Source organism: Mus musculus, chromosome X, assembly GCF_000001635.26.
Source record: "Mus musculus strain C57BL/6J chromosome X, GRCm38.p6 C57BL/6J".
Classification (NCBI taxonomy): Eukaryota; Metazoa; Chordata; class Mammalia; order Rodentia; family Muridae; genus Mus; species Mus musculus.
In genome coordinates this window covers 152601605-152888835 of record NC_000086.7, presented here as the reverse complement: position 1 = coordinate 152888835, position 287231 = coordinate 152601605, and the positions used below count along the sequence as shown (strand labels likewise).

General features: G+C 40.8%; 2 protein-coding genes and 1 pseudogene across 14 annotated transcripts; 1 reads left to right on the top strand and 2 right to left on the bottom strand.

Moving 5' to 3' along the window:
• Window positions 1–80184: 80184 nt before the first annotated feature.
• Window positions 80185–106915, bottom strand: Gpr143 (G protein-coupled receptor 143). 2 transcript variants are annotated; one of them, NM_010951.3, is made up of 9 exons: window positions 106544–106915; window positions 103684–103793; window positions 102616–102710; window positions 98260–98352; window positions 95398–95507; window positions 93172–93280; window positions 91019–91136; window positions 90221–90458; window positions 80190–80595 (listed from the first exon to the last, which is right to left on the bottom strand). In NM_010951.3, the coding sequence occupies exons 1-9, from the start codon at window positions 106791–106793 to the stop codon at window positions 80501–80503; spliced, it is 1218 nt and encodes a 405-aa protein (NP_035081.3). In that variant the 5' UTR covers window positions 106794–106915; the 3' UTR covers window positions 80190–80500. The 2 variants fall into 2 exon arrangements, with proteins under 2 accessions (XP_006528809.1, NP_035081.3); XM_006528746.1 differs by lacking the exons at window positions 102616–102710; window positions 103684–103793 and having other exon boundaries at window positions 80185–80595; window positions 106544–106625.
• Window positions 106916–118047: 11132 nt separating this feature from the next.
• Window positions 118048–279327, top strand: Shroom2 (shroom family member 2). Of its 12 annotated transcripts, none has more exons than XM_006528683.4 (10): window positions 118048–119550; window positions 193045–193196; window positions 215173–215304; window positions 227118–229572; window positions 231312–231412; window positions 265516–265710; window positions 269390–269935; window positions 271481–271643; window positions 275169–275441; window positions 276042–278844. In XM_006528683.4, the coding sequence occupies exons 1-10, from the start codon at window positions 119386–119388 to the stop codon at window positions 276306–276308; spliced, it is 4449 nt and encodes a 1482-aa protein (XP_006528746.1). In that variant the 5' UTR covers window positions 118048–119385; the 3' UTR covers window positions 276309–278844. The 12 variants fall into 12 exon arrangements, with proteins under 12 accessions (XP_006528746.1, NP_001277613.1, NP_766029.2 ...); NM_001290684.1 differs by having other exon boundaries at window positions 119350–119550; window positions 265519–265710; window positions 276042–279327; NM_172441.3 differs by having other exon boundaries at window positions 119350–119550; window positions 265501–265710; window positions 276042–279327.
• Window positions 187331–187875, bottom strand: Gm18298 (predicted gene, 18298; annotated as a pseudogene).
• Window positions 279328–287231: the final 7904 nt, after the last annotated feature.

Here is a 287231-nt window from a genome sequence, read left to right as displayed (position 1 = left end):
AGCTTTATTGCTTACATCTTCAGGAGCAAGAGAGAGAATGGCGAAACCCCGTCCCTTTTAAGGAGAATTATCCTCCGCCTAGGACGTGTCGCTCCCTGATTGGCTGCAGCCCATTGGCCAAGTTGTCGTCACGGGAAAGGCAGAGCACATGGAGTGGAGAACTACCCTTGGCACATGCACAGATTATTTGTTTACCACTTAGAACACAGGATGTCAGCACCATCTTGTAACGGCGAATGTGAGGGTGGCTCCCCACAGGATATAGCAAAAGAAAACCCACCTCAGGGAAAAAGACAGACACTACATCAGAGCAAAAGGCTGGAAAACAATTTTCCAGGCAAACAGTCTGAAGAAACAAGCTGGAGTAGACATTCTAATATTGAATAAAATCGACTTCCAACCCAAAGTTATCAAAAAAGACAAGGAGGGGCACTTCATACTCATCAAAGGTAAAATCTTCCAAGAGGAACTCTCAATTCTGAATATCTATGCTCCAAATGCAAGGGCATCCATATTCATTAAGGAAACTTAAGTAAAGCTCAAAGCACACATTGTATCCCAACATAATAATAGTGGGAGACTTCAACACCCCACTCTCATCATTGGACAGATCCTGGAAACAGAAACTAAACAGGGACACATTGAAACTAAGAGAAGTTATGAAACAAATGGATTTAACAGATATCTGCAGAACATTTTATCCTAAAACAAAGGGATATACCTACTTCTCAGCCAGCACCTCATGGTACCATCTCCAAAACTGACCATATAATTTATCACAAGACAGGCCTCAACAGATACAAAAATATTGAAATTATCCCATGCATCTTATCAGATCACCACAGACTAAGGCTGATCTTCAATAACAACATAAATAATAGAAAGCCAACATTCACATGGAAGCTGAACAACACTCTACTCAATGACAACTTAGTCAAGGAAGAAATAAAGAGATTAAAGACTTTTTGGAGTTTAATGAAAATGAAGCCACAACACACCCAAACTTATGGGACACAATGAAAGCATTTCTAAGAGGAAAACTCATAGCTCTGAGTGCCTCCAAAAAGAAACTAGAGAGAGCACACACTAGCAGCTTGGCAGCACACCTCAAAGCTCTAGAACAAAAGGAAGCAAATTCACCCAAGAGGAGTAGATGGCAGGAAGTAATCAAACTCAGGGGTGAAATCAACCAAGTAGAAACAAAAAGAACTATACATAGAATCAACCAAACCAGGAGTTGGTTCTTGGAGAAAATCAACAAAACAGATAAACCCTTAGCAACTCTAACTAGAGGGCACAGGGACAGTATCCTAATTAACAAAATCAGAAATGAAAAGGGAGACATAACAGAACCTGAGGAAATACTAAACATCATCAGATCCTACTACAAAAGGCTATACTCAACAAAACTGGAAAACCTGGATGAGATGGACAAATTTCCTAGACAGATACGAGGTACCAAAGTTAAATCCAGATCAGATTAAAGATCTAAACAACCACATGTCCCCTAAAAAAATAGAAGCAGTCATTAATAGTCTCCCAACCAAAAAAGCCCAGGACCAGATGGGTTTAGTGCAGAGTTCTACAGACCTTCAAAGAAGACCTAATTCCAATTCTCCTCAAACTATTCCACAAAATAGAAACAGAAGGTACTCTACCCAATTCATTCTATGAAGCCACAATTACTCTGATACCTAAACCATGTAAAGACTCAACAAAGAAAGAGACCTTCAGATCAATTTTCCATATGAACATCGATGCAAAAATACTCAATAAAATTCTCGCAAGCCAAATCCAAGAACACATCAAAGCGATCATCCATCATGATCAAGTAGGCTTCATCCCAGGGATACAGGGATGTTTTAATATTCAGAAATCTATTGACATAATCCGGTCTATAAACAAACTCAAAGACAAAAACCACATTATCATCTCATTTGATGCTGAGAAAGCATTTGACAAAATCCAACAGCCATTCATGATAAAAGCCCTGGAAAGATCAGGAATTCAAGGCCCATACCTAAACATAATAAAAGCAATATACAGCAAACCAGTAGCCAACATCAAACTAAATGGAGAGAAACCTGAAGCAATCCCACTAAAATAAGGGACTACATAAGGATGCCCACTTTCTCCCTACCTATTCAACATAGTTCTTGAAGTCCTAGCCAGAGCAATTATACAACAAAAGGAGATCTAGGGATTACAAATTGGAAAGGAAGAAGTCAAAATATCTCTATTTGCAGATGATATGATAGTATATATAAATGACCCTAAAAATTCCACCAGAGAACTCCTAAACCTGATAAACAGCTTCGGTGAAGTAGCTGGATATAAAATTAACTCAAACAAATCAGTGGTCTTTCTCCACACAAAGGCCTTTCTCTTTGTCTTGGTCTAATTCTTCTCTCATCTGTCCTTCCCGTCCGTCCTTCCCATCCATCTCCAGCTTTCCTTTCAGAAACCCAGTTCTCTGTGGCCCCTGGTGGCTACAGGTGGCGCCAAAATGGGGGACATCAATACAGAAAGACTGACTGAGGGATACTGTCTTGGTGGAGCTCCACAGAAAACAGAAGAAGATGGTATCCTGCATGGTAAGTAACATACAACACTGATGGTAGCGCTAGCCTTAAATTTCATCTTTTTGAAACTGTTTTTGTAGGTTCAAAAGGATATGAGCTAAGTTGGAGCAGCATCAACCCAATGCTCCTAAACCTGATAAACAGCTTCAGTGCAGTAGCTGGATATAAAATTAACTCAAAGAAATCAGTGGCCTTTCTCTACACAAAGGATAAACATGATGAGAAAGAAATTAGGGAAACAACACCCTTCACAATAGTCACAAATAATATAAAATACCTTGGTGTGACTCTAACTAATGAAGTGAAAGATCTGTATGATAAGAACTTCAAGTCTCTGACAAAAGAAATCAAAGATCTCAGAAGATGGAAAGATCTTTCATGCTCATGGATTGGCAGGATTAATATAGTCAAAATGGCTATCTTTCCAAAAGCAATCTACAGAGTCAATGCAATCCTCATCAAAATACCAACTCAATTCTTCAGTGAGTTTGAAAGGGCAATTTGCAAATTCATCTGGAATAACAAAAAACCTAGGATAGCAAAAACTCTTCTCAAGGATAAAAGAACCTCTGGTGGAATCACCATGCCTGACCTCAAGCTGTAGTACAGAGCAATTGTGATAAAAACTGCATGGTACTAGTACAGTGACAGACAGGTAGATCAATAGAATAGAATTGAAGACCCAGAAATGAACCTACACACCTATGGTCACTTGATCTTTGACAAAGGAGCTAAAACCATCCAGTGGATAAAAGAGTGCATTTTCAACAAATGGTGCTGCTTCAACTGGCAGTTATCATGTAGAAGAATGTGAATTGATCCATTCTTATCTCCTTGTACAAAGCTCAAGTCTAAGTGGATCATTGAATTACACATAAAACCAGAGACACTAAAAGTTACAGAGGAGAAAGTGGGGGAAAGTCTCAAAGATATGGGCACTGGGGAAAAATTCTCGAACAGAACACCAACAGCTTGTGCTGTGAGATCAAAAATCAACAAATGGAACCTCATAAAATTACAATGCTTCTTTAAGGCAAAAGACACTGTCAGTAAGACAAAAAGGCCACCAACAGATTGGGAAAGGATTTTTACCAATCCTAAATCTGATAGGGGACTACTATCCAATATATACAAAGAACTCAAGAAGCTGGACTCCAGGAAATCAAATAACCCAATTAAAACCTGGGTACAGAGCTAAACAAAGAATTCTCAACTGAGGAATACTGAATAGCTGAGAAGCACCTGAAACAATGTTCAACATCCTTAATCATCAGGGAAATGCAAATCAAAGCATCCCTGAGATTCCACCTCACACCAGTCAGAATGGCTAAGATAAAAACTTCAGGTGACAGCAGATGCTGGCGAGGATGTGGAGAAAGAGAAACACCCCCATAGCTGGTGGGATTACAATCACTCTGGAAATCAGTCTGGTGGTTCCTCAGAAAACTGGAAATAGTACTAATGGAAGATCCAGCAATACCTCTCCTTGGTATATACCTAGAAGATGTTCCAACTGGTAATAAGAACACATGCTCCACTACATTCTTAGGAGCCTTATTTATAGTAGCCAGAAGCTGGCAAGAACCCATATGTCCCTCAATAGAAGAATGGATACAGAAAATGTGGTACATTTACACAATGGAGTACTACTCAGCTATTAAAAACAATGAATTTATGAAATTCTTAGGCAAATGGATGGATCTGTAGGGTATCATCCTGAGTGAGGTAACTCAATCACAAAAGAAGTCACTTGATATGTACTCACTGATAAGTAGACATTAGCCCAGAAACTTAGAATACCCAAGATACAATGTGCAAAACACATGAAACTCAAGAAGACCGAAAACCAAAGTGTGGATATTTCATTCCTCCTTAGAATGGGGAACAAAATACCCATGGAAGGAGTTACAGAGACAAAATTGGGGGCTGAGACAGAAGGAAGTCTCCAGAGACTTCCCTACCCAGGGATTCATCCCATAAAGAGCCACCAAACCCAGTCACTATTGCATATGCCAGCAAGATTTTGCTGACAGTACCCTGATATGGCTTTCTCTTGTGTGACTTTTCCAGTGCCTGGTAAATACAGAAGTGAATGCTCACAGTCATCTATAGGATTGAACACAGACAGGGCCCCCAATGGAGGAGCTAGAGAAAGTACCCAAGGAGCTGATGGGGTCTGCAACCCTGTAGGAGGAACAAGAATATGAAATAACCAGTACCCCCAGAGCTCGTTTCTCTAGCTGCATGTGTAGCAGAAGATGGCTTAGTCAGCCGTCATTGTGAGGAGAGGCTCTTGGTCTTGCAAAGATTATATGTCCCATTACAGGGGAATGCCAGGGCTAGGAAGCAGGCATTGTTGGGTTGGGGAGCAGGGTATGGGGAGGGTATAGTGGACTTTGTGGATAGCATTTTAAATGAATATGAAGAAAATATCTAATAAAAATGTTTTTGAAAAAAAATGGTGTGTGTATTAAGATGGTCTATTCATGAAGTCATTCATCAACTGTTTCAATGAACAATGCTTCTGCTTGGAGGGTGGCACAGATGTTAGGTGAGGGTAAGGTTCTGGTTCATTGGCTGTGATGATTTTGAAAAGCACTCATCTCAGAATAAGAGTAACTTATAAAGTCCTCTTCAAAATTAATACAATAATTATAAATATCAAACAAAGCCTTCAGACTTACTCTTTGCTGTTCTCTCACAAGGCACCTCCCAAATTAATTGTTCACATTTCTTTTGGCTGTATAAATAATTTTGAAATATGTAAGCTCTTATGGAAACCATAGTATAGTGTAAAAACATCAAATAAACAATCTTACTAGTAGAGAGGCTGAGATAGGAGAAGCATGATTTCAAGGCCATTATGTGGCACACACCAAGACCTTGTCATGTACAAACAAGCAGAAAGTGTATATGGATTGTGCAATATTGGACCTTTTTCTCCCATTACCCAACTAGAGAGACCATGGGATAATACCAGACAAATTTCTAATTTCTCATATTTTTGAATTTCAATCGATTAGAATATGTTGGTTATATTAATTTTCATATTAACAGATATTAAGTGAAAGTGATTGGTACTTTCTGTTAATTTTCTTGTTAGAGGTGGAATTATGTTTGTGTGGGTTTGTTGAAAGATTACTTTCTTGCTTCTTCTAGGGTGTAGTTTCACTCCTTGTATTGGTGTTTTCCATCTATTATCCTTTGGAGGGCTGGATTTGTGGAAAGACAGTGTATAAAATTTTTTTTCATGGAATATCTTGTTTTCTCTGTCTATGGTGATTGAGAGTTTTACTGGGTATAGTAGCCTGGGTTGGCATTTGTGTTCTCTTAGGGTCTGTATGACATCTGCCCAGGATCTTCTAGCTTTCATAGTCTCTGGTGAGAAGCCTGGTGTAATTCTGATAGGCCTGCCTTTATATGTTACTTGACCCTTTTCCCTTAGTGCTTTTAAAATCCTTTCTTTGTTTAGTGCATTTGGTGTTTTGATTATTATGTGACAGGAGAAATTTCTTTTCTGGTCCAATCTATTTGTAGTTCTGTAGGCTTCTTGTATGTTCATGGGCATCTCTTTCTTTAGGTTAGGGAAGTTTTCTTCTATAATTTTGTTGAAGATATTTACTGACCCTTTAAGTTGTGAATCTTCACTCTCTTCTATACCTATTATCCTTAGGTTTGGTCTTCTCATTGTGTCCTGGATTTCCTGGATGTTTTGGGTTAGGAGCTTTTTCCTTTTTGCATTTTCTTTCACTGTTGTGTCAATGTTTTCTATGGTGTCTTCTGCACCTGAGATTCTCTCTTCTATCTCTTGTATTCTGTTGGTGATGCTTCCATCTATGACTCCTGATCTCTTTCCTAGGTTTTCTAACTCCAAGGTTGTCTCCCTTTGTGATTTCTTTATTGTGTGTAGTTCCATTTTTAGATCATGGATGGTTTTGTTCCTTTGCTTAGCCTGTTTGATTGTGATTTTCTGTAATTCTTTCTTTGGAGACAGGGTTTCTCTGTGTAGTCCTGGCTACCGAATGAGTTCCATCATTCTGTAGACCAGACTGGCCTCAAACTCAGAAATCTGCCTGCCTCTGCTTCCCAAGTGCTGGGATTAAAGGCATGCACCACCACCGCCTGGCTTCCTGTAACTCTTTAAGGGATTTTTGTGTTTTCTCTTTAAGGGCTTCTAGCTATTTACCAGTGTTCTCCTGTATTTCTTTAAGGGAGTTATTTATGTCCTTCTTAAAGTCCTCTATCATCATCATGAGAAGTGATTTTAGATCTGAATCTTGCTTTTCCAGTGTCTTGGGGTATCCAGGTCTTGCTATGGTGGGAGAATTGGGTTTTGATGGTGCCAAGTAACCTTGGTTTCTGTTGCTTATATTCTTGTGCTTGCTTCCTGCCATCTGGTTATCTCTAGTGCTACATGCCCTGGCTATATCTGACTGGAGCCTGTCCTTCCTCTGATCCTGGTTGTTTCAGAACTCTTTCAAGTCAAGCTGTCTCTGTGATCCTGTGATTCTGGAATCCTGTGATTCTGAGATCCTGGATGTGTCCGAGCTCCTGGGAGTCAAGCTGCCTTTGGGACCTTTAGATCCTGGTATGACCAAGCTCCTGGGATCCTGTGATCCTCTGATCCTGGGCATGTTGGAGCGCCTGGGAGTGGAGCTGCCTCTGGGTGTTGTGGGGCTGGCAGTGGAATTTGCACCCAAGGTCTGCTCAGGGCACTGGCCCAGACAGACCTAGCCTTTATTTTATAAATTAAGGTGGGAAGAAGGTTTACAGGAAATGACCTGAGTCCTTGTTTGAAGCCCCTCACAGGACAACGGAATTAACATCAAATATAATTAGCTCCAGGGCTATCTGCAACAAGGATCTTGGTTAGGTACTGTCTCAGATCCTATTGGATATGTTGTATCTGTTTGACGAGTCTTGTCTGCAAGTATTCTCACCTGCTCCCAAACTAACCTGTGTTTGTCAGGAAGTAAATTATTAGTGAGGATCATATGTACATCATGGAAAGCCAGGCTATAAGACTGAGTAATGTACTGAAACCCTTTAATAAAGGCATAGGAGTTATAAGTATAGGATCACAGTCTGTTTTCTATTTGAGAAAGATTGATTAGTGAGAAATGGACATGTACTCTGATTAGACCATCCACTCCAACAACTTCCCTTAAAGGAAAGACTGATGCTGGGTCAGGTGTCCTAGAGGGAAAGGGACTTGTGGGTGGGTTGGGTTTGGACTTAGAGCAAGTGATGGGAGTGCTTAAAGTAGTTGCCAGTGCAGGACAATTGGAGTGGGTTGCAGTTGGCATAGGAGGAGGAGAGGAGTCTGGAGAAGTCAAGCATGGAGACTCTCGGAAAATTTCGTTGGAAGAAGCTGAGGAGGTGGTTGGGGTTTTTGAAGGTGTAGAGACAAGCCTGTGGTAGAAAGGAGGTGATATGTTAGCTGGATTGAGGGTTGTAGTGTCATCTGGTAGAGGTTTCATGGCTAGAAGTTGAGTTGGGGGACAAGAAGAACAGAGAGAGGGGTTGGAGCAAAGGTAGGTAAAAGCTTGGGCATAAGGGACCTCTTCCCATTTACCAGACTGCTGGCAGTATGTATGAAGATCCCTTAAACTAATTAGATCTAGTGTCCCATTAACTGGCCAAATTTAGAGCCATTGTCTAATGGGTACTGAATCCAGACCTTATTACAGAGGTGTACCAGCTTTAATGTCCTCAAGTCAGGTGTTAAGAGATTTGAGATTTTTCAGGAGACACCCCAGTGGAGAGCCTGGAGGCGTGGTCAAAGATGACGAGGCATCCATTCGGTAGTGAGGATGTTATTGAACTATTCGTACTGGAGTCCAGAGAAAAAGTTCAACAACGAATTACAAATGTGCAGCCAGGCTAGATGTCCGGGTCATTACTTGGACAACTAGGGGCTTTAATGAGTCCCAGACTCACCAAGGAAAGTGGCCCACCTAAGCTTAGGTTTTACTGTACAGCTGCAAAATCCCGAGGGTGGGTTATGAAAAACACTTTCGAGAGGGGTTGTCACTCAAGGGTTGAAGTCCTATTTTGTACGGTGGCTAGGAGGCTGGTCATAGGGACCATGACACACCCACCCCTAAGTCCATAGAGGTTGGTCAGACCTTTCTGCGGGAAGGGGCTCTCCCCAACGACTGGGCGGGGGGGAACCTTACTAATCTGCCAATGTTTGTATGAGAAAGTCTAGTGATATGGTAACAGGAAGAGTGCTGTGTGGCTGCTGGATCTGTCCGAATGAGGTTCTGTCTATGGGGTTTAACCCATGTGATAGCAGCTAGCTCACATAGTCTGTGTGCCCTGCCACAACAGTGGCTTACATAGTGGAAATTCATGTGCCCTGAAGAGGTGGTTGCAGCAGTGGTCAGTGGTTGGTTGTTGCTGGTGGTAATGGTGGCCATGGCAGCATTAGCCCAGAGCACACTTGGGTGGTGCTAGTGATCACCTGTTGTGTTAGAAGGTGGCTCGTATCCAGAAAGATCAAACTAGGCCAGCACAGCCTCACAAAAAGAGGTTTATTGGGGGGAAGCAAGGGAGAGAAGAAGGCAGGAAAAAAAAGAAGGAGCAAAGGGTTGGGGGTCTCTTCCTTTTATTTGGGCCATGATGTAATCACTTGACCATCACACACAGGTGAGGTTCATAGGTAAGTTGCATGCTGAGAGCGTGTAGTGTTTGCCATGGCAACACACTCAAGAAGGTCCTTGTCACCTAGGGGTGACTTCATGGCTGGATTGGGAGGTGACCATAAAGTTGTTTCTAAAGCCAACAATTATATTCAGCTCTTAACCCAATGTATTCATAAAAGGGGGGAGTGTAATACACACAATACATACAGTTAGCAGGAACAACAGGCTCAGGACTAAGATGATCAACTTCAACTTGAGGGGGTTGGTGTCTTTTTGAACCCTCCATTTGGGTACAGCTGGAGTCAGGTAGTCTTCTTTAGTGGAGAAGCAGGTCTGGCTTGAGTATAGTACACACAGGTGGTGATTTCATCTACTTTGATGGCAGTTGGTATGGTCAAAAGGATGATGTAAGGTCCTTTCCACCTGGGTTCAAGTGCACCTTGGTGAAATCTTCTTGCATAGACCCAGTCTCCTTGATTTGTGTGGTTCTGGAACCAGGCCTGCTTCATAGAGGGCACATAATTTAGACAAAACATGTTAATAAGCCCATTGGGTAGCTTTGACCCTAAATATTAAATCATCAGCCTTTAGTTCTGCAATGGCTGCCAACTGTAGGCTGGGTACAGTGGGGGCTGGGATACCATACATGATTTCAAAGGGTCTCATCTGGCAAGGAGAATTCCTTACTCAATATAGGGCAAAGGGAAGGAGCGTCATCCAGTCCCCACCAGTCTCTAAGGCTAATTTCTTTTTTTTTTTCTTTCCATTTTTTATTAGGTATTTAGCTCATTTACATTTGCAATGCTATACCAAAAGTCCCCCATACCCACCCACCCCCACTCCCCTACCCGCCCACTCCCCCTTTTTGGCCCTGGCGTTCCCCTGTTCTGGGGCATATAAAGTTTGTGTGTCCAATGGGCCTCTCTTTCCAGTGATGGCCGACTAGGCCATCTTTTGATACATATGCAGCTAGAGTCAAGAGCTCCGGGGTACTGGTTAGTTCATAATGTTGATCCACCTATAGGGTTGCAGATCCCTTTAGCTCCTTGGGTACTTTCTCTAGCTCCTCCATTGGGAGCCCTGTGATCCATCCATTAGCTGACTGTGGGCATCCACTTCTGTGTTTGCTAGGCCCCGGCATAGTCTCACAAGAGACAGCTACATCTGGGTCCTTTCGATAAAATCTTGCTAGTGTATGCAATGGTGTCAGCGTTTGGATGCTGATTATGGGGTGGATCCCTGGATAAGGCAGTCTCTACATGGTCCATCCTTTCATCTCAGCTCCAAACTTTGTCTCTGTAACTCCTTCCAAGGGTGTTTTGTTCCCACTTCTAAGGAGGGGCATAGTGTCCACACTTCAGTCTTCATTTTTCTTGAGTTTCATGTGTTTAGCAAATTGTATCTTATATCTTGGGTATCCTAGGTTTTGGGCTAATATCCACTTATCAGTGAGTACATATTGTGTGAGTTCCTTTGTGAATGTGTTACCTCACTCAGGATGATGCCCTCCAGGTCCATCCATTTGGCTAGGAATTTCATAAATTCATTCTTTTTAATAGCTGAGTAGTACTCCATTGTGTAGATGTACCACAGTTTCTGTATCCATTCCTCTGTTGAGGGGCATCTGGGTTCTTTCCAGCTTCTGGCTATTATAAATAAGGCTGCTATGAACATAGTGGAGCATGTGTCCTTCTTACCAGTTGGGGCATCTTCTGGATATATGCCCAGGAGAGGTATTGCTGGATCTTCCGGTAGTACTATGTCCAATTTTCTGAGGAACCGCCAGACGGATTTCCAGAGTGGTTGTACAAGCCTGCAATCCCACCAACAATGGAGGAGTGTTCCCCTTTCTCCACATCCTCGCCAGCATCTGCTGTCACCTGAATTTTTGATCTTAGACATTCTGACTGGTGTGAGGTGGAATCTCAGGGTTGTTTTGATTTGCATTTCCCTGATGATTAAGGATGTTGAACATTTTTTCAGGTGCTTCTCTGCCATTCAGTATTCCTCAGGTGAGAATTCTTTGTTCAGTTCTGAGCCCCATTTTTTAATGGGGTTATTTGATTTTCTGAAGTCCACCTTCTTGAGTTCTTTATATATGTTGGATATTAGTCCCCTATCTGATTTAGGTTAGGTAAAGATCCTTTCCCAATCTGTTGGTGGTCTCTTTGTCTTATTGACGGTGTCTTTTGCCTTGCAGAAACTTTGGAGTTTCATGAGGTCCCATTTGTCAATTCTCGATCTTACAGCACAAGCCATTGCTGTTCTGTTCAGGAATTTTTCCCCTGTGCCCATATCTTCAAGGCTTTTCCCCACTTTCTCCTCTATAAGTTTCAGTGTCTCTGGTTTTATGTGAAGTTCTTTGATCCATTTAGATTTGACCTTAGTAAGGCTAATTTCTTTAAGGTCTCTTTTAATGTTCTATTTATTCTTTCTACCTGCCCTGAACTTTGAGATCAGTATGCACAATGTATTTTCCCTCAAATGAATTTTGCTACATCCTGGCTTATCTTAGACACAAATTCTTTTCTATCATCTGACCCTATCATATGGGTAAGATATCCTCTAGCAATTCCTTGGCCACTACCTTTGCTGTCTCAGCCTTAGTTGGAAATTCTTGGGTTCATCTGGAGAAAGTGTCCACAAATAAATACTAGCAGATACTTGTAGCCATATCTTCCCAGCTTGATTTCTGTAAAATCAACTTCCCAATAGGCCACAGGTCTCTTACCTCACATTCAGGAACCTGGATGTTTGGGGTTGCTGGGAGTATCTGTCAGCTTTCAAGCATTATAGCTTGTCACTATATCCTCAAGAATGCTTTACAGTTGCTATAACCCTGGTGGAAGGGACCATTACTGGTGCTGCTAACTACTCCCATAGCCCTCAAGGTAGATGGTATTGAGGACTGGGTGCACCCTTCTCGTGTGAAACCTGTAGACACCCCACTCCCTGGGGACTCCTGATGGATGGTATAGAAGAATAACAATTCGATCAAGCTCAAGATCACTCAAACTTGATCATGACTGCCTGGTGGTATCTTTGGATTCTGGTTCCTTCCCTCATTCTATGCATCCCCCATGTGCCCGTCCACCAAACCTGTTATGGCACTCACTATTTCCCTTATGTTGAGGTTTGGGAAAGCTGGGGCAGCCACCAGGACCTCTGCTTTTGTCTTACAAGGAAAAAATTATGACAGTCTGAGGGCAGCCATTGATTTAGTATATAGGGAATAGAAACTTCCATCAGTCACCTTCAAGAATCATCGACTTCATTATCAGAAGTAGTACTACAGAATAGAAGGGGATTAGACTTACTTTTCCTCCAGCAAGGAGGACTATGTGCTATCTTAGCTGAGGAGTGTTGCTTTTATATAGACCATTCCAGGGCTGTTAAAGATTCAATGGTCAAGGTGAGAGAAGAGCTAGTCAAATGGAAGAAAGAGAACAGAGTCAGGGCTGGTTCAAGTCTTGGTTTAACTCCTCCCCTTGGTTAGCCATAATCATATACGTCTTATTAGTACCCCTAATTGTTCTCCTGCTATTGTTGACCTTTGGACCCTGTTTTTTTGAACAAGCTTATAGCCTTCATAAAAGAGAATAGTAGCAATACAGCTGGTGGTCCTGCACCAACAATATGAGGCCCTGAGGACAGGACGTGAAGAATATGATTTAATTACCAAAGACCCCTGAGCGTAGCTCCAGGATTAGAGCTTGTATAAGCAAAAGGGGGAAATGAATGACCATAAGGGCTTTTCCAGTTCCACACCCTCCTTACAGCTTCCCCCTCCAGGCTTGGGTCAAGGCTAGGCCCAGTTCCATTCTCCATGCACAGGAACATTCTTGAGTTAAAAAAAACTCTCAGAATGTACTAACTGATAGTCACCTGACCCTCTGGAAAGTCCCAGGTAGAGTTCAAATGTATCTTATACTTGCTAGCCAATAGATTTAAAGGTCAATATGCTTAGCCAATAAGTTTGAATTGTAACCTGGCTGATGTAAACCGTGCCACTAAAAAGTATAAAAACTGCTTGTAATAGCCATTTGGGGTTGCCTTCTAGTCACTTACTTTGAAGGACTAATTGAAGGTCGATCCTAACTTGCCAGAAAATAAACCTCTTCCTTTTGCATTGAAAAAAAATGGCTTTGCATATTCTTTAAAGTCACTTCGGGCTCTCTGACCACATCTGAACATTCATTCATCTGATGCCCATGTGAGTGACTGTGGGTTTTCCTGAGAATGGTTCTTGCTAAAGAGATGGGTAATATTAGCTTGCCTTCAGTCGATTGCCACCACCCTATTTTATTTCTTCTTCTGTATATATCCGTTGTTCTGAGTGGTTCAGGTAGGACAGTGTCTAATACAGAGATGGCTGTTTTCTTTAAGGCTACCTCCTTAGCAGCCTTGTCAGCAGGGTTGTTACCTCTAGCTGCAGGTATTGTTCCTTTCTGGTGCCTTGGGCAATGAATGATTACCAATTTTTTACAGCCAGAGGACTTTAAAAAGTTGTAACATTTCATTTTTATTTTTTGACAGTTTTTCCTTCTGCTATTAGGAGTCCTAGTTCCTGGTAAATGGCTCCATGCACAGGAGCAGTTGTAAATGCATATCTGGCTGTCCCTGTGGATCTTAACAGCCAATCCTTTCCCCCATGATGAGGGCCTCTGTTAATGCTATTAGCTCAACCCTTTGAATTGAAATGCCGGGAGGAAGAGACTGAGTCTGGGTTACCTCAATTTCTGTAGACAATGCTGCCCCTGCTTTCCTCTGACCTTCATGGATGAAGCTGCTTCTGTCTGTAAACCAGGTCCAATGCCTCTGACAGGAGAGAGTTCCTCAAGTCAGGTTGAGTACTGTGTACCTGGGCCAAAACCTCATCATATTGACAGAGTGGACAGTCCAAGTCACATCAGGTAGGAGGGTCACAGGGTTCAGGGAAACAGGTGGCTGGAAAATAACTCGGCCAGGGTTGATTAGTAAAATCTGTTAATGAATCATGCAGGCATTATTGAGCAATCAATCAGGGGCTGCTTGAGTACCGCTTCAATTGCATGGAGGATAGTCACAATCAAATTCTGTCCCAAAGTTAATTAATCTGCATCTTCGACCAAGAGTGCTGTGGCTACAATAATATGCAGTCAAGGTGTCCATCCTGCTGCCATTGGGTCCAATTTCTTTGATAAATAAGTCTCCAGCCTTTTCCATGGTCCTAGAGATTGGGTCAAGGCCCCTTTAGCTATTCCTCCTCCAGCAATGTGTTGAAACTTCGAGTTTCTTTTCTTCTGCATCTGAGGATTCGTTAGCTAGAAGGACTCTAATAAAATATCCATTCAATTTCTTTCTTTCCTATCTTTTATTATTTGCTTCTCTTTTATTTTTATTAGATATTTTCTTTATTTACATTTCAAATGCTGTCCCGAAAGTTCCCTATAACCCCCCTCGCCCACCCTGCTGCCCTACCCACCCACTCCCACTTCTTGGCCCTGGCATTCCTCTGTAATGGGGCATATAAAGTTTGCAAGACCTAGGGTCCTCTCTTCCCAATGATGGCTGACTAGGCCATGTTCTGCTACATATGCAACTAGACACACAGCTCTGGAGGTATTGGTTAGTTCATATTGTTCCTCCTATAGGGTTGCAGACTTCTTCAGCTCCTTGGGTACTTTATCTAGCTCCTCCATTTGGGGCTCTGTGTTCCATCCAATAGATGACTGTGAGCATCCACTTCTGTATTTGACAGGCACTGGCATAGCCTCACACAAGACAGCTATTATCGGGGTCCTTTCAGCAAAATCTTGCTGGCATATGCAATATTGTCTGGGTTTGGTGGCTGATTATAGGATAGAACCCTGGGTGGGGTAGTCTCTGGATGGTCCATCCTTTCATCTTAGCTCTAAACTTTCTCTCTGTAACTCCTTCCATAGGTATTTTGTTACCTATTCTAAGGAGGAATGAAGTTTCCACACTTTTGTCTTCCTTCTTATTGAGTTTCATGTATTTTGCAAATTGTATTTTGGGTATTCTAAGTTTCTGGGCTAATATCCACTTATCACTGAGTGCATATCAAGTAACTTCTTTTGTGATTGTGTTACCTCACTCAGGATGATATCCTCCAGATACATCCATTTGCCTAAGAATTTCATAAATTCATTGTTTTTAATAGCTGTGTAGTACTCCATTGTATAAATGTACAACATTTTCTATATCCATTCCTCTGTTGAGGGACATCTGGGTTCTTTTCAGCTTCTGGCTATTATAAATAAGGCTGCTATGAACATAGAGGAGCATATGTCCTTATTACCAGTTGGAACATCTTCTGGGTATATGCCCAACAGGGGTATTTCTGAATCTTCCGGTAATACTATGTACAATTTTCTGAGGAACCGCCAGACTAACTTCCAGAGTGGTTGTACAAGCTTGCAATCCCACCAGCAATGGAGGACTGTTACTCTTTTTCCACATCCTCGCAAGCATCTGCTGTCACCTGAATTTTGATCTTAACCATTCTGACTGGTGTGAGGTGGAATCTCAAGGTTGTTTTGATTTGCATTTTCCTGGTGATTAAGGATGTTGAACATTTTTTCAGGTGCTTCTCAGCCATTCAGTATTCCTCAGTTGAGAATTCTTTGTTTAGCTCTGTACCCATTTTTAATGGGGTTATTTGAGTTTCTGGAGTCCAGCTTCTTGAGCTCTTTGTATATAGTTGATATTAGTCCCCTATCAGATTTAGGATTGGTAAAAATCCTTTCCCAATCTGTTGGTGGCCTTTTTGTCTTATTGACAGTGTCTTTTGCCTTACAGAAGCTTTGCAATTTTATGAGGTCCCATTTGTCAATTCTTGATCTTACAGCACAAGCCGTTGCTGTTCTGTTTAGGAATTTTTCCCCTGTGCTGATATCTTGGAGGCTTTTCCCCACTTTCTCCTCTATAAATTTCAGTGTCTCTGGTTTTATGTGGAGTTCTTTGACCCACTTATACTTGAGCATTTTACAAGGAGATAAGAATGGATCAATTCAGGTGGAACAACAATATGAACCAACCAGTACCCCAGAGCTCATATCTCTAGCTGCATATGTAGCAGAAGATGGCCTAGTTGGCCATCACTGGGAAGAGAGGCCCCTTGGTATTGCAAACTTTACATGTCCCAATACAGGGGAATGCCAGGACCAAGAAGCAGGAGTAGGTGGGTAGGGGAGCAGGGTGGAGGGAGGGTATAGGGAACTTTCGGGATAGCATTTGAAATGTATATAAAGAAAATAATAAATAAATAAAATGGATCAATTTGCATTCTTCTATATGATAACCGCCAGTTGTGCCAGCACCATTTGTTGAAAATGCTGTCTTTTTTTTTCCACTGGATGGTTTTAGGAACTTTGTCAAAGATCAAGTGACCATAGGTGTGTTGGTTCATTTCTGGGTCTTCGATTCTATTCCATTATCTACCTGTCTGTCACTGTACCAGTACCATGCAGTTTTCATCACAATTGCTCTGTACTACAGCTTATTTTCAGGCATGGTGATTCCACCAGAGGTTCTTTTATTGTGGAAAATAGTTTTTGCTCTCCTAGGTTTCTTATTATTCCAGATGAATTTGCAAATTGCCCTTTCTAACTCAGTGAAGAATTGAGTTGGAATTTTGAAGGGGGTTGCATTGAATCTGTAGATTGCTTTTGGTAGGATAGCCATTTTTTGCTATATTAATTCTGCCAATTCATGAGCATGGGAGATCTTTCCAACTTTTGAGTTCTTCTTCAATTTTTTTCTTCAGAGACTTGAAGTTCTTATCATACAGATCTTTCATTTCCTTAGTTGGAGTCACATCAAGGTATTTTATATTATTTGTGACTATTGTGAAGGGTGTTGTTTCCCTAATTTCTTTCTCAGCCTGTTTATCCTTTGTGTAAAGAAAGGCCATTGACTTGTTGGAGTTAATTTTATATCCAGCTACTTCACTGAAGCTGTTTATCAGGTTTAGAAGTTCTCTGGTGGAATTTTTAGGGTCACTTATATATACTATCATATCATCTGCAAAAAGTGATATTTTGACTTCTTCCTTTCCAATTTGTATCCCCTTGATCTCCTTTTGTTGTCAAATTGCTATGGCTAGGACTTCAAATACTATATTTAATAGGTAGGGAGAAAGTGGGCAGCCTTGTCTAGTCCCTGATTTTAGTGGGATTGCTTCCAGCTTATCTCCATTTACTTTGATGTTGGCTACTGGTTTGCTGTAGATTGTTTTTATTATGTTTAGGTATGGGCCTTGAATTCCTAATCTTTCCATGACTTTTATCATGAAGGGTTGTTGGATTTTGTCAAATGCTTTCTCAGCATCAGATGAGATGATCATGTGGTTTTTGTCTTTGAGTTTGTTTATATAGTGGATTACATTGATGGATTTCCATATATTAAACCATCCCTGCATCCCTGGAATGAAGCCTACTTGGTCATGATGGATGATCGTTTTGATGTCTTCTTGGATTCAGTTTGAGAGAATTTTATTGCTAATTTTGCACTGATATTCATAAGGGAAATTGGTCTGAAGTTATCTTTCTTTGTTCGATCTTTGTGTGGTTTAGGTATCAGAGTAATTGTGGGTTCATAGAATGAAATGGGTAGAATACCTTCTGTTTCTATTTTGTGGAATAGTTTTAGGAGAGTTGGAATTAGGTCTTCTTTGAAGGTCTGTAGAACTCTGCACTAAACCCATCTGGTCCTGAGCTTTTTTTTGTTGGGGGACTATTGATGACTGCTTCTATTTCTTTAGGGGAATTGGGACTGTTTAGATCATTAATCTGATCCTGATTTACCTTTGGTACCTGGTATCTGTCTAGGAAGTTGTTCATTTCATTCAGGTTTTCCAGTTTTGTTGATTATAACCTTTTGTAGTAGGATCTGATGATGGTTTGGATTTCCTTAGGTTCTGTTATGTCTCCTTTTTCATTTCTGATTTTGTTAATTAGAAAACTGCCCTTGTGCCCTCTAGTTAGTCTGGCTAAGGGTTTATCTGTTTTGTTGATTTTCTCCAAGAACCAGCTCCTGGTTTGGTTGATTCTTTGTATAGTTCTTTTTGTTTCCACTTGGTTGATTTCAGCCCTGAGTTTGATTATTTCCTGCCATCTACTCCTCTTGGGTGAATTTGCTTCCTTTAGTTCTAAAGCTTTTAGGTGTGCTGTCAAGCTGCTAGATTATGCTCTCTCTAGTTTCTTTTTGGAGGCACTCAGGGTATGAATTTTCTACTTAGGAATGCCTTCATTGTGTCTCATAAGTTTGGGTATGTTATGGATGCATTTTCATTAAACTCGAAAAAGTCTTTAATTTTTTTCTTTATTTCTCCTTGACCAAGATATCATTGAGTAGAGTGTTGTTCAGTTTCCATGTGAATGTTGGCTTTCTAATATTTATGCTGTTATTGAAGATCAGCCTTAGTCTGTTGTGATCTGATAGAATGCATGGGATAATTTCAATATTTTTTTATCTCTTGAGGCCTGTTTTGTGACCAATTATATGGTCAATTTTGGAGGAGGTACCATGAGGTGCAGTAGTCTTCCCACATTCACCCACACAGAGCACTGGAACTCTGGTGGAACACAGGTTTTCTTCCACTCCCTTTATTCCACCACACTCCCTACTCCACACATAATCTTACTTTTCAGGTATGTTTGCATATCCAGGGCTTGCTGCAGTGGGAGAACTGGGTTCTGATGATGCCACTTAGCCTTGGTTTCTGTTGCTTATGTTCTTGTGCTTGCCTCTAGCTACCTGGTTATCTCTGGTGCTAGCTGGTCTTGCTGCCTCTGACTGTAGCTTTTCCCTCATGTGTGTCTGTGATCTTAGATATGTCAGCACTCCTGGGAGGCCAGCTTTCTTCAGGAGGTATTAGGATGGGGAGAGCTGTGGCACAGGGTCAGCTCTGGGGTACAGATGGAAACCAGAAGGATCCTGTTCCTGGGTGCTCCATGGTTCCTGTGTCCTGTGGGCTCTGGGAAGGTCCCTCTTGGGCCCAGTATTGGAGAAGTAGTGATGGTCTCACTTGTAATCTTAAGAGTATCAGTAATCCTGGGAGACCAGCTCTCTCTGGGTTGGATTGGGGTGCAGATAGCTGTAGCTCAGGGTTAGCTCTGGGGTGCAGATGGAAACCAGAAGGATCATGTCCTCGGGTGTTCTGCCCTTTCTTTCCTGTCTTAATCTGTACTCTTCTGCACTCTTTCTGCAACTTTCACTAGATCCCTCAACAACTTTTCTTTTAATCTTTCTTGAATCTGTAACTTCTTCCTAATGTCCAAGCACTGACTGACTAATGAAAGCCAGGGCTACCATTCTAGAATACTATGTTTTCTCAGAGTTTATGTGTGTATAACCTTACACACATAGTCTTCATGACCCCTTTGAGGAATGCTACTGAATTTTTTTTTATAAATTTACTGTCTAATATCATATCTAAATGTTGGCCAAATTATTCTTGAGACCTGCTGAAAGAGGCTGGTGGCAAATCTGGAGATGCTTCCTACCTTCCACCTCATTGAAGTTCCACTCTGGGTGGACTTCCCCATGAGGCCAGTAGCCAGTTTCGTGGCCTCTGTCTGTGATGAAGAGAACTTGCAAGAGCTTTGGGTATTTTCACTGAGTGCTCTAAGGCACAAGCAAGCAAGTGTTTGTCGCTTCTCAGAGAGCTGAGCATGGCAGGATAGTGTCAGTGGAGACCCTTTTTTTATGACATGGAGTCTACATGTGTTCAGACAAGGAGCGAGCACTTCTCCTGACAAGAAAGATAGCCATTTACTGAGCAAACTGAGTGACCAGGAGTTTGTTCCAAGCCCTGGTGAGGGATATATTTGCCCATTTGGGGACTTTCCTGCCCAGTCTGTCAAGGTGTGGAGGACTGTTCTCTGGGAACTCACCTCCCAACTCAGGGAGAGCCTGGTTAGGGCTGCAGTAGGCCCTAGCAGTAGACTTTCTAGTGGCCCTGGATGTCAGTGTGCACCGTGCCTGCACTTGGCAGAAGAGGAGGGGAAGGGGGATATGCCTGTAAAATGCAGAGCCTGTTCTGATATAAAAAAAAAAGTCACCAAGTGATTGCTGGAAATTAAACTCAGGACCTCTGAATTTCCACGAGGCCCCAGGTGGGTGACTGGCTCCGGGAAGCCACGGACCCCAGCTCAGTGGGCGGTGGACAAGGGGCAGTCCTAGGTACCAGGTTCTCAGCCTCGGGCATACCAGACACCACTGAACACTGTGGAAGAGCTAAGAACAGAATGGGGAACCTGGGAGTGGCTCGGTCAGCCCTAGGGCCAAAGGGAGGAGAAGCCAGGGAGAGAGGGGGCGCTGGGTGGAGTGCAGGAAAGCCTTCTGGTTTGAGGTTAGATGTGGCTCGTTAGGGGAAAGCCCATCCCATCAATCAAGCATGGCAGGCCTTGATGAGCAGAGACAGTATGGTTTTAGAGCTTTATTGTAGAAGGCAGGGAAAATGAGAGAAGGTAGAAAGAGGGGGAAAGGCTGGCCATAGCTACATGGAGAGAGGGGGAAGAGAGAGAGAAAGAGGTGGGAAGGAGGGCTAGAGAGTAGGAAAGATGAGAGCTTAAAGAGAGTGAGGAGATCTGAGTGCTCTTAATGTCTGAGCCATCTCTCCAGCCCTAAAGCTGATGCCATTGAGAAGGGTGGAGTTGTCTGCTAGGCTGGAGTCAGCTCCTTTTATTCCTTGTCACCCTGCTGCCTGTTGATGAAGAAGCATTAGCAAGAGGAAAGAGGGAAGACTTTGGAAACATGTTATCTTCTACTGCTTACACTGTGAGGAGATGAAAGGTCCTCAGCCGGTGGCCATCCAACATCAAAAGCCAGCCACTCCAAGTTGTAGTAAGTGGTCCTTAGCCCTAACTTCCTTAAAATGAATAAGATCAAGGTGAGAGAAAGTCTGCCCCATGGCATCTGTCACAGTCTAATACAAGTAAAGACCAAATAACAGAAGAAACAGAATAGACAGGCACAAAATAACCACTCCAAGACTGAAAACAAAAATGAATGTAAAGACCCAGACTCACAGATTCATATTCCTGCTTCAAAAACCAAAAGCAACTAACAGTGGATCTCTCTGTCTTTCACCAAAAATTCCTCCAACTGATGGGTAGATACCTCATTCATCTTGGATTCAGAAATATCTCTCTGACTCCCACAGCTATAAGCCTCCAGCATGTACACTCTTAGCCACACCTTGCTGCTTATACAGATTTTTTTCAAAAATCTCCAGGCTTTTTCAAAAGCAAAACCAAGAATAGACACAGACAATACACAAAGATACTAGACACTTGCCTAGCTTGTGCTAGAGCCTCCGGTCGGGGGTCCTGAAAGTCTAGGGGTTTCCAGCCAATTCACCAAATATTGTGCCCAGATTGCAAAAACCCCAGAGACCACCATGAACCACAACTTTGATGCAAGCACATGAGAGTCTTTATTTAAGCTCAAGCTTGTGCCTAGAACCTTCTTTATGCAACTGGGTAGGAGAGTAACCCCCAGGTCTAGGTAAAGGGGATTTATAAAGGAAAAAAACACAAGCATGGGTTTCCAAGCCTGTTATTACATGAGAGGGTAAAGCAATGTTGATCTTTAAGCTAATTGGTTTACAGCACCTGGATAAAACACAAGGAAGAAACATACATCAAAAAAGGAGCATCTTGACTTGGGGAAAACATGTTTTCTTAGCCCACTCTGTTGTTATCAGCTAGCAGCAGTTGCTGTGTCTATTTTGCAACTGCCAGGGACATTTTATGATTTTCCTCAGACCTCAAGGGAGGGGGCCATGCCTCTCTAAGGTCAAGTTAACTTAGAATGGAGTCTTAAGAATGAAATGGAGTTTATTCTGCCTACCTTAGTCCCTTCACATCAAACTTCCTTTCCTGGGCTGGTTCCACTCCCTATTAGCAGCATTCCTCAGGAGCCTCCTATGGCCCTGGCATCTCAAAAATCTTGGAGTCTCCAAGGCAACTTCAGTGTTACAGCCTCTTGTTTCAACGTCTGGTTTCCACACACGATCTTCTAGATTTCTCCAAAGGGCTGGCACCACTTCTCCATCTGTGCCCTCTGTAGCACTCTAAGCTCATGTTGATCCACTTCTCTGCTGTTGCTGTTCTTGATGATCATTCCATGATACTGGAATCTCCAATACACTGGGGTCTTCTGCTGAAACTAGTCTTCACCAATAGCTTCTCATAGGCTCTCTTCATGGTGCCAGACCTCAAATCCTTTGCATGACCCCTTCATTCATGGGCCATCAACTGCAACTCAGGCTGAAACTTCACCAGTGGCCTTCCATGGCTTCTCACAGTGCCAAGCCTCAGCTGCTCTTCAATGACACCTTCATTCATAACCAGTACTGCCCGGATGACTCTTCTTTTTTTTCAATTGTTTTATTAGATATTTTCTTCATTTACATTTCAAACGCTATCCCGAAGGTCTGCTATACCCTCACCCCTGCCCTGCTTCCCTACCTACCCACTCCCACTTCTTGGCCCTGGTGTTCCCCTGTACTGGGGCATATAAAGTTTGCAAGACCAAGGGGCCTCTCTTCCCAATGATGGCCAACTAGACCATCTTCTGCTACATATGCAGCCAGAGACACGAGCTCTGGGGATACTGGATAGTTCATATTGTTGTTCCTCCTGTAGGGTTGTAGACCCCTTTAGTTCCTTGGGTACTTTCTCTAGCTCCTCCATTGGGGCCCCTGTGTTCCATCCAATAGATGACTTTAAGCATACACTTCTGTATTTGCCAGGCACTGGCATAGCCTCACATGAGACAGCTATATTAGGGTCCTTTCAGCAAAATCTTGCTGGCATACATAATAGTGTCTGCGTTTGATGGCTGATAATGGGATGTATCCCCAGGTGGGATAGTCTCTGGATGGTCCATCCTTTCGTCTTAGTTCCAACCTTTGTCTCTGTAACTCCTTCCATGGGCATTTTGTTCCCTATTCTAAGGAGGAATGAAGTATCCACACTTTGGTCTTCTTTTTTCTTGATTTTCTTGTGTTTTGCAAATTGTATCTTGGGTATTCTAAGTTTCTGGGCTAATATCCACTTATCAGTGAGTGCATATCAAGTGACTTCTTTTGTGATTGGGTTACCTCACACAGGATGATACCTTCTAAATACATCAATTTGCCTAAGAATTTCATAAATTCATTGTTTTTAAATAGCTGAGTAGTACTCCATTGTGTAAATGTACCACATTTTCTATATCCATTCTTCTGTTGAGGGACATCTGGGTTCTTTCCAGCTTCTGGCTATTATAAATAAGTCTGCTATTGATACTTTAGAAGATTTAGAATCTGTGTTCATCTAACAAATTAATTTATCTGGCAGCCACTGCGCTCTATCTTCATCTCGTGAAAAAACACAAACTGAGTCCCTACCCCAAATTAGAACTGGATCTGGACCCTTCTATTCGTTAGTCAGGGGGTCCTTCTATTTTACCAATGTATTAAGTGACCAATTGCTCTTTAATAGCTTTTTCCACTAGCTGTAAGGCCAGCAATCCTTCTGAGGTTAGGGATCTAGGGGAAGTGGGGGATGTGCTCTGAATTAACTTGCTAGGTAATTTAGAATATAGGAATCTCTAACATTGGACTGAATATTAGGACCAGTCTAAGATTGAGTTAGAATGGCTGGTCACACTGAAGAAAGGAGAAAAATCATTATGACTCTATTAAATGACTAATTTTACTAAGTCTGAATATACAGTCTCTGATGTACTATTGCCATAAAGTTAAAAGGCTAGAAGCTAGTCTAAACTGGAAAAATGACAAGTAAGGATGGATCTAAAACATGAATTTAATTTAGTTTTTTAGTCAATTCAATCTGGACATGAGTCAACTTACCTACCAGCTCGTCACACGAATTTACTAATATGCTTCTGCAGCGTTCTGTGGAGAAAACCTGTTTTTCCTTTTTCTAATAAGGTAGCTGTTTTAGGATCAATCTATAAGCCAATAAGTAGATCCCTTTAAGATACTATAAAGCATTTATTAAACTCTTTGACATTAAAATATTAGATTTTGAAAATAAAGGTAAGACTTAAATAGTGTGCATGGGAATGCACTAAATAGTATGCACGGGGATACAATTTCTCTCTTTTTTGTCTTTTAAGAAGTTAAAGTTTTAAAATTTTATAATACCTAAACTTTTGAATTAATAACTAGTTGACAAAATATTTTAAATACATGGCTGTAAAGGGGCAGTGACTAATTGCACTTTTAATCAATTTTCTTAAGGAGCAGTTGTAACTAGAAGGCTTGCAAAGTTATTAAGAGTCACATGTGCATAATTTATTTATTAACTAGAAATATGCATAAGCAATTGTAAATTTGAGAATTAATAGTATCTGAGGGATGAACAATTTAAGCAATTGCGAGCTCAGAGATATGGCATTGACTATTAATATACAAATTAAGGTTTGATTGTTCAGCATTTTAAAACACCATCTACAGCACACAACTAGATCATCTGTGCTGGAACAGGGGAAACTGTGTCTTAAGACTCCGCCCCACAGAAGCTAGTTGGGCCCACATGGGCCAACGATTGGCTGGGAGGATGAGAAAAATGACTTTACAATAATGTTTTCTTTTTGGCCAAAGAATTGTTTTGGGCACAACCAATTTTTAATTACCAATTAATAACAATTATAAAAGCTTTATTTTTTGTAGAAACTTTTGTAGTAAACTAAAACCCTAAGTAATAAAAGGATATTGTCTCTGAATCTTTTGGGTGAGAGCAAGGATTTAAGGTAAACTTTAAGAAGCATTAGTTAATAAAATACTTTTCACTTAAGAAACAATATACACTGAAAGATTAAAACTCTTGGCTTCTTGTATAGAAGCAGAAACAATAAAAATTTTTCTTACATAATGTAAAGTTACATTAGCCATACCTAGAGGCAAAATTTTCTAGTGATTACAGTTCACTAGAAGCAAAACTCTTTGAATTTAAGCATTATTTTAAACATCTGAATAGATCTGTAACACTGTTAAAAAGAATTTCTCTTGAACACAGGGAAAAATCTTTCTCAGGCACTGTTTGCAAAACAAAAGAAAGGCCACAAGCTGCTCTGGGGCTGCCCAGAGCCCTGCATTGACTCAAACGTAAAATACCTTTTAATCTGAGCATCTTGGCCCTCCTGTAATAAGGACCGATTCTAGAGAAACAATATAACTGTCTACGCCTCTAAATTATTATATCTTTCTTAGGATGACTTACAGTTAAAACGTTCTTCACAACTTTAGTGTTGTGAAAAAATTGCCCGTACTGCAGTTTCCTGCCAGGCAGCAACTATAACCAAACTGTTTGTCTAATCTATTTACAAAGACAAACATAACTAGATAACTCTGTCACAGTTTTGTATGAAGTGAGCTGTATGAGTGCTCTCATAAGATGATTACTCTTGTAATTATCTTAATTACAGTATACAGGTGAATTAAAGATCTTAAATTTGAAATCAAACTGCAAGCTGCAGTCAATGGAACAATAGCAGTTTTAACCATAATTTTTAAGTTTTTTGTGCAAGGTTAGGATAATACCTGTAACCTTGGGAAAGCAAAACCCAAGTTTAAAACAATTTATTATCTTTAAAATCAATATTAGAAGCATTACTATCATATTACGAAGTTTGGATGTCAATTAATACCTATGAATACCTATTAAAGCAAGCTTTAATGCTTTAATAAAGAGACATTGCTTTAAATCTTATTTTAAATTTTACTATTTAGGATACGAACCACATTAATTATTACCTAAACTAGAAATATCTTTAGAGACCCAGCCTCTTGGGCTGCCTTATGCCATGTGTCGGAAGGACTCTAAACTTGAGTTATCAAATTTAACACTAACCATCTGTAGCAATGTAACAATTATTAATCTTAACCAACAACTTATGAGCTGATTGTGAAAACACTCAGAGCACATTACCAATAAAAAAGAACCAAATGAAGCAGTTACATTTAGACCAATCAGAGAATAATAATTTTTGTAGCTACAACCATAAAAATAAAAAACACTTTACCATTATCAAACACATTAATCATGAACCATTTATTAGCTTTTTTACTCTGAAACTTAGAGGCTGTGCACTCGCCCTTATTTCCTAAAACGAACAGTTTTTCCAGCAGGGGCCCTCTCGCCACGTGTCTGATTCCTGGCTGAAACACGTGGCAGCTCTCGGCTTTGCAGATAAAGTTTTTTATACCATCTTTATTATCCAACACAAAACATAGAACATTCATTCATACAGACTGGACACGAACATACATGAATTGAACACGAGAACAGATTGGTGCACCGGACATTAGACAAGACACAAAAGGGAACAGAGTACTCCTGCTATAAGGCCCAGAGAGATATTTCTCTCTGCTTTTTGGGACATTTTCCTCCCTTATGATGCATTTTTTATTAACTGGGGCAATCCGCCTATTCCTTTTAATAAACCCTTTCTTTTCTCACACCTCATGTAGCTTCGGAGAGCTACGGCCTACCGCCTGATACCCAGCTCCTCACTGCTGAACCTAAGTGAACCAGCGCTCGGGTTTAACGCTGTCTCAGCTTAGCCCATACCTTCTCCGGTATGAATTTCCCTTATCCTTTATTTTATGGAGCTCCGAACCAGCAGCGTCTCTTCCAAAAATCCTTTGCCGTTTCTCAGTCCCACGTTGGTTCGCCAATTGTTGTGTCCGGCCAGCAGACCACAACCTGGGTTCTAGCCTGGAAAGGCATTTTGGAAACCTGGAAGAGAAGAGGGGCTAGGTGGCGAGAGAAAAGAATGTAGCCAAGACAGTTACTCTGATCAAGGCTCAAATTTTATTGTTGCGACACTAGTTATGAAGGAAGGGGGAGGGGACCCGATTCCCGCCGAATAATCTCTGGTCCAGTAGAAAGGTGCACGTGTGTGGCTCCGCAGGTTCCAGCAGTGGGCGTGGCAGAACGAATGAGCAGGAAGCTCCACCCCTGAGCAAGCAGGTTTCAGGCTAGGGGAGGGGAGACTACATGCTATGAACATAGTGAAGCATGTGTCCTTATTACCAGTTGGAACATCTTCTGGGTATATGCCCAGCAGAGGAATTGCTGGATCTTCCAGTAGTACTATATCCAATTTTCAAGGAACCGCCAGGCTGATTTCCAGAGTGGTTGTACCATCTTGCAATCCCATCAGCAATGGAGGAGTGTTCCTCTTTCTCCACATCCTTGCCAGCATCTGCTGTCACCTGAATTTTTTGGTCTTGGCCATTCTGACTGGTGAGAGGTAGAATCTCAGGGTTGTTTTGATTTGCATTTCCCTGATGATTAAGGATGTTGAACATTTTTTCAAGTGCTTCTCTTACACATTACCAAGTACAGCAAAAGGTACAACCCTGGCTGTCTCTGGAATACAGAATCTTTGTGCTCTCAGAAAACTCTTCCCAGAAGATTTCACCTCAGAGATGCTGGTCTTATTTTAATCACAGCTAATTTCTTAGCTCCAGCTAAACAGCATCAATTGTCCCCGTAGTCCCTTTTATTTTTCACTCTAAAGCCAGAGACACATAGCTGAAGCTGCCATATTATCCTACTTTGGGTGGCTGAAACATGGACCCTCCTTATTCTATTACCATCTTTCTGTGTTCTGACTCCCTGTCTGCCTACACCTGGCTTTCCTGGATCTTGGTCTGTAGATTGACTTGAAATCAGAGATCTGCATGGCTCTGTCCCCTGTAATGCTGGGATTAAAGATGTGCACCACCATGTCTGGATTTAAGCTTTTCTTCACCTAGAATCTGCTTTGTTCTATGCTGACCTTGAACTCAGAGGTCTGTTTGGCTTTGTTTCCTGGGATTAAAGGTATGTATCACCATGTCTGCATCTAAATTTAGCTGGGTAGGATCTTGCCCCCAATTCTTTAATCTGTTATCTCTTAGAACACAAGATTCAGCTCCCTTTCACTTCTTGGTGCCCCTCTAATACTTGAAACATATATTTTATATTTTTCCTTTCTCAACTTGATACACTTGTTTAAAATGCTTTTCAGGAGACTGAACCAGAGAAGAAAGTCTCTGCTGGACTTTTTTGAGACTTCCTTTGTCAATGCAATTAATATAAATCTTTTCATCTTAGCCTCAGGTAGAGTCTTTAGAAAAGGGGAAAAAGGCAACCACACTCTTCACCAAAATACCACAAAACAATCTCTATGCCACATACTGCTATTCCCAGTTTATGAGTCCCCCAGACAACCAGCAGGGACCACAACTCCTATGTAAGCACACAAGAGTCTTTATTCAAGTTTGGACTCTGGTCAAAAACCTCCTGGTGCAACAGGTTAGGAAAGTGATGCTTGGGTCTAGGGGCTAAAGGTTATGTAGGAAAAAAAATGCAATCTTGGGCTTTCAGGCCTTGGCAGTACATGATTGAGTAAATGGGTAAAGGAATGTTAACCTTTAAACTGATTGGTGCATAGTGTTTGTTCAAACCACAGGAGAGACCACACATCTAAAAGGGGCATCTTGACCTGGGAATGATTCATGTTTTCTTAACTCATCCTGTTATTGTGACCAGTTTTTCCTGTTATTGTAAGTTTGCCACAGCTGTTATGTCTATTTTTGACTGCTTGGACTGCTTTGTGGTCTCTTTCCCAAAGCCCAAGTGTGGGGGCCATGTCACTCTAAGGACAGCAGCTTAAAATGGAGTTCAGAGGACAAGATTGAGTCTGTCCTGTTGCTTTAGCCTCTTCATCCCCCCTTCTAATAGGAGCTTTAGAGGCCTGTAGCAGGACCAGCAGGGCTGCCTCTATGGAAACGCTGGGGGCTGTGCAACTGCAGAAGCATCTCCTGAAGGAGGACCTAATTGAGGACTGTCTGAGTGAGCAAGGATTGCTGGTGCAAATTGCCAACCAATCAAGAACTGCTGTTTAGAATAGATACTGTTTTGAAACCAATGGGGGTGTGGGTGAAGGGTATTAAAGGAGCTTGAAGCAGTGCTCAGATGAGCTTGTTGCAGCATTTCTCACTTGCTCCCAGAGTCTGTGTCATTGACTCTGCACCAAATCTCCCTCAACTCCTGGAGAGCTGTCCAGGGCATAGGCAACATCTGGCACCCATGTGCTTGATAACTACTTCATCATCCTCATTTTGTGGCTGCTTGTGAACCTCCTTTTCTGGGATCTTGTTTTTTGCCTGTTGCTGCAAGAACTGTGCTCATGGTTTGACCTTATCTGCTCTTCTCCACACAGTGCTGCTGCTGTGCTCCATTCAGTTGCTTCTTCAGTGAATTGGCTCCTTAGTGTTTTATGTTGTGGGTCCTACGAAGGTAAGCATGTGGACCCCACTTCTGTCTTCTTTCTCTTTTCTGTCTGTCCATCCCTGTAATTTCACTTTTGGTCTTAGTTTGGTTCAAGAGTGAGCATGAATGAGCAATGCAATGGCAAGGGTGAGGCAAGTGTGCAGTGATTTGCTGCAAGCGTGCAGCAAGCTTGCTGCAGGCATCTTTTCATTTTTCTTTGAGTGAACATGCTGTGGTAAGCATGGGGCTAGCATGTAGTGAGCATGAAGTGGCCATTTGTGTTCTTCTTTGTCTTTGTGTGATCATGCTGCAATAAGCATGCAGCAGTCATCTTTTCTGTCTTCTTTGTCTTTGTTCATTTTCACTTTTGATCTGGGTTTGTCCTAGTACCTGACATAAGGGCTGTTTTCCCAGGTAGTAGTACCAGGGATTAGCTCCTGAACACCTTTTGCTTCCTGGGTACACCATCCATTCATGAGGCCTTTGAGCTACACCTGAGGGAGTCCCCTGCTTTGTACACTGTGACTTTTGTTGCTTCTTCTGTCATATTTATCTTACTTGTTTGTCATTTGATTCTTTTGTGCTCATCATCATCATGTGTTCTCTCACCTCTACCATCAAGGTACCCCAGATTTGGGCTCTGAATACCCTTCTTGTTATTCATGGTCCCCTAGTTTAAGACTCATGACCTGGACCAATTTTGGGAGGAGGCTGCTATATTACCCTCTGGATATCCCTGGAGGACATGTGGGACCTTTTCCTCCTGATGCATGTTCTCTTCCTTGCCTGAAAGTGCGAGGTACAGCCTGGAAATATCTCTCCCTTGTTCTTTGTCCCCATACTCCTTGTATTCATTGCCAATCTTTAGAATTCTTTCCCAGAGGAAGTGGAGGCTGCCCATAACAAACACTGTCAGGATCAGGCTAATATTCACCTTTCCATTACTGACTTTGTCCTACTTTCTCCGGGCAAACAGGTTGATTTTAACAATGAGGGTGAAGGTGTCTCTGCTCCAGCCCTCCAGCCATCAGGCTCCAAGCCAACCTCTAGCACCACTGTTCAAGGTCCCTCACTCATTAGCCCTTTTTCTCTGACCCCATCGGAGGTACCACTAACTTACCTCTGGTGTGAGTTAGGAGGACATTGCCTTCCAGCAGTCATTCCTGCTGCCATTGCTCCTGCAATGCCCATCCCTCATGCTGGACTGCCTCTTCCCTGGGAGCCTCATTCTCCTCAGGTATATCATGAGGTTTTCCCTGTCAATCTTGGCCCTGTTGCAGTGACTAGGCCCTAGATTCTAACTCCTCTGGCAGACTTGGAACTAATCAGAAAAGCTGCCAATGATTCTGGTTCAGATTCCCCTTATTTTGAGTAAGTATTGAAGCAATCGCGCATGTACCAATATTACTCCCTATATTAACAGGGATCCCATTAGATTCTGATATGACCCTATTATGAAAAATTGGAATTTATGTGGACCTTCTAATTGCCTTGATTTATACCCCCTTACTCTCCTAAGAGTGGCCGTCTCTTTACTGGGACAATATTAAGAGGCTGTTTGACACCTCCTCAATAGCCACTTATGATGGGAGGAATGATCATACTAATAATTACTTTGTTTAAGTGTCTCACACAGCATATCTCCAGGCAGCATTCCATAAAAAAGGCAACCCTCCAGCTGCTGATGGCTCTCAAGAATCCTGATTGCAGCCCCCCCAAGGAAGTGATCAAAGCATGGATGTCAAAGATCTGTGAGACCACCACATAGACTGTTCCTCATCTCACTCTTGTGTGGCATGCCTCTGGAGTGACATCTCTTTGAGGGCTAATAGTCAATGATGGGTAAGATCCTGGAAGACAGGACAACCTAAGACAGGCACAGTCAAGCATACTGAGAATCCTCTGAGGTGGGGTCAACAATGTTGAGGCAATGGCAATCTGGCTCCTACTATGCTATCAACATCTAAAAACCAAAGGTTCGTATGTAGCAGGAATGGCAGGGCTGCTTATATGTAAATGCTGGGGGCCATGCAGCTACAGAAGCATCTCCTATAGGAGGAACATAATTGAGGACTGCCTGTGACACCAGCATTCCTGCAGAAGGACCTAACTGAGGACTCTTGAGAGAGCAAGGATTGCTGGTGCAAATAATGCCAGTCAATCAGGAACTGCTGTCTAGAATAGATACTTTTTTGGGACCAGTGGGGGCATGGGTGGAGGGAATTAACGGATTTTGCAGCAGTGCCCAGATGAGTTTGCTGCAGCATTTCTCTGGTGCTCTTCTGAACTTTCCATTCTGGTAACACTGGAGTTTGGTGATCTTCCTTAGGAGAGAATGGATCAGCTGGTCTAGTGTGAGTGTAGTGTACCCAGGTGGTGATCCCATCCACCTTAATGGTAGTTGGCATGGTTAGCAGGACAATGAAAGGTCCTTTCCACCTGGGTTCCAGTGTGTCCCAGAAAAATATCTTCACATAGACATAGTCCCCTGGTTGAAACTTGTGTGGTTCCAGAACTGGGCTTGCTTTATAGAGATATAAAGATTATATAAAGATATAATTTAGGGAAAAACATATTTATGAGCCAACTGTGTTGCTCTGACTTGAGTTATTAAGTCATCATCTTCCAATTCTGCAATAGCTTCAGACTGCAGGTGGGTACAATGGGGGCAGGGACACCATACATAATATCAAAGAATTCCTTACCTTATATAGGGCAAAGGGAAGGAGCATCACCCAGTCTCTGACAGTCTCTAAGGTAAATTTAATTAAGGTCTCTTTTAATGTTATCTTCATTCTTTCTACCTATCCTGAACTTTGGGGTTGACATGTAAAATGTAACTTCCAATACATCCCAATAAATCTTGCTACATTTTGGCTTACCTTGGACACAAATGCTGGTCCATAATCTGACCCTATCATATGAGGACATCCATACTTAGTTAAGATATCCTCCAGCAACCTCTTAGCCACTACTTTGAGATCATGGTTTTATTGGGAATGCCTATGTCCATCCGGAGAAAGTGTCCATGAACACCAGCAAGTACATGTAACCATACTTCCCTGGGTCAATCTCTGTAAATTTAAATTCCCCGTAGGTCTCCAGTCTCTTACTTTGATGTCTGCAAGTGTTATGAGTGTTAGTCAGCTAGCAAGCTCTACAGATTGACACTATATACTCAAGAGTGTTCTGCATATCTTTGAAAGTCACCTTAGATCGTCTCACTATGACTGCCATATGTCTCACTCCCATGTGAGTGAGTCTGTGGATTTTCTTGATTGTTTTTGTTAAGGAGGTGGATAAAATTAACTTACCTTCAGCTGATTGCCTCCTCCCTTCCATATACTGACTGATTCTTAACCCATTCAATCTCTCCCTCTGTATAGACTGGGTATTCTGGCAAGTTGGGATTGGGTGCCTTGGGCAGGACAGTGGCCAACACAGAGGTGGCTGGTTTTTTCCAGGGCTACCTCCTTAGCAGTTTTGTCAGTTAGGTTGTTCCCTCTAGCCACTGATATTACTTTTTGATGGCCTGTACAATGTATGATTGCCAACTTCTTTGGCAAACAGAGAGCTTTAAGAAGCTATAGAATTTTATCTTTATTCTTGATTGTTTTCCCTTCTGAAGTTAGGAGCCCCCTTTCCTGGTAAATAGCTCCATGTACTTGAGCAGTTTCAAATGCATATTGTCTGTCCATGTAAATATTAACAGCCAGCACTGTTCCCATGATAAGGGCCTGGGTTAGTGCTATCAGTTCAGCCCTTTGAGCTGAAGTGCATGGGGGAAGAGACTGAGCCCAGATCACCTCCATTTCTGTAGTCACTGTTACTCCAGCTTTTCCTGAGACCTTCATGGGTAAAGCTGTAAACCAAGTCTGCTGGCAGAGGGGAGTCCTTCAAGTTGGGTCGGGTACTATGCGCCTGGGCCTAGATTTCATTGCATTGGTGGAGCAGATGGTCCAAGTCAGGGAGAAGAGTCACAGGATTCAAGTAGGGAGGTGGCTGGTAGGTAAATCAGCCAGGGTTAATCAGTAAGGACTGATAATGAGTCATGCAGTCATTACTGAGCCACCGATCAGGCAGCTGTTTGAGTAATCCTTCAATTGCATGGGGGGTAGTTATGACTAAATTCTGTCCCAAAGTTCATTTATCTGCATTCTTAAGTAGTAATGCCATAGCCACAATAATACACAGGTAAGGTGGCTGTCCCATGGCCACTGAGTGTAATTTCTTTGACAAATAAACCACTGGCCATTTCCATGGCCTTAGGGTTTGGGTCAAAACTCCTTTGGCTATTGCTTTATGTTCATCCACATAAAGATGAAATGGCTAGTAATATCTGGTAACCCCAAAGCAGGGGCTGACAGCAGAGCCTGTTTCACTTTCTCAAAGGCTCTTTGGTGTTCCTGAGTCCAAACAAAGTCCTTGGCTTCTTTGGTGCCTTCATACAGAGGTTTAGCCATTTCAGCAAAGCCCAGAATCCATACCCTACAAAATCCCACAGCATCCAAGAACTCTCTCACATGTTGTGGGTTCTGTGTGGGGAGTATGAATGCTAATGATCATCTCTTTTCTTGCTGTGGAAAGCCATCTCTGGACTTTCTTCAGAATATAATCAAGATAGGTGACTTCAGTCCTATAGAGCTGTGCTTTTTTAGCAGATGGCAATATCCCATGTCCCTGGAGCTTGTAGGAGATTTTGAGTCCCTGTTTGGCAACTCTCTTTAGTTTCTGTTACAACCAGGAGATCATCTATGTATTGGAGAAGGGTTATGTCTGGATTGGTAGCCCGGTACTCATCCAAATCCTCCTATAGAGCTTCATCAAAAATTGTGGGTTAATTCTTATATCCTTGGGGCAGGCAGATCCAGTTGAGCTGTCCATTAATGCCTATATGGTGATTACACCATTCAAAAGCAAAATATTACTGGCTTTTAGAGGACAAGGGTATGCTAAAAAAAATCATCTTTTAGGTCAAGAACAGAATACCACTTCTGATCTGGTGGCAAGGAGCTCAACAAAGTATAAGGATTAGGTACTGTGGGGTGTATATCCATCACTCTGTGGTTAACTTCCAGTAGGTCCTGGATGGGGTGATAGTCATTGGAATTTGGCTTTTTTGGAGGCAATAATGGAGTACTCCATACTGAATAACATGGCCTGAGGAATTCCAGAGCCAAAGGTTTTCAGATATGCAGGGGAATGATATCCTTCCGTGCCTCTTGAGACACGGGATACTGGGAAACTCATGCTAGGTCTGTCCCTGGATTAAACTCTACAAATACAGGATGTTGATGTTTTGCTAAACCCATGCCTCCAGTTTCCACCCATGCTTGGGGAAACTTTCTCAACCAAACATCCAAGTCTTGTTCCGGGGCAGTTGGTGACTCATATAGTCTATACTCAGTCTTAGAAGCCAGGTTAAGAGTCAACACCTGACTATTGTGAAGAGTGTCCTTTCCCTAATTTCTTTCTCAGCCTGTTTATCCTTTGAGTATAGGAAGACTACTGATTTGTTTGAGTTAATTTTGTATCCAGCCACTTGGCTGAAGTTGTTTATCAGGTGTAGGAGGTCTCTGGTGGAGTTTTTGAGATCCCTTAAGTATACTATCATATCATCTTCAAATAGTGATATTTTGACTTCTTCCTTTCCAATTTGTATCCCTTTGACCTCCTTTTGTTCTCTAACTGCTCTAGCTATAACTTCATGTACTATATTGAATAGATAGGGAGAGAGAGGACAGCCTTGTCTGTTCCCTGATTTCAATGGGATTGCTTTAGTTTCTTTACATTTAGGTTGATGTTGGCTACTAGTTTGCTATATATTGCTTTTACTATGTTTAGGTATGGGTCTTGAATTCCTGATCTTTACGAGAAATTTACAATGAAGTGGTGTTGAATTTTGTCAAATGCCTTTTCAGCATCTAATGTGATAATCATGAGGTTTTCTTCTTTGAGTTTGTTTATATAGTGGATTACATTGATGGATTTCCATATATTGAACCATCCTTGCATTCATGGGATGAAGCCTACTTGATCATGGTATATTTTGATAAGTTCTTAGCTTAAGTTTGTGAGAATTTTATTGAGTATTTTTGCATCAAAATTCACAAGGGAAATTGGTCTGAAGTTCTTTTTCTTTGTAGGACAAAACGGCAACCAACAGATTGGGAAAAGATGTTTAACAATCACACATCTAATAGAGGGCTAATATCCTAGATATAAAATTAACTCAAACAAATCAGTATCCTTTCTCTACACAAAGGATAAACAGACTGAGAAAGAAATTAGGGAAACAAGATCCTTCAAAATAGTCACAAATAATTTAAAATACCTTGGTGTGACTCTAAGGAAGTGAAAGATCTATATGATAAGAACTTCAAGTCTCTGAAGAAAGAAATCAAAGAAGATCTCAGAAGATGGAAAGATCTCCCATGCTCATGTATTGGCAGGATTAATATAATAAAAATTGCTATTTTGCCAAAAGCAATCTACAGATTCATTGCGATCTCCATCAAAATTCCAACTCAATTCTTTGCCGAGATAGAAAGGGCAATTTGCAAATTCATCTGGAAAATCAAATAACCTAGGATAGCAAAAACTATTTTCAACAATTAAAGAACCTTTGCTGGAATCACCCTGCCTGACCTCAAGCTGTACTACAGAGCAAATTGTGATAAAAACTGCAAGGTACTGACTGGTACAACGACAGACAGGTAGATCAATGGAATAGAATTGAAGACCCAGAAATGAACTCACACACCTATGGTCATTTGATCTTTGACAAAGGAGCTAAAACCATCCAGTGGAAAGAAGATAGCATCTTCAACAAATGGTGCTGGTTCAACTGGTAGTTAGCATGTAGAAGAATGCGAATTGATCCATTTTTATTTCCTTGTACAAAGTTCAGGTCTAAGTGGATCAAGGAACTCCAAATAAAACTAGAGACACTAAAAATTATAGAGGAGAAAGTGGGAAGAGCCTTGAACATATGGGAACAAAGGAAAGATTCCTGAACAGAACAATAATGGCTTGTGCTGTAAGATCAAGAATCAACAAATGGGACCTTATAAAATTACAAACCTTCTGTAAGGCAAAGGATACTGTCAATAATACCAAAAGGCAACCAACAGATTGGGAAAAGATCTTTACCTATCCTAAATCTGATAGGGGGCTAATATCCAATATATATAAAGAACTCAAGAAGTTGGACTCCAGAAAACCAAATAACCCTATTAAAAATGGGCTACAGAACTAAACAAAGAATTCTCAATTGAGGTATACCAAATAGCTTAGAAGGACCTGATGGGGGCTAATATCCAATTTATACAAAGAACTCAAGAAGTTAGACTCCAGAGGACCAAAATTCCTATTTAAAAATGGAGAAAACAGCTAAATAGAGTATTCTCAACTAAGGAACCTTGAAGGGCTGAGAAGCACTTAAAGAAATGTTCAACATCTTTAAACATCAGGAAAATATAAATCAAAACAACCCTGAGATTCCACCTCACACCAGTCAGAATGGCTAAGATAAAAAAAAAAAAAAAAAAACTCAGGTGACAATAGATGCTGTTGAGGATGTGGAGAAAGAGGAACACCCCTACATTGCTGGTGGGATTGCAAGCTGGTACAACCACTTTGAAAATTAGTCTGGTGGTTCCTCAGAAAACTGAACATAGTGCTACCTGAGGACCCAGCTATACACTCCTGGGCATATACCCAGAAGATGCTCCAACATGTAATAAGGACACATATGCCACTATGTTCATAGCAGCCATATTTATAATAGCCAGAAGCTGGAAACAACCCAGATGTCTCTCAACAGAGGAATGGATACAGAAAATGTGGTACATTTCCACAATGGAGTACTACTCAGCTATTAAAAACAATGAATTTATGAAATTCTTAGGCAAATGGATGGATCTGGAGGATATCATCCTGAGTGAGGTAACACAATTACAAAAGAACTCACATGATATTTACACACTGATAAGTGGATATTAGCACAGAAACTTAGAATACCCAAGATACAATTTGCAAAACACATGAAACTCAAGAAGAAGAAAGACCAAAGTGTGGATGCTTCATCTCTCCTTAGAATGGGGAACAAAATACCCATGAAAGGAGTTACAGAGACAAAATTCACAGCTGATCTTGGAGAAAGGACCATTCAGAGACTGCTCCACATGGGGATCTATACCAAAATCAGCCACCAAACACAGACACTATTTCTTATGCCACAAGATTTTGCTGACAAGTCCCTGATATAGCTGTCTCTTGTGAGGCTATGCCAGTGCCTGTCAAATACAGAAGTGGATGCTCACAGTCATCTATTGGATGGAACACAGGGCCCAAGGGGCTGAAGGGATCTGTCACCCTATAGGAGGAACAAAAATATGAACTAACCAGTACCCCCTGAACTCGTGTCTCTACCTGCATATGCAGAAGATAGCATAGTCAGCCATCATTGGGAGGATAGGCCCTTGGTCTTGCAAAGATTATATGCCCCTGTAGAGGGGAATGCCATGGCCAGGAAGCGGGAGTGGGTGGGTTGAGGAGCATGGTGGGGGGAGGGGAGGGTATAGGGGATTTTCAGGATAGTATTTGAAAAGTAAATGAGGAAAATATCTTTTAAAAAATCGTTTAAAAAAATAATGGCTATAGAAGAGAGCAATGATTCCCAACTTGAAGGGCCAGTATACATCTTCAACAAAATTATAGAAGAAACCTACCTGAACCTCAAGAAAGAGATGCCAATAAACATATAAGAAGCATACAGAACACCAAACAGATTGGACCAGAAAAGAAAATCCTCCTGTCACATAATAATCAAAACACCAAATGCACAAAACAAAGAAAGAATATTAAAAGCTTTAATAACATATAAATGCAAACTGATCAAGATTATACCAGACTTCTCAATAGAGACTCTAAAAGCTGGAAGATCTGGGGTAGATTTCATAGAGACCCTAAGAAAACATAAATGCCAACCCAGGCTACTATACCAAGCAAAATTCTCAATTACCATAGATGTAGAAAACAAGATATTCCATGACAAAACCACATTTAAACAATATCCTTCTACTAATCCAGCCCTACAGAGGGTAATAATAATAGAAGGAAAACTTCAACACAAGAAGGGAATCTCTACACAAAAACAAGAGTTAATCTTTTCACAATAAACCTAAAAGAAGAGAAACACACAAACGTAATTCCACCTCTAACAATAAAAATAACAGGAAGTAGCTACTATTGGTCCTTAATATCTCTCAACATCAATGGACTCAATCCCGTAATAAAAAGACATAGGCTAACAAACTGGACTCATAAACAGTATCCAGAATTGTGCTGTATACAGGAAACACACCTCAGTGACAAAGACTGACACTACATCAAAGTAAAAGGCTGGAAAAAATTTTACAAGCAAGTGGTCCCAAGAAACAAGCTAGATAAACCATTCTAGTATCCAATGAAATAGATTTTCAACCATAAGTAATCAAAAAAGTGGAAGAAGGACATTACATGTTCATCAAAGAAAAAAATCCATCAAGATGTACTTTCCATTATGAACATCCATGCCCCAAATGCAATGGCACACATATTTTAAAGAAACTTTACTGAAGCTCAAAACACACAATGAACTTCACACAGTAATAGTGGGAGACTTCAACACCTGACTCTTACCAACGCACAGATCATGGAAACAGAAACTAAACAGAGACACAGTGAAACTAACAGAAGTTATGAAGCAAATGGATTTAACAGATAGCTGTAGAATATTTCATCCTAAAACAAAAGGATATACCTTCTTCTTAGCACCTTAGTATCTTCTCCAAAATTGACCATCTAGTTGGTCACAAAACAGGCCTCAACAGATACAAGAAGATTGAAATAATCCCATGCCTCCTATCAGATCACCACAGACTAAGATTGGTATTCAAGAACAACAAAATCAACAGAAAGCCCACATATACATGGAAGGTGAAAAACTCTCTACTCGATGATAACTTATTCAGGAAATAAATAAGGAAAGAAATTAAAGACTTTTTAGAATTTAATTAAAATGAAGGCACAACATACCCAAACTAATGAAAGTAGTGCTAGCAGAAAAACTCTGAGTAACTCCATAAAGGAATTGGAGAGAGCATACACCAGAAGCTTAATAGCACATCTGAAAGCTCTAGAACAAAAAGAAGCAAATGCAGCCAAGAAGAGTAGATGGCAGGAAACAATCAAACTCAGGGCTGAAATCAACTAAGTAGAAACAAAGAGAGCTATACAAAGAATCAACAAAACTAGGAGATGGTTCTTTGAGAAAATCAACAAGATAGATAAATTCTTAGCCAAAATAATCACAAGGCACAGAGACAGTATCCAAATGAACAAAATCAGAAATGAAAAGTGAGATATAAAACAGAAACTGAGGAAACTCAAAAAAAATCATCAAATCCTGCTACAAAAGTCTATACTCAACAAAACTGAAAAGTCTAGATGAAATGGATGATTTTCTAGACAGATACAAGATACCAAAGTTAAATCGGGGTCAGATAAACTATCTAAACAGTCCCATAATTCCTAAGGTAATAGAATCAGTCATTCAAATTCTCCTAATCAAAAAAGGCCCAAGGCCAGATGGTTTTAGGGCAAAGTAATATCAGACCTTCAAAGAAGACCTAACACCAATACTTCTCAAAGTATTCCATAAAATAGAAACAGAAGGAACACTACCCAATTCATTCTGTGAAGCCACAATTATACTGATACCTAAATGATACAAAGACTCAACAAAGAAAGAGAACTTCAGACCAATTTCCCTTATGACTATTGATGTAAAACTACTCAATATAATTGTCAGAAACTGAATCCACGATCACAACAAAAAGATCATTCACCATGATCAAGTGTGCTTCATCCCAGGGATTCTGGGATAGTTTAATATTTGGAAATCCATCAATGTAATCCTCTATAGAAACAAACTCAAAGACAAAACCACATAATAATCTCATTAGATGCTGAAAAAGCCTTTGAAAAATACAACATCCATTCATGTTAAAAGTATTGGAGAAAAAGCCGGGCATGGTGGTGCACGCTTTTAGTCCCAGCACTCGGGGAAGTAGAGGCAGGTGGATTTCTGAGATGGAGGCCAGCCTGGTCTACAAAGTAAGTTCCAGGATAGCCAGGGCTACACAGAGAAACCCTGTCTCGAAAGCCAAAAACAAAACAAACAAACAAACAAAAAAGTATTGGAGAGATCAGGAATTCCAGGTCCATACCTAAACATAATAAAAGCAATATACAGCCCACCAGTAGCCAACATCAAACTAAATGGAGAGAACCTTGAAGCAATCCCACTAAAATCAGGGTCTAGACAAGGCTACCCACTCTTTCCTTATCTATTCAAAATAGTACTCAAAATTCTAGCCAGAGCAATTAGAAAACAAAAGGACATCAAAGGGATACAATTTGGGAAGGAAGAATTCACCATATCACTATTTGTGGATGATATGATAGTATATATAAGTGACCCCAAAAATTCTAACAGAGAAGTCCTACAGCTGATAAACAACTTCACCAAAGTGGCTGGATATAAAATTAACTCTAGCAAATCAGTAGCCTTCCTCTACTCAAAAGATAATTGGGATGAGAAAGAAATTAGGGAAATGACACCCTTCACAATAGTCACAAATAATATAAAATATCTTGGTGTGACAATTACCAAGGAAGTGAAAGATCTGTTTGAAGAAAACTACAAGTCTCTGAAGAAACTGTGGGAGACCTCAGAAGCTGGAAAGATCTCCCATGCTCATGTCAGCAGGATTAACATAGTAAAAATGGTCATTTTACCAAAAGCAATCTACAGATTCAGTGCAATTCCCATCAAAATTCCAACTCAGTTCTTCACAGAGATAAATAAAGCAATTCTCAAATTCATCTGGAATTAAAAAAAAACCCAGGATAGCAAAAACTATTATTAACAATAAGAGAACTTCTGGGGGATTCCACATCCCTGACCTCAACCAGTACTACAGAGCAATAGTGGTTAAAAACAAACAAAAAAATCACCTCATGGTATTGGTACAGAGACAAGCAAGTAGATGACTGGAATAAAATTGAAGACCCATATTAAGCCCACACAACTATGGTCACTTGATCTTTGACAAAGAAGCCCAACATTCCAGTAGGAAATAAGACAGCATATTCAACAAATGGTGCTGGCTCAACTGGCAGTCAGTATGTTGAAGAATAAAAACCATTCCATTTTAATCTCTTTGTACACAGCTCAAGTCAAAGTGGATTAAGAACCACCACATAAAACCAGACATGCTGAATCTATCATAATGGAAAGTAGGGAACAGCCTTGAACACATTGACACAGGAAAAGTTTCCTGTACAGAACACCAATGGCTTATGCTCTAAGATCAACAATTGTCAACTGGGATCTCATAAAATTTCAAAGCTTCTGTAAGTCAAAGGATGCTGTCAATAGGACAAAACATCAACCGACAGATTGGGAAAAGATCTTTACCAATACTACATCTGATAGAGGGCTAATATCCAATATATGCAAAGAATTCAAGAAGTTAGAGTCGAGAAAACCAAATAACTCTATTTAAAAATTGGGTATAGAGCTAAACAATTATTACCTGAGAAATGGCCGAGAAGCACCTAAAGAAATGTTCAACATCCTTAGTCATCAGGGAAATGTGAATCAAAATGACCCTGAGATTCTACCTCACACCAACCAGATTGACTAAGATCAAAAACTCAGGTGAGGCCACAGCATCTGGACGAGCCATCTTGGTTCCAGGATTCTGCTGAGACCAGTCTGCACAGGGGAGATTGTAGACTAACAGCTTCTGGAACAGGCAGAAGCCACAGAGCTTCTGGGGCACACCACGTTTTGGGCTCATGACATCTGGGCACCTTCCCTGCCAGAGGAGAGGTGTCTGCCCCGCCCAGGAGGGCTTTGCCGCAGCACCTGGGGGAATCATCTTGGTTCCCAGATCCCACCAAGACTAGTCTGTGCAGGTGAGAGTATGAACTACCAAAGCTACACATATCCTTGGACAAGTCCTGTTTTGGGCCTTCATCTTCTGCCAGGAGGCAGGTCTGAACGCCAGATATCTGTCCACCTTCCCAGCAAGAGGAGAGCTTGCCTGCAGAGAGTACTCTAACCACGAGAGCTAGTCTTCCAGGTCTGCTGATAGAGGCTAACTGAATCACGAGAGGAACAAGCTCTAACCAGAGACAACTATAACAATTAACTCCAGGGATTACCAGATGGCAAAAGGCAAACGTAAGAATCTTACTAACAGAAACCAAGACCATGCACCATCATCAGAACCCAGAACTCCCACCTCAGCCAGTCCTGGGCACCCCAACACACCCGAAAAGCTAGACCTGGACTTAAAAGCATATCTCATGATGATGGTAGAGGACATCAAGAAGGGCAGGCCTATTAGAATTACACCAGACTTCTCACCAGAGACTATGAAAAGCAGAAGATATTGGACAGATGTTATGCAGACCCTAAAAGAACACAAATGCCAGCCCAGGCTACTATACCCAGCCAAACTTTCAATTACCATAGATGGAGAAAACAAAGTATTCCATGATAAAACCAAATTCACACAATATCTTTCCACAAATCCGGCCCTTCAAGGGATAATAAAGGGAAAACATCAACACAAGGATGGAAACTACACCCTACAAAAAGCAAGAAAGTAATCCTTCAACAAACCTAAAAGAAGACAGCCACAAGAACAGAACCCCAACTTTAACAACAAAAGTAACAGGAAGCAACAATTACTTTTCTTTAATTTCTTTCATTTTTTTTCATTTTTTATTAGGTATTTAGCTCATTTACATTTCCAATAATGCTGATAAAACCTGTTGTTGTGATTTTTAGCTCAGCAGTCCTTAGGGTCAGCATACTCAAAGCCTCAGTCCCTGAGATTCTGATAGTGTGCTACAAGTGCTCTGTCTTAATTCTGATCCTCAGCAGCCTTTGTACCATTATTTCTGTGACCTGGAACCATGTAGTAGATCTCTATGACAACACCACCCTTGACTTTCCACCAACCTTTCCAGTTAAGAAAGAAGCCCTAATTAAAAAGCACAGCACTCATGTGTTTCCAATGGGACTTGTGACAACCACTCTGTTACTCTTTGGTGTGATTATGTTCCTCTATGAGATAAGGTCACTGAAAGTTCAGAAGAAGCTGAATGCCCAGCATGCATCCAAAAAATCTGATGACAGGTCCATAAATGAGCATGCTTGTGTTTACCAAATGTGCCAGGAGACTCCCTGACAAAGTTTTCTACACCACACAGTACTCCTGTAATTATTTTCTCAGAGAAAATAAAATATCACAATGATTTTCAGTGTGTGTCTGAAGCTTTTATCTTCTTCTTCTTCCTGTTGAATGTGCTGCCTTCCTTAAAGGTATTCACATCCTAAACTGTGCATTCTAAGACGATGTGTTCGGGCATAAATCAAGGAACCAAACCTAGGTTAGAGGTTTGTTTTTAAATAAAAAAAAAACACCACCCAGGTATTTAAGCATGCATCAGAGTGAGGGCACTTAACAACTAATGTGTACGGAATGGAGAGCAGTACTTGCAGCCTGTTAGCACTGCTGAAATTTCTTCTTCTTGAATAAAAGGAGACAAACAGTTCACTGGGTATTCTTAGTGCTCTGAAGACTCCCCTCGATGGAATTTTCTGAAATTCCCAGTCATTTCCAATGTGTTCTGATGCAGAGAAGTGTTCCAGGTAGGGAACAACTGGGTAGGATATGGGCATCATTCATGTATACGAAAGCTCTCAGAAGGTTAGAATACTAGACTTAATACTGCTATGTCCAAAATAATGCCATGGATCCACTCAGTACCAAAGTGTAGACAAGTGCTCCCAGAGAAATAATGAAATATCCTCTCCAAACTAGAGAGATGTGGAGGGTACCAATGTTTTACTTCAGCAGAGGAGACAAAGTGTCAGCAAAACAAGGGAGAGAATCAGGAGATTATATTTCAGGGAATCTCACTTCTCTAACTGACTAGCAATTAGATTGTTTCTGCAGCTCTGACTGACTAGCAATCAGACAGTTTATTTATACACCTTTCAGAGAGCAAAGTGAGACTAATGAGTATTTACAAAATAGAGATTACATGTTTGATGTTTTTCATTATTTGTCCAGGGTTACAAATTCAGCCACAGTTGGAAAATATAAGGAGAACATATTTTATTTTATTATCAGTCCTATGCCTCCAATTTAAAGACACTAAAGATTGTCTCTTCCAAATGAAACAAATGTATTACATGATGACTTCTTTTTTGGCCAGCTGTGTTTCCAGTTTTAAAGTACCCCAGCAAACCAGAAATTATCTGAATGAGTCTTTTTATGAATAGCAAATTGTAATATCTAATTTCTTTTATTATATGTTTTACTATCTATACCATAAATAGGAAAATTTTATTTTCATCAATTTCTCTTATTTACTGAATTCTATTGCTCTAAGGAGTATACCCTGTAAGATCCTCAACCTTTAAACTATGCTTTCAGCTATCTTCAAGTGTGATGGAAAGGGAAGCCTTGAATCTGTAAATTAATGTCATGGCTTATCAGGGTTTGTCAATTATCTGTGTTAATCCTATACCAATTGCACTGTTTGTGTTTGCTCTGGGTCAGATACCCCAAGATTGTTCCTGGATTAATGACCTCATCTAGCCATCTCAAGGGCATAAGGAAGACTTGCAAGGAGGGCAAGATAAAGTTAGTCTTAGAATTTTCATAGAAATATGCAAACATAATTTTCTCATGAAAAGACACAAAATGAATTATAATGAAGAATGTCCTCAAGAATGCAACAAGCAGACAAGTCCCTTCCGGTCCACTCGAGCACCAGGGTGCCTTGCCAGCAGAGTTTCCCGACACCCGCAAGGGCCCACACAGGATTCCCCACGGGATCCTAAGACCTCTGGTGAGTGGAACACAGCGTCTGCCCCAATCCAATCGCGTGGAACCTGAGACTGCGGTAAATAGGGAAGCGGACTACCCGGGCCTGACAAGGACAGAAATCATGCCCTAGAAAAAGCAAGAAAGTAATCCCTCAACGAACCAAAAAGAAGACTGCCACAAGAAAAGAATGCCAACTCTAACAACAAAAATAATAGGAAGCAACAATTACTTTTCCTTAATATCTCTTAATATCAATGGACTCAATTCCCCAATAAAAAGACATAGACTAACAGACTGGCTACACAAACAGGACCCAACATTCTGCTGCTTACAGGAAACCCATCTCAGGGAAAAAGAGAGACACTACCTCAGAGTGAAAGGCTGGAAAACAATTTTCCAAGCAAATGGTCTGAAGAAACAAGCTGGAGTAGCCATTCTGATATCGAATAAAATCGACTTCCAACCCAAAGTTATCAAAAAAGACAAGGAGGGACACTTAATACTCATCAAAGGTAAAATCCTCCAAGAGGAACTCTCAATTCTGAATATCTATGCCCCAAATGCAAAGGCAGCCACATTCATTAAAGACACCTTAGTAAAGCTCAAAGCACACATTGCACCTCACACAATAATAGTGAGAGACTTCAACACACCACTTTCATCAATAGACAGATCGTGGAAACAGAAACTAAACAGGGACACAGTGAAACTAACAGAAGTTATGAAACAAATGGACTTAACAGATATCTACAGAACATTTTATCCTAAAACAAAAGGATATACCTTCTTCTCAGTACCTCACGGGACCTTCTCCAAAATTGACAATATAAATTGGTCATAAAACAGGCCTCAACAGATATAAAAATATTGAAATTGTCCCATGCATCCTATCACACCACCATGGACTAAGGCTGATCTTCAATAACAACATAAATAATAGAAAGCCAACTTTCACGTGGAAACAGAATAACACTCTTCTCAATGATACCTTGGTCAAGGATGGAATAAAGAAAGAAATTAAAGACTTTTTAGAGTTTAATGAAAATGAAGCCACAACATACCCAAACCTATGGGACACAATGAAAGCATTTCTAAGAGGGAAACTCATAGCTCTGAGTGCCTCCAAGAAAAAACTGGAGAGAGCACACACTAGCAGCTTGACAACACATCTAAAAGCTCTACAAAAAAAGGAAGAAAATTCACCCAAGAGGAGTAGACAGCAGGAAATAATCAAACTCAGGGGTGAAATCAACCAAGTGGAAACAAGAAGAACTATTCAAAGAATTAACCAAACGAGGAGTTGGTTCTTTGAGAAAATCAACAAGATAGATAAACCCTTAGCTAGACTCACTAGAGGGCACAGGGACAAAATCCTAATTAACAAAATCAGAAATGAAAAGGGAGACATAACAACAGATCCTGAAGAAATCCAGAACACCATCAGATCCTTCTACAAAAGGCTATACTCAACAAAACTGGAAAACCTGTACGAAATGGACAAATTTTTGGACAGATACCAGGTACCAAAGTTAAATCAGGATCAAGTTAACCATCTAAACAGTCCCATATCACCTAAAGAAATAGAAGCAGTTATTAATAGTCTCCCAGCCAAAAAAAGCCCAGGACCAGACGGGTTTAGTGCAGAGTTCTATCAGACCTTCAAAGAAGATCTAATTCCAGTTCTGCACAAACTATTTCACAAAATAGAAGTAGAAAGTACTCTACCCAACTCATTTTATGAAGCCACTATTACTCTGATACCTAAACCACAGAAAGATCCAACAAAGATAGAGAACTTCAGACCAATTTCTCTTATGAATATCGATGCAAAAATCCTCAATAAAATTCTCGCTAACCGAATCCAAGAACACATTAAAGCAATCATCCATCCTGACCAAGTAGGTTTTATTCCAGGGATGCAGGGATGGTTTAATATACGAAAATACATCAATGTAATCCATTATATAAACAAACTCAAAGACAAAAACCACATGATCATCTCGTTAGATGCAGAAAAAGCATTTGACAAGATCCAACACCCATTCATGATAAAAGTCTTGGAAAGATCAGGAATTCAAGGCCCATACCTAAACATGATAAAAGCAATCTACAGCAAACCAGTAGCCAACATCAAAGTAAATGGTGAGAAGCTGGAAGCAATCCCACTAAAAACAGGGACTAGACAAGGCTGCCCACTTTCTCCCTACCTCTTCAACATAGTACTTGAAGTATTAGCCAGAGCAATTCGACAACAAAAGGAGAACAACGGGATACAGATTGGAAAAGAGGAAGTCAAAATATCACTTTTTGCAAATGACATGATAGTATATATAAGTGACCCTAAAAATTCCACCAGAGAACTCCTAAACCTGATAAACAGCTTCGGTGAAGTAGCTGGATATAAAATTAACTCAAACAAGTCAATGGCCTTTGTATACACAAAGGATAAACAGGCTGAGAAAGAAATTAGGGAAACAACACCCTTCTCAATAGTCACAAATAATATAAAATACCTTGGCGTGACTATAACTAAGGAAGTGAAAGATCTGTATGATAAAAACTTCAAGTCCCTGAAGAAAGAAATTAAAGAAGATCTCAGAAGATGGAAAGATCTCCCATGCTCATGGATTGGCAGGATCAACATTGTAAAAATGGCTATCTTGCCAAAAGCAATCTACAGATTCAATGCAATCCCCATCAAAATTCCAACTCAATTCTTCAACGAATTAGAAAGAGCAATCTGCAAATTCATCTGGAATAACAAAAAACCTAGGATAGCAAAAACTCTTCTCAAGGATAAAAGAACCTCTGGTGGAATCACCATGCCTGACCTAAAGCTTTACTACAGAGCAATTGTGATAAAAACTGCATGGTACTGGTATACTGACAGACAAGTAGACCAATGGAATAGAATTGAAGACCCAGAAATGAACCCACACACCTATGGTCACTTGATCTTTGACAAGGGAGCTAAAACCATCCAGTAGAAGAAAGACAGCATTTTCATCAAATGGTGCTGGCACAACTGGTTGTTATCATGTAGAAGAATGCGAATCAATCCATACCTATCTCCTTGTACTAAGGTCAAATCTAAGTGGATCAAGAAACTTCACATAAAACCAGAGACACTGAAACTTATAGAGGAGAAAGTGGGGAAAAGCCTTGAAGATATGGGCACAGGGGAAAAATTCCTGAACAGAACAGCAATGGCTTGTGCTGTAAGATCGAGAATTGACAAATGGGACCTCATGAAACTCCAAAGCTTCTGCAAGGCAAAAGACACCGTCAATAAGACAAAAAGACCACCAACAGATTGGGAAAGGATCTTTACCTATCCTAAATCAGATAGGGGACTAATATCCAACATATATAAAGAACTCAAGAAGGTGGACTTCAGAAAATCAAATAACCCCATTAAAAAATGGGGCTCAGAACTGAACAAAGAATTCTCACCTGAGGAATACCGAATGGCAGAGAAGCACCTGAAAAAATGTTCAACATCCTTAATCATCAGGGAAATGTAAATCAAAACAACCCTGAGATTCCACCTCACACCAGTCAGAATGGCTAAGATCAAAAATTCAGGTGACAGCAGATGCTGGCGAGGATGTGGAAAAAGGGGAACACTCCTCCACTGGTGGTGGGATTGCAGGCTTGTACAACCACTCTGGAAATCAGTCTGGCGGTTCCTCAGAAAATTGGACATAGTACTACTGGAGGATCCAGCAATAGCTCTCCTGGGCATATATCCAGAAATGTCCCAACCGGTAAGAAGGACAGATGCTCCACTATGTTCAAAGCAGCCTTATTTATAATAGCCAGAAGCTGGAAAGAACCCAGATGCCCCTCAACAGAGGAATGGATACAGAAAATGTGGTACATTTACACAATGGAGTACTACTCAGCTATTAAAAAGAATGAATTTATGAAATTCCTAGCCAAATGGATGGACCTGGAGGGCATCATCCTGAGTGAGGTAACACATTCACAGAGGAACTCACACAATATGTACTCACTGATAAGTGGATATTGCCCAAAACCTAGGCTACCCAAGATATAAGATACAATTTGCTAAACACATGAAACTCAAGAAGAATGAAGACTGAAGTGTAGACACTATGCCCCTCCTTAGAATTGGGAACAAAACACCCATGGAAGGAGTTACAGAGACAAAGTTTGGAGCTGAGATGAAAGGATGGTCCATGTAGAGACTGCCATATCCAGGGATCCACCCCATAATCAGCTTCCAAACGCTGACACCATTGCATACACTAGCAAGATTTTATCGAAAGGACCGAGATGTAGCTGTCTCTTGTGAGACTATGCCGGGGCCTAGCAAACACAGAAGTGGATGCTCACAGTCAGCTATTGGATGGATCACAGGGCTCCCAATGGAGGAGCTAGAGAAAGTAACCAAGGAGCTTAAGGGATCTGCAACCCTATAGGTGGAACAACATTATGAACTAACCAGTACCCCGGAGCTCTTGACTCTAGCTGCATATGTATCAAAAGATGGCCTAGTCGGCCATCACTGGAAAGAGAGGCCCATTGGACATGCAAACTGTATATGCCCCAGTGCAGGGGAATGCCAGGGCCAAAAGAATGGGAATGGGTGGGTAGGGGAGTGGGGGGAGGATATGGGGGACTTTTGGGATAGCATTGGAAATGTAATTGAGAAAAATATGTAATAAAAAATATTAAAAAAAAAAAAGAATGCAACAAGCAGACACCAAAACCCAAAATGAGAGATTGAATGACAGTGGTGGTAGCGTTCAGCTTGGCTTTGCTTGAAATGGGTCAAGCAGTTTTGCTGGCTTCATGTCTCTCACTGTTTCCAAAAGATATGGCTGTGCCACCTGAGTTTAGATGTATTATCTTATGATATCCTTCTCTCCTGGGTTGGTGGATATCGATGATTTAAACTTACATTGTTCTCTACCGTTTTCATTTAATTGCCACAAGCGTGTTGATGTGGGCAATTACTGCCTGCTCAGCTGACTAAAAGATGGCCAAGTTATTTTACCTTTACACTGCTCCATACAAAGGATCAACAACTACAAATGGATAATCTGTAAGCCAACTTTGTGGAACCCTTCACACAGTCATGGCCGTCTTCCTGAATACTTTTGTTCACATTCTTCAGCAGGGTGAGCTTCTGAGTGTGTGTTGTGCTGTGTATATGTTTACTCTCCATGAATCCTGGTCTTTGACTGTCTTTTCCACAAAACCACTGTATTAGATACTTGATTAATTGTTGTAATAAAGAAAAGAAAACTTGACAGAAGCAGCTCAATATAGGAAATGTTGTAGTCATGGAATTCCTGTGCAGGTATGGCAGTTAGAGGAAACATTTTTTAGGGAAATCCTGTGAGTTTTTTTCTTCTTCCCGCAAAGGTATTGTCTAAATCATTGTGGGAATGGTTAAAGTATGAGCTTCAAAGAAAAACACATAAAGTGACAGTGGAAGAGAGAAGAAAGCCAAACAGAAGTAAAAACTTTTACAGTCATGTTAAGCCATTTGTGTATCTTTCAAATAAAGGCAACTTGATACTGGTAGGTGATCTCTATAATATATGGCTGTACTCAGTTTGCAAGTTTTTCAAATATTTTGTTCAGAATTTTTCCATCAGTGTTCATTAGCGAGAATAGTCTTTTTTTTTTCTGTGTTGAATAAATAGTTCTGGTATTAGAGAAATATTGCCTTGTAGAAGAAGCTTGTACATGATCCATCTGTTTCAGTATATCAATAATTTAAGAAGTTTTCATTATATATTTGAAAGATTCTGCTAGGAATCTGTCTGTCCACCTGTTTAAGTTTTATAGTCTCTTCAAGGTTCAACTTTGGTGAACTGGATGACTCTAGGAATTCATTAGTATCAATTGTAATATCTCACTTCATAGCCTAGATGGTTTTACATTATTTTCTTATATTATTCTGAATTCCCCTATATCTGTTGAAATATGCCCCTGTTCTATGATTCTGATCATTGCCTGTCATCTCTATCTCTCTCTCTCTCTCTCTCTCTCTCTCTCTCTCTCTCTCTCTCTCTCTCTCTCTCCTTTCCATAATTGGGGGAAAAGTCTTTTGATCTTAACTTTACAAAGAACCAGCTTGAATTTTTTCACTGCTTGTATTGTTATCTTTATTTCTATTTCATTCATTTCAGCTATGGTTTTTAATATTTCTTCCAACCGACAGGGTTAAAAGTTGATTTGTTCTTGAATTTCAAAATTCTTGAGTTGGGTCATTAAGCAATTTCTCCCTGGATTTTGGTGATTTTTTTTAAAAAAAGTCGTTTCTTTTATCTATAAATTTTCCTCTTAGGACTGCATTTAATGTGCCACAAAAGGTTTTCTGTCTTGTGTTCATTTTCTTTTCATTCCAATATGTTTCTTTCTTCCTTCCTTTCTTCTATTTCATATTAATCATTCAGTAATGTGCTGTTTAATCTGCACAAGGTAGAGCCATATGCTGTGTGTTGTCATTGAGTGTGATGCCTTTAAGTTCCTTTCCTTTAAGTTCAGATGTCCAGTCCTTAGAGGATGTAAAATATTGAAATTAGCTACTATTGATGAATTAGAATTAATCAGTGTCTTTATGACCAGCAGAATGCTTTTAAGAAATTAGATATACCCTAATAGTTCTCTTGATTAAAATGAAGTGCCCCTACACTGGTACATTTTCTACTGGAGATCATGAGTACATCTTTTCTCTCATCCTGGTCCTCTCTCCAAACCAAGATAGATAGATAGATAGATAGATAGATAGATAGATAGATAGATGATACATACATACATACATACATGTCTTTGTTCCTCTCCTTTAAATTCTATCCTCTTTTCCCTTTATTTGTTACATCCATATGTGCATATGGCTATATAAACACGTTTCTAAAAATAGTCTGCTGTGTCTGTGTAATGTTATGATAAGTATGCTTTAAAGGCTGACCATTTGGTACTAGAAAACAAATTGGTGTACCCTTCCCTGCATAAGACTATTTGACACAGACACTAATGCATATGCCAGTAAGATTATGCTGAAAAGACCCTGATATAGCTGTCTCTTGTGAGGCTATGCCAGTGCCTGGCAAATACAGAAGTGGATGCTCACAGTCAGCTATTGGATGGAACACAGGGCCCTCAATGGAGGAGCTAGAGAAAGTACCCAAGGAGCTGAAGGAATCTGCAACCCTATAGGTGGAACAACAATATGAACTAATCAGTACCCCTAGAGCTCGTGTCTCTAGCTACATATGTAGTAGAAAATAGCCTAGTTGGCCATCATTGGGAAGAGAGGCCCCTTGGTCTTGCAAACTTTATATGCCCCAGTACAGGGGAACGCCAGGGCCAAGAAGTGGGAATGGGTGATTAGGGGAGCAGGGCGGGGGGGGGGGGAGTATAGGGGACTTTCGGGATAGCATTTGAAGTGTAAATGAAGAAAATATCTAATAAAAAATTGAAAAAGGAAATTTTTTTAAAAAGATGTATTTTTCTTTGCATATAAATGTTCTGCCTGTATGTATGTCTATGCATCCCATATATGTCTAGGGCTCTCAAAGCTTAGAAGAAAACATTGGGTCCCTTGGAACTCTAGTTACAAATGATTTTGAACTACCATGTGGGTACTAGGAATCGAAATCAAGTCTTCAGTAAGAGCAAGGTGTGTTCTAAACCACTGAACCATCTCTTTAGATCTTAATTTCAGTATGTCTATGTCTGCAAAGCATTTTTTCCATTTATCCACAGGATGATAGCATAACAAACTCATAAAATACATATGAAGCAAAATATAACTTCACGTTTCTCTCACCCATAATAATTTTATTTATCACAGGCTCATACAAATAATTTTGCTATTCTACAGGATAACAAAAGTAAAGCAAAATTAAATTCTTTAAAAAAATTTTTTCTGTAAATTCAGTCTTTCACTATCCACATAGCATTCTTCTATTGTGTGTGTGTGTGTGTGTGTGTGTGTGTGTGTGGTTTTTTGAGACAAGGTTTCTCTGTAAAGCCCTGGATGTCCTGGAACTCATTCTGTAGACCAGGCTGGCCTTGAATTCAGAAATCCTCCTGCCTCTGCCTCCCAAGTGCTGGGATTAAAGGAGTGTGCCACCACAAACTCATGATCCTCCTGCCTGCCTCCTTCAGCAAATCCTACCAGTGTGCGCATTCTTCTAATTATCCACAAGATGGCAGCAAACGCGCATCAAATGTAATACAAGGAAAAATAATTTCATTTCTATGTCCAGACCACATTCTTCCCTTTGTCTACAGGGTGACAGCATAATAAACCTATCAGATACAATAAAACAAAAAACTTTCAATATTTCTATGTACAGAAAGCATTCATCTACTTCTCCACGTGAGACAGCAAGCTAAGCCCCAAAGTACTGTTAAAGAAAAAAAATCAGGCCGGGCGTGGTGGCACACACCTTTAATCCCAGCACTTGGGAGGTAGAGGCAGGCGGATTTCTGAGTTCGAGGCCAGCCTGGTCTACAAAGTGAGTTCCAGGACTGCCAGGGCTACACAGAGAAACCCTGTCTCGAAAAAAAAAAAAGTTTCCTTTGCCAATACTACAGTAGCTTACAATTCATGGAAGCATAGGGTCACCCTCTGACCAAGGGTTCCAAATATTTTCACAGCTATGCTATGAGCTATCAAGAACTCTGTATTGCTCCCTTATCTTTTTGTGACATCTTGTTCAAAAGGCATTTAACTCATTATTACTGACACCATTATACAACAATTTCTGTACAGATTATTAATATAATCATTATTCTTGTAAAGACAGTGATCCCTAATACCTATATCCATCTGGGAAATCCAGAAAACCAAGGTTTACAGTAGGGAGTCTAAAATTTCAAAATAAAAAGAAGTATTTTGCTTTTTCAGGCCATACCAGACAAAGAATCATCTTGGGCCACATACCGAATACATAAACATTAATGAGAGGAGTTGAGAAAAATGGAAGATGTATATATGGATTTCATGTTAGGCAAGCAAGTTCTCACATGACAATTCTAATTATAAACTATGCTGTTCAAAGAAGCTTTTAAAAAACATTGAGCAGCAGGGCGGTGGTGGTGCACGCCTTTAATCCCAGCACTTGGGAGGCAGAGGCAGGTGGATTTCTGAGTTCCAGGCCAGCCTGATCTACAGAGTGAGTTCCAGGACAGCCAGGACTACACAGAGAAACCCTGTCTTGAAAAACAAAACCAACAACAAAATAGTTGAGCAATCCCAGGTCTGAGATTACGGATAAAGAAAAGGAACCTTTTCAGGTAATAAAACTTCCGTGTTCTTTTTTTCTGTGTTTTTTTCAATAATTTTAATTAAAATCCTGAATGCTGCAAATGATTGGTTCAATTGAAAGTTAAGTAAATATAGACATGTGAATCATGTGTCTAGCATGTGCAAGGTCTTATGTTCCAACCTCAACAATATAAACATACCCAGTGAGTATAGTCCAATTTAAAATAATGTCCTGATATATCCAAGTTCTAGACTATTAAGTCTGTTACTGAAGTTGGAAGGTATATTACCATCATCGAGGAAGCTTCTATATTCAAATGCTGCATTCTACCACTGAGCTGCATTCCCTACTAAGATGCTACTCTTAATCTTTTACCATATTGAGTAGCTCTCAACATGGAGCTTTCACTCATCACAACCAGGTAGAGAGCCTAGGGGCACATACCTCAGTAGTAGTGTACTTACAAGAATGCACAAGTAGCTTCAGGGTTGCATCTGCCATCCAGAAACTTCTGTGGGGTGCATCTATTACAGCCACTTTTCACAGCTATCTGATGGGGCAGGGCAACTGTATGGTTCACACTCTATTCCTCAAAAAAAAAAAAAAAAAAAAAAAAAAATGGCAGTGCAAGCTGCCCCTGGAAGTAAGTGTTTGGAATTTCAGGCTAGGCGTCTGTGTAAGAACTCCTGGTCTAAGTCCTCCCATCTGATAGAGTGAGATATTCATGGGATGCAAAGATGACATGGAATGGCATTTGCTGTCCTTAAATCCTGCATTCAGTATGAGGTAAGTGTCTGGAATCCCAGGCTGGGGGGCTGTGTAGGAAGTCCTGCACTGAGTCCTCCCATCTGATAGAGTGAAATATTTTTTGTTTGACTTTTTAAGTATTTATTATTTGTGTGTATACACTTATGCATTTGTATACCATGGTGCATAAATGGAGATCAGAGAGAAACCCTCTGAGAGTTATGTCATTTGGGTCTCAAGGACCACACTTAAGTCTTCAGGTTTCATGGCAAATGCCCCTAAAGCATTTTAGAGCCTCCATTTCTTTTTTTTTTAATTAGATAGTTTCTTTATTTACATTTCAAATGTTATCCCCTTTCATACTTTCCCCTCTGAAAATCTTCTATCTCATACCCCCTGCCCCTGCAGATGAGTACCCGTGGCTTTTGCTGTCCTTAAATCCTGGAGTACACAAAATTATAAGATTCAGCTAGAAAGCTTCAGTGGTAAATCACATATTTGTTGTGGCTTATACCTTAACATTTAACCCATTTCTCTGCTCCCTGGGGAAATCCGCAGTTCTGTAAATGCCGTACAAGAATGCGTTTTGAATCTAGATTTGGAACCTCCAAACTGACTGTTTTTACTTGTTGTTGGACAGTGACTGTAGTGGGTTTGGCCTAATTCTGCTTACATTATGTTAATTTGGGTCCTCAAAATTATTTGCATGAGACTCTGCACATCTGCCTGTAAGACACTGAGGGCCTGCCCCCAGTTGTCCTGATTGGTAAATAAAGTTGCTGGCAGCTAATTGCTGGGCAGGGCAAACAGATTCTTGGGCTAGGGACAGAAGGGGAGGAGAAAGGAGATCCCAGATGCTGGGAGATGAAGAGATGCCAGGCCTGAGAAGGTGCAGGACAGAGAGCATATCCTCTATGTAGGAGCCGGGGAAATAGAGGCCCCAAGAGAGCTGCCTGACTAGATCCAGGGCAGCAAAGATGGAATATTGATTTTACTAAGTTATAACGGGAATATTGGAGGGAGGTGGATTAGCCACGTGGAGGTTAGGTAGTGGTCCAGCCATTGAGCTGTTTAAGGCTTATCAAAATATAAAGACTCTGTGTGTGTGTGTGTGTGTGTGTGTGTGTGTGTGTGTGTGTGTGTGTTATTAGGGAACCCAGAACATTGGGGCAGGTAGTAAGGAATACACTGCAGCCCCCAGGATCAATTTGAATATTTAATTGGATACTGCTACAAGTGACATCAACTGATGAAATGTAAGAATAACAGAGCATACCCTTTCTCTAGAAGAGAATCTATGTGTTCAGAAACTATGCCTCCCCTGTCATGAGTTCATGAGCTAAGATGCTCAATGCAAGAGAGTAGTAAGTCAAAGACAAGAAAGGAAAAGGAGAAGGGCAGGTGAGTCCTGAAGAGGAATGATGTCTCATTCTGGGGCTGCCTTCCACCAGACAGCAACATTGGAGACTGAGTTTGCATCTTCTGGTTTAACTTCCCTTAGTTCTACCTTTGATTCCTATTTTACATAGCAAGAACCAGAGGAAAGATGCATTGTCCAAGGTCACTGAGGTGGTAAAGTTGAGAGTCTAGCCCAGCAAGTTCAGATTGTTTCTCAAGAGATTTATGAGGAAGATTTATGCCTCTGCCCCTGCTAGGATCTGTATGCTGTAAACTGGGGACCTGCTGCTTCTCACTCCACCATCTTAAAAGCCACACAGTCTGCTTTTCAGATGGTGAGGTGGGTTGCAGATGGTTTAATTTAATGCCTCATTGAATACAACTGTTTTCAAGGGAGTGTGCACACGAGTGTCTATAAAGGTGTGTTGCAGGAAACAATTAGGATAGGCCCATATGTATTCTTATGACATATTGTAAAACCTTGTTCAACCCTTACCTAGTGCTCCATTTAAAGTATGTCACACAGTGAAATGAGTTTGGCAGGGATTAGGGGTTTGAGGGGTATGTGGTGAGGTAGGGTAGGGTGAGGTTAAATGCTGTGGTGACAGTCACCAGACTGTCAAATGAAGCCATAATGTGTGACTAATGTGTATGCTTATCTATTCACTGATCTTTGATCATGAAGAATAAACCCAGAGACTTGAGTGCTTCACAGGCATTCAAGTGACCCTGAGCAGGAAATAGGAAACCCACCGGAACCTTGAAACTTGGCTTGTGGTGTGTGGCTAGTATGTGGGCAGAAAGCACCCTTTTCTTCAGTCCTTAGTACACATTGCAGAAGCATTGTTGGAGTCACAGGCTGAATAGAAAACCAGTCTATCTCATGACTGGGAGGTGCTGGTTTACACTCATGTGCATAAATTACTTCTCTCTTCACAGCCTAAATCTGTAATGTACCTAAATGTAATGAAATCCCAAAGTGATCTTTCTTCCACTGGTCTGTCCTTGGCCTACTATCTAGAGCTAAGCAACTAGATAACTAAAGTATCTCACTCTGAAAGCACATCTGTTGTCTATCTCAGGGGCTACAATTTTTTCCTTAAATGAGCCAGATGAAACCTGATATCGTGGCCCATGCTTTTAATCCCAGCACTCAGAAGGCAAAGGTAGGAAGATCTCTTTGAGTTCCAGGCCAGCCTGGTCTAATTAGCAAGGGAATGGTATAAATTGTAATCTTTCTTAGTCACATGGTCTCTGCTGCAACAACCTAACTCTATAGATGATATAAACCAGCCTGGGCTACATGAAATCCTGTCCCTAAAAGGCCTAAATTGTTATTAAAGACCACCACTTCCTCTTTCCTGGGGATGTAATTGCAGGGGCAGACATTAAGAATTTGTGGCACAATTCTATGAAAGCCAAAGACAGGGAGTAAATAGAAAGAAAGACTCCCTGAACTGTCATAACAAAAGAAACAAAAAGATGTCATTCCTTAAACTTGCTGGCACCAGATGAGAGAAATTGTAAGGTGGGAAGGTCCTCAGCTAAATAGGTCCAGAATCCTTTTCACTGAGAATGAGGACCGCCCCACAGCCCTAACTAGGCAGCTCTATGTAAAAATACTGCTAGGCCCCTCACATATTTCTCTCTGCCTTGACAACCTAGGCTGACTTGCCAATAGCCTCCCTGCATGCCATAGCTTGGCAGGACTAAGAATCCAACCTTATATGGGTCCATGGAGAATCCCCAAAGATCCCAGTGTTCCCACAGCTGGCCCTTTGCAGCCTGTCCATGGAACTCTTAAAGTTAGCCCTTAGGCCCACCTGAAGAAATAGCGATCACCACAGACTAAGGCTGGACTTCTGTTGCGGGAAATATTAAAAATGAACAGACACATTCCTGTGTACTGGCAACTCTCTGGCCCATGGGGCTGGCTGGCCATGTACTGGTAGGCAATGGCCAACCTGTTGTTATCTCATGGAGACTATGACTCGGTGCTCTAAAATCTCTCCACCCAGCTCGCTAAATTCCTACTGGCTGGTGGCTACCATACCAGCCCCATGCTTCAAATCCCCCACGGGCTTTGTGGTGCACCTCAGGAAAACCCATGCATTGTCGCTGTACCTTTCTCTCTTGAACCCGGATGAGCCACCACGTGAAGGAAAACGCAACACAAACTTAGTTTATCAGAAACAATGATAACTCAATCGCTGGGCGCAGCAACTAAAATCCTAATCTTGTAAGCCTTATTCATCTAAATCCTCTGGTGGCGAATCCTGACAGATTCGCCATTGAAACCTGTAGACACCTGTAGCTACATCTTGTCCTCACGCTATCCCAGTCCAAAAACACCCTCTCTTTTGCCTCCTCCTCTCTTTCCCTCTCCAACCAGGAAGTCCTTCCTACTCGCCCAGTGATTGGCCCCTTTATTCATTAGGGGATTGGTTCACAAGAAGTCACCTGAATACTTGACTCACTCGTTGTTTGCAACCCCTCCCTTGAGAGCAAAATTAGCATCAAAATACAAACAGCAACAGGCCCATCCACAAGAAACTTCAATGACAGAAATAACAGAAGACTAACACCTACTCAATGATAACTTGGTCAAGGAAAAGATATAGAAAGACATTAAAGACTTTCAAGAATTCAACGAAAACAAAGGCACAGCATACCCAAACTTATGGAACACAACGGAAGCAGTGTTAAGAGGAAAATTCGTGGCACTAAATGCTTTCATTAAAAAAAAAAATGGAGGGCTGGCGAGATGGCTCAGTGGGTAAGAGCACCCGACTGCTCTTCCGAAGGTCCAGAGTTCAAATCCCAGCAACCACATGGTGGCTCACAACCATCTGTAATGAGATCTGACTCCCTCTTCTGGTGTCTGAAGACAGTACTTACATATAATAAATAAATAAATCTTTAAAAAAAAAAAATGGAGATATCTTATACCAGTTCCTAATAGGAGAGACCTTTTTTTTATTAGATATTTTCTTTATTTACATTTCAAATGTTATCCCCTTTCCTAGTTTCCTCTCCGAAAATCCCCTATCCCCTCCCCTCTCCCCCTACTCCCCAACCCACCCACTCCTGCTTCCTGGCCCTGGCACTCCCCTGTACTGGGGCATAGAACCTTCACAGGACCTAGGGCCAGGAGAGACCTTTATAACACAGGGGACACCAGTGGGGAAAACTGAAAGGACTTTGTTATGACTTGTGAATGTTCCAGAAATGTCAGTACTTGCAAAAACAAAAGAAAAGAGTTGTTGCACCTCTTTCAGCCTCTTAACTTGGGTGAGCATTGAAAGCAAAGTTGCTTATGCATCCATTAGTCATAGGGCCAGAGCAGCTGCAGAAGCTTACCTGTCTCAAAAGGTGTTTTTCAAAAGTTTACCATGGAGTCTCAGCCATGAGCTCTTTATTTCTTGTCCAGTGTGGGCTTTCCCCATTTCATTACTGCCTTTACAACTGTCTTTGTAAAATGAAGTTCCAACTCCCACTCTCTGGCCCCTGCCCTATATGTGCTGAGGGGTGTTTGGTTGGTTGGTTGGGTTAGGTTTGGCTTGTTTTTTGTTGTGTTTTGTTGTGTTGTGTTTTGTTTTGTTTTTTATGAGAGTGTTATACCTGCATGGTGGAGTATGGATAAATCTTTTCAGTGTCATGACTCTCTTTGCTTCATCACTTAGTCACCAAAATATATTAACATCTCCAGGGCTTAACTGAGATTTGGAGGTAATTTTTGGTTTGGTTTGATTTGGTTTGGTTTGATTTGGTTTGGTTTGGTTTTTCTCACTCTGTAGTGCTGTCATAAAACTCACTCTGTAGACCAGGCTGGCTTTAAAATCACAGAGATCTGCCTGCCTCTGCCTCCCAAGCGCTGGAATTAAAAGTATGTGTTCCTATACCCGCCTTGGGGGTAAATTGCACACACACACACACACACATATATATATATGTATATACATATGTATATAGTCTTTATTTATATTTCAAATGTTATCCCCCTTCCCAGTTTCCCCTCTACCTGCAAATCTCCTATCCCACCTCCTCCCCCCTGCTTCTATGAGGGTATTCCTCCACCCACCCACCCACTCCTGCCTCACCACCCTAGCATTCCCCTACACATAAAACCTCCCCAGGACCAAGGGGCTGCCCTTCCATTGATGCCAGATAAGGCAATCCTCTGCTACATATACATGGAGCCATGGGTCCCTACGTGTGTACTCTTTAGTTGGTGGTTTAGTCCCTGGAAGCTCTGGGGGAATCTGGTGGGTTGATACTGTTTTTCTTCCTGTGGGGTTGTGTGAACCCCTTCAGCTCCTTCAATCCTTCCCCTAACTCCTTCATTGGGGTTCCAGTGCTAGGTCCAATGGTTGGCTGTGAGTATCTGCATCCGTCTTAGTCAGATGCTGGTGGAGCCTCTCAGAGAACAGCCATACTAGGCTCCTGTCAGCAAGCACTTCTTGGCATCCACAATAGCATCTGGGTTTGGTGTCTACAGATGGGATGGATCTCTAGGTAGGATAGACTCTGGATTGCCTTCAATCTCTGCTCCATTCTTTGTCCCTGCATTTCCTTTAGACAGGAACAATTCTGGGTCAATATTTTTGAGATGGATGGGTGACCCCATTCCTCAACCAGGAGCCATGCCTAACCTCTGGATATGGTCTCTACAGGTTCTCCCCTTTGTTGGGTATTTCAGCTTTTATCCCTGTTGGGTCCTGGGAGGCTCTTGCTTTTCTGGCATCTGAAACTTGCTGGTGGCTTCCCCCAGTTCCCCATCTCCCCCACTGGTACACACCTCTGTTCAATTTCCTGACCCTCTGTACTCACCTGGCCCCTGCCCGGTCTCCTACCATACCTGATCCTGTCTCCCTTTTCCCCCTCCCCCTCCTCTCACCTCCCAGGCCCCTCCCTCCCTCCTTCTACATCCTGTGATTATTTTGTTCTTGGGGATAATTTTTTAATCAACATATAATTTTAGCATTGAAGGAGACTTTACAGATGAACGAATCCCACCTTCCCACCTTCCCATTGATCAGAAGAGTTGTCTAGAGAAACTAATGATAGACCCAGGCTTCAGAACCATGAGCATACAAAATCTGTACCATTTGTTCCCCGTCTTGCTCACTCTGATACTGAGACAAGAGCTCACTCTCTGACCCAGAAATTAGATGAATTTTAAGGGATTGGATTTCATTATAGTATCACACACCTTTAATCCCAGAAGGCAGAGGCAGAGGAATCTCTTGAGGGTTTCAGATAAGCCTGGTCTACATAGCAGCTTTTAGGCTAGAAAAAAAAAAAAAACCCATAGTGAGACTTTGTGATGTGGCTTAAAAGAGAATGGTCCCAGGGGCTAGTGAGATGGCTCAGCAGGTAAGAGCACTGACTGCTCTTCTGAAGGTCCTGCATTCAAATCCCAGGAACCACATGGTGGCTCACAACCATCCATAATGAGATCTAATGCCCTCTTCTGGTGCTGTCTGAAAACAGCTACAGTGTACTTATTTATAATAATAAATCAATCTTTGGGCGGAGTTGACCAAAGTGAGTGGGGCTGACCAGAGCAAGCAACAGTCCTAATTCAATTCCCAACAACTAGATGAAGGCTCACAACTATCTGTATAGCTACAGTGTGTACTCATATACATAAAATAAATAAATAAATATTTTTAAAGAGAGAGTGAGAGAGAGAGAGAGAGAGAGAGAGAGAGAATGGTCCCTTTAAGGTCATATATTTGAATCCTTGATCCACAGTTGACAGAACTGTTTCAGAAGGACTAGAGGATATGGCCCCCCTTGAAGGAAATGTATCCCTGAGGGAGAGCTTTGGGGTTCCAAAAGCCCAAGCTCACCATTCTTAGTGACCTTTCTCTCTGCTTCCTATTTGTGGGTTGGGATGTAAGCTCTTAGCTACTGCTCCAGCACCATGCCTACCTGTTTCCTACCCTGCCCCCCACCAAGATGGGCATGGACTCTAACACTCTGAAACTGTAAGCTTTCAACTAAATGCTTCTTTTTGTAAGTTACCATGGTTGCGGTGGTTTGTCACAGCAATAGAAAAATAACTAAAACACCTTGTCTCAAAGAAAAGGAAAGGAAAGGAAGCAAAATGCTCTGTGTTGTATTATTGTCTCCAGTCATAGACTAATGTACGTGTTCTATGCTTCTTTGAAAGAGGACAGGCAGGGGTTACAAAGTTCAGAGCAAGACTGAAGGAACGACCATTCAGAAAGTTCCCCATCTGGGGATCCATACCATAAACAACCACCAAACCCAGACAGTATGACAGATACCAACAAGAGCTTGCTGACAGGAGCCTGATTATAGCTGTCTCCTGAGAGGTTCTGCCAGTAAATGGCAAATACAGAAGTGGATGTTCACAGTCATCCATTAGACAGAGCACAGGATCCCCAAAGAAGGAGCTAGAGCTTTCTCTACGCAAGGAGATGAAGGGCTTTGCAGCCCCCTAGGAGGAACAACAATATGAACTAACCAGTAACCCCAGAGCTCCCTGGGACTAAACCACCAAAGAAAACACACAGAGGGACTCGTGGCTCTAGCTGCATATGTAGCAGAGGATGGCCTAGTTAGTCATCAATGGGAGGAGAGGTTCTTGGTCCTGTGAAGGTTCTATGCCCCAGTATAGGGAAATGCCAGGGCCAGGAAGCGAGAGTAGGTGTTTTGGGGAGCAGGGGGAGGGGGGAGACGATAGGGGATTTTCAGAGGGGAAACTAGGAAAGGGGGTAACATTTGAAATATAAATAAAGAAAATATCTAATAAAAATGAATTAAAATTAAATAGTAGCAAAACAGAAAAAGAAAGAAAGATGACAGGCTAAACGGTGCTGTTAGTCAGGTTATATTAGCCTTTTCAGATGATAAAATACCTGAGGTAAATGGAAAGAATGATTTATATTTGCTGATGGTTTCAAAAGTTTCAGTCCAGGGTCAGCTGACTCTGTTGCTGTGAACCTGTGGGGAGGCAAAGCATGAAGATAGTAGTATAATGTGACACAGAAGGCTGTTTACATCATAGAAGTCAGGGAGCAGAGAGGTAGAGAACAGGCTTGGAAACAAACTATACACACCAAAGGTCGGTGCCCCCAATGAACTATTTCCTTTAACTAGATGTTATCTCCTGATAATCCATTCAGCTATATACTCATGAACAGATTCATCCACTTTAGGAGTTAGTACCCTAATGATGTATCTCTCAATAACACCACCAACACCCCAGCCTGGCTCTCAATTAGGAGGCCATAGAACTGGAGTACTACTCAGCTATTAAAAAGAATGAATTTATGAAATTCCTAGGCAAATGGTTGGACCTGGAGGGCATCATCCTGAGTGAGGTAACACAATCACAAAAGAACTCAAATGACATGTACTGATAAGTGGATATTAGCCCAGAAACTTAGTATACCCGAGATATAAGATACAATTTGCAAAACACATGAAACTGAAGAAGAACGAAGACTAAAGTGTGGACACTTTGCCCCTTCTTAGAACTGGGAACAAAACACCCATGGAAGGAGTTACAGAGACAAAGTTTGGAGCTGAGACAAAAGGATGGACCATCTAGAGACTGCCATATCCAGGGATCCATCCCATAATCAGCCTCCAAACGATGACACCATTGCATACACTAGCAAGATTTTGCTGAAAGGACCCTGATATAGCTGTCTCTTGTGAGACTAGGCCGGGGCCTAGCAAACACATAAGTGGATGCTCACAGTCAGCTATTGGATGGGTCACACGGCCCCCAATGGAGGAGCAAGAGAAAGAAATCAAGGAGCTAAAGGGATCTGCAACCCTATAGGTGGAACAACATTATGAACTAACCAGTACCCCGGAGCTCTTGACTCTAGCTGCATATGTATCAAAAGATGGCCTAGTCAGCCATCAGTGGAAAGAGAGGCCCATTGGACATGCAAACTTTATATGCCCCAGTACAGGGGAACACCAGGGCCAAAAAGTGGGAGTGGGTGGGTAGGGGAGTGGGGGGGAGGGTATGGGGGACTTTTGGGATAGCATTGGAAATGTAATTGAGGAAAATACCTAATAAAAAACATTTTTTAAAAAAGGAGGCCATAGAACTTATTTTGTTTTATGCTTTTGAAACAGGGTCTTTTTCTATAGCTCAGACTTTTCTGGAACTCGCAGTGTAGACCAAACTAGCCTGGAGTGAGTGCTGAATTACTAAAGGTGTGCGCAACAAAAGCTTGTTTTGTAGGGGACACTTTTACATTAGACCACATTAAGATTATTAAATATAATTTCCACCTGTGATATTTTCAACTTGTGATGGGTTTACCAGGATGCGACCTCTTCATTATTTGAGGTATATTCATAAGGCTAAAAAGGCCTTGCCATCTGAGACGGTTTTGAATCCACACAAATACTTGTCTTCCTTACTGTTGTGTGTTTCCTGTTTTGTCTGCCCTCTCAACCCTAAATCAGAAGCTGAGCTTCTATTCCTCCACTTTCTCTAAGCTCATTGACACCCCAGAGCTCCATGTTCACATCTCCACACCTTCCTCCCTACTCAGCTTTCACCCATTTCTGTTGCTCTCTTCCTGCAGATGTTTCCTTCTTGGCCTCCCCTTGCAGAAGCCTGGAGAATTTGTAGGAGTCAGTACGCAAGTCTGGCATACATTTCCTTAAGGCGCTTGAGGAAAAAATGAGGTGACAGACAGGCCAACAGCAACAGCAAGCTTTGAGTGCCCCTTGGTATGGGTTTGCAGAATCACAGGGTGTTAACTGATGACAACTATCCATTCTGCTTCTAAAACAGACTTCTGCTTTCTGATTTCCCAGAGTAGATTGACTAAAGAGTGATCTTACTTCATGTTCATATGGAATCTGTATTTTACATAAAACTGGCAGATATTATAACCAAAGAGAGATTTGGGACAGAAAGAGGATAAGCCTTGTATAGAAGAGGGTGTAAAGCAAAGATCTTTTTATAATTATACAAACTGTAGAATAGATAGTAACAAAAATGGAGCAATAAATAGGTCAAAATACTACCAGTTATCTTGTATCCACTCCCAATTTTTGGAGGCACCATGAGTCCTTGTACCAAATCTGAGAGTTGGTTAATTTAGTTCAATGTAGCTCATCTGGTTTCTTCTGCAATGTCCTCACAGTATTCTCCAATAAATTCCCTGGGTTTCCAGGGACTCCCATAGTCTCTTACTACTTTCCCCCTGAGACCTGTGTTGTTAATCTTGCACTTCCCATGCCCTTCCTCCCCCAAATTTCCCTTACCATGAGACAGGCCCACAATTTTGTCCCTGCTCTTGGTCAGGATTCTGTACATGGCATCTCTTTCTCTGAAACTAGCCTGATCCTTACAAACCTTTCTACTCATACTATTTCATACTGCTTTTTCCTTAACATTTAAAAAGAAAAGATATGGCTAATATCCAATGTACACAAAGAACTCAAGAAACTAGACTCCAGAGAACCAAATAACCCTATTAAAAATGGAGTACAGAGCCAGGGAATATCAAATGGCCAAGAAGCACCTTAAGAAATGATCAACATCCTTAGTCATCAAGGAAATGCAAATCAAACAACCCTGAGATCCCACCTCACACCAGTCAGAATGGCTAAGATAAAAAAATTCAGGTGACAGCAGATGCTGGCGAGGATGTGGAGAAAGAGGGACACTCCTCCATTGTTGGTGGGATTGCAAGCTGGAACAACCACTTTGGAAATCAGTCGGCAGGTCCTCAGAAAATTGGACATAGTACTACCTTAGGACCCAGCTATACCACCCCTGGGCATATAATCCAAAAGATGTTCCAACATAAAACAAGGACACATGCTCCAGTGTATTTACAGCTGCCTTATTTATTTATAATAGCCAGAAGTTGGAAAGAACCCAGATACCCTTCAACAGAGAAATTGATATAGAAAATGTAATACATTTACATAATGCAGTACTACTCAGCTATTAAAAACAATGACTTCATGAAATTCTTAGGCAAATGGATGGAACTAGAAAATATCATCCTGCTGGGCGTGGTGGCACACGCCTTTAATCCCAGCACTCCAGAGGCAGAGGCAGGCAGATTTCTGAGTTCGAGGCCAGCCTGGTCTACAAAATGAGCTCCAGGACAGCCAGGGCTACACAGAGAAACCCTGTCTCGGAAAAAAAAAAAAAAAGAAAATATCATCCTGAGTGAGGTAACAAAGAACACACATGGTATGCTCTCACTGATAAGTGGATATTAGCCCAAAAGCTCTAAATACCCAAGATACAATTCACAGACCACATGAAGTTCAAGAAGAAAGAAAACGAAGTGTGACTACTTCAGTCCTTCTTAACAGTGGGAACAAAATACCCATAGGAGGAAATATGGAGACAAAGTATGGAGCAGAAACAGAAGGAAAGGCCATCCAGAGACTGGCCCACCTGGGGATCCATTCCATATATAGTCACCAAACCCAGACACTATTGCAGATGCCAGGAAGTGACTGGAGCCCGATATAGCTGTCTTCTGAGAGGTTCTGACAGAGCCTGACAAATACAGAGGCTCTGTAGCTAACCATTGGACAGAGCACAGGGTCCCCAGTGGAGGAGTGAAAGAAAGGACTGACGGAGCTGAAGGGGTTTGCAACTCCAAACGAAGAAGAACAATATCAACCAACCAGACCCCACCCCCCAGAGCTCCCAGGGACTAAAGCACCAACCAAAGAGTATACAAATGGAGGGACCCATGGCTCCAGCTGAATATGTAACAGAGGATGGCCTTGTTAGGCATCAATGGGAAGAGAGGCCCTTGGTCCTGTGAAGACTGGATGACCCAGTGTAGGGGAATGCCAGGGCAGGGAGGTGGGACTGGGTGGATGGGAGAACACCCTCACAGAAGCAGAGGAGGGGGAGAAGGGATAGGAGGTTTTCGGAGAGGAAACAGGGAAAAGGGATAACATCTGAAATGTAAATAAAGAAAATAGCCAATAAAAAGAAAAATATTAAAATATTAATTATTAGAAATATTAAGTAATATTAAAAGTATTAAGTAATTTTCAGCTCCTCCGTCTCTTCTGCTAAATAATCACACCTTCATGATGTTTCCTCCAGTGCCTCAAATTCTTGTGTGTTTAGAACTAAATAAAAAATAATCTTGGGCTCCTAAAGAAGGAGCTAGAGAAAGTACCCAAGGAACTAAAGGGGTCTGCAACCCTATAGGAGGAACAACATTATGAACTAACCAGTACCCCATAGAACTGTGTCTCTAGTTGCATATGTAGCATAGGATGGCCTAGTCTGCCATCAATGGAAGGAGAGGCCCTTGGTCTTACGAAGATCATATGCCCCAGTACAGGGGAATGCCAGGGCTAGGAAGTGGGAGTGGGTGGGTTGGGGAGCAGGGAGGGGGAGGGTATAGGGACTTTGGGGATAGCATTTGAAATGTAAATGAAGAAAATACCTAATAAAAAATGAAAAAAATAATCTCATTTGTCATAAGTTTCCAAGCATTAAAAAAGAAAAAAAAAAAAACATTCTTTGAAAATTTAAAAGGGGGTATTTTTGTTATGTAGGCAGTGACTATGTTTGTGACACAAACTCTTATTTGAAATGGACTCATAAAAGGAAGGTCACTCCAGGGCCAAAGCAGCTAAAGGATGACATTGTATTTCTGTGATTGCTTTTCTTGTTTCTTACATTGTATTATAATAAAAAATCATCTGGGATGACATGTTGTTTAGATAGTATTCAGCTGAGACTTGTGTTTTTAGAATCTTCCTCATTTCTAAAGTAATTCAAGTTCAGAGCATATGAAAGTGTCTTTGTTCATCTAACAGACACAACCCACAGATATACATGATTCAAATATCTGGATTATTTCCTAAGGGGAAGGGACCTTAAGAACATCCTCTTGTGTGTTTAAAATATGTGCAAATGTTTTCCTGGTAGGTGGAAACAGAAATCAAAGGATTGTCAAGAAAAATATGAAACTAGGTGTGGTGGTACACACCCTTAATTCCAGTATTTAGGAGACAGAAGTGGTGAAATTTCTGTGAGTTCTAGGTTAGACTGGTCTACATAGTGATTTATAGGCCAACCAGAACTACATACTGAGACCCAATCTCAAAAGTGTGTGTGTGTGTGTGTGTGTGTGTGTGTGTGTGTGTGTGTGTGTGTGTGTATACATCCTCTCTCCAATCCCTTGGGTAACTATGATTGCTAATCTTGTTTATCAGTTTGACTATATCTGGAATCAACTAAAAACCCAAATAGCTGTACAAATGTTTTCTTGATTAGATCATTTTGAGTTGAGAAGACCCACCCCAAATCTGGGGCCACACCTTCTGGCAGCCCACATAAATGGACATGGAAGAAGGAAGTTCTTCTACACACACACACATGGAAGAAGGAAGTTCTACACACACATATATACACATATATATCAGAATAAAGTGATCCTGTTACCTGTTACATCTTTTTATTTCATCTCTGTGCTCAACCCAAGGAGTCATTATAGAGCACACCCACTGCTTGTTTTAAGTCTGGTGGACATGAGTATAATACAGTCATTTCTGTTGGATTTATGCTCCCAAGGAGTTACCCCACCCTTATGAATGGTAGTTATTTGTGGAGATGCCACTCTTGTGGTAGCATCCAAGCAAAGTGGTTCTCAGTCTAAGCAATCCACCTTTAGGATTGAGTAATGAATGATCTGGCAAGATGTCCAGTGCAGCCAAAGATGTTGAGTTGTATAGCTGGTGTCTACACTCTAGATGGCAGTCTTACCTCACCTTTCCATTGTAACTGAAAATGGTTCTCCACTGTGAGAACTGCCCTTTAATAATCATGTTCTACTGGTTGGATAGCCATTATTGCACCAGTAGTATTGAGTTTTGTCATGGCATAAAGTAGACATAGTCAGCTGCCCTTAATACCTAAATTCAGCTTGACATTTTCAATGTGAAGTCTTCACAAAGAATAATCTGTATGCAGCTCTTCATGAACAGTTTTCCTTCCTGCCTCACCAAAAAAAATCCCTTACACCTCTCTCCTGTTTAGTACCAGCTTTCCCATTGGTCCATTTTCCATGTGAGCTGAGCTAATGACTGTCACTTGGCTTGCTTTCTTAGGATATCATAATGTATAATGGCCTCTCCACGGAATTCACATCCATGATAGGTATTGTGATGTCCAATGTAGTGCAGACATGGCAGTAGGACTTCTGAGAAAAGCTCTCACAGCAAAAACACCATACAATAGCAGCCACAATAATTCTAGCATAAAATTTTGTTTTTCTAGAACCACTTCAGTACCATAATCTATGTTAGTCAAGGTTCTCTAAGGCAACAAAATTAATAGGATGGAGTGTGTATGCGTACATGTGTACACATACCCGCAAGCCTGTCTGATGTGTATGGGGATTTATTAAGGTGGTTTATAGGATGTGGTCCAACAATGACTATCTCCTGATGGAAAGGCCAAAGCATCAGTGGTTGTTCAGTTGATGAGACAGGGGTCTCAGCAGTCTCAATCTGATGCTGAAGTCTTAGGGAAGTCCTAGAGAGCTGCTTGTCTTCAGTATATATTGGAACCTCAAAGAAGTGGGTTCTAATAACAACAAAGGAATGCCTTAAGAACAAAATACATGAAGTTGCCAATGAGAGTGAGGGAAAATAACAAAACTTCCTTCTTCCATGTCCATTTATGTGGGCTGCCAGAAGGTGTGGCCCCAGATTTGGGGTGGGTCTTCTCAACTCAAAATGATCTAATCAAGAAAACATTTGTACAGCTATTTGGGTTTTTAGTTGATTCCAGATATAGTCAAATTGACAATCAAGATTAGCAATCATAGTTACCCAAGGGATTGGAGAGAGGATCCTGTAGATAAGAGCACTGACTATTCTTCCAGAAGACCCAGGTTCAATTCCCAGTATGCACATGGCATCTTATAACTGCCTATAATTCTAAACCTAGGGTGATCCAATGTCCTCTCCTGTCAACATGTGGGCACCAGGCACCAATGCAGTATATAGACATACAAGTGGACATGCATCCATACCCATAAAAATAATAAGCAATGTTAAAACATTGTTATCCAACATAAATGAAAATCTATCAAAAGGGAAACTAGAAGAAACAGAGAGGGGAATAGAAGTGCAAGATGAAGGAATGACAGGAAGTGAGGAGGAACAACTAACACTTAAGGTAAAACCATATTGAAACCTACTACTGTAGAGACTTAATAAAATATATACATATATGAGAGGGATCTAAATGGAGACACCAAATAATAGTGGAGAGATTGCCCTAACAAGACTCTTAGGCCACCAAATAAACTTTCCAATGTCAAAGATAGGTTACATCTTATTGAGTTGTTGTCCAAAGGATCCTTTGAAAACCCCCAACATTATAGGCTATTGCCAAGGCTATTGGTTACTATCTACAACCTAATAGTAAGGCCCTATTGATGAAGACAAAACTTACATATGCTATCAAAACAGAGAAGTTGAACTGGTGCCTAACTAGGAGCTTCACTCCTACTAACTAGCAGTCATGTGCTGGAGAAAGGCCATAATCAGAATCTGCAAGCTACAAAACCTGCAAGCTATATGACCTGCCTTCACTATATACTGGTACAATTCTAGCACAAATGTTTAGGTTCAGTTTGTTCTTCTCGCTTAATATTATTGTTGACTTTGAACAAGGATCCTATTAGGGTTTTAATAAAATCCTAGTTAGGGTTTTATTGTTGTGAAGGAACAATATGACCCAGGAAACTCTTATAAAGGAAAACATTTCATTGGGGCTGGCTTACAATCTCAGAGATTTAGTCCATTATCACTGTGACTGGAAGCATGGCAGCATGCAGGCAGACATGGTGCTAGAGAAGGAGCTGAGAGTTCTACATCTCCACCCAAAAGCAGCCATAGGAGGCGTTTTCCACACTGGGTGGAGCTTGAGCACTAGGAGAACTCAAAGCCCACTCCCACGAAGACACACTCCATCAAAGCCATTCCTACTCCAACAAGGCCACACCTTCTAATAGTGCCACTCCCCATGGGAGCAAGCATTCAAACACATGGGGGCCAAATCTATTCAAACTACCACATATCATAATACATTTTATTACTCTAAACCTCCATATAGAACGTTCTCTTACAGCTTGGTGATGGGAAAAGAAAAATCTCCAAATGGAGTTTGTCAATACAGGAAGCAGCACACTGGTATGTAGGTTTTCTGCATTAATTTTTATCCACTGAGCAATTTTAGTCAAAGACTCTTTTTCCTACCCTGGCTCCACCTGTTGTCACGTGATAAACCACTGCTTCCTATTGTAGAGGACAGAATTCTCTGAGACATGAAACAGGAACAAACATCACTGAAACTCATATTGCTAACTTAAGAGTTGAACTAACCAATAACCCCCCAGTACTGTTGTGTCTAGCTGCATATGGAGCAGAGGATGGCCTATTCGGCCATCAATGGGAGAAGAGGCCCTTGGTCTTTCGAAGATCATATGCCCCAGTACAGGGGAATGCCAGGGCCAGGAAGTGGGAGTGGGTGGGTTGGGGAGCAGGGTTGGGGGAGGGTATAGGGGACTTTGGGGATAGCATTTGAAATGTAAATGAAGAAAATATCTAATAAAAAAATAAAAGAGTTGATTTTCTCAATCTATACTTTGGATTTGGGGATTATGAATGTCTGGGGATTGTCAAAAATATTCATTTCTTCATAGTTTCCTTTGGGAAAATACCCAAAAGACATACAGATATTCTCTTAGTTGGTGTTCTATTGCTGTGAAGAGACACCATGGCCATGGCAACTTCTATAAAAGAAAGCATTTAATTGGGGCTTGTTTGCAGTTTCAGTCTATTATCATCACAGTGGGAAGCACAGTAGTAGGCAGGCAGACAAGGCACTGGAAAAATAGCCAACAGTTCTACATCCAAATCCACAGGCAACAGAAAGACAGAAAATCTGGTCTTAGAATGGGCTTTTTGAAACCTCAAAACCACCTGCAGTGGCACATTTCCTCCAACAAGGCCACATCTCCTAATCCTTTTGAATAATTCCACTCCCTGGTGATCAAGTATTCAAATCTATGAGCCTATGGGGGCCATTTCTATTCAAACCACCACCTTTCACTCACTGGCTCCCATAGGCTTATAACCATATCATAATGAAAAATGCAACATCAAAACATCAAAAGTCCATCATTAAAAGTCGAAAGTTCAGTCTTCTCTGAGACTCAAGGCTATCACTTAATAGTAACCCCTGTAAAATCAAAATCCAAAAGCAGATTGCATACTTCTAACATACAATGGCACAGAATATACTTTACCATTAAAAAAGGAATGAAAGGGAGCATGGTGAGGAAATACTGAACCCAAGTTGGGAAAACTCCAAACTCTGTATCTCAATAAATAATATCAAAGTGCTCTTCAGATCTCCCTGACACATGCCTAGCCTCAGTAGCTTTTCTTAGCCACTATGGTGGCTTAAATAGGGATGCACACAATAGGCTCATAGATTTGAATACTTGGTCACCAGGTAGTGACACCATTTGAAGACAATAAATAAGGATCAGTCCTTAAGTATGACCCAGGTAAAACGTAACTAATTTTTTCTACCCTCCTTATAATTTATCTCACAGAATGACCCAATCCTCAGGTCAGTCAATGGGGTATGCAAGAGAGAGAGTGGTAACTGAGGAGCAAGAGACTTGAAGAATGGAGACAACACAGACTATCAAGGATCAAGTCTCAAGTCTTGAGTCTCAATTATTGAAAGGCAGCTATGGGTATGTATGTACTCACTGGGGAGTGCAGCTGGAGACACTTAGCCACCGGTCCAGGATGTATAGGAGAAAAACAAGATGCTATCAGAGTGTATGCAGCTGTGGTGGGCTTCTTGAAAAAACATCATGCTAGGAAAACAAGTCTCTCATCGGGGTGGAAAAGTACCACCTGTAAGTAAATAGCCTGAGATGGCTGCAGAGATGATAGTCGCTTTCTGCTAAGATTCGGTTCTCAACAGCAGCAAACTAATTTTTTTTAAAATAATGAATCATTTTTAAATAAGTAAATAAGGCTTTGTGTGCATCTCAAGGTTTCCATCTTTCTTAGTCAGGGTTTCTATTCCTACACAAAACACCATGACCAAGAAGCAAGCTGGGGAGGAAAGGGCTTATTCAGATTATACCTCCACATTACTGTTCATCATCAAAGGAAGTCAGGACTGGAACTCAAGCAGGTCAGGAAGCAGGAGCTGATGCAGAGGCCATGGAGGGATGTTATTTACTGGCTTGCTTCCCCTGGCTTGCTCAGCCTGCTCTCTTATAGAACCAAGACTACCAGCCCAGGGATGGCACCATCCACAATGGGCACTCCCACACTTGATCACTAATTGAGAAAATGCTTTACAACTGGATCTCATGGGGGCATTTCCTCAACAGAGGCTCCTTCTCTGTGATAACTCCAGTTTGTGTCAAGTTGATACACAAAACCATCCAGTACACCATCACTGAATAAGATGATCTTTGTCTACGTTATGTCATAACTTGATGATGACCTGTATTTTAAATAAAGAGTGAAAGAATAGACTAGAAGATAGGGCCTCTTCTCTTGACTTTCCTGAGATCACAGAAAGACCTAGAAAGTAGGCCATATCTGTGAGGCTGTGGATCAGGGGCAATAGGTAGGTTTCAGTTTGTGGTTGAGTAAGGTGTTACTCAGAGAGAGATGTCTAGTGCTTTGTTATTGTGTCAAGAGATGTGTGTAGGCTCTGGCACCTAAACACTTAGCAGAATAAGTTGTGTGGCATCTCCAGTGTTACTTTGATCACAGTAAATTTTCCTTAATAAGTGAATATCAAATTCCCTGCCCCTGAGAATGTGTTAATTTGGGGATATAGTTTTGGAGGGGTCCAGATAAACCACATCTTTGTCCCCCAATAAAAATTTATCTTTTGCCTTTAATCCCAGCACTCAGGAGGCAGAGGCAGAGGTAGGTGGATTTCTGAGTTCGAGGTCAGCCTGGTCTACAAAGTGAATTCCAGGACAGCCAGGGAAACCCTGTCTCGAAAAGCAAAACAACCAAAAAAATTTTTATATTTATACACAATCATTTATCAAAGTTAGCCTATTACTGGGGTATGGCTTACATTTGACAAGTTCCACATTGTTATGGAATGGTGATGGGTGGTTGGAACATGACTCAGACAGTCTCTGGGTGTCTACAATCAAGCTGAAGGTTTGGCTGTACCCCCTAGGTGAATCTAAGCCAAATCAGAATTATACATGTTGGATTCAAGGGATGAAAGGCCAAAACAAAAAGGTTCAGTGTGCACAAGAGGAAGCCTAAGGAAAACCGCACATTTCCTTGGCCTCCCAGATAGCCGTGGACAGGAACTTCATACTGGCCACAAGAATCTCTGCAGGAGAATGTAGCACACAACCCAGTCCACAGCTGTTTCTGGAGCAGCCAGTATTTGCATACCATCATTTGCCTTGGTGCCACACAGCAGGTGCTTTATCTTTGAGATCAAGGGGTGGTTCATTGTAATGCTATTGTCAAAAATTGTTTACAGCTCCTGAAATATCGTAAGGAACTTTAACTTCAACTTTGAAAGCTGTGTAATTACACAACAGTCCTTCATGGGTTTTTTTCCCCTTGGGTTTGAAGTAACCACACAGCCATTCCTGGCACATTCAGGATGCTGCCTGTAGAGGACCAAAGGGTTCAGTTCTCACACTACTCAACATCCTACGACCTTATATTCTGTCTACTAAAGATTAGATCATGGAGCCAAGTGACTTGTACTTTGTCAAATGTAAAGATCTGCTTTGTACTTGTTTGGTTTTTTTCTCTCTCTTTTCAAACTTTTCATTCCACATTTTCTCTTGATTCCTTTGCTTGTTGAATGCAAAAAAGTGTCTCACCCATAATTTACTGGCTTCTTCAGATTTTTACTATCTATGCCAGCCAGGTGTAGTTTGTCAATATTTTAAGCAACACTGACCCGCCTATCTGCTCCTCTAGGCCCCTACTCCTCATGCTCTTAAAGAGAAAAATTACCTTGTGCGTCATAGCTCATTTGTTTCAAAAGAGAACCAACAGATCATATTCAGAGTATGAAATAAATTTCTCCTAGCACCTGTGTAGCACCTTTACAAATCTTGGATTCTTATCTAGCCAAAGAGAAAAAAAAAGTCAAAGTAAAGCAATTTTCTCTTACAGCCTCTACATTGGGAGTCTGAGTTAGGATTAGATATATTGTAAAAAATAAAATAAAATCTATTTACAGGACATGCCTGTGGGTGTTGAGTTCTACACTGTGTGAAACATTTAAAAACAACCATTTATAGGCTAAGCACGGTGGCACACACCTTTAATCCCACAATTCAGGAGACAGGATTTCTGTGAGTTCAAAGCCAGCCTGGTCTACATGTCAAATTCCAGGGCAGCCAGGGCTACAGAGACCCTATCATAAAGCAAGAATTTTTATGGGTACTTTTTGTATACCAGGCTCAAACATATGTTCCTTTACACTCTTTCCTTTTTACTTTGTTTGTTTGTTTGTTTGTTTTGGTTTTTGGTTTTTGGCTTGGTTTGGTTTGGTTTTTCTAGACAGGGTTTCTCTTCATGTCCCTGGCTGCCCTGGAACTTGCTTTGTAGACCAGGCTAGCCTCGAACTCACAGAGATCCATCTGTCTCTGCATTCCAAGTGCTAGGATTAAAGGTGTGCACCACTAGCACCACCGAACCCTTTATGCCCTTTTAATGAATTGATGTACTTGCATTTGATTAGATAATGAATATCAGTATTCTTGTGAAGGAGGCAGTGAGTTAAGACAAGATAAAAATAGCACAGCAGCAGCCTATATTCTGTATCTAGTTTTTTACAGTGCTGATGACCCACAAAGGGAGTCATAGTGTCATTCTCTCTAACCTAGCATATTCCCGTGATGGAACAAAATTAGTGGCAAAGGACCCTCTGTGGCCCTCTTGGCCCAGGGCTTCTGCAGATAATTGCCTGTAAGTATCCAGAGTATATGAAGTCTTCACCAATGACTCAAGCTCTCAGAGAGGCCAAATTCTAAATAACCATGTGTCTGTCACTTAAGGACAAGAGATAGGTTCTGAAAAATGTGTCATTTATGGATTGTATCTCTATGTGAACATCCATATGTAAGCACAGATCTATGAGGTCTATGCTGCCACCTAGACAAATGTTAGAAAAATAACTGATGGATCAGTTAAAGTGACAAACACAAAAAACACAAATAGTAGAGAGGATTGACTGATTGACTAAATGATAAGATAAATGCACATAATCCAAAGGGTTGGATGATATATGATTGATTGCTTGGTGCAATAGACAATTGTTGATATATGGATGGAATAGACATGCTTGCATAAACTTACATGGTCTAACCTAATATATACCCTTGACAAAAAGTAGAAAGATAACTATTGATTCATGACATAGATAATAGCATAAGATAAGTGATAATAATGAAGTGGGTCCGTGGATGGACAGATAGACAGATTGGCCTATTGCACTGGGGTCCACAATAAACAAAACAACACAAGATTACTTTAACGCAGGAAGAAGTTGTGCAATGAAAAGATGAAATAGGAGATATAATGAGGTTTATAAGGAGATACATTTTTAAATTGCAATAAGCTGTATGATAGATATACATAGTCCAGCAACTCAGTTCTCAGATACTGTAATTTTATGCACTGTGCATTATTTTGGCTGATTGTTCATTTACAGGATCATCACACACATGAGGAAAGCATTTCACTACAATATCTTGTGAAAATCAAGTGAACCTACACAAAAAATTATATAATCTTAGGGCTTATCATCATATATGAGGTTATCATTGACTACACCTATGAGGCATTTCACTATACAGGTCTTTAACTATGAGTTAAGACTCAATTATCCTTCTCAGACATTCAAGATTCCTCTGTTGAGAATTCTCTGTTTAGTTCTATACCCCATTTTTAAATTAGGTTATTTGGTTTTTTTGGAGTTTGACTTTCTGGGTTCTTTATATATTTTGGACATTAGCCCTCTGTCAGATATAGGGTTAGTGAAGACCTTTTCCCAATCTGTAGGGCTACTGATTTGTCCTGTTGGCAGAGTCCTTTGTCTTACAGAAACTTTTCAGTTTCAAGAGGTTTCAATTATCAATTGTTGATCTTAGAGCCTAAGCCATTGGTATTCTGTTCAGGAAATTTACTCTTGTACCAATGAGTTCAAGGCTATTTCTCACTTCTCTTCTGTTAGATTCAGTATACCTGGTTTTAAGTTGAAGTCTTTGATCCATTTGAACTTGAGTTTGTGGGGAGTGATAAATCTAGATCTACTTGCATTCTTCTACATGCAGATATCCAGTTAGACCAGCAACATTTGTTGAAGATGCTCTCCCTATTCCATTGTAGGGTTTTGGTTTCTTTGTCAAAAATTAAGTGTCTGTAGGTGTGTAAGTTTATTTCTGGGTCTTCAATTTGAAATGTTCAACATCCTTAGTCATCAGGGAAATGCAAATCAAAGCACTGAGATTCCACCTCACACCAGTCAGAATGGCTAAGATCAAAAACTCAGGTAACAGCAGATGCTGGCAAGGATGTGGAGAAAGAGGAACACTCCTCCATTGTTGGTGGGATTGCAAGCTTGTACAACCACTCTGGAAATCAGTCTGGCGGTTCCTCAGAAAATTGGAAATCCATCTACCTGAAGACCCAGCTATACCACTCACTCCTAGGCATATACCCAAAAGGTGCTTTACCATACCCCCAAGAACACTCCACTATGTTCATAGCAGCTTTATTCATAATAGCCAAAAACTAGAAGCAACCCAGATGTCTCTCAACTGAAGAATGGAAACAGAAAATATATTTACATTATGTGTACAATTACACAATGAAATATTGTTCAGCTATTAAAAACAAAAACATCGGGCTGGAGAGATGCTCAGTGGTTAAGAGCACTGACTGCTCTTCCGAAGGTCCTGAGTTCAAATCCCAGCAACCACATGGTGGCTCACAACCATCCATATTGAGACCTGACGCCCCATCCTGGTATGTCTGAAGATAGCTACAGTGTACTTACATATAATAAATAAATAAATAAATAAATAAATAAATAAATAAATAAATAAATAAATCTAAAAAAAAACCCAAAAAACAAACAAACAAAAACATCATGAATTTTGCAGACAAATGGAAGGAACTAGAAAATACCATCTCTTGTTTTTTTAATTGTTTTGTTTCTGGTTTTGTTTTATTTTTATTTTGTAAGACGAAGTCTTGGGGGGGGGGGCTGGCAAGATGGCTCAGCGGGTAAAAGCACTGACTGCTCTTCCAAAGGACTTGAGTTCAAATACTGACAACCACATGGTGACTCACAACCACCCCGTAATGAGATCCGACTCCCTCTTCTGGTGTGTCTGAAGATAGCCACAGTGAACTTATTTATAATAATAAATAAATCTTTGGGCTGGAGCAAGCAGGAACTGAGTGAGTGGAGTTGACCGGAGAGAGCAGGCCGACTGTAGTGAGCAGAGGTCCTAAATTCAACTCCCAACAACCACATGAAGGCTCACAACCATCTGTATAGCTACAGTGTACTCATATACATAAAATAAGTAAATAAATCTTTAAAAAAATGATAAGGTCTTAGTAGCCCAGCCTGACCTTAAACTTGCTGGGTAGCTCAGACAGTCTATGAACTCAAGGCAATACCTCTGTCTCAACTTCTCTAGGTAATGTGATAGGCATGCATCACTGTGCCCAGCTACATGAATCATCTTAACTGAGGAAAAGGTAAGAACATAGCAATAGGGCTGGTGAGATGGCTCAGTGGGTAAGAGCACCCGACTGTTCTTCCGAAGGTCCAGAGTTCAAATCCCAGCAACCACATGGTGGCTCACAGCCATCTGTAACAAGATCTGACGCCCTCTTCTGGAGTGTCTGAAGACAGCTACAGTGTACTTACATATAATAAATAAATAAATCTTAAAAAAAAAAAAAACATATCTTTAAAAAAAAAAAAAGAACATAGCAATAATCATAGCTCCAGGGAGTTATTAGGCCATGTCACTATTTGACACAGCATAGAAGGGACAGTTATATTAAAGATATGATGCACCCCCACCCCAGTGGGACTAGAGAAAGACTTGCTTCATACCTCTCAGTGCTCCAATCCCAGTCCATCCTATTGGACTTGTTTGCCTCCTGCACCATCCAAACGTTCCAGAAGACCACTGGCTACAGGTTGTTTGGACAGAATCCATGTCAAAATGGAGTTAGTCACAATGACTTTATTTAACTATTTTCTCATGGATTTGGATCTGGCACTTAGCATTACAGCTGGCCTTAGAAAAAGTCCAAGGGGTAATTAAGAGTCAAGAGGTGATACTGACTGTTCTAGAGGGAACTTTCCATCTTCAAGTTCTGATGTGTTGTTTCTCCCAGTATAAAGGACATATTCAGTGAACTCCACTATGGTGACCAGAGTGGAATTTGAAAGATCATACATACATTGTGGCAGCAAGAACACAATCCAAAACAACAAGACACAGAACCTGAAAAATAGGGGTGTCTGACCCCTATCCCATTCCTTCAGAGTTCCCCCTGGGCTTGGGAAATGGAGTCAACTTCCTTTATGTTGCAGGACCCAGTTGCAGTATGGATTTCAACAGTACTGGCATCTGAATCTGAAAAGGAAAAGAGCAGGCTTTCTTAGGGCTGAGGTCCTTGAAGGTTTGGTCTTGTTTTGTTGTCAAAGGGTCACATGTAGAACAGGCTGGCCTCAAAGTTGAAATATATTCAAGAAGGTCCTTGAACTTCCAATCCTCCTACTTCCCCCTCCAAAGTGGTAGAATAACAAATATGAATCATCATATTCATTTTATGATGCTCAGAACTGAACTCAGAGCCTCATGCTAGCTAGCCAAGTACTGTGCTAACATTGTCAGCCCCTAGAAAGCCTTACTTCAACTTCAGAAAATGCTGCTAGTACTCAACAACAAAATGAGACTTTATCTTTTTTTTTCTTGAAAGAAAGAAAGAATACATGAATGAATCTTAGTCAAATATTAGCATCTAAGGCAAAGTTTAGTGGTACACACTTTAATCCCTTCATGAGGAGTCAGGCAAATTTCTGTGCATTTGAGGCCAGCCCAGTAGTATACATAGCAAACTGCAGGAAAGCCAGGACTACATACAAAGACTCTGTCTCAAAAATAATTAACATCAATATTGCCTGTGTATATGTGTAAAAAAAAATAATAAGGGGAAAAGGAAAAACCTCTACAACATCCCTGTGATGGTTTGTATATGCTTGGCCCAGGGAGTGGCACTATCAGAAGGTGTAGCCTGTTGGAGTAGGTATGTCACTGTGGGTGAGGACTATAAGACCCTCATCCTATCTGCCTGGAAGCCAGTATTCTGCTAGCAGCCTTCAGATGAAGATTTAGAATTCTTAGCTCCTCCTGAACCATGCCTGCCTGGGTGCTGCCATTTTCCTTCTTTGATGATTATGGACAGAACCTCTGAACCTGTAAGCCAGCCCCAATTAAATGTTGTCCTTATAAAAGTTGCCTTGTTTATAATAGCCAGAAGCTGGAAAGAACCCAAATGCCCCTCAACAGAGGAACGGATACAGAAAATGTGGTACATTTACACAATGGAGTACTACTCAGCTATTTAAAAGAATGAATTTATGAAATTCCTAGGCAAATGGATGGACGTGGAGGGCATCATCCTGAGCGAGGTAACCCAATCACAAAGGAACTCACACAATATGTACTCACTGATAAGTGGATATTAGCCCAAAACTTAGGATACCCAAGATATAAGATACAATTTGCCAAATTCATGAAACTCTAGAAGAATGAAGACCAAAGTGTGGACACTGTGCGCCTTCTTAGAATTGGGAACAAAACACCCATGGAAGGAGTTACAGAGACAGTTTGGAGCTGAGATGAAAGGATGGACCATGTAGAGACTGCCATATCCAGGGATCCACCCCATAATCAGCATCCAAACGCTGACACCATTGCATACACTAGCAAGATTTTGCTGAAAGGACCCAGATATATCTGTCTCTTGTGAGACTAGGCCGGGGCCTAGCAAACACAGAAGTGGATGCTCACAGTCAGCTACTGGATGGATCACAGGGCCCCCAATGGAGGAGCTAGAGAAAGTATCCAAGGAGCTAAAGAGATCTGCAACCCTGTAGGTGCAACATTATGAACTAACCAGTACCCCCGAGCTCTTGACTCTAGCTACATATGTATCAAAAGATGGCCTGGTCGGCCATCACTGGAAAGAGAGGCCCATTGGACACACAAACTTTATATGCCCCAGTACAGGGGAACGCCAGGGCCAAAAAAATGGGAATGGGTGGGGAGGGAAGTGGGGGGGAGGGTATGGGGGACTTTTGGGATAGCATTGGAAATGTAATTGAGGAAAATACGTAATAAATTTTAAAAAAAGAATAAAAATAAATAAATAAATATGCATGAAAATAAATAAATAAAAATAAATTAAAAAAAGTTGCCTTGGTCAGTGCTGGCGGGATGGCTCAGCAGGTAAGAACACTGACTGGTCTTTAGAAGGTCCTGAGTTCAAATCCCAGCAACCACATGGTGGCTCACAACTACCCATAATGAGATCTGACGCCCTCTTCTGGTGTGTCTGAAGTCAGCTACAGTGTACTTATGTATAATAATAAATAAATCTAAAAAAAAAAAGTTGCCTTGGTCATGCTATGTGCTCACAGCAGTAAAACACTAAGACAATCCCTTACTATATTTAATCCATTCATTCAGAGAAAAAAAAAATGAAATAAACCCTATAGAATCATTTCAGGCGTCTGACACATGGTTCCAGAGAAAATGTGACAGTTTAATTACGGTGGCCCTGGATCCCTAGATGTGCCTGAGATGTACAAACGAGGGACAGAGTCCATCCACGGGAAGTTGTGACATAGATAGTGGGGCCTCCTGACTGACTACCTGCACTCAGCTCCAGAAAGGCCCAGAATGAAGCAATCTATGTTCTCTGCAAAACTTGTTCTTGTCCTCATATACGATGCCACTAGTATTCTTTTACCTTGCAACCCCCATTCTTCAGCACCAAGAAGCACCCAAAACTATCTTTCCATCTTTCAAGGGGCTGTAATTTAAACACCTACCAAGGCATACAACAGCACATGCCTGGCAATGCTTTGCCAAGCAAGTTTCCTTGTTCTGATCATAAACTGGACTCCTAGATACAGTGACTAGGGGACAAATTATGCTTCTTATATGGCATAGCACACACATCCAAATAATCTCTGAGTTAGTTGGTGCTCATTTCATAGGAAGCTAAAGGAAGGAGACCTTCCTCTCTGGCCTTTGTGTCTGGAACCTGTGAGAGCATGAAAGAGAAAGAGAAAGAGAAAGAGAAAGAGAAAGAGAAAGAGAAAGAGAAAGAGAAAGAGAAAGAGAAAGAGAAAGAGAAAGAGAAAGAGAAAGAGAAAGAAAGAGGCAGAGCTTTTAAGAGCCATTGCTAGGTTTTCTTCAGAATAATTAATTTTGTAACTTAACACATTCTCTCTTTAGTTTCCAGTTAGGAAAGAAGACAAACCAGTCACACACATTGAATAGCCTCATGTGGCACATTTCACCTGGTTTTCCTTGGATCCCATCATTGTTCTCTGGTCCTGCTCTGTTTTCTTACTAATCAATTTCCCCTTTGTTTTAGAATGCGACATGACTTGCAGGCAGCAGTCACAGCACAGTAAAATGGGTGGGAAAGTAAGCTCAATAAGAAAGGCAAAATAAAACATTCTCATCAAGGGTCACCCTGCAGGTCTACTTAATCACTTGACTAGCACTCCTTCCTTCCCGGTAGCAAAATCCTTTGGAACAAACAGCAGACTTATTCTTTTGCTCCCAAAATACCCAGGAGAACTGGCTCTAAGCCAGGGTAGGAACTGGGTATGGAAAATTCAAAGATGGAAGTCATGAAGTAAGGGGGCCTTTCCCAGTATGCACAGGCAAACAGTCTCTAAGCTCCACCAATGGACCTTGCTTACTTCTGCAGCCTCACCGATCACTCCTGTCATTCCTCAGGTAGTCTAATCTACCTACCCCTCCCCTCCTGGTCCTGCCAAAGGCCATTCCACAGCTCTTTTTCTGCCTGTAATGCATCTTTCAATTTTCTCATGACTCTCTCTTGTGTTTAATTTTGGTCTCGATTCGGGATGTTATCTCATTCATAGAGAAACTTCTGTGTTACCTTATTGAGCGAAATACCAGTTTGCTACCTAACTCTCTCCCTGATTAGTGGTTCCTATTCTTAACAAATTAGGTATTGAAGTCAGAGTCACTTGCATGTTAAACAGCTCTTTTCATCTGAATTATATAACCTGCACCCTAAAGGGTTCTGGTCCATAGTATTTCTCACTACTTAGATATCATATTGCATGATCAGTGTGGACTTTCTGTATTTGTTTTCTTTCTTTGTCTAGAATGAAGCACTCAGTAAACATACTTAATGCCTCAACAGCAGTGAGATGAGCCCTTGGAAGCTGGAGCAGCTTTAACACTGATGACCTAAGGAGGGCAGGAAGAATAGCAGTTTGAACAGAGGCAAACACCATACTACAGGATTACTCTAATGCACTTGGGTCATCCACTGTGGCCTGTTAGGAAACAAGCAGCCAGACCTTCCCCAGGGACAGATGCATCTAAGAAGATACAGGCATGATGAACACAAAGCAAATGTGATTCCCTCAGGGAATCTAGAGAAAGGAACAAAGGAATAATGTTTGGCCAGGCCGGGATTTTGACTGTGGGTGCTATCATGGGTATAGAGGACAACCATTTGGCTAGAGTGGCCAGGGACAAGCTGGAAAGACTTTTAAGAGCTTCCAGAATAGCACTTCTGTAGGAGGGGCTGGCTAAAGGCACTTGGAAAAGATTTAATTCTCACAGGGTCAGCTGGGTTATGAACTCATCTTGGGTGCGTGAGAACTCATGTGGGATTTTGTGGGTTTGTTCAAAAAAGACCCAGCTGAGTATCATAAGGTGACTTGTGATCAAGGTCTTTGCTGAGGATACTCCCCCATGACCTCACACTTAAGGACAAACTCAGAGTCCCATGGCTTTGTAATGTGTCTTTCACTCCCTACATCCATCTCCATGGAAAACAGTGATGCATAAGGATCCTCTCAAAGGCAAAATTGCAGGAATAAAACGACTCTCAGGAAGTTCCATTTGTCCTAAGTCAGATAAGGGGTTGGGTTCTGGACTCTAGCAAGCCTGAGTGGCCTTGAGGCTTTTTTTTCTTATAAGTCTCCAGGAAGAGAAGGTATGGAGAGAGGAAGACTCTGGAGACAGTTCAGCATGGTTATTGGGTATTGACTAGTTCCTTATTCATGCAAAGTCTGTTGATATATGGTGACCTATGACCTCATAATATCAAACAGCCAACCCCTAGCAATGAAGTTCTTCATCATCACAAGTCTGGAGCAAGAGAACCGAGCAATGGTGAACATAGTTCTTTTTTATGATGTAATGAGATTTCATTAAATGGATGTGCACTCTTTTCCCAAAACCTCTAAAACTGAACCATATTAAACTTCTCCTCTTAAAAAGAAGTTTTCCAGGCTAGAGAGGTGGCTCAGCGGTTAAGAGCACTGACTGCTCTTCCAAAGGTCCTGAGTTCAAATCTCAGCAACCACATGGTGACTCACAATCATCCGTAACAAGATCTGACTCATTCTTCTGGGGTGTCTGAAGACAGCTACAGTGTACTTACATACAATAAGTGAATAAATCTCTTAAAAAAAAAGTAGTTTTCCTCAGAATTTTTGTTGCTGCACAAAGAAATAACTAAAACACCACTAGACCATACAGAACAATAGTAACCAAAAGAGATATAGAAATCTTTTTAAATGCACTATATTACTCTAAGAAGCAAAACGGTTAAAATGATTTAATTTCTGTGTAACAGCTCTCTTTTTTCTTTGCAGTTCCATATATGCAAATTCCTGCATAGAACCACCATACAAAATGGTGGTGACTTTTTCTTAGGAGACATTTTAATTTAGCTATGTTCAGGGTAAGGAAGTGTAAGCTTAAGACCTTCACCGAACCCCCACTTCTCAGACTTTTGCAGGAAATACTCTGTGCTTGAAGAATGCTTAAAAAAAAAACTGACCCAGAAGATAAGCAAACAACACATCCCTGTGGATTCTAAACTGACAGCTGCCTTTTCCCCTTTCCTTTTAGTTAATTAATTAATTGGACAGGGGCTGTTGTTTTCTTTTGTATATTTATAGTACCGGGGGCAGAACCCAGGGCCTTGTACAGACTAGTCAAGTGCTCTTATTGAGCTATAGCTCCATCCTGATGCCTGCTATTTTTACAGAAATTCTTTTTTCTTTTACATAGGCTCTCATTTGCTTCCCTTTTCCTCCACTTTTTTTTCTCAAATCAATACTTTTGAAGGGTGGTGCAAAGCTTTAATCCCAGCAATTGGGAGCAGGGGGAGGTTCAAATTCTGTGAGCACGAGGATAGTCTGGTCTACAGAGCAAATTCCAGGACAGCCATGGCTGTGCACAGAGAAACCCTATCTCGAAAAACAAAACAAAACAAAAAATTAACAATATTTTTTTTGTTTTGTTTTGTTTCGAGACACGGTTTCTCTGTGTAGCTCTGGCTGTCCTGGAACTCACTTTGTAGACCAGGCTGGCCTCGAACTCAGAAATCCGCCTGCCTCTGCCTCCCGAGTGCTGGGATTAAAGGCATGTGCCACCATGCCCGGCTCAACATTTTCAATGATTAATAGAATAGACTATAATAGAGTAGAATAATAATTTTGAGTATTTTAAATTTGTCCAATAAACTATGAGGGCAGGGTTTATGGTCCTTGCTGCAATCCCATGATACAACTCCTAATACAGGGCCTGATGGAGTTCTTTACAGTCAACAGTCCTTGCTAAGAAAAAAAAAATCAGAAAATGAGTATTTCCATACTATGAAATGTTACTCAGCCATAAAATAACTGTATGCTGATGTGTGCTACTGGATGAACCTTCACAAATTTACGCTATAAAGTCAGACAGAAAAGAACAAATACTGAATAGGAGATGTGTAAAACATTCATACACATAGAAAAATTCGTGGCTGGCAGGAATAGAGGGCTGAAAGTGTAGCTTAGTTGGTAAAGTGCTTGTCTAGCAGGCAGAAAGTCATAGATTCAACGCCATCACCTTGTAAACTGAGCATGATACTATACTCTCATAATCTCAGCACTGGAAAATAGACACAGAATGATCAGGAGTTCAAAGTCAGCATGAGCTTGAAGCATGATCATGAGACCCAGTTGCATGTGTGTATGTGTGTGTGTGTGTGTGTGTGTGTGTGTGTGTGTGTGTGTGAGAGAGAGAGAGAGAGAGAGAGAGAGAGAGAGAGAGAATGGGAAGTGTTCATAGTTTCCAAAATGCACTAAACCCTTTAAAGAATAAATAAAATGGTATTTGAATTATATACAACCATGGATTCTCTTTTTTCCTCCTTGGGACTATAGAGGGTGTCCCAGGTCTTCCTTAATCTGCCAGAACCTCTTCCTTTTCTTTGAAAGGAATTGAAATAGGACTCGGGGGTGTGGTTCTATTGTGTAGCAAAAAGTTGGCATCGGTAACATATTAGGTTCCATTCGAAGCACTACAAAAAAGGAAAAAAGATCAGCAAAGAAGAGATCCTAAAGACAACAGCCATTATGAACAGTGGCCCTGTTTCTTTTCCTGTTGGACCTTTGTTCATTGTTTTAAAGACTCTAAAAGCTTTCAGCCTGTGAGCAACAGTCCTGAGCAACACTGGCTGGAAGGAATAGAAACAAGAAGAGTTTGATTGATGCTGTTTGAAGTGGTAGAAGGAAGTAGGGTGCAGGGACCAGATGTAATGGGGTTTATTGTTATTGTGGAATTTTATTATAGTGTCAAAAATGGCTCAGCCATTTTGAGCCATCAGCATGGGAATTCAGACACACATAAATAATTCTAGATATAACTTTTTACTCCTGCCCCAGGTGGTATCAATAATTTGGCATTCTGACCAGAGTCTCAATTTATATGTCCCTGTTTTTCATGAATTACGGGGGCAACACCAGAAGCGTAAAGGCTGGGGTATGGCTTGAGTTGCAGCAATAGCTCAGTATAGATGAGACCCTGGCTACTACTCCAGCACAGCCAGAAAAAGAGAAAGTCCCTAAACACAGTTTATCTGTGTTGTAGGTCTAGCCAAAAGAGCTCCTCTGTTTCCTCTACAGCTCCCCAGTACAACCACACAATATCTTAACCTCTGGGCATCAATCCTCTGGTCATGGATTTATCTCTATGTTTTCTTGGCCAGGTTTGTCCCAAGAATGAACCTTCTTCTGCATATGTGAATAGCAAGAAAGAAAAAGAAGATAGAAGTTCTCTAGCCAATTCTACACATCTTTTCTCAAAATGTTCCTCCCTCAGCCTGATATAGCTGTCTCCTAAGAGGTTCTGAGAGAGCCTGACAAATACAGAGGCAGATGCTCGCAGCCAACCATTACACTGAGCACGGGGTCCCCAATGGGATCCCCAATGGAGGAGTTAGAGAAAGGACTGAAGGAACTGAATGGTTTTGCAACCTCATAGGAAGAACAATAATATCAACCAACCAGACCCCCCACCAAGAGCTCCCAGGGACTAAACCACCAACCAAGGAGTACACATGGAGGGACCCATGGCTCCAGCTGCAAGCATATGTAGCAGAGGATGGCCTTGTTGGGCATCAATGGGAGGAGAGGCCCTTCGTCCTGTGAAGGCTGGATGCCCCAGTGTAGGGAAATTTGAGGGTGGGGAGGCAGGAGTGGGTGAGTGGGTGGGGGAACACCTTCATAGAAGCAGGGGAGGGGGAATGGGATAGGGACTTGAGGGAAACCAGGAAAGTTGATAACATTTGAAATGTAAATAAAGAAAATATCTGCCAGGCAGTGGTGGCACACACTTTTAATCCCAGCACTTGGGAGGAAGAGGCAGGTTGATTTCTGAGTTGGAGGCCAGTCTAGTTTACAGAATGAGTTCCAGGACAGCCAGGGCTGCACAGAGAAACCCTGTCTCAAACAAAAATAAAAATTTTTAAGAAAAGAAAGGAAAGAAGAGAAAAGAAAATACCCAATAAAAATTTAAAAAAATAAAAATAAAATTAAATTTAAAAAGTTCCTCCTTCTAATTTGGTGTAAAGTTTGTCAGGACTATGTATTTATTGTCTTTGGCTGTGTGTGTGTGTGTGTGTGTGTGTGTGTGTGTGTGTGTGAGTGCATATAGATAGATGTATATGTATCCCAGGTATTACCATGTTCATAAATGCAAGTTTCTTTAAGCTTTGCAAATGAGACATTTTTCTGATTTGAGGGACACTATGTCCACAGAAGATATTTGTTGCTGTGTAAAGAGTTTCGATTCTCACACTCTAGTGAGCTGAAATCAGAGAGGCTAATAAGCACTCTAAAGTGCATAGCACAGGCAGCAGAATGTAGAAGCAGCTAGCCAAGGATAAGGGATGCTGGAGTTTAGCAGCGAAACTACATGTTTTCTATCCATTCTCTATGGATCAGCTGAGGGTGGTCAGGATTGCTCTGATGTTCCTGAGTAAGTTTGTTGTTGTTTAGATTTATTTTTATTTATGTGTATTAATTGTATATGTGCTCATGTGCCCACCCAGATTAAAGGAGGGCATCAAATCCCCTGAAGCTGGAGTTATAGGCGATTGTAGGTCTCCAATATGGGTACTGGGAACTAACCCCCTGAGTGTTTTTAAATCTTTCTCCTTAGAGTGACAGAAAATTGTAGCAACCATCATCCAAACAGCTGAGGCAGGGGAATTGAATGTTAGAGGCTAGCTTTTGTTTCACAGTGAAACTCTGTCTTAAAAATAAATGAGGGACTGGAGAACTGGCTTAGTCCTTAGGAGCACTGGCTATTCTAGAAGAGTCCTGTTCAATCCCAGCACCCACATGGCAGCTTACAACCACCTGAAACTTCCGTTCCGGTGGGATCTGACCCCACCTTTTGGCTTCCATGGGTACAGGGTATGAATATGGTACACAGACACACATGCAGACAAAACAACCACATACATAAAATGACATAGATTACTAAAAGGGAGAATACATAAAAATGAAAAGAAGTGGAAGAGGAAACGCAAGAGTATAGTGACATGTAAGTTCCCATCTGCAGCTCCCTGCTTAATGAAGGACTTCAAGGGAGTTCTGGAGCTCTGCAGTCCACTTTCCTTGCAATAAAGCATTACCTTCAGACAAAATGCTCAGCACCTCATCAGAAGTATGTCCCCCGACACATACAACCTTCCTGGGGTTTTGATGGGGCACACAGGAACGCACAGGGGTCTGGTACGTGCCCTCAGCAGCAGAGGCAGTCATTGTTTCCCACTGAATCACCATCTTGGGAGGATGGACATCCAGGCTGCATCCTGTCCAGCCATAGAAGGCCAGAGACAAGAGAAGTCCTTGGGCTGGATTCAGTATTCCCTAGGAAGGAAGGCAAAAGAATACATTAAAGTCAAAGGAGTATAGAAAAAGTGACAATCTTCAGTCACCATAATCATAAGTTCCATTCTGGTCTTCCTCTGAAACACACACACACACACACACACACACACACACACACACACACACACACAAGTAAATAAGTCTAATAAAAAACAAATAAAAAAAGATTAACAGTTTGATACTGTGAGTTAACTTCAAATGTCTCATACTCTAGGCCACAGTGACTTAACAGAGATTGCCTTACTTTTATTCATTCTTTCACTCACTCACTCACTCACTCACTCACTCACTCACTCATTTTTGCAGTACTGAAAATTGAAGATCAAACCCAGAAACCACTGTCACCAGGCCACAGCTCAGCTCTAAGCCTGTTTAGTAATACAGTGAGTAAACTTAGCATGGCAGTCCACTAGTGATAATGGTAGTCCATAAACCTTGCAGTGTTTATATATTTACACATTGTACTTCAAATGGTTTTTTTCATATTGATTTTCTTCTTTTTTTTTTTGAAAAAAAAAATTCAGTCGAGATTAGCCTACCATTATAAACCATGTGGTCCTAGCTGCATTCTGGATGCGTTTCAGAGAGCCTCCATGGATATCTGGTTGCATTTCAAGGTAGAACAAAAGACTTTCATTGATGATATTGGACAACCAACTGATAGAAAGAAAATGATCCATAGGTTAAGAAAGCACTCAGTGAAATTCATAGCGATTTTAACTGTGGTCTAAATGTACCAGTTCTTTGTGGCAACATGATCATTTTTGTGGCAAGGAATTGAGTTGGCACCAAGACTTTAATTGAAACACAATTTCTTCTCTTGGTCTAACACAGACCTCAACCAATTCTCCTGATAGAAACACTTTACATCACATCAAGGTGTAAAGTTTAGCCTTGTATCAAACTAGAAATCATTCTCCATAAGAGAGGTAACCTTCAAGACTTTTTCTTCCCTTCCTTCCTTCCTTCTCTCTTTTTTTTTAAAGTGACTTAACATTTCAATGGAGTCCAAATGCCATTTTGATAATTTATATGGAATTAGTGTGTGCTGGGAGATGGGGGGAGGGGCAGGAGGTAATCAGAGGACATCTCTAGGAGTCAGTTCTCTCTTACCACCTTGTGAGATGCAGGAATCAAATTCAAGTAGTCAGGCCTGAACATAAGCGCCTCTACTTGCTGAGCTATTGCACCAATCCTGTGGTATTTTGAAGGAGAATGGCTTCATAGCTCATATGTTTGAACACTTGATCCTAGTTGGTGGAATTATTTGGGAGAGATGAGGAAATACACATTTGTTAGAGGAGTGTCAGTGGCAGTGAGCTCTGAAGTTTCAAAGGTCCATGGCATCCCCAGTGAGCTTCTTTGCTTCCTTTTTGTGGATTAGGATGTGAACTCTTAGCTGCAGTTTCTGGGCCATGCCAACCTGCCTGCTGTCATATTCTCTGCTATGATGGTAATAAGCTCCTATCTTTCTGGAAGTATAAGCCCCCAAAAAACCTTTGCTTCTATAAGTTGCCTTTCTTCACAGCAGTAGAAAAATAAACAGTACAAGTCCTTATGTGGATTTTTAAAATGTAAATCTTTGTAGGTCCCTGGAATGTAAAATAGCAAGGTGAATATATAAGCTGCAGATAATTTAGACCTATCGTAGGAGGGCAAATAAATAAAAGTCCTTGTGCCAGAGGGATTAATACACTGTGTTCTGTATGGTAGTGATTCATTACTGTTGTTATAACAAGCTTTTGGAGAAGGAGGTTGAGTGGGTCTTTCCAAGACAGAGTTTATCTTTGTGCCCTAGCTGTACTAGAACTTGCTCTGTAAGAGGATCTATGGTCAGTTTTTAGCACTCACACGGTGACCCACAAATGTCTGTACCTTCTGAGTACAGTGCCACATATCTTTAATCCCAGAGGCAGGCATATTTCTGAGTTCCCAACAGCCAGTGCAACACAGTGAGACTTTGCCTCCATCTTAAAAAACAAAAAGAATTGGTAACTCCAGGGTAATCTGGGTATCCTCTTCTGGTTTCCAAACATGCACATAGTGCATATACATATAACAGCCAAAATGTTTAAACACACAAAATAAACAGCATGACTGTTCCTTGATTTTGCTTAGCCCAACAATGGGATGAAATATCAGGTGCATATGGCATAAATATTTGAAAACTGAACACACAGCTAGGTCTGGTGATACATGTCTACAATCCCAGTGCTTTGACAGGCAGAGGCAATGGAATCAATCACTGAAAATTCAAGGCCACCTAAGACTATATTATGTGTTCGGGTCAGCCGGGATATACAGTGAGACACTGTCTCAAAACAATAACAAAATAAGAAAGAAAGAAAGAAAGAAAGAAAGAAAGAAAGAAAGAAAGAAAGAAAGAAAGAAAGGAAGGAAGGAAGAGGAAAAGGAGGAGGAGAGAAAAGAAAAGAAAAACTAGCAGAATCTTTCTTTAAAAAAGAAAAATAAAACAAACCTTGAACACTTATTTCTTATTCTCATGATTTGATATATAATTGTCATTAAAGTTTTACAAAAAATAGACTTGCTGACCTGCATTGTCTCAAGATTTCCTTTCCAGATTCTTTCCTTTGGAATTCTCAAGTCACATTTGGAGAAGTAAAATGGCAAGTTGGCATATCCTTCTCACTAATACAATCAACAACAAAAATACTAGAAGAAAGGTTACCATGCAATTAACACCAGCATTATTTTGAAAAAACGGGTCTTGATCACAGCCCCCATCAGTCTCTCATTCTCTGTGTAAACACCTTTTCTTCCTTTCAGTAAAGAGGCCACTGTAGAAGTATAAAGGAACATCAGACAACATTTATGACTTGCATTAACTCCATAACAGAGAAGAAAACCATAGCAGATATGAACCCTTACACACAGTCAGAAAAGCATGAAGCAAAACCCATTACTGACAGTCATTACCGTGTTGCATCTGGTGTCCTTATAAATACCATGGCCATACATATACACAAACATATATTTATATATAAATAAATATATATATATATATATATATATATATATATATATATACACACACACACACACACACACACTTTTAATTTGAAATAACTTTTTTATGTGTGGGATACTAGAAATAAAACCTAGGGCCCTGTGCATTCTAGGCAAGTAATCTACCACTATTTAAGCGTGACTTACTCTACCCAGAGAATTGCTACATAACTGTAGCTTCTCCCAGCATGAACATTATGCACAAATATAAGACTTTTGTACAACTGAGAAATTAACACAGGAAAAAAAGGAGAAAAAAGAAATTAACACTGGTAATTCATTAACTGGACTCCTGATTTTATTAGTACTTTATTCAAATGCTATGTTTTTAAAGGCTTATTTTATCCATTCTAAAATAATTTATACTTATTATTTTAGAATATTGAAAAAGTTAATATTTCTCCTTACAGAGAAATTAGAATATCTCTTTAGAGAAGAGTTAATAATCCATGGTACTACAAGACATATGGAACCACTAGAACATTATAGTGTTTGGCCAAGGCATGTCCACTGCTTTGATAAAAACCCCTACTTGTATATAATCTCTAGAACAAAAATTCCTATATGTAAATGCAAATAAAAATATCCATCCAATGACAATAAGTTCCTATTACTAATAGTAGATGTTTTAAAATTATTATTTTTTAATTCTATAACCAAGAGCTAGAGAGATTCCTCAATGGTTAAAAGCACTTCCTGCTCTTGGTTCCTAGCAACCACGTGGTAGCCCACAACCACCTGTAACTTCAGTTCCAGCAAATCTGATGCCCTCTTTTGCCCTCTACATGCATGTAATCCACATAAACTCAGGTAGGTACACACACATAAACATAAAAATAGTAAATAAATAAATCTTTTTTCAGTTCAACCAACTGTTGATACTTAGGCATAAAAGTATATTTAATGCACCACATTTAAAAGAAGATAGGAAAAGATGCATCTAAAGTGTCAATAGTTTGTCACTAGTGATAGAAACTTTAAGCACTCTCTTTAGAAATTTCTACAACTTCTAATTCTTAAATGACCTATCTGTGAAGACCAATGTGCAAATAAATGCCTGAATTCACATTCTACCCAAGAGATGCAAAGAAGCATAAGACGAATGGGCACTCACTCCATCTCACTTGAGGAGGTGGTAGGGCTGAGACACACAGGTCTCTAGTCCTATCTGTAAGAGGTATGTCCCTCTTCTGACTCACTATCTCCCTCTAATCTAGTTTTTTCAATCGAAATGGATCTGTTTCCTTTGTTCTAAATCCTGCTTCCTGCACATCTGACAAAATGCATAGGCCAAGTGAGTACATAGGAATGACCTCATCCCTTCCCCTTATCTGCCTCTTGCTCTATCTACTTCTATGTTGCCTCTACAGTTTTAAAAAGTCACCTTCAGGTCCTTTATACTAAGGGCAGACTCTGGAGGAGCCCAGCATAGAAGTAAAGCCTCAACTAAAACTCATGGTCTTTAGCTAAGCAAATGTCAGCAAAAACACTGCTTAGTAAATAAGTAAATAGACTTTCACATTTCATGTATTAAACAAGGTCAGTTAGTCCAACTGTATTCTGCTCATGTCTTTTTTGTTTAATGTTTTTGAAAGTTGCATTTATTTATTTTGTGTATGTGTATACACTGTTGCTGACACTCCAGAAGATGACGTCAGATCCTATTACAGTCAGTTGTGAGCCATCATGTGGTTGCTGGGAATTGAACTCAAAACCTCTGGAAGAGCAGCCAGTGCTCTTAACCATTGTCTGCTCATGTCTTTGAAGAAAGATGAATACGATCAATTCTCATGTGTAATTCCAGATGAAACAGTATATTTTATATGTATCCAAGGCATACAGATGTACTCAGTGTCCATATACCAAGAGTAATTCTCCCAAGATTTACCTGAAGTCACTGTCTTGTGAAACAGGATTGGGTTGGCCACCAGGACAAGCAGAAGTGGCAAGTATGTGGTGACATAATGGGGGATGGCATGGTCCAGGCCCCTCTCACACCTTAAAAGAAGAATATCAAAACATTCTCCTTTAAAGAAAAGCTTTGGCTGAGATGGGCCACTTACCTGGAAGCTGAGATAAGAGGCTAGAGTACAGAGGGAAATGCATTAGTCTGCTCTTGACTATGTCCAAAGGAAATCTGACTCGTTTTTCTTGTCTAAAAACAAGTAATGCGTTACAGGGTGTTGAAGGAGATGGGTCATATTCCTGTCTCATGAATGGGAGGAGTGACAGAACATCCCACTGGGGGAACCTTTTAAAGGCCTCCTGGGAAACCAAAAGAATGCAAAAAAACATTCTGGAGTGATAGGTTTCTCTGTACTGTGCCTCTTCACAGTTTTACACACACACACACACACACACACACACACACACACACACACACACACACAATTCAAGTGGAGGTGGAAACAAATGAACCCATTTAAGTACTAGGCTTTGAGTACTTGCCCAGTAACATAAATAAGACCCACTCCCTATCCCTGAGCAACTAAGAAACTCAAAACATAGAAGTTTAAAATTTATAATAAGCTATGTAATGGTGCAGGCCTTTAATCCCAGCACTCGTGAGGTAGAGCCAGCTGAATCTCTGAGTTTGAGACCCACCTAGACTACATAGTGAGTTCCAGGACAACTAGAACTATATAATAGAGATCCCCCTGCCTCAAAAAAAAAAGATTTAAAATTAAATATGTTCTTATCATTAATAACAAAACTCTCAACAGTTCTTTTCAGGGCATCTAATGAGAATTTCTACAAATTAATCATAGAAATCATTGGTCAACTTAGGATGCAATGGAAGGTCATGCATTCATGTTATAAAGGTAGGCTCAGATATTGAGAGCAATTGTTGCTCTTGAAGAGGATATAGGTTCAATTCCTAGTACACATATATTACAATCATCAGAGGATCCTGTGCCCTCTTCAGATTTCATCAGGCACTGTCTGCATACATAGTGCACATACATACCTGAAGCAAAACACTCATACCCATACTTTTTAATCTGAAAAAAAGAGGGTAAGAACTATCAGCTAGGACACACATGATGTAAGAGAAGAAAAATGGCTGAGAAAAAGTGAGAAGTGAAGCCAAAATAGGGCACAGACAGCTCAGGCACAAAGAGAGAGGTCAACAAGCCTCTATGGTACCTACTCCTAGTACAAACGTTCTTCATCTTTGAAGGCTAAATGTGGTCTGAAAAAAGTCCAGGCCAGTCAACAAAACAAGAGAAGGGGGAGAAGAGATTCTGACAGAAAGGCAAAGAGAAAATGACAGATGAAAGTGAGGGTGTACTCAAAGAATGTCCAGGGTTCCAAAACATGGGTAGCACAGGGCTAAAAGGTAAGCGTGCATCAAGACTAAATCTGAGCCATCTACCCAAAGCATTTGAGTACCAAGGGACTCCTTGCAAGCCATGAATCAATGAAACTCTCAAGCTCACATTTTTTTCTGGGAGTTTCCAGGTCCCACAGGAAAGCATATGAGAAAGGAAAGGACTTTTCAGTTAAGTGTGTTCTGCTCTAATAGATATAGTACTGTTGTCTGGTTTTTTTTTTTATAACTTCTCCAGAAAGCAGACTATGCCATGAACCTGCACAGAACTCCCTGAGAGTACTAATAGTTGATAAGGTGTAATGGTTTAAATGAGAAATGTCCTCCATAGGCTTAGGTATTTGAACACTTGGTCCCCAGTTAGGAGTGTTATTCAGGAGGTGGTGCACATCCTTGCTGGAGGAAGTAGATCACAGGGTGGTCTTTGAGAGTTTAAAGCCTTACCCTACTTCCAGTTCACTCTCTTTGTTTTGTGTTTTTGGATAAAGATGTGATCTCTCAGTTTCTTTTTGTTGTTGTTGTTGTTGGTGGTGGTGGTGGTTTTTGGTTTTTGGGTTGTTTTTTTTTTTTTTTTTGACACAGGGTTTCTCTGTGTAGTCCTGGCTGTCCTGGAACTCACTCTGTAGACCAGGCTGGCCTCGAACTCAGAAATTCACCTGCCTCTGCCTCCCAAGTGCTGGGATTAAAGGTGCGCGCCACCACACCCGGCAATCTCTCAGTTTCTTGATCCTGCAACCATGGCTGTTACTTGCTAACACACCTCCCTGCCCTATGGACTCTTATCCCTCTGGAAGAGCAAGCTTAAATAAATTCTCTTAAGTTACCTTTAGTCATGGTATTTTATTATAGCAACAGAAAAGTAATTAATAATAAAAAAGGCAACACCAAAGTGGAGGCACACATGCAACTAAGAAACTGAAAGCAGTCAAAAATGTTCTACACTATGGATCAGCAAAGTTATCCTGAGGAAAATATAGTTCATATATTTCAACTTCATGGTCTCTGTTGCAACTTCTAAATTCTGTCTCTGTAAATCAAAGGCAGCCACAGACAGTACATAAACAAGTATAGCTGTGTTCCAATAAAACTTTATTCATAAACATAGACAAAGGGCAAGACTTGTCAGGAGGTCTCTGCTGTACTGAGCTCTGCTTTAAACATCCCTTAAGTCACAGAGGCACTGTTTACCTCTGTCTGTTTTCCATGTAAATTTAGAGTTGTCATACTTAGGACCTTGAGATTTTATAAGTATCTCCATTTGTGGGGAAGGGATCATCTCAAGGCCTCATGCATGTTAACAAAATTCTCTACCACTAAGTTACCTCCTCTGCCCCTCTCATTTTTTTCCAGTTGGATTAGCTATAACTGCTTATTAGAGGCACACAATAGACCAGGAGTTGTCTGAATGATGGGGCTTACCTGGACACAGAAGGGTAGTAGAGCATGACTGCTCCCTCCACACAGAGCAGCACAGCCAGGCCCCAGGCCATGATGTGGTACAGCAGGATGGTGCTAGGAGAAAACAGAAAAGGGGTGGCCACAGCTAAGAGGGGCCACAAGGCTACCCAGTGGAAATGACTAGATTAAGTTCTGTTCTGACCAGATCTTCCTGTGTTGTTGGTGAGGGGTTGTTGGGTTTACATTTTTGTGGTTTCCAAGGTAAAATTCACATTACATAAAATTTGTTATTTGAAAATGAACAGAGCCGGGTGGTGGTGGCACATGCCTTTAATCCCAGCACCTGGGAGGCAGAGGCAGGCAGATTTCTGAGTTAGAGGCCAGCCTGGTCTACAGAGTGAGTTCCAGGATAGCCAGGGCTACACAGAGAAACCCTGTCTCCAAAAAAAAAAAAAAAAAGATTGCACTTGGGAGACAGAGGCAAGTGGATCTCTGAGTTTGAAGCCAGCCTGGTCTACAGAGGGAGTTCTGAAGGTCCTGAGTTCAAATCCCAGCAACCACATGGTGGCTCACAACCATCCGTAATGAGATCTGATACGCACTTCTGGTGTGTCTGAAGACAGCTGCAGTGTACTTATATGTAATAAATAAATAAATAAATAAATAAATAAATCTTTTAAAAAATGAACAATTTCAGGACATTTTTGCATATACAAAGTGTTGTTTATCCATCACAACAGATAGATAGTTCCAGAATATTTTGGTGACCATAAAATACCTCGTTCCCATTAGCAGTCACTACCACTCCTTCTGGATTGTAATATGCTCTGTTCTGTGGAATTGTCTGTTCTAGATATTCATACATTTTGTAGCTTTTCTGTATGCTTTTTTTCATGCAGCATGTTTCTCACAGCTGATTAATACACCATTATATATGGGAAGACCCCATTCTTCACCTTCATACACCCACCAATGGAAATTTAGATTGCTTTTACCTTTTGGCTACTATGGGTTGTTCTGCTATGAACATATATATATACAGCTATTTGAGTTCCTGTTTTCAATTCTTTGGTGTGTGTGTGTGTGTGTGTGTGTGTGTGTGTGTGTGTGTGTGTGAAATTACTGGGTTAAACTATGAACATATTTAATCCCAGCACTCGGGAGGCAGAGGCAGGCGGATTTCTGAGTTCGAGGCCAGTCTGGTCTACAGAGTGAGTTCCAGGACAGCCAGGGCTACACAGAGAAACCCTATCTCGAAAAAACAAACAAACAAACAAACAAAACTATAAACATATATATACAGCTATTTGAGTTCCTGTTTTCAATTCCTTGTGTGTGTGTGTGTGTGTGTGTGTGTGTGTGGTGTGTGTGTGTGTGTGTGTGTGTGTGTGTGTGTGTGTGTGTGTGAAATTACTGGGTTAAATGGTATTTTCATGCAGTCAGCCAGTTGTTCTGACTAAACTGGACCCCAGCCCCGTAATATTTATTTGTCTGTAATCCAGCTCTAGGGATCCAGGTGATTCTCTTTTCTGACTTCTTCAGGTATCTGTAGTTACATGCAGAAGCCCCAAGACAGTCACACACATATACACACACGTAAAAGTAAATAATAAATAAAGGGGTGGATATTTTGCATGAAAATCAGACAAAGAGTACAATCTAAAGGCTCAAACTAAGAAGCTGTGTCTCATGAGCTGGTGGGAAACTAGAGAGCTCAAGTTCTCCAGGCTATCGGAGAGCTTTCTTTTCTTCCTACTTCCTCTGCACTTCCCATTCCAGGCATAGCTCAAATTCCTGCCATGTCCTTCTTTTATCTTTATTTTTGCACATACACACCCAGTCCTATCCTTGTCACCCAGTCTCCCAGATTTGATGACATGGTCTCCTATATGCTATCAGCAACTCTGAAGAATTAGCTTCACACAAAGTCAGCTGATCCCATGGAGCAGTGGACAACATTCAAATAGATGCTTCTTTGTGATTGGGCTCCATTAGTCACACACACTAGCTGCCATTCAAGATTCAACAGGATACCTAGCAAATGACATCCACATCTGATTGGGATACTGACTTTGAAGACCAGCTCTATGAACAGAAAGTAAGCTTGTGGATCAGAACAGTGGACCAGGACCTACACTAAGCAGAGAAAGAAGCAGAGGCTGGCATACAAAGCTTCTAGAGAAGAACATTTTGTGCCATTTGTCTGGGAAAACACAAGGAAATGACTCCAGCATATTTTGTCTCCCCCATTGTTGACAGTTCCTGGAGTGGCCATCCGCTGGCCTCACAGGGGCAGGAAGCTGGAGGGGGCACAACAGCAATGTTATTATTGTCAGAAGTCTAGGCTATATGGAGATCCAGCTACCTCAAAGAAGTTCTCTCTATAGGGGGACTCTATTGTTGATGACAGCAGGGTCTGCACATTCCACCACATCCTCCCCATACCTTGGGTCACACTGGATGCATTTTACAAGGTGGGGAGTGGGCAGTCCAGGATGCAAGACCAACCAATTCCATGGTCACCCACACTTTGATTTCTTTTTGTAACAGGTTCTCATTATTCAGCCTGAATTGACCTCCCAACTACAGATCCTCCTGCCTCAGTCTCTGGGGTACTTGAGATTACTCAAGTGTGTCCCATGGAGACCCATACTGTCATTTTCTTACAATACCATACCTTTAGTCCAAGGCCTTTTTCAAAATCTCAAGCCCTATCTAATGGTGTTTGAAACCTGTATATTCCACACCAGGATGGAGCTACAGTGAAGAGCTGAAATTGAAGCTTTAATTACCTTTCTTGGGATTGGATTTAAAGGAGAAAATGTTCTTCTCCCGGACAAAGAAAGCAGGTAAGTGCTGACAGGAGCTCAAAGGACATGTGAAGTTTAGCCACCCACATTTGCCAAGTTGAGCCCCTGCCCTGGAATTCACAAGATACCTCTCCCCACCAGACTCAGTCTCTCAGTGGCCATCTGTAGAAGCAGCTACACTCATTACCCTGGACACCAGCAGCCTCTTCAAAGGGAAGGATAGAGGATGGAGGCTTTGGAAGTGACACTCCCAGCCCAGATTCATTCCAACCAGTGAGAACACACCCACACTTTGCCTATGACTCTAAGAAGTAGGACTGTACCAGGCACCAAGGTGAGACTCAGTCTCTGCAGAAACCTGGCATCTTTGCTGCCTATGCTATATGTGCCCTGCTTCTCTGTAATGGGGAGCTCACGCCATTCCTCACAGTGTTTCTTAACGCTGATAAAACCTTTCCCTTGTAAAGTTTCTGGGGCTCCATGTCCCATGTAGTAAATTTTTACAAGATAGGGCATCCTCAGAAGCCATACTCTGCCCAGATCTTCTAAATGCTGGTGTCATCATCGTCATCGTCATCATCATCATCATCCTGCCTGCTGGAATGAATGGTTCCCTCAAACTTATTACTAAAGCCCCTGGAATAATAACCAGGATGCTATTGTGTGGGAGGATATTGAGCGTGAGGACTCTCACATAGGGTTTACTTCCACATCTCGCAAATGTTTGATTTCTCCCTCCCCCACTTTTTGTATGTTTATTTTGATTTGGCCACTGGAATTGAACCCAGGGTCTTTTTTTTTTGGTTTTTCAAGACAAGGTTTCTCTGTATAGCCCTGGCTGTCCTGGAACTCACTCTGTAGACCAGGCTGGCCTCGAACTCAGAAATCCGCCTGCCTCTGCCTCCCAAGTGCTGGGATTAAAGGTGTGCGCCACCACACCCGGCTCCCAGGGTCTTGAATATGTATGCTCTTCACTTGAAATTTCCAACAGTCTCTATTTAATTTCCCAAGTTACTTATTTACAAGGTTGTAAGAATCCTGATGCTTTGAATTTGCCATTGGTATCTTACCAAAGTGAGCTGTCATCTGGTAATAGTGGCAAACATCTATAATCCAAACACTCAAGAGGCTGAGGCAGGCTGGGCAGTGGTGGCGCACGCCTTTAATCCCAGCACTTGGGAGGCAGAGGCAGGCGGATTTCTGAGTTCTAGGCCAGCCTGGTCTACAGAGTGACTTCCAGGACAGCTACACAGAGAAACCCTGTCTCAGGAAACCAAAAAAGAAGGAGGAGGAGGAGGAGGAGGAGGAGAAGGAGAAGAAAAGAGGCTGAGGCAGAAGGATTCTAGACTAAAGGGCTAGCCTGGATTTCATAGTAAGACCAAGTGTCCAAAAAATGTTATTATAAGAATGAGCAGGCATAGTTATTTCTGGATAGAAGTCCAATTGACAGTTTGATGTATGGTGTGAGCCACACTGCAAAGAACCTTTGAATGCCCAATAGTCTGTCTGAATTTTACTCACAGAACCAGCAAAAACACCCCTATTTGTGTTCCCAGTCAATAAATACCTCCGTCCCGCCGATCTCCTGATCACCAAGTATACATCAACTGCATAGCAAAAGAGCCACCAGAAGCAGGCACTGTACAACAGCTGGATCCACATCTATAATCAACAGGAGTTCAGCATCAGAGATTCGAGCAGCAGGCATGAGGTGTCCTACTCATGCCTTAAATGGGAGGCAGACACAAGTTTTCCTGGAATCATGGGTGAGTGAGCTATCCCATATGGACACATTCGCTGGAACTCAGGGTGGCTGTGACCAATAAGAGTATGTATTGGCCCTTTGTTTATATAGTTGGATTTGACATGGAAACTCTGTCTTTGGTGTGCTTTTAGACAAGGTAGGTAGAGGTCCATGGTGCCTAGTTTATAATGGAGGAAGGACTCCTGTGGTTTAAGGTAGCAGCTCTCTTTCTGAGAAGGGAAAATTGTGGACCTGAGAAACTCAGAATGTGCTTGGGTGAAGGGGATGACAAGAGTGGAGTGTGGGTTGCAGCATAAAATCAATGTACCTTACTAAAGTTGGTTGAGACAGGGTAGTCATTGGAATGTAGTTAGGAAAACAAAGGGAGTGTGAATGGAATTAAGCTGGGAATTCTGTAGAGGAACTGAGACTCCATATGGCATCCATGCCCTATACATCATTCCTGTGAGGGGCAGTGCAGTGCAGAAAGCATAGCATGTTTTTCTGTATGAAACATAGGTATTTGCTGAAGGATTTATTTATACAAAAATTTCAGACAAAATATTTAATGTATATTTAAATATATTTCATTTAGAAAAACATCCAATCTCTTCGTTTTTCTCTGTAGCTGGCTTTGATTGGAGCTGTGGACACTATGGAGAGGGTATATATGTATGTGTGTGTAAGGGGAAAGCTGAGACACTGATAGGGTCATTCTTAGACTTCTGTGTCCATCTGTACCCCAGGTTCACACTGACTCCTGGTCCTCAAGTCCAGGGCAAGACCTGAGAATTGCATTCCTCACAGCTCCCAGTGTCTGCTCTGCTGACTTTGAAGACCACCCTGTAGAAGGAGCAAAGGGAGGAGGGTGAACAAAGGAAGGTAACTTACTGCGCTCCCCACACAGAAAGTAGCAGGCCAAATGTCTGTTGCATTCACATTGGAAATGTTTTCAATGAACTCTGGGTAGGCTATCCACACTGTGGACCTGATAACGATTCCTGTATGAGAATTAGAGAGTAAAAAACTATTTGTTCCTAATTCAAATCTGAAGCAATCTGGTTGCTTTAGGGGGAGGGATATAAAAAAGAAAACGAAGGAAAGAAAGGAGAAAAACAGACATGTTGGTGTGTAATGATAAAGAAGAAAATGAAGGCCGAGCATCTAAGTTAATTTTTACTGTCAGAGTTGTCCCAAGCACTTCATTATCTAGTCAAACTATAAGCAGAAACAGCATTGCCCCTCATTTGTTTGGTGTTTGGGAATTACAGCACCACTAGCAGATCTATATTTTTCACCTGTATCTTTTAATATTCACGCTAGGTACTCATGATATAAGGAGCTGGGAAGATGCATATGTACCACTACGCAGCAATCCATAACATATGTACTGAGTAATGCACTACTGTGTCGTTCCTAAACTCTTAAAGCCATATCTTCTAATCACTAAGCCATTCCCAATTAAAAAAAAAATAATAGCTTTTCTGAAAAGTACTTTAGAATTGTCAGCAATCTAGCTCTTCTTGGCGCTCAATAAAGGTTAGAGGAGAAACTAGGTAGGCATTGTGGTGCAGGATCACATGTCATTGACTTAAGCCCCCCAGAGGCAGTAGCAGCATTAGCTCTCCATAGGTTCACTATGGCCACATAATGGGCCTGTCTTCATAGATCTAAAACTGGGCCAGGGGCCTGTGAGATGAGTACTTGTATTTCATAGCTTCCAGAAGGGTCAGTCCTCAGCCCTCTCCTGACTTCCGTCCCGTATCTACCACCTCATTTAGCTGATGTTCTGAGGGACAGTGTCCTTTTCCTACTCAAAATATTTAGATACCTCTTTATTTCAAAACATTCAGGTTACATGACTAAATTGAATTGATATTGTTATCTACCCTGAGAATATCCTTAAGGAATCAAGAAAACACCAGATTGAATTATCTTGCACTAAACGTGAATCTATCCCTCGTGGAAAGAAAATAGCTTTTCCAAATATGAGAGAGTGACTTGGGATTTACAGAGTATTCATCTAAACTCAAACTCTTCAGTAAACCTAGTCACATTTTTGTGACTCTTGGCAATGGGACAAAGCAGGTCTGGGCCTTGGCACAGTCAGTCACCTGTATCCAGGGACCTTCTCAAGGTGAAGTACACAGGAAGATGAACACAGGACACACAGCCTTTACCTCAAGGAAAAGAGCAATGACTGAAAACTGCAGTTCTCCCACAGGCACAGCACCATCAGGAAATGACAAAGCATAGACAGAATTTGGGTCTTATATTAACAGTCTCACTCTCGCAGACCATATAGGAAACAAATGAATACTACACATGATATGGAGAACTTGGTTTTAATTATTTTAAAGTACAAGTGGCATTGGTGTTACACTGCACAAATTTTTTTTTCACTGCACAAATCTTTTAGGTTTGGTTTTTTTTTTTTTTTAAACTGGAACCTAACAGACAGAAATGCACCAAGTCTGGAATTTGCTTCCAATTAACCCAGCTAGGAGAGAGAGAGAGAGAGAGAGAGAGAGAGAGAGAGAGAGAGAGAGAAATCTGCAAAGCTAGAGGAGGGACATCTGGAGATTCGGGATACTTCCTTATAATTATAGACTACCTTCATGCATATTGGACAATTTCCACACTAAGCAGATAAAATAAGTCTAGTTTAGAGCTCAGTAAAGTTTATTATGCTCTAGTCGAAAGAGGATATTGGCAAATTCATTTTGCTAAGGGCCAGGTAGTTAACTATGATTTTGTTTTATTTTGTTTTAGTTTTTTTGTGGACCACGGTGTCTATTTCCAGCTTTGTACTCTGTCCTAGCAGGGCTAACAGGGTCTCAGATCAGGAGCAGCAGATGCTGGGCAGTGCTATATTCCCATAAAACATTATGTAAATTAATGCAGCACCCACAAGCCATCAATCTTCTCTGGGGAGCGGAAAAGATTTTAAAGTGTTGTACCAGATAGCACTTTTTGTACTTGAGGGGCCGGAGATAGAGCTGCTTGGTAGAGCTTTTTACCCAGGGGCCCTGGTAATTTCCACAACAGCTCAAAAGACAGTACTTTCAGATTCAAAACAAAAACAAAGCAAACAACAAACAAACACACAAGAAAGAACATTCGCAGGGCAGTTGTGGTGCACGCCTTTAATCCCAGCACTCGGGAGGCAGAGGCAGGTGGATTTCTGAGTTCATGACCAGCCTGGTCTACAGAGTGACTTCCAGGACAGCCAGGGTTATACAGAGAAACCCTGTCTCTAAAAACAAAACAAAACAAAAAAAAGGGACATGCATACAGATGAAGGTCTGGTGTCTATTTGTCTATTTCTTCTCATAGAGGTAACCAAGGACCTGCAGTTTTGTTTCTGGTTTCCTTTGTTTCTGGATTTTAACTACACCTGCATGTCTGAGGTTTCCCTAATAAGTTCCACTAACAAACCCAACAGGATACTTTTGTTAAAGTTCCATGGACATTAATTTTACCAGTCACTCTGCAGAATTCTCTAGTACTATCCAGTCACCAGGTAAATAGATCCAGCCCTGCTCTGGACCCAAGAGCCAGTCACATATCTCAAAGCTTTTATCTGTTCTCAAACCTAGACTACCCTCTGAGTCCAGGCATCTTGGCCAGAGCAGATCCCAAACAGTGAATTCTGTACCATCCTTAAGCGAGGGCAGATCCCGTGAACCCAGCACATTCCACCCTGCCAGCTGCATATCCTAACCCCAAAGAGCTGGCTGCGCGCCCTTACCCAGGCAGCCAAGCAAGTCACAGGCAGTGGCAGCACGGAGGATGTGGACTGAGGCGGCTGGGGATGTCGCAGGCGCCCTGTGACCAACAGATCGACGCCCTGATAGGAGCTGAAGGAGGCCAAGCACCAGGCGGAGAGTGCCGCTTCCCAGGCACAGGGCATGGAACACCCGCGGTTGGAAGCTTAGCACCAGCTGTGTGGCTGCGTCCCACGTAGGGCAGCAGAAAATTCCCAGGCGCGGGGAGGCCATTCGTCTTGCTCAGGGACCGGTCTCTGGTTTGCGGAACCCACAGCTTTCAGCTTTTCCTGATCAGGTGCTGGGCTGGTGAGGGAGATTGGGCGTCATGTGCCCTGTGCCTCTTCCCGAACCTCAGCCCTTAGGCTGCAAAGGCTCCAGCTGGGCGGTGTGCCCTCCTCAAAGGCCACGAGGTCTCACGAGGCTAATGCTGGATATGCAGAGGGAGAGATGGGGGAGGAGCACCAGAAGTGGGAAAGGGGTAGCAATTTCTCCATCCACCAGGCCTTCCTTGTACCTTACCTCTACAAAACCTGCAACCCCTAACCTCCCATTTTCTCTTAACTGGTCTCTCTGGAGAGCTATGTCCCATTAACCAGACAGTTCCTGTTTCTGTCTGTGACATCTTCATGTGATGCCCGAGATGCAACCTACTGATGTTTATCCACTAAGCCTGGCTCCTCTGAATACATCCAAGAAAGAAATAGTATCTTCCTTTGTGGCCCTTTCTCATGGAAGCCCACAGAGACCTTCCATTTAAATTAATGACATCTTTAATTCCAGCACTTTGGAGACAAAGGCAAGCCTCACATCTATCATGGTCTACACAGTGAGTTCCATGCCAGCTAACACTACACAGTGAGATCTTGTCTCAAATAAGCAAACACCAAATAAAACAACTTACACACACACACACACACACAAACACACACACAGAGACTTGAGGGTTTTACCTTTATGTTTTTGAGACAGGGTCTGACTTTGTATACCAGACTGACCTTGAACCCTGAACCCACATAAATCAATTTGTCTCTACATCCAGAGTAGTGGTATTAAAATGGTGTGCTACCACCCTTGACCAACTGATACACCTATGTGCATGAATGGTGAAACAGGACCAAGATTACCAGAGGGGTGGAAATTTTCCAATTTAAAGCTTCCTGATTAGTCTAGTTTACTTCTAGTTTTACTCTAGCCAGGTTTATTGGTGTACACCTTTAATCCCAGCACTTGGGAGGCAGAGGCAGGCAGATTTCTGTGAGTCTGAAGCCAGCTAGGTCTACAGAGTGAGCTCCTTGACTAATAGGGCCACAAAGAGACCTTATCTCAAAATTAAAAACAAAAAGGTTTACTCCAGGACTCCTTAAATCCCACCATGTACCTGCTAGGTCAGTGCCCGTTTAGAAGTCCCACTTCAGTCAAGCCTGTATTCTCTGACAATGATGAGAAATCTGGCAATTTTCACACTTGAACCATAAACAGAGAGTTTTCAGGTGAAAAGAGTGTATAGAAAATATCCACAGGGTTTCTAACCTCTCCCATTATGTCAGAAAAACTATTCATGTAATGCATACAGTGAAATGATATCAATTCTGCTAAGACAAATAACTGATTTGTTATATTGAGATTGTTTTTTATGTGTATGGGTGTTTTGCCTGAATGTACACCATAGGTGTGCTTCACACCCATTAAGGCCAGATGAGAGTATTTATCCATCAGATGATTATTACAGATGGTTGTGTGTTGCGTCCGCTCTCAACCAGCAAGAACGACACAACCACCAATTCTTCTAACAGCAGTTTATTCAGCAAGCTCCAGTCTTCATCTCTCTTGCTTCATCTTTTTCTCCCCCGAACCCCGGGCCTCTCACTCTTATATACTCTCAGCCCCCATCCACTCATAGCAGGCCATGCCACCTCACCAGGCACACAGCTTCAGCCAATCAGGGCGGCAGGGGCATGTCTCCACCAAATATGGACTTGTTTACACCGCCAGCATCATGGTGCAGCTGCGCAGCTCTCAAGATGGTCGTGGTTTATATTCAGGTGTATGAGGAAGTCAGGTGCAAGTCATAAGACTTGGCTGCAGTCCTGGGCGCCATCTTGGGACTGCTGCCACACCTGCTCCTCACAGTTGTGAGCTAACATGGGTGCTGGAAACTGAATCTGGGTACTGTGGAAGAGCAGCAAGTGCTCTTAACTGCTGAGCCATCTATCTAACCACTACATTAGGATTCTTTTTTATTGGTTATTTTTATTTATTTACGTTTCACATGTTATCCCCCCTTCTCCTCTCTGCAGACCTCCTATTCCCCTCCCCCTCTCCCTGCTTCTATGAGGGTGCTCCCCTACCCACCTACCCACTCCTGTGCCTCACTGCCCTAGCATTCCCTTGTGCTGCTTATACTTCAAAATTGTTCTCAATGTTATTAATAACTTAATTCATAGTTAATTGATACATGTACTGTATAAATGTTCAGTTATAAATTTTAACTGTAATTAAATATTATTATTCAAGTTTAAGTCTCTGTGATATATACAGTATATATAAGTCACCAGTTCCCCTTAGGAGCAAGGTGAAGGTTATAGGATCCATTGAGTAGAGGCAGAATATCTTAGTCCCCCCCCCCTTGTGTAGATGAGGAAGTTTACAGATCCTCTTAGATAGACAGGGAAGATGATAGCTCTCCTTAGGCTGAGCCAGAAGGCCTGAGGTCCCCCGGGTCAAGAAAGGACTTCAGAGCAGACCAGAAGCAGCCTGGATGAACACCAGGCTGGTGAGAAGTCCCCAGGTAAATCTCTTCCTTGGGCTTCTGTTCAGATGCTCATGTCTGGGAATAAAAACCAGGGCCACTCTGTTTCTCATGAGCAGCTTGAAGACAGATGGTGTGGGATCTAGATTCTGCTTCCTCCTTTTGCAGTCTGTGACCTCAAACCAAAGCAGCCCATCTCATTTTTCTTTTTCTCTGGTGCACTGTCTTAGCTCCTTTAGCAACATCTCTTTGACATATCTTGGAGCTGGGCAATTGAACAGGCTGTCTGGACATTGAGAGACAAAGATTTGGCCTCTCATGAGGCCAAATACCAAGGAGCTCCTTAGTATTCTTTGTGCTGGTTCATTAACAAGTTGTGCTTTTTTGTTTTGTTTTGTTTTGTTTTTGTTTTTGTTTTGTTTTTCGAGACAGGGTTTCTCTGTGTAGCTCTGGCTGTCCTGGAACTCACTTTGTAGACCAGGCTGGCCTCGAACTCAGAAATCCGCCTGCCTCTGCCTCCCGAGTGTTGGGATCAAAGGCGTGCTCACAGGCTAGTGATGCCTCCTGATATAAGGTTATTTATGGAGACAGCAGCAGCTGCAGGTGCTCCGTGTAGTATGGATGACAAAGGGCATACAGGAGGACCCTGTGACCTCATGATCTGCACGGAGACCCCCGAGTACTGACATGAGGTCACTAGGAATGACAAGGAATACACATCCTTTGTCTGTCTCTTTGCCTTTCCAGACACTGAGCTCTGGGCAAAAATCAACCTCTATACATACACCTGACACTGACATAACAGGCAGAAAATAGAAGAGTTTCTACAGATAGCTATTAACAGAAGGGTATCAGGTTTCATCATTATAGGCTCGGGTGCTATTAAAAGGATAAATAACTAATCTTCAGTAAAGATGATTGACATATGTTGCATTTTATCAGATGGAGGTTTATGCCACTTTTCATATCTTTTTAGAGATACTCCAGATATGTAGCCTAGGCTGGCCTGGAACTCTTTAACAACACTCTTGGCTCATCCTCCTGAGGTCAGGGATCACAGGCATGTAATCAGTTATTAGGATCATGTAATCATATTATCATTTTTTATAGTTTAGGCTTTAATGAAACAGCAAAACCATCCAGGGTTTGTTTTAGCATTGGAATTGCTGGTTTTAATAAGGCTATCTATAATTCTCAGTCTGCATCCATTCACATAGATGACTTCCTATATAACCAATATCAAATTCAAGATGGGGCAAAAGATTGGTGCCCCATCAGTGGAAGTCTGAGTGGTAAGGGTAGTAAGAGATTAATGAGGCAGTGACATAAAGATGTGATTCCATCTGGACCAGTGTGTGTGTGTGTGTGTGTGTGTGTGTTTAGATGTTCTTTTTTTATTATTAGATATTTTCTTCATTTACATTTCAAATACTATCCTGAAAGTCCCCTATACTCTCACCCTGCCCTGCTTCCCAACCCACCCACTCCCTGGACCAGTGTTTTGAGCCACAATAGAGAGTTAGCAGTTGATGCAGGACAATTAGCTCAGTAGCACTGCCCACTCCCTGATAAATTCCATTTAGAAGCTGATTCCTCAGTCTAAGAATTGTTCCCACCAAGGAGATTTTGAAAACAGATCTTAAACAGTATCATTATTATTCTTTTTTTAAAAAAATTATTTATAGCTGGGCAGTGGTGGCACATGCCTTTAATCCCAGCACTTGGGAGGCAGAGGCAGGAGGATTTCTGAGTTCGAGGCCAGCCTGGTCTACAAAGTGAGTTCCAGGACAGCCAGGGCTATACAGAGAAACCCTGTCTCAAAAATAAATTAATTAAAAAAATAAATTATTTATTTTATGTATATGAGTACACTGTCACTGTCTTCAGACACAACAGAAGAGGGCATCAGATCCCATTACATGGTGGTTGTGAGCTACCATGTGGTTGCTGGGAATTGAACTCAGGACCTCTTAATCACTGAGCCATCTCTGCAGCCCCATTCTTCTTCTTAAGATGGTTTCATAATTGAAGGGACTTTTCACACATAGCTAAGATAACAATGTCACCAGAGTAAAAAGTCTATTGTTAATGGGGATGGAATTTCTTATAGTGTTTTTTTTTAACTCTTTCTAATATCTATAAAAAAATTTGAATTTCTCTCTAAACAACCCTCCATCTGTAACCACAAACACCACCAGAATCCAATCTGATTATTTTCCCTTATACATGAATGCCTATGATAAAGTATTCTTATAAAGTAGATCATAAGAAAAGACTAACAGCTAATAATAAAATGCAATTATGACAATGTTAATAATGAAAGAAATGTAACTGTGCTCTCTTAAAATATTATATATGTGTATTCGTTTTTTATGGTAACTGAGACCATGAAAATGGAATCCTTACACAGAGTAGACTACTATTTTAGAGTGTTGCTTTGCACATGGATAATGCTTAACAATCTGACTTTGACATTGCTGGGGAACTTCTGTACTCATTAAAAGACTTCTATTTTCCACTCCTGAAGCTTCTCTACTTTTTCTTGAAGGACATTTTTGTCAATGGGTATCCTTTATTCCGAGTCCTCACCTGACAAAACCCTACACTTACTGCGGATCTCCGAGATGTTTGGGGCCAGCATAAGCTAAATAAGACCTTCTTTCAAGAAACCAAGAAACAAATAATAAAACAAAAGTGGGTAATGGATGAAATAAAAGCTCTATTTTGTGTTTCTTTGTAGTCCTGGATGTCTTGGATCTTGTGATGTGGACCAGGCTGACCTCGAACTCAAGAGATCTGCCTCCTTCTGCCCCATGAATTCTGTCCAGCATATCCACTTATTTTTAAAATTTGTGAGCTTTTTTTTTTAAATAGTGTCAATATTAGCTCAAACTGGCCTGGAACTCAGTATGTAGTCCAGATTGACCTCAAACTCTGTATCCTTCTGCTGCCACATCTGGAGTACTGGGATTATAAAAACATGCCACTGTGCTGGGCATGGTGGCACACGCCTTTAATCCCAGTACTCGGGAGGCAGAGGTAGGCAGATTTCTGAGTTCGAGGCCAGCTTGGTCTACAGAGTGACTTTCAGGACAGCCAGGACTACACAGAGAAACCCTGTCTTGGAAAAAAAAAAAACCAACAAAAAAACCAAACCAAAACAAACAAACAAAAAAGAATGTACCACTGTCCCCATCTTCCATTTACTTTTTCCTAGTTGCAAGACAGGCAGCCTGTCAGTTGTGATTATGAAAAAAATTCATGTAACTCATATGCTTTTTTAAACAAAAGATCTATGGCTTCATACTGCCTAGGTTGTCATAAATTTCTGGGCTCAAATGATCCTCCTGCCTCACCTTCCTGACTCACCTCAGGGGCTTGGCAACCAATCTGACTCACATATGTGACATATTAAAGAACATGCCACCATAGAGACTGAAACAAGAGGTTCATGATTTCTAGAACATCCTGAAAGATCCTGACAGAATGTAAAAGGTCACAGAAGCCTTGAAATCGGCAAAATAGATTTCATTGTTAGCAGAACTAGCTTCACTGATTTAGAAAAATAGAGGTGCACAATGCTCTGGCCACTCCTTGAACCCGTGTGTCTGCCAATGTTTTGACCGTTCCTTGAACCCATGTGTGTGCCCACTGATGAAGCCCATTGTCAGGTGTTTATGATATTGGTTGCTGGGGAAGAGTCGGAAAATCTCCCCAGCAACCACAGCTGGGCCAATCCTGAGTTGCTGCACCTGCACCAGACTCTTTCCTTGTACCCCTCCCATACCCATTTCTTGAGAAATCATTTTAGAATAGATATTGTTTAGATCGGGAAATCCCCTACTCCCTCCTTCTCCTTTCCCCCCTGAGGGCCTATAAAAACTGGGACCTCTTTTCCTTCGGGGGTGACTCTTCTACCCCTGCGTGGGATATGAGTCGTCCCCAGAGCTTTGGCTTTCCCCAATAAAGCCTCATGTGGTTTGCATCAAGCTTGGTCTCTCGTGAGTTCTTTGGGGTTCGCTATTATCCCAAGACTTGAGTGAGGGCCTCCCTTTGGGGTTCTTTCAATCCTGGGTCACATGGTAAGCTCCAGGGAGATTTGGGTTATATTGGAAGACCCTATGTCATCAACAGACCATATCCTAAATGATACAGAATTGCAGGAGATCTCTAAGGGTCACCTAGTGTCCCATGAATGTTTAGGAATAAACATACCCACCCAGAGAAACCTGTCTAATGAGACTACTGAATGCTGGCACTAGGAAAGCCTTATGTTCGCTTGAGAAAAACATGTCTTTCAGAAGAGGCATGGGTGCTCTGACCAAAGTAAGTTAAAACAACTCTCTGGGTCTTAATGTTTTCATTTGTACACTGGGGTGACAGATATATTCACATGTTTGTTAAGAGGACTTGTGTACCATGTGTCTGACATACCATCAGGTACTCTGTGAAGATAGTTTTTCCTTGTGGAGGCTTTCTATTTCAACACAATGCTGGGCCCAGTATACAAACTCTAAATGTGAAATGTGAAGTACCCTGGTTATATAGACAGGCTACATGGACCCTCTTCAGATCACTGCATAGTTCTCTACAGAGATCCATAAATATTACAACTAACATGATTCTATGTGAAAGCCTTTCAAGATCTGATTGGGTAGATGAGGGAGTATTTATCATTTTGTTTTACCACCGGCAGATCTGCAGCTAAGTTAATTCCAGTGTTTGCAACAATAGCTAGTAGAACACTGGAGTAAGGTGACAATGGCAAAAAGGATAGCTTCATGTTGTGGAAGTCTTTCTTTAACCACCCTCTTACTTTCTAATTGTGACAGTTTTCCTGTCTGAATTCATAGGAATATGGTATATTAAGGGGAAAATAGTATTGCCTTTTATCCGTTTTGTTCCTTAGGGGTGTTTGTTTGTTTTATTTTGGTATTAAAGTATCATGTTTTCTACCATTGACTTGCATTTTCAGCCCCCTTGCCTTACTAGATTAATTTTATATTATGTGAATGTGTTTGCCTAAATGTACTGTGTACTATGTACATGCCAGGTGGCTGAGGAGGTCAGGAATGGGTATTGGCTCCCTTCGAAGTAGTTAGAGATGGTTGTCAGCCATCATGTAGGAACTAAGTCCTAGTTCTTTGGGTTTTTGTTTGTTTGTTGTTTTTGTTCATTTGTTTGTTTTTGTTTTGTTTTTTTCGAGACAGGGTTTCTCTGTGTAGCCCTGGCGGCCCTGGAAATCACTCTGTAGACCAGGCTGGCCTCGAACTCAGAAATCCGCCTGCCTCTGCTTCCCGAGTGCTGGAATTAAGGCGTGTGCCACCACGCCCGGCTAGTCTTAGTTCTTTGGAAAAACAACAGGCAATGGTAGCACATGACTTTAATCCCAGCACTTGGGAGGCAGAGGCAGGTGGATTTCTGAGTTCAAGACCAGCTTGTTCTACAGAGTGAGTTCCAGGACAGCCTGGCCAATACAGAGAAAGCCTGTCTCAGAAAACCAAACCAAAATAATAATAATAATAACAACAATAATAATAATAACAACAAGAAAGAAAGAAAGAAAGAAAGAAAGAAAGAAAGAAAGGAAGGAAGGAAGGAAGAAAGGAAGGAAGAAAGGAAGAAAGGAAAGAAAATCCTTGGGGCTGAAGAGATGGCTCAGCTCAGCGGTTAAGAGCACAAACTGGTCTTACAAAGGTCCTGAGTTCAAATCCCAGCAACCACATGGTAGCTTACAACCATCTGTAATGAGATCTGATGCCCTCTTCTGGAGTGTCTGAAGACAGCTAGTGTACTTACATATAATAATAAATAAATCTTAAAAAAATACTCTTGCCGGGCCTTTGATCCCAGCACTGGGGAGGCAGAGACAGGTGGATTTCTGAGTTTGAGGCCAGCCTGGTCTACAAAGTGAGTTCCAGGACAGCCAGGGCTATACAGAGAAACCCTGTTTTGAAAAAAACCAAAATAAAATAAAATAAAATACTCTTAACGACTGAGCCATCTTTCTGGCCACTCTCTGAAATAATACTATACTAGAAATTTGTGTGGATAATGTAGCCATATTTGCCATTTTACCACTAAATTGAACGGTTTGTGTAAAAAATGTGCCATTTGGACTGGAGAGATGGCTCAGAGGCTGCTCTTCCAGAGGTCTTGAGTTCAATTCTTAGCAACCATATGGTTGCTCATAATCGCCTATAATGAAATCTGGTCCCTTCTTGTGTGCAGGCATATATGAATGGAGAACACTGCATATTAAATAAATAAATCTAAAAAACTGTGGCATTCTGATCTCAAAAAACATCTTGAGTATAAATCTCCTTTGTTAGAAGACAAGCCTAAAATAACTGAGCTTCATTTCATAAAGATTAGCTATTTTGAAAGCATAACATTTTTATTAATGTATATTAATTATGCAAAACAAATGAATTTATGACATGTGAAGTACAGAATGGTGCTTGTCACAAACAGACTAGATGGACCCCCTCTATTCCCTGCACATCGCTCTACAAAGAAAGATCTATAAATACTGCAACTAATAAGATCTTGTGTGAAATCCTTCTGCCATCTGATTGGGCAGAAGCAGGCATTTAGCATGTAGCTTTATCACTGGTAGCTCTGCAGCTAAATTAATTCTAATGTTCACAAAATAGCTTGTAGAAACCCAGAGTAAGGCAACATTTTCTTTCAGTGTTGGTGACTGACCCCGACATAATTCACTTGCTAGGAAAATACTAAGGTCCATTCCAGCTCCATTATTGACGTGTCTATAAAAAGATAAAGAGAGGAGAGATATGTTCTATGGAGGTTTGGTGAGGTATGGAGGAAGGGGATGTCTCAGCGGGCCCATGCCAAGGCATCCCTTCCCCCTGAGGGACCAGCCATACGACAGAATAGTATAGAATAGAGTTTATTCAGGGCATGGGGAGGGGAGTTAAGAAGGTAGTAGAGGCAGAGAAAGGCAGACAAAGAGAGTAGAGAAGTAGAGGAGTAGAGGCCAGTCATGAGCATGTGGAGAGAGAGGGGGGAGAAGGGAATGGGGAAGAAGGAGGGAAGGGAAGCAGAGAAAGAGCAAGAGAGAAACAAGAGACCAAGAGAGTGAGGCAGGGGCAAGCAGCCCCTTTTATAGTGAGTCAAGCATACCTGGCTGTTGCTAGGTAACTGTGGGGCGGAGCTTAGACAGAATGTTAACAATCATCACATTTTCATATAGATTAGTTATTGATTAAAGCATGAAAGTTGGTTATTTATCCATTCCTATGGACAAAGCAAATTATACATAATTACCTAGGATTTCACCTCTTTTCTCTCAAAGAAAATAAATGCCAGATTATGGAAATGAAACAGACACCTTTAGCTCTTGCATCCATGGATGTAGAGGCTTCTAGGTCATCACCAGCAGAATATGCTTGCCTTCTTGAGTAAAGAAGTTGAATACTCAACTCAAGGAGCAAGAAGCCAGGAACAAAATATATCTCTGCCTTCCCAAGGGAAACTGAATATATCAACTAATACATCGTAACTTTAGGAATCCCAGTCAGATTGTGTGTCCTAGGTGTGGTGAGGGGGAGGGGGAGATGCTACTACCAGAAGTGTACAAGTCTGATAAAACTAGAGTTTTATCAGAAAGTTATCAGAAAGTTTTTATGTTTTTATTTTCTGTGGGGCCAGAGAGATGGCTCAGCTACTAAGAGCACTGATTGCTCTTCCAAAGCACTGGCTAGAGGACTTGGGTTCAAATTCCAGCACCTACCAGCATATTCCATCTGTTTATACCTCTAGTCTTAGGGGGATTTGATATCTTCTTCTTCTGGCCTCCACATGCATCAGGAATACATGTGGTGCATAGACCTGCCTGCAAGCAAAACACTCATATCCAGACAATAAATAAATACAAATTTTAAGAACTTTATTGATTTGCATGTGTGTGTTGTGGTATTTGTGCATGCACACACATAGAATTTTGTGAGAGTGTTTCTTACCTTCTTCCACCATTAAATGGGTTCCAGGGGTTGAACTTACGTTGTCAGGCTTGAGTGACAAGCAATTGCTGGGCTAACTCACTGGCCCTGTCACCTCTTTCAAGATTTTGATATTTTCACAAGATACCCAAGAAATAGAAGTCTAGGTGTGATGAGAGCAAGGACAGGTGTGGTCAACTTCGATACCACCACAAAACTTGGATGGATGGTCTACAGAGCAAGTTTGGACAGCCAAAGTTACACAGAAAAATCCTTTCTCAAAAAAAGAACCCCCCCCCAAAAAAAACAACAAAACAAGTAAACAAAAAAAACCCCACTAGCAACAAGAAATAATAGAAAGAAAAAGAAAACAAACAAACAAACAAAAAAGTAACCAAGACACTCTGTCTCTGTTGTGTGATGCATCTGGTCTGTTTGAACAAACTGACTAGAGTTGAGCTTCCCTATTCAGGCTTCACAGCAGCCAAGCCTAAAGGTGTTCTTGGTCCAGTGTTCTCTTGGTTGTCCTTGCTTTCACCTCCCAGTGCTATCAGGTGCTAAAAGTATTAGGATGGAACTGTTTGGGGAAACAGGAACCGCCTCCAGCTACAATACAAACATTAATGGAAAAAAAAAACTTTTCCCCTCTGTAAAACGTGTAAACTCCTATCAGTGTATACATTTCTAAGGTGGGCTCGTTTCATGGAAATGGAAAAGCAGCAAAGTATGAATAGGCATGGTGACTCATACCTGGAATCACAGCACTTGGGGAGATGCAGGCAGGAGAATAGAAAGGAATTCAGTCATCTGTGGCTACACAGATTTTGAGATAATTTCTAAAACTAATAAAATAAAAACGTAAAGAGTGGCAAACTTTCATTAACTTCAAACAGATAGTTCCTCCTTTTTAGAGATATAAACGCAGAACACATTTTAAGAACTTGTGGCAAGGGGTTGTAGCTCAGCTGGGTTTGGTTCCCAGCACCCACACGGTGAAGCACTCACAGGGGGTCTGATGTCTGCCCTTTTTTGGCTTCTTGTCTGGCACACACAGGCTGCTCAGACATACATGAGGGCAACTGCCTCCCAACTTGAGGTACAATTTTATGAACATAAAGGGTAGGAATTGGATGGAAGAAAGGCCTATTAAATTGTGACAAAAGTGCCAGCTGGGTGGATGGCATTTATTATGTTTGCCTGCTGGTACTACAGAAAGGAATTTGCAAGAATGAGAAGGCCCTCAACAGATCAGGTCCAGAGTCCCTTTGCTGCAAGGAATTGCCCGCAGCATTAACCTCAGGGCCAGAGTTTTGGGATGTGCCTGCGAGTGGCCCGGGGTCAGGCATTCTGGTGTGCTAATGGTTTTCGGAACAGCTTTTCCAGAGTCTTGGCGCTGGAGCAAAGGTGCGGCCATACAGGACAGCGGGAATGCCAGAGCTTCACCTGTGCACTTGCGGTTCACTGGCTCAAAGGAGGAGGCGCTGGGTCGATTCCGCTCCCAGTTGGAAGGGGCTGGCCTGCAGCTACTCGGTTCCCGATCGCCTCCAGGTCCCGCCTAGTCCGGTTTGGACACTTCCGCCACCTCACCTGTTGCAAGGGCTTTCCCCGGTGGCGCCCAACCCTCCCCGAGCCCATCGGCGCCTCTAGAGCTGGGCGGGAGGGACCGTGCGTGCGACCTCACGCCTGACCAGGTCCAGTTCGGGCAGGTTTCGCTGGTCTCGGAGAGCGCGCCTTAACCCCTAGCGGCTGAGCGCACTAGAGAAACCCCTTTGGACCTCTAGCGCAGTCAGTGCGAAAACCCCGTGTGCGCGCCCCCGGGAGCCGGCCCCTCCCTCTCCCCTGCCCATGCTGAAGAGGAGCGCGCCTGCTCCGCCCCCTCCCCGTTCCCCTCCCCGCGCCCTTTTCCGCGCTCCCTCCTGGTCCGGCCCGCGTAGCGCTTTCCAAGTTGCAAAGCAAGTTCAGCGGTGGCCGGCGGCTACTGTAGTGGCGGCGGCGGCCCAGCCGCCTGGAGGCTCCTAGGTGGTGGGCCGGTTCGTGCTTCCCGGAGTGCATGGGCGTGGGCATTAGCGGGTGGAAGGGCTGAGTGTGGAGGGGCTGAGCGCCCCGCGTCATGGAGGGCGCCGAGCCCCGTGCACGGCCCGAGCGCCTGGCCGAAGCTGAGGCGCCGGCGACCGACGGCGTCCGCCTGGTGGAGGTGCAGCTGAGCGGCGGCGCCCCTTGGGGCTTCACCTTGAAGGGCGGCCGCGAGCATGGCGAGCCTCTGGTCATCACCAAGGTAAGGCTACCCCGGGGTCTGCCCCGTGACAGTCCTGAGATAGTCCGGACCCAGAAGGCTGGTCGGGGTTTCAGGGCGCTGGATGGGACGTCCGGTTCGCGGCCTCGTTTTCTGGGACGCGTCTGTTGGGAGTCACCTGTGGGTGCTGGGTTCTGTTCAGCCATAGGTGTGTGGTTCCGGCTCCATCCTAGCCGCCCTCGGGCGGCTCCCAACATTGCTGGTAGTTTCAATGGCTCCTGTTCCGGGTCTCCTTCCCCTCCCCCTCTGGGAAAGGGCCTGGCAGTCCCCTGTAACTCCTGGCCTGTCCAGCGGTGGACCTACACCTGCGAGGCTGCCATGAAATGAAGGGAAAAAAAATTCCCAGGAACCAGGGAGTGGGTACAGCTTTCCCAACTTTTGTTTGCTTGTTTAGGGCCCCTGGTTGTCACCCTTTTGATCTGTACCGGTTTTCAGTCTGAAACTCCCTACTAGAAGCTGCTGCCAGGCAGTTTCACGATTCCCAGGAGCTCATCAATATTTGCTGACTTTCGGCTTCCTGTCCTACATCCACGCGCTCTGGATATCTACCAACACTTAATGAAACTTTTTCAGAGTGCTTTTAAAGTAGAATTTGAGTTCTGATAGTAAGAAAAGAGATCTTACTTGGAATTAACGCGTGTGAGTGTGTGTGTAGGTTGCTTTAGAATTGGTATTCTCTTAAAATGCAATCTATCCTGATACTTACCAACTAAACATGTATAAACTTGTATAAATAAACAACAAGCCAATCTCTCAGGTGTTCTGGTTAAAAGAAACTAGGGCCCTGTTCTCTAAGCAGAGTTGAGTCTTACCAGTCCTAAGGACAAAGTCTCCTTTAAAATGCAAATATTCCTGGCTCCTTAGAGGTGTTTGAAGGTGTGAAAATGACTTACAAATTTCCTTATCTTCCCACCCGGATTAAAAGCGTGAAGAATTAGGTGGCTCCACTGGTCTTGACTTTGAAAAGTGGTGTGGTGTTGGCGGCATTCAAACAGCAAAAGACCTCAAATCGATCAATCACCCCTCACCCTGTTACAAAATTAGCCACCATGTAATCTTTTATATCAAAGTGGATTCTTTTTTGTTTGATTGTGCCATTCCAGGGAATCCAAGCCCCAGGGCATTCCACATGCGAGGAAAGTTCTGTACCACTGAGCTTTATACCAAGTCCGAGTCTGATACACTCACTCCCCTTTTTTCTTTTCAGTGCTAGGATTGAAGTCGGCCTTGGCAGTACTAGGCAAGTACTCTTCTCTCACTGAGCTATCTACAGCCCTTATTTTTATTTTTATTTTTATTTTTATTTTTATTTTTGAGACAATGGCTCACTAAGTTTCACTAGCTTGCCTTAAAGTTGCAGCCCCCCCCCCCCAGCCACCCGAGTGCTAGTATTACAGGGCTGTACTACCACAGAGAATCTCATCTGTGGCTCTAAACAAATACTTACTGGTGTTTCTTGTGCATTGTGTTTTGCCTGCATATATATGTCTGTGTGACGGTGTCAGATCCCCTGGAACTGGAGTTGCAGACAGTTCTGCACTGCCGCATGGATGAGTGCTAGGAATTGAACCTGGGTCCTCTAGAAGAGCAGCCAATGTTCCTCTGTGCCTTTTAATAAAGGTTTTCGAGGTCATTTCTGATGTAGTTAAAAATGTATCAGGTACATCTCTCAGTTCTTTCACGCTTCACTTTTTTTTTCAGCTGTTGTTTGTGTTGTTTGTTTCTTCTTTTTCCTCCTCTGAGGCACTCTTTTGATATTTTATATATATATATATATATACCCGGCTAAAATTTTAGGATTTTTAAAACAGTATGTGTGTATATATATATATATATATATATATATATATATATATATATATATATACATGCATATATGTGTGTGTGTGTGTCTCCTCTGCAACAAGTATTCTTAAGCACTGAGCCATCTCTCTAGGCCCTAGCATTTGGGCTTTCACTGTATAAGAAAGGTGGAGGTTAGCCGGGCATGGTGGCACATGCCTTTAATCCCAGCACTTGGGAGGCAGAGGCAGGCGGATTTCTGAGTTCGAGGCCAGCCTGGTGTACAGAGTGACTTCCAGGACAGCCAGGGCTATACAGAGAAGCCCTGTCTCGAAAAACCAACCAACCAACCAAACAAACAAACAAAACAAAAACGAAAGTTGGAGGTTATTTTAAATGGAAAGATTTGCTAGAGGGATTTTTGTGCTCTTTTATATCAGATAGTCCTGGCTCGCTCTCAGCTTTTTAGAAATGGAAGTAGGTGCTGGTCAAACTCAGCCATGCTAAGCTGAACTACTGAGCTATATTCTCACCTATGCATAATTTTCACATTTCATTATAACTGAAAATTTATAGGTTTGTTGCTTAGGATGAATGGGACTCAGAACAACTTGGGGTTTTTGTATTTCCATGTACACATAGACATTCATGTACTGTTGCTCCTGTGTGCACATGCATGGACTTTTACCACATGTTCTATTGTGTAGAATTAACAGTATTTCATCTACTTGTCAGTTCTTTACTATTAAGAATATTAGTACATAGGCCCAGCAAGGTGACTCAACTCCCTTTTAAAGGCACTAAGCCTGATGACCTGAGTTTGGTTTCTGGAAGCCACATGAACACCATGGTACACATACAGTAAAAGTAAAAACAAAACCATTATCAGTGCTGTTTGCTTACAGCATGAAATCTGGTAATTATTTGCCATATTATTTAAAAATGACAAAGGGCTCGGGAGAGAGATAGCTCAGTGGTTAAGAACATTGGTGGTTTTTCCAGAGGACTCACATGCAATTTCAAGCACTCACATGGTGACTTACGACTTCGGTAACTCCAGTCCTAGAGGATCTGACACCTTCTGGCCTCCACAAACAGTGGAGCAGATATACATTCAGACAAACATTTATACATGTGAAATTCAATCTCAAAAAAGGATGAAGGAAACATTTTTGTTTACAGCCAATTAAAGTTAGAAATAGACTGCTCTGTAGTTACTAGTGGAAAATTGTCACCTGGAATTTAATCTAAATTTTTACTTTTCTAGTAGCTATTGAAATGTTATTGTATTGAAGCATATTAAATATGTTTTTCTGATAGTCCTTTTTCCATTTAAAAAAATCTATGCAATAGTTAATGTTGGATCCTTGGTATACCACAAGAGCTTTCTGTTTTTCTGTTAATTAGAACTATATTATTTTTATATTTATATTATATATTCGTTATTTTAATTCTGTTTATTAATAATTTTCTGTTTAGCTGATACTGATTTGGGAGTAGCTTGATCTAATTTAAGAGGACACATTCTTTTGATAATAATGTGACTATCATTTGAAGATCTTATGAGCACATATCTTAGAACTGGGAAGGGCTGGAGATGTGTGTAGCTATACAAGATGCAGAGTATGATCTTCAACATCACAGGACAAAACAAAACTAGAAGAGATGGTAAAAACCAGGCTGATTTAGTCCTGGTTTTTAACTGAAGAATTCTTATTGGCCCATTTTGTGGATTGACAGCTATGACCAAGTGAGGGTAAAATGGTGGACTCTGAGGTCACAGACATGGCAAGTTCTGCATAGGACCTTGAAAGTCAGACTCTGATTGTGAGGATCTGTCTTGCTTCCTGTCCAGCAGATACTATCTGCTTGTGACTGAACTCCCTTGCTGTGTTATTTATACTGAGTAACTCGATGCCATCTGTAGGGTGACAGTTTTTCCATCTTGGCACCATTGATATTCTGTTGTGGGGTCTTTTCTATGCACTGTAGTCCATTTAGCTGCTTCTTTGGCTTCTACCTACTGAAGGCCATTGGCACATGTCTCCAGGTATGACAGTCTGAATGTTTCCAGACATTGCCACATGCCCCCAATCTACAGTTATAAATCATTTATTAGGCTCCTAGTGTGTCACTTTTTCTTTTAAAGACTGGATTTTTATTTTTTATTTTTTAAAATAGTGGCCTTTTGGTGGTGTGTTTGAAGGCACTTGGCGTTTCCAGTGTTTTCATGTAGGTCTGTTTTTCTTTTTGAGATGAGCTCTTGGCTTTGAGAAAAGGCTTTATTTACACAGTAAAATGCAAACAAGGACTTGCTTCATCTGCATTTTTGTAGTTGGAGAAAGGAAACAGAGCAGAGACTCCCCAGAACTGTGTGCTTCATGGGCAATCAAAATAGATGTTGGAGAAGGTCTGAGTTTTCTCAGGAGCCGGTTTGAAGTTAAAGGATGTTAACTTTCCCTGAAAAAAAAGTAAGAGCCTTTGTAGAATTTCAGATACAGGCCTGAAACTCAACAAGACCTCTGCTGAAGGATAGCGTTAGGAGTCATAACTTCTGAGTATATTTATAACATTGCAGCTTGAATTTTTTCTACCATTAGCAAACAAACAAGCAAAACGTGTGTGTGTGTATGTGTCTCCTTCACTAAAAAAAAAAAATGAAAACACATTAAACTTCATTTTTTCATTCTGATATTGTAGGAAAAACAGGAACAACTTGCAGTTTCTAAGGTGTCATGACTTGGTAATACTCTTTGAGAGTATTCATGTGTTCAGAAATTCTCAGGGCACTGGAATATCACACAGTTAATTTTCTATTTAGTTGGTGGTGATTTGTAAGTGAGGTGAGCCATTGGGTTGTTGTTGTTCCCCCTGCCCCCACCCCCACCCCTGCCTTTTTCTCCCCTAAATTATGGAAACAGGGCTTTGCAAGTGCTCTACCACTGAGTGACATTCCTAGGCAAGTCTTGCTGGTGTTACTTGTTTCCTCTTTCAATTTAGCCACTGAGAATTTCAGTGGGGGAGAAGAGCAAGCTCATTTCTATGATGTCACCTACTGGAGAGTTGCATCTGCCAGCTGGGTATCAGGAGGCCCCCTGCAACCTCAGGAATGTTTATCACGGAAGAAGGAATGAAGCACTGGCTATTCATCTTTTATTAAAGCCCTCCTTCCCCCCTTAAGAATGCCAGAAATTGCTAAGAACACATTCATCAGGGCCTGGGCTAGCTTGACCTTCCTGGCAAGCTCCTTTGAAAACCTAGTTTTCAAATTGTCTTTGGGAAATACAACATTCTTGATGTGCGTGTTTGTGTATGTGCACTACAGTGGTATAGGATACTTGGAAGTGTTTTATGGACCAGGACAAGCAGTTGGTGATGGGTATGTGTGTGAGGTCTACTGTGTAACAATAATACCTTAGCGATTGAGAAAGGAGTTTAGAGGCTGTGTGGAGTTAAGGTCATGGTGGCCTGAGACCAGAGACGTTAAAACAGTAGCCCAATGGTTGTCCCTTGTACCCTTTTGTGTTGTTGATTTTTTTTTGTTTGTTTGTTTTGTTTGTTTTTTTGAGACAGGGTTTCTTTGTATAGCTCTGACTGTTCTGGAACTCACTTTGTAGACCAGGATGGCCTCGAACTCAGAAATCCGCCTGCCTCTGCCTCCCAAGTGCTGGGATCAAAGGAGTGCGCCACCACACCCGGCTTTGCAGGTTCTTTTTTTAAGTTTTATTTTTATTTTATTTACATAAGTGTTTTGCCTGCATGTAAGTGCACAGAATACAGTGTCCACAGAGGCCAGAAGATAGATTGGATCGAGAATTACAGAAGGTTGTGAGCTACCATGTGGGTACTGGGAACTGAACCTGAATTCTCTGCAAGAGCAGCTGGGGCTCACTTGAGTCATCTTTCCAGACCTCATTATTGAGAGGCTCCATAGAGCCCAGGTGGGCCTCAAACTTGGTATACAGAGAAGGATGACTTAAACTTCTTGTCCTCTTGGCTCCAGCTAAATCTTTTACAGTTCTATGCCTCCACAGCTATGGGGTACGGTGCTAGGGATTTTGAGAGACAATGAGGTACTCTACCATATGAGTCCCATCCCTACCCCCTACATTTGATTTTGATTTGATCACCAAGCTGGCCTGGAAATCTGTGTCAAATTACTTGAGTCTGAGTGCTGAGATTATGAGTGTGCTACTATGCTTAAGGGGTTTTTGTTTTTTGTTTTTGTTTGTTTTTTGTTTTGGTGGTGCTGGTGGCGGTGGGGTTGCTGGCTGTAGATCCAGAGCTTTTTAAAGGCATGAAGTTCTAGTTGAAGTTTTGAAAGTGGGACTCATTGAATTTAGCAGTGGAAAGATAAATGTGAACTTCTGTCTGGATCTTGGTTCACTTCTGTGTGCCACACAGTTCACAGCAGGCCAAACTACTACTCTGTTAGTGTTTGAGAGAGCTTGGGTCACCTCCCCACCCCCACCTCCTCACACTAGGGTGCTAAGGTTCTATAAGTCCTCAGAATGGTAAAACCCTGTCTCTATGCAGTGGCAGTCACAGCAGGATTTGCAGTTATTAGGATGAGTGTAATTCTAAAGATATATTTGTCGTGAAAATTCAGAGTCTGGTTAAAAACACTAGGTAAGTTTTCTTTCCTGTGCTGAAAGGCCTTTTCACTTGGGAGACTTGCCTTGCCAACTGGCTTTCAAATATATCTTTATTACCCCTTCCAGCTTGCAAATTAACTTGGCCTTGTGGAATTCTAATCCTTGTTCCTTCAGAGATGTTTTAGGCACAGGGGGTGGGGAGCCAGGCACAATGTCTAAAGATGTAGTCCAAGGTCTTATAGCTGGAGGCTTTCAGCTTCAAATCACGGAGGATTCTCTCTATGGGAGGCACTAGAGTATGTGACTCACACCTATAAATCCAGAGGCTTCCACCATTACAAAAAACTATAAACCTGAGCTATGCCCCACACTTCTGTATTGTGCTGAATTCGGTCTTCCTGGCTGAGGTAGGAGTATTGCTTAACATGTCCTAACATTTATCTCTTGGGAAAATAATAAAGGTAGAAAGCTAGTTTGCCTAAGAGCTACATGTTGAATAATAAATAGTAGTTTTCACTTGGACATAATGAGATAGTCTTTTGTTTTTTCTGTTTTTTTTTTACTTGTGTATTTCATAGTTCTTTACTTAGGAGGACTTTTTAAAATGCATTTTGGAATTATTTCCTTGCAGAAGTTGTTTTGTGTCAGCATGCAAATAGGCTTGGATTTATGGCCCAGCTCTTAGAAGCAAAGGAGGAAAAGTCCTGGGGTCTGTTTTCTTTGCATGCCAGGCAAGGAGGAAACATTCAACAAGATAATTTCAGGGTATAAAGGCTGAATGGGCTTTTTATTCAGGCCATCTTTTACTTTCAGACACTAGAAAGGTGTGGGGCCAAGGCCTTATAGGAGAAATTGTACAGTATTTGGAAGATTAGGCTCTTTTGATATATGTGTGCTGAGAATTTTAACCCACAGGAGGATTCTGAAAGAGTTCTATTAGGACTTTAAAACATACAGCTGGATGAGGAGTGAGGGGAATTGGTGGTCCCTGAAGATAAGACTCAGCTTTCTTTTTTTGGTTTGGTTTTTTGAGACAGGGTTTCTCTGTGTAGCCCTGGCTGTCCTGGAAGTCACTCTGTAGACTAGGCTGGTCTCGAACTCAGAAATCCACCTGTCTCTGCCTCCCAAGTGCTGGGATCAAAGGCGTGCACCACCACGCCCGGCAGCTTTCTTTTTATACTGAAAAATATTTTTCATATAGTATATTTTGATTATGTTTCCCCCCCCCCAATCTCCAACTCCTCCCAGTTCCTTCCCACCCCTCTACCCACCCACCTTTATGTTTTCTCTCTTAAACAAACAAAAATAAAACATAAAACCAGACATACAAACCAAAACACAACCAGAAATCAAAATAAACAAGCAAAATACAAATAAGGCAAATAAGATTCCCATCCCAGATTTGTTTTTATGTTTATGGAAATAGCTCTTTGGTATTAAAGTTTATTTTTTTCATTTTTTTTGTTTGTTTTTTATTTTTGGTTTTTCGAGACAGGGTTTCTCTGTGTAGCCCTGGCTGTCCTGGAACTCACTCTGTAGACCAGGCTGGCCTGGTACTCAGAAATCCACCTGCCTCTGCCTCCTCCCAAGTGCTGGAATTAAAGGCGTGCACATGTGCCACAACTGCCTGGCTCAGATGGTTGTTCTTATGTACTCTGAATTACCCAGGTGCTGAAGGTAGGCCTTTTGTATACTAGGCAAGGGCTTTAGTATAGGTTTTCCATGACCACCAGTGAGGTACAGTACCAACTCTTGAAACTCTTTCATTTATTTCTTATCCTTAAACAGTCCATTTATAGATGTCACTCTAGTTTTTGTTGCTTTTCCTTTGCACTATAGACTAGGATTTAGTCTTGCCTCTGCAAAGACTCCTCTGCTAATCTTTCATCTCCCAACTCCTTGGGCATATTTATTGTCTTTTCTTCCATTCCCAGTGAGTCCATAATTTTGGCTACAAGAATATTTTTTCAACATGGACATTATTGATATTTGGGGCTAAATTATTCTTTATCATGAGATCATTTGTGCAAGGTAGGATGTCATCTTAGGCTAATCCCCCCTCAGTGACAGCTGGTGACAGCCAAACAGACCCCCAGATATTGGTAGATGTTTTTTGTGTGCTGGCTAGTTTTTTGTCAACTTGACACAAATTAGGGTCATCTGGGAAGAGGTGACCCGTGTTGTGAAAATGCTTATATCCGAATGACATAGAGGCAAGCCTGTGGTATATTATTCTGATTGGTTGGTTATTTGTGGGGGAGGGCCTAGCCCACTGTAGGTAATGCCACCCCAGGGCAGGTAATCCCAGGGCTTGTGTGAGAAAGTGGGCTGAGCCAGCAGTGGGAAGCAAGCCAGCACTCCTCCATGGCCTCTGCCTTAATTCATACAAGCTCCAGGTTCCTGCCCTGACCCCTCTTCCTACAGCACTAATACCTATAAGATGAAATAAGTCCTTTCCTCCCCAAGTCTCCTTTGCTCATTTTGTTTATCAATAACAGAAACCAAACTAGAACACCCTGAGGACTAGGTTAACAATTTTCAGTGCTTATATTATTTTATTTATTTATTTATTTATTTATTTTTTACTTTGTGGTGGTAGAAATAGAACCCAGAGCCTCATATATTCTAGGTTAACATCTCTCTCACTGAGCTATATCTTCAATTGCAAAGATTTTTAAAGCTTGCTTTCTATATTTACTTTTAGTATTTTGTGTGATTGATGATCAACTTAGTGCTGTATCCTATGCAAGTGTTCCCCCACTGAGTTACACCCTAGTCCTATAATTTGGATGGCAAATGATGTCACTGTTTGGCCTATGGGAAGGAGACTACAGGCACATTGTGATTATTTTTCATCTATAAGATTGCACTTGGGCTGGTAGTGGTGGTGCACTCTGGTAGGATTTGCTGAAGGAGGCAGAGGTAGGAAGATCAGAAGTTTGAGGCCAGCCCAGGCTACACATTTTACAAAAAAAAAAAAAAAAAAAAAAAAAGCCGGGCATTGGCGCACACCTTTAATCCTAGCACTTGGGAGGCAGAGGCAGGCGGATTTCTGAGTTCGAGGCCAGCCTGGTCTACAAAGTGAGTTCCAGGATAGCCAGAGTTACACAGAGAAACCCTGTCTTGAAAAACCAAAAAAAAAAAAAAAATTGCACTTGGGAGGCAGAGGCAGGTGGATCTTTGAGTTTGAAGCCAGCCTGGTCTACAGAGGGAGTTCCAGGACAGCCAGGGCTGTTACACAGAGACACTCTGTCTCAGAGAGAAGTGGGGTAGGGAGGGGCAGAGAGAGACAGAGAGAGAGACAGAGAGAGAGACAGAGAGAGAGACAGAGTTTTATTTCATTGCTTAATTTCTTCTGCAGTTGTTACTTACTGTAAATTCTCAGTGGTGGCACATCTCTTCTTATATTTTTATACACACCAAAGTAGCTTTTCTTCACTTTGCAATATTGGGGTTATCTTGCCACTCTGGTGGTCACAGTTCTCCGTTTTCTGCAGTGCAATATTATAGAAATAAGGTCAGACATTTCTGGTTTATGATCTGTTAGACTTTCTCTATTTTTTCTCTCTTATTTTTCATTTACTTGTGATTTTGATCTTGGGAGATTTTGTTTAACCTTATCTTCCAATCTTCTTTTTTTTTCTCCAAATTCCAAATTTTGTTTCAGAGTTGTTCTTTTTGTTGACACCATATGGATTTTTTTTCATTTCTTTTCTTTCTTTTTTTTTTTTTTGATTAATTCTTTTGTCTAATAATACTGAGGCGGTTTTCAAAACTATCAACTTTCCATAAGGATTTTGTTTCTGGAGTCGGCTTTTATTAGTTGTCTGGTTTTCTCTCTTCCCTGACAGAAGTTTCTGGTGGTCTTTGGACATCTCCTGGCATTAAAGAACAGATTGTTTGAATTACATATACTGTGCATATGCATGAGTAACCCAGTGAGACTGTTTTTTTTCTGGGAAATCTTGGAAGTCCAAACCTCAGGTTGTTTCTTTTGAGAGTGGTCATATCCTTATCATATAGTAACTTTTGCACATATTTTTGTGTAGAGTGGACTGCAAGGTGGAAGGCTAACAATAGAAGAGACCCTTCCCTTGCTCAGCTGAGTGAACAAGACAGAAGAGTAGTCGTGTCCTGTACTCTAGCCATAGTGGTTCCAGCTTGAAGGAAGCCAAGCCATCCACTAGTAATAAGTTGTCAATGCCTGCTGGTGTTCACAGCTAGTTCTTTCACTTGGTCCTTAGCCTTTTTAACTCTCTATCCCACAGTTTGTTAAACTTAGAATCATTTCTGCTTTATTGTATTACTGTAGGGGATTAAATGAATCAGCATGTAAAGCGAGTTCTAGAATTCATTCTCTTCCTCCTCTCCCCTCAATCCAGATTCATTATAAAACTGAGAAATTATTTTGTTTTTGTGTGTGTGTGTGTGGTCTGTCTTTTTGTTTTTTAATGTATATGAGTACACTGTAGCTGTCTTCAGACACATCAGTAGAGGGCATTGGATCCCATTACAGATGGTTGTGAACCACCATGTGGTTGCTGGGAATTGAACTCAGGATCTTTGGAAGAGCAGTCAGTGCTCTTAAGCACTGAGCCATTTCTCCAGCCCCTGAGAATTTATTTTTTAAAAAACTGTTTATGTATACTTCTTAGTTAGGGGTTCCATTGCTGTGAAGAGATACCATGACCAAGGCAACTCTTTTTTTTTTATTTTGTTTTTCATTTATTATTTTCTTTATATAAATTTCAAATGCTATCCCAAAAGTTCCCTATACCCACCCGCCCCTGCCCTGCTCCCCTACCCACCCACTCCCACTTCTTGGCCCTGGTGTTCCCCTGTACTGGGGCATATAAAGTTTGCAAGACCAATGGGCCTCTCTTTTCAGTGATGGCCGACTAGGCCATCTTCTGCTACTCTTATAAAGGCAACTCTTATAAAGGACAAAATTTAATTGGGGCTGGCTTACAGGTTCTTTTTGAGGTTCAGTTCATTATCATTGCAGGAAGTACATCAGCCTCCACACATGGTTGCTGGAGGAGCTGAGAGTTCTATATCTTCATCCAAAGGAAGCCAGGAGCAGACTCTCTTCAGGCAGCTAGGAGGAGGGTCTCAAAGCCCAACCGCAGAGACACACTTCTTCCAACAAGGCCACACCTCCTAATAGTGCCACTCCCTGGGCCAACCATATTTATACCACCACAGTATCAAAGTACTTTTTTATTATAGACAGAATTTGAGCTGGATTTTGCATAGTATAGAAATTTAATATGTACCAAGGTGATTTTTTAAAAATTTATTTATTATTATACATAAGTGCACTGTAGCTGTCTTCAGACCCATCACAATAGTATGTCAGAGCTCATTATGGGTGGTTGCTAGGATTTGAATTCAGGACCTTTGGAAGAACAGTCAGTGCTCTTACCCACTGAGCCATCTCGCCAGCCCCCAAAGTGATTTTTATACTACTTATTAGTATAGGTTTCATAGATAATGCATTTAAGTTAAAGATAGATCTAATTTGAGGATGTTCCTCAGTGGTTGAGTGCTTACCTGGTGTGGCCCTGGGTTTGATACAAAGCTGCAAATTATAGATACATGACTAAATGAAAGTAAAAGCTACATCCAATATTAGTTTCAGTCTGTTGTTTTCATTTTATGTAGCCCCAGAAATGAATATTTTCTTCTATCTCTCCAAAACTTACAATTTTAAAGTAATACTTATTGTAATACAAATGAATAATAACACATTTTGCTAATTTTATAATAACATAAATGTTCTTTCAGATCAACAGGAGTTGTCACAGGTGATTTTTTTTTTAAGGTGAGTGAAACTAGTGAGAAGGATAAACACTAAACATGCTTGTGACATCAGGCTACATCTTACTTCACTCCTTTATTGATTTGTAATAGAAAATCATTCAAGGAGTTGAATTCACAGGTGTGGTGTGAGTGTGCTTTGTGGAAAACTCCATGTAGCTGCTTCCCATGCATGCATGTATGGCTGTGTGACCATCCTACCTCAGTGAAGTCCAAAGAGAAGTAATGTCTGCCATTTTTTTTTTTTTAAAGATTTATTTATTGATTATATGTAAGTACACTGTAGCTGTCTTCAGACACTCTAGAAGAGGGAGTCAGATCTTGTTGGGGATGGTTGTGAGCCACCATGTGGTTGCTGGGATTTTGAACTCTGGACCTTCGGAAGAGCAGTCGGGTGCTCTTACCCACTGAGCCATCTCGCCAGCCCCCTGTGTCTGCCATTTTATAACCAACCCCCAAAGTCCCGCTCTGCCTGGTTGGGATAAAGATAAAGTTTCAGAACAGGGCTTTATCAACATAGGTCCTTGAATGACTAATGAGGTTGTTTCCCAGGATCTGTCATTCACAGAGTATTACTACTGTATGAGCAGCATGATCATTCACTTTATCTATACTGCCATTACATGAAACAAACCTGCATTGCGATTTGGTTCCTGGATTGCTTATTAAGTCAGACTGTTCTAACAAATGAAATCCTGGCACTAATCAAAAGTTTTTCTTTAAACAAATATGCTCAAGGGACAAAATATATAATGCTTGAAACCTGTGTAGGAGGACATATTTTACTTTGTTGGAACAATCACAGTGGCTGTCCAGTTAGCACACGGCTTATTCCTTACATACTCATTATGTAATGTGAGACTTCCACACCTGTGGCTTCTTCAACTCTATCCTTTCCTTTTAGTCAGTAATTTAAATTTTACCTAGTCTTGCCTTTCCTCCATGTCTGTAGATGCTTACTTGGGAATTCTGTAGAGGAAGAGCAGAAAGCTGTGCGAATGCTTAGTGTAGATAATTAGCCCTCAGGTAGGACTGGGTGATGTAATGATGTTGGAGTTTGTACCTTGGCAGTGCTGTCCTTTTCTTAACCACATGGCTTTAAGTGCAGAACTTGTTGCAGGGAAGGCTACTTGTTAAGTGGTCATGAATGGAGCTGCCTTCATCAGATTAGCTAATTATAATCCTGAATGGCAGACTTTTTCTTCCCTTGAGGAATAAAAGCAGCACATAGACACATATGAGTTGGATCAGCAGTGTGATACCTGGGGAAGATGTGAGGAAATGCTAGGTAAGTAGCAGAAAGTCCTTCCTGCATTTGTGAAGTAGGTAAAGGTAGTTCTTTGTCTACAGATCCAAATTCCTGTATCTGGTGAAATTTTATCTGTATGTGAATTGTGTATATGTTTGTAAATTTGCGAACAACTTGATATTTATCAGTGTTAGTTTTACATATGTTTGTAAAGTTGTGTGCATGGTGGCATGATGGTACTTTAATATTGTCTGGGGTTGTAGTTCATTGATAGAGCACTTGCTTCATATGAGCCAAGTCTTGGGTTTGATCCATAACACACACAGACACAGAAAATACATTGATTAGTAGCTTAAACATAATATGATCCTTGTAGAAGTATAATTATATTTATTAATTTTTCTCTACTCAGGAATTCTGTGCTGAAAACAGTGTAAGACTTAATGATTAAATGCTTGAAGATAATTATCTTAAGAATCACATTGTCAAACTGGGTGTGGTAGCACAGAAATCATAACTTTCAGCCCTTAGAAAGTGGAGGCAGGAGGATCAGGAATTCAAGGTTAACTTCTGCCATTATATAATTAGTTTCAGGGTATATAAAGGCATACCTCAAAAAGGAAAACAAGCACACACAAAAAATAATTATACTGCCAAATCTTTGGAATCAGAAGACAGATCAAAAGAAGTTTAATTTGTTCACGTTGAACTGTTAAGAAATGACTTTTGGGCTTAGAGAGATGGCTTAGTTTTTTTCAGAGCACTGAGTTTGGTTCTGAGCCAAATGGGAATCATTTATCTTTTCTAGTCTCCTGGATTTCTAATCTTGGCTATAGGTTTATTACTAAATCTAGAAATCATCTTTGATAATTCTCTCATTAAACTTCTATAACCAGTTGATCGTGAACATATACTTGTCACATAATCTTCCTGGTGAGATGTTAAATATCTATTTATTTACTCAGGTGGAAGGGCATAGACACAAAACAGAAAGGATTCCATCTAAGTGCCTCCTGATGAACCAGTGAGTTTGTTGGTATTTTCCTGCTTTAGCTGTTTCTGAAGTCACCATCTGGTGGGTGTGGGTGTGATTGGAAAGAGGTGTGGTCCAGGATAAGGAAGATCATGGAGCAGCAGGACCCAACAAATATAAAGCTAGAGAGGCTGATTATGAGGTACACTTGAGCACAGAGAACTAAGGTTTTGTCCTGGATAAAGAGGAGCATTGTTGTATTTAAACAGTTTCCACTTCTTTCTGACCTTGTAGCTTTGAAAGCATTCTGATCTTGAGTTGTAGGAATTTCTCTTAATATAGTGGTTCTCAGCCTTCCTAATGCTGTGACCCTTTAATACAGTTCTTCATGTTTGGTGACCCCCAGCCATACATTTTTCTTGTTGTTGTTGTTGCTGCTTCATAACTGTAATTTTGCTCCTGCTGATGAATCATAATATAAATGACTGATATGTGACCCCAAAGAGGTTGTGACACTTGTATGCCTGATGTCCATGGAGGCCAGAAGAGGGCTTGGAGCCATGTAGGTGCTGGGAATCAAACCCAGGTCTTCTGAAGAGCAGCCAGTGATTCTTAACCCCTGAGCTATCTCTAGACTGACCCCTTTTAATTTTGTTTTTTTTTTTCTAACATGGTAAATTAGTTACTTTTAAGATTGCTACTGCAACCTGACACAAACAACATAAGGAAGGAATTATTTTGGTTTAGATCAAGGATTCAGTCCATCATGGCAGCAAGGTTACGGTATAGAAGCATGATGTAGCTGGTCACATTATACCTGTAGTCAAAAAGCAGAGAGCAATGAATCTTTGTGTTTCGGGTACTTTCTCCTGTAGATTTAGTCCAGGATCCAAGCACATGCTACCCATGTTTGAGTGGATGTTCCCACCTCAGTTAACCTAATCTAGATAACTCTTTACAGGCATGCTCAGAGGCTTGTGTCCTAGGTTAATTTGAATCCTGTGAGTTTGACAATCAACAATAATCATAACAGATGGGAATATGCTATATTTGTTTCCCAGGCTGGCTTTAAATTCCTAGGTTCAAGAAATCTTCCTGCATTAGACTTCCTAGTACTTGGGACTATAGGTGTCAGCTACTGTGTTCAGCTAAAATTCTTCCTTTTAACGTGTAGGCTTAAGAGTTTGTTTTTTTTTTTAATTTACTAAACCTCATAGTTATCACTTTAATGCCAGAACATTTTTATCAACCCCAAAGAAATCTTGCACCTCCATTAGCAGTTCCTTTCTATCCTCTCACTACATCTATAGCATCTACTAAGTGTTTTTATTTCTCTAACTCTGTTAGGGTTTGTCTAGTTTAGGTATTTCATAAAAACAGAACCATGCTATGTAGTCCTCTGTGCCTAGTTTCTTTTACAAAGCATAATGTTTATGAGGCTCATTCATATGTAGTATGATGTAGTATGTATCAGTTATGATCCAATACTATTCCATTTTATAATGGACCATAATTTTTATTCATTTGCTGATGGGTATTTGGGTTCTTTCCACTTTGGGAGTGTTATGAATGCTGCTGCTTTGAACATTTATTTACTAACTTTGCCTAGGCATTTTCATTTGGGGAATTTTTTTTTCTTGTGTTTCAGGCTTGTTAACATCCTCTAGGCATGGTGTCTGTGAGGCCCTGTGTATAGGGAGGAACCCTGTGCTTCATAAAGGAATACAATTGGTCACTGGCTCTGAGGCTGCTTACCCAGAATTTAAACTAGCAATTTATAAAATGATGGGGTGAAATGGGTCAGCAGGTTAAAGGTACTTGCTGCTCAAGCTTTGCAACCTAAGTTCAAATCCCTGGAATCCTAGCAAAGATGGATGGAGAGAACAACTCTACACCTACAATATTGCATGCCCCTCCCATATTACAATTTTTCAAAAGCTATAGAGTTGTATGGGCCTTTGCTTATCCAAACATGAATCGTATCTCATGATAGCTCTCAGGGTCCTCCCAAATAGATATATTTCAGTTACCAGAATATATTTGTACTTTGGATTGCCATGATAGTTTCTTTATAATCCTATGAAGTAAATAGGACGATTTTCTACTTTACTAAGGATGACAAATTTGTTGTGAGGGGAGACTGTATTCTCTCATAGTGTCACCTTCAGATGGGGACAGGAAGTAGTTCACATGTCTACTGTTCAGAGGACAAGAATGTAGACTTTACCTTCTTACAAGGTGGCCATCTTTCTTTCGCAAGGGTGTGTGTCAATATCCATTCTTCAGTTGGCCTAGTAGGAGAATGTCCTTTTCACCACTACGAACTGATCCTGGAATCCTATTGGGAAATTAGTAGTCGTCTTCTTTTTTTTTTTTTTAAAGATGTATTTATTTATTTATTATATGTAAGTACACTGTAGCTGTCTTCAGAAACCCCAGAAGAGGGCCTCAGATCTCGTTACGGATGGTTGTGAGCCACCATGTGGTTGCTGGGATTTGAACTCGGGACCTTCGAAGAGCAGTCGGCGTTCTTGACCACTGAGACATCTCGCCAGACCCCAGTAGTCTTCTTTTATCCCTCCTCACTCTTTCCTCTTTAGAATAACCAACAACTCTGCTGCAAAAGAAAATGCAAACCATGTTTTTTGATAGTTTCTAGTTATGTTTTCATTCCACAGTAGAAGGGAACTACCCCAATAAATTTGTTATTATAGAATTAGGGGTCATTGAGTGTATTGTAGGGTTTATAGTTTTTCTGTGAATATTTCACTTATGTGTTTGTTTTTTTGCTTTCTGTGTGCTGGGATTTCAGTTGTGTGCCCCACCAAGCCTATCTTAATTATTTTTCCTTTTTTTTTTTTTTTTTTTTTTCCTGAGACAGGGTTTCTCTGTGTAGCCCTGGCTGTCCTGAAACTCACTCTGTAGACCAGGCTGGCCTCGAATTCAGCCACCACTGCTCGGCTTGAATATATTTCTTAATGATTCATTTTTAATATTTTATACTCTTTTACTATGCTTAATTCCCAAAGAATATTTTGTATGTTTTGAAACAACTTGGTATTCAACATTATATATAGGATCTTCAGTTAATGTTCATTAATGATATTTTTAGGGTATGAAAGGATATGACTTTAAAAGTTGAATGAGCCGGGCGGTGGTGGTGCACGCCTTTAATCCCAGCACTTGGGAGGCAGAGGCAGGCAGATTTCTGAGTTCGAGGCCAGCCTGGTCTACAAAGTGAGTTCCAGGACAGCCAGGGCTATACAGAGAGACCCTGTCTCAAAAAACCAAAAAAAAAAAAAAAAAAAAAAAAAAGAAAGAAAAAAAAGTTGAATGAATTTTTTATGGATTATTTGATTCTCAAAATACTCAATATTATTAATATGCTTGATGTATAAAATGCATTTAAATAATAAGAAAATTTAAGAAGAAAAAAATTTAAAAAAATATTTTGACCATTTCTTTAAAAAAAAAAAAAGCCACCTCTGTCCAAGTGGCATTCTTTTACTGGTAATGTTTTACTCTCTGGATGTTTCTTCAGACAGCAACCAAATTACAATTTATGTACAGTAAACCGCCTCTCTAGAAGGTGTACAAGCTGGTGTACTTTGACTATCTTCATCTGGGACACTGGAACATCACAACTAAGCCACTGAGCATGCGCTCCTTAGACCCCGCTCCTTCATGAGGTTCCTGATTTGCTTTTTGTCACAAAAATAAATGAGTTTGTACTTTAGAAAATTCTGCATAAATATAATTACAAAGTATGTTCTTTATATCTGGATTCCTTCACTCAAATGAACAATCATTTGAGATTCGTGTAATCTATTACAGGAATCGATTGTTTGTTCATTTGAATACTGAGTCGCATCCCACTGTGTACACATGCCACAATTTATTGTTCAGGTTGTTTCCAGTTTGGACTGTTACAGTAAAAGTTGCTAAAACCAAAAAAAGAAGAAAAAAAAAGGCTATGCACAACTACCTGGCTTCCTTCACCCATTCTTAGCTCCATAAGAAGTACCAGAAGTCTCAAGCTAACAATACATGTGCTTGGGATGGTTCTAATAGCCAGATAACTGTCTGTAAATTAAGAACCAACAATCATTTTATTTAAAGGTCCACAGAGTAAATATTTTGAGGGTTGTGTGTCTATGTAGCCAGAAATAGCTATAGACAATATAAAAATGAAAGGACCATGTACCAATTAAACTTTATTCACAAAAGTTGGCAGTTGAGGGTGGAGCTGTAGCGATCTCAGTAGTTAAGAGCACTTGCTGCACTTGGAGAGGACTCTGTTTCAGCAACCAGGTAGCAGCTCACAACTGTTTGTAGCTCTAGCTTCACTGGGATATCTGGACCCTTCTTCTGGGCTTCATGGGCATGTATGTGGTACACATATAGGTAGGCAATATTCTTACCCAAAAAAGGCAATGGGAAGGATTTGGTATGCTGATTGATATTAAGCAGTGCATTTTCAGTGTGGTTTCAGCAGCATCAGTATCCACTGAGAATTTGTTAGGATAAAAACTTTTGGACGCTGCTCTGGAATTAATGAACTCAATATTGCAAGGCTGTTGAGGATAAGCCAGCTTATTCTACTACTGACTATTTTGAGGACTATTGCCTTAAGGAGGCAAGGTCATTTTGCATGGGAATCATCACCATCACCATTTGCATTTTTAAAATATTTTTATTAGCATATATTGTACATACTTGATTTCTTTTTTTTGGGGGGGGGCAGTTCCCGAGACAGGATTTCTCTGTGTAGCCCTGGCTGTCCTGGAGCTCACTCTGTAGACCAGGTTGGCCTCGAACTCAGAAATACGCCTGCCTCTGCCTCTCAAGTGCTGGGATTAAAGGCGTGCGCCACCACCACCCGGCTCACAATATTTTTATATATGCACTTAGTGTATTTTGATTATATTTATCTCTCCGCAAAATGCTCCCTTGTTTCTGTTCCCCTGATTCTCTTCTCTTGCCAACTAGTCCTCTTCCTCCCTTTTCATGCCTTGAGAAAAAACATCTTTTGATGGCCCATTGAATTTAATTAAGGTTGCTTACACAAGCCTGGATACTTTACCAGTAGCTATACCACTTGGGGGAAAAGTCTCATCTTTACCTGCAACCATTAACTGGCCATAGATCCTTAGGTATGAGTGTGTCCTTCCTCTTGTATAGGTAATCATAGCTGCTTTGAGCTCAAGAGAGGACCATCCATATCATGTGTCAACATTCTACTCTCTGGCTCTTTTCACCTCATTTTTCAATGTTCCCTGAGAGTTGGAGGGGGTGATATAGATGTCCTATTTATGGCTAAGCATTCAAGAGTCACTTATTTTCAGCACATTGGTCACTTAAAAGTCTGCAGTTAGTACTTCCCGTTGAACAAACAAACAAAATAAATAAATAAATAAATAAGAACTTATCTTACCAAAGCTGATAGTATCAGTAATGTAAGGAGATAATATAGTTGTTTTATTTTTTTAAAACTCTGTGTGTGTGTGTGTGTGTGTGTGTGTGTGTGTGTGTGTGTGTGTGTAGGGGTAGACATGTGAGTACAGGTTCCATAGGAGGCCTGTGGCATTGGATTCCCTTGAAGCTGGACTTAAGGATGGTTTTAAGCCACCTAGCACTGGTGCTGGGATCTGAACATGGGTCCTCTTCAAGAATAGTAATTTGCTTTTAACTGCTGAACCATTTCTCTAACCCTGAACATAATTATTCAGAATATCATTTCATGAGTACGACTTGTCCATTTCATCGTTAGATTTTTTTTTTAAAGTCTGGATCTCTCTGTGTAGCCAGATATTTATACGTCTGAGATTACCAGTGTGGGCCACCAAGTCCAAATGAGACAATTATTGACATGTGCAAGAAAAACAAAACAAAACAAAAAACATGTTTTCTGGACCCCAGAAAGGTAAATTTTAGCAACTGGTCCAGATGGTCTGATGCACACCAGAATCAGAACTGATTTCTGGAGAGATGGCTATGAAGGAAGTACTGACTGTCTTCTAGAGGACCCAAGTTTGCTTCCCAGCTCTCATGTGGTGGCTCACAAACTACAACTCTAGTCCCTTCGTAGGCACTGCACAAAAGTAATGCACAGACATACATATAGATAAAACATCCATAAATATTTTTAAAATAATTAATTTAGAAGCAAACAGGAGGCATTAGGGAACCTTTTCTAACTACAGCCTTCACTTCAGTTGAGGTGGTTTGCAAGGAAAATTGTGAATGTGGAAAACTGGAGATGTGTGTTGTGTGGTTTTCTTTTGTCTCATGAACTTTACCCAGAGTAACTGTTCCAGTATCTGCATTCACATGCCTATACACATGGCTTTACTTATCCTGGTACCTCAATGTATTCTGAAGTGCTGGAGAGGCTGGGATTTTGATGTGTGAAATGAAGATGGGTTGAGGAATGCTGTTCAACACGATGACTTGGATAGGGAGTGCCTGGAACAGATTATTGACTGCAAGAGAAAATAGAGGCAGTAGGATCATGAGTTTGAAGTCAAACTAGACTACTTGGTGAGTGTCAGGCTAGCCTGGGCTATATATGAGACACTGTCTCAAAGAAAGGGGGATGCCCCCATACACAGATTCAAGTGCTGGCCAGCATATGGAAGGAAGGTCCTGGGTTCAGTCTTCACAGTGGAACAAAAGGCCTCATATATTTTACTTTGGATTACAAAACCCTGAGCTCTTGGAAGGCCTTTAGGGATCACATGCATTGTCAGTTATTAGGATGGCCCAGCATGCATTTCATAGTAGTCATTGCTAAATGCTTTGTGCATGTCTGTGTTGGTTTGGCCCTGGATCTGACCCATGACTGGACAGTCCTTGGGAGAGAGATAGGTGCTCTTTAAGAGGCCTCATCATCCCATGCTGACTGAAGGGATCTGGAGAAGAGAGTCATAGCAGGCAATAGGTGAGGTAGGAGGAGCAACATCCTTTTTGAAAGGCAGTGAGAGCCATGGAAAGATTTTTTCTTTTGTTTTGTTATTATTTTCTGTTGGTGATCAAATCTAGTATACTAGTCATATACTCTACTCACATGCTCTGCCACTAACTCCCAGTACCGTGGACATTTTTAAGCAAGGATGTGGAAGCCAGGGCCACTGGTACCAGGTGTGTGAACAGATGCAGGGGTGTGCAGAGAGTATCAGGAAACTTTGAGCTGCTGGGGAGAAGTGTCCAGGGATTCAAGTGTTATCCCTGAGGCACTGTTAGGAACACCTGACCCTTGGATGGAGGATGCTCTGTGGCTTTAAGAGTCTGCTCCCTTCTTTTAATTTCCTCTGTAACCCATGCCTGGAGGAGGCCACGGCTGAGTATGGTTGGTCACTGGAGGCTTGGCTACTAGATCTGCTGCACCATGCACTAGACAGGTAGCAGCTCCTGAAAGCTCTGGGTGTTTTGCTAGATGCTGTACAGGTCATACCTTTTTCTATTTCTTGGTGCACACCTGGAACAGGTGTGCTTAGGTGCCTCAGCTGGGGGCTGAGCCACCCTAGGGCATTGTCCCTCCTTAGAGATTCAATCAAACAAGTGGTGTGAATTTCTGTGCTCAGTTCCAACAGCTACCAAGAGGGATGGAAATTGAGGTCCTCCAGACCCGGGAGTGTTGAAGCGACCAGGTGTGTGCCAATAGGCCTTTTGAAAAAATAAGGATTATTATAAAATAGCTTTCTAGGCGACACATTTGGCTCACTTTGATATAAAATTTCATTTTACTTTCTCACATTTTTACTTATTTACCTTATTTTAACTTATTTATTTTTGAGGCAGTCTTGCTATGTAGCTTGTTCTGGCTAGAACTTGAGGTACTCTTGTTTCCCCCTCCCACATGCTAGGATTAAATTTCCTCTGTTTAAAGAAACACTGTAAGTCATAAATAAAAATCTAGCAAACATGGGAGTTACCTGTTAGGATAGAGATCAGAGTCTTTTTTTTTTAATAAGTTTTTTTTTAAAGATTTATTTATTATTTTATGTAAGTACACTGTAGCTGTCTTCACACACACCAGAGGGCATCAGATGTCATTATGGATTGTTGTAAGCCACCATGTGGTTGCTGGGATTTGAACTCAGGGCCTTCAGAAGAGCAGTCAGTGCTCTTAACCACTGAGCCATCTCTCCAGCCCCGAGATCAGAGTCTTATCTGCTTTTCTTTTTGAAAATAACATGCAGACAGCTAGCTACAACATGGAGACTGAATACCACCATAATTACGATTTTAGTAACACAAAAAGTGACAAGATGGATAGGCAAGCTGCCTGTCCCTAACAATTAAGAAATGTATCAGCCAGAACTAGCCAGTTGAGGCAGGGGCAAGCAGATATTGCCAGTCTGGGCTGGCCCAGAATTGGAACATAGTGAGTTCTAGGCTAGCCAAGGCTACAAAGTATAACTTTTTTTTTCTTTTGTTTTTTTCTTGTGCTGAGGATGGAAGCCAGGCCCTTGTATATGATAAGCATACTTGCTATCACTGAGCTATATATGTAGCTATATGTAGCCCTGACAAATGTTTTATCTGGAAATGTGTGTGCTGTCTTAAGGGATTATAGAAGAACATGGGCAGAATAAACCTGTGTGTTTAGCAGAGAGAAAAGTAATTCAGTGAGTCTGCTTGAGGGAAACCTTGGCTATTAAAGCCACTGCATTCAACTGTCAGTGCTCTGAGGACCCAATTCTACTACTAATGCTTTAAGCTAATTTGTTATGGTAATTTACACAGCTCAGTGTGAATATTAATCACCATGGAACAGTCATTCATCCGATGAACCACCTAATTTTGCAAAGATCAGTAACTACTTTATTATATATGGCCATTGCCAAATTACTTGCACTTTGGAATGAAAGCTCATTATTTTATGACCAAATAAGTTTTCTCGATGTTTTGTTCTTAGGAATTTCCTTTTTACTTTTTCATTTTGAGACAGGGTCTCATTTAGCTCAAGTTAGCCTCAAACTTACTTGCTTATGTAACTGAGGATGAACTGATCCTCCTGCTTTCATGTCCCAGTTCTTAGAATTATGTGCCACCATACCTAGTTTACGTGATACTGAAGATTAAGCCCATGCCAGGCAAGTACCCTACCAACTGAGCTACCTCTATATCCCTAAAAGGAAGCATTTGAAATTCCATCACAAGAAATAAAGTTCTTACATGTGTTGTTTGTTTTACTTTCTAGTAGTGTAAACTTGAGCCATGAAAACTTAGTTTGTAGCAGTTACTTTTCATAGGGTCAGGCTAGCTCTATATTGTGATTTTATAATTATATTTCAGATATAAGTGGAGAAATAACGTAAGGTTTTATATTTTATTTTTTCAGTTTTAGGATGGAACTAGGGTATTGTACTTGCTATCCAAAGAACTCTACCATTGATCCTCATCACTTGCTCCAACATTAAGGTTTTTTTTTTTATTTTTTTATTTTTTGAAAGAGTCCCATGCTGGCTTTGAAAAACTCACTATCCTCCTGCCTAGTGCTGGAACTAAGAGGTCAGTCTTGATGCCATCTGCAATATTTAGCTTTTTAGAGGAATGGAATTTGCATACGTTCTAAGTTTTCTCTCATCTTTTAAGTTTAAACAACAATATAAAAAAGTAAAATTGCAGCAAGAACAGAGCCTGTATAAACCTAGATAGAAATCCTCCATAAATTCTCCTCTTTCCTTTTCTATCTTATTCTTTATTGCCCTTTCTTTCCCTTCCCCTTCTTTTAACCCTCACCCTCCATTCCAAGAAATCATTTATGTGGATAAAGGTAATTTCAGGAAACCTCTTAGCTAGTTCCTAGATCTTCCCTTAAGGAACATGGAGGAAGGCAGGAAAGCAGTCTGGGTATTGGAATTTGGTTGCATGGACCAGCAGTTCGGCTGTGCTTCTATGATCCTAGCACATAAGAATCTACCATTTTGAACTGTGCAGGGTCTTGGTTGGGCTGGGCTGGGCTGGGCTGAGCCTGGCAGTGTGTTTTCTCCTATCAGGGGTGTTCAGTTACTGCTCAATACATGGAAAATAGTGAGAAAAGCTCCAAGATAAATGTTCTTCAAAGTCTCCTATGGAGTGGTACTTAGCCATCTGCCTCTAGGACCCCAGTCTTTCCTATAGTCTCAGGACTGAGTAAGTGAGTAAATGAATGAATGAGTGTGCTTGTGCGGGGTGTCTCTAGGGAAGGAGGAGGGCAGTTTGACCTTTTTGAATGAAGTATCTCATTTTCACATACAAATAATGTAAAAGAAGCAAAGGTTTTTCCTAAGTGAAAGTTCACTCTGCTTGTAATAAATTTGGATAAGTCTCCCTAAGAAAATCATACTACAGAGGTTGTAGGGTAATCTGTGCTTGGAATGGCTTTTAAGGTATCCATCTAGAAAATCTAAAAGAGGAGCCAGGGAGATGGCTCTACTGGAAAAGCACAAGAATGAGTGTGATCCACGGTAGGAGAGAAGTAACTCCGCCTGCAGAATGTCCTAAGACTTCTACCCAGGTAACACTTAGACTCTGCATGACATACACACACAAATAGATGTAATGACCCCACCTTTTGTGATGTCATATTTAAATGAGTGACTTTGAAATAAAATAAAAAGACTCATGAAGGGGTGTATTGTTTCTGGGGCTGGAGTCCTAGCTGTATAGCTAGGCAAGCTTTCTACTGTTGCTCGTGACGGTATTTAATATCAGCTTCCTTGCCTGGGTTTCCTTACTGTTCTGTGACTCTTAGCAGAGGCTTCTGTTCATTGTGTTATATTACTTCTGCCTTGAAAGAGATGGGGTGGAAGGGGGGAGGGAGGCATGCTAATCATCCTATGACAAGGTGAAATTTTAATTGTAGCAAAAACTGTTTTAGTTCTCATAGTGTTGTGAAAATCTTGTGAGATTTTGTCTTCATAAGCTCTACTGGGGATGAGAAAATTAATGAGTGGGAGTTTGGAGACTACATTGTAACTTCTATCCTGCTTCCTGTGTTTACCTCCAACACTGATAAGAAGGCAACCCTGTATAGTTTATCTGTCAGGAACTTGAGTGTCAAAGACAATGTGCCTTAGGAAAAGGGCATTTCCTAGCTTTTTTTTTTTTTTTTGACATTCTTTGTTCAAGTTGTATTTCTGGTACCATGAGAGGGATGTGTGAGCATGTTTCAGCAAGGCAGATCAGTTCAGAATGGCTTCCCTTTCAGTCAGCACTCATTCACCATTCACCAGAGTCTTGAATGTTTTAGTCACTTCGATCATTTTTTTTTTTTGTTTGTGTGTTGTGTTTGCTCACATACACACTCTAGGTAGGGACTGTGGAAGTCAAAAGGCAACATCAAATCCTGGTTCCTGCCTTCTATTTTGTTTGAGGCAAGGTTTCTTGTTCAGCACAGCATATGCACAGCAAGCTGGTTGGCCGTGAATTTCTGGGTAGTAAGCACACTGTGATTCTGCTTTTGGCTTTACATAGGCTCTAGGGATCTGAACTCCAGTCTTCCTGGTTGCATGTAGCTATATAAGTTATCATTAGCCTTTCTTGGTCTCAAGCCTCTAGTATGATTTGGAGGTGGTAGGACCCTTAAGAAGTGGGGCTTCATTTGAAAGAAGGGTAGATCATCAGGGACATATTCTTGAAGGGGATAGTGGGACGCCAATCACTTGTTTGTCTTTGCTTCCTAACAGCCTTGCTAAGGAGCTTGCTTTGGCATGGGCACTGTTACCATGTGGGTACTTGGAACCAAACGTGGATCCTCTGAAAGAACTCTATACTACTGAGCCATCTCTCCAGCTCTGAGTAGCCTTAATTCTTGATCGAGGTTAACAGCAAAACACTAAGCATTCCTTGCAAAATAATAATAATAATAAATTTATGTCCACTTGGCTATTGGCCCATTGGGGGGGGGCAGAATATGTTTTCTATGACAAGAGACCATGTTCTCTTTGTGCCTGGCATAGTGGTGGAGTGAAACTTTGTCTGGATTCTAGTGACTGAGAGGTGATAGGAAAGGAAAAGAACACTCTCTGCTGTGACTGAAACTAGTGGGTCTTAAAGCATAAAGAGTTTCAAAGAAACAGGACAAAGGAGAGAACAGGTCTGGAAAGTGAAAGGTGTTGCTAGGCTGAGAGGCAAAGGACCATGAGTCTGCATTCCACTAAATGCCTTGCAGTATTGAGGCAGGCTCTAGGAGAACATCCAGAGACATGCTGAGTCTCAGGCCCCAACAAAGATTTCCCTAGTCTCAAACTAGGGGTTAAAGACTTAGCTTGCATTCTGTTGAATTCTAGGTTAGACTTTAGGAATGTCAACTATAATGAGTTCTGTTTCTTATATCTAGCTGATGTTGGAAACTTACATGCCCCGATTCTCTAAAGTTTATAGCATTTTCCAAAATAGCACCAACAGTTAAGAACCAAGGGTTTAATATATGAACCTACAGGAAATAGTTCATATTCAAAGCTTGACAACATTTACTCCCTATGAGTGTGTATACAAGCATATGTATATATGTGTATTAAAGACAAAGTCTTACTGTGTTGCCTAAGGGCTCAAATGACCCTGATGCCTCAGCCTTTCAAAAAGCTAGGACTACAGACACAGGCTGCCTTGCCTGGCTTCTCCTTTTATATTTTAGCATCACTGGTACTTGGTGATTTAAACAGTCTTATTTCAGCCTGTCAGCCAATCATCTATCAATTCACCTACACATAAGGTTTTAGAAATGACAGTGCGATGGCCATTTCCATTTTGAACAAACAAAAATAAAACCATAGCAAGGTACATCATAAAGATGACCATAGAATTAAATGTGAGGTAGAAATCAACACAACAACCTTTCATGTTGATTAACCTTACAAATCTTTCTGCATAGTAGAAAGTCTTCCTGTCTCTATGTTTATATCCAGTGCAATGAAGAACATTCTCTTTTACTTTTGACTCCATCTCTTTTCTTGGTACTAGACAAATCATTGTTGCCTCTCCTGTTGGCTTGTTTTCCTGTAATTTCCTTGTATAGTGTGCTCATACTTTGCCTCACTGGGGTAGCTGCCTCCAGAGTGCTACATGCTTTACTTGAGTCACAGGTGATGGCTAGACTAGCTCTAAAATCTGTTGTATTCTTTTCTCTTTGCACCTAGGGTTGTCCATGAGGCAGGTGGCAGCACCCACCTTCAGGGGAATAGAGGTGGAGAACTGCAGGTTTTCCTTTTGTAGAGAGCCATGTTTGGAGATGCTGGATTAGAGGTTACCCAGAGAGGAATAAGAGAAAGGACAAGGAAGAGATGAGGGAAGAGAAAACAGGAGCCATCCAGGAGGATGGAAGAGGATAGGCAGACGAGGGACCAAGTGAAGAGGAGAATAGAATGAGTAGTATAGCTCTCCAATGCCAAGACATAAAAATTACTGGATTCCCTTCTAAGGGAAGGTTAGGACCCTAGTGTCCCAGCTCTCTTGTGACCAGCTCCCTTGTGCCCATTTCTACAAATGCTCTGATGTTGCAGCCAGTTTACTTTGAGCCTTTGGGGGGAGTTCGAGAAGGGATGGGGCAAGGGCTGTGAGATTTTTTGAGATGGAGACTAAGCAGAAAGACTTCCAAATGCCTGAAAGCCATCAGTGCCTGAAATCCATCAGCACACAGTTTGAGCATTAAATTTCTTAGAAGTATGCAAAGCGCGTCCTGGGACTTTCCTTGTTAGAGAGCTGTTCTGGGGAAAGGGAGAGGAGCTGTTATCAAGCAGCCCTGTCTCTGCCTGGTGCTGTCTGATTCCCTTAGCACTGACTGGATTTGTTCTGAAACTCCACCCAGCACCTGCTATCAGCAGCTTCCTCCATTGGGAGGTGGGTGGGTGCTGGTGTTTCTAGCTCAGTCAAGGTCATGCCTTAATCCCCACAGAGGTCAGCAGATTTTTCAGAGGATGAATATGTCCTTATGGAGAGAAGGTTTTATTATATTAACTTGACAGACTGCTCAGTGAAGGGAAAAATGCAGCTGACAGTGTTTACTGTAAATACAGCGTTGTATTTTCATTTCTTAACTGAGTGTCAGGAAATTGGGCACACAGTTCTGTGCTTTGTGATTGCTTCTAAAGACTAGAAGTCTGGAGGAGAAAGGGTATGTGGTACATTGCTAGTCATGGGTTCGTGTTTCCCTTCTTCCAGCAGTCATAATGTTCTAAGGCAACTTCATTCACTTTGTCCCCTGAGACTATATTAGGAATGCAGAGTATAATTGAGAAAAAGCATGTGGCTTACTAAATTTTAGCAAATTGTTGTTAATAATCTTGAGTTGGTATAGTCCCAAAGACTATGCCTGGTAGAAGGTTTCTGTCTTTTAGCATAGGCATATACTAGCGTTTTGATTTTAGAAATCAGGTCTCTGGAAGGTCCCCAGACATGCCCAAGGCACTGGGTGAACAAGCCCACATTGTTCCCCACCACCATCACCACCACTCTGATGGGTGCTTTCTGTTTGGAGGAAAAACAATATTCACCAAGTTTAGCTGGTCTGGTAGGAACTGGAGATCTCCATTGGCTCAGGTATGAGGATAGCTTTGTTATGGAGCCCAGTCTGGAAGCCTTGTTGCAGGGGTGGGGATGGGTGAACATTCGCCATAACTAGTGCAACTTATGAAGGAATTTGTCCTTGACCTGCTGCAGGCTATTGATCTGGAGGGACTGGAAAGGGCAGCCTATAGCACAAATGATGCCAGAAGCCCCTTACCATCCCCTTCAAGACTCGAGGTCCAAAGCAGCATGCTTGGTGGCATAGTTCCTGAGTTTATTCATCCAAGTACCTGTTTTCCAAGGTGACTGTAAGTTAAACAGGAACCATATTTCAGCAGGTCTCATCTTTAAACCAGGGATGAAACTTCTTCTGCAGCACTGTTTCCATGGTCCAGTGGTTCTCAAGCTTCCTAATGCTGCAGCCCTCTAATACACTTATGCTGTAATGACCTCCAACCATAACTGAAGTTTTGCTACTATTGTAAATCATAATGATTTTTTATTTTTGAGACATAATGAAACAGTTTTGGAGATAGAAGTTTGCCAAATGGACCATGAGCCGCAGGTTAAGAATTACTGCCATATTTGTGCCTTTTTTGGAATCTGTCTTCCCTCTGTAGTCTCAGGTGGCATTTCATTCTTCCTCTAACCCTTGAAATAGGGTCTCCCTTCAGTCTGTCTCAACCTGGATCCCAGATACTTTGTTAAGTGCCTTTTCTTTTTTCCAGAGTTTTATGGGGGCTTATAATTTTTACAATAATAACCTCATCTGTTCTTTGTTTGTGTGCATGTACTACTAGTACTTGAACCCAACCTAGGCCCTAAGATAGATCCTTAGTCCTCTTTTTGATTTTTGACACAGAATGTCACTGAAGTTGCCTAGGCTGGCTCTAGACTCACTTTGTAGATCAGGCCCACAAGTTTACTAGTTTTAAGTTTAGTGACTTAGTAAATTCAGAGTTTGTGCATCCATCACAACACAATTTCAGGTCATTTTCATTCCGCTCCCCAAAATGATGCTTTATACATGTAAAGCACCCAATTTTTCTCCTGCCTTAGCACCAGACGGCTGAGAGTCTGCTCTTCAACTCTGAGCCTGCTATGGACATTTCCTGTAAGTAGAATCATATAACATTGACTTTTTGTGTCCAGCTTTTATGTAGCACTGCACAGTCAAGGTTCATGCATATTGCAGAAGGCCTGGCAGTTCATTTCCGCCTGGTCCTGAGTATGTATCTCTGGTGTGGATAGACCACCACTTGGGTGGTCTCCTTCATCAGCTGATGAACATTTTCTTTGCTTCACTGAACTCTGAATTATCTGCTCCTGTTAGTAGTTTTCCAGGCCCCATGGGTACACACGCCTGGGAGATGGCCCAGGCTCTCTGAGAGTGAGTAAGCTCTGTAGCTTGTGGGAGTCAGGTCATGAAAGTCTTTTGAATATAAACTTTATCCCTTGTGATCAGGGATGGCTTTCTTCTTTATATATGTATTCTAGGATGGTTGGTAAAATTTAATAAACCAAATATTTAAAAAATGTGTTTCATGTTGCCTCTCTCTGACCTCAGGAAGTAGCTCTCAATTTTTGTCATATGGAGAAAAATCTGTAACATCATTAATCTGACAACTGGCTGGATAGATAAAGCCTTCTGCATATTCTCTGAGTTGTTTCTTGGGAGATAAAACACATTGTACGAATATCCTGCCTCTTTTGCCCTCCTGATGCTGTAGAAAGCGGCGTAGACAGAAAGACCTAACTTCAACAGCAGCAGCAGTTTTGCTGTAGTGTAGTAGAGGCCTGTGCTCTGAAGCTAACCTTCGTTTTGTATAGTTCTCTTTGATAGAAGAAGTAGAGAAGCCAATAGGTAGTTAGGCACATGTTAGACCTGGTCACGTGCCCTGTGCTTTATCTGTTTTCTCCAGTAGGCTGCTGTCTGCTGTCCTTGTACACAAGCTCCTCTCAGCTGCCTGAACACCTCATTATTTTGTCTCAACCCTGAGCTCAGTGTCTGAATAATGAACAGCAGCTCTCCCAAGACATTTCATGAACCAGTCAGGACACCTTCAATGGGACATTGCAATTGCTTCTTCCAGCCTTAGATAGTGAATGCCCTTGTCACTGCCCTTGTATTGGGCCTTTTCTCATAGCAGGGCTCAGTTAAATGAGCAGAGAAGCTGGAATTGATTGATCTCAAGCATTACTGTAGGGAATTGGAGTATTGACTATACTCAGGGTTTAAATATGGGCAGCTGGTTGGAGTTGGATTAGTGCTGGCATACAGGAAAGCTGCAAATGGCATATAAAAGGCTTGTTGTATGTATAGCTACTAGCATGTTTTAATCGCAGTGAGCCTTGGGGTGCACGAACCTTTGATACATAGATAAATCATAACAACTAAGGGTGGACTTGAGGTAGTCTGCAGGAAAGAATCTATGTAGGGAACAACTGTACTTAGCATTTGTTTTCCTTGAGGAATGTTTTGGGTGTGGGAGTGGCTCAATATGGCAACCAGGCTTTTGAGTTTGATCCTTTCAAGCTTGGGTTAGAGTGAACTACTAGTATACATACCACTGTTCTCCAAGCTTCCATAGGAAGTCCAGTACAGGCCTGTGTACTCCAGCAAGGTGAATGAAAAAAAAAGACAAATGTTTTAAAAATATTTTTTCAAGACAGGGTTTCTCTGAGTCACAGCCCTGACTGTCCTGGAATTCTTTGTAGACCAGGCTGGCTTTGATCTCACAGAGATCTGTCTGCCTCTGCCTCCTGCCTGCTGGGATTAAAGGTGTATGCCCCCATGTCTGGCAAAAGACAGAAATTTTAAAGAAGAAAAATTTAAAATCACTGCTCCATTTTTCCTCAACCATGTTAGAAAAACATATTTTCTAGTTCAAGAAGGCTACCTGGTTCTTTGTAACAGCATCACGAAGTCATAAGTAAGAAATCACCCACTAAAATACAGTTTCTAGCTACACTGGTGATATATACTTGTTATCCCATCACTCTGGAGGTAGAATAAGGACCATCATGAATTCAAGGCCAGCCTGGGTGACATAGTGATTCCAAGTCTCTGTGGGTTACAAAGTGAGACCCTGTCTCAACACACACAGAGAGAGGCAGACAGACAGACAGACAGACAGACAAACACACACACACACACACACACACACACACACACACACACACACACACGACTCACCTTATAGCTTATGATCTGCTAAGACTTCACTTTTAGTCTAATGAGAAGAAATCAGAAACCAAATGAAAACCAGATGCATGAAAAGAGTCTCATCTTTTTCCTGACTGAAATTTCACCAGGAGCCTTTTGGTGTAGAGATACGCATCACAGATCAATCTTGAGTTACACTGAGTATTAATTATTTCTGTCATTTACTAATTAGTGTCTAAGAGAGCAACAGCTGATGTGTGTGTCCTGTAAGCACATCTGAATGGGTGATGCAGTGGCTTGAAGGGATGGGAACAGTTTCCCATGTGTTCCTTTCATGGGTTTGGGTGGAGTGCATGCTAGGAATTGGTCATTTTCTTGTCATTCACATTTCCTAACCAGATGTGGAATCTAACCAGAAAGAAAATCTTGTTTGTTCATCTGGCTTGTCTGAGGGGCACAGAGCTTATTCCCCCATTCCCAAGAGACCACTGGAATTGTGTCCCTTCTGCTTGATCATTCATCCCCAACACAAATGTGTGTCCTGCCATGATAAGTTAGTGTACATTTCCCAGAAAGTATAAAATATGTTTTGTTTTGTTGTTTTGTCTTAGAGACAGAGTCTCACTAAACAAGGTGGCTTCAAACTTACTATGTAGTTCAGGCTGCCATTGAACTCTCTATCCTACTGCCTCAGCCTGTGCTAGGATTACAGACCTTCTGTACCACCACATTCTACTTGAGTTTTATGCAAATGTAATCCTATAGCAGATCTTCTTTTCTTGCTGGCTCCTTTCACTCAGTTATTACTTAGACACTTGCCCTTGTTTAATGTGTGATAGTACATTGTCAGGTGGGCAAGCTGGATGTTGGTAATGTCCTTTTTTAAACATTAGATTTTTTAAAGATTTATGTTCATTATTTTAAATTAAACAAATTGTGTGGGTATATGTTTCTGTCTGTCTGTCTGTCTGTCTGTCTGTCTGTCTGTGGGTATGTGAATATGAGTGCAGGTGCCCAAGAGGCTGGAGGCATTCTATCCCCTGGATCTGGAGTTAGAGGAGTTTGTGAGCTGCCTGATGTTGGTGAACTAGGGCCCCCTGGAGGATCAGAAAGTGCTATTAACCACTGGGCTATCTCTTCAGCCCCTAGAAGTTAATTTTAAAGAGACAGTTGAAAGGAAATCTAAGAGGATGATCAAAGAAAACTCCCTAGGTTTATACAGATTATTCCTTTCTTGTTGAGGCAAACATGATGCTTCTTTTTCTTTCTTTCTTTCTTTTTTTTTAATTTTAGATGCTAAAGATTAAACCTACAGCCCTATGCAGGTTAGGCAAGTAATGTGTCACTGAGTTATGATCCCAGCTATTTATCACTCTAGTTGGTGACATGAACCTGGGACAGTGGCACCTAAATGTAATAGCCAACTTTATTCAGAGCAGCAGATAATTTGTACTCTGAGGGTTAAGAACAGAGTCACCTGAGTAAAGGATACAATCACAAGGACAAGCTGCATGTGGCAAAACATATGACTAACAACAGCTGAAGTAACCTCACTCCTATCCACTACACCTGGGAGGGGCACAAAAACACATTCCAAGAACAATTCCATGTTTTTGAAGAAACAGAAGTCACAGGATTCTTGTCTTGTTTTTTTGGACCTTTCTCACAAGCACTCAGAATTCCCCTCACATGACTCCATTGTTGAACCTAGTTTCAACACTCAGCCTTGTTTTTCCCAGCCTCTCTTTTATTTTCTTTGACTCCTGCATTCATTTGAAATGTCATGGAACACTGACTGCAACTTTGACTTCATTTTCCAAGGTCACATAAGATTTCTATTCTCTCTGGTTGGAGACAAGGTCTTCTGCAGTTTAGCACCCACAGGACAAGAGAATTTTGGAGCCATTAAATGGTGCAAAGTTAGGATATATATCTCAGTGGTAGAGTGCTTGTCTATTATAACAAAAGTCCTGGGTTCCATCCCAACACTACCAAAGGGAAAAAGATACTTTAAAAGAGAGGTGTAACTTAGAGAATACAGGGCTGCACACTTCTTTTCAATAGACATCCTTTCTTCCATTAAGGTATTAACCAGACCAGACCCTGTTTAGCTTCTTAGATTGGGTTCTGTCAGAGTGGTGGCCTAGACAATAATGAATCATTTGTAAGGAAGGCCCTTTTTTATATTACTGTTTTTTAAAAGTTGAAAGAATATTTTTATATATGCTAAGAGCAAGGCACTTCATTGTAAGATCATTAAACTAAAAAAATAGAGTGGATTCTTTTTTTTTTTGGGGGGGTGGTGGTGGTTTTGAGACAGGGTTTCTTCTCTGTGGAGCCCTGGCTGTCCTGGAAGTCACTTTGTAGACCAAGCTGGCCTCGAACTCAGAAATCCGCCTGCCTCTGCCTCCCAAGTGCTGGGACTAAAGGCGTGCGCCACCACGCGCGGCTTTAGAGTGGATTTTTGTTTCAAATTCCTATGAAGGTATGACAGAAAATACAACTTTTACCTCAAAATTCAGATCCCTTGCTGCTGCTTTCACTGTTGCTAAGTGAAAATAGACTTAGGACTGGAGAATTGGATCAGCACTTAAGAGCATTTAGCTGCTCTTGCAGAGGTTCCAGGTTTGATTCCTGGTACCCGCATGGTGACTCACAATTATCCTCAGCTACAGTTACAGGGTGACTCTTCTGACCTCCTTGTGCACCAGGCATGACTATGGTATTCATACATGTATGGTATTCATACATACATGTAGGCAAAACACTCAGTACACATAAAATAAATCTAAAAAAATAAACAATAAACAATCCAGGAGTTTAGAGTTCTATGAAATCTTCAATATGTTGTTGTAAGGAGCTTATGGTAGAACAGTTGCTTGCAGTTGCGTGTAAAAAACTACATGTACTACGGGAAGGAGAAGGAAGAATTGAGATAGTATTCTAAAATTGCCAAATGTTGGTTTTAAGGTTGTTGAACATGGGTGCTGTCCTTGCCCTTTAGCACTCTTCTGTAGCCAATATTTAATTTTAAGAAACAGATAAATGTACCAACTTGATTTGCAAAACAATTTTCTCCTGGAGTGAAAAACTAAAAGCTGCCTATTCCTCCCTTCTTCCCCCCCATCCTACTCCTTCACATAGTCTTGTTCCTTCATGGCGGGGTCTTGTCATATAACTCAGGCTGTTCTGGAACTCAATGTGCAGCCTGGGTTAGTTTTTAACTTAGAATTTTTCTGCTTCAAGCCTCCTGAGCCCTAGAGGATTACAGGTATGTGCTTCCATTCTGGACTTATATTTATTTTTTCCCCCTCTCCTTTAAAAAAAATTTTTTTTTTCTGTGCGTCATTAAGATGGCTCAGCTGTAAAAGGCACTCGCTTGCTGCCCAGTCTGACAAATTGAGTTCAGTCCCCTGGACCCACATGATGGACAGAGCTGACTTCCTGAATTTTGTCTTCTGATATTCACATCTATGCTATGGCATGCATGTATGTTCCCTCCTTAAATAAATATAATTTTATTTTTAAATAAATTTTAAATAATTAAAAATAAATTGTATCCTCCATGACAATGACAAATAATAAGTATGGATTTTCATAATGTATAAAATGTATGTTATTATATATCTCCTTCCTTTGTTGTGGCATTGTTGCACAGAACGAGAGAGTGTGCATGCTAGACCCATAAGTTACACCCTAATCTATTTCCTTTGCTATGGTTTATTTACCTTGTCCATTTGGGTCATGTTATGATTTGCTGCTGCTGTGGTTTGTTTGCTTTTTTTTTTTAAAGTCAGAGTTTTACTATATAGCTTAGGCTGGCCTGTAACTCAAGGTCTTCCTGCCTCAGCTTCTTGAGTACTGAATTATAAGTACTTGAGTACTGGAATTATAAACATTAACTGCCATGCCTGGCTCTACTGTACTTTGATGTTCAAGCGTCACATTGTAATTTGACAATTTATATAGTAAACATAGTTAATTAATGACTTTTTCAATTATGACTTGTTTCTTTTTTTCGTTTTTATTACATTTATTGTGTGTATGTGTTTGTGAGAGAGAGAGAGAGAAACAGAGGCAGGGAGCGAGGGAGGGGAACAAAAATGAACACACATCTTTAAGGAGCTGGTTCTGCCCTTTCACTTTGTGGGTACTGAGGCTTGTACTCAGGTTGTCAGGCTTGGAGGCAAATGCCATAACCTGCTGAACCATCTCACGAGCCCACATTTTAATCTCTAAAATATGATAAATTGCCGGGCAGTGGTGGTGCAAGCCTTTAATACCAGCACTTGGGAGGCAGAGACAGGCGGATTCCAGGCCAGCCTGGTCTACAGAGTGAATTCCAGAACAGCCAGGGCTACACAGAGAAACCCTGTCATGAAAAGCCAAAAAAAATTCATAAGTTTACAGATTGTATAATTTTTCTTTAGCTTATTGTCCTGCTTTGTGATTAATGTGAATTAATTATTTTTCCTGTGCTGGGGAAGGAACTTAGGACCTTTGTACATGGCAGACTAGAAGCTATGGTCCATTAAGCCACACATAAAGCCCATATGTGTGTTTATTTGAAGGGATTCCTGAAAACTCATGGGATTCATGGACTTTCTTTAAAATGCAGTTGCATTTTCTCTGCGTCACCCTCAGCAGTCTCAGTTCTGCCTATTGTCCTGGCCTTGAGGTAGTTTCTGCTGCAGAGAACACAGTGGGCCATTTCTAAGGCTAAGTCTAAAACATGGTACCCTGCCACACACTCCAAGAAGCCCTGAACCTTCTCTTCCTTGTTCTTGAGTCTGTAGCCACCAGTACCTTTGAGAATGAGTAAATGTCTGTAACTTTCAAAAGGATTCCCACTCTTCCTCTACCAAAAGGAAAGGTTGAGAGCCAGGGAGGTTTTAAGTAGTAATTAGTTACTTGGTTTCCACAAGAAAGCTAGCAAGCAGGGCTTAAGAATGCTCTGTTGCATTCCATAAAGGGGGTGAGGCAGGAGTGGGATGCTCTGGACTGTTTCCAGCTCTGACTACCCTTTCTTTCTTGCTGTTTCCAGATCTGCCTGCCCAGTAGGCAGGGTGACCTATCCTAGAAGGGGAAAGAGCAGGAAAAAAGAAGAAACTGTAATTTGCTTTTAAAACCCTCCGGGGTCTCTTCTATATCCTTTCCTAAAAAGGCTCCACCCATCAGGGAAGTAGGTTGTAGCTGCTAGCCCTGGACAGGAGCACACCATTGCTGGCCCTCTGGGGCTGGGTTTTCCATGGCTGAGGCAAACATAATACAGAGTTGAGTTCTAAGTCCCCACCGATTTCCACTATTGTTACTATATTACTATTGTATGTGTATGTAGCAGTCAACCAACACATTGTTTGCCATGAGTAGAATCCCATGATTTAATTTACTTTCCTTATTGCTCTTATTTTCTTGTTTTTTTTTAAAGGACATTTTAATGAAACTTTTATTTATGTGTATGTGTCTGTGCATGTGAGTATGAATACTTGGAGACTATGTATTGGATCCCTTGGAGCTGGAGTTATAGGCAGTTGTACCAAGGATATATGGGTGCTTCTAGCCAAATGCAGATTCTCTTCGAGAATATACGCTTAACTGATAAATTCTCTGTAGCCTTCTAATTTTTTTTTTTTTTGAGATGGCATCTTGCTTTGCAGTTCAGGTTGATCCCGAACTTTTGAACTTGTTGCTCTTGCAGGTAATCTGTGTTGGTTCCCAGCATCCACATCGCAGCTTACAACCACTCCAGACTTCAGTCCCAGGAGATCCAACAGCCTCTTTTAACAAACAGCCTCTTTTGATGTCCTGGACAGGACATGGACATGATGCACATACATACATACATATATACATACATACATACATACATAAATGCAAAACTTTCATAGATATAAATACAAAAGAAAAGAGATAGGTCCTTTTGAATTAATGGAAAAATGTTACTCCTGACAAACTTTCTTCTATATCTTAAAGAATGAACAAAGCTATGTAACTTACTACCCAGATTCAGGACTCATGCAGAAAGCTCAGGGTTCCATCCACAGCATTGATTCCTCTACCCACCCACCCAAACCAAACCAAACCAAACCAAAAAAAAAAACCAAAAACAAACAAAACAAAACAAAACAAATATAAAGAAGAAGAAAAGAAAGAGAACATCTGTATTAATGTTCTAGAAGGGTCTAGAGCCCTTTACAGATGATCTTTAGCTTCATTTCCCCAATGATGTAACTATCTTGAATTTTCATATGGCTAGCTCAAAAAACAGTTTGAATTTATGTATCTCTTGTAGATGTTTATGTTACTGAAGTTATATTAGATATTTTTTGAGAAACTCGTTGTATGTGTCTTAAGTATTTAAGTGCTAAATATGTTTCAGGATATACAAATCTTGTGGGGCTGTGGATGTAGCTCAGTGGTAGAGTGTTTGCCTGGTTCAATTCCCAACACAGCTCAAACAAAACACACACACACACACACACACAGAGAGAGAGAGAGAGAGAGAGAGAGAGAGAGAGAGAGAGAGAGAGAGAGAGAGAGAGAAAAAGGTATTAATTTAAAATCTTAGAATTACTGCAAAGAAAGGGGTGATACTTATGTTCTGTGCAACTTTTCTTGATTGCTTTCATTTTTCATTAGTCCCCCCCCCCCCCCATTTTCTAACCTATTGGGTGACTGATAACAAATGAAGCCACACATACTACTAGAACTTTGACATAGTCATTGTTTGTTTGTTTCTATGTGTGTATACAGTACGTTGTATGCTTGGTGACCGTATAGGTCAGAAGAAGGTGTCAGATTCCCCGAACTGGAGTTACAAATGTTTTTGAAGAACCATATAAGGTTCTGGGAACCAAATCCAGGTCCTCTGCAAAATCGACAAGCACCTAGGTCCTGACACAGTTATAATTCAAGGTTTTTAAAAAGGGATTTGTTTGTTGGTTTGTTTTGAGACAGGATCTCTATGTAGCTCAGACTGGTCTGTAACTCATTATGTAGTCCAGGCTAACCTCAAACTCACCATCCTCCTGTCTTTGCCAGGATTATAGTGATGTGCTACCATGTCTACTATTTCTCTAATCTTGAAAAGGGAACTAGATTTGTTTTATAAACTAGTTGTGAAGTAAGTTGGTAGCCTGTTTCTGTGAAAGGTTCTACAAGGATCCATTATCTCCTTTAAACTTGGCAATAGGATTGGGGGTGTGGCTCAGTGTTTGAGAGTTTGCTTGCTTAACAAGCAAAAAAGTTCCAAGATTCCACCCCCAGTACCACAGCAAAAGAAGTGTGTAGGGTATGGGAGTTGAGGAAGGCTGGTGGGGTAGCTAGGTTAGATCATCAGCACCAAATGAACCTGGTGCATTACTGTAATCCTAACACATTGAAGGTACCAGGCAAGAGGCTTAAAAGTTAAAGGTTATCCTTAGATTATTAGTTTAAAGCTAGTCTGGGCTACATGAGACTCTGTCTCAAAAGAAAGGGCTAGGCCAAGAGTAGGCCAGTGTTCATTGACATTTGGCTTATCTATCTCCCTTCTCCATAGTAACCCATTTTCTTTTGAAAGAGATGTTTCAGTGGTGAGTCTTGGCATAGCCACAGGGTTAACCTACCTCCCTTTGCATCTTCCAGTTTAGACTTCTTTCTTCCTTCCTTCCCTCCATTGTATTTTTGTCAATTCAAGACAGATGTATTATTTTTAACATAGTGTTTTTTAAAAACCACCAATAATAAAAACTTAAATGTGATATTCTCTAGGATAAATAAAATTATACTATAGGTCCTAGTAGGTTTCATATATAGGGATAAAACTTATATTATTTAGAATAAGAATTTATATTTAAGAATTCCAATTGTTTTTGGTTATAATTTCAAAAAATATTTTCTTAAGATACTTTTTTCTATCTTCTCAAACCTGTATGCATAAAATGACAAATTTAATTGTTGAAGAATAAAGACAACAGAACATCATGATGGTTTTATTTTTTAATTTTAAAAAACATTTTAAATTATTTAAAACAACTTTTAAGTTTAAATATAGTTTTGATCATATTCTTAACCTCCCTCAAGTTTGTCCAGGTCTTTTATGCCTCCCTACCCACCCAACTTTAAGTTCTTTCTCAAAAATCAACTCAAAAAAGTCCATATAACAACAAAACACTGCAAATCTAGAAAAACACGACCGACCCCATACCCCCAAGTTCATTATTTCTTGGTCAACTATTTCTGAACATGAGATCTGCTCTGGAATGGTTGATATACCCAGTATCATTCCATTAGAGAAAACTGATTTCACCTCTCCCATTAGATATAAGTGATAGTTCTGTTGTTAACCTTTACACCAGTGGCTTGGTTTTCATTCATTCATTATTAAAAATATACAAAACATAAGATAAAAAAATCTGTCACATCAAAATTGGATAAGACAAAGTAACAGAAGGAGACCGTGTATAAATGAAGAGGCCCTAGGGCACACCTATCCAGGCCCTGTGCTTGCTGCATCAGTCTGGGAGTTCATGTGCACCTTGATCATATTGTTTCAGAGGGCCTTGTTTTCTTGGTGTCTTCCATCCCGTCTTGCTCTTACACTCTGTCTCCTTTGTAAGGTTTCCTTGAGCTCTGAGGGGGATGGATTGGATGGAGACAAGGTCTCTCCCTTTCTGTGTAATGTCTGGCTGTGGGTCTCTATATTTGTTTCTATCTGCTGCAGGAGGAAAGTTTGTCTGATGATGGTTTAAAAAGGCACTGATCTCTGAGTATAGCAGAATATCATTACGAGAAAAAAGATTCCTTTCTTTCTTTCTTTCTTTCCTTTCTTTCCTTTCTTTCCTTTCTTTTTCCTTTCTTTCCTTTCTTTCCTTTCTTTCCTTTCTTTCCTTTCTTTCCTTTCTTTCCTTTCTTTCCTTTCTTTCCTTTCTTTCCTTTCTTTCCTTTCTTTCCTTTCTTTCCTTTCTTTCCTTTCTTTCCTTTCTTTCCTTTCTTTCCTTTCTTTCCTTTCTTTCCTTTCTTTCCTTTCTTTCTTTCTTTCTTTCTTTCTTTCTTTCTTTCTTTCTTTCTTTCTTTCTTTCACCAGTACTAATTTGGTTTTACCCTAGGTCCCTAGGTTATCTAGTCTCAGGTTGTTTGTTGGTCACCCTAGCATTATCAGGTATGGATTCTATCTTATGCACTGAGCTTTATGTCAACTAGATATTGGTTGGTTACCCCCACAATCTGTGTGACCATTGGTCTAGCAGATCTTACAGACAGCACACGATTGTACATAAAGGTTTTGTGGTTGGCTTAGTGTTTATGTTTCTCTTTTGGTAGCTTGCAGAGTACCTTCTAGTACTAGATGCTAGCACATAGAGGCAAAGATCCTGTGTAGGCATCAGCTCAAATTCTCCATGTTTAATGAGTTGTGAAGGTGGTGTTGTCAGCAATGGACCCTTGCTGTCAGTTTGTGGACAGCCTATAGTCTTGGCAACAGTCTGGGTTGTTTGGAGTTTCCCATAGGAACTCTTTGACCAACAACTCAATTTTAGAAGTAACCCAAACCTGGAACTGGAAACTTTAGTGACAAGAGATACAGAGCCATTTGGGACCATCTCCTCCATTACTTGGTGATTTCATTTAGATTGCTTTCATATATGTATATATTGTAGGAGATTTCTACTATATTTGTTTGCCATATTACCCCTCAAATGACCCTTAATTTTACCTGTCTCTCCCCATACTTCATCCCACTACCCCTTCTTTCCTTCCTATTCCCACTTGATTGTCCCAGTGCAAACCCCTCACCTATCCATAGATAGTGGATTCTATTTCCTATTCTATTTCTCTTTCCTAGTGAGATCTATCTGTTCCCTCTAGTCCTTTACTCTGTACCTGTGGTTCTGTGGAGTGTCACATGATTATCATTGACTTAACAGCAAATAGCCACTTATAAGTGAGTACTTACCATGCATGTCTTTCTGGATTACCTCACTCAGATGATCTATCTATCTATCTTTCCTTCTCTCTTTCTCTCTCTTTTCTTTTCTTTTCTTTTCTTTTCTTTTCTTTTCGTTTCGTTTCGTTTCGTTTCGTTTCGTTTTTCGAGACAGGGTTTCTCTGTATAGCCCTGGCTGTTCTGGAACTCACTTTGTAGACCAGGCTGGCCTTGAACTCAGAAATCCGCCTGCCTCTGCCTCCCAAGTGCTCGGATTAAAGGTGTGAGCCACCATGCCCGGCCAGATGATGTTTTCTAGTTCCATCAATTTGCCTGCAAATTTCATGGTGTCAGTTTTTAAAAAACAGCTGAGTAGTACTTCCATGTGTAAATGTATCATATTTTCTTTATCCATTCTTTTATTGAGGGATATCTAGGTTTCCAATTTCTGGCAATTATGAGTAGAGCAGCAATGAACATGTTTGAACAAGTGTGTCTGTGGTATCATGAAGCATTCATTGGGTATTTGCCCAAGAGTAGTGTAGCTAGCTCTTGAGGTAGTTGAATTGCTATCTTATTGAGGAACTGCCACACTTATTTCCATAATGGATGTATGAGTTTGCACTCACGCCACCAATATAGTAATGTTCCACTTACTAGATAGACATCCTCACCCCTTTTTCTGTCACTTGTTTTGTTGATTTTAGCCATTTTGACATATGTAACATGAATCTTAAAGTAGTTTTAATTTTCTTTTTTTGATTCTTTTTATTAGATATATTCTTTATTTACATTTCAAATGCTATAGGTGGAACAACAATATGAACTAACCAGTACCCCTAGAGCTCTTGTCTCTAGCTGCATATGTAGCAGAAGATGGCCTAGTCGGCCATCACTGGAAAGAGAGGCCCCTTGGTATTGCAAAGTTTTAATTTCATTTCCCTGATGACTAAGGATGTTGAAAATTTCTTTAAGAGTTTCTTAGCCATTTGAGTGTCCTCTGTTGAGAATTATCAGTTTAGATCTGTTCCCATTTTTAAATTGACTTTTTGTTTCTTGATACCTAGTTTCATGAGTTATTTATATGATTTGGATACTATGTATCAAATATGGAGTTGATAAATCTTTTCCTGGTCTATAGGCTGTTGCTTTGAATGGTGGTGTCTTTTGCCTTGTAGAAGCTTCTCAGTTTCAAGAGTCTCCATTTATTAAGTGTTGATCTTAGTGCTTGTGCTAACAGTGTTCTGTGCCAATGAGTTCAAGGCTGTACCTGCTAGTCCGGCATGGCTGCATAAGGGAAAGTGTGACACAGCTCTTGCCCTGGAGCATTGCCAGGCTGTTGATCCCATGATCTCCCACACTGATGGTTGCTGTTGCCCCGAAGTTGATCAGCTGTCTTACTACTCTACTTTCAATATTTCTTTCAGGGGAATCTACTTTCCTCCCATTACTCAGAGCTAATCACACCATAGTAATTGAAACAGATGCACTTTTTAGGAATGAGGAATAGAGATGGTCATGAGGCTGTGGAGGATGAAGAACAGGCCCTCTACTTGGCCTTTAGGGCTATGGGAAAGGATCTAGACAACATAACCACAAGGGCCATAAAAACCTACATGGATGGTCCTTTGTAGAAATAGTTCATTGCCAGACTTGGCCTTGAATGTGGAAACATGAGGAGATACATATATCCTCCGGTCCAATGACTGCTGCACTAAGTAGCCAGGGTGAACTTGGGGACATCAAGAATAGAGAGTTAAAGTGGTGTCAAGAAGAAAAGGTATGGATAGAAAAAGTAGGAAATTATATAAGATGTAGGAGTAAATAGTATCAGAGGAAGAGTGCATGAGGCTATGGAATTGCTAGGATAAGGAAATGAAGATTAGAGAATTAACAGATGATGTAGAAGCATATAAAAAGTCAGTACTCTGTTTTTCTAGCTGAGTGAAGAATTGGGGATAGTAATGCCTGGAAAGATATTAGAGAGAGCTGTTTTACCATTTTACTTACATAAATTCAAAACTTTGTAAGGAATCATTTTAACTTTAGTAGTCTATCATTTTTCTGCTCTGAAAATAGTTACTGAACACTGCTGTCTGCTGTACTAGGAAACCGTGGGAGCTGTGCCCAGCTACCCATGAAGAACAGGCTGTGAAAACCTATAAGGAAATGTGCTCTTGCTTTGTATTTAGTTCTGCTCTGAGGAAACAGAGGTTGGGACTATTGATCCAGGACTCATAGAGTTTATGTAAACCTAATCTAAGAATTTTTTGATAATTATTAACAACGATTAAAGCCTTGATCATGTAGCTCTGGTAAATAAGAGTGGGTTCAGGCTCTCTCTGGTTATTAAGCTGAAGAACATTTAAGCTGAAGAATAATGAATACTGAGAATCATCAGGGAATAGAGAGAGTACCTGAACTAGGAGCTTCCATCTACTACTGACTTCAAGTTATTATTGAATCAGCACTGTTCCCATTTCCCCCTTTCTCAGGACCCTCCTCACATTGAGGCAAGACATAGGCATATACCTCTGTGCCAGTGAGTTCAAGGCTATACCGCTCTTTCTCTTCTGTCAGGTTCACTATATCTGGTTTTATGTTGAGGACTGTGGTACATTTGGAATTGATTTTTGTGAAAAGTTGATAAAAAGTTGATTTGGATTCTTCTACATGCAGACATCTAGTTAGACCAGCACCGTTGTTGAAGATGTTGAAGTGTATGTGTCTGGCCTCTGTCAAAAATATAGTGTCCATAGGTGTGTGGACTTATGTCTAGTTCTTCACTTCTATTCTATTAATCAGTGTGTCTATGAGCCAGTATCATCTTATTTTCATTATTATAGCTTTAGAGTACAGCTTGAAGTTGGGGATGGTGACACCTCTAGCAGTTCATTTATTTTTCAGGATTGCTTGAGCTATCCCAGGGTGTTTTTGTTGTTGTTGTTTGTTTCTACATGAAGTTTAAAATTGTCCTTTTAATATCTGAAGAATTGCTTTGGAATTTTGATGGAGATTGCATTGAATCTGTAGATTGCTTTTGGCAGGATGTTCGGTTTTACTGTGCTGATCCTACTGATCCATGAGTGTGGGAAATCTTTCCTTCTTCAAAGACTTGATTTTGTTTTTAAAAATCATACACACCTTTCACTTGCTTGGGAAGAAATACCCCAAGGTATTTTACTAGGTATTTTATATTTGAGGCTGTTGTGAAACACGTTGCTTCCCTGATTTCTTGCTCAGACTGTCATTTGCATATAGGGGGCACTGATTTTTTTGAGTTACTCTTGTATTCAGCTACTTTGCTGAATGTGTTTATCAGGTGTAGGAGTTCTCTGGTGGAATTTTTAGGGTCAGTTACATATACTATCATATCATCTGCAAATAAAGGTACTTTGACTCTTCCTTTCCAATTTGTATCCCCTTGATCTCCTTACATTATTTTATTGTTCTATCTAAGACTTCAAGTAACATATTAAATAGGTAAGGAAAGAGTGGACAACCTTGTCTTGTTCTGATTTCAGTGGAATTGATTTGAGTTTCTCTTCATTTAAGTTGATGTTGTCTATGGGCTTGTTGTAAACGGCTTTTATTATGTACAGGCATACTAAAATATATTTTGTATGTCCTTTGTTAATTAGCCTTTTTATTGTTTTATTTGTATGCCATTTGTATCCCTAATCTCTTATGAAGGAGTGATGGTTTTGTAAAAGGCCTTTTCTGCATATAATGAGATGATCATTTCTTTTTTTTTTCTTTTTCTTTTTGTCTTTCAGTTTGTTTATATGGTGGAGTTCATTTATTCCTTTATGAATGTTGAATCATCCCTGCATCTTTGGGATGAAGCCTACTTGATTAAGGTGGATGATCTTTTTTGATTTGTTTGTGGGTTCCAGTTTGCAAGCATTTTTGCATGTTCATACATGAAATTGGTCTGTAATTCTCTTTGTTGTGTCTTTATGCGGTTTTGTTATCAGGGTAACTTGTAAAATGAATTGGGCAATGTTCCTTCTGTTTCTGTTTTATAGAATAAATTGAGGTATATGGGCATTAGCTTTTCTTTGAAAGTGTGGTAGAATTCTTTACAAACATCTGGCCCTGGGCTATTTATTTATTTTGGCTGGGAGACTTTAATGACTACTTCTATTTCACTAGTGGATATATAGGCCTGTTCAAATTGCTTATGTGATATAAATTTAACTCTGGTTAGTGGTGTATATCAAGAAAATTATTTATTTTTAGATTGTCCAATTTGATAGAGTACAGGTTTTTAAAGTGTGTCCTTACGATTTTCTGGATTTCCTTGGTCTCTCTTGTTATGCACCCCCCCCCAATTTGTTTCTAATTTCATTAGTCTCACTCAACCTTTTAATTTGTCAATCTTACTGATTTTCTCAAAGAATCAACTCTGTTTCCCTGATTTTTTTGTATTGCTCTTGTTTGTTTCTATTTTATTGATTTTTAGCCCTGAATTTGATGATTTCATGCCATCTACTCCTTTTGAGTATGGTTACTCTTTCTGTTTTAGAGTTTTTAAGTGTTCTAAGTTGCTAGTATGAGATCTCTCCATTTTTTATTGATATATATATATATATATATATATATATATATATATATATTTATTTATTTTTGTCCTTGGCCCCCTCTTGGTCAGCCATCCCACAGTTCCTCATTGCATTCTTCTACCATCTCCAAGAGGATGTCCCCACCCACCAGGCCTCTCAACTCCTTGGGGCCTCATGTATCTCAAGGGTTAAGTGTATCTTCTCCCACTGAGGCCAGACCAGGCAGTCTTCTGTATATGTGTCCAGGGCCTCAGACCAGCTCACGGTTACTGCCTGGTTGGTGGCTCAGTACCTGGGAGATCTCAGGGGTCCAGGTTAGTTGAGATTGCTGGTCTTCCTTTGGGGTCGCTCTCCTCCTCAGCTCCTTCCAGCCTTTCCATTGGTTGGATGTAAGTGTTTTGTCTATCTTAGTCAGCTGCTTGTTGTTGGGTCTCTGAGGACAGCTATGCTATGCTAGGCTCCTGTGTGTAAACACAACATAGCATCAGTGATAGTGTCAGGCCTTGGGGCCTCCCCCTGAGCTGGATCTCAATTTAGGCTAGTCAGTGGACCTCCTTTCTCTCAGTCTCTTTTCCATTTTTGTCCCTGCAGGATGTTGTTTCCCTATTTTCTTTCTCAACCTGTTTATCCTTTGTATAGAGGAAGGCTTTTGATTTGAGTTAATTTTATATCCAGCCACTTTGCTGAAGTTGTTTATCAGCTGTAGAAGTTCCCTGGTAGAAGTTTTGGGGTTGATTATTGTCTTAGTCAGGGTTTCTATTCCTGCACAAACATCATGACCAAGAAGCAGTTGGGGAGGAAAGGGTTTATTCAGCTTACACTTCCATACTGCTGTTTATCACCAAGGAAGTCAGGACTGGAACTCAAGGAGGTCAGAGAGCGGGAGCTGATGCAGAAGCCATGGAGGGATGTTCTTTACTGGCTTGCTTCCCCTGGCTTGCTTCACCTGCTCTCTTATAGAACCAAGACTACCAGCCCAGGGATGGTCCCACCCACAAGGGGCCTTTCCCCCTTGATCACTAATTGAGAAAATTCTTACAGCTGGATCTCATGGAGGCATTTCCCCAACTGAAGTTCCTTTCTCTGTGATAACTCCAGCTGTGTCAAGTTGACACAAAACTAGCCAGTACAATTATGTATATTATCATCAACAAATAGTGATGCCTTGACTTCTTCTTTGCTAATTTGTATCCCCTTGATCTCTTAGAGTAGGCAGCCTTGTCTTAACCCTGATGTTAGTGAGATCGCTTCAAATATTTCTCCATTTAATTTGATATTGGCTGCTGGCTTGCTGTATATTGCTTTTACTGTGTTTAGGTATGGGCCTTGAGTTCCTGATCTTTCTAATACTTTTTTTTTGGCGGGGGGCTTTTTTGGGGAACTTTTAAAAAATTGGATATTTACTTTATTTGCATTTCAAATGTTCTCCCCTTTCCCCCTTCCTCCCAGAAACACCCTATTACATCCTCCCTCCCCCTTCTTCTATGAGGGTGTTCCTCCATCCACCCACACACTCCTACTTCCCCACTCTAGATTCCCCTACACTGTAGCATCTATCTAGTCTTCATAGGACCAAGGATCTCTTCTCCTATTGATGCCTGACAAGGCCATCCTCTGTTACATATGCAGATGGAGCCATGTGTACTCCTTGGTTGGTGGCTTAGTCCCTGGGAGCTCTGGGGGATCTGGTTGGTTGATATTGTTGTTCTTTCTATGGGGTTGCAAACCCCTTCAACTCCTTCAGTCCTTTCTCTAACTCCTCTTTTGGGGACAAAATGCTCAGTGCAATGGTTGGCTGTGAACATCAGAATCTGTAAGGCTCTGGCAGGGCCTCTCAGGAGACAGCTATATCAGGTTCCTTTTGGCAAGCTATTCTTAGCATCCACAATAGTGTCAGAATTTGGTGACTGTATCTGGGTTGAATCCCCAGGTGGGCCAGTCTCTGGATGGCCTTTCCTTCAGTCTCTGCTCTACACTTTGTCTCCATATTTGCTCCCGTGAGTCCCTTTCTAAGAAGGACTGAAACACCCACACTTTGGTCTTCCATCTTCTTGAGCTTCATGTGGTTTGTGAATTGTATCTTGGGTCTTCCTAGCTTTTGGGCTAATATCCACTTATCAGTGAGTGCATACCATGTGTGTTCTTTTGTGGTTGAATTACCTCACCCAGGATATTTTCTAGGTCCAACTATTTGCCTAAGAATTTCATAAATTCATTGTTTTTAATAGCTGAGTAGTACTCCATTGTGCAAATGTACCATATTTTCGGTATCCATTCTTCTGTTGAAGGACATCTGGGTTCTTTCCAGCTCCTGACTATTATAAATAAGGTTGCTATGAACATAGTGGAGCATGTGTCCTTATTACAAGTTGGAGCATCTTCTGGGTATATGCCCAGGAGTGGTATAGCTGGGTCCTCAGGTAGTACTATGTCCAATTTTCTGAGAAATCGCCAGACTGATTTCCAGAGTGGTTGTACAAGCTTGCAATCCCACCAGCAATGGAGGAGTGTTCCTCTTTCTCTATATCCTCACCAGCATCTGCTGTCACCTGAATTTTTGATCTTAGCCATTCTGACTAGTATGAGGTGGAATCTCAGGGTTGATTTGATTTGCATTTCCCTGATGACTAAGGATGTTGAACATTTCTTTAGGTGCTTCTCAGGCATTTGGTATTCCTCAGTTGAAAATTCTTTGTTTAGCTCTGTACCCCATTTTTAATAGGGTTATTTGGTTCTCTGGAGTCTTAACTTCTTGAGTTCTTTGTATATATTGGATATTAGCCCCCTATCAGATGTAGGATTGGTAAAGATCTTTTCTCAGTCTGTTGGTTGTCGTTTTGTCCTAATAAGAGTGTCCTTTGCCTTACCGAAACTTTGCAATTTTATGAGGTTCCATTTGTTGATTCTCGATCTTAGCGCATAAGCCATTGCTGTTCTTCTGTTCAGGAACTTTTCCCTTGTGTCCGTGTGTTTGAGACTGTCCTCACCTTCTCTTCTATTCGTTTCAGTGTTTCTGGTTTTATGTGGAGGTCCATAGAGAAACCAGAAGGCTCCTGTCCCAGGTTGCTCCTTGGTTCCTGTGTCCTGTGATCTGAGGTTTCAAGGGAGGTCCCTCTGAGCAGTAGTGGTGGTTTTACCTGCACTTACAGGCTTGTTGGCCCTCCTGGGATGCTACCTCTCTCCCAGTGCTATTTGGGTATGGAGCCCTGTTGCAGAGGATCAGTTTACCTACTCTTTTTTTTTCTTTTTTAAAGATTTATTATTTATTATATGTAAGTACACTGTAGCTGTCTTCAGACACTCCAGAAGAGGGAGTCAGATCTCGTTACAGATGGTTGTGAGGCACCATGTGGTTGCTGGGATTTGAACTCCGGACCTTCGGAAGAGCAGTCGGGTGCTCTTACCCACTGAGCCATCTCACCAGCCCCAGTTTACCTACTCTTGACTTAACTTTGGTGAATGGTATCTGCTAGAAAAGCATCCATTTTATCTAGATTTTCTAGTTTTATAGTATATAGGCTTTTGTATTAGGATCTGATGTTTCTGTGAATTTCCTCAGTTTCTTTTGTTATGTCTCCCTTTTCATTTCTGATTTTATTAATTTGAATACTGTCTCTGTGCCCCTTAGTTTGGCTAGGGGTTTATATATCTTGTTGATTTTCACAAAGAACCAGCTTTTGGTTTTGTTGATTCTTTGTATAATTCTCTTTGTATTTGTTTGATTTTGGCCCTGAGTTTGACTATTTCTACTGTCTACTCCTCTTGGGTGTGTTTGCTTCTTTTTGTTCCAGGGCTTTCAGGTGTGCTGCTAAGTTGTTAGTGTAGGATTTCTCCAATTTCTTTATGAGGGCACTTAGTGCTATGAGTTTTCCTCTTAACACTGCTTTCATTGTATCCCATAAATTTGGGTATTCTGTTTCATAATATTCATTGAATACCAGGATGTCTTTAATTTCTTTCTTTATTTCTTTCCTGACCAAGTTATCATTGAAAAGAGAATTGTTTAGTTTCCATGGGTATGTGGGCATTCTGTTTTTAGTTTTTTTGTTTTTTGTTTTTTGTTTTTTTGAATTGAAGTCTAGCCTTTAGTCCATGGTGATCTGATATGATGCATGGGATTATTTCAGTCTTCTTGTATCTGTTGAGGCTTGATTTGTGACTGTTTATATGGTCAATTTCGGAGAAGGTACCATGAGATGCAGAGAGGAAGGTATATTTGATGAAATATTCTGTATATATCTGTTTAGTCCATTTGGTTCATAGCCTCAATTAGTTTCTCTGTGTCTCTGTTTAGTTTCTGTTTCAATGACCTGTTACTTGGTAAGAGTGGAGTATTGAAGTCTCCTAGTATTATTGTGTGTTTCAATGTATGTTTTGAGCTTTAATAAAGTTTGTTTTATGAATGTTGGTGCCCTTCCATTTGGGGCATAGATGTTTAGAATTGAGACTTTTTCTTGGTAGATTTTTCCTTTTGTGAATATGAAGTGTCCTTCCCCATCTTTTTTTCATAACTTTTAGTTGAAAGTCTATTTTATTGACTATTAGAGTAGAATTCCAGCTTGTGTCTCGGGACTATTTGCCTGGAAGACTTTTTCCCAGCCTTTTACTCTGCAGTACTGTCTGTTATTGTCATTGAGGTGTGTTGCTTATATGCAGCAAAATGCCTGATCCTGGTTGTATATCTAGTCTGTAGGTCTTCTTATTGGGCAGATGATATTGATAGATATTAAAGACAAATGATTCTTAGTTTCTGTTATGTTTGATGTTTCAAGTGGTGGCATTATGTATATGTGATTCTGTTCTTTTGGTTTTCTTGTAAGATGATTAATTTCTTGTTTTTTCTTTGGTGTAGATACCCTCCTTGTGTTGGAGTTTTCCTTCTAGAATCCTTTGTAGGGCTAGTTTGGTAGATATTGTTTAGGTTTGGTTTTGTCCTGGAATATTTTGGTTTCTCCATCGATGATGATCTAGAGTTTTTCAGAGTATAGTAGCCTAGGCTGACATTTGTGTTTTCTTAGGGCCTGCATGGCATCTGCCCAGGCTCTTCTGGATTTTTGGGTCTCTGTTGAGAAGTCTGGTATAATTCTGATAGGTCTGCATTTGTATGTTATTTGGCTTTTTTTTTCCTTCTAAGACAGTGCTGTTAAACTCTGATATTAGTAGAGTCTGACTTTTTTTGAAAAGTGAATTTTTTGGGGGGAGGGGGGATGTTCTCAGTTGGCACTTACAGTATCAAGTAGATGAAACCCTGAAAGGCTAGTTTGGATAATGGGAAGCTGGTATTTAGACAGAGACTAGTCAGGGCTGGCTCCTGGGATGATTCGTTCCTCAGCCATTCTTACAGTTACTTTTCACCTGGAATGTATCTGTGTGGCAACAGTGCTTTGTCAGGAGAACATACAGGCACCTAGCAAGTTAACACTGCATACTCTAAAAATGCTGCAGTTTCCCCTATAAGATTCCATTGTGTTCTTTTCACTTCTGCCTACTGACAGACACCACTTCTAGCTTCAATTTGAACAGATAAAAAGTTCAAAACATTTTTAGGTCATAAAATTGTTAATCAATTATCAAGCATTCAGGTACATTTAACTGCTGAGGATTTTCCGTGAGTGATTGAAGTCTGTTTTACTCCTTCAGCTTCTAGTTTTCAGTTGACAAGTTTGCCATATTTGAAAGAAGGCTTCTGTTCTTTTAATGAGTTACAGCCTGAGGGCTGGGGTGTAGCTCAGTAGTAGCATGCATACTTCACATGTGTGAGGGCCTTGGTTCTATTGCCCAGCATCATCACTTCCTCAAAAAATAGTATTGTCCAGAAGAAAGGGCTTGCTCATTAAAAGCAACCTCTTGTGAAGCTGACTGAGATATATTGGAATGCAAAGCATGGCTAGTATCTGGCTGAGCAATTAAAAAACTTTGGAGCAGGTTAGTGCCCATGAAAAGGTTTATGAAGGTTGTCAGAAAAAAACAAAAACAAAAACAGAACCTTCAGGTAACCTCCCAGCAGGACATCAGCTAATGCTATAAATGGAACTAATTTTTTCCCTATGCTTTGCTTTAAGAACATACATTCCAAGACTGGGATATAGTGCAGTGGCCTTCCTTGTCAGTCCTGGTGTGGCTGGCCTAGAATGTGCTTATTGGCTGTCTTAGCATGTGCTTACTTCTGGAGTTGAATCTAGTCCCTGCAGTTGATTCTCAGCACTACAGCAAAATGAATGAATCTATCAATGAAAAAGACTCATCTATTCTTCTTTGTAGTTTGATTGAATAGTAGGTACAATGTATTGCTTTCTGATTCCCAGTCACCTATGGGAAGTTTCTGTTTGGGTACTGCCTAGCTCCTTGCCAATTCTGTGTAGCACGTGAGGCTTCATTCATTCTTATTGCCATCATTTTGAAGGCTTGCCTTAAGATGGGTGTGCAGCTTTTTCTCTTGTTATGTATCATCCTCCTCATCACCTGCCACATTTTATATCTGTGAAGACAATCCCATGAATTCCAGTTTTAAGGGTGGTTGAATTTGATCCACAGTAAAGACAACAGTTGTAGTTCTAAACCCTTAAAAGTCAAAGGAGGTCTTTATAGCACTAGTGAAAGCTTCCTACATGGAAGGCAAGTAGTCTACACTGAGCCTCATCCCTGCACAATTGAGTCTAGTTGTTTCACAATATATAATATACTGTTGAAATTCTGGAAGCCAGACACCCTAAATCAAGGATGTTAGCAGGCCACACCCTTTTTGGATGCTCCAGCCAAGGTCCTTTCTGCCTCTTTCAGCTTCTTGTAGCCCTAGGCATCCTTTAGTTTGTGGCTGTTTTACTCTAATCTTTACCTCCGTCATGCATCTACCATGCATTTATGTCTGAGTTTACCTCTTATAGCAATTTAAGATGAGTTCATCCTAACTAATTACATCTGTAATGATGTGTCTAAATAAGGCCACCATCACATGTTCTGGGGGAGAGACTTTGATGTACTTCCATCCCGTTCTCTTTTTCTTCTACAGCATACCTCTTTCAGTGACATATAAACTTACATGGCAGAAATAATACATTTTAATTTTTCTTGAGAAAATGCTTGCAACATGAACATAGATGTCAATGAGTTTTTATAGAATGGAATCTCTGTAATCACCTATATCAAGTAATAGAAGACTTGGTCTCTTAACCCTTTGCCCTATCCTACCTACACCTTTCAAGGAAGCCCTGTTGGAATATTCTGTCTCAATGTTCTTCTAGTACGGCTGGGGTATTTTAGATTTTAATCTGATACTTTGCTGACATGTAAGCACAGGGATGTGTTGGTTCCTCTTTATGCCTTGCTCTGCAAACCTGTGCCTATCATAAATTAAACTGAGTCTTAATTCATTTACAGGCTGGCTGATAAATAACTCAGGCTTTAACTAATTAGGAGGAAGTAGGATGTAAGTTAGGCCATGTACACTAACATTCAATGATAAGGGTGTCGTGCTGTGAACCAGAATCAGCACTTTGACTTTGTAACCTGCATGGCTTCCTGGGAACTCTATTTTTTGTTAAGCATATTGTTACAGAACAAATTGCATTTTGAGTATGAATAATTAGATTGAAGCTAGAAATTCTGTCATATGTTCTTTTTTTATCAAATGAATCTACAGTAAGGCCATTTATATTCTCAATGTGAAAAGGTCACTCTATCTGTCATTGTCACCTTGGATTCTGATAGACCTTTGCTTATGCTTCTGTTGTGGCTGTGTGGGTGGCAGGAGAGGACTGCAGCTCTTAGCCAGCCCCATCTCCATGTCACACAGTTTGAGACTTGAGTTTAGATGGGAAAGTCTCTGGCCTACTGGTAGGAGTTTTATTCTTCTGCATTTTCTTCTGTTTAAAAGCCACAAATTCTTTTCTGTTCTTGTGAAAGTCCCATACACATGGTAACTATGACAGTAAGTCACTTATCTTTATGATCCTTATTTTATTTTCCTGTAGAATTGAGAGAAAAATTCTTGCCCGGCTATCATCTTTCAGGGTGTGTGAGTGTGTGTTGTTTTGTTTCTGAAACAGTTGTCTTACTGTGTAGCCCATGCTGGCCTTGAATTTATAATCTTCTTGCCTCAGCCTCCTGAGTAGCACCGACTACTGTGCTGATATGAGCTAACACACTGGGCTGAAAAAAAATCTGTAGTCTATAATGAAAAAAATCTGTATTCCTTTTTGAAGATGGACAAATTCCTCAAATGTTTCCATATTAACTTTAGCAGATGAATGTATTGCTTTATGTAATAATTTGTCCCTGAAAGGGCTGAATGAGAACAGAACAGGACACAAAATAAGTCAGATTACAAAAGAAAATGAAAATGAACCAGAAATGGCTTTGAGGCTTCAGTTTTGTTATGTCAAGAATTTTAAGCCCAGCTAGAACAAATGATGGCTCCATTCTTAGGTGTGTGTTGGGGGGGGCACTCACAGAGCCCAGAAAGAGAGGATATTGGGTCCTCAGGAGCTGAAGTTACAGGTAATTGTGAGCCACTTGCAGTAGGTACTGGGAATCAAACTCAGGGCTTCTGCAAGATCAATAAGCACTGTTAACTGCCCAGCCATCTCTCTAGCCCCAGTTTTCCTTTTATATCCACTCGAACTGTGGATGAACTTAGAAGGAATAAACATATCATTAAGGAATTAAGATTTTCCCGTAGGAGAGTTGACTGCTGAGCAAGTCAGCATAGGGTGTCTCATTTTTGTTTAGTCTTGTCTTGGTTAGTGTGGCATAAATTTTAAGCACCTTGCTGTGTTTTAAGTGACAGAAGAGTTACAACTTAGATAATAGGATATTTTTGTTTGATTGTAGTACCATTTCTGCCTGGATAAATAATACTAATGAGATGAGAACTATGTTGGTTTTCTTGAAACAGACAGACAAACAATATCAAAAATTGCCTTCATGTATTTACATTGCTCTTTTTAAAAAAATTTATTTATTTATTTATTTATTTATTTATTTATTTATTATATGTAAGTACACTGTAGCTGTCTTCAAACACTCCAGAAGAGGGGGTCAGATCTCGTTACGGATGGTTGTGAGCCACCATGTGGTTGCTGGGATTTGAACTCCGGACCTTCGGAGGAGCAGTCGGGTGCTCTTACCCACTGAGCCATCTCACCAGCTACATTGCTCTTAAAGAAATTGAATTCCATACACATTAATCCTTATATATTTTTTTAAGTTCATTGACTCCATGTTCTACTAGATGTAACCACCATAAGTCACAAAAAATTTAGAGAAAAAAAATTGTGTTAAACATATAGACTTTTCCTTCTTGTTATTAGTCCTTAAATATCATAGTGTAACAACTATGTACATGGCACTTGCATTGTATTGGATATTATTGATGATCCAGAGATGGGTTAAAGTATATGATAGGCCATGAATAGATTGTATGTGTGCACTGTTCCATAGTATATAAGGGACATGATAATCCTCAGACCTTGGTATCCACAGGGGATACTAGAAACACTACCCCCTCCATCAGATAACAAAGACAACTGTACATTTCTTTGTTATCAGGAAATTCAGACATTAGACAAAAATAGAAATGTAATAATGCCATTATAGGAGGTAGATGTAGGGTAAATTTAATCTATTCTTACTCTTATTATTTATTTATTTATTGGTGGTGCTGAGGAGACCCTACAGCCTCATCCATGTTTAGCACACTTAACCCAATATGTCTTACTCTGAAACCAGCAAGGGTTTTCTTTGCTTTTTTTTCCTCAGCAACAATAATAAATTTTACTATTTCATAGTTCTAATTATAAAAGTAAGCAATGTTTTTAACCACATAAAACTATTCTCATAGGTGTTGTGTTTTGAAAGGAAAAAGAAAAGCCAAAAATTTAACCCAGGCTCAGTGATTCATGCCTTAAATCTCAGCTCGTAGGTGGATTCAAGAGAATCAGAAGTTCAAAGACAACCTCAGCTACATAGTGAGTTCCAGGTCGACTTGGACTGATTAGACCCCCATCTCCAATAAATAAAAATAAAATAAACAAGTATATAAGCTGGGCATGTTGCACGTTTTTTTTAATTTTATTTATTTATTATATGTAAGTACACTGTAGCTGTCTTCAGACACTCCAGAAGAGGGAGTCAGATCTTGTTACAGATGGTTGTGAGCCACCATGTGGTTGCTGGGATTTGAACTCCGGACCTTCGGAAGAGCAGTCGGGTGCTCTTACCCACTGAGCCATCTCACCAGCCCCGCACATTTTTAATATCAGTATTTCAGAGGCAAAGGTGAGAGGATTGGGAGTTTGAGGCCTGCCTGGGCTACAGAGTGGTAGTGTGTCCCCCAACAAACAAACAAACAAACAATATATCAATAAGTAAATAGAGCTAGAAACCATCTGAAACATCAGACTTTTCTAGGAAGAGTTATTCTAACTACCTCATTTTAGGCTCTTTAGGTAGATAGCTGGGATCCTGGACCAGAAAATTTTCTGGAGTCTCAGAGTCCTGAAGTTTTGTCTATACCCATAGCCATACCACACCTCGGCCTATAGCCCTCAAGTTTTCCTTGTTGCCAAGTAGCTTCTGCATCCACAGGTATCCTGTCTTAGTTCAAGGACAGAGCAAAGAGATGGCCCCAGATATCTCTGCCCTTATATTGCTCTGCAGCTTCCAGCAGTTTTCTTCTCTTCTCTCTGCATAGTGCACATTCTTCCCTCTGCAGAGGATTCAGACACTGGAAAGCATGGGGCTGGGAATTATCACAGAGAGTTCAGTATTACTGATGAGGGAGGGAGAGGGACGACTTCCAAAAGACACAATCAAGGATCACAGGGAAGGAACTTGGACATGAGTCAAGCTACAGGGAAAGGTCAACTATGGAGAGTCCTGAACCTTTGAATGGTAAATCCAGGACAAAGAAAACAAGGAAAGTGAAATTTGCCTTTCAAATAACAAACCATTTATTAGGGACTTGAACACCTTGAGGTACTGGGTATGTGCATGGATGATTAAAAACCCCATGGGTATTTATATCTGAGAATAAGTTTTGAATTAAATGAGCCAGCCATGGACATGAATTTATGGTTCTTTAATATTTTTTAAATCCTGTATTACTGGGATTTAAAAATAACACAAGGCTTCTAGCAGTGAACAGTAACCCTAGCTATCAACCCCTTTTAAAATAGCGCCTCCCAATGTACTCTGTACTGCTCTCAAATTCATGATCTTTCCTTAGCCTCCCAAGTACAGAATGGCAGATGTCTATCATCATACCCAGCAACATAATTCTATTTTTGCAGGGTGAGATGGAATAGAGGAATCAATTCTTTTGAAAAGCAATGTAAACATTTGAAACAGTCTACCCTGTAAAATCAAGATTGATAGCTGGAGACACCTGCTCTTCCCTAAAGTTATTTCTCTGTGGCCCTGGATCGTGTCTGTGGCTTCTGAACATAGGATCATGCCATTGCTCCGAGGTTGTTTTGTACTTCCAGCGCTGCCCCCCCCCTCCTGTGTTCACCCTTTCAACCCTATAAACACTTGCATGTCAAAGACAGAGCTTTTTTTTAAAAATGTTTGCTTTTGAAAAGGATCACCAAAATGTTTTCCCAATAAAAGATAGTCTTTGTGAATAGCAAGAGCATCATATTGTGTTCAAGAGAAAGGAAGACTGGGGGTGGTGGTGCCTGAGTTCACTTCAAGGGAAGTCACTGTAGCTCAGTTCCCCCTCCCTCTTTCCTTCTTACGTGCACAGCCACAGTGCATTCAATTGTTTAAGAGCAATACATCCTTTGAACTAGCCCTAGGATGGGAATGCCCATTAAAAATAAACAGCTATGTGTCCTGAGCATCTGGAACTCTATGTTCTAACACTCAGCAGTTCCGTTTCCTGTCTCTTGATTGTGTATCTGTTCTTCCAGATTGCTTTTGTGCTTTGAAAACTGCAGATTTCAGTAGTCCTAGTAATCTCTATGGAAGCAAGCATTTAAATGACCTGACTCCTCTGTACCCAGATATCTGTGAGAACTGCTTAGTAACACATAAGCATTGTTGCTAGATGGGTGGAAAGCCTGTTTGGAAAGCTAAATATTTGGAAACCTTCTTGCACAGCCACCGTGGTATGGTGTGTTTGGTAGTGGTGGTGGTGGTGGGTGTCTATCCTACCCCTTCCCCCCCTCGCATTGTTATAAGATGAATAGTAGGGTATAGTCAGGAACTTTCTTTATCTTTGCTGAGTCTTTTCCTCTTTTTCATCCTTTCCAGAAATGATGTCTGTTGTGTGGTCAGGACATCTGTACAAGAAAGGAGAAAGAAATATATATTAAATTTGGTCTTTGTCCTTAGAAAAATGCTAGTTGTATTAGAGCTCTTTTGTCACTGTAACAGACCATCTGATAAACATAACTCAGTGGAGTAAATACTTATTCTGGCTCCTAGTTTCAGAGGTTACAGTAGATGGTCATCTGGCTCCTCGGTTGCTTCTGTATCTCTGGTAAGGCTGAACATTATGGCGAAAGGGTGTGGTGGAACAGAACTATTCATCTCACAATAGCCAGGAAGCAGAGAATGGGGCATAGGATCAGGGACATGATATATCCCATCTAGGTCATAACCTACTTTCTCCAACTACACCTCACTTCCCAGTAATGATAATCTTATGAACTCACTAATGGCTTATTTTATGATTAGGTCAGAGCCCTCACAACCTAGTTACTTCTCAATTGCTCCACCAGGAACAACCAGGCCTCCAGTACATAAGGTCTGGAGTTTTCTAGGCTGAATGTGAATGGGCCAGAGTAATGTACATTTCAGTAATGAGTGTGACCGCAAGACGAATGATGAATAGAATATCAAAGCTTTATTTGCATGGAAGTGGTAGAACAATGTTAAATATGATGGCCTACCTGGCCTCTCCAAGCTCTTAGGCATTCTGCTACAGACCAGAAGGAGGCTGATTTGTGTGACGCAGGTTGCTCCCTGCTTCCTGCAATGGTACATAGGAAGTGACTTGGCTTTGGTTTTCTGTTCAACATGAGCCATTCTAGATATCTCCAATATATCATTTAACATAGTGGTTCTCCACTGGGAGGGATGGTGTCTCTCAGGAGGCATGTGACAATGTCTGGAGAGATGATAGCAGTAGCTAGCAGGTGAAAGTTGAGAAGCATAGTACATCCATTCTGCCCAAAGCAAAGAATGACCTGGCATCAAATGTTATCAGTGCTGCTGAGAAGTTTGCTTTAGGTAAGGGATTCTGTTTGGCTATCCAATTTTTTTTTCACCCCGAATTTTTACTAACCAGATATTTGAGTAAAATAGCCACTGTTGAGTTCTTACACTCAATATTGGTGTAAGCATTCTTCTGAGCGTCTTTGATAAATATAATGGTATGATTCGGATCTTAAAGGCCCCCTGATGTCCCTGTATTTAAAGTTGCTGATGTGTGGTACTGTTAGGAGATGTTAAAACCTCTAGGAAGTGGTACCTAGTAATTAGAAGATGGGCCATTGAGAACACACCCTTTAAGGAAATGTTGATACCCCAGGCTCTGCCTCATTCATGTCTTGACTGCTTTGAGGTGAACAGATGTGTTTTATTTACCAGGTGCTCCTGCTGCCCGGTTTACTGCTTTGTCAGCAGCCTTTCAAGTGATTCTCCTAGGCATTTGTCATAGTTTTGAAAAGCTGATTATCACACATCTATATACATAGCTCCAGTTATCTGCTATTCACTTGTGCATTATGCATCAGGCCTTTGAGCTGCATATGTAAAAATGGTTGCATGTGCTTTTGTTCCTGTAGATATCATGATCCTAGTACGATTCTGAAGTTGGGCGTTTCCCCACGTTGCTGTCGGTGCACAACTGAGGACCTGAGGACAGGAACCTTTTTCTTTCTTAGTCAGGGAGCAGAAGCACCAAGGGTTCTGTGGCAAGGGTATTTTAAAAGCATTAGAAACTTCTGAGAGAGGGAGAAGGGTCACAGGCAAATAGAGGGCCTTATACTGGTTATCCCTTAACTAAGTTGAACTGCTGATGGTTAGCACAGCCCTTGCTTGTCAAGGTGAAGAAGATGTAGAGCAGCGGAGTGTGAAAAGAGGTTGGAGCCCCCTTCTGGGCCCTTCTGCGTCTATCATCTCGTGTGACTGTGACATGACCTCTTCCATCTGTTGCACCACCTCTGCCTTGGCAGCTTCCTCTTTTGACCTGATGAATAGAGATCCTTGAAAACCGTTTTCCTGACCCATGCACAGTCTCTTCCTTCAGAGGGCCAGCTGGTGAGATGTGTTTTCTGTTACCCACTTGATTGTAAGTACAGGATATTTAGACCATGATATTTTAAAGAGAGATTTGTATTAGCCTAACAAGTTACCTACCCCCCTCCCCCTCTATCGTCTTTCTATATAGGGCTTCAGACTTGCTATGTAGTTTGTATCTCAGCTGGCCTCTAACTCTCCATCCTCCTGCCTCAAACATTTTGAGTGTTGGGATTACACGTGATTTCTGACATATACAACAAAATCAGTGGCTATGTGTCATATGTGCATAGAAGGTTCTTTAGTTTTCTTACATCACTAAGTATGGAACTCAGGTCCTTGTGAGGGCTAAATAAGTGATCCACCATTTAGCCATCCCCAGCCCCAGCCCCAGCTCCCAGCTCCAGCTATTAGGTAGCCTTTAATTCACAGGGGAACTGTGACTTGGTTTCTACATAATTCACTTAGGCTAAAATTTTAAAAGTCACCCCACTTAGAAATTCGGTAATGTTATACCAGCTGTATAGAAAACTTATTGTTTAGACAATACAAATGTACAGGATAAGAAACCTTTCTAAATAGGAAGCATTCTACCTAACTTTGGAGAGGTCTCCCTTTCCACTAAGCTTCTGATGTTCTTATGTTATTACCAGGATCTGTAGAAGTTGCCACTGAACCTGAGAGTGGGATTGTTTGTACTTCATTTCAGTCCCCCCCACCCCCTTTTCTTTTTCTTCTTCCTCCCTCTTCAGACCACTCTTTTTGGTTATTGAGATAAGGTCTCATATAGCCCAAGATGACCTGAAACTCACAAGCTGAGGATTATTTTGAACTGCTTGCCATTCTCCTTCCTCCATCTCCCAAGTGTTGGGTTGCAGGCATACTCTACAAAGCCCAGCTCCCAGTCCCAATCCACCATAAATAGATTATAATAATAATAGTAATTTGTGAATAAATTTGTATAATACTTGGAGTTTGTAGCATGTTTCAAACATCTCAGTTATATCCTATAGTTGACCTAGGGTGTTTTCATCTTTTGGAGGCAGGGTCTTGTATCCCATACTTATATAGGATGACCTTGAACTGATTCTTCTGCCTTCATCTCCTAAATGCTTGGATTTTACAGGCACTTGCCACCACACCAGACTTTAATCTCATTCTGACATGAACAGAGTGTAACAACAGTGCTCTGTGAGTATACTTAGTATTATGAGTTTGCAACATATCTCCATTTTTATCTTACCTTTTATCTTCCTGCTTGTCTTTCCTGGTTGTACTGAGTGTTTTCTTTTTGTCCATTCTCCTTTCTCTTCCTTCTCTCTCTTTTCCTTTCCCCTTTTCTTCTCATTTCCCAATTCCCTTAACTTTCTTCTCCTTTTCTGTCCTTTCTTCTCCCTTTTACTTATTTGAGGTACGATCTGTGTAGCTCAAGTTAGTCTTGAATAGAATAATATAGTTGAGGGTGACCTTGGACTCTGGATCCTTTTGCCTCTTACCTCTCCAGTTCTGGGGTTGTGGGTATTTGCCACTATGCCTTGTTGTCCTGGTAGTTTTTTTTTTTTTTTTTTTTGCTTGCTTTTATTGTTTTTTTTTTTTATTAATATTTGGTCTCACTGAAGCCCAGACTGGCTTGGAAGCCCAGACTGGCTTGGAGCTCCCAGTTCTCCTTAATAAGCCTCCCAAGTAGCTGAGATTACAGCAGTGCATCGGCAAACCCAGTTTAAGATAATCAGGTTTTGGAAAACCAAAGTGAGATTAAAGAAAAATGAGTGACTTTTTTTTACCAAATCCTGTACAAACAAGTCTTAAGTCCCATTTCCTGCCTCAATGTTTTGTAAACCCTCTTTGACACAAACCTTTTTCTACCTTGCCACCTGGTTTTCTCTTCCTCTGTGCCATCAGGGCTGTGTATCTGGTAATGCATTTACCTCAGAACTTTTATCAATTAGGTTTGGGTAACAAACCATACAGAAATTAGAATAAAGATTGCTTAGTACAAATCAGAATTTGGTGAATTGGCTGTGTTATATTCTGTCTTGTCTCTTTATAAAAACAAATTAGAGCAGTTGCCATAGAAACCAGAGGTCTTGCAAAGCAAGACTGATTTTTTTTTTTTTTTTGGTTTTTCAAGACAAGGTTTCTCTGTGTAGCTCTGGCTGTCCTGGGACTCACTCGGTAGACCAGGCTGGCCTTGAACTCAGAAATCCGCCTGCCTCAGCAAGACTGATTTACTCTATGCCTGTGGCTCTTGATTTAAAAAAAAAAAAATTCTCCTGCTCATGCACCTATAGTCACAGTTTCTCAGGATGCTGAGGCAAGAGATTGCTTGAATGTGGTAGTTTGGTGCTAGTTTTGACACTATAATGTGGACTCATCACTTAAATACTGTATAGAATCATTAACTAGCATTAGGCTATTGTTTTTGTTTTTCTTTCTTTTTTTTTTCTTTTTTGGACCTGGCATTAAGAAGGCAGAATCTCCAGGGTATGTACAAAAAGAGAAATCTGTCTTCCCTTCCTCAGCACCCCAAAAGCTTGGTGGTGGTGGTGGTAGAGAAAGAGGGGGGTGGAATGAGAATGAGACTGTGTGTATGTTTGACGCCTGACTGTCTTCTCTAGATAGGGAAGACAGTCAGGGCCACAGGCCCAGAGGCAATCAGTAAAATGTCGTCCTGTGCTGTTCTTGAAGCTCACTAGGAAACTGGCTAGGATGCCCTGAAACTCACTAGAAAGCCATTTGAAAGTTGTTGCTAAAACTCACTGGGAAACTGCTGAAGGGGTGCTAATGAAACCAAGAAAGACACTTTTGAAACTATTGTCACTAGGTGTACCACAGGACTGCCATGTCCCACAGGGCTGGCAGAGAGGAAAGCACGTGAGATAAGGAAGGGAAACCAGTCTTCTCTTGGTGTCCCTCCAGTGCCCTCTGCTGACTGTACTGAAAAGGTGCTAGTTGTGACTTTAGAGATGTTCCCGGTGTAGGGTATTGTTTCCGAGCTTGTGTTTTACTGTCATTGAGATGTGAGTCTTGGCTTTGGAGAGTCAAATCAGGGTGGTTCTAGGTTCTTCCTTTTTCTGACACTGCTTAGGCCCTATAGATAAGCTTTTTTCCCCCTTTTGTTTTAGGTTTAAAGTTGTGAGTTAGGACATTGGATTGCTAACTGGTGGTGCTTTGCAGTACTGAAAATATGCTGTTTTAAAATCCTTTGTTTTTATAGAAATAGAACTTTCTCTAGAAATTTTTTCTGAGTTTATTTTTTCTGTCCCTGGGTGTCTTTTAGGAAGACTGTATCTGGCACTATTTAGAGTACAGTCTTGTCCTGATAGAGATTTGACATTGTCCTGATAGAGATTTGCCAGGCTTTTACCTCATCTGGGGAAGAGGTCACCCATCATCATGAAAACTGTGAGTCCTTGCTGTAGAATGTAAATGGCTCTCTGGTTCCCAGTCTATCCTACCTGGCTGCTGAGCCTGCCTCTCTGTCTTGCAAAACTTTGAACCAATGCCTGGTTCTCACAGTCAGGAGAGCAGTCAGCTCCTTTTTGTTCACTAATATCTATCTGCTCAGCCTCTGGATCTCTTGGGAGACTGAGGCCCCATAGGTACTTCTGTTTTCCATTTTCGTGTCTACATGACCCTGCCCTTGCATCAGAACTTGTCACCAATTCATTACCTTCCTTTAAAACATTTCATTTACCTGTCTTTGTCACCCCATCCAGGCCACATTTGCCTCTCTGTGTCTTAGGGCCAAGTATAACCTGAGCCTCATTTCAGGGATGAATGGAAGGATTATTAGACCTCTATATTATTTTTCCCTGAAGTCCCACCTTAGTGGCCTTTCCCAACCTGTTAAATACCCCACCCCCGGCCTGAGTCAAGCTTCCTTTCTGAAGGAACTGAGAGCAAACAGAATGAGTAATGGATTTAAGAAGATGGGGAGGTTATTATCCTCCTGTGTAACAAAAGGCATGGCCTGCTCATGCACTTTAGGCTATTCATTGGAAGGGAAAATATTCTGGAAATAATTACAGCTGATAACCTGCAGGTGTGACTCACATTTTGACGTGTGATCTTAGACTCATAAAACAGCAAAGTTGCTCTTCCCTATTTCATTCTGATGACTGGACATGTGGGTATATTCCACTTCTCCAAGCTCAGAATTTGACTTCAACGTGAATGGTGAGCTAGGTCTTCTTCCTTCTATCACCAGAGTCCTGCTTACCTTAGTTGTCTTTACACTATAAAAATAACTTCTGTCAAGAGCACTGAAAAGGCTTCAGGGTGGGTATTCATCACGGCTGCAGTGGTCCCCAAACTTGTAATTCTCCTACTTCAGCCTCACGCCCCCCCCCCCCCCCCGCAATGCCAGGATTTCAGGTGCCTACCACCATGTCTGGCTTTTGCTGTTCTATTCTTTTTGTTGAAGACATTTATTTTTATTTTCACTACAAGGTTAATATCCTGAAGTAGTTGTTTTCATCATAAGTTTACACTTGACTTCTCTGCCCTCCCTTACCCACCTCCACTACCTGAAGAACAGTGCCCACGTTCTGCTTCAAGGTCAAGTTCTCAGTCTTCTCACCTTCTGCCAGGATCCTCCCACACTCCTGTGTATTCTTTACACTGTTTCCCCTGACTCATCCCTCTGGCATGCCTCCATTTCCTGCCTGCATGTTTCTTCATGTCAAGACCTCCATGGAATGTCCTCCCTAATGCTGCTGTATTCCTTTCAAGCCCTACACATTTTGTTTGTGGAGCTTTTACATCAGCACTTTGAACCTGAAGTGAATATGGCCCTTCATATTTCCATTATACCAAATTACAATGTTTCATCCACAGTGCACCTGGTTACCTATAGAATTTATATTCTTTTGTCTTCGCAAGGCTTCATTTTTTAATTACAGTAAAAAATCTATAGTTTTGCATTGGTAGTTAAATACACACTCTGGCCTTTCCTTACAAACACAGGACTACAGTATAAAAAGTATCATGTGGCAATTCTGTTTTCTATTTTTATTTGTTTGCTTGTAGCTCGGGCTGGCCACAGACTCATAATCTTTTCTCTTAAACTCTTGAGTTCTGGGATCACAGATGTGTACCACCCATGCCTGAGTCACTCTTTTTTTAAATGTTTTATTTATTTTTATTGGATATTTAATTTATTTACATTTCAAATGTTATCTCCTTTCCTGTTTTTTTCCTTCTAAAAACCACTATCCCATCCTCCCTCTCCCTGCTTCTATGAGGGTGCTCCCCCACCCAACCACCCATTCCCGCATCCCTGCCATGACATTCCTCTACACTGTGGCATCGAGCCTTCCCAGGACCAAGAACCTCTCCTCCCATTGATGTCTGACAAGGCCATCCTCTGCTGCATATGTGGCTGGAGCCATGGGGTCCCTCCATGTAATCTTTGGTTGTGGTTTAGTTCCTGGGAGCTCTGGGTTTATGCCAGAGCCTGACAAATACAGAGGTGGTTGCTTATAGCCAACCATTGGACTGGCTCATTATTCCTTGAAAATTGGTGCCAAATTTAAGTTGGTTGTCTAGTACAAGCATGAATAATTAAGTCCAACTTGAGATAGCATATGGGTTTAGTATAGAATGGAAATTCATAAAACATTTTCTTTTAAAAAATTATATATCATTTTCTTATACTGGTCTGGAAAAAGATGTCATTCTGTTTTGTACAAAGTGAGTAGCAGTATTCACATAGCAGGGCCAAGCAACTGAACCTGATTTATGAGGCATGATGAAATACTGTGTGTTAGATGTTGTCAAGGATCATTTCACTGCTACAAAACAAAGCAGAAAATACACAACAGGATGGACTCCTGGTCCTTTGAGGCCAAGGAATTTATCCAAATTTGGTGGAGGGAATGGTTGATTTGTCTGTTGAGCACATACATGTAGGACTATTTCAGCTACCAATAGAAAACCTTAGAAGGGGTTTTGTATATCATTAAATATAGCACATAAGCTTGATTCAGGATTGATTCCAGCCTTCTAGAACCAGATCCTTTAGGGCCAGGGAGGGAATTGTTTTTTTTTTTTAATCACTATGCAGGGCACATTTATCTTTCACATGAACGACCACTCTTCCAGTTACCCAACTGAAGTACAACATAGTGAATGAAAAATGGGGACATGATGGCTCCAAGGTATGGTGGAGAAGGTTTATTGTCTAAAGAACTGCCAGAGGAATATGGAAGAGTCCAGACTGAACATTGCCAGCAGACTAAACAGGACTATGAGAGGAGAGAGGAAGAGAAGAGAAGAGAGAGGAGGAGGCCAAGAGAGGATTTCCTCTCTTGGACCCAAGAAAGTCTGTGGGAAGCAAGAGGATTCATAGCTGAAATGGTTAGGCTTTATAGGAAAAGAGAAACTGGGGACAAGAAAGTGAAAGCTCAGGGCTTGGGGAGGTTTAGAGTAGTGGGCAGGGTTTGCCAGCCAGGGCAACTTTGTAACTGGTGCTTGTAAAGTTGAGAGATTCTGGGATAATCCAGTGGCCAGTATCCACTTTGATATGTTAAATAGACAGCTCAGTTAGCCATTTGTTCAAGGTTTCTTTGAGACCTAACGCATAAGACAGGTTCCAGGGACAAAAATAGGCTCTAGTTGCTCACTGGGTATTCCCTATCATGGTTCTTTTGTCGTCTTCCCAAGTGGGTCCTTAGTAAACAATGCGCTAAGACAAACTTGACTCTCCTGGATAAAAGGAGCAGCATTTCCTGGGTTTGGACTATGGACTTGTACCCTACAGGTGGTATTCTGACTAGATTCTGTGAAGGGTTAGAAGACAAAATACTGAAATGAAAATGGGAGCCACATAACTCCATTTGAAACTACCAATTAAGATCCTGAAGATATAATCAGAGTGACAGGTGTTGGAGACGTGAGATACAGAAGACCTGCACGAGAAGGGAACATTTTTTTTTTTTTTGGAGTAGTGCACTTGCTTGCCTTTATTTCTTGGCCTTGCCCTAAGGAGCCACAATTTTCACAGCTTCACATTTGGGTTTCTTCATCCCCAAGGAATTGCATGAGCTTGATGGGCTTAAGCTATTGTCTAAGTTTCCTTCTTTAAAGAGATCTCCCAGATCAAAGAGGGGAGACGTTGTAAGGTTAAGGTCCACCATGATGACCTCTTAAAGAAGACCCTCTAGATACTTGATGACACCCTAAAGGCTGTTATCATGAGCTATAATAAAGACAGTCTCTTGTGAGAGTCTAAAGGACTCTATTGTCTTATCTGATTTGTGATCCTTACTGATGTTGTAGAAGGGATGTTTAGGCACCATCGGTGGTGGTGGAACATCATAGGAGCACCTTCAGATCTTTACCTGTGCCCCTCAATGCTTGGCAGCAGTTTCTATTTAGGCCAGTCAGACCCCCATACTCATTGAGTGCTAGGGCTTCTCTATTGGCAGCTGTTCAGAGGATCAGATTGCTTTTTTTTTTTTTTCTGCACTGAGGTGAAACAGATGTCAAATTCATAGTCAGCTTTTCCCAATGCTTGCCCACACAGTTGGTACTGAAGCTGTTCTCTAGGTCCTAGGCACAATCACCATCCTGGAACAGTATCAGATTGTAGGCTACAGTGGCAGCAGGCTAGAGCTACAGCACCAGGTTTTTGTTTTTTGATTACATTCCTCCTTCATATATAAATATCTCTTGTCAAGGGAGCAATAGAAAGGAAAATACCATGCTGTCTCCCAAATGCAAACATGTTTTCCCTGGAAAATATAGATGGGGCATACTTGAAAAAGGAAAATGGGTGTTCTGTTAGTAAATAAACACCTTTGTAGACAAGAAATGATAGGTGGCAGGCATCAGCCTTCCTTGAGAAGGTAGAAGGGTTCAGATGAGATCACTTTGATAGAATGTCCCAGAACTTATCAAATAAGCATTTGTGGGAACAGGACAAAAAACTGACTCTTGAAACCCAATCACCATAGCTGACTCAGACACACATAATACATCATTTTGAGGAAATACTCCACCAAAAACTGTCTTGGCCAGGCATAGTGGCATACTTAATAATTCTGACTTCTAGGGTAGTGTGGGATACTTTATGAGACCCAGTCTCAGAAAAACTGGGACTGGAGATATTTAGGATCTATTATGAAGTGCTTGTTTTATATGCATAAAGCCTTGGGCTCAAGTCCTAGCACAATAACCCTGTTACCACAGCTTTCCTATTTTTAAAATTATTTTTATTTTTTTACAGTCTAGTCATTACCTACTTCCCAGTCCACCCTCCCACAGTTCCTCATCCCCTTCCTCCTCTTCCCTGTCTTCAAGAGGATGCCCCCCACCAGGCCTCCCCTAAATATTTTCTTAATGTTAGTACAATTAAAAGTTTGGGGGTCAAGGATGTATTTTAAAGTTTCGTCCCTATCAGTTTTATACTGGACCAAAGTCATTTTCTTCCTTTCATATATTGGAGAGTATACAACATTTTATTGTGTGAAAATATATCTAATATAAAATTGAGCATTTTTAAGCATGTTGAGATGTAGATTCAGTGGCACTAGGTAAATTTTCCATTGTTGTACAGCCATCACCAGTGTCCATGTGTTGACAGCATTCCATCCTGTCATACTGAAACTTTGGCCCCATTAAGTGCTAACTATCCATTTCTCCTTCCATTTTCCAGCCCCTTGGGACCACCATTCTGTTTCTGTCTCTATAGTTTTGGGTACTTAGGTACCTCATATAAATGGAGTTATATATTTTTTAATCTAGTGTATGTCATACAGCATAATGTCAAAATTCATCCTTATTGTAACATAAGACAAAGCATCCTTTTTGGCCCCATGAGGATAGTGAGATGGAACCTCAGATCTTATGCATGCCCTGAAGGTACCCTAACACTGAGCTACATCTCAAAGGGCTGGATAATATTCCTTTGTACATGTATACATTTTACTTATGTATTTAACAATGGCCATGTGGGTTGTTCCTAGAAAGCATAATTATTTAATAGTAAGGCCCAAATTAGTTTCTGTTTCTCAGCCCACCAACCAGGGACCCAGACTCCTACCAAACTTAAGGATATGGTTGAGATTCTACCAGCTGGCTTCAGGGGAGTAATACCATCTACAGTGTTGTATTTTTGCGATTTGAGTTGTCTTTTCTTCTACCACTATTAGCAGTCCGGGTCGTTCTAATTTGATCTTGGTGTTCATTCTTCCTCCTTTTCCTCCATGGTCTGTATTATATCTAAGTTGACTCCATTGGTACCCTCCAAGCTCACCTCCAAGCTTTACATATTTCCTGCTTCTGTTCACTCCACATGTAGGATGCCTTTCCTCGACTCCTACCCTCAGACAGCTACCTGTCTACATGCTCTTCACCTGGGTGCTCCTGGGTCTTTTACATGAGACTTGTCAAAACCTCATTTTTTTCCAGATGTCTCGTGCTATATGTGCAGTCTTGAGACAATTATAAATTATGTCTGTTATGATATTGGGATGAAATTGTCTAGACTTGTTGGGTGCATTGGCAAATATCTTTATCTCAAACTCTTGAGAGGCAGAGGCAGGTGGTGGATTTCTGTGAGTGTGAGGCCAGGCTTGTCTATACAGCAAGTTCCAGGCCAGTCAGGGCTACACAGTGAGATCCTGTCTCAGAAAATATTGTCTTGAGTTTTGAAGTGAGTTATTATTAGATGGACTACTTCCTGTTTTTGCTAGGAGTGGTTCCTTGAACCCAGGGCCTCATACATGAAGACAAGTGCTTTCCCACAGAATTATATCCCCAGCCCAAATTTTTATTTGTTAATTCATTAATTAATTTATTCAGACACCCCCCCCCCCCCGTGTGTCTCTCTGTGTCTGTGTGTGTGACACATCTGTGGAACTCTGGAGAGCTTTCAAGAGTCAATTCTCCCCTTCCCATGAATGAATGTTGGTTCTCTCTTTTTACCATGTGGGGTCTGGAGAGCAAAATCTGTTCATCAGGCTTACCAGCAAGCACCTTATCTGCTGAACTATCTTGTTGCTCCCAACTCCTTTTGTTGCTGTTGTTGTTCTTTGTTAGTTGGTTTTTGTTTGCTTGTTTGTTTGTTTGGGAGCACGGGCTGATAAGTTACTGCCTAAGCCTCCTGAGTAGTTGAGACTCAGGCTTGTACCTTCATGATAAGCTAGGAGTAAAATTTTAATTTTTATGTGCAATACTGACCTACAGTGACTAAATTGCCTTTTTTAGCATAAAACTTCAGTTCTCCTAGGGACTTGGTAGAGATTTTTTAAAAAAATATGTAGCTGTGTTTATTTGTATGTGAAACAGGGTCTCACTTTGTAGCTCAGGATGGCCTAAAACTTATAGCAATCTCTTGTCTTAGTCTCTTGAGTGCTGTTATAAAAGGTGTGTACCACCACAGAATATGAGACAAAGGCATCCTGAGTTTGAGACCAACCTGGGATATATGGTGAGACCTTGTCTCAAAACAAACAAGTCAGCTAACAGATTGCATATTGAGCAATATTTGATTGCCACTGGGGTTCTTTGCTGCTTGTTTATTTGCAGGGGTTTTGGGGAAGCAGGGGTATAATACGCAAAGTAGAAAATATATTTGTCTTTGTGGACCTAAGAGTCAATGGTGCTTTGTGGCATTATCTAAATGTGTGGTTGTGTTCTGATAAATTTTTATTAAAAACTAAGGACACTAAAGACCCCTGGCTGGATTTTGTTTGGCCAACAACTATTTGTTAGCCTACCAGTTATGCAGAAGTTAAGTGTATGTATGGATTTGTGATTAATTGCTGGCCTAACAAGGGTTTAGTCTCTATTAAGTGGTATAAGTAATAGATCAGATAAATTGGCTAAGGAAGGGTTCAGTGATCACTGTTTTGTTTTTAAGGTAGGAGATGTAGAAGATAATATCAAGCTTTGTGTATGTGTGCCTTTTTTCCAATGCTGAGGATGGAACATTTCCTTATATGTTTACACAGCCTGTTCTTTATGGGTACCTGAGCACAGCTCTTCCAGTTTTCTGGTACAGCAGATAGCAGTCTTTAGTAACTGCTTCCATATAAGAATAAAAAAATGACAAACTACTAAAATTAAAATAATTCCTTACAAAGTTTTGAATTTCTGTAAGTAGAACAGCTCTTTCTAATACCTTTCCAGGCATTGTTATCTTCAATTCTTCAGTTAGAAAAACAGAGTACTAACTTTTAATATGCTTCTACATCATCTGTTAATTCTCTAATCTTCATTTCCTTATCCTAGCAATTCCATAGCCCCATGCATTCTCCTTCTAATACTATTTATTCTTAAATCATATATAATTTCCTACATTTAAAAAAATTCCAATTTTTTATTAGGTATTTTCTTCATTTATATTTCAAATGCTATCCCGAAAGTCCCTATACCCTCCCCCTACCCTACTTTTTCTATCCATACCTTTTCTTCCTGAGACTACTCTAACTCTCTATCCTTGGTGTCTCCAAGTTCACCCTTGCTAATCAATGCATCAGTCATTAAACCAGATGTGTATATGGTTCCTCATGATTCCAAAATCAAGGCCAAGTCTGGCAACGAACCATTTCCAAAAAGGACCATATAGGCTTTTATGGCTCCTGTGGTTATATTGTCTAGACCCTAAAGGCCAAGTGGACATCTATTCCTCATCTTCTACAGCCTCCATTCCTCATTCCTGAAAACGGCATCTGTTTCAATTACTATGGCATTATTAGCTCTGAGTAATGGGGGAAAGTAGATTCCCAGAAAGAAAGATTGAAAGTAGAGTAGTAAAGACAGTAGATCAACCTCGGGGCAACAGCAACCATCAATGTGGAGATCATGGGATCAACTGCCTGGCAATGCTCCAGGGGCAGGAACTGTGTTACACCTTCCCTTATGCAGCCATGCCGGACCCAGTACTAGAGAATTTATTAGAAAGCTGGATGTTGTGGTGGCAGTGCAGACCTGAAATCCCAGCTACTCCGGAAGCTGACTCAGGAGGATCATAGGTTCAAGGCTACCACCTGGGCTATATAATGAGACCGTTCTCAGTGAATGAATGACTGATGAATGAATAGTCCTGGGGACATAGCTCAGTAGGGCTGGGTTCATTTTCCCATATTAGAAGGAAGAAAGGAAGAAAAGCAAAGAAGATCATTAGGAATACTAGTATCAGACTGCTTAATGTGCATGAGATTTCTCTTGGGATCAAGGTAATGCTCTGAAATTTGATGGTGACTATGGAATGCTGAATGAACTGAAAGTTGTACAGATGTATGACTTTTATGAGTGGTTATGTGAAATTTGAATTATATCACAAGTGCTACTAAAACAAGGTGCAGGATTAATGTATGAAAATAATTACCAAACAGTAAAAATGATCCAGAATTATTGTTTGGATGTAGGAATTCCAGAATATGAATCTGGTTTTGGTTATATGAATTTCTGAGTCTTTCCATTCATTTTTCAGTGAACTTGTGTGGGGACTGACAGGGATGAGGGATGCTATATAAGCGGCATTGTATTAGTGTAACCCTGGTCATTCAGTGGGAATAAACTCAGCTTGTTTGCCCCAAACTTTCTGGATCATTTTACTGCTGGGTTATCCTAAAGCTGTGACCTGCTTTAAGCCTGCACATACTAAATTCCAATCTGCATTAGAGGATCTTGCTATGGCTCAGGAATGTTCACAGAACCCCCTTCTCTGTTACAGATTGAAGAAGGAAGCAAAGCTGCAGCAGTGGACAAGCTACTTGCTGGAGATGAGATAGTGGCCATTAATGATGTGAGTCTCTCAGGGTTCAGACAAGAAGCAATTTGCCTGGTGAAAGGCTCCCACAAGACCCTGAAGCTTGTGGTCAAAAGGTAAGATGTGTGTCGCTTCTTTATTAACCAAGACAAACAGAGAGACATAGAATGAAGCCTATGTGGCTTGTTTATATGTTAGAGATTTTTATATGTGTGTGAGCTTAAAATTACACTTTTTCCTCGTTAGTTTCTGAAGACTGTTCTAAGATTCCCCTTTTGAATATCAGAACCTGCACATGTTTAAGACCTTTCTAGAAAATGCCATTGTGTTTGTTTATAATCTAGGCCACATCCTCTTACATGCTTTAAATAATCTCTAAACTTTTAAGTTGCCATGACAAAAGTACTTGACAGTAACAACCTCAAGGAGAAAAGATTACTTTTGGGCTCATGATTTCAAGAGATTTCTGCCCATCACAGTAGAGAAGGACTGGGTTTAATAGTGGTAGAAGTATTTTGCAGACTCCTTGTCTTAGTCACGGTTTCTATTCCTGGACAAAACATCATGACCAAGAAGCAAGTTGGGGAGGAAAGGGTTTATTCAGCTTACACTTCCATGCTGCTGTTCATCACCAAGGGAAGTCAGGACTGGAACTCAAGCAGGTCAGGAAGCAGGAGCTGATGCAGAGGCCATGGAGGGATGTTCTTTACTGTCTTGCTTCCCCTGGCTTGCTCAGCCTGCTCTCTTATAGAACCAAGACTACCAGCCCAGAGATGGCACCACCCACAAGGGGACACACTAATTGAGAAAATGCCTTGCAGCTGGATCTCGTGGAGGCATTTCCTCAACTGAAGCTCCTTTCTCTGTGATAACTCCAGCTGTGTCAAGTTGACACAAAACTAGCCAGTACACTCCTTCTTCGCAGTTTTGCTGACCAAGAAGCAGAAGAGATGAACTGGAACTAGAGTTGAGCTCAAACTGTCAAGGGCTTGCCCTCAGTAACCTTCTTCCAGTAGCCAGACCCCACCTCCCTAAGGCTCTACTGTCTTCAAAACACAAGCTGTTGGGGGCAGTCTGCTCCCAATAAGGGAATATATTGTTGCCTATTGTTCATAGAAGGTGAAGGGCAGGTAGTTTTGATTACTTTTGTTTGTTTGTTCATTTGTTTTTTAAGAAAAAGTTTCTTTGTGTAGCCCTGACTGTCCTGGAACTCACTCTGTAGACCAGGCTAGTGTCGAACTCACAGAAGTCCCCAATGCCTCTGCTCCCCAGGTGTGGGGACTAAAGACGGGTGCCATCACTGCCCCCACCCCCCAGCCTGTTTAACTCTTAAGCATGAAAGACAAGAGTGGGTGTGTCACAAATGCAAGTAACAGATACTAGGTTCATAGTATTGTGCCTCAGTTTGGGGGACAAACTGCATGTTCCTATAAAGATTGGGGGTTGGCACTTAGATGGTGCTAAGAAAATGAAATTAGGGACTTAATACTTTTTTTTTTTTTTTTCCGAGATAGGGTTTCTCTGTATAGCCTTGGCTGTTCTGGAACTCACTCTGTAGACCAGGCTGGCCTCGAACTCAGAAATCCACCTGCCTCTGCCTCCCAAGTGCTGGGATCAAAGGCGTGCGCAACCACGCCCGGCGGGACTTGATACTTTTATGTACAGGATAAAAACAGTACCCCTTGGTACCATGAGAAAACTTTTATTTTATTGTTTTCAGAGATTTCAGGCATGTGCCTCTGAGACTTGTTGCATGTCTGTTTTTATAGAATCAGTGGAGTTGTTGATTTAATTAAAAAGTTAAATTGATATTGATGCATCCAGTATATGTGAAGCAGAAGCAGGTGGATCACTGTGAGTTTGAACATATAAAAGGCTTTGAACTTATAAATATGTATACATGTGCTTGTCTCAAAAGTTAAGTAAACATTTACTTCAGATTTTATCACACACTGAAAAACATACTTCTACAGAGCAACAGTTCTCCCTTTCCCTCCCCGCAACCCCCCTTGTTTTTTAGCTACAAGCAGAATCCAGGGTAGAGGCTCAGAGACGAGTAAGGAGGGGCTGGGGAGGTAGTTCAGTGGGTAAAACACACAGGTGTGAGGACTGGCGTTCAAATCCCCAGCACTTGAAAAGCAGAGACAGGAGCCTTGGAGCAAGCGGCCTATTAGATTAGCCAAATCAGTGAACTCTGTGTTCAACCAGAGGAACATTTCTCTCCCTCAGGATATAAAGTAAATAGGGATCTAGTAAGATACAAGATAACAAATTACAAGATAAAAAATTTAATTTTTACATACTATGTGTGCAGTCCAATGCATGGGAGCCCTTGTACAAGGCAATAAATAAATAAATAAATAAGGAAAGAAAAGTGTTATCAACCCTTATTTCTAAGTGGGATATGCTTATGTCATGAGATGCAATTAGTCTTTTGAATGCCTTTTGTTTATGTTTTGGCAGTGCTAGAGATCAGACCCAGGTACTGTTATGTGCTAAGCAGGTGCTCTACCATTGAACTACAGCACTTCCAGTCCTAAACACCCCTTTAATCAGACCTTGTAGCTCAGAAGATATCATTTCAGAAGGTGGAATATGAGGTATCATTAGTGTATAATTCCTTGGTTACCTCATGACCCCTCAGAAGGAAGTTGTCTTATTTAGGAATGCTATTGCTATGTTGATACACCATGACCGAAGCAACTTGAGGAGGACAGGGTTTATTTGCCTTAAACTTCCATATTACTGTTCATCATTGAAGGAAGTCAGACCAAGACAGGAGCCAATGCAGAGGCCATGGAGGAATGCAGCTTACTAGCTTGCTCTTTCTTCCTATAAGAAAGCTCAGCCTGCTTTTTAAATAGAAGCCAGGACCACCAGCCCAGGAGTGGCACCACCCAAAATGGGTTGGGCTCTCCCCTGTAAGTCACTAATTAAGAAAATGCCTTATAGCTGGGTCTTAGGCATTTTTACAGTTGAGGTCCCCTCATTACAGATAACTCTAGTTTGTGGCAGGTTGACATAAAACTATCCAGTACAGAAGTCCTTTGTTGTCATGAGATGCAATTAGTCTTAGTCAAGTGATGGTCATGGGAGGATGCTAATCCTAGAGGTAAGACTAGGAGTGACACATTGCCTCTGGGAATTGTTACTGCCTCTTAAACCTCATTCTTTGGTTGTGAGGGGCTAGAACTCCCACTCTTTGACTAACTTGACTTTTGAATAGGGAAGATACAAATTTCAAATCCCTTCAACTGGGCATATGAATTCTTAGCATAGGATTTTGTTTTCTTTTGAAACAGAGTCTCACTGTATAGTCTTGGCTAGCCTTGAACTTGTAGACCCTCAAAAAGATCACCTACCTCTACCTTTAACATGCTGGAATTGAAGGTACCACCACACCAAATGTAGCAGTGGAAAATTTTTTTCCATCAGAAGGTAGTATGTACAGAAACATGGAACAGGTTTCATAAGTTCACTTCTTTTTAGTGTCAAATCTGGTGTTATAAGAGTGTGTGTGTGTGTCCATGGGTTTAGTGGGAGAAAAATAGTTTTATTGTTTACTTTGCATTTCTATAATTATAAGGTAAAGTGGGCATTGCTACATATATTTCTTTTTCTTTTTTGTTTGTTTGTTTGTTTGTTTGTTTTTTGAGACAGGGTTTCTCTGTATAGCTCTGGCTGTCCTGGAACTCACTTTGTAGACCAGGTTGGCCTCAAACTCAGAAATTCGCCTGCCTCTGCCTCCCAAGTGCTGGGCTTAAAGGCTGCTACATATATTTCTTAATGTGCTTGATATAATTGTTTTGAGTCTTGAATTATATATCTAAAAAGGATATCAATAGATAAACTAAAGCCTATTTAAAATATGTCAGTGCCACCTAGGAAGCAAAGAGAGGAGACCATAGAGCTTTTACTGGCTGGTATAGCCAAAAAGATGTGTAAACATTTCAGGAAGAAGAATTAAACTTTGCTCCTGAAGGCTTGATGGAAGCCATTATGGAGAACTCCTTTTTTGTATTCTACATGCTGTTTCCTTTAAATACGGAGTATAGACAATTATGTGCTTTAAGTAAATAAAAGTGAATAGTTTAAGTAGGAAGATTTTAAAAACAAAGCAGTTTATTCAAATTTATCTGAAACATTTTAACAATATACTTAGTGTTTTAAATTTTTGTAAATATTTTTGTATGAATTGTAAGTAATAAGGGTAGGTATTATTCAAATTTGACATGGTTCTGTTTAGAGATGTGAAGACATTTCCCAAGCTGGTAAATTAGTTAATATTAGGACTTTTGTGTGTTTCTTAGTGCATGGTGAATAATTATTGTTAATCTTAAAGATAAACATAGTAAAGCCATGCAACACTCCAGAATAACAGGCTTCATTTCAAATAAACCAGTTGTTTTAAAAAATTCAGCATGTATTCATTCACTTTTTTCTCCATGCTCCTGACAACCACTCAATCTGCTTTCTGTACCGTGTATTAGTTAGCATTTACTAGTATTTTGTATTTTATATTGAGTTCCAAGGTGGAACAGTCCTTCTCAGAAAAACTTCAAGACCTGGGGTGGCCCCATAGTAAACATGTGCTCAGCACCTAAGGCCCAGGTTGATTCTGAGCACACAAAGAAGAGTCTAGCTCACAAAAAATCACTCTGAAAGTGACTCATAGCTTGTAGCTGTTAACATTTGAATTGTTGTCCCTGCATAGACTCCGCTCCCCTTAATGACAGCTGCTCCCTGCTTTTATTTCCTGTGTTTCTTTTATCTTAGTTTGTGAGGTAACCAGGGGAACAGCCAACTGGAATGAGATTTCAATAGGGCAGTTTGACAAAGCAGTGGTATCTTGTTTCACAAGGCCCCAGCAATCTTGTCCTCTTTGAGAAGCAGTGTCCTGACTTTAATGCCTGAAGGGACATGGTGATATCTGTATTCCCAGTGAAGATTCTTCCACAGACAAAAGAGAGTGGTTACTTTTCGCAGGGTTAGCTGGGGAAGAAAAAAACTTCAACTATCATCTCCAGAAAGAGCACATGTTCTTCATGATGTCCAGGTGGCATTCGGGGCTCTTGAGCAGTAGGGTGGGGGACTCTATAAGAGCCAGATCTGTGGGGCTGTGACAAGTTGAGTCAGCATGCCTACCTTGTTCTTTGGTTTCCAAGGTGTTTGATGTTTCAGTGTGTCCCTTTGCAGTGCTATGTAGTTTTTAGTATATATTTGTTTGTCTCTATAGAGTTGTCACCTGCTTTGTCCTCCTCAGTGCACAGTTCTGCACCTGGTGATTTCATGGATAAGGGCTGGCATGGATCTGGGCTCTAAGGTTTTCACGGAAGGCTACAGACTTTTTGTTGGGGACCAGTGTTGCGGTAAATCTTCAACCCAAATATGCCCCAACAATGAAAACACGACTCAGTTATTATGAATCCATGCTGTGTGCCTAGATTGGGCAGCTCTACTACTACATTATCTTTCACATCAATGAGACCCCTTAGAACTTGCAGTTTCTCCAGGCCATGTGTTTCTGCTCTGCTTTTCTTCTTCCTCCTCCTCTGCGTCCTCTCCCTCTTCCATTTTCTCCTCCTTCTCTCTCTTCACCTTCTGCTCCACCTTCCCTTTATCTGCCCAATCATCAGCTCTCGTTTATTATACAAATTAAGGATGGGAAGCAGGTTTACAGGAAATCACCTGAGTGCTGACTCTTTCCTTGTTTGCAACCCCTCCCCGAAGAACGGAATTAACATTAAACATAATTAGCCCCAGGGCAACCCACAATTTAGCAGTGTTGGTTTGGCCACTCAGTTGGATTAAAAACAGAAGGAGGCAGAGACACAAGGACTTAGAGAGTTCAGCCTGGTCTAGAATGAGTTTAACGACACTTTGGGTAGTTTTTGAGATGCTGTCTCAAAATAATAACCATAAAGAAAGTCTGGGGGATACAGCTCAGTAATTGGAATACTTAACTAGCATATGTACCAAAACACATCAAAATGTACACATGAACCCTAGGGAAAATTTCTTTTAAATATTATGCCATAAATTATTTTTATAAGGCTGATCTATTTTCAATCTTTTTTTTCTTTACGATGAAGTATAACTGCCTTATTTTAAATCTTACTCTGGTAGTTCCTTGTAATCCTGTCCTAGATTACGTGCCATTTTGTTGGGGACAAGCCAGGGTAGGGTTGATTCATGTTACTTGTGTCTTTGCTGGTAGCCATAAACCGTCTTGTGAATCTAATTATATCTCCTAAGCTTTCACTCAGTAGCAGCTTAACAACAAAGAGGAGGCTTTTCTTTCCTGGAAGCTGCAAGGGTTAGGCAGCCTGCATCAGATGGTTACACATTTTTCAGAAAGCAGACTTCAAAAGCTGGGGAGTAGACTTGCTTGCTGGGAGCAAGTTTCTTGCAGCAAATATCATTCTCTAATGTTGCAGAGTTTCATTGCCATCAACTTCAGACTAGTACTTTATTGTGCTCTCCTCTGCCCTGGCCTCTGCCATGGCTTTGAGAGCGTAGCTGGAGTTCCTCGGTGCTAATTATTAGCACAGACGTTCCTGTGAGTAGCAACTTTCAGTGAGTGGTATGGCAGGAGTGATCGTTTTGAGACAGCAACAGATCCTTTGTCTCCTTCTATTTCCTCTCCTCTCCTCTTTTCTCCTTTCCAGTGAGCCTTTCCTTGGTGGAATTCTCCCAGAATAGGGACTCTTGGGGTGTGGGGTTTCTATGGGTATCAAGTGAAAGCCATACTTTACAGTAGCTTGCTCTTCTTTGCTAATGGCTTAGGGTATTATTTCTATTCTGTGAGCTTTTGGGGGCATGCTACTGTGCTTCTTTACTTGTGGAAGCAGAGATGTTGAACTTTATAGCCTGATTGGTTTGCCCTTCTTTCAGTATTTTCTTTATGAAAGTCAAGAAAAGAAATAAAACCACATAGTTCATAAGAGTTTTATCTTGAATTTGGACATAGATGTAGCTTAAGAAATTTAATCAGATGAGTCTCTGAAACATTTCATTTTCTAGGTCAAAGTTAAGACTTTTGTTTTTCCTTCTTTCTTCATTGTGAAAAATAAAGAACTAGATCTTTATGAAGGTTGTATGCATACTGTAACTAAGACATGCAAATGATGTTTATAAAGTTCAATTTGGCAGAAGTATTGTCTAATGAGTCCTAATGAGTAAAAGAGACAATACTTTGAAACCATTGATGGCTTTTAGTTTTCATTAGTTATACAATTTTTGTTAATTTTTTGGTAATACATTTTCCTTGTATATTATTATCACTATACTTTGCCTTTTGTTTTCCTCTGGTGCTGAGGACTGAACCCAGGGCCTCGCTGATGCTAGGTAAGCATTTTATTATTGAGTTCCATTCCAATCACATTGATGGTTTTTAATATATTAAGAGACACATATTTACTATATCAAAAGAGACATTAAGAGAAACTGTTATTTTTGTTTATTTCAAGTTTCTAAAGGAACTTGGTTTTGTTTGTTTGTTTTTTTTGTTTTGTTTTTTGTTTTTTTGTTTTTTGTTTTTTTTTTTGAGACAGGGTTTCTTTGTGTAGCCCTGGCTGTCCTGGAACTCACTTTGTAGACCAGGCTGGCCTTGAACTCAGAAATCCGCCTGCCTCTGCCTCCCAAGTGCTGGGATTGAAGGTGTGCGCCACCAACACACGGTAGGAACTTGTTTCTTTTTGTTTAGTTTTTGAGACAAAGTTTCACTAGGCCCAGGTTGGCCTCAAACATGAGATCTTTCTACTTCAGGTTTCAAAATCTGGGATTACAGTGTGTGCCATGGCACTCATCTCAGAGGAACTATAAATTGTATAATTAGCTTTATATGTTACAGATTATCTCATTTTGAGATCTAAGGAATTAAGTTGTAAATTGTAGCATTAACAATGCAGCTTATATTTGTGGTTCTATACCATAGATTCATATTCTATACCTATATTCTGCTCTCAATTTATATTCTTTTTAAAATTATTATTAGATATTTTCTTTCTATACATTTCAAATTTCAAATGCTATCCCAAAAGTTCCCTATACCCTCCCCCCGCCCTGCTCCCCTACCCACCCACTCCCGCTTTTTGGCCCTGGCATTCCCCTATACTGGGGCATATAAACTATGCAATATGAAGGGGCCTCTCTTCCTAGTGATGGCCAACTAGGCCATCTTCTGCTACATATGCAGCTACAGACACGAGCTCTGGGGGTACTGGTTAGTTCATATTGTTGTTGACCTATAGGGTTGCAGACCCTTCAGCTCCTTGGGTGCATTCGCTAGCTTCTCCATTGGGGGCCCTGTGTTCCATCCTATAGCTGACTGTGAGCATCCACTTCTGTATTTGCCAGGCACTGGCATAGCCTCATAAGAGACAGCTATACCAGGGTCCCTTCAGCAAAATCTTTATGGCATATGCAATAGTGTCTGGGTTTGGTGGCTGATTATGGGATAGATCCCCGGGTGGGATAGTCTCTGGATGGTCCATCCTTTCGTCTTAGCTTCAAACTTTGTCTCTGTAACTCCTTTCATGGGTATTTTGTTCCCTATTCTAAGGAGGAATGAAGTATCCACCCATTAGTCTTCTCTCTTCTTGATTTTCTTGTGTTTTACATATTTTATGTTCGGTGTTCTATGTTTCTGGGCTAATATCCACTTATCAGTGAGTGCATATCTAATGACTTCTTTTGTGATTGGATTACCTCCCTCACGATGATGCCCTCCAGGTCCATCCATTTGGCTAGGAATTTCATAAATTCATTGTTTTTAATAGCTGAGTAGTACTCCATTGTGTAAATGTACCACATTTTTTTTATCCATTCCTCTGTTGAGGGGCATCTAGGTTCTTTCCAGCTTCTGGCTATTATAAATAAGGCTGCTATGAACATAGTGGAGCATGTACCCTTCTTACCAGTTGGGGCATCTTCTGGATATATGCCCAGGAGAGGTATTGCGGGATCCTCCGGTAGTACTATGTCCAATTTTCTGAGGAACCGCCAGACGGATTTCCAGAGTGGTTGTACAAGCCTGCAATCCCACCAACAATGGAGGAGTGTTCCTCTTTTTCCACATCCTTGCCAGCATCTGCTATCACCTGAATTTTTGATCTTAGCCATTTTGGCTGGTGTGAGGTGGAATCTCAGGGTTGTTTTGATTTGCATTTCCCTGATGATTAAGGATGTTGAACATTTTTTCAGGTGCTTCTCTGCCATTCGGTATTCCTCAGATGAGAATTCTTTGTTCAGCTCTGAGCCCCATTTTTTAATGGGGTTATTTGATTTTCTGGAGTCCACCTTCTTGAGTTCTTTATATATGTTGGATATTAGTCCCCTATCTGATTTAGGATAGGTAAAGATCCTTTCCCAATCTGTTGGTGGCCTTTTTGTCTTATTGACGGTGTCCTTTGCCTTGCAGAAGCTCGGTTTCTGTTAGTAAGATCCTTTCCTTTGCCTTTCCCCATCTGGTAATCTCTGGAGTTAGTTGTTATAGTTGTCTCTGGTTGGATCTTGTTCCTCCTGTGATTCTGTTAGCTTCTATCAGCCGACCTGGGAGTCTCTCTCTCTCCTGAGTCTCAGTGGTCAGGGAACTCTCTGAAGGTAAGCTCTCCTCTTGCAGGGAAGGTGCACAGATATCTGGCATTCAGACCTCCCTCCTGGCTGAAGAAAAAGGCCTGAAACAGGGCCTGTCCCAGAAGATGTGTTGTCTCTGCAGTCTGCATGCTTACGTGCACAGACTGGTCTCCGAGGGACTCAGGATACAAGATGGCTCTCTCAGCTGCTCTGGTGGCCAGAGCCCTCCAGGGCAGACACCTCTCCTCTGCTGAGGAAGGTGCCCGGATGTCTGGAGCCTGAAACGGGGTCTGTCCTAGAAGCTGTGTCGCTTTTACCTGTCCCAGAAGCTGTGTAGCTTCTACAGTCCACTTGTTCATCCTTCGCAGTCTGTGACCTGACCTGTGCAGACTGGTCTCTGAGGGATCCGGGACCCATGATGGCTCCCTGACCTGCTCTGAAAGAGTCCTCCTGGATGGACACCTCTCTTCTGGTGGGGAAGGTGCCCGGATGTCTGGAGCTTGAAATGGGGTCTCTCCTAGAAGCTGTGTCGCTTCTGTAGTCCGCACTGTCACCTCTGCAGACTAGTTTCTCAACTTATATTCTTTTTAAAATGATTACTAGTGATGAGATCTACCTAACATAAGATACTTTACTTTAGGAAGAAAGATTTCCCTATATACAGTTGAATTGTAAAGAGAAGTATGCTCATGAGATTAGGGAGTATTCTCCCTTGATATATGGGAGAAGTGCCAGGACCTGCAGCCCAGCAGGCACCAGGGATTCTGGTAAGTTCTCAATGGTTTTGCCTGGGCAGGAGGCCCATGTTCTGGTTATGTCCATCATGTTGCTCACCTTTGTTATTACTTGTAGAAGACCTGTGACTCTCAGAGGTGTCTGTCCTACCCTTGGCTATGTTTTGAGGATGCCCTGTTTATCAGGGCTGACTACTTGACCTAGGAAAATATACTTTTGGTTTCTCACCAAAGGGCAGGGAGAGGTTATATCGGTAGAACTATAGATGGCTGCCCAGTAGATCACAGAGAGTGAATAAATGTCATTTTTTCTTACACTTGTCTCATCAAGTTTGCTAGTACTAATCTCTTGATTGTCTTTTGGGAAGGAAACAAACACACTTCTTACCATATAAAACCTCTGTTTTCTAAAAAAAAGTTTCACTTTGCATTTTGTTTGTTTTGCATCATCTGCTTCATTTATGCAAGGAAAGTGTTCATGTTATGAGAACTGCCTAGTGTGTCTCCCTCCTACTCTCTTGATATTTGCTCTTCCCCCAGTGCTTAAATATTTTCCTGTCTTTGCCACTCAAGATACTTGTATAACCCAACCCTTACAAAAAACTCTTTAGAATAGATTCCAGTGAAGTGAATTTTATATAGCCTTTTCATTGTAGTTAAATTCAAAACTTTTTAATTTAATGAAGTTGTATTGTTAATGCTTTTATTAGTGTGATTATGAAATGTCTGACTAACTCAGTTGTGGCACATGCCTGTAATTCCAGTTCTCAGAGGCAAGAAGAGCAAGAGTTCCAGGCTAGCATAGAGTGCATAAGGTGACACTTTGAAAAATACAAACTAACTAAACTAACTAAATAAATAACTTAGGCCCTTTTGCCTATGAGACTTCTAGTATTCTTTCAGGTAGAATAGTTGTTATCATGGTTTGGATAAAGGGATGGCAAGTATCTGGCCTCCATTATGGAAAATGGCTGTATTACTTTGTTGGTATATATTTGCTTGTCTGTAGCTGTAGTGAAATGACAGAAACACAATGACAACAAAATCCATAAAAACAAAGTATACAGTTGTTTCTTGAGCATCTTCTCTAGCTTCAGTTTCTAAGCACAATCAAATATAAATGTTCATCTATTGTCATTATTACTATTTTCAGTTTCTAGAACTGAGTGGAATTGGGGGCTTCCTGAATACTAGGCAAGCACTCTACTCCTGAGCCACATCTCAGGTCTTCAGGTTTATAAAAGTTAAGGATAGGGGCTGGAGAGATAGCTCAGTGGTTAAGAGCACTGACTGCTCTTCCAGAGGTCCTGAGTTCAATTCCCTGCAACCACATGGTGGCTCACAACCATCCGTAATGAGATCTGGCGCCCTCTTCTGGAGTGTCTGAAGGCAGCTACAGTGTACTTACATATAATAATAATAATAATAATAATAATAATAATAATAATAATAATAATAATAGCTAAGGATAGAGAGGGTGTTTTTGTAGTTTGGTGCTTTTCCAAAGAAAAGGACCATCCATCCTCATTGATCTGATGTATAATAAAACAGGTGGCAATTTCCCCACAGCTACTTAGCACTTATGGATGTAGAGTGACCAAATATGTGAGATATTATTTAATAGTTCTCCAACTATGGAAAACATTGGAAAGAGTGTAAATCAACAGATTTACTTTGAAAATGCCATCTAATTAATTTTTTTTCATTTTAAGACAGGGTCTCAGGTGTCCCACATTGGCTATAAAGTCAGTATGTACAGCCTAAGGATGACCTTGTACTCCTAGTCCTCCTGCCTCTATTTAAGTGTTGCGATTGCACATTTGTGCCACCAGAACTTGTTGACAAGTGTTATTTAATCAGAATAGCATTTGACTATTCACATTCATCCTGCAGCAGTTGGCTGTTTCCTCCACCTCCAGACAGAGTCTTGTTTTATTGTCCAGGCTGCCCGTAACCATGCTGTCCTCCTGCCTTAACCTCTCAGGTGCATCAATTATAGGTGTATACCACCATAAACAGTATGCCTACTATTCTTTGTAGTCAACAGACTTAGTGATAGATTTCATGAAAGTCATTTATTTTTATTTTATAATAGAGTTCTTATCCCAAGGCCAAGGTTCAATTCAACATTTTTTTGCTACATGATGATGCTAATATCAGTCTCTTAGGTTGCCTTTCTATGTGTTATGTATCTTTTGTATATATCATATCTATTTCTTGGTCCTTTTTTAGAACCTTCTGAATTCTCAACGTTTTATCTGTGGATACTGAACATTACCAGAAGCTCTAAAAAGGAGATTTCTGTTTTGAGACAGAATGGATGAACGTGCTCTTATTTTTTATTTTATTTTTATTTTTTGGATATTTTCTTTATTTACATTTTAAATGTTTTCCCCTTTCCAGGTCTCTTCTTCAGAAGCCCCCTATATCATCCCCCCTCCCGCTTCCTCTATGAGGGTACTCCCCCCCACCCCACTGCAGTCTTCCAGCCCTGGCATTACAGTACACTGGGGCATCAAACAACCTCAGGCCCAAGGGCCTCTCCTCCCACTGATGTCCAACAAGGTCATCCTCTGCCACATATGCAGCCAGAGCCATGAGTCTCTCCATGTGTATTCTTTGGTTGGTGGTCCAGTCCCCAGGAGCTCCTGGGGGTCGCGCCTATTGACACGGTTGCTCCATCCATGGGGCTGCAAACCCCCTCAGCTCCTTCAGTACCTTCTCCAACCCCTCCATTGGGGACCCCGAGCTCTGGTAGGGAACACCCACCACTGTATTTGTCGTGCTCTGGCAGAGCCCCTCAGGAGACAGCCATATCAGGCTTCTGTCAGCAAGCACTTTCTGGCATCCACAGTAGTATCCAGGTTTGGTTACTGTATATGGGATGGATCCCCAGGTGGGGCATTATCTGGATGGCCTTCCCTTCAGTCTCTGCCCCACACTTTGTCTCTGTATATCCTCTCATGGGTATTTTGTTCACCCTTCTATGAAGCACTCAATGAAGCATTCACATTTTGGTCTTCCTTCTTGGGCTTCATGTGGTCTGTGAATTGAATCTTGGGTATTTTGAACTTTGGGGCTAATATCCACTTATCAGTGAGTGTATACCATGTGTGTTCTTTTGTGACTGAGTTACCTCACTCAGGATGATATTTTCAAGTTCCATCCATTTGCCTAAGAATTTCATGAAGTCATTGTTTTTAATAGCTGAGTAGTACTCCATTGTGTAAATGTACCACATTTTCTGTATCCATTCCTCTGTTGAGGAACATCTGGGTTCTTTCCAGCTTCTGGCTATTATAAATAAGGCTGCTATGAACATAGTGGAGCATGTGTCCTTCTTACCAGTTGGGGCATCTTCTGGATATATGCCCAGGAGAGGTATTGCTGGATCCTCCGGTAGTACTATGTCCAATTTTCTGAGGAACCGCCAGACTGATTTCCAGAGTGGTTGTACAAGCCTGCAATCCCATCAACAATGGAGGAGTGTTCCTCTTTCTCCACATCCTCGCCAGCATCTGCTGTACCCTGAATTTTTGATCTTAGCCATTCTGACTGGTGTGAGATGGAATCTCAGGGTTGTTTTGATTTGCATTTCTCTGATGATTAAGGATGCTGAGCATTTCTTTAGATGCTTCTCAGTCATTCAAGTTTCTTCAGTTGAGAATTCTGTTTTGCTCTGTACCCCATTTTTTAAAAGGGTTATTTGGTTCTCTGGAGTCTAAATTCTTGAGTTCTATATATATATATATATTGGATATTAGTCCTCTTTCATATGTGAGATTGGTAAAGATCTTTTCCCAATCTGTTGGTTGCTGTTTTGTCTTATTGACAGTGTCCTTTGCTTTATAGAAGCTTTGCGATTTTACGAGGTTCCATTTGTTGATTCTTGATCTTACAGCACAAGCCATTGGTGTTCTGTTCAGGAACTTTTCCCCTGTGCCCATGTGTTTGAGACATGTCCCCACTTTCTCTTCTATTAGATTCAGTGCATCTGGTTTTATGTGGAGGTCCTTGATCCACTTGGACTTGAGCTTTGTACAAGGAGATAAGAATGGATCAATTTTCATTCTTCTAAATGTTGAACGCCAGTTGAATCAGCACCATTTGTTGAAAATGCTGTCTTTTTTCTACTGGATGGTTTTAGCTCCTTTGTCAAAGATCAAGTGACCATAGGTGTGTGGGTTCATTTCTGGGTCTTCAATTCTATTCCATTGATCTACCTGCCTGTCTCTGTACCAATACCATGCAGTTTTTATCACTATTGCTCTGTAATACGGCTTGATGTCAGGGATGGTGATTCTTCCAGAAGTTCTTTTATTGTTGAGAATAGTTTTCCCTACCCTGGGTTTTTTGTTTTTCCCAATGAATTTGAGAATTGTTCTTTCCAACTCTATGAGGAATTGAGTTGGAATTTTGATGGGGATTGCATTGAATCTGTAGATTGCTTTCAGCAGGATAGCCATTTTCACTATATTAATCCTGCCAATCCATGAGCATGGGAGATCTTTCCATCTTCTGAGATCTTCAATTTCTTTCTTCAGAAACTTGAAGTTCTTGTCATACAGATCCTTGACTTATATTGTTTGTGATTGTTGTGAAGGATGTCATTTCCCTAATTTTTTTGTTTTTGTTTTTGGTTTTTGTTTTTGTTTTTGGAGACAGGGTTTCTCTGTATAGCCCTGGCTGTCCTGGAACTCACTCTGTAGACCAGGCTGGCCTGGAACTCAGAAATCCACCTGCCTCTGTCTCCCTAGTGCTGGGATCGAAGGTGTGCGCCACCACTGCCCAGCTTCCTAATTTCTTTCTCAGCCTGTTTATCCTTTGTGTAGAGGAAGGCTACTGATTTGTTTGCGCTAAATTTATATTCGGCCACTTTGCTGAAGTTGTTTATCAGATGTAGGAGTTCTCTGGTGAAGTATAGGATCATATCATCTGCAAATAGTGATATTTTGACTTCTTCCTTTCCAATTTGTATCCCTTTGACCTCCTTTTGTTCTCTAATTTCTCTAGCTATAACTTCAAGTACTATGTTGAATAGATATGGAGAGAGGGTGCTTTCTATTGTTTGTGAAGAATTAGGAGTATGTGCAATTGCAAAAGGCCAGCTCAATTCTACTCTTCTCCTACCTTGGGCTTTCCAGAAGCATCCTGCTCAGTTGTGCTGTAAGACTTGTCCCTTTGGGATCTTTTTACAGCCACCCCCAGCCCTGGCCCCCTGACCAGAAGGTTTCCCACTGGCTCGTCTCTAGTCACTGAGACTACCACGGTATTTTCAGTGCATTTTCCTTTTGCCCTTTGCAGGGATTTTCCAACCTCTACCTCCTTTTCTCTTTGCTGACAGGAACTAGGTAAGATTCCTTTTGTAAAGGTCCTGGATTGGGGTGGGGGTGGGGGTGGGGCACCGTTTCCCTAAGACTCCTTCCCTCTAACCTTGGAGGACCCATCATACATCCATCCTCATGGGTTTCTTGGGAAATGATCTCCATAATCAGCTGTAGCTCAGACATGCTGATTCTGTGGCTACTTTTTTTTTTTTTTTGAAGAAAGGGGTCTTGCTCTGTAGAAAAGGCTCACCTCAAACTTGTGGGAATCCTTCTGCCTTCACTACCTCAGGACTAGGATCATAGATGTGAATCACTATACCTTATTTTGTGTCTTTGTTCTTATATATAAGACTCATTCGCCCTGCTGTTACTCCTTAGGGCTATTTATAGTAGTTACATTAATGGCTGCACATTTGAATGTCTTTTGTTTCTTAGCCAACATTATCTGTTCATTGAAGTGAGGCCAGGGAGTTGTACTGGAGTCCTTTTAAATGCTGCTTGATGTGTTAGGCAGCTGAAATATCATGTGTTATTGATCGCAAGTGGTTTGGGTATGGAGTGGAGAGGATAAAGAGCTAGCCTTTCTTTTCTTTCCAGTACTAGTAAAAGGTTGTGACAAAAGATAAGAAAAATGATAGTTTATTTGGGTCTGCTTCAAAAGTGGGTATGGTGTGAGTTTATTCTGTGACATTCTTTCAGCAGTGGGAAGAGTGACACTAGAAGCAGCTTCCTTGCTCTGGCCAGGGCTGAGATAAGAGACTGTACTGGCTGGGAAAAGAGCAACTGTGAAGCTTTCATCCTTTGACTGCATCTGTTATTGCTGAAGATTGGCCTTTGATGGCTTCTATCATTTTCATCTGCTGAGTGTATCAAGACATTTGTATCTTTCCTGAATTCTTCTAATGTATAAAAGCAGGGGCTCTCACTCTGGTCCCAAAGGACCAGATCTTATCAGGCACCATGCTCTCATTCACAGCATGACATCTCTGCAGCACTGCCTAGGAAAGAATGTACTGTTCTGTTAACTTCCCACAGTGCCGTTAAACAGTCAACATTTCTTTCTTTTCCTTTCTTCTATTTATTGTTTTGTATAGCTTGTAGCTGCCTTTGTCTCACCTATGTTCCCATAAGTAGCCCCAGTAAACTCACTGGTGCACTAAGCTGGACTTGGGTAGAATTATTTTTGGTTTGTCATCAGTGTCCTGGGGTGAATAGATATTTGCTCATGTATTCCCAGAAACCGTCAATCACAAACACGCTTTCTCTTGCTTTTCCACTGCCACTCTAGGATTCACAGCTGTGTTCCATCTCAGGTGCACTTGGTATGACTGACTTAGGTTGGTATTTTCATCTAACAGCTGGCTCAGCAATTGAAGTACAGCTCCACGGCTTTGTCTTCAGGACAGACAGCATTTTCCCTCTTGAAGTTACCACTCACTAATTAGAGCATCTGTGGCCCATGTTTTATGAGCCCATTCAGTTGAGAGCATCCCGGAAAGCAGAACTTACTGGAATGATGTTAACCACTTGGCTGGTGTGTTGCTTGCAAGTTAAGTGACCATATATTATAAAAGATATGTTAGAGCATTTTTGATGATAACATTGTTGAATCTACTAAAAAGTAGTTAGGTCTGAGAGTACAGGCATGTAACCCCACCACTCAGGAAAATCTAGAATTTGTAGCCAGCCTGGGATACATGGCAAGTTCCAAGACCCAGTCTGGGATACACAGTATGGCCCTTTCTCAAAAAAATAGAAAAATAAAAAGATAAGGCGTTGCTCCTAAGAACCTTTCTAAACAGATTCACTTTCCCCTTATCCTTTCTTTTCTACTACCTCTGGAGGGTGGTGGGCTAAAAGGGAGGTTAAAGTGTTTAAGAACCACCATTAACAATAGGTTTTGAAAAAATTAAGTTACAAGGTAGAAACTGACTCAGAGAGAGAGAGAGAGAGAGAGAGTTATTTTAGAGGCTTAATAAGAAAAGGAAGGAAGTGCACAGGTGAGAGCCAGTGTCCACTCTGCATGAAGGTACTTCTTAACTTGTTTGAAAAACTGGAAGTGTGGGTAAATTGCCAGGATCCAGCTAAATTCCATCTCCCTTACCCTGGACCTTCTGAAAGCATCCTGCCTTCTGTGAGTCTTGCCAGGGGTGGGATGTGTTGGCTTTGTATATCTCTCCAAAGGCTGTGGGCTCTCCCACTGCTGCTTTTGAAGTCACTGAGGCCCAAGTATTTCTAGCACATTTCTACGTTGCCCATTTAATGAAGTAAGGCCTTTGTAAACTTTGCGTCTTATGTCATAGATGCTCTAAAACACCAAGCATCCTTCTTCCTTCACTCTCAATATGTGGAAACAGCCTCCTAACCTCCTTGGTCACTTTCAAGGTAAGGGAATGTTCTGAGCTATTTCCTCAGGCATCCAGGAATTTGAACAGCCACTTACTCCTTACCACTTGCAGAACTAATTGGGGCAGGACCACCAGACACAGCTTGTATTTGGGGAGGAGGTACAGCCTCACTATCTTCTAAATAGTTACAAAAATAACCCAATTCACATATGATTGTTTATTTTTTGAGGAGAGTGAAGGATTCTGTATTTCCTGTGAATAAAGAAAAATTCATTAAAATACTCATGCTAATAATTAAAAGAATATAACAGAAGCTGGGAATTCTGGTGTTCAATCACAATTTTGATTGTAGGTTGCACAGCAAATTCCAGTTTATCCCAGGCTATGAGAGACTGTCCTCCTCCCCCTCCTCATTTTTTTTTATCACTCTATGCCAGTTTTTGTACTGGTAAGATAAAACCCATTCTTTCAAAAGAAATGTATCCAGTATTGGGCTGGGGACTTGGTTTAGTGTGTAATACACTTGCCATACAAGCATGAACACCTGTGTTTGGTTCTCCAGGATCTATGTAAACCCAGATGCAATAGCACATCCTTATAATACAAGTGCTCCTACAGCAAAATGGTAGGTTGAGACTGGAGAATTCCTAGAAGCTCACGGGCCAGCTAGCATATCATATGGGGAGACAATTAAAAGACCCTGTCTCAAACAAGAAGGCAAGTAAGCTCTGATATCCAAGGTTGTCTCTGAACTATACACATATATTGACTGCAGCATGTGTGCCTGCATGTATATACACAAACCTGTACTCACATGCCAACACATAGGTGCATGCACACACACAAAGACCGTTTCCAAGTTGGACATGAATTTTTTTTTAATGAAGTAAAATCAGTTTGTTTTGTACATTTAAGGCAGTTGATTTCAGGAAAAGTTACTAGAGTATCAACAGTAATATCTTTCTTGTTCTTTGCATGACCTAGACTCTGGGAACAAACTCGTTACTATTAGGCACTTCAGGCTGTTTGTTTCTTCTGCTGTGGCATACACTGGGTTATATCTGTGTCCTATACCCATATTACTAGAGACGACTGGTTTTAAGTCCATGCATGGGGGGGAAACAGGAGAGCCTAATTTCTAAGTGGATTTCAAACGTTCTTATCACCTGAGAATGGGTAGAACTAGTGGGGGCCAGTAGGTGGCATCAGAGAACACACCATCTCTTCAGAATTGTGAATGACAAGCCAACTAGCCTCTAGATGCTATCTGTTTCTTATTAATACAACCCCAGCTGTTTCTCAGCATCTGAAATGCTAACAAGCCTGATGTCCTTGATTCTAAAATGTGGTCATGGTGTACTAGTAAATTTAGAGGATATGGAAGCAATCACTCGCACTTTAGGAAATGTTACTGTCCCTGGTAGGCATTGGAACCTTCAGTGATTGCATATAGGAGTATAACTCTTTTCTCTATATCTTCGTTTGTTTATTTTTTAAAAACAGCCCCAGTAAACATAGGAACCTTAAGTCTCCTTGACACGCCCACTATTCTAGTAATCTTCAGTTACCCTTCTTACTCTTTGTCTTCATTGGTTTATTTAAGAGTCCCAGTAAGATCTCAGCTGCCGACTATATATCGAAATCGATGCATCTATCTGTGCATTGGCTTTTAAATATCAATAGTGTATTATCAGTGTGTGTGTGTTTGCATGTATGATGTGTATGTGAACTGTGTAGTTGTGGAGGCCGAAGGAAAACCTTGAGACATCAGTGTTCTTCCATCTTAATGTGGCTTCTGGGGATGGAACTCAGGGTCTCAGGCTTGTGTGGCAAGTGCCTTTTTCCAGTTGAGCCACATTGCTAGCCCTGTGTATTTTCTTTTTAAGAACCTTCAGAGGCTGACGAGATGGCTCAGTGGTTAAGAGCACTGACTGTTCTTCCAAAGGTTCTGAGTTCAAATCCCAGCAACCACATGGTGTCTCACAACCACCCATAATGAAATCTGATGTCCTTGTCTAGTGTGTCTGAAGACAGATACAGTGTACCTATTTATAATAATAAATAAATCTTTTAAAAAAAGAAAGAAAAATAATAACCTTTGGGATTTTTCATGGCCTCACAGAACATAGTGCATTATTTGTACACACTTTTCAAAGATATATTTCTGTCTTACTTTTCTTAGTCTAGTCCATCTGCCTTGGAGAACTTCTAGCTACCTTGCACACAAACATCCTCCTAGATGTGGTGGAGAGCCCTCTTCCATAGTATCAGGCTCTGGTCCTTTTATGCTAACTAATGGCTCTTACTAGGCTTTCTTCAGAGGAAACATTCTAAAACAGCCAGGAAGAAGTTACAGGCTTCCCACAACCATGCTCAAATTCCCTAGAATGTTATTTCTTCCCATTCTGCTACCTTTATTAAATCAAAAAGTGGGGTCTAATACAGTGAACTCAGGCTTGCTGAGAACTTACTATGTAGCCCACGCTAGGTTCCTACTTATACCAGTCCTCCTGCCTCAGCTTCCTGAGCGCTGGTTTGTAGGCAAGAGTTCATACACCTGACTCCATTTTGTTGCTTGCTGGTTACCCTAATCAGGCTCACACTAAAGGGGAAGGAGCACAACTAATGGGAAGGTAGCAGAGATGGTACAGCCACTTTAAATCTATTACACATTTTGTTTAAAAAAAGCTACTATTTTAGAATTTGCTTACTAATAGTAGTTGTCCTAGACATTGCTTTCCCATGGCCTCAGCTAGTATCTCAAGGCATTCTAGTATGGAGGTGCAAATAGTGTTATCATAGTTGAGGCATTTTCTTTCCTTAGCCATATTTTTCCTTCCCTCTGCCCTCATGTTCTGTCAATCTAGTTCCTTTTTCTTACCAGTTAACTGAAAAGAGAGATGAAAAAAAGCTACAGATACTATACCATAGGAAAACCCTGCAGAATAAAGTGTACGTGGTTAGAGCCTTACTTCTGAAGGTTTTGAGAAATTCTATGAGGTACATTCCTGATTTTGTAATTCTTTACATCTGAGGTGTGATAGTTATTATCTTCTTTCTCTAGTACCTGTAAAATGAACATGAAGTCAACATTTTTTGGCGCTTTGCATACTTATTAAGACTATTGGTCTTGCAAACTCTATATGCCTCAGTACAGGGGAATGCCAGGGCCAAGAAGTGGGGTTTGGGGGACTTTTGGGGTAGCATCGGAAATGTAAATGAAGAAAATACCTAATTTTAAAAAATAATAAAATTAAAAAAAAAGACTATACAAGTCATTAGAAGGTTTGTGTTATAGTGATTTTTGGTTTTATCTTAGAAAGTATTCTTTATTATATAACACTCTTCAATATTTTTGCCTGTGGGAAAAAATGTCTAGTCTGTTATTTACCTAAAGCTGTTCTGTGTGATCTTTTGACACCCTTGACTGGCTCAAAAACTGTCTTTAATTGGAGCTTTGAGAGGTAAGGGTAGCTTCATGCAGTGACTTTGGAGTTGAAGGGACTTGGGTTGGATCTCCATGTTTGTGATATTCTGCTGCAGGTATTTTTGTTGTTCTTTTGGGGGTACTGGGGATCAGTCCCAAGGCCTCATACATAATCTGTCTTTAAAAAACACAGAGAACAGTAACAACAAAACAAAATAAGAGCTGGAGATGCAGCTCAGTTGGTAGAATGTTTGCCTAGTATATAGAAAAGTCTTGAGTTCTATCACCAACACTGCATAAAACTGGGCGTAGAGGTGCTCCTGAGAATTCAGGGGGGAGAGGCAGGAGGATCAGAAGTTCAAGGCTAGCCCTGGGTATATTAGACATTGTTTCAAAAATGCTTATAACATTTCTAACTGACAACAACCTTATCCATTTATGGAGGAATAAATTAAAAAGACTAAGGGTGGTTTTAGAGCCTATGATTCCCACTCTGTATCATGGCAGTTTGGTCATTAGCAGCCATCTGAAGTAATGTGCATGCCCATATATAGTAGAAAGCAGCTGTAAGCCATGTGTTTTGGGTGGCAGCAGATACCATTAGTTCCCTTTGTTGGGTCCTGCTGTTGTCCTGGACAGGAAGAAGTGTGTGAAGTCCCTTTCTTTGTATTCTTTTCCAGGAAAAGTGATCCAAGTTGGAGGCCCCACTCCTGGCACGCTACCAAGTACTTTGATGTCCACCCTGAGCCAGCAGCCTCACTGTTTCTGAACACCAGCGGTTCCCCTTCCTGGAAGAGCCAGCACCAGGCTAGGTAGGTACTCTTTCCCGGAGACCAAACACCATGTAAGTATGACATTCTGTGAGTACTCAGAAATTCCCTTAAGTTTTGGGATTTGACTTCAGAACAGTCAAGGCTACTGATCCTCAATTAGGGTTTGAACTGAATATTTCACTGAGCACAGAAACATCTGATAATAGAAAACAAACAAACAAATAAATAAATAAATAAATAAATAAAGTGGTAAGACAAAGAACGAACAAGCTTTTCTCTCTCTCTTGTGTTTCTTGAGGAAGCTTCAGTTTTTATTCTTGTGGAATCCTTTGAGACTGTCAAGTGTGATATCACGGAGTTGGATTCTGAATCTAGCAGGTGGGGTTCCCGTTATAACTCTGTCTTCTCAGCCATCATCTTCTTTCAAAGATATTTTGATGGATTGGCAAGCAGGTGATGTTTATGGGGAGGGTTTACTATGTCTACATCTAGTCTTCAGTACTCTACAAATGTTATTGATTAGATGTCTCACGTATTCTGATGGAAGGATGACAGTAATGATGGCTGGTATGGTTTTGGCATGTGTTTATTGTGCATGAGTATATCATCATGGCTGTATGAATTGTTTTTCCCCTGTATGCATTTGTGCCTGTGTATGGCTGTGTGTGTGTGGCTAAATGTATTTGTGCACGTATGCATCTGTGTTATGTATGTATGTATATATGTATATATGCACATGCAGTCCAGTATGCATATATAATATACAAGTATGAGTGTACAAGTATAATTTATATATATGTTTATATACACATGTGGATATCTATGTGTGTTTGGAAATAATATTAGTTTCTTATACATTTCTATTACATTTTGTTATATATTAGTTTTACTTTTTTAAAAAAAACTTTAGTTTTAATCTTTTTTTTTAAAGATTTATTTTATTTATATGAGCACACCGTAGCTGTTTCCAGGCACACCAGAAGAGGGCATCAGATCAGATGGTTGTGAGCCACCATGTGGTTGGTGGGATTTGAACTCAGGACCTTTGGAAGAACAGTCAGTGCTCTTAACCACTGAACCATCTCTCCAGCCCTGCACCCCCCCTTTAAAGATTTATTTATTTATTTATTTATTTATTTATTTATTTATTATATCTGAGAACACTGTAGCTGTCTTCAGACACCCCAGAAGAGGGCATCAGATTTCATTATGGATGATTGTAAGCCACCATGTGGTTGCTGGGATTTGAATGCAGGACCTTCAGAAGAGCAGTCAGTGCTCTTAACTGCTGAGCCATCTTTCCAGTCCTAGTTTTACTTTTTGAGGCAGGGTCTCATACGGATCAGACTGGACACAAACTATGCAGTTTAGACTAGCCTTGGACTTGATCTTCCTGTCTCTTTAACTCCCAAGTACTAGGATTATAGGCATGAGCTATCACATTGTTTCCAAATTTTCTCTTAATTTTTAAAAATTATTTATTTACTTTTAGAAAACATTTTATTTTTATCACTTTCTAACAATGTGTCTCTGTGTGTGAGAGTGTGATTTTGGTATATAAGTGTGGTACCTGCAGAAGCTTGAAGGTTTTAGAACCTTGGAGGTAAAGATACAGACATTTGTAAAAGTTCCTCTGTAAGAGTAGTAAGTGTCTTAAGTGCCAACCCACTTCTCTAGCCAGCCCTCTGATTATATTTTCTAGCATACAAAATAATAGTATGCTTTATGGCATTTTAGTACACATATAGTTTTGTACTTTGCTCATATTGAGTTTTAGTTACTACCCATTTTTTCCATCCCAGTAGCCCTTTCTCCGCCCCACCCCTACACTTTCATTCTGCATAGGAGAAAACATGTACCTCCCACTCCTCCTCATCTTTCTAACTTGCTCATCCTCCTTATTTCTGAGATGAGGTCTCACTATATATGTTCTGGTTAGTCTTGTAATTGCTAAATAGACTTGACTGTCGAACTACAGGCCATCTTCCTGCCTAAGCCTTTCAGGTACTAGGATCACAGGTGTCCACCACCACATCTAGTTCCCTTCTCTCCATCCCCAAATAGGGATGGAACCCAGAGCTGTTTGCATACTAGGCACATGTTCTACCAATGTTATATCCTCAGCTCAGCAACTCTTCTTCTTCTAACCATCTCAGATTTCATTGAGGCTGTTAGTTAACGCCTCTCTGATAACAGATTGCAGAGTAAGCACTTATGTGACGTGAAGGAAGTACTTCTCAAATGCATAATATTTACAGCAACAAGACTGGATAGTATTTATTTTGAAAAACCACAGATTCTAAACTGAGCAAAAAAAGGGTGAAAATGTGTTTCATATTTCCTCATTGGAGTGCCTTGAACGTAATAGAATCTTCCACTTACCAGCTTAACCAGTCACCCCATTAGAGAAGCATCTATGCTAGCCACATCTATGTATAAACTGGGCTTTGTGCTATTTGTATCTGGATGAATTTATGGTAATGAATAATCTGGAACATATTCTATTCATTAAGGATTCAGTCTGTCCTTAAAGAAAATGCTATCAAAGCCAAGTGGTTATCTGTCACCCTCAGGCGACTTAGCCAGGTCTGTCTCCTATCTTTACCCTGCTTGCCATTTTCTCTCTTATCCTTACTCTCCCCTAACATAATATAGCCACACTTTTCTTTCTTGAAGCATGGAAAGTCAAGCTTTAAGGAAAACATTTAGCATCCTGTAAGTAGTTTTGCCAGTAAGAGACTTACAGTCATATATGCACAGTGACTGTTCTGTGGAATAATTACTTACTCAGCCAATTACTTACTCTGTTTTAGACACAGTACTGACTAAGAATGTGTGGTTTGAGTGTGCATGTGCAGCCAAAATGAGACTGAAAAGTTTAAATCCTTCATCTGGACAGAGAAGCACATGATTCTGCTGCTAAAGCCTATTGCTTCTTGTCTCAGTCAGAATTTACGAATGAACTGTTGATAATTAAATATTTGAGAATGGAAATTTCCTGAAATTTCTCTTGTAATTCTAAAGCATCTCATTTGATGCTTCCTTAAGATGAACTGTGTGCACTACAGCCTGTGTTATAAGGAGCTATTTTCCCTGGCTCTGTTAGTGTTCAACTTGGCTATTGTAACACAAGATGTAGAAAGAAGAGCATGGCTGTGTTGCTATAAAACTTTATACATTGAAATTTGAACTTTATATAATTATCTTATGTAAGTCAAGAGAAATATTCCTGTTTTCTTTTCCTTCAGCTATTCAAAAATATATAAATGGGTTCATGCATAGTCCCTACTTTCTCCTCTAGCAGATTTAGGGTATTAGGGCTTATTGTTGAGGTTCTTGGTCCATTTAGAATTGAGTTTTATGTAGGGTAAGAAATAAGACTCTAGTTTCATTCTTCTAGCTATCCAGCAGTACTCTTTGGTGAAGATACAATCTTTTCTCCATTAGATTTGTTGGCCTTTTTTCTCACTAATTAGGTGGCTGTTGTAGTATGAGTAGATATGTGGGTCCTTGGTCCTATTCCATTGATAAATGTGTCTGCTTTTATATCAGTATTGTGGTGTGTTTTGGTTACTATATCTCTGTTCCACAAGTTGAAAGCTGGGATAGTGATGACCTCAACATTTTTGTTGTTCAAGATTATTTTAACTATCCTGGGTGTTTGTATTTTCCTGTGAAACTTAAGATTGTTTTTTCAATTTCTGTGAAGAATTGTGTTGGAATTTGTGTGGGGGTTTGTAAATTGCTGTTGGCAGACTGACCATTTTCAGTATTCATCCTACCAATCCGTGAGCATAGGCAGCCATCGCATCTTCTGATGCCCTTTTCAATTTCATTCTGCATTGTCTTAAAGTTCTTATGGTACAAGTCTTCCAGTTCTTAGATTTATTTTAAGGGTTTTTATTTTTTTTAATTAGATACTTTCTTTATTTACATTTCAAATGTTACCCCCTTTCCTGGTTTCCCCTCAGAAAACCCACTATTCCCTCCAACCTCCCCCTACTCACGAACCCACCCACTCTCTTTTCCTGGTCCTGGCATTCAACTACACTGGGTCATTGAGCCTTCACAGGACCAAGGGTCTCTCCTCCCATTGATGACCTACAAGGCCATCCTCTGCTACATATGAGGCTGGAGCCATGGGTCCCTCCATGTGTACTCTTTGGTTGGTGGCTTAGTCCCTGGAAGCTCTGGGGATATTGGTTGGTTCATATTGTTGTTCCTCCTATGGGACTGCAAACTCCTTCAGCTCCTTGGGTCCTTTCTCTAGCTCCTCCATTGGGGTCCCAGTGCTCAGTCCAATGGCGGGCTGAGAGCACCCACCCCTGTATTTGTCAGGTACTGGCAGAGCTTCTCAGGAGATAGCTATATCAGGCTCCTGTCAGCAAGCACTTGTTGACATCCACAATAGTGTCTGGGTTTGGGGACAGTATATGGGATGGATCTCCAGGAGGTGCAGTCTCTGGATGTCCTTTCCTTCAGTCTCTGCGCCACACTTTGACTCCATGCTTCCTCCTGAGGGTATTTTGTTCTCCATTCTAAGAAGCACTGAAGCATCCTCATTTTGGTCTTCCTTCTTCTTGAGCTTTGTGTGGTCTGTGAATTGTATCTTGGGTACTCCAAGCTTCTAGGCTAATATCTACTTATCAGTGAGTGCATACCATGTGTGTTATTTTGTGATTGGGTTACCACACTCAGGATGATATTTTCTAGTTCCATCTATTTGCCTAAGAATTTCATAAATTCATTATTTTTAACAGTACTCCATTGTGTAAATGTGCCACATTTTCTGTATCCATTCCTCTGTTGAGGGACATCTGGGTTCTTTCCAGCTTCTGGCTATTATAAATAAGGCTGCTATGAACATAGTGGAGCATGTGTCCTTATTACATGATGGAGCATCTTCTGTGTATATGCCCAGGAGTGGTATTGCGGGATCCTCAGGTAGTACTATGCCCAATTTTTTGAGGAACCACCAAGCTGGTTTCCAGAGTGGTTGTACCAGCTTGCAATCCTACCAGCAATGGAGGAGTGTTCCTCTTTTTCAGACATCCTTGGCAGCATCAGCCATTCTGACTGGTGTGAGGTCACGGCAGTTTTGATTTGCATTTCACTGCTGACTAAGGATGTTGAACATTTCTTTAGGTGCTTCTCAGCCATTTGATATTCCTCAGTTGAGAATTCTTTGTTTAGCTCTGTACTCTATTTTTAAAAGAGTTATTTGGTTCTCTTTTCTATTTTTAAAAGAGTTATTTGGTTCTCTGAAGTCTAAATTCTTGCATTTTTTTTTATATTGGATATTAGCCGCCTATCAGATTTAGGATTGGTAAAGATCTTTTCCCAATCTGTTGGTTGCTGTTTTGTCCTATTGACAATGTCCTTTGCCTTATAGAAGCTTAGCAATTTTATGAGGTCCTATTGGTCAATTCTTGATCTTACAGTACAAGCCATTGGTGTTCTGTTCAGGAACTTTTCCCCTGTGCCCATGTGTTTGAGACATTTTCCCACTTTCTCTTCTATTAGGTTCAGTGCATCTGGTTTTATGTGGAGGTCCTTGATCCAATTGGACTTGAACTTTGTACAAGGAGATAAGAATGGATCAATTTGCATTCTTCTACAGGTTGACCACCAGTTGTGCCAGCACCATTTGTTGAAAATGCTGTCTTTTTTCTACTGGATTGTTTTAGCTCCCTTGTCAAAGATCAAGTGACCATAGGTGTGTGGATTCATTTCTGGGTCTTCAATTCTATTCCATTGATCTACCTGCCTGTCACTGTACCAGTACCATGCAGTTTTTATCACTATTGCTCTGTAATACGGCTTGATGTCAGGGATGGTGATTCTTCCAGAAGTTCTTTTATTGTTGTGAATAGTTTTTCCTATCCTGGGTTTTTCGTTATTCCAAATGAATCTGAGAATTGCTCTTTCTAACTCTATGAGGAATTGAGTTGGAATTTTGACGGGGATTGCATTGAATCTGTAGATTGCTTTTGGCAGGATAGCCATTTTTACTATATTAATCCTGCCAATCCATGAGCATGGGAGATCTTTCCATCTCCTGAGATCTTCTCTTTCTTTCTTCAGAGACTTGAAGTTCTTGTCATACAGATCTGTTACTTGCTTAGAGTCACACCAAGGAATTTTATATTATTTGTGACTATTGTGAAGGGTGGTGTTTCCCTAATTTTTTTTCAGCCTGTTTATCCTTTGTGTAGAGGAAGACCACTGATTTGTTTGATTTAATTTTATATCCAGCCACTTTGCTGAAGTTGTTTATCACCTGTAGAGTTGTCTGGTGATTTTGGGGTCACTTAAGTAACTATCTTATCATCTGCAAATACTTATATTTTGACTTCTTCCTTTCCAACTTGTATCCCTTTGGCCTCCTCTTGTTGTCTAAATGCTTTGGCTAGGATTTCGAGTACTACATTGAATAGTTAGGGAGACAGTGTGCAGCCTTGTCTAGTCCCTGATTTTAGTGGGATTGCTTCAAGTTTCACTCCATTTAGTTTGATGTTAACTCCGGGTTTGCTGTAGATTGCTTTTACTATGTTTAGGTATTGGCCTTGAATTCCTGATCTTTCTAAGACTTTTATCATGAAGGGGTGTTGGATTTTGTCAAATGCTTTCTCAGCATCTAACAAGATGATCATGTGATTTTTTTCCCTTTGAGTTTGTTTATATAATGTATTACATTGATGGATTTCCGTATATTGAATCAAACCTGCGTCCCTGGGATGCAGCCTACTTGATCATGATGGATGCTCATTTTGATGTGTTCTTGTGAGGATTTTATTGAGTATTTTTGCATTGGTATTCAAAGGGAAATTGGTCTGAAGTTCTCTTTCTTTGTTGGTTCTTTTGTGGTTTAGGTATCAGAGAAATTGTGGCTTCATAGAATGAATTGGCTAGTGTTCCTTCTGCCTCTATTTTCTGGAATAGTTTGAAGAGTATTTGTATTAGGTCTTCTTTGAAGGTCTGATAGAACTCTGCACGAAACCCATCAGATCCTGTGCTTTTATTGTTTGGGAGACTATTAATGAGTGTTTCTATTTCTTTAGGGTAATGAGACTGTTTAGATCATTAATCTGATCCTGATTTAACTTTGGTACCTGGTATTTGTCTAGAAAATTGTCCATTTCATCCAGGTTTTCCAGTTTTGTTGAGTATAAACTTTTTGTAGTACGATCTGATGATTTTTTTTTTATTTCCTCAGTTTCTTTTGTTATGTCTCCATTTTCATTTCTGCTTTTGTGAATTAGAATACTGTCTCTGTGCCTTCTGGTTAGTCTGGCTAAAGGTTTATCTATCGTGTTGGTTTTCTCAAAGAACCAGCTCCTGGTTTGGTTGATTCTTTGTATAGTTCTTTTTGTTTCCACTTGATTGATTTCAGCCCTGAGTTTAATTATTTCCTGCTGTCTACTCCTCTTGGGTGTATTTGCTTCTTTTTGTTCTAGAGCTTTCAGATGTGCTGTCAAGCTGCTAGTATAAGCTCTCTCCATTTTCTTTTGGGGGCACTCAGAGCTATAAGTTTTCCTCTTAGCACTGCTTTCATTGTGTCCCGTAAGTTTGGGCATGTTGTATCTTCATTTTCATTAAACTCTAAAAAGTCTTTATTTCTTCCTTGACCAGGTTATCATTAGGTTGAGCATTGTTCAGCTTCCAAGTGTATGTATGTATTCCATTGTTTTTATTGGTATTGAAGACCAGCCTTAGTCCATGGTGATCTGATAGGATGCATAGGATTATTTCACTCGTCTTGTATCTGTTGAAGCCTGTTCGATGACTGACTATATGGCCAGTTTTGGAAAAGGTACCGTGAGGTGTTGTGAAGAAGGTACATTCTTTTGTTTTAGGATAAAATGTTCTGTAGATATTTGTTAAATCATTTGGTTTATAACTTCTCTTACCTTCACTGTGTCCCTGTTTAGTTTCTGTTTCCATGATTTGTCCAATGATGAGAGTGGGGTGTTGAAGTCTCCCACTATTATTGTGTGAGGTGCAATGTGTGCTTTGAGCTTTACTAAAGTTTCTTTAATGAATGTGGCTGCCCTTGCATTTGGAGCATGTTCAGAATTGAGAGTTGATCTTGGTAGGTTTGACCTTTGATGTGTATAAAAGGAGGATTCCTTGTCATTGAGGTCCAATGTGTAGTTTGAGCTTTGGTAAAATTTCTTTTATGAATGTGGGTGCCCTTGCATTAGGAGCATAGATGTTTGAAATTGAGAGTTCATCTTGGTAGATTTTTCCTTTTACAGTATGAAGTGCCCCACCTTGTCTTTTTTGATAACTTTGCGTTGGAAGTTGATTTTGTTCGATATTAGAATGGCTACTCCAGCTTGTTTATTGGACCATTTGCTTGGAGAATTGTTTTCCAGCATTTTACACCAAGGTAGTGTCTCTTTGTCACTGAGGTGCATTTCCTGTATGCAACAAAATGCTGGGTCCAGTTTATGTATTCAGTGTGTTAGTCTATGTCTTTTTATTGGGGAGTTGAGTCCATTGATATTAAGAGATATTAAGGGAAAGTGATTGTTGCTTCCTGATATTTTTGCTGTTAGAAGTAGGATTATGTTTATGTGACTATCTTCTTTTTGGTTTGTTAAAAGAAGATTATTTTATTCTTTTTCTAGGGTATAGTTTCCGTCCTTGTGTTGGAGTTTTCTATTTATTATCCTTTGTAGGGCTGGATTTGTGGAAAGATATTGTGTAAATTTGGTTTTGTCATGGAATATTTTGGTTTTTCCATGTATGGTAATTGAGAGTTTTGTTGGGTAGAGTAGCCTTGGCGGACATTTGTGTTCTCTTAGAGTCTGTATGACATCTGCCCAGGATCTTCTGGCTTTCATAGTCTCTAGCGAGAAGTCTGTTATAATTCTGATAATTCTACCTTCATATGTTACTTGACCTTTTTCCCTGACTGCTTTTAATATTCTTTCTTTGTTTTGTGTATTCGGTGTTTTGATTATTATGTTACAGGAGAAATTTCTTTACTGGTCCATTTTATTTGGTGTTCTATCGGCTTCTTGTATGTTCATGGGCATCTCTTTCTTTAGGTTAGCGAAGTTTTCATGTATAGTTTTGTTGACGAGAGTTATGGGCCTTTTGAGTTAGGAATCTTCACTCTCTTCTATACCTATTATCCTTAGGTTTGGTCTTCTCCTTGTGTCCTGGATTTCCTGGATGGTTTGCCTTAGGATCTTTTTGCATTTTTTTTTACTGTTGTGTCAATGTTTTCTATGGTATCTTCTGCACCTGAGATTCTCTCTTCTATCTCTTGTATTCTGTTGGTGATGCTTGCATCTATGACTCCTGATTTCTTTCCTAGGTTTTCTATCTCCAGAGTTATCTCCCTTTGTGATTTCTTTATTGTTTCTACTTCTATTTTTAGATTATGAATGGTTTTGTTCAATTCCTTCACCTGTTTGGTTGTATTTTCCTGTAATTCTTTAAGGGATTTTTGTGTTTCCACTTTAAGGGTTCCTACCTGTTTACCTGTGTTCTTCTGTATTTCTTTAAGGGAGTTATTCATGTCCTTCTTAAAGTCCTCTATCATCATCATGATAGAGTATGATTTTAAGTCAGAATCTTGTTTTTTCCGGTGTATTGGTGTATCCAGGATTTGCTTTTGTGGGAGACCTGTTTTTTGATGATGCCAAGTATCCATGGTTTCTGTCGGTATGGTTCTTGCGCTTGCCTTTCGCCATCTGTTTATCTCTGATGTTAGGTGTTCTTGCTTTCTCTGGCTGGAGTTTGTCCCTCCTGTGGGCCTTTATGCCTGTATCAGCATTCCTAGGAGACCAGCTCTCTCCCGGCTGAACTTGTGTATGGAGGGCTGTGGAACAGCCCTAGCTCTGAGTGCAGATGGTGACCTGAAGGATCCTGTCCCAGTCGCTCCACTGTTCCTGTGCAATGTGTGCTCCTTGCTGGTCCTGCCTTGGACAGTTATTGGAGAGAAAGTGGCTATCTAACCTCTGAGCCCTGGAGTGAAAGTACTCCTGGGAGATAAGCTCTCTCCTTGCTGTGGAACAGCCCAAGCTCAGGGTGCAGATGGTGACTTGAAGGATGTTACCCAGCCCAGCTGCTCCACAGTTCCCGGGCCCTGTGAGCTCCTGGCGGGCCCCTGCTCCAGACAGTTATTGGAGAGAAAGTCGAGATCTCACCTCTTGGTCCAGGAGTAAGAGCACTCCTGGGAGAACAGCTCTCTTCTGGCAAGACCTGTACACAGCGGGCTGTGGAACAGCTTCAGCTCCCCATTTAAGGTTTTTTTGTTTGTTTGTTTGTTTTGTTTTGTTTTGCTTTGTTTTGAATACTGTTATAAATGGAATTATTTCTCCAATTTCTTAGTACATGTTAGCTGTTTGTATATGGGAAGGCTATTGATTTTTATATGTTAATTTTATATTTTGATACTTAGTAAAGCACATATCAACTATAGGAGTTTTTGTGGAGTCTTTAGGGTCTTTATGTATAAAGTCATCTGCACATAAGGTTACTTTGACTTCTTCCTTTCTTATTTGTATCCCTTATATCTCCTTCTAGCTAAGGCTTTAAGTGCTAGACTGGACAGAGTAGGGCAAAGTAGATGCCCTGTCTTATTCCTGAGTTTTTCTCTGTTTGGGAAGATGTTGGCTATGGGCTTGCCTTTATTATATATCCCCTGTGTTCCCAGACTCTCCAAGACTTTTGTCAAGAATGAATGTTGAATTTTGTCAAAGATCTCTGCATCTAATGAGAGAGAGAGATGTCATGTGGTCTCTATTTTTGAGTCGGTCTATGTAGTGGATTATGTTTAATAAATTATGCATGTTGAACCATCCCTGCATCTTTGGGATGAAGGTGACATGGTCATGGTAGATAATCTTTTTATTGTTAGGTTTTTTTTTTAATTTGGTTTGTAAGTATTTTTATTGAACTTTTCCATCATGTTCCTGCAGAAATAATTTTCTTCTTTTGTTGAGTCTTTGTCCAGTTTTAGTATCAGGGTAATACTGGCTTCATAAAAATAATTTGAGAATATCTTTGCTATGGAACAATTTGAGGAATATTGATGTTTCTTCTTTGAAGTTTTGATAGAATTCTGTACTGAATCCTTCTAGCCCTGGATTTTTAAGTTAGATTTTGTGGTTGTTTTTGTTTTTCAAGATAGGGTCTCACTACACAGTCCCGGCTGTCCTGAAACTTGCTCATGAGACTAGGCTGGCCTCAACCTCACATCCTCCTACCTCTGCCACATGTTGAGATTAAAGGTATGTGCTATCATGCCCAGCTAAGTTGGAAGAGTTTTAATTGTGTCAACATTATCAGGTGTTATTTCTGTTTAAATTATTTCATGAGATGGCTCAGTGGGTAAAAGTGCCTGCAGTGCAAGGTGACTTGAGCTCAATTCCTAGAATCCAGAGAAAGGCAGAAGGAAAGAAACAAGTCCATAAACATTGTTCTCTGACATTCTACACATGTGCCATGACACATGCTTGCATGCACACACATCATGTATATATGCACACATAATAAAAAATAACTGTAAGAACCATTCTTAGTTTATGAGCTGTCATTTTCCAGTCTCTGCTCTTAACCAATGAAGGACCGTGGAAATGTTATTTCAGGCACTGCCTGCATCACTGTGGGCATTAGTTTAAGAAAATGTGGTAGCATTGAAAAGGATTTTTAAAAGTCACTCAGTAGTTTGACAGCCTTTTTAGTGTGCCCTCAGAAATGCCCTCTTCTCCCAGTTCCCAGTCAGTTACTGTTAAGTGTCCTCCTCCTCAGAAGAGGACCAGCTGTACTCACAATGCTATTATCTTCAGACCTTGCTCTTTGCAAACCTTTCTTTGTGCTTTTTCTCCTTGTAGTTCTTCCTCTCATGATTTATCTGGCTCATGGGAGCATACAAGCCTACAGCGCACTTCTGACCACTTCAGCTCCATGGGCAGCATAGACAGCCTCGACCACAGCTCCCAACTCTACCCATCTGGACACCTCTCATCTGCCAAGTCCAATAGCAGCATTGACCACCTGGGAGGCCACAGCAAGCGAGACTCAGCTTACGGCTCCTTTTCCACATGCTCCAGCACCCCTGACCACACCTTGCCCAAGGCTGATGCCTCTTCCACTGAGAACATTCTCTATAAAGTTGGCCTTTGGGAGGCCTCCAGACCAGGCAGCAGCCGACAAAGCCAGTCTACAGGTGATCCTCAGGGACTGCAGGACAGGCCATCATGTTTCATACCTAGGGTTCCTGGTAACAGTAGTAAAAGTCCAAGGCCGGAGGATAATGTTGAACCCAAAATAGCCACTCATGGGAGATCCAATTTTGGGCCTGTGTGGTATGTTCCTGACAAGAAAAAAGCCCCTTCTCCCCCACCTCTTGGACTTCCTTTGCGCAGTGATAGCTTTTCTGTGGCAGCCAGGGGCCATGAAAAAGCCCGGGGCCCTCCATTCTCAGACTTGGCCAGTATGCAGCACTTTATCACCCTGCCCCATGTGCAACCCCGGGGGGACCATAGAATGGAAACTACAGATCGTCAGTGGAAGCTCACACACCTAAGCAGTGGAAAAGAAATAGGAAATGTGGGTTACCAGTCAGAAGGCCACCTGGATTGCCGTTGGCTATGCTCTGATGATAGAGCAGGTAGGCCCTCAGGGCCTCCGGGCAGGCTCCAGTTCTCCGATGTGCACTTTCTGAAGTCTTACCACGGGAGCCAGCACCAACAGCAGTGCAGTGACGAGAGCCCAAGGGCCCCCTCATCACCAAGGGAACTGCTTCATATAACTCCTGGTGGCGGTCTGCAAGAGCCTCCTGAACCATCTCAGGATGACAACCCTACTCAGGTGAGGTGGCCTGGTTCTGCTCACCAGAAGCTAGATGACAGAGGGCGGAGCCACTATTTTCCTGGGTCCCTCAGGCAGCCTGTACAGGGGAGTGCCCAGGTTGTGATACCCCGAGGTGACTATTGGCATTCAGATACAACTCCTGTGGACCTTGAATATCCTCTCTTACGCCCAGTAGGACAGAGGACCTACCTACAGCAGCATGAGGAGACTCCGGCCTCTCATGAAAAAGAGGGGTATCACCAGCTAAATGCAGGGATTGAAGGCTGCTGCTCTGGAATCCAAGAGCCTCCTAGAGCCAGCCGCACTGTGAGAACTGGTCTGCAGTGTCCTAGCAATGACTTCAAATTAGTGGATGGAGAGAGTGGGAGAATTTCTCGTCAGAGGACACCCATGCTGCATTCTCTGACCCAAGATGGTACATGGAGACCCGGGAACAGCAAGGATTGTGGAAATGATAAGCCACCACTGTTTGATGCCCAGGTGGGTAAACCCACACGGAGGAGTGACCGTTTTGCCACAACACTGAGGAATGAGATCCAAATGCGTAGAGCAAAGCTGCAGAAGAGCAAAAGTACAGTGACACTAGCTGGAGACAGTGAAGCTGAAGATTGTGCTGGAGACTGGAGAGCTGATGTGGGGGCTGTCCCAGAAGGTTCCTTCCCCAGCACCTATAAAGAGCACCTGAAGGAGGCCCAGACACGTGTTCTGAAGGCCACCTCTTTCCAACGCCGAGATTTAGATCCCACCCCAGCAGATCAGTATTCAGGACCATCAGAACACAGGACTTTTGACCACAGTGCCTCATCTTCTTTATCTTCTTTCCCTGGGGAGCCAGACTCTGCCCCACGCTTCTGTGAGACAGGTCTGGCCAAGGCACCCTCTTCTGGAGTTGGTGTACCCCACGTTCTTCGAATTGGAGGCCGGAAACGGTTCACAGCAGAGCAGAAACTAAAGTCCTATTCTGAGCCAGAGAAAATAAATGAAGTGGGGCTCTCAGGGGACCACCGTCCTCATCCTACTGTCAGGACACCTGAGGATACAGTGGGTACATTTGCTGACAGGTGGAAGTTTTTTGAGGAAACAAGCAAATCTCTTCTCCAGAAGGCAGGCCATAGGCAAGTTCACTGTGGGCTCCCTAGAGAGAAGGCTGAGAGGCCACAGACAGGGCACCATGAATGTGAGAGTACAGAGCCCTGGTTCCAGAAGAGGTCACTGGCCACCTCCTGCGGAGAGATCCTCAGTGATAGAAAAGTAGAAAAGGCCTCAGAGAAATTGAACCCACCCAGAAGGCTTGGAACCTTCGCAGAATATCAAGCATCTTGGAAGGAACAGAAGAAACCTCTGGAAGCCAGGAGTTCTGGACGATACCATTCAGCAGATGATATTCTGGATGCTGGTCTAGATCAGCAGCAGAGGCCACAGTACATTCATGAGCGGTCTCGTTCATCACCGTCCACAGATCACTACTCACAGGTATGCAGTGTATAATAAGCCACTACTTAGCTTGCACTGAGCACCACTTTAAGATTCTTAGGGCATATACAACATATATGATGGCTCACTAAGATGCGAGAGTATCATTTCTAGTTTGAAAGATGAGGGGATGAAATGGCATCCAGCACTATCATTTTAAGTGCCATATTTGTGCAGAAACATCTCTTTATTTCCAGCTCTCTCTTCCCTAACTTATACTTCATCATCTTTGTACCTAATTAGTTTGTATCTAGTCTCATGTTCAGCAAATAACTCTAGGTGCTGGGAGACTATAGGAAGCAGTCACTTTATCTAGTGACATGAAAATGGGTGATTTGTGTAAACATATACTAGCCATTTCTTTAAAGATTTTATTTTCATGTATATGTATGCTTGTATGCCACATGTGTGCTAGTGTCATGGATATCAGATGGATTCCTTAGAGCTGGAGTTACAGGAAATTTTAAGCTGCCTAATGTGGGTGCTAAGAACTGAACTCCAGTCCTCTCCAAGAGCAGCAAGGATTCTGCTGAACCATTTTTCTAGCAAACCCCACCCATCTACTTTTAAATATTGATATGGGGTGGGGTGGGGTTAAAAATAATAAAATTGATGTCATTTACTATCTAGTATTTATTGTATTTATACCCGCCACTCAGTTCCTAGGGTTGAAATTTATACTTTCTAGACAATCAGTCTACTATGGATCTATAACCACAGTTGTCTTTTTCCTTTACTTTTCTTTTTGAGACAGGATCATTTTGCAGTTCAGACAAATCTTGAACTTGTGGTCCTCTTTTCTCAGCCTTTTGAGTACTTAAGATTATAGAATTTTGCTCTGGTAAAATGCATTTAGTGATGCATTAATCTAATCCACTGTTTCTCCCCTCATAGTACTGGGAGTAGAACCTAGGGCTTCATGATTATTAGGCTATATCATCTTACTTGAACTATGCCCACATACCAGGCCCTCTTGCACTGTTTTAAGTTTGATGTTTGAGTTAACTTTGGGCTTTTTAGAAAACTATATATTCTTATCAGTATTTTAGTGTTCAAAGTCAGTCACTTCTCCTGTGCTTCTCTTCTTCCTCTGTTTCTCTCTGTGTTTTTTCTATGTATCTGACCTGTGGGGAGAAATGTAACAATATAGTATTAACAGTCTCATTTTCTTATAAAAGGAGGAGTAGTAACTTTCTTAGAAGATACCCATCATGTTGTACATGAAAGGATAGTTGTCTGTTGGCTTTGGCATTTGGTACTGAAACTCCATGCAGAGCTAGGGAAAGCTTGTTTCTGCTGTTTCTAGAACTCTGATTTATCCACAGTTCAGTATGATCTCCGAGAACTCTGTGCCTTCTCAGTTAGGATTAGGAGCCCAGCCCCCACAAGTCCTAGACTGTGAGGTTTCACAGTAATGACTTGTGACCAGCTGTCTTTTATTGTGTTTCTTTTAGCCAATTGTGTCACATGGTAACAGCTCTCACATAGGAGTTCTGTTTCCTGCTTAGAACCGAAGTGGATGCAGGGGTCCTAGGTCAGTGGTCTCAATAAGGTGCCTTGCAGAAATGAACAGCCATGTCCTGTGACCAGGTCTCAAGTCTGAAACAACGGGTCTAACCACAGGCATTGTGAGACAGGCACACAAAGTGAACCCACAAATGAAGGGTTTCATAATAACAGCTGTCTTAGGCATGCAGGCAGTTTGATGACTCCGTGTCTTACAGTGTTGTTCTTCACAGGAAGTGCCTGTTGAACCAAACAGGCAGGCAGAGGACTCTGGTGACCACAAAGAAGCAATTCTCTGTACACTACAAGCTGAGGAGGGATGCTCTGCTCCAAGGTAGGTAAATGGTGGATTTGGGATTGCTGAAAGTTGTTTTAAGGGTGAACAACTTTATGGAAGGTGAATGCTAGGTTAACAGAATAAGTCTGGGTTTTGCTAATTGAGTATGATTTCCATCACTGAGATCTTAAAGTTTGGAGGAGAGAAAACCTGTGGGTTCTGCAGCCCTGCCCAGAGAAGCAGGGCAGTAATAGCCTTTAGTGTTCTAAAAATGGCTGTTGTAATTTTCTTTAGTGAAGTGCTTTATGGGGACAAAATAAATGTCCAGTTTAAAATCCTTGAACAAAGTACTTAACTGAAGGGATACTTTTACTGTCTGGCACACAGCTGTGTTTGTAGGCCATGGTCTCAGAATTGTCACAAAGGATTTTGGCCAAGTTTTCTAAATTGGGCTTATTTAATGAGTTAACCTGAGCTTTAAAATAGAAGTCAATTGACTCTCCAGAGAGAGGCAAGATCCATGTTGTTACAGTGTGGCCTGAAACAATCAATTCCAGATTGTTGGAGTGGATAGCTATTGAGCTCTGCGTAGGATAAATTTGATTAGATGTGTACACATTGTGATCTTGCCCTTTCTGTGGAAGGGGCGAAAGTGAAGAGTGTATATTTGCAGATGTAATATAACCCTGTGTTACAAGGGCTGGTGGAAGGATGGAAATCAGCATGCACCACAATCTTCTTGAGTGATAGTTTTTCTAATGCCTTGTACATCCTATGTGGCTGATGTGATATGCAAATGAAACACTGACTTCAAAGCTCAAGGTTCCATTGCAGAAATAACCAATTTACATGAATGCTCTCAAGAGCTTTATGTTGGGGTCTTATTTCACATGTTTCCCACTAACTGTTGTTAGCCCTATTCAAAAGTGTCACATGTTTATGTGACTCTGAGGTGACCAGATTGATACTCTGTGTGCCTCCCTCAGAAATGCCTGCCATTACTTAACAGTCTGCACAGCTAAACCGATGCACCCATGGGTAAGAAAGGCTGCTGAATAATCCGCCTACAGAATTTAGCAGTGTCTGAGGAGGACAATTAGAGCTTTATTCCTGGATTCTGAGTCAGTCACGTGCTGAGCACCAGCTGTGCAGGGTAGTGGGGTGCAGCACACGGCTATGTATAGAGAATGTCACCATGGACAGCTATAATGTGCATGTGGTGTGTGTGCACATGTGATTATGTATGTCAGTGGCACTGTCAGAGCTTACAGGGATACGAGGAAGGGAGGAGGGGCCCTCTGCTTTATTTATCATGGCTGTGCCTCTCAGCTGACTGCTTAACTACTCTGAAGAAATTAGTTCCAGTAGCAATCTGCTTTTGAGTTACAAACTTAGCCGTTTTCAGAATTGCGATCTCGTGATCTCTTTCTCCCTCTCCCTCTCTCCCTCTCTCTCCCTCTCTCTCTCTCCCTCCCTCCTCCCCTCCCTTCCTCCCTCCCTCCCTCTCCTTCCCTATCTCCCTCTTCCACCTCTGTTTGTGTGTGTGTGTGTGTGTAAGAGTGGCAAGCCAATGAAATGTAATAGGAATGTTAAAAATTCATTTTCAGTTTTTTCCAGAGATTATTTATACATTTCTGGAGGGTCAGCAAGAAATAATATGCTTGAGACATTAAAGAATAATAAAAATAAGGGTCTTACAGAGGTGACTCATTGGAACCAGGTTCAGATCCTAGCACCCATATGGCAGCTCACAACTGTCTTCTGATGCCCTCATATAGAAACACACGCAGGCAAAATATCAATGAACTTAAAAAAAAGAATAATAAAAGTAAAAGTTTATAATGCAGAGATGTAAAGATACCTAGTGTCCCTGCACAGGTTTAAATAAACATAAACATGTCTCTATAAGAAATTCATTATTGATCTGCTAGTTGATGCTTGGAAATAAGTGGTTTTGTTGTGTTTTGTTTAGACAACACAAAAACGTTGAAATAGACATTTTCTGTTTACTGGTTATTCATCCAAATCAAGTAGAAATAATTTTTTTAATTTAAAATTTTCTTAATTTTTGAGATACAATGTCACTTCACACCCAGAAACTCCCTGCATAGTGTAGCACATGTTGTCATCACCAAATTCATGCTGATCTTCCTATCTTAGAACTTGCTGGGGTTTCAGGGATGAGGTATTACATGCAGCTAGTAACATCTTTTTTGTACATGTGTATAAGATCCTGTAGGACATTACTGTATAGCAAGGAAAAAAATTACAAGTATTTATAGCTAAACAGAAAGTACATAATTGTACATGTTTTTGGTGGTTGGGGGAGCTGCCCATTCAGCATATGCCTGTAATCCCAGCACTCAGGCTGAGGATGGAGCTCATAAGTTCAAGATCAACTATAGGCTGTAGAGCAAGACCTTCTCTAGTATAAACAAACAGACAAACAAAAAGTTACATGAAACATCAGAAATCAGTGGAGGTTAAGGGGAAAACAAAGCACTGGGTAGCCGGGAAGGCCGATCACAAAATGGTAGATCCAGTGGCATTTTTCTCCCCTACATCACACTCGGTCTTGAGCAGCCCACCTCACTTGTTCTGACTGTCTTCCCTGTTCTGGGGATATTTTCCTAGTGATTTTCACTGCTCTCAGGGATTTCAGACTGAATATTCAAGCTTATTACAACCAGCAGGGTCTGTTTCTTGCAAATGCATTCAATCACTGACTTGGGAGTCACTTAAATGTTCAGTATGTGACTTCTAAAGGCCTATCTATCGTTAAAAAAAGAAAAATATGTTCTCACAGGGGCTAGTGAGATGGTTCACCTAGTAAAGGACCCTGCCACCAAGCCTGTGGACTTGAGTTCCATCCTTGGAATACATATAGTGAAAGGAGCAACCAGCTCCTCTGTTGTCCTCTGATTGTCTTTCATGTAGACTCCATCTACTTGCTATGTCCTCATTTGTTTACATTGTGGGTCTCTCTGTTCCTAATCTCTAGTTCTTACAAGGACACCAAACAGATTAGTTTTGAGCCACCCTAGCGACCTCATTTCTCCTTAATCACCACTTTAAATGTCTTGTTTGCTTACATAGTTATACTCTGAGATACTGAAGATATAGGACTTCAACACATTAATTTGGGAGAGGTCTCAATTCAGTTCCTTACAGTAGGAGAGATGCCCCTGCTTTTTCCATACACCTTTATGCTAGTGAGTTCTGTTCTTCTGCAAGCTTTCTCACACTCACACGTGAAGGGAAAGCACTTACAATGGAGAGTAATAAAGGAGCTTCTGTCTTATATGTGGCTAATGGGGCAGCAAGATGGTAGTCGGGGCCTTCGGAACCCTGTATACTGCAGCCTTATTGGATAGCTCCCAACTCTGTTCTGTCATTCTGCTTTCAGAGTTCGGCTTTGTAAGACATTTTTCTTCTTAACATCAGGTTAAGAACATGATGGCTCCTTCCTTTTCTGTCCTTTCCTCGACCAGAACCCCTTTTCTCAGTCCTTTGGTAGAAAATTTTGTTTGACCAGGTGTAATTGGCTTTCTGGAATTCCTAAAATGCTTAAATTCTACCCTTTCTATTTTTCCATTTCATGCCACGGCTTTCTAAATTAGCCAGTCATTAGTAGACACTAAGGTTAAACCCAGCCAATAAGGAACAGGCAACCCGACTCCCGTACCTTAGGGAGAAAAGACTGAAACCATCTAGGTGATGTGTGCTGCTGCTATTCCACTAGCTTTATCCTGGGGCAGAGCATACCCTTTTTGCAAAAAGCAATTGCCATACTGAGTTACTTTCATTTTGTTCATGTATTACTTTTTGTAACATAAAAATTAGTTTTTCCTTATACCCTCAAAGTAGATGCCCATTATATTGTGAACAATGATGTCTTCTGCCGATTGGGATAGTGGGGAGAGAATGATGTCATGAATATATTTTCACCCCATTGTCCTGTTCTCTGGACTCTCCCTCCTCATTTCTGATAGGCAATTTGGAAGAACAGGATTTTAATTTTTCACTGTTTGTCAGACATAGTTTCTATATAGATTAGGTGCCAAATAAATGGTTGGTGAATGAATACACTGGTGAATTGATAGATGGGTGAGGGAACAGACAGATAAACCAGTCCTTGGGTAGATGGATACAGAGAAGGGTAGGTAGATGGATGAATGGTTGGACGCCTGAATAGATGAATAGGCAGATAGATAGGATGAATGAGTTGATTATGGATGGATATGTCGTTATGAATATAGTCTAGGGCTCTTCAATTAGATTCATTTTCCCTGCCAGTCAAAGACGTAAAATGCAAGAACAATCGTGAGCATGACAGGTAGCAACAAACGAACACAAACAGAATCAGCAGTTGAAAGGCATTTATTTATTGGGGATGAGAAAACATGTTTATGCAACAGACGCACAGAGAAAAATGACCCTTTCTAAAGCCCGGGGGAGGAGAGGAATCAGGAAGCTAAAAATCCAGTCTGTTCACAAAAGAGCTGGGGATTTTTAAAGTCTCTGAAGAGTTTTCCTGAATGATTTAAGGTTTGAAAACAGGATAGTTAATTGGCCCAATTGTTATGTAGAATGTCCTGATGCTGCTGTGAACTTGTTGAATCAGTCCATCAGCAGCCACCCTACTGGAAGGAAGAAAGCCCACAAGGTCTTGAAGGTCAGGCTTTTGACTCAGGTTTGGAGGGTGAGGAGGAAACCAGACATCTTAGAAGCTCACCAGTTTTAGGAAGTAGCCAGGGCATCTCTCTGATGGCCTACCAAAGAGTTTGTCTAACTCATTATCCCTCAGTTAGGTAAATGGTTGTTTGGATTGATAAATGAGGGGTTGTTGAAGGCATGGGTAGGGGATACTAAACAGTGAATGAGCAGACAGAAGGAAGAATAGGTGAGTAGATGAGTAGATGGCTTGCTGTTCAATCTTCCTTGAGTCCTTGATCAGCATTCCATGGTAGTACATGCTCTGTATTGAAATTTTACTAAATATTACTAACGTTTAGTTAAATATTAGTAAGTGAAATGGGCTTTACTATCTGCACTTGTTCCAGAGTTAAGACATAAGCATCTCAGAAGAAATCATTAAACTGACTTGTTTTCTACAATCATATTTTAACCTCTATAAGAAAATTAACATACTACATTTGGGTTTTGCTCCTTACATATGAGCTTCTCCTGGAATGTGCTACAAAATTGGGCTGAGATGAGATCTGGGGGTGACCACCACAGCTGATTTGTCATTGACTTCAAGATTGTATTTTATTGGGATGGGGGAGAAGGAAAGAACTTACTCCTATAGAGGAACAAAACTGAATTCATGCGAGGGAAAATTCTTTAGAGACATTTTGCTGTAATATAAAATGCATTAACCAACAAAGCAAACTCACTTTATGTTGTTTGCTCTTGAGAGAGAACTTGGTGTGTAGAAATTATGTGAAGACCAATTTCCTCTTTAGAAAACCAGCTTCTGCCAAGTGGATTTTGGAAGTAACAGAGATTGATTATGGGAGAGCTCTACCCTGTGTTCATGGCTCTAGGGCAGATGTTTATTGTCTCTGGCCCTCAATTAGCTGTCTGGCAATTGCAGCCTGCCTTTTCTAAAGGACTGTGCTAGGTAATTATGCATCCAGTGCTGGATGGGTCAGGCTAAAAAGGTGAAACTTAAGCTTGGATGTAGAGGGATAGGGGAGGGTGGACAGGGATGAGGAAGCAGAGCTTCCATTTCATAAGACCAGGCAGAATTCTGAACTGAAGCACTCTTTCTGTATATGCAAACATAAGACCATCATCCCAAAAATGAAAAACAGTAACTGCCAGAAAAAGACAGAGGCATAAGACTAGTTGGTTGGTTGGTTGGTTGGTTGGTTGGTTGGTTGGTTTTTCGGTCCCTCCATGTAGCCCTGGCTGTCCTGGAGCTTACTCTGTAGACCAGGCTGGACTCAAATTCATAGAGAACCACCTGAGATTAAAGATGTGTGCCACCACACAGGGACAGACTTTGTTTTCATGTCTATTATTAGTTTCTCTTATCATTGTTGGGACAAAATACTTGAAAAAGTAGCTTAAGGGAGGGTGTATTTTGGTTCATAGTTGGAGGGTATTATTCTCAATGGTAGGAAACTCATGACAGCAGGAGTGTGAGGCAGCTTCAATTTGCATCCTTAATCAGGAATCAGGAGAAATGAATGCTGCTGCTTAGCTTACTTTCTCCTTTTATTCTGCCCATGGGATGGTATTGCCCATACATAGGGTGGATCTTCTCACCTCAATTAACCCAAGCTAGAAATGCCCTTGTAGACATTTAGTTTTCAGAGTACTAAAAAGTAGGTTCTAGAAGCAGGCAGCCTCTTATGAGTATAGGCAAGAAAGCTTGACTGACTTTTCCCTTTGCTACTTTCTCTGTATGTTAGCTCTTGTATATTAGAACTATGGAACTATAACGCTCCTTAGGAAAGCAAAGGCCTGTTGAGGTTAAGCTATCTAATAAGCAGCTACAGGAATTGGAACTCTTTTTTTTTTCTTTTTTTTTTTAAACAGAGTTTCTGTAGACCAGGCTGGCCTCAAACTGAGAAATCCACCTGCCTCTGCCTCCCAAGTTCTAGGATTAAAGGCATGTGCCACCACTGCCCAGCTATTAGTTTTCTGTTGCTGTAATACAACATCATGACCAACAGAAACTTAGAAAAGAAAGAGTTAGCTTTGGCTTATGGTCAGAGAGAGAGAAAGAGAGAGAGAGAGAGAGAGAGACCGAGACCTGAATGTCTGGAAACGTATGGTTTTATGGCAGGGCCATGGAGCTGACTGACCACATCTTTATCTAAATAAGGACAACAGAGTGAGGAGGAGGAGGGAGAATAGGATGTGGGAGTAAAAGCTGCACATTGTACATCATCAAGGCCCACCCTAGGTGGTTTCTTCTTCCAGCAAGGGACTACCTTCTAAAGTAACCATCACTTCTCCCAAATGCCACTAACTAGGGATCAAGTATTCAAATATGGAGGGCATTTTGCAAGGAATTGGAACTCTTGACTTTCCTTAACACATGTAGGCTTGGAAGGTACATACATGGGGGCGGGGCATCCTGGATGTTATTATTTGTTTGTAAGCTTACCTTAAATCCCAGTTTCTTAAGCTGTGGGTCATAACCTCAGGTTGTGTTACCTAACTGAATGTGAGTCACAAGACTTTGATAAGAATAAAAGATTTCTAAATATATAAGGACCAAAACCATATTAAAAGTCAAATGGGTAAGAAATCTGAAATGTTTATAGCAGTGTTGACCCATGGTGTATGTATCTCATGACTGTGCTGCAGCCTTGGTTCTGAACACACAGCAGGGTATACTTTTCATTGCACATTCTGTCACAGTGTGCATTGCCAGCAGGCTTTGCTTGAAATACCTTGACTCCAATTTGAAAGTGCTACATGTTATATATTTGGGAAGGAAAACAAAGGACAAAGAGAGATGATATATGAATAGGGACCACGGTAGCCTGAGAAGTGTCTCTGTCAGCTTTTCTCAAGTACAACCCTCAGTGCTTTTGTTTTGTTTTTGTTTTGCTACATTGAGATAAAGTCTTGCTATGTAGTCCATCTGGCTTGGAATTCACCATGTAATCCTAGCTAGCTATGAGCTTATAGTCTTCCTGCCTCAACCATCCAAATAGTGGAATCCCAGGTACACACATCATTCTATCTAGTAGAAAATGAGCCCTTTTAGCCTGCTGGGCCTATTACTCTCCATATTAAGCTGACATAGATTTTGCAGTTTGTTTGCATACAAACTTGCCAAATTGTTCAGTGGTTATAGACTAGCATACAAACAGAAAATAAAACAGGTTTTAAATATTCTTTCAGATTATTTAATTACAATTAACACTAAAAGGTAGCTTTACAGTGATGCTAGTTTAAGAATATTACTTCTGTTCATTTATCTTATCCATCAAATCTGTCTTCCTACATAGACACAGCTAATGTGAATTGATGCTGTGATGTTTATCTAATACTAATAATTCAATCAGCTATAAATGGGGAGAAAGAAGGAGAGAGAGAGAAAGAGAAATAGAGAGAGAGAATGAATGAATATGAATGAATGAATGAATAAATAAATAAATATTTCTGAAGTGCAGCCCTCACCTAAGTCTTAATCCCGTAGGATGGACCAGGGCTACCTTGAAGACTGGTTAGGAAGTATCAAAGGTGGGTAAGCCTGGAAGAGATTGGAAAGGAAGGATATCAGATACACACACACACACACAATGAGGACACATTTCAGAGTCCCTGAATCCTATAATGAATAAAGCTGGAACATTTGAAGCAACAAAATAAAATAGTGATAGATATCAGCCAACATTTAGAATAAATTCATGGTGTTTACAAAACTGAATGAGTAAATTAATACATGGGCAGTAGACAAGTCTATCATGCAGACAAAATGTGAGTATACTCTACTCTCATGATTTTGATCTAAAGTATCTCCCAGAGTTGCTACACTAAAAGGCTTGGTAGCAAGCTGATGGCTTTTGAGAAGTAACTAGATATTGAGAGCTTTAAGCAAGTGAGTTGAGTACTGGGGGATGGTAGAATCTTTTGGAGCTGGGTGTGATTGGTGGAAGCGTGTCACCTGAGTCTATCCTTGGCTATCTTATCCTCAGTCTCCCTCCTCCTTTCTGCTTCCTGAATGCTATACAGTGATAGCACCATTTTTACTAGAGGTGCTGTGATATTTTGACCTTACTTCATGTAATTGGCCACTGTGATACCTTGCCTCACTCAGGCTCAAAGCAAAGCAATGGAATCAGGGTAATCTTTGATTGAATCTTTAAAACCTTGAACCAAAATAAAGCCTTTATCCTTTAAGTTAATTTTGTCAGATATTTTGTTACAGAGGGGAAAGTTTAGTATGTCTATCCTCAAGGAGGTGGAGCATAACTCTGGGCCTTCAGTAATCTAATAACATTCTACAGAAGTATGCAGACTGAAGAGTATGGAGAAAGCTTACAAATTAACCACATGTTTGGATTGATACCATAGAAATAAGACATGTTAGCAGTATGTACCCTTTGTATGGTGATAACAAATGATAATTCACCTCTGTAGTCTTTACCCAGAAACTCATAGACATAATCTAATTATAAAAGGAGGGAAAATCAAATGAATAACATGTTACAGGTGCCTGAAAAATCCTTAGAAGTATAACAAATACCAAAACAAAGGGAAGTCTAATTATTTATCTCCTACTCCATTCAGGACGATGGAGCAAAATATCTTAGACTAGAAGATCAAAGCTTCTCACCTTATACCATCAAGAAGCAGAAAGGGAAAGGGTGGACTTAGGATAAGATAGTGTCTTCAAGGGCACACACCCCAGTGTGTCTAGTCACAGCCAAAAGGTTCTACTACCGAGTATTTCTATTGTTGTTTGAGGTGTGGTCTCACTATGTAGTCCTGGATGGCTTGGATCTCATTCTGTAGACCGGGCTGGCCTCACTCAGAAAGATCCTCCTGCCTCTGCCTCCTGGCTGTCAGGATTAAAACCATGTAGTACCATGCAGACACCACTAGGTATTTCAAACCATTCTGGAGGCTGAAGCCCAAGGTTAAGGCATAAGCAGATTTGGTGCCTTGTGAGATCTCATTTTCTGGCCTAAAGATAAACATTTTTTCTCTGTGTTCACACATAAAGACACTAGTCTGACTATTGAGATAGACACTTGCATGAACTTTTATTCCCCAAGTGCTCTACCTCATAGTTCTTAAGAGGTTAAAGTCACTTGGTTGGTTGGTTGGTTTTTAAGAAAGGATTTGACTATAGCTTAGATTATCTATGAATTTACAATCTTCCTGCCTCAACCTCCTCTGTGTGACATTGTTCCTTGAGAGATGTGAACAAATGTCACTCATCCCAGATAGGGATCTGATGACAAACCAAAGTACAGATAGTGCCAAAGTCCAGCTTGGTGAACAAGTGAGTTTTAATGGGGTTATTTACAGGAACAGGAAGGTCTCAAAGACAGCTGCATCACCAAAGCCCATCGCAACATGGGATGTCAACTTATAACAACTTATAAAAGCTGGAGATCTGGAGCACACTATACAGTTTACAGACAGCAAGTTGGAAAGTGTCATTTTCAGGTAGCTTAGTTTTTAAGTCTTTTCCAGGCAGCTCAGTATGTCTGAGAGTCTTCTAGGCAGCTCAACTACTCTCTGCTTCTTCCAGTCTTGTCTGAGTCTTCTCAGCAGCCTTTAATGTTTTTATACTCTTGAGAAGAAAAGAGCCCAGTGAATGTAGTCAGTTCCAGGGACTTCTTGAAGCTATTGAGTTTGGTTTTTCACATCCTGTTTTAACAAGCTTCCCTATAGGATAGAGTCACTTCCTCTTAGAACATGCTATTGTTTCACCCCCCTTTTTGTATTCTGCATCTTAAAGAGTTTCCCTCTAGTGGAATGTCCTTACCTAGTAAATTGCTACACAACACCTTCATCCCGAATTCTGGGATTATAAGAACATATCTCCATGTCTGCATAGTTATGTTTTTAACATACACATTTGAGGGGAGGGAGAAACTTTCAGGGTTATAGTATCATCACAAAGTTACTATATACAATGTGGTGCCTGCCTGGGATCCTGGTCCAGGAAAGGAACAATAAATAATACATAATAATTAGTAAAATATAAAATAATCTATAAAATATAATAATATGATTATTAATACATTAATGTTGAGGTGCTTCATTAGTAAGTGTATCAGTCTCAATGTACCAATATTGGTTGATTAACTAGGGTAAATATATATCAGACTGTTTTCCATCAGTACAACAAAATGACTGACGTGGTCAACTTATAAAGAAAAAAGGTTGTTTTAGCTTATGGTTTCAGAGGTTTCCACCTAAGGCTGGTTACATTGCTTTTAGGCCTATGATGAAGCAGCACATCATGGAAGAAAGACGTGATGGGGGAAAATCCATTTAATTCATGGTAGCAGAGAAGCAGAGTGGGAGGAAGAGGGAACTGATGTACTACAGTCTCCTTTAAGTATATAATCCTAGTGACCTAATTTCCTTTCTCTTGTCCCTATTACCTAAAGATTCTTCCATTTCATAGTAGTGGCCCTCACGGGACCAAGCCTTTAAAACACTATCTCTATGAGAGATACTTAAATACTTTAAAACATTATCTCTATGAGAGATACTTAAGATTCGAATGATAGTATACTATATCATACAAATCTGAAGCTTAATAATAGAGAACACTTGGTCTATTATATGGAAACTTGTTTCTTTTAAGTTTTCTGTAATTTTTTTTTTTCATTTGAAAATGAAATGTTTTTGTTAGGGATATACCCAGTTGATAGAATACTTGATCAACACTTTAACATGTACAACAAGCCTCTTGGGAGAGGAAGGCAAGGATGGGGATGTCAGGGAGGTGACATCACTGTATATGAGGACATATAAAAAATACTATGTGGACATGAAAAACACTGGAAAGAGTGTGAGCTTTGCAATCAAAAATACAGGAGCAAATCTTCACTATGTTTGTATCAGGTCATCCAGATTTAGTAACCTCTTGTAACCCTTTCTCTTAAATTTAAGCATTTAGTGGGATCCAAGTTAGTATACCACAGAGACACCCACACATCATTGTCCACTGAAGCACTGTTCACAATAGCCAAGTTATTAAGTTGGCCTGAGTATCCCATAAACACAATAGTAAAGAAAAATGTAGGCTGGAGAGTATATGTATTTTATTTGGTCACAAACTAAAAAATGAAATGTCATTTGCAGGGAATTAGATGAAACTGGAGATCATTGTGTTTAGTACAATAAGCTAGATCAGGAAAAACGTTTTTTTTTTCCTCATGTGGAAGCTAGATTAAATACATATACACGTATATGTATATGACATGAAAGTAGTAGAAAGGTTAGTATTTGTGAAGATTAAGGATAAGAAGGGGGCTAAGGAAGATAATATAAGATAATAATTATATATAATATATGTGTGATATATTATATATAATTAATATAATATATAAGATAATAATGAGCAAACTGTGATTTAAATGTATGAAAATGTAAAAGTGAAACCCATAATGCTGTAAAAGTGAATATATACTAATAAAAACGTAAATGCTTAATGGATATAATGATAATAGATTAGCAGTGTGCTATATTGGAGGCTGCATAATAACATGTTACTTGGTAAAATGCGCAGGAGACTGAAATAATTACTGTGTATTGAGAAGAGCTTTATGGAAACAAGCTGGAAAGCAAAAGCCCTGTTGGCTAAGCCCAGGACTCAGATGTTGAGGGCTGTCTAGGTGGGAAGGAGCTATGAAGAAAATTTGTGAGGGGGCAATTTCTGTTTAGGACCATGCCACTGAGGTTGGGGGTTTGTGGTCAGAGTGGAGGTGGGGCCCGGAGCCTTTAAATGCAAGTCATTGTGATGTGATGAATTGAGTGAGTCGGGTCAGTCTGGTTGCTTTGTCTTCTTGCCCCAGTGCCCTTGCACACAGAAAAAGTTCTAAAACACTTTGTTTGTCAGTTGATGGATTACATTCCTAATGAGTGTGTAATCAGCGTAAGAATATCCATCGACATAAAATAGGCTATTGAGTATCTTCTTTAACTTCATTGTAGTTGTAGAGTTGGACTATGTATGCCTGTGATAGCATTGATCAGAGTTTTTAAGTAGAATTCATGAATGACATTCTTGCAGTGGGTTCTTCTATATTTTCCACTTTAAGAAAATATAAAAAGAAAGGACACCCATTCTCCATGCCTATTAGGGGTTTTAAAAGTAGAAGCCTCTTACAGCTTAGTCATGGGAAGTGCTGGTAATATTCCCTGAGACCAGATATACTGGGTTTTGGAGTTGACAGAACCTTCATAAACTTGTACATCATAAGGCAGCAGGCTCTGATATTCCAGCTGTTGCCAGCATGCCTTCGTGACTCCACAATGCTGTAGGCAGCAGGATTCTGCGGTGGCAGAGGCGGGCTTTGGGTCCCTGAAGCACTTAGCTGCCTTTGCAGGCTGAATGAGCCACAGTCTACAGCAGCAATCAGGGATGCAGGTAAGAGACTCTAGTGCTCCTTCTCAGGGCATCTTATCCCCGAGGGGAACTGTTTTAAAAATCACTTGTGCTATTTGTGAGGAGGGTGTAGTTCCCAATGCCTCTTTTGTTCTACAGTCTTAAAGGGCAGGTTGTTTGTCAGTTCACAATGGCGTGGGTCTGATCTAGCAAGATCTGCAAACATTCTCATTGTTTATTGTTCTGTCTAAAGATGAAAAATCATGCAAATCAGGGTTCAGATTCTAGATGGAGCACTCTGCAAGCGTGCACACATGTGACAGGGGGCACATTTGTCCATGCTGCATGCATGTTTAAGGGCACAGGCAGTTTTTTCAGCCTGGGTTTTTTAAAGCTGGATAAAAAGCACGTTGGAACTGAAAGCTGTCGTCCCTAACTGGTGGGACTGGTAGCCCTTGCTGTGTGGAAAAATAGCTCTGTGTGAGTTCTGCACATGGATGACCCAAGAACGCAGGCAGGAGGGATCTGTGAAGACTTGTCTGCGTTGCCGTTTCTTTTTCAGTAGCCATAAGATGCAGGCATTCTCACTCCTGAGACACTGAGTGTGGACACTGAAAGAAATGGTGAGTTAGCCACATCCAAACTGGGGGGTGGTGGGGTTGTAAAACCAGGTGTGCATGCTTGGTCATGCAAATGATCCATGTGTACATTCACAGAGCTTGCTAACTGCAGTGAAAAAACTCTATAAGGAGAAAATGGAATCTCTGTGGCTTTTAATATTTTAGTTCTTATAATTTATTGTTTTGATCATGATAATGTTCTTTCTTTAAATGTGTTAGTGTACATGTGCTTGCATTTTTCATTCTTCCTCTTTCATTGTGATTAAAAATGCAGGTTATTGTTTTGGGCCATGTTGCTAAATGATGAATTGCCTTTGCTGCAGGCAAGGAAGCTTTTTGCATGTGTAGAAGGAATGCCATTTTCACAGGGAAACTGCTGCATAGCTGTCTCTGTACACACATACATACACTATCTGAGTCTGTATTCACTGACTCATGGGAGTAGGTGTCATCTTGAATTGCACATTTAGGCATTGGTTGTGCCAGTGCAGAGGCAAAAAAAAAAAAAAAAAAAAAAAAGGAGGAGGAGGAAAGGCAAATTAAGGAAAGGTTTTCCAGAATCTGGTAGCACTATAACTAAATAGCTTGCTGTCTACCAGCTACATTTTTTAAATGATTGGAAAATAATTTTCAAGCATAAAATACTGGAACAAATTTGAATGGTTGGCATATTTTCTGGTTGAAGTAGATATAAGTATTTTTGATGATTTTTGTCATTTTGTGGTAGAAAAAGGGACTAGTCAATATATTTTATATATAGTAGGAAAATATTTTATGTGTAAATATACGTGCACATGCTCACACATATACACACCCACATGTGCCTCTGTCTTAAGGAGAAAGTTTACAGGGGCATTCTTATTCATTAACGCATACACAAAGGTCTTTTTTCTACATTATGGAAATAATCACAAGTGTGTGTCAACTAGATGGGTTACAGAAGGCTTCTGCTACCCAGCTGCAGTGACAAATGACATAGTAAAAGCCTGTTAACTGCTGCATGCTTTGCATAGACTGGCCACTCCCCCAAAGTCTGACTTTGGATGCTGGAGGTTGGGGAAGGTAATAATTTATATGCCCTTTTAGAATGTATTTATATGGTTCTTACTATTTTAGATCTCTGTTGGGGGGGGGGAGACGGAGGGAAGGAAGGAAGGAAGATAGATGTATCATGGTTGGGGAACCATAGGAAAAAAACTGGCATTTTATGTCTACCTTGAGCTATCCATCTTTCCCTTTCTTGGACATTAGAGGTTTTACCTGGCTTCTTTCTGCTAGAGCAAGTTAACAGTCAGATCACTGATAGAATTGTAGACATTTCTGGATGTCTAAAGAGATTCAGAATCTATTTAATTACTTACCCTTTTTACCCCCGCCCCTTTAAAATAAATGTTTAGATAGGGTGGGAAGATAGTTCAAATTAATATAAAAAATTAAAGAGAGAAAATTAAAATCATCCTTAATCTCCTTACCCAGTGATTCCACTGTAGAACATGAAAGTGTGTGTGCTTTGAAGTCTTGTTTTAGCACGAATATATATTTTATATACCCAGTCATTCTCCACATGGTATATGCAGACTGCCTTTAAAAATACAAAAAGATTTTATATGTATTATGCATGGTATTCTAAGATATGAAAAATCTGTCTTACAGTATAGATATTTAAAGCTGCTTCTGGCCATTCACAATTATAAATAATACTTTAGTAGACATATTGTACTGAGAGAGTCATACCCTTCCATGTGGGTTGTCTTAAGGCATGATAGATACATATTTAGGAGATACCACCTTGTGGATCTATGAAGTGTATCCTTGCTATTTATGCCTCACTCACCAGCCATCTAGGAAGTTCTGTTTTTCTCACAATTTTACCAATATTAAGCATTAATTTGGAATTGTGGATTATTTTTTTCCAATTTTTTAATTAGGTATTTTTTCCTTTACATTTCAAATGATATCCCGAAAGTCCCCCATACCCTCCCCTGACCCCACTCCCCTACCCACCTACTCCCACTTCTTGGCCCTGGTGTTCCCCTGTACCTGGGCATATAAAGTTAGCAAGACCAAGGGACCTCTCTTCCTAATGATGGCCGACTAGGCCATTTTCTGCTACATATGCAGCTAGAGACATGAGCTCTGGGGGTACTGGTTAGTTCATATTGTTGTTCCACCTATAAGCAGACCCCTTGAGCTCCTTGGGTACTTTCTCTAGCTCCTCCATTGGGGGCCCTGTGTTCCATCCAATAGCTGACTGTGAGTATCCACTTCTGTGTTTGCCAGGCACCAGCATAGCCTCACAAGAGACAGCTATATCAGAGTCCTTTAAGCAAAATCTTGCTGGCATATGCAATGGTGTCTGCGTTTGGAGTCTGATTATGGGATGGATCCCCAAGTGCAGCAGTCTTTAGATGGTCCATCCTTTAATCTGTCTCTGCAACTCCTTTCATGGGTGTTTTGTTCCCAATTCTAAGAAGGGGCGAAGTGTCCACACTTTGGTCTTCATTCTTCTTGAGTTTCATGTGCTTTCCAAATTGTATCTTATGTATTCTAAGTTTCTGGGCTAATATCCACTTATCAGTGAGTACATATCATGTGAGTTCTTTTGTGATTGGGTTACCTCACTCAGGATGATACCCTCCAGATCCATCCATTTGCCTAGGAATTTCATAATTTCATATTTTTAATAGCTGGGTAGTACTCCATTATGTAAATGTACCACATTTTCTGTATCCATTCTTCTTTTTTTTGTTTTTTTTTTTGTTTTTCAATAATTTTATTTTTTTCTAATTTTGTAATTTTAATTTCCCATAGCACCTTGGCAATGTTGAAAACAATACAAATACAAAGATGCTCGTTTTAACAGTTTATGCATGAATATGTGTCACACAATTTGGGGGGGGCAGTCCATTCTTCTTTTGAGGGGCATCTGGGTTCTTTCCAGCTTCTGGCTATAATAAATAAGGCCGCTAAGAACATTGTGGAGCATGTGTTCTTATTACCAGTTGGGACATCTTCTGGATATATGCCCAGGAGAGGTATTGTGGGATCCTTGGGTAGTACTATGTCCAATTTTCTGAGGAACCGCCAGACTGCTTTCCAGAGTGGTTGTACAAGCTTGCAATCCCACCAACAATGGAGGAGTATATCTCTTTCTTCACATCCTCGCCAGTATCTTCTGTCACCTGAATTTTTGATCTTAGCCATTCTGACTGGTGTGAGGTGTGATCTCAGGGTTGTTTTGATTTGCATTTCCCTGATGATTAAGAATGTTGAATGTTGTTTCAGGTGCTTCTCAGCCATTCGGTATTCCTCAGGTGAGAATTCTTTGTTTAGCTCTGAGCCCCATTTTTTGATGGGGTTATTTGATTTTCTGTAGTCCACCTTCTTGAGGTCTTTATATATAATATATTAGATATTAGACCCCTATCTAATTTAGGATTGGTAAAGATCCTTTCCCAATCTGTTGGTGGTCTTTTTGTCTTATTGACAGTGTCTTTTGCCTTACAAAAGCTTTGCAATTTTATGTGGTCCCATTTGTGGATTCTCGATCTTACAGCACAAGCCACTTTTGTTCTATTCAGGAATTTTTCCCCTGTGCCCATATCTTCAAGGTTTTTCCCCCACTTTCTCTTCTGTAAGTTTCAGTGTCTCTGGTTTTATGTGGAGTTCCTTGATCCACTTAGACTTGACCTTAGTATAAGGAAATAAGAATGGATCAATTCTCATTCTTCTAAATGATACTGCAAGTTGTGCTAGCACCATTGGTTGAAAATGCTGTCTTTTTTCCACTGGATGGTTTTAGCTCCCTTGTCAAAGATCAAGTGACCATAGGTGTGTGGGTTCATTTCTGGGTCTTCAATTCTATTCCATTGGTCTACCTGTCTGTCGCTATACCAGTACCATGCATGCAGTTTTTATCACAATTGCTCTGTAGTACAGCTTAATGTCAGGCATGGTGATTCCTCCGAGTTTATTTATCATTGAGAAGAGTTTTTGCTATCCTAGGTTTTTTGTTATTCCAGATGAATTTGCAATTTGCCCTTTCTATTTCCTTGAAGAATTGAGTTGGGATTTTGATGGGGGTTGCATTGAATTTGTATATTGCTTTTGGCAAGATAGCAATTTTTACTATATTGATCCTGCCAATCCATGAGCATGGGAGATCCCAATCCATGAGCATGGGAGATCTTTCCATCTTCTGAGATCTTCTTTCATTTCTTTCTTCAGAGACTTGAGGTTCTTATCATATAGATCTTTAACTTCCTTAGAGTCACACCAAGATATTTTATATTATTTGTGACTATTGTGAAGAGTGTTGTTTCCCTAATTTCTTTCTCAGCCTGTTTATCCTTTGTGTAGAGAAAGGCCATTGACTTGTTTGAGTTAATTTTATATCCAGCTACTTCATTGAAGCTGTTTATCAGGCTTGGGAGTTCTCTGGTGGAATTTTTAGGGTCACTTATATATACTATCACAACATCTGCAAATAGTGATATTTTAACTTCTTCCTTTCCAATTTGTATCCCCTTGACCTCCTTTTGTTGTTGAATTGCTCTGGCTAGGACTTCAAATACTATGTTAAATAGGTAGAGAGAAAGTAGGGAGCCTTGTCTAGTCCCTGATTTTAGTGGGATTGCTTCCAGCTTCTCACCATTTACTTTGATGTTGGCTACTGGTTTGCTGTAGATTTCTTTTATTATGTTTAGGTATGGGCCTTGAATTCCTGATCTTTCCAAGACTTTTATCATGAATGGTTGTTGGATTTTGTCAAATGCTTTCTCAGCATGTAACAAGATGATCATGTGGTTTTTTTCTTTGAGTTTGTTTATATAGTGAATTACGTTGATGGATTTCTGTATATTAAATCATCCCTGCATCCCTGGGATGAAGCCTACTTGGTCAGGATGGATGATTGTTTTGATGTGTTCTTCGATTCGGTTAGCGAGAATTTTATTGAGTATTTTTGCATCAATACTCAAGGGAAATTGGTCTGAAGTTCTCTATCTTTGTTGGGTTTTTATGTGGTTTAGGTATCAGAGTAATTGTGGCTTCATAGGATGAATTGGGTAGAGTACCTTCTGTTTCTATTTTGTGGAATAGTTTGTGAAGAGTTGGAATTTGGTCTTCTTTGAAGGTCTGATAGAACTCTGCACTAAACCCATCTGGTCCTGGGCTTTTTTTGGTTGGGAGACTATTAATGACTGCTTGTATTTCTTTAGGGGATATAGGACTGTTTAGATCATTAACCTGATCCTGATTCAACTTTGGTACCTGGTATCTGTCTAGAAATTTGTCCATTTCATCCTGATTTTCCATTTTTGTTGAGTATAGCCTTTTGTAGAAGGATCTGATGGTGTTTTGGATTTCTTTAGGACCTGTTGTTATGTCTCCCTTTTCATTTCTGATTTTGTTAATTAGGATGCTGTCCCTGTGCCCTCTAGTGAGTCTGGCTAAAGGTTTATCTATCTTATTGATTTTCTCAAAGAACCAACTCCTCATTTGGTTGATTCTTTGAATAGTTCTTTTTGTTTCCACTTGGTTGATTTCGCCCCTGAGTTTGATTGTTCCCTGCAGTCTACTCCTCTTGGGTGAATTTGCTTCCTTTTTTTCTAGAGCTTTTAGGTGTGTTGTCAAGCTGCTAGTGTGTGCTCTCTCTAGTTTCTTTTTGGAGGCACTCAAAGCTATGAGTTTTCCTCTTAGAAATGCTTTTATTGTGTCCCATAGGTTTGGGTATGTTGTGGCTTCATTTTCATTAAACTCTAAAACGTCTTTAATTTCTTTCTTTATTTCTTCCTTGACCAAGGTATCATTGAGAAGAGTGTTGTTCAGTTTCCAGGTGAATGTTGGCTTTCTATTATTTATGTTGTTATTGAAGATCAGCCTTATTTCATTGTGATCTGATAGGTTGCATGGGATAATTTCAATATTTTTGTATCTGTTGAGGCCTGTTTTGTGATCAATTATATAGTCAGTTTTGGCGAAGGTACCATGAGGTGCTGAGAAGGTATATCCTTTTGTTTTAGGATAAAATGTTCTGTACATATCTGTTAAATCCATTTGTTCTAACTTCTGTTTGTTTCACTGTGTCCCTATTCAGTTTTTGTTTGCAGGATCTGTCCATTCATGAAAGTGGGGTGTTGAAGTCTCCCACTATTATTGTGTGAGGTGCAATGTGTGCTTTGAGCTTACTAAATTTTCTTTAATGAATGTTGCTGCCCTTGCATTTGGAGCATAGATGTTCAGAATTGAGAGTTCCTCTTGGAAGGTTTTACCTTTGATGTGCATGAAGTGTCCCTCGCTGTTTTTGATAACTTTGTGTTAGAAGTTGATTTTCTTCGACATTAGAATGGCTACTCCAGCTTGTTTCTTCAGACCGTTTGCTTGGAACATTGTTTTCCAGCCTTTCACTCTGAGGTAGTGTCTGTCTTTTTCCATGAGATGGGTTTCCTGTAAGAAGCAAAATGTTGGGTCTTGTTTGTGTAGCCAGTCTGTTAGTCTATGTCTTTTTATTGGGGAATTGAGTCCATTGATATTAAGAGATATTAAGGAAAAGTAATTGTTGCTTCCTATTATTTTTGTTGTTAGAGTTGGCATTCTGTTCTTGTGCCTGTCTTCTTTTAGGTTTGTTGAAGGATTACTTTCTTCCTTTTTCTAGGGCGTAGTTTCCGTCCTTGTATTGGTTTTTTTCTGTTATTCTTTGAAGGGCTGGATTCATGGAAAGATATTGTGTGAATTTGCTTTTGTCATGGAGTACTTTGGTTTCTCCATCTATGGTAATTGAAAGTTTGGCTGGGTATATTAGCTTGGGCTGACATTTGTGTTCTCTTAGTGTCTGTATAACATCTGTCCAGGATCTTCTGGCTTTCATAGTCTCTGGTGAAAAGTCTGATGTAATTCTAATAGGCTTGCCTTTATATGTTACTTGACCTTTTTCCCTTACTGCTTTTAATATTCCATCTGTATTTAGTGCGTTTGTTGTTCTGATTATAATGTGTTGGGAGGAATTTCTTTTCTGGTCCAGTCTATTTGGAGTTTTGTAGGTTTCTTGTATATTTAATGGCATCTCTTTCTTTAGGTTTGGGAAATTTTTTTCTATAATGCTGTTGAAGATATTTGCTAGCCCTTTAAGTTTTAAATCTTCATTCTCATCTACTCCTATTATCCGTAGGTTTGGTCTTCTCATTGTGTCCTGGATTTCCTGGATGTTTTGACTTAGGTTCTTTTTGCATTTTGTATTTTCTTTGATTGTTGTGTGTATGTTCCCTATGGAATCTTCTGCACCTGAGATTCTCTCTTCTATCTCCTGTATTCTGTTGCTGATTCTCGTATCTATGGTTCCTGATTTCTTTCCTAGGGTTTCTATCTCCAGAGTTGTACCCCTTTGGGTTTTCTTTATTGTTTCTACTTCCATTTTTAGATCCTGGATGGTTTTGTTCAATTCCATCACCTGTTTGGTCCATCACCTATTTGAAAGTGTTTTCCTGTAACTCTCTAAGGCATTTTTGTGTTTCCTCTTTAAAGGCTTTTAGCTGTTTACCTGTGTTTTCCTGTATTTCCTTCTTAATGTCCTCCATCATCATCATCATAATCATCATCATAAGAAGTGACTCTAGATCCATGTCTTGCATTTCTGGTGTGATGGTGTATCCAGGACTTGCTATGGTTGGAGAGTTTGGTTCTGATGATGCCCAGTAACCTTGGTTTTTGTTGTTTCTGTTCTTATGCTTGCCTCCTGCCATCTGATTATTTCAAGTATTTGCTGTCCTCTGATTGGAGCCTGTCCTTCCTATAATCCCAGTTGATTCAGGACTCCTCAGAGTCCAGCTTTCTCTGTGATCCTTTGCTTGTGGGCTCCTGTGAACCTGAGATTATGGGTGTGCCAGAGTTCTTGGCAGTGAAGTTCCTCTGAGACCCTGGAATACTGGTGTGACCAAGCTCCTTTTATCCTGGGATCCTGTTGTCAAAGGTCCTGGGCGTTTTACAGTGCCTGGGGTGTGTTGTCTTCTTTGAGGAGTGTGGAGCTGTCTGGTCAGTGTTCCTAAGATGGCATGGAGAGTCCTCTAGGGACCATGGGGATGTCCTCCAATTCCGCGCCCAAGGTGACCAAGTGATGGTGTTGACCGGAAGGGACTTGTGCCCCTGGTCAGACCGGTTTTCTGCTTCCCTAATGCTGTCTCAGGTCCTGCCTGCGCGATTGGATTGGAACAGAAGTTGCATTCCACACACAAGTGGTCCTAAGATCTCGTGGAGAGTCCTCTAGGGACTGTGGGGGTGTCCGTCGACTCCCTGCCCAAGGTTACCCGGTACTGACGCTGACCGGAAGGGCAATTCTGTGGTTTATTAAGTAACCCATTTTTAACATGTATTTCTTAGGGGCTTGAGAAAGGCAATGTTCTTTCATATATTTACTGATTTTTTTTTATTCATTACTGTTCACATTCCTATTAAAAGTGGTCCTTCCTTAATCATCGTCATGTAGGTTACAATGCATTTGTGTAGTATGGTGCATACTTTTCACACATTTACAGTTGGTTTGGGTTAAATTATTTCTAATCCTAACCTCTTGTTATTGAATCCTCTTGTTATGGCCCACATTTGGCTACTCTGAATTACCAGTTCTGTGTTTTAGCAGCCACCAGCTTTTAGCAACTATGTGTTTTTGTTGCCAGGGTTTAGTTACCAATTGCATGGCATTACATGCAACCGTCTACAGTTCTGTCAATTCTGAAATGGTTTTCAATGCTTTGCAAAGAAGAAAGAGTGGCTAAGGATGATGTGTTATGTTGTATTGTAAGAGAAATGGAGAACTCAGAAGACAGATGTAAATCCTAGCTTAAAACAAGTTGTTGCTTCTGGTAGGGCTTGCTGACTGTTTGTAGGAGATTGGAGTGCTCAAGAATTAGAGGACAGTGCCATGTCCTATGTACTCAGCTATGTTCTTAGTCTGCAAAGTATTTGGAAATTGAATTGGCTATTATGAGGACTTTAGAAATGTTTGTGATCCTAACATTTGTAGTTGTTAAGGTAGAAGGACTCTGAGTTCAATGCCAGAGTGAGCTACATATTAAGATGCTGTCTCAAACAAAGAAATGAAAATTGGAAGAGTGATTCAAGCTTGATCTGAATATTATGATCTTCACTCATTACCTCCATAGTTGATTCTGGTCTGTTTGCGTCACATAGTTACCCAATATACCGCAAATAAGCTAACTGGATCCTTGCTCCAGGCATGCTCCTGATTCTTGAATATTAAATTAAGATAAACAATATATTACATGTAGGATGAAGTCACTAGATATATACTCCTCTTTCTGACTCAAATGGTAGGTCTCCAACTGATTTTGCTATAACCTATGACCATATTTCTACTAGTAAATCTCTCAGTAAATTGTATTGTGTGCAGTCTTGGATTTTTTCAGCCTTTTTTTTTCTTTTTCCTAAAATATATGTAAATGAATGTTTTGCCTGACTGTATGCATGCATGCATGCTTGTATTTTTATATATGTATGTGTTAGATTCCCTAGAACTCTGGTTACAGATGTTTGTGAACCACCATGTAGAGGCTGGAAATCAAATCTAGGTCCTGTGCAAGAGCAACAAGTACTCTTCATCACTGAGCCATCTTTCCAGCCCCTGTCTGTTTTTCTCCCATAGGTCTCACAGTATTTTGGGGCAGGTTTTCACAGGACCAAATTCTTTCAGAGCAGTATATTCTGAAAAAACTCAGTTTATATACCATGTAACACACCAGTAATTTAATACCCATATTTTTTCTTAATGAAAGTGACATGCCAAGCCAAGGATTAAAATTTGTAGTTTGCTAATCCCTGTTATACATAACAAGGCATATGCTAAATTTTTAAAATCACAAGTGGCCTGACCTAGCATTGCCAAGCCTTTAGTCTCAGCTACTTGGGAAGCTCAGGCAGGAAAATCTAAATCCATGTCCAGGTTGGGCAATTTATGTGAAAATAAAAAGTATAAGGTTGGAAATGTAGCTCAGTGGTAGAGTGGTTGTTTTATAGGCCCGAGGCCTCAGTTTTTGCAGTTCCCAGTATTGTCAAAGGTGAAATAACAGTAACAACAGAGTGTATATAAGTGCTCATTTTAATAAACATTGTGAAGGATATAAGGAGAATGTTAAGGCTAGTGATATACCCCAATTGGTTGGTAAAGCCTAGCATCCAGTAAGCCCTAGGTTCAATCCCAGTACTACATAAACTGGGCATTATGGTGCACACCTGAATTCCACCATTCAGGAGATAGAAGCAGGAGAATCAGAAGTCCAGGGCTGTCTTTGGCTATATAGTTAGCTCAAGATCAGCTTGAGACACATGAGATCCTACCTCAAGAGAAGTAGGGAGGGAGGGGACAGGTGGAGAGAAGGATGAAGAGAGAGAAAGAATATGTATATGAGAATGCCAGGAAAGGAGACAGAAGAGTTTATGTAGTGGAGGGTGTAATGAGGTTTTAAAAACAAAGTTTCCTGGCCTCTTTAAATGTGAGGCAATGTTGCTACACCTAAGTGGAGCTCCACAGATTTCATTTCAAAGAGATATCCTGGCCCAGGGCTCAGAAAGTTGTTCTGACTCTTGGAATATGGGTAGATTCCCCCTAGACCTAGTGCCAGGGAACTTTCAGTGTCACCATTTTTATAGATAATGATTATTTTTTTTGGAAGGGACATTCCGAGCCAAGAATAAAAATGCCTGGAATATAGCTTTTGATACCCACATACATGTAATAGGTAGAAAAGTGGGAGAGAAGGAATTTGGGAAGGGAAGTTTTGCAAAACAGATTCTTAATGTTTTCTTCACATCCAAATTGCTTGGAAGGCTGGTTTTGAAATAGATTTAGAGGCATGTCATCCTTCACTATTCAACCCTCTGCCAGGGCCTTCTGACTAACTTTAAGAAGAGCCCAGTTTCTTGCTACATCAAATCTTGGGACCACGTATGAAGGGATGGAGCCACAGAAATGAGAAAGGCCTTGCCACAGATTCTCAGAATAAATGTTGTAAGAGCATACATAGATCCCTGGGATAGTTGAGCAGCAGTTAGAGAGTATACTCTCTCAAGTTCAGGCCACTGTGCTTGTGTACATGTATTTGTGTGCTTGTAGAGTCCAGAAGTCTGTATCAGTAGCTTTCTTGATCATTCTCCACCTTATTTTTTGAGACAGTCTCTTAACTTAAAACTCATCAATATAATTCATCTGGCAGGCCAATTGAGCTTCAGGACATCCTCTTGTCTCCAATACCTGCCCCAGCATTAGGGTTACTATACACACATACCACTATACCCAGCTTTTACATAGATGCTGGTGATCCAAACTCAAGTCCTCATGCTTGCACAGCAGACATTTCCCCAGCCCACTCCCCCATTTAAAAATTACTGAATACTATTAAAAAGTCAGTGCCTGTTAATTTGGGTTTGCATCATCTTTGAGTGAAATTTCTCTTTAAATATGTCTTCTCCCCTATCCACTTAACCACAAATGATTTATCCTTTTTTCCAATTCAACTTCACTATTACTTGGCATCTGCGTCTCTGTAAGCTAAAATGAAGTCCCAAGGAAACTGCAAACCTTTTTTATCCATCTGTGAAGACATTGAAGAAATAAAACTCATCTGGTTTTCTAAATTGCTTTTCCCACATGGCATGAAAAACACAGGGCGGCATAGAGAGAAAAGCTTTAGCTAGGAGGAATTATAGTAAACACATGACCAATGTCAGGATGCTTCTGGGCTTGTGTTCTCCCCAAAGTACATCCAGCAACACACAAGACTTTGACAACTGGGTATGGTAGTGTATATTTGCTATCTCAACTACTCAAGTTCAAGCAGGCTTTCATGGGCCATGTGGAAAGTTTGAGCTCAATCTTGGCTGCATAGTGAGACCTTGTCTTAAGTACATCTTCCCTAGATCCCCAAAGAAAAACACAGGAAGCTGTTCAATAAAAAGATCCATATGTTTTAACAAAACTTGCAGAAATAGTTCTCTTCCTTAGCATCATAAGCATAATATGTCTGTTACTTTAGCAACTACAGGTTAATCATTCACAAACCTAAAATCTGAAATTCTCTTGAGTCAGAAACGGTGCCTACATATTGCCACAAAAAGACAAATTTCTACATTTGACCTCACATTATACTCTGATGAGTTGCAGCCAAAATGCAGGTACACTAAAAATAATATATTAAAATTATCTTTCGGGGCTGGAGAGATGGCTCAGTGGTTAAGAACACTGACTGCTCTTCTGAAGGTCCTGAGTTCAAATCCCAGCAACCACATGGTGGGCTCACAACCATCTGTAATGAGATCTGATGCCCTCTTCTGGTGCATCTGAAGACAGCTACAGTGTACTTAGATATAATAATAAATAAATCTTTAAAAATTATCTTTCATATATATATATGCATATATATATATGAAACATGTAAAATGTAAATGTGTATCTATAAATATAAGTACATGGCATAAGTTAGAATTACTGCATTCGTGCTTATAATTAAGTTCCATATAATTAGGTTCATTCACACACACACACACACACACACATATATATATATGTATGTATATATATAATATGTATATATACATGAAAATAGTCCAAAAAGTCTTTTAATTCCAAATTCAAATACTTCTTCCCCCAAACATTTGAAATAATAGATACTCAACCATGTTGTTTCCATCCCTGGAAATTGGACAGTCAGAGGATAATCAGACAGTCCCTCTTCTACAGCTGCTTATGCTTTAGGACGTCTGATGATTAATTGGCATTTCTAACCAGTATCATTATTCTTAAATGTTCATGCTCTTTAAATGTTTCTGATGAACTCTGTGCCTTTGTTGATTGGTCAGTTGGTTAACTGATTGCCTCTTTGGTGCTCTAGTGACATATCTCACTGTCTCATTTCCCACTTCATTCGACAGTTATGAGATGCTGTGTTGATGGAAGAGCTTCCTGCTTGTACTTGGACAAGGAATTTATGTGACTGCTAAGAAGTATCAGGAATGTGGGAAGGGTGGTTAGAAATACCAAGAGCTCACCATGAGGTCTCATGTACCAGACTTATATATGGAATGACTTGGGTGTCCTATCTCTTAGCTGTCTGACTTCTATACACAGATCTAGCTGATATATCCCTCTGTAGGGCAGATTAGTTATCTATGATTGATAATGAATAAGTCTACTCTTTCTCAAATCACTTTTCTCTATACCAACAACCAGAGGAGATGCCACATTCAAACTGTAAATGTGAAACTAAAGAGAACATGGGACTTAAGTGATGTTGACATTTCCCCTTCCTGGAAACGCAGCTGTTTCCAAGGCAGAGATTCTGGGTTCCAGTCTAGTTGTTCTATGAGTTAATTGGGCACTTCACAAACCAACTGGGCAGCTAGCTCTCAAGTGTGATTCTCAGGCCACAGTGCAGAACTGCTCCTATTCATTGATTGCTCTCTCTCTCTCTCCCTCTCCCTCTCCCTCTCTCTCTCTCTCTCTCTCTCTCTCTCTCTCTCTCTCTGTGTGTGTGTGTGTAGGTAGGTAGAGGGTGTGTGTTTATAATAGAAGTATATGCCACATCACATATGTGAAGGTCAGAAGACAACCTTAGATAGTAGTCCTCACCTCCTTGTTGTAAGCAGGAACTCTTATTGTTTCACTGTTGCACATACCAGGTAACTGGCATACAAACTTAGAAATTCTCCTGTTCTCGGCCTCCCACCTCAACATGGAAGCAATGGAATTATTGGTTCTCAGCACTTACACTGCAATTGCCTTAGTCACTGAGCCACCTCTTCAGCGTATATTGCTATTCTCGACAATATATAAATATGCGTAAGGCATGTTAGCATTTTGCATCATGCTTTAATGAAAGGAGGAAATATCTCAGTGTCATAGTTATTTTTCTATTGTTGTACCAAAACACCATGACCAAGGCAACCTATTAAAGGAGGTATTTAATTATGGTTTCAGGGGGTTAGAGTCCATGATAGTGAAACATAAGCATGGCAGCAGGAACATCTCAAAACTCACATCTTCATCTGCAATTAGGAAGCAGAGAGAGAACACACTGGGAATGGCACTTGTCTTTTGAAACCTCAAAGCTTGCCCCCAGTGACACACCTTCTTCAACAAGGTCATATCTCCTAAGGCCTGGGGGGGCATTCTTATTCAAACTACCACACTCAGTGTTATCATCTATTGAAAGTTTGTTCTGTCATAGCCCAGAGTTCTATTGGTAGCCTTGATGTTTATAAATCACTGAGTGGCTGGCTTGGCCTCTTGGGGGAATGCCCTTCCTAATTCAGAAGGCGAGGCTGTTCTGCCTGAGTTTTTTATATTCTGCCTAGGTTGTGTGATTTGTGTCTTAGCAGTTGTATGGTGATTTTGTCATGGAGTACAATGGACAGACCATCTGTTGTTGAATGTGTCTTAGATGCATGGCTCAGAGGAATTCCACCCAAATCCTCCCATTATGCTGTGGGATCTCTGTGCCTCGATGCTTACAGCTTCCCAGCTATGGTTTGAATCTGACATGCCTCCTATAGACTCATGGTTTGAATTGTTCAATCACTGCTCATAGCACAATTTTGATGGTTGTGGAGCCTAGCTGGTAGAAATAGGGATGAAGGTTATTCCTGCCCCTTATCCTTATTCTGGCCTGCTTTCTCTGCTTCCTGTTCCACTAAGATATGAAAAGGCTCCATCATATGTTCCCACTGTCGTCGAACTACTTCACCATGTCATCTTCAGCTATGATGAAGTGCACAGGTGGCTTGCTTCTGTGCTTTCTCGCAGAAGTTCCCTCTTCCTCCACCACCTGCTCCTTCCTACTATAACCACAAAGCTTCCTCCCCCTTTCTGGCCGCTCCTGAGAGAACTTGAGGAGCCACAGGTACCAGCTTGAGTAAGATGGATGACAGCCTCCCTCGCCTCTGTGACACTGAGGTTAGCATTCTTCCCTGATAACTGGCTGGGCACTTCCAGGTGCAGCTGGTGCCTGTCCTTGGAAAAAGGAGATTAGGGTCCCACATTTGAATCATGGAAGAGAGGTGATCAGAAGCCACAGACAGTTGTGGCCGGTCATAAAACTAGTCCCCATAAAGACACTCCTTAGGTCGGAAGTATCCCCCTCTCAGCCTCAATTCCACCCTACCAAGTGGTATCGTGTTTGAATTATGACTTGCCTCATCCACCTCCCCTACCAAGTATTCAAAGAATCTCTAACTATGCTGTATATAAGCATCAAGCCTTCCAAGCTTGTGGTTGTACTCCTGTCCTACGCTGTGGGAAGGTCTGTGATCTGAGTCTGACTTGAAAAGACGATTGCATCGGACTCTGCAGTTTTTAAACTCTCCTGGGTTTCCTGCAGAATCGTGGCATAATAATGGACTGAAATGCCTCCGAAACCAGGAGTCCAAAGAAAGCTTTCTTTCTATGTTTTATTGGGTATTTTATTACAGTAACAAGAAAAGTGAGTAATGTACACCTATGTGACACAGTATAGCCTGTGATGACCATGAATCTGAAAGGATATAAAGCATCCTCAGGTTTGTTTACTGGTTAGATAACACCAGGCTGGTTATACCATGGATTATGATTTGAAGTATCTGCCAGCAAAATCCCTAGGATACATGAGACTCATATTTTACTAAGGCCTCATACGCTATGCCATTGATAGAGCAATAACTGACCATGAATCCGAGTCCTGTTCCTGTCATTGACAACAAAATCCAAAAATGGATGGAAAAGACTCTATAGTGTTTGCTTATTAACACATCTAAAAGAATTGGACAATTTCCCCATCATCCTCTATAAAGGTGATATAAACTCCATTAGCAAACAGTGGTGAATTAATTAGTGACGATAGAGCAGTAAAACAAATGTTTATCTAGATTGTCCATACATAAAGTTATTTCACCAAAGACTTAGCTGTTTGCATCTTGAAAAAGTACCTACCACCCCTCTGTGTATATAACATTCTTCACATTGACTAAAAGTGAGTGATAGCAACAAGTGTACTTATATATATAATTGGTTGCCTTTTAGACACTGAAGAAAACAGGTTATAGGTCTCCACACACAGGAGCACAGGCTGAGTAGAAATGAACTGTAAGGTCACTTTAGAGTCCCATGCTAGGGTGGGACATGAAGATTGTAATAGGGTTGGCATGTAGTAAGAAGACAGGTATGCCCAAGATCTGACTACAGGGAGCAGAGAACACAAACTGAGAGCATGGAACCCAGATCCCTCAGCTGCTGTAGTGAGCAGATAGAGTCTGGAAGTAAAACAGCCATTCCTCATATGCAGAAACTTCCCATTGAGGTCTGAGGTTGCTTGTCTCCAGAGCAGGATCTGATATGTCAATTTAAATAATAGTGGAGTTAACAAGATTTCTAGAATTTTTGTCTGTTTTCTCCCATTGGTGTTGTGACCATGCTATACCAGAACAGACACATCTGTACCTTTCTATGGTGCCACCACAAAGTATGTCATCAGTTTTATTAGCAGGAATTTGCCAAGTATCTTAATCAGCATTACGAGTGTCTGTGGGAATGAGTATATTATGATGAGCTCTGTTGAAGGTTTGCTGTGAGTCAAGCTGTAGAATTCACAGGCTTGGGTGGAGTTTAGCTGCAAAAATGAGGAGTGAGACTGTGAAGGCCATAGAAGTAGGCCTAGACAGAAGAATATATGCACAAATGGAGGGCAGATCCAGACAGACAAACAAGTAGAGTGACATGGGATATATGTACATGACATAGCCACTTATACACAGCCACACATATACATGTATAACATACAACACAGTAAGGATGCATAGCACAGCACACATACACATCTGCCATACATACACCACTGGCACACATGTACATTTACATATCTGCACAGATGACATATATAGCATATACAGTTTACATCTATTTATAAATATGCCTATATTCAAACATATCACAGATATACCATACTAGACTCTGTGTGTATTATATATCTCTTAGATACCATTAAAAACATAGATTTGAATTTGGTTTTGACAGAACTCCAAATTGCTACATTTTAGTCCTTTTTTATTGTATATATTTGTGACCTGGTTTAATAGATTCTTACTAACTGCGACAGTTCAAATTAGTTGGTGATTCTATAATGTTGATTCTGAAAGCTTGAGCTGGAAAAGGACCAAGAGAAAAAGAGGACAGTTGTGAGTGACTAATGTGAGTGACTAATAATGCATACATTTTAGCAACAAATTGGAGTTCATTTGATTCTGGTTATATAATACAGTGACTATTTATCCAATAATACTAAGTACTAGGATCTTTTGACTGGGAGCATGGCTACTACATTTCAGGAACTGCAGGGTAAGCAGTTCATGTATATTCCAACTTTTTTGAAATGACACAGGTGACGGGAATCAAAATGACCTTTACCTAAAGCCCTGGTTTATCTCCCAGTTCCCACACAGCTCAATCTACATGTGCATAGTTCTTGTCCTTTGTTTTCTCTTTATATAAATTTGGATGGTGCTATGAGCAAGGCAGAGACATACTGAGAATTTCTTTTTCCCTGAATTTGGCCAGAAATGTAATCAATTCATTTTCCATATATATATTATATATAATGAATGATGGTGTGTGTATACTGATTCAGGTGAAAGTTCAGAAAGAACTAAGCTTTATGGCTAGGAGTGGCACTAATAGGAGTTTTGCAACAAAAACAGCTGTTAAACTAGGTATTGTTCCCTAAACTATCCACTATGCTGCTTAAGATACTTTGGTGAAACTTCAAACTAGAAGCTTCTGTGAACGTCTGTATACTACAAATAGAAAATGGCACTTCTTTGAGTCTTGTTTTTTTGCTCTGGTAAGTTTAGTAGTTTTGTTGAAGTTTGTTTTCTAAACAGTCTTTAATCTCCTGAGCAATAACACAAGTGTGCCTGGCCTCCTAAATGGCTCATGAGAACCTAAGTGGTTTGTTTTTCTTGGTGATATCAGGGAAATTGGGGTCCCCTTATAATAAAAGAATTAAGAATGGACTCAAACATAAGCTTGAGGACAATTTCATTAGAGTTTAAAAGAACCCCAGGGTAGGCAAGCTGTAAACTTAAGCAGCTTTGCAGAAGGGAGAGAGTGGAGGAGAGAAAGAAGAAGCAACACTGATTGAGTTAAGCCAGTATAGAGGTTCAACCATATGGTGGGGAACAGAGCTTTATAGAAAGAATGAAAAGAGGGGTGGGATGTAGCTTAGTTGGTTTCTGCCTAAAAAGAATGAAAAAGTCAAAAGTATTAGGGAAAGTATATTTAGGCATTGGCCAGCATTGAAAAGAAAAGACAAACAGCAAAAGAAAAAGTTAAACCTTTCTAAGTCAGGCCGACGCTTGTAGGGACTACACTGGGGAGCAGGAATTCAGGGAAGCAAAAGTACATTATCTAATTAAAAAGCTATTCTTTCTATCATTTTTAGCAGGATTTGAAGATGAACCCACCCTCTTGAGGGATGGTTCCTTAGCTAGGTCAATAACCTGTCTAGGAATGTTAAATCTCTGCACAGGCCAGAGATTTCATCCTCTCTACCAGAGGAAATAATTTCCTCTGAGCCTTTATTGCTGCTATGTCATTAGGATATCAGTTTCTAGCTCCATTGCTAGTGGAGTTTAACTACTTCTATTTGCAGGGATACAGGGCAGCAGAGAGGCATTGGTTCTGCTCTATTCTGGAACATGTTAACCCAGGAAGGGACCTTCCCCTCCCATCTCCCCAGGACACAACAGGGTTATCCACAAGACAGGGCACTGACATGATAGCCCTGCAGATCCCACCTGTAACACTGATATTATATATCATGTGCAGGTTGTAACAAGTGCAGAACCTCAAGTACTCTAGGTATGAAACAGGGATGGGTTCCTCTTCTCAATGACTAGGATATATCCTCTCAATGCTACTTATATATGTGCTGTGCTTGTCTGAGTCAGTAGCAAAGTTTTCTTGGTAGTATGCTCTACCCCTACCCCCACTCCCACCAACCAACCTCTGAGTCAAACTTAGGGCTTTGACACGTTAGGCGAGCATTCAACCACTGAGCTATATACTCTATCCCTCAAAAATCAACTGATTGTTCTTGAAACAACTCACTTTGTAGCCTAGGCTTGCTTTTAACTAGGTGCATTCCTTTCACTTTGGCCTCCCAAATACAGGGATTATATGAAACACCATGCCCAGCCCAGAAGTCAATCTTAGATTGAGAATTGCTCTTTTCCTTAAATCAGAGGTTCGTTTTTCTCCTTGGGCTTTGTTTGGTGTAGTATGTTGGCAGAGGCACTACACTCTGAGTTGTTTTAAGTTTGCTGGTAGTTAATGCATAGGCTTTAATAATGGCATAGACAATTATACATCCACACCAGCTTCTATCTGTGTGTCATGGGCAGGCCTATGTGTATATGTGCATGTTCATGTGATATGATAGTATAAGGGAAAACTCTGTAACTCATAGCTGCTTCCAATAAGCAGTTGTCTTTCTCATTTTGCATGTCTAATTTTAAGGTTTTTATGATTGAATTGATTCTTGGCACATCTTAGAAAGGCCCTGTGTATATGAGCATTTCCCATAAGTCATGTAAAAATATTACAACTTGAAGTAAATAGTCCCAAATATATGTGGATCTGACAATTTTCACAAAAACATGATTTTTCTTTTTAAGAGAGGGTATTTATTTTAGGTATTTATTTTATTTTAGGGGGTTATTAAAGAAATGTAGTTGATATATATACGTGTGTGTGTGTATGTGTGTGTGTGTGTGTGTGTGTGTGTGTACCAGGTTTGTGTATATGTGTCATTAATGCCTCATATATTCCTTATATAACATGTTTCACATATAGCCTAACATTTAACATATGTTACAGATCACAAGTGGCAGTGAGCACAGGTGTTAAAAAAATATGTAGTCCTTAAAGTGATCCAAGAGAAAAGATCCTAATTGGAATTTTTGCCTAATTTTTATTCCATCATCTTCTAGACAAGCTGATGCCCTGTGTTAGGAAGTTAGTCTGAGAACACTGCAGGAGCTACTGAAACAACTCAAAGGCCAATCCCATATTGCCTGAATTGTCCCACTCCAAGAAAGACCCAGAGCTCCCTCCTGTGGAGCTCTAATCTAATCTGTGGAGCCTGGACTAATCTGGGACTCTACCTCGAGAGTATACATACTCAGAGGAGTACACACTGGTGACTCGGGACCCCAAGTCCAGGATTCCCCCTTCACCCCCTGCCTGCTCAGAAACACACTTTGTGGCTAATGAGCATGACCCTGTACCCTAAAGAGGCCTTGATTGCCTAATCTTGAGCCCAGGAAGTACTAGGGCCTAGACAGTACATCTTCACCTGTGGCTTTACTTGTGGCTGTCCACAAGTCCTTACCAACATCATTTACTGAGTCCGTGGATGTATATATGTGATTTGACTGTCCCTCTCTCACAGCTCCTCTGTGCTCAGCAGTGCCCAGCCGCAAGACAGCCAGCATGTGAATGAAGACACAACTTTCCCTCAACCAGAAACCCAGCTCTCTTCCAAGTGTCAACACCTACAGACGTCAGCCATGGAAACTTCTCGCTCCCCTTCGCCTCAGTTTGCCCCACAGAAGCTGACAGATAAACCTCCCCTGCTTATCCATGAAGACAACTCAGCAAGGTATTGTCTTATGACAGCATGCTCTGTATATATCCCATGCAGGCTTCGAGTGTTTGTTGCTGGAGCATTGCTGCAGCTTCAAGCACTGGGGTAAAACTCAGTCACGGAAAATTGTGTGGAGGATGAACACAGCTCAATCGACCAGTTGTGATTTAGTGACATCAGGATCCCCTTTGAACTTAATGCATTTCATTTGCCTTACACTCTGATACATGCCAACTATGCATGTTTTGCCAATGATCAAAATCAGGTTTAGCCTAAGTATAAGATCTTTAAGTAAAGTTGAGTAATGTCCAGTATTTTCATAGTCTTTAAAATACTCCTTCACAAGCTGGGTGTGGTGGTGCACGCCTTTAATCCCAGCACTTGGGAGGCAGAGGCAGGCAGATTTCTGAGTTCAAGGCCAGCCTGGTCTACAAAGTGAGTTCCAGGACAGCCAGGACTATACAGAGAAACCCTGTCTCAAAAAAACAAAACAAAACAAAAAATACTCCTTCACTCTTTTAGTTTTTATTTGCTTTTTGAGACAGGCTCTTGATGTATAGTCTAGGTTGGTCTTGAACCCACTATGTAGCCTAGGCTGTCTATGTAACTTGACCTTTCTTTGAACTCCTTATCCTATTGCCTCTAACCTCCAAAGTGCTAAGATGGCCAAGGACTCAAGGAGCTATATCCTTAGCTTCTCAGCCTAACCCCTTTAAACTCTGGAATAACCCAGATAAAAGGCCGAGTGCCATGGGTTACCTCTTTTCAAGTTATTGGTCAGTGAGGTCTCATAGACCCTAACCATAATAGGTTATTGTCATTGCTCTCAGTTACCTTCCAGAACTTCATGCCTATTGCCTATTGTAGAAGACACCACATACTTGAGTCGTAAAACATGGAGAAAAGAAGTTGGTAACGACATTAAAGCTTTATTCCCACTAGCTAAGCATTTCATAGTATAAGAAGGTGTTATGGATGATACTAGGGGAGTAATTAATAGCCTTACCCAGCTTTGAACTCTGGGAACTATAATAATGAACTGACAAGATATGCCTACTCATGCAATAGTGACAGAAATTTTAAGGAAGGTTTTAAGACTTGTTTCACAAAACAGAACTTAATGTCTCCTACTGTTAACAGTGCATAGACTGTAAGAGAGAACTGCTATCATTCTGCTATGTGGATTTAGCATTAAACCCTCCCTTAAGTGTTTGTATCTCTTAACCCTCATCAGAAAAGTTTCTTTTGTAATAGATAGCAATTAACACAGTGATCTACAACTTTTAAACATGCAGAAAATATGAAACTTCTAAGTTTTCAACCCTAAATGCAACATCAGTGTTACACGTCCTCTTCCCAAAGTTCATTGATCATTGTGGAAGAGTAGCAGAGGTAGTAAATGACTGTAGTGAAACTGATTTCCAGACAGGACAGGGCAGTTGTGCACGTGAGCTCACAGTGCCTTTGACTGCATGCACAAGATCAAGCCATACAAATCCCAGCATAAATGGAAGCACAAAGTCCCATCCCCTATCTAAGAAGCTGTTGGCAATCAGTAGCTACTGGGAGAGGGAGAGTCAGTTTTCTTTCAAGATGTGGCCCCTGAAAGGCTCCCCATGCTCCAATAGATAGTCCTGCACTTATGCACATACTAACAGCACTAAGTGAACTCAGTGGTTTTAAAAGACAAAACAAAACATAAAAGTGAGAAGGAATAGTGGAGGAATGTGGGGTGGATTTGATGAAAACATAAGTAGGTATGAAATTATCAAACAATAAAGATTAAGTTTAGAAAGGACATCAGTTATGTTGTTTTTGCATCTCTCTCTTAGTTAGGTTCCTACTGCTATGCTATATACCATGACCAATAGCAACTTGGGGATGAAAGGGTCACTTTCCTCTCACAATTTACAGTTCACCCACCATTAAAGGAAGTATGAGCAGAAACTGAAGCAAGAGACCTTGGAGGGAGAACCACTACTATTGGCTTGCTCCCCACAGTGTACTCAGCATGCTTTATTATACAACCCAGGGCCTCCTGCCAAAGTGGGAGGGGCCCCCCACATCAATCATTAATCATGAAAATGATTTAGACTTAGGCCAATCTGATGGAGGCATTTTCCAGTTGAGGTTCCCTCTTCCCAGAGGACTCTAGCTTGTGTGATGTTAACAAAAATACCAACCAGCACAGTCTCCAGTGACTGTGTTAAATCCACAGTTTTATGTGTGTGCCTCAGCTGTGTTAGTCATTTTTCAATTGGTAGCACTGTTAGGGATCTGGAGAGAAAAGCTCTAGTCTGGTAGTTTCTACTTTAATAGAACCCCACAGGCTAAGTAGCTTAGAAACAACAGACATGGCTTGCTCCTTCCTGTTTCTAGAGACTAGAAGACCAAGGTCAAGAAGGTGTGGCAGATTCAGAAAAGTGCTTCATAGATGACACCTTCTTGTGTGCTCACATGGTAGAGGAGGCAGGAAGTTCTCTACTGTTCTTTAATAAAGACACTCATACTATTCATGAGGCTCAATTTTCAGGACATCTGGAGGAAAGACTGACAGATCTGTATGAGCTTGGTCTAAATAGTGAGAGCCTATCTCAAAAAAAAATCAACCTAAGAATTTGGGTACATATACTTGGTTTTTTTTTCATACCAGTAGGAAATGCAATAAGATGACGTGTGTGGTAGACAAACTGTATACCATTTTCTCATGCCAGTCAGCTCAGGGTACTCTAGCTTCTCAAGTCACTAGAGCTACAGTGAGCACAATGGGCTTCATGGTGAAACAGTGTGTGAGTCTAGGAAATGGCTTTTTGTCCCAGTGAATACTGGCTGGTGCACCCTCTCCCTCTCCCTCTCCCTCCCCCCTTCTTTGACTTCGTTTGCTATTTATGACAGACTGGCCGGAAATTCAGCAATCCTCCTGCCTCAGCTTCCCTAGTGCTAGGATTACAGGCATGAGTTACTATGCCTAGCTAGAAACTTATAGTTTTTAAACTATGTTTGCCCTGGGTGAGTCACTGAGACTAATACAGAACAAGTAAGTTCTCAGTATACTGCATGGTATCCCTCACAGGGTGGCTTTAGGTGTCAGTATGTGGGAGACACATGGAACACATGGCAAAGCCCCAGAGTGGAACCCATGGGTAGAGGTGCTCAGCAATAATTCTAAACACAGCAACTCTGAATATGTATTCTAGGGAGAAGGAGGAACACCCAGGTACCTGCTGATATGCAACAGCCTACTTTTAAGTTTGTGGTGATTCTGTCCACTGATGATTTTTCCTACAAAGGGCGAATTAATAAATGGTACTTGATGCATTTGTATTGCCCTCAGAATAAAAACAAGAAATCAAAGAGTATTTTATAGCCATAGCTCATGCGATAGAGCATTTGTCTTCCCAATGCAAGCCCTTTGGGAATTCAATGCCTATTTTCATAAGAAAACAAAAATGAGTGTTAAACAGTTCTTATGTCATTCAGGATCTCTTTGTCTTTGTCCAGGTGTGTGACAGAGTTTGAGTTGGACTGCTAGGCATCCAGAGACCGTGAGGGGTCAGATGAGGACACTTTCCATCCTCTGCTATCTTTCTATTTGGCTGGTTGACAGTGGGTCTTTGTGTTGGGATCCCTGTGTGGGTCGTGGGTGGAAATCTGTACATGTCAAGATTTCAGAGGACAGCCCTTATCTTTGCAGAATCGAGCGGGTGATGGACAACAACACCACTGTGAAGATGGTGCCCATAAAAATTGTGCACTCAGAAAGCCAGCCCGAGAAGGAGAGTCGTCAGAGTCTCGCGTGCCCAGCTGAGCTGCCCCCACTGCCCAGTGGGCTGGAGAGGGACCAGATCAAGACACTGAGTACATCAGAGCAATGCTACTCCCGCTTCTGTGTGTACACACGACAGGAGGTGGAAGCTCCTCATAGAGCCCGCCCTCCAGAGCCCCGGCCACCCAGCACGCCTGCACCTCCTGTCAGAGATAGCTGTTCCTCCCCTCCCTCACTCAACTATGGGAAGGCCAAGGAGAAAACCATGGATGACTTGAAGTCTGAAGAATTAGCCAGGGAGATTGTGGGAAAGGACAAGTCTTTGGCTGACATCCTGGACCCCAGTGTGAAGATCAAAACTACCATGGATCTGATGGAGGGAATTTTTCCCAAAGATGAGTACCTCCTAGAGGAAGCTCAGCAGCGGAGAAAGCTGCTCCCCAAAGTCCCCTTACCCAGAGTCACAGAGGACAAGTAAGTAGATGGCACACACCATAGCTGCTTGTTTCTCAGTCCCTATCTCATAGGCTTAGAAGTGAAAGAAGGGACTCAGGGGGTGTATCTATAATCATGATTGCTTCTGCGGACAGGTGATGGTTTTCCTTGGGGTCCTCAACCTTAGCACTGTTTGGTAAGGTTTAAAATTACCATACCTGGATCTAGCAGAGGCAAGATGATGCCCACTGCAGCAAATGTCCTTAGCTTACAGCTAAATCCTTTCCAGTTTTGTCTATCACTCTGGAGAATGGGGCACTCCTGCCATCTAGTGGAAAGACAGTAGGTACTACTAAAGATCTTATAGTGTGTGAAATAGCCCATCTACTAATATGAAGCTAACTGTCCACCCCATTACCTGTCTTATGTCCATCATCTAATCTCTGTATTTAATATGCATATGATGTGCCTGTCCATCCATTTGTTTTTGAAGTAGGGTCCCTCTAAGAAGCTTGGGCTCCCTTAAACTTGATCCTGCTACCTCAGCTTCCTGAATGCTAGATTTATAGGATCTACCACCATACCTACCTATCTCCCTCCCACACACTTCTTGGTAATGTTGAAATAGAACCTAGGTCCTCTTATATACTAGGTAAATTTGTCATCACTAAGTTACAAGTCACACCCATTTTATTTTGTTTTGAGACAAGTTAACTGGACTGGCTTTGAACTCAAAAAATCTTCCTGCCTTAGATTCCTAACAGCTGATGTTGCACGTATGTGCTACCACACTTGGCTATTTATCTTAGGTTGGTCTCTACAGCTATCATGTAATCTTTCCATATATTTAATCTGTATCTCTTTTTGTCTGCCTGCCTTTCACCTACTTTTGAAGCACATTACAAAGTCTGCCTCTAGTTGAACAGCATTTTCTCTCATTAGAGATGTTTCTGTGTGTTTAAGTTTCAGTTACCTAGGGGCTGAGGATGCAACTCAGAGGTAAAGTATTTACCTAGAATGCGCACGGCCTTGAATGTAATACAAATCACTGATGGGATAAGAAAAACAGTTTTGCTTCCACAGAAGGCATGTGACCATGTGACAGTGTCTAAAGACATTTTTCTTTGCTATATCTGGGGGCATGGAGTTGGTATCTAGTATGTAGAACCCAGAGGTTGTTTTCAAGATTCAGCAGAGCATAGGATAGCCCAACACATGCATAAGCATGCGCGCGCGTGCACGCGCGCGCGCACACACACACACACACATGTTTTTAAAAATTAAGACCCTATAGCCTGGATTGGGGATATAGCTAGGTATGAGAGTACTTGCCCAATATGGCAAGGTCCACAGTTTCTAAATTACTACTAAAAAACAATGGCAGAAATGAATAACAGTCTGTGAATCTTATATTAGTAGAAAAAGTTTTTTTATTTTGTTTTTGAAAACATTTTGGGCTTAGTCTTCTTTTCTCATTTCCCTGGTTCTTGTCCTTCTCTCCGTGCCATTTGTTACAACCTAGGTACTAAGTTCAAAGAGTGGGCATGTGTCACAGCTGATTAAAATTTTGGCCTCTTCACCCAGGAAACAGGACCCAGGTATGCCAGGGGTTGTGTCCTTGGCCACCAATTCTACCTATTACAGCACATCAGCCCCCAAAGCAGAGCTTCTTATCAAGATGAAGGACCTGCAGGAGCCTGAAGAGTATTCAGCAGGTGACTTGGATCATGACCTTTCTGTTAAGAAGGTAAGAAAGAGAAGTACAAGTCTGATGCCAGTTCAGTAGCTCCAACTCACAGCTATTAAGGTAGCTGAGGGAAGAGAATCATTTAAGGCCAGAAGTTCTGGACCAGCCTGGGAGAAATTGCAAGATCTGCCTTTATACAAACAAAATTCCTTGCCTTCTGAGCATGGTGACTAATGCCTATAATCCCAGCACTGAGAAGGCTGAGGCAGGAGAGTGAGTCAGACAGTTGATGCTGCGGGGTAAGTTCAAAGCCAGCCTGGGCTTCACAGTGAGATCCTTCTTCAAAAACTAAAGTAACCCTTCCCTCAAAATTATATGCTGGGCCATTGAAAGGTACTAGGACCACTCACCTCAGCAGATACCTTCCACAGCATCTCTGAGGGCATTTGTGCTTGCTTTTCATGGAAGGCATTGGCATGAATAAGCTGTTCATGCTTAATTGTATTCTAAGCCTTCTACAAAACCCTTGTAGGCAGACTAGAGAAAGGAGCTCTCTGTAAGGGTCCCCGTGTTCTCAGGAATTATGTAAGGCCACCACCAACAATACCACCACCACCAACAACAAAAAGATGTCTAACATAGGCTTGGTAAACCTTACTGTTCTGCCTACTTTTGGAAATAGGTTTTTTGAAACATAGCCACATCCATTTGTTTAAATATTGACTGTCACTGACCATGTAACAACCTACAAGGAGTAAAATAGCTCCTCTCTAGCCCCTCATGGGAAAAGTTTGCCAGCCCTTGTTATTCTACATCAGGTATTGGACAGTTGGAACAGGGTGAGTGAATAGAGAGAGAGAGAACTGCCTGATTGTAGAGACCCAGATCAGTGCCAGAGCTCAAGCCCCATAAGTGAGTGCTGTGTGAGGGAAAAGTGAAGCAGGCGTAGATGCCCTATGGGAAGAGCTTGGTGGTCTTGGGGAGAAGCAGCAGAAGGTAAGGCTTCAGCTTTGGGAACTAAGAAAGAAGGTTGGAGATTAATTCAGGATCACCTTATGTGGCACCCATGACAGTCACTGCAAGGACAGTGTTATCTCTACTGCTACCAACCTGGTAATTTGAAAGATAGCATAGATTGATCTTAATTACCTTAGAAATGTTAGGGAGGGAATACCATGAACTATTTATACATTAAAAACATCATTTCAGTGGATTCTGGGAATTAAATATGGAGATGGGTGTTTGGTCTCACAAGAGACTTTGAATTATATTATTATGTATTTTATTCTAGTTGCATGTTCGTATTTTAAAAAACAACATCTTCAATTTTTGTCCTCATAGAACAAGTCATAGAATTTGAAGCATTTTAATTTAGGCCACACTGTACATACACTTTCCTTACAGTTAGGCCTTGTTATTTCATATTGTAGTGCATTTAGAAGTGCATACCCTGGCCAAGGACATAGCCCATTGGGAGAATGCTTACCCAGCTTGTATTAGGCCCTGGGTTCTTTCTCTAACACTCTACCCTACAAAGTATATCTAAATATTTTAAAATTAAGGTATGGTAGCACATATCTATAATCCTAGCATTCAGAAGGAAGAGGGAAGAGGGTTAGCACAAGTTCAGGGTCAGTCTGAGATACATAGCCAGCTTGTACACCATCCAGAACTACATAGCAAGTCCATTTCAGAAATGTCATCCCAGCCGCGGGGGGGGGGGGGGGGGGGGGGAGGGGGGGGGTGCACGCCTTTAATCCCAGCACTTGGGAGGCAGAGGCAGGTGGATTTCTGAGTTCAAGGCCAGCCTGGCCTACAAAGTAAGTTCCAGGACAGCCAGGGCTATACAGAGAAATCCTGTCTGGTAAAACAAACAAACAAACAAAAGCAAGAAAAAATGCCACCCCCAAAAACAATTTAAAAGTGATCTCACCCCCCTTTGTCTGTATAGTGTCTGTATTTGCTCTGAGAGGCACCAGGAGCTAGGATACTGTGTCATTAGAAGCAACTACTTTGGGTCTCAGGGAATCAAAGTTTGAACATTTTTTATTTTATTTACTTTTTTTTGGACATAGACTCATGTTATATAGCTCAGACTGACCTATAACTTGTTATGGAATCCAGGCTGGCCTCTAACTTGTCCTCCTGCTTCAGTCTCCTGGGTTCTGAGATTTCATACCTGCAACAACACACTCAGCCAGACTTACATTTTTAGATAGTAAAGATTAATTTGGCGGTTTATCCACCCCATTTTTGGGATGAAAGTACTCTACCCATAAATTGCATCCCAATCTTCCTTTTAATTAAAACAAAAAAGTGTGTGTGCATGAGGGGTGGGGTTCTTTGTGTGTGCTATACACATTTGTATTTGTTATATTTACTTTAGTTTTTGAGAGAGAATCTTGCTACATAGCCTTGTCTGGCCTGGTACTTCATATGTAGCCCAGGCTGGTCTTACAGCCTTCCTTCCTCAGCCACTTCAGTGTTAGACAGGCATGAACAACTATATCCAACTCCACATTTTATTTTACTTTTGCTCTTTGAAAATCAATGCTTGATGGCTAGAGAGATGGCTCTTGGGTAGAATGCTTACTATGGAAGCATGAATATTGGAGTTCAGAACACACATAAATATATAATGAATGTGTCACTCTGCCTGTAATCCCAGTGCTTAGGAGACAAAGACAGCGACTCTACAGAGCAAGCTGGCTAGCTAAAATAGCCAATTCATCAATTCATCATTGTCTAGTTTCAAGTGAGAGGCCCTGCTTCAATATACCATGACAATCAAGAGCGACACTCATGTCAACCTCTGGCTTTCACACACATACATGTACATCATATACACATACAGTGAAGTCAGGGTACACCCATCATCCTAGCATTGAGGTTGAAGCAAGAGGACCATAGATTGTAGGCCACTCCGGACTATACAGAAAGACTATCTCAACAACAGTAACAATAAAACACCAGAAACAAAATTAGTGCTTTAAGGTTAGGGATATAGCTCAGTGACAGAGTACATACCTAACATGTAAGAGGTCCTGAGTTTCATTCCTAAGACTACACACAAAAATAAAAATAATAATAAATAAAACTTATTCTTTTCTTTTTTTCTAGTGTAATTTTTTAAAATAAATTTTAAAGTAAGATGATTCAGTATGGCATGTGTATCCATGTGGATCATTATACTTTTCTTTTTTCTTTATTAGATATTTTCTTCATTTACATTTCAAATGCTATCTTCAAAGTCCCCTATACCCTCCCCCGCCCTGCTCCCCAACCCACCCACCCCCGCTTCCTGGCCCTGGCGTTCCCCTGTACTGGGACACATAAAGTCATCAGACTGGCAACAAGCACCCTTATCTGCTGACTTACCTCTTTGGCTCATATAAACAAGGAAGCTTATATTTAACCAGGAGGTCTTCTCATGGTTTTACAAAACCCCCCATTATTTGATGATGCAAAGACTAACACACCCAATCTGGCTGAATTCTGCCTAGGCTGTATGTAATTTGTCTACACTTTGGGCAACAGCTTGGGGTCATCCTAACAAATATCTCCATGCCTCTCTGTGCCCTACAGCAAGAGCTCATTGACAGTATCAGCCGCAAGCTGCAGGTGCTCCGGGAAGCACGTGAGAGCCTGCTGGAAGACATCCAAGCCAACAATGCTCTTGGGGATGAGGTGGAAGCCATTGTGAAAGATGTCTGCAAGCCCAATGAGTTTGACAAGTTCCGGATGTTCATTGGAGACCTGGACAAAGTGGTGAACCTCCTGCTGTCACTGTCAGGACGCCTGGCCCGTGTGGAAAATGCCCTTAATAATTTAGATGACAATCCTTCTCCTGGAGATCGGGTACATGCAAACACATCTGTCTGGGAAATGGGAAGTGTTGAGAATCCTTCAGAGTGGCTGTCCTTAAGATGCTAAGAAAGTCAGCTCTTAGAAGCATCGTATTATCTGTGCATGGCCTGTGTACTCTCTAGAGCATGGTGCCCTGATACATCTGGGGTCCATTCTCTTGGTTTCCTTTCAAATGACAGAACAAGATAAGTAGATGCAGGGAGTCAGGGGCATTATAAGCATGTACCACCATGTGTATCCTCAGTTTTCTTGTACTCAAAAGAAGAGAAGTGTCTTCCTTTCTGGTTTTATTTCATAGATTGTATTTTAGTCAAAGTCTACATTCTTTGCATAGTATGGAAAAGAAGGCACAGACAGAGACAGGAAACTGAGAAGGAGCCTACGAGTAGCTTTTGGGAGGGGTAAGGAAGGAAGAACTGTAGAGAAGCTAGCCACAGTTACATGTAGACTACATCCTAGTCATTCCTATGGGCATCCCATGTGGCTTCAAGATTTCCAAGTCTCCAAACCCTGCAGGGCCTCTCAGTGGTTAGCCAGCCTCTACTTTAGTCCTGCCTCGACTGAACTTTCTGTCTCCCTTCCCCTTAATAGCAGTCACTGTTGGAGAAACAGAGAGTCCTAACTCAGCAGCACGAGGATGCCAAGGAGCTTAAAGAGAACCTGGACCGCCGTGAGCGCATTGTGTTCGACATCCTGGCTACCTACCTCAGCGAGGAGAACCTGGCTGACTATGAGCACTTCGTGAAGATGAAGTCAGCTCTCATCATTGAGCAGCGAGAGCTGGAAGATAAAATCCACCTGGGTGAAGAGCAGCTCAAGTGTTTGTTTGACAGCCTACAGCCTGAGAGAAGCAAATGAGAGGCACATTCCTACAGAAGGTGGACACCAAGCCCTGGAGATTAATGCCTGAGACTATAAGAGTGAACCCAAGCCTATTTGCCCATCTCTGGAGAGACATACTCTGGAGCCACGAGGCTAGTAAAAAAGCAATAATGTCCTGCTAGTATGTGATGATTTATTTATGATTTTCATTTCTGTTGGTTTGCTGAACATAGTTTCATATCACATGTGATTTCACAGAATGCCAGGCTTTGCTAAACAACAAGGGTTCTCTAGCCCTCCTTTGCAGCAGTGGCACCAATGTTCCTCCCTCGTGTAGATGCCAAATACAGTCCTACAGTGCATGAGAGGAAAGACCCTTGTGATTTAGCCAGACACGGGCTGCTGTGTGTTCTGTCCTTGTTCATTTAACAATGTGAGCATTCCTCATTCTGTCATGGTGACATTCTCTGACTCAGTAAAAATCAGTGATGATATTTATTCATGTGTGGAAAACATGAACAGTTTCCTAGTAGTTAAAGACTAACTATAAAATGAACAATCTACATATTGGATCCATTCATTCCAAGATTAAAATTATCACATAACTTGTGTGCATGTTTTGAAATACCCTAAACAGATATCTAGTATCCTTCTTGTCACATCTTAAATACTTTCTAGCCAAGTGATTTTAATTGGATAAAAGTGTGTCTACTAATAATGTTATTGCTTGCTTTTTATTTCCTGAGACCAATGGAATATTTTGAAGTTTCCTTCCCTGGAACACTAATTTGTGTATATGATCTTTAATGATAATCAGTGGTTTATCTCTTTTTATGTCTGTTACCATGGGCCACATGCCACATGCCACATACCTTAAGACTTAAGACTCCATCTAGTGGTCAGAGGTCCTGTGGAGTGACTAGTGCTTACATTTGAAACAGAGTTTTGTCCTTAACAGTTCAAATGGCAAGATGACAAATAGAGTGTTATTCATGAAAGCTACACTGTCATTCTGTTGGTTTCCAGTTGACAGGACAGATTGGGAAAAGACATTTTTAAATCATGTGTCTGACTTGTTGCTCATTTTGTTTTTGTTATTATTTGTTTGTTTTAGAAGAGTCTAACCCAGATTGGCTTCAAACTCCCTATGTAGTCCAATGACCTTGAACTCCTGATCCTCCTGCCTCCACATCCTGAGTTCTGGGTTTAGCAGCATATCCCACTTCATGACTTCATACATCTATCTGATAAAGGATTTGTATAAAGAACTTCCAACATCCAATAGTAGGAATTGTTTGAAAAAAAAAAAGTGGGCAAAAGACTTGACTAGACCCTTCACCAAAGAGGATATATGTATGGCAGATAAACACATGGGAAATGTTCAGCTACCAATGGCGTGTATAACTTGCTTATGTTAAATGTGTGTAGATTTGGTGTTGTTCAAAAGGTGTTTCTGTAACTAAGTGCATGGTAAGTGATGAGCAAGTCTCTTGGTGACTTGGTATTTAGGCATCACTAGTCTTTGTTCTACCAAGGGATTATTTAATTCGTATGTTCCCCTGAGACTGCAGCATATACGAAGATTTCCCTCTCTTAGCAGTAGCCACACCTTTTCCAAAATACACATGCACATTTACATCCATGTGTATGTGCACGTGTTCACACTCCCACACACAGTTGTCTTAAAGGACCAGAATCCATGCTTCTTGAGCCAGAGGAACAGACGTTGACAGCAGAAGCTCTGGTGAAGATGATACAGTGTCCTCCATACAGCTGAGTCAAGATTGGCGAGATTTTATATGCAGACCATGGATGACATGGTTGACATCCTATCACTGTCAGTCAGAAGAAAATCTTTGCAAAAGTGTTGATTCCTGTTAAATGAAACTATTCTACCTTTTGAAGTTCCTGATCTGCCACTGCAGCCTCTTTCTCCTTCCACTTGGTCATCCTTTGCTGTGAATGTGGGTCATGTCAGAAAACACGATATTGGCTCTCCACAAACTATCCAAGGTGTTGCAGACTATTTTGTTTTTAATTTACACCAAGCTATTTACCTGTGGTTCTTTAATCCCAAATACAGTGTTGTGAACATTTTAATGATATGTGTGTAACATGTGAGTAATGGAATTTTGTTTGTCTGTAACCTGCTTTTTCATGTTGCTTCAAGCTTGTCTGTTATGGGAAACAATATGTAGTGCTCTAGCATGCTTGTAATGAAACACATAACAATTATGACCTTCTTATCCATCCCCTGCTTGCCTGTTCCATGTCTGATTAGCAGGGACCCAAGAATTCCAGAGAGTCCATGTACATATGTCTATGACTTGTGATATTACTGCATAAGAAACAATCTGGTGCTAATGGTTGGTCCTTGGCATGCATAGGCATGGGCATGGGCACAGCTATGGAACTCTCTGTAAATATACTGACCTTGCTTGTGGTCAGCTTTTGTGGCTTTACCCTGAACTCTGCCCTGGCAAATATGCACATTCATGCTTGATGCTTACCACTTATCAACAGATCCTCTTGCTTGACTTTAACAAAATAAATAGTGTCTCTTCAGATGAAAGTAGAATGTCTTTATTTCCTACTGTATAGCTTTGTAAAAAGAATAAAAATACCAGTGCTGGGCATGTAGCCCATGGGGAAGGGTTTGAACATGGTGTTCTGACTTCAAATAGTAGCATTTCTCCTCCAGAAAATAGCCTAAGCCAGGCACTGTGGGGAACACCTGCAATCCTGGTCCTTAGAGTGGTGCACAGCTGGACCCACAGCACAGTTTTTCCTTCTATATACGGGTGCCAAACACATCCTTAAAGGGGCATAGTAGATAAAATTCTTGTGATTTAGCTTGATTCAGGCTGCTATGTATTTTGTCCTTTCTAAGTCAACAGTGTGACTTCTTATCACACATGTCATAATTGTGTGACCCAACAAAAATCAGTGGTAATAATGTTTAGAAATATAAATGGTTTCCTTGTAGTTAAAAACAAACTAAAATAAACAGCATACATGTTGAGTGTACTCAATCAAAAATTAAAATCTTAAATGCATTAACATACCTACTACAATGCTATTTTTTAATGACATTGTCCTTTGTACTACCACTTTCCGAGCAGCCTTTCTGATCTTTGTAGTCTCATGGCCATGGCCTGTCCATTCTGCTGCTCTCTTGCAATCTGGCTTAACTCCCACAGGTTTCTTTTTCACCTTACTGGGCACATGAAGGTAGAAACATAAGGTTCTTTTGGGGCTTGTAGCAGGAAAAGTGGGTCTGGAATACATAGTTAATCTGTTGAATGTGATGTTTGCTGACCACAAAATACCTTGTCTGATGGGAACTTTCATCATCTTTCTGTAACCTGGCTCATATTGGGACCTCAGTAGCAGCACATTACTTTAATTCAAGGGTTAATAGTCATCCTTTTCAAGGCATCGTTCTTACAGATGCACCATAGTACCCATTTCCCCATAGGTAGAGGCCGAATGAGCAGTTCAAGGCCAGCCTTGGCTACTCAATGAGTGTGAGAACAGATGGCCTACATTAGACCTTGTCTCAGATAAAATAACAGCAAAGATAGTACACCATGTCAAATCTGGTTATCTAGCTTGCCTGATGCCCTGTCCAGGTGTATGCCAGCTAAGGATGCATTAACCCATACTTCCATGATTTAAATCTCTATCTTCATCCACAAATTTAATTATGGTCTTCATGTAGCTACTTGTTGTCTAGCCTCCGATGGGACAGGCCTTTCCTACTATCTCAGAAGAAGCATAAATAATTATTCTCACTCTACTCTTTTCTGACCGTATGCTGCTTAAAGTATCTGTTCTGGTTGTTTTTGGTGTTTTGTGGTTTAGTTTTGGTTTGAGAGTGTGCGTGTGTGTGCGCGCGCGCGTGTGTGCGTGTGTGCACGTGCACACAACTTGACTCAAACCAGAGTTGTCTGGGAAAAGGAACCTAAGTTGAGAAAATGTCTCCATCAGATGGCCTGTGGGCAAGTCTAAAGGGCATTTTCCTGTTTAATAATGTGGGAAGGTCCAGCCCACTGCCCTTGGGCAGGTGCACCTGAATTGTATAAGAAAGCACTCTGAGCAAGCCAGTAAGCAGCTTTACTCCATGTTCCTGCCTTGAGTCCTACCCTGACTTCCCTGGATGATGAACTACAATTATAAGCTGAAATCAACCTTTTTCCAACTTGTTTTTGGTTGTGGTATTTTATCATGGCAATAGAAACCCTAGCTAACTAAGAGGCCTTCCTTTCAGAAATTATTTTTGCCATGCATTGTAGCAGATGTTTGTAATCCTAGTTACTCTGCAGGCTGAAAAGGAGTGTAACATCAAGGCCTTCCTGAGCTACCCACCAACTTCAAGCCCAGCTTGAGCAACTTAATAAAACGGGGGAAATGTGTCTGGGCTAGGTTAGTAGTAGAGTTTTCTTAGTATGCAAGGGAGCCTAGCTTCAATTTCCAGTACTAGAAAACAATTTGTTCAGGATTAATCAGTCAAAAGGATGGTTGTAAATATGGTCCTTTCCAGGACTGCTCAAAGATTAGAAGGGATTTCTACTATCAGCCTGTGATAGCCCCTCACCCTCCCTGTCCAGGGTAGTTCTATTAGGAGCTCTACAACCCTCAGTGTTTTTTCTGTCGCACTTTTCATTCCCACATTTTGTTTGGATTTGCATTCAAATCCACCATTTATCTACATGGTGCATTCTGACCTTGCAGTTGAAGGCAGGTCGGTCTCAAGAATGCCCTCATCTCATCTCCTCACTTCCTAATACTTAAGACACTTAGGAGAAAAGTGTCTTCAAGAAACTTCCACTCCTTGTGGCTTCCTCTGTTCATTTTCTGTCCTGTGGCATGTGTTAGATGTAACTCACAGGGCCTGTCTCATCGTCTCTCTTTGGCACTTGAAAATGTCTGTGTTCTTCCAAAGAGCAAGTTCCTTGATCTGAGATATATGAGCTGTTTCTCTGTACAGTTTTCCATTGCATTTTAATGTTATTTTATGTGTAATGGTAGTGTTTACCCTGCATATATCTCTGTACACCACAAGCAAGTCTCTCCACAGAGACTTGCTGTCCACAGAGACCATGAGAGTGTGTTGGCTGCTATGGGACTGAAGCTACAAACAGTTGTGAGCTACCTTGAGGGTACTAAGAATTGAACATGGGTCCTTTAGAAGAGCAGCTGTAACTACTGAGCCTTTTCTCCAGTATATACAATTATTTTCATCATTTAAGTGTTGTTACACACACACACACACACACACACACATGTATATATATACATAATATACATCCACATATATTTCTAAATACATAAATACACCTTGTTCAGCCTGTATAGTATTTCTTGTATGTATTCTTTCAGAGCTGATGGATTGGTATTGGATAGCCAATTGGTGTGTCCTTATCTGGAGATTAGTTCTCTGTTCTCAGCATTCCTTAGTTGCCTGCAGTTCTTCTATTGGGTTTAGGCTTTAAGGGCTCGCCCTGCCCCCCTTCCATGTTAGCACATCTACTGTTGTCCTGGTGCAGCTCATGTGTAAAAAGTCATGTTGGTGAATTGTATGTGTAGCTTGTGACGTTTCTAGGAGATACACTTTCATAGCTTTTACATTCTTCCTCTTCTGCAATGATCCCTGCGCCTTATGTGCAGGGGTTGATTTGTAGATGTATCAACTGGGCCTGGGCTCCACAACTTTGCATTTTGATTGACTGGTTTTCTATAATGGTCATCTCTGAGTATAAGAGCAAATACAGTGTAATTAAGGATCATGCTGTTTTAGTAAAGTGGTGGTTGTAAATTCTCCTCCAAAATCCATGTATTCACTAGCCCTTGGTAGTTAGCTGAGTTTCCAGTGCCAGGTATGATCTATGATTTCCCTCTTATTTATTGGGTTATTTTTGACATACATACATACATACATATATATATATATATATATATATATATATATATATATATATATATATTTCCCCTTCTTTTTTTCTCTCTATAGACCATCCTGAGTGTCCCTCCTTGCTCTCTTTCAAATGCATGGGCTCTTTGTCTTTAATTGGTGTGTGTGTATGTGTGTGTGTGTGTGTGTGTGTGTGTAAAATCTTTTCAGTCCATATAATATTACTTGTATATATGTGCTTTCAAGAATGACTCTTTGGTGTAATGTTTTAATTTTCAAATGTAATGTTAGTGGACTAGGGAGTGAGGATATAAGCCTTTAATCCTAGCTTTTGGGAGGCAGAGACCAACCTGATCTACATGATAAGTTCTAGGATTGCATAGAGAAACCCTGTCACAAAAATAAAAATAAAAATAAATAAATGCTAGTGGTATACTTTGGCTTTGTTAAATGATTAAGTAATGAATTTCTCCAGATGGAGAGTCCGTGATGAATCTGGTTGTCTTTTGTTTTGACATTTGTCAAATATTTCAGTGACTGTTTTGCTTCATGATAATTGTATTCTAAGCACTAAACTCTGTGTGTGTTGTGGTGTGTGTGTGTGTGTGTGTGTGTGTGTGTGTAATTCAGTAAATCTGCTAGTACTTAACAACTATTTCTTTACATAGTATTGTTCTTTTGAGACAGGACCCCCCCCCCCTGCCTTTTCATGCTCATGTCATTAAAAGTGCTTTGGTAAATTTCAACTTCCTATTCCAAAGGCCCATGAACATTCCTTTATCTATTCTAATGGTTTCCACTCAGTTCCCTTCAGGTGTAAGTAGTTAGCTGTGTCTTTCAGATGACCCTTCACTGGGCAAGCTCCTTGGCTACCTACTTGCCTATACTTACAGGCTTATATTGCTTAGGATTTCCTCAGGCCACCTGGCTGGGGACCAGAAGCCTTTCTTTTTTTTTTTTTTTTTAAAGATTTATTTATTTATTATATGTAAGTACACTGTAGCTGTCTTCAGACACTCCAGAAGAGGGAGTCAGATCTTGTTACGGGTGGTTGCTGGGATTTGAACTCTGGACCTTCGGAAGAGCAGTCGGGTGCTCTAACCCACTGAGCCATCTCACCAGCCCCAGAAGCCTTTCTTATTCTTACTGTTTTAGAGCTAGCTTCCAGGCATGATCCAGAGAAATCTGTAGATCGAGTTGTTGCTATACTAAAAATATATATAATTGTGTCTGCAGCATGGTGTTAACTTAAGGAGTATCAGACAACTGAAATATAGAGGAATTTGTTGTATTTTTTGCCAAAGAATTATTTTATTTATGTTTTTCTTCTTAAAAAAATATATTTAATTGAAAGACGAGGTAACCTGCCTGCAGACCTTTTCTGTTCTCTCTGTTCCCCTAGACCACTTCTTAACCTTCCTAATGTTATGTTCGGTTAAGATGTGTCCTGTATCCACTCCGTCACAGGGCTCTGGCCGCTGGTGGAGGAGGGACACAGGAATTTTGACTGCACTTACCCCATGCTGGTGCAGGGCGTTGTGAAGCCACTAGACACAGCTCTGGGGTGGAGGAGTGCAGTCTGAGGTCCAGGGGAGTGCCAGAGCTGGCTTGCCACACCCCCCCCCCCAACTGGGGCCGTCAAGTTCTCAGGCTCTTGGGGACCCCAGGCTGGATTCCACGGAAGAACTGAGAATGGAGTGGGGACCCCTGGGCCAGATCTAGCCCGGGGCTGAAAAGGAAAAGGGGAGAGCCTTGTGTCAGGGGCCTAGTGTCCAGGAGCTGGCAAAACGCCTACCATTCCTTGCATCGTTATAGCCGGCAGGGCCACCGGGGTTTCCAATCTTAATTCAACCAAAAACCAGACTGCCTTTCTTGGCATTGAGACCCTTTAATATATTTCTTCATGTTGTGGTGACCCTCCCCCCACCAGCCATAAAAATATTTTTGGTGCTACTGTTATTAATCATATATCTGTGTCTTCTGAAGGTCTTATGTGACCCCTGTGAAAGGTTCTTTCAAATCCCAAAGGGGTCATGATCCACAGGTTGAGAACTGCTACTCTAGACTCAATTCCTCAGGCTCATCCCAAGTTCTGTAACAGAACACCAGATGCAGTCTCCCTTGCCCCTTTGCCCACATGTGTGGATCCCACACAGACTACCACCCTTCCACCTCATTTCCCCAACTCATTGCTGTATCCCAGCCCCCAACTCAGGCAGATCCTCTGCTCAACCATAGGCCATGGCTACCAGAAAACCAGGTGGCTGCCCACAGAACTTCCCCACTCTCTCTACTCACCTAGACCTAACCTCTCAGTTTTGTGCTGCAACAGATTACCAGCTTCAGCCTCCTTCCCTCCTCTGCCCACATCTTCTGTGGATCCCACAGACCATCCTCTCCTGAGCTCCATCACCCCATTTATCGCTGCGTCCTAGTCCCCAACACCACTGGGCATTCCCTGTGAACACACCACCCATGCATGCTAGTAAATCAGGTAACCCACAGTCATCAGAAAATCCAAAGAGGAAACAAAAAACAAGGAACAAAGCATCCACCCAACAAAGACAAACCCAGAAATCAGTGCCTATATCTATAATCACCCAAGATATCAGCATAAGAACAAACTCAATAGAAGCCACAACAATGAGTCCCCACTAAAGCCCAGCTACCCTACCACAGCAGGCTCAACATAGCTGAAACACAAGAAAAAGACCTTAAAATCAACTATATGAAGATGATGAAGGTCCTTAAAGAAAATGAATAAATCTTTTAAAGCCAGGAAAACACAAACAATAATAACCCATGAATAAATCTCTCGTTTAAAAATAAACCTCTTAAAGAAATACAAGAAAAAACAAATAGTTGAAGGAAATGGATAAAACTGTTCAAGACCTTAAAATGGAAATAGAAGCAATAAGAAAAAAAAACACAAACAGCAAACTCTGGAAATGAAAATTTTAGGAATTTAAACAGGAATTACAAAGGCATGATTCACCAATAGAATACAAGATATGAAAGAATGAATCTCAGACATGAAAGATGCTATAGAAGAAATACATTAGTCATAGAGAATGTTCAACTTAAAGAATTACTGATACAAAACATCCAGGAAATCTGGGACACTATGAAAAGCCAAATGTAAAACTAAGAGGAATAAAAGGAGAAGAAACCCAACTCAAAAGTCCAGAAAAATATTTAACAAAATCATAGAAGAAGAATTCTCTAACCTAAAGTAGATGCTCGTAAAGGTACAGACCAACAAATAGATTAGACCAGAAAATAAAGTCCTAACACCACATAATAATCAAAACATAAAATATACAAAATGAACAAAGAATATTAAGTGCTGCGAGGGTGGTGGTGGTGGAGGAGACTTAGGTTACAAATAAAGGCAGAGCTATTAGAATTGTCCCTGCCTTCTCAATGGAGACTTTAAAAGCCAGAAGGGACTGGACAGATGTACTCCAGACTCTAAGAGGCCAGAGATACCAGCTCAGACTACTATATCCAGCAAAACTTTCAATTACAATATATGAGAAAACAAGATATTCATCATAAAATAAAATTTAAACAATATTTAATCTACAAATCCAGCCCTACAAAAGATGCAGAAGGAAAACTCCAACCCAAAGAGGTTAACTAGATCCATGAAAACACAGGAAATAAATAATCTTGCATAAGCAAAATCAAAAGTAGGGAAGCAGACACATACTACCAACAACAACAGTGACAATAACAAGAAAATAACAGTAATCCACAATCATTGGCCATTGGTATCTCTCAGCATCAATGATATCAATCACCCAATAAAGAGAAACATACCTCACCATCAAGGATACACATTACATCAGGGTAAAAGGTTAGAAAAAGATATTCCAAGCAAACGAACCTAAGAAGCAAACTGGTGTAAATGGCTGTTGCCATTTTAATATCTAACAAAATGGACTTCAAACCAAAAGTAATCAAAAGAGATAGGGAAGGACACTATATATTCATCAAAAGAAAAATCCACTAAATGACATTTCAATTCTTAACATCTATTCCCCAAACACCAGGGCACCCACTTTTGTAAAAGAAACACTACTACAGCTTAAGTCACAATGATAGTGGGACTCTCACCAATGGACAGGTCATCCATACAAAATCTAAACAGAAAAATATGAGAGCTAACAGATGATATAGATGAAATCAAATAACAGATATGTACAGAACATTTCACCAAAACACAAAAAATATATCTTCTCAACACCTCATGGAACTTTCTCCAAAACTAACCACAGACTTGGGCACAAAGCAGTTTCAACAGATACAAGAAAATTGAAAAACATCCCTGAATCCTGTCAGACCACTATGGATTAAGGCTGGATATCAACAACAACAAAAAGCTACAAGCTTATGGAAGTTGAACAACTCTACTGAATGAAAACTGAGTCAAGACAGAAAAAGAAATTAAAGATTTTCTAGAATCCAATGAAAATAAATACACAGCACACCCAAACTTATGAGACACCATAAAAGGAATGTTAAGAGGAAAGTTCATAACACTAAGTGCCTACATAAGAAAAAAAAAAAAAAAGGAGAGATCTCATAGTAGCAACTTAGCAGCACACCTGAAAGTTCTATAACCCAAAGAAGTAAGCACACCCAAGAGGAGTAGAGGACAAGAAATAATTAAACTGAGGGCAGAAAAATGATAAAATAGAAACAAAGAGAACAAAGAATTGACTAAACAAAGAGTTCTTTGAGAAAATCAACAAGATAGACAAACTCTTATGCAAACTAAAAGTTGGAGAAAGAATATCCAAGTTAAAATCAGAAACTGAAAGAGAAACATAACAACAGACACCAAGGAAATCCAGAGAATCATAAGGACATTGAAAAAACTCAGTCCTCTGCATATATGTTATGCTCATGTAGTTTGGTATTTTTGTGGAATTCCTAACAGTTGGAGTGGTAGGTGTCACTGACTCTTTTGCCTGCCCCTGGGACCTCTTTCCTCCTACTGGTTTGCCTTGTTCCAGCCTTGATATGAAGATTTGTATCTA

Bases quoted from the DNA above. Each gene is read 5' to 3' on its own strand.
- Gpr143 (NM_010951.3), bottom strand. From the start codon at position 106,793: ATGGCCTCCCCGCGCCTGGGAATTTTCTGCTGCCCTACGTGGGACGCA. The intron at 90,459-91,018 runs GTAGGCTAATCT...CTTCCTTCCTAG, and splicing joins GGACCACATGGTTTATAATG to GGAATACTGAATCCAGCCCA. The intron at 80,596-90,220 runs GTAATGCTTTAT...TTTCCTTTTCAG, and splicing joins GCTGAGCATTTTGTCTGAAG to ATTCAGATGCCAGTACTGTT.
- Shroom2 (NM_172441.3), top strand. From the start codon at position 119,386: ATGGAGGGCGCCGAGCCCCGTGCACGGCCCGAGCGCCTGGCCGAAGCT. The intron at 119,551-193,044 runs GTAAGGCTACCC...TCTCTGTTACAG, and splicing joins AGCCTCTGGTCATCACCAAG to ATTGAAGAAGGAAGCAAAGC. The intron at 275,442-276,041 runs GTACATGCAAAC...TCCCCTTAATAG, and splicing joins ATCCTTCTCCTGGAGATCGG to CAGTCACTGTTGGAGAAACA.